The sequence below is a fragment of the Anopheles coustani genome, chromosome 2 (genome assembly GCF_943734705.1).
Source record: "Anopheles coustani chromosome 2, idAnoCousDA_361_x.2, whole genome shotgun sequence".
Lineage (NCBI taxonomy): Eukaryota > Metazoa > Arthropoda > Insecta > Diptera > Culicidae > Anopheles > Anopheles coustani.
The window spans coordinates 56,256,426-56,497,345 of record NC_071289.1 but is presented as its reverse complement, the minus strand read 5'-3'; the positions used below and the strand labels follow the sequence as shown (position 1 = coordinate 56,497,345).

Sequence of the window (240,920 nt, the reverse complement as noted above, 5' to 3'; positions counted from 1 at the left end):
TTCATGATCTTCTTGCAGACAGAATGTGCAGGGAACGTGCAATGTAGAGTGGGAATGTTTTCGTTCCCTGACCACACGGCGTTGTTCTTGAGTGGCGCTTTGGCCGAACTCGGTAAGGTTGCTGCACTTTGAATGAAACTTTCACGTTGTTTATGTGGGTCCAGCCGAGGATATGCGTTGAAATTCTTGCTTACTGTTAGGACCGGTTTGCAAATTTGGCAGGATTGTTTAACTTTAACCAAGTAACTTCATAAGAGCTCCTTCGTGCAAATGACTTTAACCTCCCTTGCGCCTGAAACCGCTTACCGGATGTTTTATGATCGCGCACCGGGTTCATCTCGCCCGAGTGCTACTTGAATTATATATTTTTCGATTAGAGGCTTCTTCGAAGACGAACTTGAAAATCATCATCATCCGATTCTTTGACTGGCTACTGGTTTTCTATAAATAAGTCTTTCGCATCCCCATGAACAACGCACGTATCGGACCGATGGCGTCTTCTTTGCGTGCGCCAACGTGCAAGCAAGATGATCGTGTGTTTGTGTGTTTTTTTTGTTTTTGCATTATTGAAGCCGCCGGTAGACAAGCACAACAGGAGCAAAGGAAAAGATAACTTTCGATTTCGATTCTCCCTGTGGACTCGATCCCTGTCTCGAGTGCGATCGTCCACGCTAAGGTGCGATTCAAAGCGATCTTCAGATTCATCTGTTTCCACCACATGCTGCATAGAGGGTGGTCGGAGACTCTTCTTTTGTGTCGCTTGTTAATGTTATTGTTGCTTGTGGTGCGGGAAGGAAATGAAAATTTCATTGTTTGAAAACGACCTGTGCTGTTGCGCGTGTTAAACGCACGCAGCTATCGTGCAGAAAAGCGTAAGGGACAAAAAAAAAAACAAAGGGTGAGAAAAACAAATCGAACAGAAATTGCATCGAAAGGCCAACGAACAGTAAATCACTCAAGAACGAACTACAAACGACGAACAGAAGGTGGAAACCAAATAAAGCAGAAAGAAAACAACAACATAAGAAAACAAAAGTTGGTACAAGGCAATTGAACAAGTGAAAGGAATAAAAATAATAACCTGATCAAAATGACCCACCACCAGGCGTAGAGTGACCAGGCTTCATGAAATCTGGAAGAGATAGGATATAGAACGAAATTAAACTTGGATAACAACCATTAGCCAACCGACGGTATTGGATGGTGTTGCGTAAAGGAGCTTTGACATCACACACATACAAACACATGCACACACACACACACACGCTTACAGGATGTCAGCTGACGAGAAATGTATCCACCTTGAAGGTTAAGGAAACATGGTAGCGATGGTGGGTAAGGGATAGAATTTAGAAAATCCGGTTGAGACCGCACCACTCGATGCTATTCTTAGCTCGCACCACAAAACCCTTCGGCTGCCGTCGAGTTCGACACGCAACAAAATTACGATGGAAGAGGGAAAGAAAGGGTACGGGTACGGAGAGCAAGGATCTCAAGACGCCACGCGGCGGGGGTGTAAGGCCTAGACAAACGGCAGGGTGCAATGTGCGGATCGGATTGAAGAGAAACTTTTGCGACCCGTGTCATTGATTCAAGAGCGTGAGGCCCCATCAATGGGTGGATGCGGTTGGTGGCGATGTGGCGGGATCCACCGGGTGACGACTTTCATACATCCTAAAAACAGACTAATGTCAATGTCACACGCGTTCGAGCGAGTACACGTTTGTAGCCACAGTTGAATTCAAGCTGCTTGGTGATTAACCGATTCCTCAACCATCTGCCATGTTGGTACTGTAACTAATAAACCTCCACTACTAGAGTTGTCAGGCTTGAATGCTAACAGACGCAGATGGCGTCAGTTTGAGAATCCATTTAATTATAACTAGGTGCAGTGTTGGACTAACGACACAAATGCTGTCCTATGCTATACGCATTTTCACACCGGAGCAATTTAAATAGGTGGAGATCGTGAAACTAATTTACCTAACACGATGTGATAGGTTCACCAAAAAAAAAAAAAAAAACGGAGACAATGTAAATTATCAATGTAGGAAATGTTATAGTTTACTTATTGAGGGCATTTGTAAAACATGTAAGATAGATCAGTGGACTACGCCATCCTAGCATTCATTCAGGGAAAAACTACACAATGGTTGAATAAATAATAAATTTTGTATATAGATTTTTACAGCAAACAACAAACTTTAAATAAAAATAAAGAACGTCAAGTGTTACGCATCGAATCTAGAGTATGCGAATGAATCACTCAAGACGAACAGTGAATTAAAAAAAATCAGTAACTTCAATCGCTCAATACTAACCTAGCTGGTTTAGAAGGCATGGCATCCATTTTTATTTTGTTTTTTAAGAAAAGACTTAAATTGATAATTTTGATTTCACGTTTTGTGAAATTTCTCAAGGATCCAACAATACCTAAGACTTCGTTTAGTTTTATCCACATTTTTCATTCTTCTATATTATTCTCTTGAATTAAACAAGCTAATTTATGCTGTTAGGTAAAATGATTTTTGTTTTTTGATAAATGCCAAATTTAATCGAAACATTTACCCGTTTTCGTCTCGATACTAACATTCTCATAGAGTTTTTTTTAACAGAAATAAATGAATATGTTGGCCAGTAATGTTTGTTATCACCTCAACGAAAAATGCCTTCGAAATATCTTGATATAATCCTGAGATAGCTCTTGTGCGCCAAACGTTTCAATGAAATAAAATGTTACATTACATGCTCGTGATGTTGGTTCCGAGTAGCAAGGGTAATTTTAACATGTTCTTTGCCCCTATTTTTTCCCGCGATCATCACATGCTTACTGCATGCATCACGCTCGTCCAATGGCTGTTTGCGAGCGAACCACAGAAGGGTTCCCCCAAGGTGACTAGCAGCAGTAAATAGATAGGAATTGATGGCATTGGCAAAACTCGGCTTGTAAAGACGCCACTATCGAGACGATCAATTAACAGTGCGCTTCGGCTGGCGTTCGTTTACTTCCTATACACTGACTACAACCACAACAACGTGCCACGTTCCGTTCCGAACGATCGGAGCCCGGAGTAATCTCCGTTTTCCCAACGCCCTATCAGGCGCGCTACAGTCAACAGTGGCCGTCGTTATCAGCGGCACCGTGTTGGTTATGCTAATGAAGCCACCAAGCCACCTACACCCGGGGCTCACTTGACTTCTCGTTTTCCTTCCACGGGATAAGATGGGATGAGCCGGGCGTCGGTATTTACCATCTGACGGGGCTTCAACCGATAACGGCACAAAAGCGCAGATGCACCAAAAGGGAATCTAATGCACACGTCGTCTTTGAGTGCGACTCGAAATGTATGTCCACATCCGTAACACGCTCCGTTAGCGGGTGGCATGATTTTTACCCCACCCTTCACACACACACACACATACACAAACTGAACGGGCCATTCAGCGTGCCCCATTATAGCTAATAAGTTACATTTGAGCCTGACAGAACATTGTAGCGACAAATGCACCGAATTATCAGCTTACTAAATGTTTCGTAATGATTGATTCATTCGATCGAACAATCTTGACCTCAGACGGTATTGATTTGTTAAGGTTTAACATGAATTTGCTTCAATTAGCTTGTTGTGTCTAGACACTGCCAGTGGAAGTTCAAATGAGTTTTACGCCGTTTTGCTGAGTCGTCTCCAACCTGTTGCGCAATGTCATTTTAGCTTGTGATTTATTTTAATAAAATCTAGCGTTTGAAAATTAAAACAACTATTTTAACTAAATTGCTAGAAATTTCTAGGATGAATCAAAATGTTACCCAGATTCGTAAAGCAAAATATAAACTTAGAAGCTTCTTACCGAAGGAAAGCTCAATGGAGACGCCTGGTGTCCAATCTGTGAACGGCTCTCGTTGAATCGAAAAACACTCCGAGCGAACGAGGGGGGGTTAGCAATTTGGAGCAAATTGGCCGATTCACAAATCTGATTTGACAGCGACGGTCAAGGGCACACGAAACACGGTCCTGTGTCTCGCTTGACACATTTTAAACATCGTCGCTAGAAAGAAATAACACCTCGCGCACATCGAAACTGCAACTCGAAAGCCGCTGGGGCCAAGACGGGTTTTCGTGCGAGTAAATCGTTTGGAGAGCCATAGTTGCAGTGGCCAAAGGAGAGAATAGAATGTTTTCGGGAGCGACTCGACTTCGAGATGGTTTTATTTAGGTATGGGATTATTCACTTGACTTCTAAATACATGTCGTTTATCCCCGATTCAGTTTGAATTGCAGCTCAAAGCGGTGAAGATTGGTGAAAAAGGTCATTTTCCCGGCGCGACGAGACAACGTCGGATGAACAGGGGTGTTTGGAGTCGAACAACGTCACTTGCCGTCGTTAATTCGGACAGCAGCCGGTACGGGACGCGCCGGGAAATATTGTGGAACGATGTTCACCTTCAAATGACTTTCTGCCGAGAACGGTGCTCTGTTTGGTTGCTGGTTGGCCAAACTGGGGCCGATGGTGTCGAAAGATATATTACACTGCGTTTATTTACTCCCCTTTTCACCTTTCTCTCTTGGTCTTTGGGACGTAAGTGAAGGCGATGGCACGGAGTTATAGGATGAGTATGATTTAGTTAACCATTAACGTCGTAACTTGCAGCGCACCTCTTAGTGGCGTAAAAAGGTAAAGCGGTTTCCCCTTTGCAATTAGTTGATTGAAATAAAACCATTTAAAGTGGCATGCAACGCGCTGTAATCCACGATGGAAAAGCGGTACCAACAAAGTATCTCCGCATCTTCAAAACCGTTAAACATCAATATTGTAGACTAATATGGCGGAGGCAAAACGAAACAAATCAATCGCCATGTTGAATAACGATATTGAAGTTTTATTATTGAACATGCCTCTGTAATGATAATTTGTAGATCCATTTGTGATGAAAGTAAAGTGTATGTGTTTCTAAAGAGCATAATTTTCATTCCAAACGTTAAATAAGCTAGAGTTTTTAGAATATTTATGAAAACTATCTGTTTATTTTCGTCTCCAAGCATACCACCAGAGTTGCATAATACAGATTTAGAGAGTTCAGAATTAGACGAATCCGAGTTAAACTGCGGAAAGAATAAATTTTATTCTTTAAAGATTCGTAAAGATTCGCACAAAGATTAATTAATTTTCACATATTGATTGAGATGAGTAGAAGAATTTGAATTGTTCACATTTTTTTAAACGGTGTAGCCATTTAAGCTTACAAAGATTAAAAACTGTTAATTTTGGAACTGGCCCGTAAAACTCTCGAATCAATTAGAAATCCTACGCATGAATCTTATCAAAAGATTGACATGACATAATTTTATAAATACATAAATGTGATCGACTAGATATCAATTGTAAACGACAGTAGTGTCCACCTCTTTCGAGTTCAGTCATCAGACCTCTAACATGGCGCCATGTTTTCCGAGCAGAAGGCGACATTTCTCGCGCCCGCCTGTCAGCTGCTTCGTTGCGGTCGGTTTAATTAAACGTGTCCCCGTGGGGTGATCGTTCGAAAATACCGACTAATGTGTGGGCGACAAATCGCTCCCTCTCGGGGTTTGACCAATACACAGCTGATAGGTTTCTTCCCTTCTGATCCTGATGTGCTGCTAAGAAGCGAAAAAGCTCGGCCATTGGCCTGCTAACGCGCCTGCGATCGTCAATCATCACCTGATCGTCCGCTGCATTCTATAAGCTACGGTTCGAACGTTATGTGACCCCTTCGTGCTACCTGTGCAACCTTGGAGGATTGGCACCGAAACGATTCCCCGCTACCTGTGCACGGGAGACAATGACCAGTTTTACTCTCATGCTCCTCCTAAAAGAGTAATGACGTCGCGGACACCTGCAGCAGCAGATGAAAACGAGATGCAATAAATGGGAGGGCACTGGGTGCAACCGCGCAAAACTACCAATCCGAGGGCCACGTTTGCTGTAGGTGTGCACACGGCTGTAGATCCTCCGATAAAATGTAGGCACAAAAACCATTGAATCGAATCGAGTGAAACTATCGCGACGATCGCGATCGTGTGACGTTGGTGCAATGGAGACAAAGCGAAATTGATTTGGATTATCTTTATTTTTAAAAGGACACTTATGTGCCAAACCGGAGGAGAACAGCATCAAAAAGAATGGTTGAGTAAAACGATTTTTTTAGTATTTATTTTTAAGTGAAAGTTACACGATCATTAAGGAACAACGGAACGGGATGAGCGAAAGTAATTAACATCGGGCAAAAAAAAAAAAAATAAATAAAGAGCATGTGTGAAACTGAGTCTGGGCTCTTTTATGTGTTTGGTAAGAAGATGGTTTAGACAACAAAACGGTAGCACGAGGTAGGTTTATTCTTCTGTACACTGACAATGCGCAGGTCGTTAACGAATGATAAAAAGATCATAAAGATGATTCAAAATGGCCGTGGAGAATGTGATTTTAACTGAATGAAGTTAAAAACAATTAAAATCTGCTCATTTGTTAGGGAAGTTATCAAAAACTATTTGACGGAAGAACGATTTCTAATATTAATTGATATACATAATTTGTAACAATAAAATTGCATATCCAAAAGTATTACAAATTTGAAAAAAGATTGGAAATATACATATAAGTACACCTATTTTAAAATGACTCACGATGTGCTCACCCTAAGCGCTGTTTGTTCGAAAACGGCTTGGATGGCGCCATTTATTACTGGATTGAAACTTAATTGAGGTACAAGATACAATGTGTATCTATGCATGAAATGCAGACAAAGTTAAAACTTATTATTTTATACATTTTTAGTATTCACCTCAATCAACCTGTTAAAGACTTGCAAATACGTTACTAATGATGTTATCATATGAAATTCCACACACCTTCTTTGGCACTTTGTAAAACTAAGAAGTTTCAAGGGAAATGTGTTTAGAAAAAGGGAATTTTGTATGCTTGCGATTGTAATATAGTATTTCTGTTACTTGTCAAATTTGAAGAAAGTGAAATAATTCAAAGAAGTTTTTTTTATGAAAGATATCAATATCATTTTGAAATCAATTCAATTTGCATAAGATTTAAACAAACTGTTTGAAAAACATGTAAAAATTGACATAATACGTTCTACAATATTTATAGGAGTTGCCTAAAATCACACAATAAATTCTACTATCATGCCCAACAAAGTTGTATCTATCCAATAAATAAGCTAAACCAAACTAGTACCAATTTGTAACTAGCGATATTAGATTTTTATGCTAGCAAACGGCTAAGGATTATTTGCAACTAGATTTACAGTAATCGAGCTAAAGTATGAAAATGTCATGAAATGAAAAGTATCGATACAGGAAACAAGGAAACAGTCAATGGCTTACCACTGCAAAGTGGGCTTGTCAGTAATCGAGAAGAGAGATAAAATTCCGTACTGATAAGATTTCGCAAATGTTGATTGAAGTCGATTTCTCTGAAAAGGGGCGATACGTTTATCAATTATTACTAAGCCCATTGGCAAAATAAAAGATTTTGCGGAAAAATACTTAGGTTTTAACTTGAGTAGTATATTTCTATTATACTACTCAAGTAGTTGGTTATAGGAAATCGATAGCAATTTGAACGTCATACAAGCAACATCTTGATGGCCCGATGTGACGTCAGATATCGACCATCAACAACCATTGCGGTAAGAGTTTGTCCAGACAGTGAGAGAGGCAGCTGGAATGATCGTTAATCAATTTATGTGACCAAGCTTACGCCCCACTTGACTATGAAGGAACGCAACGACATAGGGGAATATTGGACAGCCTAAGCTGGTTGGCGGAGTTCAAATAGAGGGCATTCTGATTCGATTTGCTGAAGGTGCATTTTTTTTTATTTTTGAATGGGAAAGCCTATGGAGTTCTAGCATATCCCAATACTCCTGATCTCTGCTCGTCAGTTCGCCTGCTTACCGTAGCTCTATAAGAAGTCCAATAACAATCGCTGTCACCGTGACGATGATGGTGGGCTGATCGGCGCCGAACAGATGCCGGATCAGCTGTTCGACTGCAAAACCCCGTAAGGTGAAGGTCGAAGAGTTCGGCCGTAGAAATCCGGACGAACTGAAACTGTCCGGGGAACTTGGGTCGCTGGTATTGGAACAGTGTTGCCAAAATGTCGTCGTGGTCGTCGTCGACGTCGTCGTTGTCGTTGCCTTCGTTGGTGTACAGTGCTGCAAACCACACTCCTGGTGCTGCTGGTATGAGGATCCTTTGGCCACTACGGCGTTTACTTGGGGTGATCGCGTGTAGGGATCAGCGTGCACGTAATTCCTTTGCACTACCCGATGGGGGTTTCGGTTTGTTTACGACGTAAGACCACGTGCACCCACGTAGAACGATAGACGACGTTACCACAATCCACCGACACACGGGAGATGAATAATATCACTGTGAGACTATTGCATTATACAGGAGGACATTGAAACATGCACCATCACCAACACCAATAGGATAATCAAAGCTATAAGATGAGGAAGCTATGCCGGTGGAAATGAGAGCGATGGAAATTTGAACTTAGACTTGGAATCAACCTTAAATTGCTGTTCCCTTGTTGCACTTTCGAAGGGTTTCTTGGGAGGGTGAAAACAAAACCAAAACAAAAATCCTTTACGAAAGAACCTCACTTTTCGCTTCCGTTGATGTTTCCCGACTTTTATTCCTCACTTCAGCACTTATGCACACACTTTAGGAAGTATTTTTCCGAACTCTTCCGCTTCCAATTAACGTGTTAAACACCTCTATTGTACACTTTCCGGATCCACTCACACACTCACAAATACACACTTGATCTTCAGGAGCAAATCCGATTCACCAGCACCAAAAACTCGTATAGCAAAAGGATAGCAGTACGCTTCGCCTTACGTTACTTTGCACGATCAAGTGATCTTTATTCTTCAGTGGTGGTCAGCTGTTGTATCACTTATTTCACATTTGATTTTATTGATCATGCTAAATTTCCACCATTGGATGCCAGCGCTGGAAATCTGGTGCAAGAAGCTGCTCTCGTACGCTGCCTCTCGGATAGAGACCGGACGAGAGACGGTTGCTCTTCGGCTGGAAGCTGGGTACCGTTTGGGAAAGGATAGCTGGACACACTACCCTACCCAAAGGCACAAAAGAATAATGTACGACGGATGATGCTCTAATGATGGCAGCTAGCGGTGTGAAGCAGGAATCAACAGGGAACCCTGAAGATCTCTGCGTGCAGGGTCGTTTCCTAGGCCGCATCCGAACGAAGCGATGGGAAAGGGAAAAAGAAAACAATTGGATAAGATTAACAGCCAGTCAGGGTTCGAATTCGAAAGCAGCAGAAGGAAAGACGTCTGTAAAGACGATAAAGGGAAAGGGTGCAGCAATGTTTGTTCGGCAGATGGTATGTTCCTTCGGGGATGTTCTGGGCCTTATATCTTTCTCGAAGCAATGGAAAGTTGCCGTATATCGAGAGGTTTCTATTCTTCGATGGAATTCTTCTTCAAAGGACGAAAGGGACGACTTTGGTTACAGCTATCCTTTGTCTCTGCTTAACCAATTTGGTTTGGGCCATACTTAAAGTCCCACAAGCAGCACCCACGTGCGCGATTGTGATGTTCCAAAACAGGTTCATATAACATACACACTAAATGTACACTAAATGTAATTTTTCCCACTTATCACCACACCTTCTACCGAATGTAACATCGAGATTTTGAGGGGAGAAAATAAATTACCACCTAATGACACTTTACACCCTCTACTAGGTACGTTAATAGCTTACCGGCGTTGCCAAATTCGGGGAAAAATGCTACTGCTTGAGTGGATAACTGATCAGAAGTCACAACATCGAACTGGCCTCGGATGGCCAATCCGGTTCCGGGAAGGTTCCGTATCACTAGCAGGTTATTCCTCGGGTCCTCTGTCGGACTGGTGCTCGGAACAAATTCTGCCTACCCCGTGCTGGAGGGTGCTACTTCTTCGACCGTCTATGCTCGCCAGCGGAGGATCCGAAGTTTAACGCCCCTTCCCAGCGGCTCCAGAGTTTCTCCCGGGAAATCTGGAAGGTGGTGGGTACAGCGGTGCTTCCTAGCAGCGTGGCAACCGAAACGGAGGAGCCCGATAGTTGTTCCGCACCGGACGTCGTTTTGGCAAAGACTCCTTCGCACCGAAACGGTGTGTAGCGGGCCCGTCGTTTAGCCAAACCAAAGTGTCAAGAGAAGGACGTTGCAAGGTCGCGTGCTCAACTACTACCACCCCGTGTCGGAACCGCGAGCAGGAGCTCTTGGCATCGTAGGGAGCATGATAGAATATGGGCATTCGGTTCGGCGTGCTGGTGGCGGTTGCGCGTTGTTTTGCCATACTCCCCCATGCTCAGCAGCTGATCTCGAAGCTCTCAGCGATTCTCTGCTATCAACGATTTCGCGGTATCTCTTCATCGTTTTCGTTATCTCTTTCCCTCGGAGAGAGGTAGGGGAACATGGAGTAATAAGATCCCTCAGGGCACTAGATCATTTCAATGTCGCATTTTATGGAAAATCAGTGCCATTGTTATCATTGGGATTAACTTTTGCTAGGGCAACAGGATATTCAACAATATCATTTAACTACCTTCCAAAATACATTGATTCCTGCAAAAACATTTTGCAGAAAGGAAAGAAGCCAAATTTAAATTAAACCGTTCTCCGAAACCATAAAGTGATAATGTCACACCATACTGCCCCTAACGAAAGGAACCAAACGTGTGGCGTGATATGTATGAAAATTGTCAGCTCAACTCAATCGGATGCATTCGATCGAAGTCCGTCATGTGAATGTTTTGTTAATTCAGCAACTAGCGATATCAAAAACATTGTGTATAATCCTCAAACAATAAAATAAAGAAATAAATATTGAAATTAATGTTTAAGTAAAATGATTATCTTGCCCATTGGTAGGGTATATTCCACCGCCTTCCCCTACTCGGGGGGTAATGCTCTCAAGAGCAGCAAAAAATGAGCCAAGAGCGCAAGAGAAAGTCGAAACGCATGCGTTATGTGGTACCATTTCTTGCATTGAAGGAAGGCAGACACACATATGTGCCGGCTCTTTTTGAAGTCTTTGAAGTCTGCGGTGGCCCATCTGGTCGTAAGGGTGTTATATTCGTTAAAAAATATTAATATTATCAGCATATTTATTCTAATTAGTGTTTTTTTATGCAATCCTACCGATTTCGTTGCCAGTACACTGAAAAGTTTTAATATTCCTCTTTACTCCTGCACTAGTAGGATATTCCCTTTGAGGCGCACTTTTCCTACGACAAAACGTAAACATTAGCATCTCTCCCCGCGCGCATCAATTCCCACCCGTTCACAGTTGATACGAAACTTTCACTCTCGTTCCTTCTCCGAGAATTGACCACGATTTTTGGTTCTCTCAATCATGCTCATTCGATCGCAAAGGGATGCTCATTGTTTCTCTTGCCCTTGCCATACTAACTTGATTGTTCAACCATTCAATTGAAAGCTGCACACTGTTGGTATCCCTTAGAGCAAAAATATTTTCATAAAAAATAGCTTAACTACAACGGTGAATTTAATCAACACGGCGACCCACGGGGTTTGCTTGGCTAGGACTGTGTTCCGAATTGCTAAAGGAATGTAAAGACCCTAACGCGGATTGCAACAGGTCCATTCGATGCAATCGAGTTTTCATAACCAATTATTACACATAATCGAACACAAGTGATAACGATGAACGATACAAACAATATTTATAACTACCACACACTCGAAAATAATAAGAATTAAATTTCAAACAGAATATTCTTGGGATGTGCAACTAAAAAATCAAATAAGAATCTTGAAACTAGGTCAACGAACGAAAATCGATAATGCAGTGCAATGACCTCGTTAAGAACCAACTACAGGTTAGCTGCACTTTAATGCATCTAGTGCTGCAAAAAAAAACTTTTCATGCTTCTAGGTGTAATAAAATTGCATTGTAGAGGAAAATTGCATCAGCATGGTGCAATCACTGAGTCCTTTTTTCTTATAATGTTGCATCACGCAGAAAATAATTCCCATAATGTTGCATCATTTCAGAGCATAGAAAATAATTGCAATCTAAATGGCATTATTATTAAGGATTATAACCTTTGTTAGTATACTTTTGAGATACAAAAATCATTGTCTCACATACCAAAATCTTATTAGATAATAAACGAACTGAACGGAACTGTTTTCCTTTTTTAATCAATTATTCAAACCAACTTACAATTTGTTACTTTGAAACAATAGATTAAATTAAGTTCCAAACTGGACAAACACATCTTAAACTCCGGCATGTCAACTGGTCTTGTAGCCAACATTTTTAACTTTATCTTATGTATATTTAATGAATTGCTTTTTTGAAATATAATAAAAGCATTTTTCTGTAAAATTGTAGCGATTAGGTAGGTTGGAAATAAAAGTATTATCGAAAGCTGCTACGAAAGTTTTTGTTCAATTTTTTAGTTGATAATTTTGCTATTTCGATTTAACACTAAAACAACAAATAATAAGAAACTATGACAAAAACTAATCAAATTTCACAAGCGTAAAGACCAGGAAAAGTAATATTTTTAAAAGCTAATGTTATATCCATAACAAGAAAGTGAACGTGTACTGCAGTTAAAATAAAGTATATTTTAATATACTTAAACTTAAAAGGCTATGTTGCAGTTTTCACCAAAACGCGGGAAAACACCTCGATCGCGTATGGGAAGTGCAAACCCGACCCACGTGTTTTCAAGAGTTGAATGAATCCTTCCTTCGTTTTAACGACTGTCTACAAACGGAAGCTACAAAGGGAGCCTCAGGGTTAGGGTATGAAGAATCGGTCCATTGGATATGTAGATAAAATGGCAAGGAAACATGCGCACTGTGACCCAGACTCCTAGCGAGCTCCTTAAGATATGACGTCACACATCAAAACAAACCTAGAACCGCGATGGCGCACGCACGCAGTTCGGTGTCCTTGGACTAGGGGACGGTGACATTTTGGGCGGACATTTGTTTTTATGTAACAGCGACGGGCGTCACCAACCTCGGAGCCATCGCACCGGTCATTGTGTTTGTAGTCTTGTGAGTAGTTTATCTTAATAGCAGTAAATTTTACGTGTCCACATCCTCCACCGAGGAGGTTGGCTATAGGCGCTAGTATTGTACCATTGTCGCTCGTGGTAAGGGATGCTAAGCAAGTAGTAAACAAAGCATAATTAAGCATTTCGTGTCACTGAGATCGATTTTGGATTGGCTTCACTTGCGAATCAATGAAAAGTTCTTTTTTACCTGTTTTAAACTTGGCAGCAGCGTGGGAGAACCTGCCGAGAATGACAATCAGCAACAGCAGCCGCCTGCTGGCCATGCAGGGTCGGTTTAAAAGTTTAACCCGAAGGTTTCGTTTTTCACCGAGACGCCGCTCCTATTGTGCCATTACTTCCGCAACCTTGTTGGTGCTCTTGGTGCTCGCTGTGATCGGCTTCGCCGTGACCAGGCTGCACTTTTGCTTCGACGTGTTGGTCGAATGGAAGATTTCAAAAATTGTAAGTATATACAGCGAAAAAAGGTGAAGTAAAGTTCTTAAATTTGTTTTTTTACTTCTACAGTGCAATCAGTATTATAGCAATGAAATTACGGGCTACATGTGTCCAGAACTATGTGCTGGTGATACCATTTCGGAATTTCACTGCCCTTCAACGAAGCAGACCTCGCTGAATCCCTTCAATCCGAATCGATTTTTGGCCCGTAAAGCTCAACAGTTAGTCGTCGTGAAGGTAAGCGTACTTACCTAAAAATTTAATGTCGTCTTTGAAAGTGTTGAACATAACCGCCGGTTTCTCATCCTGCAGCATGCGGTTCCGGATGATAGTTACGAAAAACTGTCCTGGATCGATAGCCACCGGCACGAAGAACACTATCCAACGGAGACGGAGTACGTCGGCATCGTGCGCCGATACATCGAACTGCGGTACAACCTACAACTGCCGTTCGACAAGTTGAACAGTTTGCTCAAGCTGAAGAACAAGAACAATCACGTGCTGTTTCACGCCAGCATGCGCAACAGCTGGACGTTGATCCAGAACAACGAGTACCTGCTGAGCCGGCTGTACGAGGAGAAGGAGATCTTCCCGCAGGTGGTCGGCACGTGCGGTGATCTCTTTATTACGGAGCTGCTGGAGACGGTCGAGTTTGACGAACGGCGGTACCATTTCACCAATCACATCGATCTGTCCAAGTGGCGGTACCACATCAAGGTGGCCGTGCTCATACTGGACTATCTCGAGGAGATGGGCCAGAACAAGTTCCAGATGTGCTCGGTGCTGCTAGCGGGCTTCGGCATCAGCGACAGTCGTATGAAATATCACGACCTGCGGTACATAAGCACCGAGGTGTCGATCGATCGGATGCTGTCCGATGGACGCGAGTGCTCTAGTGACGCCGAGTGTAGCTTCCATGATTGCCGTAGTCGCTGCAACACCACCGTCCATCAGTGTACCGCCGGTTTGTTGAATAACAATCTGCAAATTGTGTGTGATAAGGTAATTGAACAATAGTATTTACAGCGTTTTAATAACCAACACGAAAATCCAGCAGTATACTTGGATCGGGAAACGATGAAGCGAGCCTACCATAAAGCACTTTATGGTGAATCGCAAAACTTACAGCTAGGAACTCCAAACGAGTAAAGTAGATAATCCGTATTATTCTAGGACCGACCGCAATGACAGGTATCGCATGAATGATTGTTGTGCTTTATTACATACGATCCAGGTACACTGCTGGATGTGTTTGTTGAATGAAATGCAGTAATCTCTACTGGTTAGTGCAAAACAGGTTTCACTTCATTACCTTGTCGATAGATATTCCGCGGGACCGCCACCGAGCCGGGCATCCTAGTGACGGAGAAAAGTCCAACCCGATTGCTTCGCATCCTGGAGCGTTGCGCACGGCCGAGCAGCAGGTCCGATGTTGACGCCGGCCGATCGTGGGGCGCTTCGAAGAGTCTCAAGAAACAGCTGTACAATGAGCTGACCAGCATCTACGAGCAACTTGCTTCTTCGGTCTACTCCTAATTATCTGCCCCCCTCTGCCGGCCAGTAGAAGTATTGCGCCCTCTCAAAACCGGGGACCAGCATTAGAGTACCGTAGTCAATTGCAGTGATAATCAAACAGCGTTCGTACAGCGACACGACAATTGTGCAAAGTATTTTTCGGGTGCAACGATATGGGTAGAGTGAATCTGGTTTCAGTAGCCAAAAACGAATCTAATGGCACAGTAGTATTATTCTCACCAATCTTTAACGGAAAATTGTAAACGCTACGACGACCTAGAGATAATAAGCAGTAACCTTAAAGCAGTAAAAAACTGAAATTTACAGATAGAAACAACTACAAATTTGTTGCTTTAATTTAAAACAATGTTTGTGACTTGTCAACAAAAAATCTATTTGTGAATTTAATTCACTATTATTTTACATGCTTTATTCAAATTTTGTTTTGATTGATATAATTTAAAAAAAGCTACTACTTATCGACACTAAACGTTATGTGTAAACCGTCGTCGTGCTTAGTTAAATTCGGAGTTCTTGCGGACCATAAGGTACGCCACAGGTTAGTGACCACGGTGAGCAATGTTTCGTGTTGGTGCACTGTGTAATCGCCAACCGGTAGCATGGCCAGAAGTTCTCGAGGGTATTGAACGGACGGATTGTACTCGATCATCTTCAGCTGGTCTGCCGGTGCGATCGTATCCAGCTCGACCCACAGTTGGACATTGTGCCGGAAGTGTAATTGTTCAAGTCGAAAGACGGCGCCGTTGCACTGTCGTAGAACGGAAAGAAAGGTACGCTTTGTGAGGGCTACATTGACTGATAAATCCAGATGGACGAGCTTTTCACAGTTCCGTCCGAGGGATGGGAGGAGTGTGTTTTCTATCTCATCGTCAGTCAGTCGACAGTTGCTAAGATTGAGAGCCCGCAAGCTTCCCAGTTGGGTATTGGATATGGTTTGCCATAGTTTGGGTTTGAAATCAGTGCAAAGTGCAGCGAGCGAATGGAAGCTAGCATCCCGCAAATGGCCCTCGGACAGCTGATTCAAAAGATACTGCACCGAATGTTCGTGAAGTTTGTTTTGCGAAACGTCGAACGTTTCCAATCGCGAAATATCGAAGTTGCCAACATTACTCTCGTCTATGGTCATTATGTCGGTTGACCCGAGACGAAGGACACGTAAATTGGATAACTCATTGCACAAAACGAACAGTGGGGCAATAGCATCGTCTTCGAGAGGATTACTGCTAAGATCCAATTCTTCTAGCCCGCTGCCCTTTAACCCACCTACCGTCAAAGAACCACTCAATGATTCCAAATCCAACGGATTTTTCACGCCATAGCAGAGCATCTCAACACTTCGGCTAGTGAGCAGATTTAAAGCAAGTCGCAGCACACGCAAATGTTTGCAGGATGGTAAATATCGAGCCAGTGTTTCCATGTGGTTGTCGGTGATTCCGTTCACCGACAGATCTAAATGGTTCAACCAGTCCTGTTGGAAGAATACCAACAAGAAAACGAACGATAATGTATCGGTAGCGGGAAGTGGTTGTGAAGGTACCGTTAGCGCAAAGTCGGGTTCCAAAATTATTGAACCAGTACGTTCCAGTTTTATCAGCCTTGCTTGAAGATTCTTGTCGTTCACTGAAAACAGAATGATTATAATCATCATCCTAGAGGGTTGCGTTCACCAGACTTACCTTTTTTGTTTTCCTGACAGTATTCTTCGTAAAATTGTGCGAAATCTACATGCTGACAGCCGCGGACCATGCCATGTACAGTTATTTCCGTGTTTAACCCAGGTACTCTGTTTTCTGTTAACACGTTGAGATATTCACTTTCAGAAAACGCATGGAGATCTTTTGATTGTTTTATCTTCAACAGTGGTCGTTTTCCGTAGCACCTAGGATAAAATACAAGTAAAATAATATAATATTGTTAAAAAAATTAAATAATGGAAACATCCCATTCTAAATATGGAAAAAAAACTTAAAACAAAACATGGCTGCGAGAAACCTGTGAATAAAAGATTTCGCAATGATAATCTGCAATTTAAAGAGTCAACACAAACCGATTTCCAAACTTATAATTTGTTAATAAAATTCTAAAATACCCTATCGGAGTTTATCGATTTGGCACCGAGATTTAACTGCCCTAATCAGGTTTGACAAATTTTCGCAATTTGGCAATTTTCCAAAACTAAATAATAAAAATTTTTGCAATAACAAAATAGAAAAATTTCAACGGCTTCTCATTCAAAAACGAAAAACGCTAGCAACTTTCTGTTAAAAGCAAAATAAAGAGTAGCATTTTTTAAAATTTGGAACAAGTTTGACAACTGTATCATTTAAATTGAATCCGCCGAGGCCAAAACATTAAACCATCTACGTTTGATTGTATGTTAAAACATGCAGCTTTATCGTGGACCACGTGACCAAAGATTATTTAAAGTCGGACGGCGACAAGTGTTAAAAAACCTAGTACTTAATGTTGCTTTTGAAGCTTTTTACAGTATATTTAAAATGTTTTGGGGCCCCTAACTCCCATGGAACGCCATATTGTGGGTGAAAACCAGCGAGAAGGTTTTGCACAAGTCACTGTTCTTCCTTTCAAGACTTCCGGCGTATGGAGATGGGTATAGTGTGCAGTGTTTTCCGGAATTAAGCAACTCTATCAGAAAACATTATAAAGAGTACGATTCACTGGTTTGGACATACCTGCCATAGTAATTCATGCGCAACGAGAATCGTAGTAGTTGAACCGGTCAAATGTAATTTAAATACCCAACACTGCTAACCCTCCTTATGTTTCTCAACTACAACCAATCGAATAAAAATTTACAACACTTAAAGGTAGGACCTATTCCAACGTTTTAAAGTCCAAACAGAGTAGCATTTGGCCATGAATGCCTCACAGCAAGTGAAAAACATCGTTACATGATTGGCTGTGTCGGCTATGACTGAAGTTTCGGCTAAGGGCCGTTAGGCCGGTTTACTGGGTGGCGGAATATTTTTTGAAAGTACTAGAAAAGCGTAATTTTACAATAAAATTTATTTCACTCCATTAGCTTGGTTGATTTTTTTCTTATTACCGATGAAAATTTGTCTATTTCTTTAATGCAAACGTTAAATGCAAGTAAACTGAAATTACGAAAACTAAAAACTGATTATTTTAATAGATCCTTAGGACAAAGTTAAGGTTAATGTTAATGTTAATGCAATCCAAAATATTTGTTTTGTATCGTTTTGATGATATCTAATAAGATTTTTAACAATAGCCCAGGCAAAAGTCGCCAGACCGATGGAAAAAGCTCAGTTTGTCGATTATCTATTATTTCTACTCACATGATGTACCGCTTGACGATCTCATTTTGTAACCACCCGATCGTGCGGGTGGTGAAGAGTGTTTGATCGTTGAAGAAAAGATCCACTGTTTTGCCATCATCAAGGACCACATGGAACGTTTGCTTCATAGAAGGCTGAGCGGCGGGTGATTTATGGGGCGAGGGTGCCACGGGTGTTGGGGTCGTCTGCTTAACTGGCGTCCTTAATCGATCTTCAGGTGGAGTCAAATTTTCTTTCTCGTCAAAACATGGGCTTGCTATCCGCTGGAAACCAGCATCAAGAAGGGATGTCTGTGCAATGCCTAACGAATGTCGCCGTGCACGGGTTTCCGACGAGCCTCGTCGGTTTTGTATTCGACGAAAGCTTTTTGCTGAGTTTTTCATGAGAACATTGAAGGCACTGTCAGTACTCTCTTGCTCTTGCCAGCAGTCGTTAGCGTAGGGTTCGTCTGCAAACGGCAGATCATCGTCGTCTGCATCGAGCAAAGCAGAGGCACAATCAGTTGAGTACGAAGGAGGGGTTGCGTCCACACCAGTAAGGTCCGATGAAGAGCGATTTTTTCCGAACGAAGAGGACGATTTCTTCCTTTCCAAACTACTCGAAGCCGAACGGGGTAGGGTGGAGGGCGTAACACGACTTCTTTTTGCGGTTTGCTGCAAATCGTCGATCAACCAATCGTCGGCATCGACCTCATCCAAGGCCATGTGCGCCAATCGTTTCTTCTGTCCGGCTAGGGAAAGGGATGTCGCTCGATGATCGGTGATCTTGTTTTTCCGCAGCGCTAACATCGTACTGCGATATTCGCTAACGCCAACCGGGTCCAACTCATCGTCACTAGCTCCATTGATTGAGACACGCTTTGGGGATCTTTCGTCGTCACTACTGGAAACCGCGTTTCGGTGTAAGCGCATGACCGTTTCTTTACTTCCATAGCTAGCAGAACTAGATCCAGTGGATCGGAGTGATTTGACCTTCGACGAAGAACTGCCGGTAGTGTGTGCTGTGGAATCGGTTGGCGTATCGGAATCGCTTGAGTAACTATTTTGCTTGACCGTTATTTTACTACCGGAAGAAAAATCTTTTTTCGCAGGTCGACGATCTACGGACGGTGGCGATACTTGTTCTGCTACTGCATCAAACTTTGCCACCAATCGCTCCCGAACTCGTTCGTAATGATGGATTTCTTCCAGTGATAACCGTGCCTTACGTTTCGAGTACCACGTGTCTAGAACATTCAGCGTTGTGTCCCCGAAATCAGTCCGTTGTGTTGCATTTGCGCCACGATCGAGTAACACCTCGATCACTTCTAACCGGCCATTGCAACAGGCGTCATAAAGTGGTGTTATGCCATCGCAGCTCGTTCCACCTTTATCGTTCATATGTGCCCCACGATCAAGCAGTGTGGTAACGATATCGGCATGTCCATGGATGCACGCTTCATGAAGCGGCAGCCATCCGGCGTGATCGCGCACATTTACCGGGTGACCCTGTTCGAGAAGCCTCTCGACAAGGACCGTATTACCTGCGATCGCTGCCTGATGGAGTTGCGTTTCTCCCTTGTTGTTTCTGCGCACGGCGAACGTCATGCCACGTTTGCGCGTTCTTCCTTGTGCTGAAGTAGAGGCGTTTAAAGCATCCGGTATACTGTCGTTCAGCTTCTTACCACTTCCAATACCTCCACCCAAATTTGCTTCTCCTTCAACGTCCGAATTTTCCGATAGATCTATATCGAGGTTTATATCATCGCCCACGTTCGGTGTGTTCTGTTCGTTCTCCCCATCGTCCTCGTCTACCTCCGATAGGCAATCCATATCCGGCAAGCCCTCACTGTCTGGTTCGACGATACTTAGATCGATTCCCTCGGCAATTGCTTCCTGTTCGAGAGTGTCCGCCATCAGATCCATACAGTTCTTTCGTAACATCTTTACCGCACGTTGCACCGCAACTCGTTCCAGATCGATCGATTGTAGCTTTTTAGCTTCCACACGCGCCCTCCGATAAATGTCCTCGATGTCAAAAAAGGATTTTTCCTGTCGTTCATACAGCTTCGCAATCTGTAGCAGTGTATGGTAGGCTTCTTTCGGTTCGTTTGCGATGATCTCATACTCCTTCCAGAGGTACTCGAGGGCAAGATCGTACTGTTGGTTGTCGGTGTACGTCTGGTAGAGGCTTACGTAGCACGGAATCAGCTGCCGGTTAGCGTCACCGAGCGCTTCGGCACACTCCAGCATTCGCCGGTAGTAATCGATCGCTTTGACAAAATTGCGCAGCTTACAGGCACCGTCTCCCATGCGTTCGTAAAGAGTTTTACGACGCTCGTAGTTCGTTGCTTCAAGGGTTATTAGCTCGTCCTCCGTACGGCATATGGCAACGAGTACTTTGAGTTGCTGTGCGATTTGTTTTGCGTCGCTACTGACTGGGGTTTTCAGATGATATGCTCTTTTAAGAGTTTGACGAGCGCTCTGGAAGTCGCCCATTTGCAGAAAGAAATCCGTTTTTAATAGCAACGTTTGGCACATTTTCGTTGCACGATTCGAAAGTCGTGAAGCCACCTCAAGGCCATGGTTTAACAAGCGTAAAGTTTTACCACGATGCTCACCATCATTGTTCTTCTCCCACTGGGAACAGGATAATGCCATCGTATTATAACAAGTATGAAGAAGTTCGAATGAATCTGCCTCACGGGCTAACCGTATTGCACGTTCCATATGCACCTGAGCTGGATTCGTTTTTCCCCGCCGGTCAAGCGTCACACCGAGATTCAAATACGTTCCGGCTTGCATTTCGATAAATTCAGCCTTCCGCACCGTCCCTTGCAATTTGTCGCAAATCGACAGTGCTATATTGAAAGCCTTTTCGGCCTCGATCAGGTCCGCTTCGGCATCCGATGTTTTCTTCTCCAAAATAAAGCTCTCCGCTCGGTGCAGGTAGACGCGACCTAGGGTAACATTGGCACGCTGAATTTCTAGCTGGTTGGCCTCGTTACGAGCGGCCCGCGAATAAGCCTGGACATTTTGAAGCGCTTCCTTGAACTGACCCATCATGAGATGCATCTCACCGATCATTCGAAACGCCAGTCCGCGGTCCATCAATCGATTGAGCTTTTCATACGCCTTGGCCGCCAGTTTGTACTCGTTTAATGCACGTTGATACTCCTCACGGTCCTTGTACAACTCGCCCAATCTTTGGCAGGTTTCGGCTAATGAGAGGTAATTGTCCTGGTTTGCATATTTCGTCTTTTTGTTGACAAGTTCTAAAACAAGGGGTTGTTTGTTGTTTGGAAACATTACCAATTTCACGGAGAACAACCGTCGGATCCCGTACTTACTACGCTCATCGGGCCCCATAGTAACAGAAAACGTTAACTTCACTGTTCACAATTTACAAACACAAAGTTTAGCAAACGATAAACGTTTAGGGAATTATGAAACAAGGATATTCATGTAAACTTTTGTTAAACAAACAATTCTACTGGAAGGCAACGTTTGTAAAAGGGACTCCATGGGACAAACGTCAAAAGAGCCGAGCGCGCCAACTGGAGTGCGTGAAACAGGCCCACTTTTCGTTACGGTGTTCTGTCAAATGCTTGTCATAACATTCCTGCATCGCCGGAGGTACGATTTTTCGATAGATTCGTTGTTACCAAACTTGTTAAACAAGTTTCCTAGCAACCAGTTGTGCAATAGCCCCATTACGACGGCAAACTTTCATCGAAAAACGAAAAATTCGCCTTTGAAATAATGGTGACGGTGTTTTGGGTTTATGTTGTGTTCCGGATAGTTGGCTTGGGGTGGTGGGGGGATTGTTTACCATCCACTTTCCTACTGACACTTCGTGTGAGGTGATGGAGATTCGACGAATTTAGTTTCGATAGCGATGCCAGATCCCACTGCAATCGCCATAGAATTCCTCACCAAAGCAGTCCGTTCTTTTAACAGTTACTTAATTGTCTCGCACAGCATGCTGCTGCGTAATTTTGAACTGGTAAGGCTCTTGTGGGCACCGCAGTTGGCTTAATCGTGCACGGGAACGAAAGAGATACGTTATCGCTGGTAGCATACGCAACGCTCTAGGGTCGCCTTAAAAGCATTTGACAAACGAATAAGTTGTACCATTCGTCGTTGTCGTTGAACTCGAGCACTCGAAGAGGATTAAACGGAAATGGATCAATCTAACTTAACGGTTCAGGATTCTGTCTACGGTTTCTACTGTTTACCTGCTTACATTCGGTCCGCTGTAGAGACGGAAGAATTTCTACGCCTGAAACGGTTGAAACAACTGGGTGTCTCTAATTTAACTTTCGAGGGAGCTGACCATACGAGATTCGAACACTCGTTGGGGTAAGTTCTGTTACAACATATTTCTGGTTAACCGGAATGCTAAATATTCATTTCTTCTTTGTTTCAGTGCCTGCTACCTGGCTGGTAAACTGCTAGATTCATTAAATCTCCATTTGGAACAACCAATAAGCGAAAGTGAGCGGATGTGTGTTATGGTAAGTTTATCATGTTTGATTAATTTTAAATTACTTCGCAAGCTAGTACGGCATTGAATTATTTTTATCCTATCTTTTGGAACTTATAAATTCAATAACGTTCATTTTGATTGCTTTAGCTGGCGGCAGTTTTGCATGATGTAGGCCATGGACCATTTTCGCACATGTGGGAAAAATTTGTTGAAGTTTACGGTGGCCATTGGAGGGTAAGAGGATGCATCCATTTCTGCACAATAATGAGTGGTTGTTGTTTTTATGTGTCAATTTCTTTTCCAGCATGAGGAAGCCTCGGTACAACTTGTGCGTCAAGTGCTTGACCGAATGGAATACATCACCGAACAGCAAAGGGAGATAATCTGTGCAATGATACAAGGCAAAGCATCCGATCTGTTAATCCCCGAGCGTCACTTTTTGGCGCATATTGTCAGCAGCGATGTGGATGTCGATCGGTGTGACTATTTGCAGCGTGATTCGCACCACGTGCCCAACATCATTAGACCGTCGCGACCGTTTAGTGAAATGTTCGATCGAGCCCGCGTAGCGACGACAGTTGATGGCAGAAGCAAAATCGTTTATCATTGGGAAGATTTTCCGCTAGTGTATGAAATGGCCTGTGCTCGGCAGGAGTTTCATCGCGGCTGCTATCAAGATGGAGAGGTCCTCGGAACCGAGCTGATGATGCTGGATGTGCTACACGAAGCCGAACGGGTTGGATTTCGGTTTTCACGGTAAGTGTCCCCTATTCCATTATGTATTCCACGAAATGAGCCTATTTGAATGGATATGTAATTTATTTAATTTTGAATACTTCTATCACTGTAATTGTCGTTGGCAACTTCGTTTGCTTTGTCTTGCTGTGATTCATCTTCGGGAGAGTCAGCTTCCGAATGCAGCGTGTCTGTCGATGACGCTTTTGGTTCGCTTAGATTAATCGCATTTATGTATTCCGGGTAGTTTAGCAGACCATTTTTATCAGCGTCGGCAAACTCGATAAAATCATCAATAACTTCTGCAAACCCATCGCAGAAAAGCCTTGTTAGTTTGCAATGAAATAGCGATTTATCTTGAAAAATTCTATCATCTTACCCACGATGTGGTTGAATTCTTCTTCCTCTAACGACAGAGCAGAATTTTCTAGGATTGGTTTCGAGGTACGATCGATACCATGCAGTTTCCCACCGGTATTGCTGTGCTGATGATTGTGATGCGTTGCGGCGTGCAGCATTTCCAATCCATCCAAGTTATCGTTGTTGTCCGAATCGTGCAGCTTAAAGTAGTAGAAGTTTTTCTCATCCTCCGACATTTCTGTGAGACTTTGATCGCCAATTGGAAGACTTTTCATATCATCCTCTAAATGTCTGCAGTAAACAAAAAAAAGTTAGCGGACACAAAAAACCTTTGAACCGTATCCAGAGTGGGTATGATACTTACTCATGCTCTGGTTTCAAATGTTGGTCCAAATGTTCCTTGGCGGATTTGTGACTAAATTCACCGCGAGGATGGTGTGGACCTTTTGCTGCAACCGTCGTTACGAGAACGTGGATAAGGGTTGGACAAAAGACAACGTAGTGAAAAAGAAAATTGCTGCGAAGCCCGGTGATCATGCTAAAAATGTTCTTTAATAAGAAACACAGTTGCAGGTTTTTCACAAAAACCCGATGGTTTGACCACAAGAAAGTAAAGCAGAGGCTTTGTTGTATCACGACCGAGGAAAGGGGTTCTATTTGACTGTGACTCTTTTCCATGAATTGTTTTTTGTTTGTCAATTCTGTGCGTTCTGATTGACAGTTGAAAATACTTTATTATTGTTGCGTCTGGCATATCCTTTGGCATGCGCAATAGGAAACAGAATGTCCCTATTGTAACCGTGTTGCCAGCACACCATTCTCATCTCGTTTATTATTTTCGATTTGATTGTTTGTTCTACCATAGGTTCTTTAAATCAAACACTAATTTTTGCTATTTAAAATTATATTCCCAACCATTTAGTAATGGCAAGAGTGAACTTCTTTCCAAAGTTCATAGTCAACCAGACCTGTTTATGTATTTAGACGATACTATTGTCGATGAGCTAGCGTCCAGCAGTCATCCTGGGCTGGAGAAAGCCAAAGAACTAATGAAACGTTTGAAGGGCGGCGAGCGTTACACAGAAATATTTAGATCTCCTGTTGATATGAAGGACGAGGTATGTGGTTAAATTATCTTCCATTGTCACAGTACTTAACAATTTCTTGTTTAAATCAATTTTTTCATTCAATCAGGTGGAGCGCTATAACTTTCTACAACAAAAACCTATCGTGGTGCAGGCATCGCGTTGCATTAAATCAAACGAGCAATGGTTTACCAACTTCAACGTTACCTTCTATAAAGTCGCTCCGGGTGGGAGGATGGAACTTATTTCCATCGAGAAGGCGAGAAGTCTATCAAAGATTAATGTACAAAAGTCAGTCAATGAAATTAAGGAATACATCACTTATTGCACTAGTACAGTTCTGCAGGTGCAACAGAATGCCAAGAATTACTTCATCAACTTGCGAAACTCGGTATCGAACGGAAGCTAGTCGATAATATTTGGGATGTAGGAAATGTTTTTTTTTTAATTTTAAATTGAACCATTGAGGCTTCGCACTTTATTTATCTTATCGTACACGTATTGTTTGTGTGGTACTTACCTTCAGGAATTCGTAGCGCAGGAAAATAAATAATTATTTTAGCGCCATCGGTATGGTTGTGTGAACCAAGCTACCTTACTCAGGAAAAGAAATATTTGCTATAATCAATAACAACATTATTATCAAAATTTAAATAATGTTTATAATCATTTACCTTTTATATTTTTACTAGTTTTTTCACGTTAAATCACAAAATAATGCAAAATTAGAAAAAAAACATGGAATGAACAACTCGTAATAAAAGTATTTGGAATTTCTAAACGGTTATATGTTTTACTGGCTGTTTTACTTTTTCGGAGGGAAAGTGAGTGTTAAAATATGTTTTGATCATATCCAGATGGCCATTGTGGGGACACTGAAGTGGCCACTCGACGATCAACAATGTGGTTCAAGTAAGCGTACATTCGCTCGTATACGAGTATCGTGGGAAGATCGGAAGACGATCCAAGATTATACGCTTTGAGAAAGAGAACTACCCTTTCTTTCAACGAACAAAGGCAACGTTTGTTAACAGCATTGGATCTTCATTGGATTTTACAAACAAAAATATTTTATCTGGTTTCGGATCTTCTAATCCATGATTCATATGGAATTGTAAGTTTTGTTCATTTATTTATTTTACACGTCCTCTTCTCTTGAACACAGAACAATATTTTCTTTCGCCTGCTTCGTCCCTCGTTCCGATCAACTCTCATACTCTGTGATCTGATCTGATCGAGCGGTGAGAACAGACGATCGTGAATAGTTAGCACTTCTTTTGGGCCTTTCGGGGTATCGCTTAACGCTTATGCTTTGCTACGGTTGGTGGTCCTACATGCTAGATGAATAGTTTATACATAAATAATGATGCAAAATGTTTGTTGTGTGTATGCACACCACGGTGTGGTTATTCGTTTTCACGCTCTCCTATAACTGTGTTGCTGATGACTTTGTTCATCCCTCACATGTATTTTTTGTTTAATGCTGCGATTTTGGTCGTAAACGCACGATGAAAGGAACAGTTATTTGAGCGGTAGTTGCGTAGCAAGATACTGCTTGTAGAGTCGCTGTTTGCAGAACTGGTAGAATTCGATCTCTCTCGTAAAGTTTCGCCGTACTAGGTCCTTGATCTCTTCGCTGACCGGGGGCTTGAAGCTGTTCTTGTTGATCTTCTGCAGCATGTTCACCTCGTTGAAGTAGACCGAGCTGGCGCCGGAAAAGAATCTTGGGACGTACTTCTCCAGCACGGTCAGTGTCGTGTTCAGGTCCTCCAACACACCGACCACGGCATACTGGCTCTCTACGGCATACTTCGCCCGTTCCAAGGCACCGACACCGTTGAAGGGACTGTTGGGAGGGAAAAGCGACAAACGTTTGTGGGGTGTGGTTCTTTTGTAACAATAACTAACGAACACTTACAGACACTCTTCGCCATGACCGCAGAAGAACAGCGTCTGCCGGCGATGATCACCGATTCCCTCGTGGACGGCATTCTGCGAGTAGGTACATTCGGGGTCACCCTGCAGAACGCAAGTCTCAAAGTCCTTCTTCAGCCAGCGTGGATCGGGTAGGGGCAAATCGGGGAAGGCCTGCTTCCGCTCGACGTAGTACCAGGGCGCGCGCACGTAGTAGTACCAGCTGATGATGCGCTCGACCGGATCACGCACCATGTTGACGTAGATCGGCATCGGCAGACCGAAACGGGTGAAGTTGGTATAGCATACGTGCTTCACGTAGACCGATGGGACAGGCAGGTCCATCACCATTTCAGCCAGCTCCTGCTGCCGTTCGGGTGAGAGACGGATCACTTCCAACCGCTGCACTACATCCCGGTGGAAGGTGTAGTCGTTGCGCACGGCCAGGCGACGCAGCAGCTCCATAAACGTCTGGCTACCGACCTTCGGTACACGGTTGAAGAAGATGATTGGGATTTCCGCGCGGCGCGTATTGTTCAGTTCGGTGGCCTTCAGGCTGTGCATCTACAAAAGTGGGAAATTAAAGCAAAAATAACTATGTTAACAGATTGATAGAAAAGATTTGCTTAAAATTTGTAAAATTAAACTTTTTGTGATTTTTTATTCACTTGAAAGTGATAGTTTTCACCGTGATTATGAAATGTAAGGAAAGATATTTAGAAAAAAAGGCCTTCACACAATAAAGCCCATGCATATTTATGAGTTAAACAAGACGCGAAACGCACGTGTTCTGTGCGTCCAATAGTCGAAGAAAGGGATGTTTCGCGAATAATGGAAACAAAACGAAATGAAGAGGATCCACAGTTAGCAAATTTGCATAAAAATTTAAAAAAAACCATCTTTTGTAGTTTTTTTTCTCTTGGAGGCGCCGAGAAAGTTAAACGTTCGTTCCTGTATTTTTTCAGCGATTCTGACGCTGTATTCGAAAATGAAAGGTATATTTGGAGGAAGACAAACGCCGGCCATCAGTAGGTCAGTAGGGTATGATGGGTGATTTTCGACGTTGACGATGTTTCCGTGTCGCTTTTGGGATGATCGATGTTTTACTGGTAAATGGAAGCTAAATGTTTACTATGGGTTGTTTTAAGTGCCCATACCTTCGGGAAAAGAAACACCTGCATTTTGGAAATGAATGGTCTTTTTCTCCCGTGCAATGAACAATCCGACATTGCCTTCCCATCGGAGGCTGACTGTAGCGCGTATGCAACACTCCGACGGAAAAATGAGAAGGATTCATTCAATGTCTCGAGTTTCTTAAGTTTAATTGTTGCCAAGAAAAGAGACCGACGCGGTAGGTCTTAGAACTGACGCTCCTTCGGGCGGACGGTTGTACCGTAGGAGTTTCAAAAGCTGCCAAGTTTTACCGAATTTTAACGAAAAGTAAAATATAATAGTTTTCTTAAAGTATGGTCTTAAGTATGGTTAGTACAACGGAATAATTTAAAAAAAATATTTTTCTTCCCTTTCCTTCTCATAAGAAAGCTAATTTGGGTGCTTTTACAGTATTCCGGCAATGTCAGTTTCTCCAATATGTTTGCGAAAAGAAATTCAAGATAAGAGTGGCTTGTAACAATCGGTACCGATAACATTTCTGAGCCCGTTAACAAAAGAGGGTTGAATAAATAAGTGAAGTGGCCAATGGTGCGGAGTAGACTTGTTTGACGTCTTTATAATCTGTAGGCGGAAATCTTTGATTATACAATCTACGATTGGAAAAAAAATCTAAGAATGTCTTTGTGTTGCTGTTTATCGGTATCAACTCCATATCGATGCACTCGGTGGTGACTAATTCGTTTCAATCTTCAATTGCATTTCTGTTGTGGGGTGTTTCTTTCTTATGGTTTTGTGCAAAAATATCCAGTGTCGTCTACAAATCTTTTCGTGTTATTAATGAGGATCAAAACAAAAGACACGTATTGCATCGCATTTTTCTATTTGCTCTGCGCCGCTCGTAACCACGGCAACACTGTTGTCACCTGGTACCGCCACTTGATGGGACCTCTCCAGTACGCTAACAATTGGCTACATTTTCGATGACCTACTTCCGGTAGCGGGATTCACCGTGGTGCCACGGGCACATACACATATATATATTCGGCATATCCGGGTAACGCCTTCCGCTGGCAGGCTGGACCGGTAGAGTGGGCTGCCATAAAACCGTTGAATTATGGCTGCACGTGTCAAAATCGTTTGCCAAAAGATGACGTTCCGGGTGGCGCGGATGTTGGTTGCTTTAAATGTGCATATCGTACGCTCCCCACCCACGGAACTTACCAGACCGTGGGTCGTTCGGTGCACTTGAGCCACCCGAAGCCACACCGGATGAATTCTTGCCTTCGCTAAACGCACGCATCCAGGCGGAGGCTGGGGTTTTGGGTTTCCTTAACCCTATTTTTTCGTTCCACTACCGGAGATCGAAAGCGGGCGAGGAATAGTGAGCATGTGGGTCAAATCCTCCACACTACCAAGGGTACCAATTTTCGTGCATGTAAAAATGGTAAAACATCTTGCAAAGATAAATGTTCCATAGTGGCGACACCAGGATGGAGGCGCAGATCGGGATGGCACCATGCGGCCCAAAGCCAAACGGCAGGGCGGAAGAGAGAAGTCAGCTCGGGCACGCCTGCAAAACCTCGAGAAACACAAACAAATAGAAATAGCGTATTTGCACCAAATTGCATGCGCGCTCGCGAGACATTATAATAAATTCTATCCTTTTTCCACCCATTTCGGAACCATCGCCGGCTGGAACGGGGGTCCACAATGTCCCAGGTGCACGTACAAATATCGTTAAGGATGTCGGAGTCTGCCCGGAGCATTGGAAAATTCGCTGTTTTTGTTCACTCTGCCGAAAGCTGCCTTTCTTTTAACACACACAGTTTGTGTTTATGCTGAGGAACCTAAAGTATTCGTATGCGGTTGTTTCTTTTATGCTTCGTTGCATTCATCCCCAAGACTGGGGATGGAGTGGGGGAGTGGTGTGGAGTAGAATTGAGTGTTATCTAAATTGCCAGTACCTCCGGGTGCCCTCCGGGTGGCAATAAATTCTATCCTTTTCCCGACCCGAAACTCATTTCATTTCGGGACCCATTTCGTTGGCTGATTGATGTGTGATTAATTTGCAAAAGATTTTCCGGCAGCCATTTTCGAATCGTTCCTAAATCCCAATTCCGTTTTTTTTGTTTTCCACATCGACAATCCCTAACAGAAAAAAAATCTCTCGGCATGTACTCATGTGGTAGAACGAAAAAAATATCGTCGAATGAAAATAGAAAGGAAGGCAAAAATGCAAGTTGCCTACAGGCGAAGGATGAAGCGAAGGATATGCCACACAAAATACACACATACACAGACACACACAAGAGAAGAAGTTGATTTTTTTCTCGGTTCGGAAATTGTTCCAAGAAAAATTCACAATACTCACCTGGCCGGTGCTTTTGAGATAGTTGTACGTATGATGCAGATTGCCAATCAGCTCGTGGTGATGAAGATGATCATGCGGATGGTTGCTTTGGTTGGGCGCTCCGGCGGAAGCTGAAAACGAAACGGGCAAGAGGGAAAACGGTATAAGACAACGGCTGTATAACGTGGTGGGTCAACCGGTGTGGGACGCCGCCCGGCGACGCACCCGGAGGAAGTGAAACAATCGAAACAGCCCGGAAGGAAGCAATTAGTATCCTTTTCCGGATGGAATCATTTTTCTTTGGCCGACGTCCGACGATGCGCAAAATATTCCATTTGCGGTATCCGATTTTAATTGCATCAACAGCGTTCGACGTTTGTTTCCAGTTCCCGCACAGGGAAGGAGATAGAAAGCAAAGGATTCTTTTAACCTAGAAGAACGTGTTTTTCTAGAGATATAGGCCACTGTGTGGAAGCAGGAAGGAAACGGAGTCTAATGTGGGACATTGGCTTATTGTACCGATTTATCTTAAGGTTAACCGGTCGTCTAATGATTGGCAGTTATTACTTTTATCTTCGTCTCGGTGTTGTTCGTATGTGTCACTTGCATTTATTCCACCGTTGGCTATTCTTCTGAAGAGGATCTTTAAACATCATCATGGCACAAGAGAACAGTCGAATATATACATAAAAAAAGAGAAACTTTCACAAACTTCTCCAGGCCGAACGAAGGTGATCACTGAAAGGTCTCAGTAAAGTTTTACTGATCGTAAAACCTGTGCCTCGAATGCGATAGAAGCCGTTGAAACTGTCCTTTGCCTTGGCGACACGACGCCTTGGCGCGGGAAGAAATGTCAGGCTCGTAAAAGTGTCCGCCAGAAATTGTGCCTTCGGTCACCGAAAGGTTTAAAGTTCTCGTGACGGCATAAACGTTTACTCATTATTGATGCCCTTCAGCTCCAGCACCCAAACGGACCTTTCACAATTCGTCAAACGATTGTCGGCAAGGAAAGGAAATGAAAAATGGAAAAAATAAAGTTCCGGACTTTAGGCAATGTTTTTCTTTATGGGTCGTATTTTCACTCTAACCTTCCTTCCTTTCAAAAATTGGTGTTACTGGTTAGATGGCCTAGCATTGTTCGGTACTCGTTGCAATATTTGTCACGAAGTGTAGTACATTACAGATGGTTGATTTTACGAGCCAAAGGACTTGGAATAATTTTTTTTAACCTTTTTGTCCGAAGAAGTCCTTTTCTACGGGAAACTTTTCAACCGGAGTTAAAAAAGTAGTTAAGGTGTATCCTTCCTTCTCAATTTCCCTTTTAAGTTTCATTAGAACAATCTTCAATGCTTTTAATGAGTAACGGATTTTAATAGACTCGTAAGGAATGATACCCGAAACCCAGAATATTTTTTCGGGTTGAGCGATCAATCGAGGCTATAGGTAAGGCAGATGCATTTGTATGTAATCGACCAATGAAGTCGCTCTCGATTATTTTAAACAGAAATTTTACTAAACTGGTTCGCTTTTGCTTAAAATCGTTCAGAAAATATCAAACCCCTCAAATAGCCAGCCAATGGCTTGGAAAAGTTCAATAAAATAGTTTATGCTTTGTAACTAAAACCTGGGTTTGATTTATCAATTTAAAATATTTATCACAATATTTAATGAATAGGAATATAAAAGTTTTGTACGAATGTTATAAATACTTGTATATGTAAATGTAAATTACTCATTGGGACCATGCGTTTCCATTGACTTCTTCAATAAATCAACAATGGGTAAGACATGCAAAAAGGAACGTTACGGTATACAGTTACTCCCAAATATGAAGGTACAGTGTCGATTTGTTCGTATAACCCCGATTCTCTTGGTCAATTCTAATCGTAGCCGTAAAATTCTAAAAGAATATGATAGAGGAACTTGTAATGCTTCAAATAAGCCTCGAACGAGATTTTTATTGGCCAAATTGGCTTAGTTTTAAGTCATTAACTGAAAAAACGCCATATGGAGATCTCACAAAAGTCATGGTACACCGTTTAGTTCCTCTGGAAGTTTCTTGAAACTTGTCAATTAAGCATAGGTAATTATGTCATATAGGGTTCAGGACAGCTTGCAAATTTGTTTCACACGTAACTTCCTTGGAGTTTTCAATTTTGTTGTGAAATGGACGGGTCAAGAAAGGAAACTGGCGTTGAATTAGGGAAACGAATTCTTTCCCTATATTGCAAAAGATATTCGATGCGAAAAGTTGGTGATATAGTTGAACGGACACATTCTACAGACCAGCATGTCATCGACAGATGGCGATAAGAAGGAAGAGTGAAGAATGGTCCTCGAACTGGGAGAAAAAGAATATTAACAGCAAACGATGAAAGAATAATTGTTTGAAAAGTACGGCAAGAACCAACCGCCAGTGCTCCAAAATTAGCCGAAGACTAGCAGGACACTATTTCTAGGTCGATTTCTGCTGAAACTATCCGAAAAGTGTTAAGAAAACATGGCTTAAATGGAAGGATAGCACGATAGAAACCTTTCATATCTGCTACCTATAGACAAAAAGATTGGAATTTACTAAAAAAATATGTTAATCAGCCCATAGAATTTTGGTCGGACGTATTGTTTACTGATGAAACCAAAATAAATCCTTTTGGTAGCGATGGGCGAAAAATTGTGTGGAGAACGAAAAATACGGAGCGAGATGCGAAGCATGTAATACCAACCGTCAAGCATAATGGTGTAAACGTTATGTTATGGAGCTCTATGTCCTCAAACGGAGTAGGAAAAATGAAATACATCGAAACCACGATGTACAAAGTGGTGTATTTAAACATCTTGAAAAACAACGTCAAAGAAAGTGCGGCAAAACTGCGACTACCAGCAGTTTACTTTTATCAGCAGGATAACGATCCCAAATTGGTTTTGGTTTGGTGCGGGAATGGCTGCTGTATAATGTCCCCAAACAGCTGAAAACTCCCCCACAGTCATCGGATCTAAATCCTATCGAACATTTGTGGCGTGAAGTAAAAGTCCGGGTCCAAAAAAGTCACCTGACGAGTAAGAGTGATCTTAAATTAAAAATAGCTAGAGTTTTGGAAAATATCAAACCTGAATTCCCCACCAAGCTAGTTGCTTCGATGCCTCGTCGCTTGAATGTTGTTATTGATGCCAAAGGAGGCCAAACGAACTATTAAAAGGCGGTCAATATATCCTTTTTAATCATAGTTCACATCGTGTACCATGACTTTTGTGAGTTCTCAATATGGTGTTTTTTCAGTTAATGGCTTAAAACTAAGCCAACTTGGCCAATAAAAATCTCGTTCGAGGCTTATTTGAAGCATTACAAGTTCCTCTATCATATGTTTTTAGAATTTTACGGCTACGATGAGAATTGACCAAGAGAATCGGGGTTAAACGACCAAATTGACACTGTACCTTCATATTTGGGAGTAACTGTACGTGCAGAATTGATTTTACTTCTCCAGAGAATAATGTCCAGAGGGCCATGGGAGACGTGTTAACCTTTATGATCTTTCCATAATATAATCCATCCCTAGTAATCTTTTTTGTGTAGATTGAAAGATTGATTTTTCTTAAATAAAGGCCTTCAAAGATAGAATGAGTGAAGAATAAGTGCTGGCCTATCATCGCACCCTTTTAATGTGCTGGTATTTATAAAAATATGGCTGAAGTAGGTTACTAAACATTTTTGCCTTCAAACTTCCACAACCTGACTTTCATCGCCATCGAGAGAAACCTGTAGTTGTTCACTTCAAAGCTGTTCGCGGCGTAGACACGCGGTCTGCTCGACGGAAAACCCCGGGTTTTCATAGCCACCCTCGATGGGGAAGAATCGTTCGGTTCGGTTGCCTGATGGGCAGAATGGTTAACGTATGCAGTAGCGTGAATGTTTGTCAGGCCGGTGGACGCAGGATATGGCAATGCCGAGAGGGGGTCATTTGACCGCAGAACATGTCGCTGTCGCCGAGTCACCCGGGACAACGAGGTATCGTAAACGGGTTTACCCGTACGTGGGTTCTCCCTTATCCTGCAGGATCGCCTGAACGACGTGGTCATCCATCGGTTCGTCGGTTTTCCATGACACAGTACGGTGCAGCGTTACGGAACGGAACTAAAACCCGGTACACCCGGACTGCTAATAGGGTGGTAGTGAGGACGAAGGTCGGCTGCGGGCAGAAATGCAGCACCGTCGTAGTGCACCGACCGGAGAAGGAGGAAGGCTGGCGGGAGATTGAGGTGGTTAAAGTCCTGGTGACCGACGGACAGATCGACCGACTGACAGCTCCACTCGATGCAACCATGCAACGCAGCAACATTTATGCTCGCTTATTCACGGTTCGTTAGGTCTGTTTACCAGTTCAACAGTTTTCCCGACCGTCAGTCAAGTTCATTATAATTTTTCACCGACGGCACGGCCGCTTGCGGAGCTGGTGCCGGTGTGAACGATCGTCCACTTGAGTGCCTTCGGTGTCGCGGTCGGTAGCCGCGTGTGTTGTACGTTCCGGTGTGTGCGGGCACCGTTGCAGGCGCCATCGAGACCGAGACACACCCGTGCGCCGAACCTTTGCTTCCGCCGTTTTTACCTACCCCGGCGCCGGGGAAAGTTTGTGGGTACACAGTTGCCGGAAGTTGCCAGTCGTCGCGCGAGTGAGGATGAAAGCAAAGGGGTGGACGTATAGTGCACGTGCACATGGTCACTTTCGTTGTCTTCGCTGCCGGTTGAAGGCAGACGACTGTAGGTAGTGTGATTTTTAAATAATAAATAAATGTTCCGATCAATTCACCGAGCAAACGGTCCAGGTTGGCATGAAAATTTAATCAAAGGATGCGCATTGCGACGACAAAAACTGTAACTACCGATAACTCGTAGTATGCCTTGATCTTGCATTCCGTTTTGTTTTTCTAGTGAAAATTTAGTCCCCTTGTGCTTGCTTCGAGTATGGCCATTTCTAAGGTTCGTGTATCAATCTAACGGTAAATGGTAAGGAAAATTGTTAAATTATAGTGTTTTAGTGGTCGAAGATGTACTACGGTGGGAGTATTAAAATATTTTTTCCTTCACTTCAGGTCCTAGCCGTCAGAACGTTTTTGTAGCTTTCGCAAACCCACACTGTACCATGATGGGGAACGCTACATGCCGCAGGAATGGACATTAACCGCAATCGAACATGGGAACACAAAAAGTGGTGTGATGTAATGTGATTTTTGCTACACCGGCCGAGCGATTTGCGTTTCGGAATTGATACCGACGAATCGATAAAAAGCAATTACGGCCTGGTCGATGGGCCTCGGGGTGATATGCTGCATTTGGAGCATCGCCTGGGACCGGTACCATCTAACGCTAAAAGCAACCCAGCATCGGAACGGACCGGGCCAATTTTCCCTGCCGTTTCGATACGTAACGTCTCGTTTCGTTTCGTTGCGAGCCTAAAATCTTCCTCCCGAGCAGAACGGGCTCCATCGGTTCCGGCCAAACAGAGAACCCAACAGACGACAATGACGGCGGCGGTGGACAGCGGATGGTCGACGATACCGGACCGGAGCGTTACACAAATCTCGGCAAACGTCCGGGGCAGTTTATGCATGGGCTCATAAAATTTAATTTCCGTCCATTGTTTCGCGTGCGGACTGTACGCGGCCCCGGTGCAGCATCGGAACCGGCCGGTCGAAAGTGCAGACTGGTTCCGTAGCCTCCGATCGTTTCCTCTCGGAAGTGGGCCGCCTCTCGGTGCGGCCTGCGGTGCGTCTGCGTTATGCGGCCGGGCTGCCGCAGTTCCGTTCGTTTGCGGGTCGGTTTTCCCCCAAAACCCCCCGAGTTAGGTTGGCAGCCGGGTGTAATGTCGTAAATTTTCGCACAAGATCAGAGAACTCAGGGCCGTCGTGGGCAAGGTAAGGGTGAGACGGTGGAAAAAGGGTCGAGGAAAATTCAATGAGGTCTCGGCGCGAAGAGCATCGTGTACGGATTGGTGGTGGAAAAAGGTTTCCGGGCTGGTTCTGTACGGCTGGCACACTGTCGCTTCCGACACGTTTAGAACCCACACTATGGAGGTGACCATGCACTGGTTGACGCAAAAAGTACTCATTTATGATCTCATCAATTTCCCACCGGCAATGGCATTGGCATTGGCCGTGGACCATTCTGGAGGGGGTAGCTGAAAGGGCAATTATTCGTAATTCGGTCGCATGCGACGGAATACTGTTTTAGAAATGGTCGCAAATGGTGTTCTGGAATTGATTGCCTTCGATAATAAGCCAAGGTTCTTAACTTTTGGCATATGGTTCAACTTCCGGTATGTATGTTCGTATACTCAGCGAACAGAACCAAACACGTCATACTAACTGGTTCGATATAAGGATTTTCTTTTGGGGAAAGCTCTTTTACATGGAATGGCCTTTTATAAACCCTATCTTTCTTAAAGAGTTAATAACTTATAACAAGGTGTATTATCATCCGCATTTTTTCGAATTCTACAACACGAAACGTTCAAATTGTTTAAAGAACTTCATCCTGTTCATTTGTTTCTTGATCGGTTGCCACTCGTTATCGATGCATTGTTGAGCGGATCTTCCTAGCTCCATCAAACAGCTGCTCGGTGTACGTTTATGAATTCATAAAACCCTTTGGATGCTGATGAGTGTACCAATCTCAGTGCCGATTTGCATTCCATCCGAACACACTCTGGCACAGCAACTCGACAGCCTGGCGTGTTGCGTCTCTTTCTGCTGAAAAGCACTTCCAAGTGGCTCTGGACAAACACCGGTTGCGCCTATCCAGCCATGCACTCATTAGGATTCATTACTTCGTAGTAGAATTTTCAATGCTTTGTCCGCCATCAAGCAGTCATTATTTTCAGACCCGACCAGGAGTAGCTTGACAGGCAGATTCATCCCTCCTTGCCCGGGACGCCCCTGGGTTCACCCTGGTGTTGGCGTGCAGCTGGCCCATACGCTCCGTAGGTCTTTGCACATTCCCGTGCACAATAATTCATTTCGAAGTGGTTCGATTCTGGCATCGATGCCGACCGTTCGAGCAGCAGCAGTAGCAACACTGTCTTTTTGTCGAGGCTACTGTAGGGTTTCCCTTCCTTTCCCTGGTGTCGAGGCGTAGTGCAAGGCGTGCTGGTGCCGGCACTCGCATAAGGCCCGAATTAATTATCAATTCTAGGGCCATAAATGAGTGCTGCTGCCTCTTCCAACCATCTTCCTGCGCCCCCCCCACTCACGTTCCAAAAGAACCGAAACGGGAACCAAGCTGTATGGAGCATTGTATCCGTGCGGCCACGTAGGAAAGGTACGCTGGATTGGAAATGAAAAGACCGTAGGGCCGCTGTCAAGAATGGCAGTTCCGTTCCGGAGAAAGGAGTTCCGGTTAAAGAGCAAAGAGCAATTAGATTTGGCATTTCTTTCGGGAAGCGTACCGTCGGGAAGCAAGCAAGGCAAAGAAAGCTGGTCGGGGCCGATAGCTAGTGGTCTACGATCGACTATGGTATGTGTGCGAAAACGACACGCCGGTGCCATGATTGGGTCGATTAGCTCCGATGAAATCGTTTGCAAATGTTTGAGCAGCCGGCCATTGGAAAAGAGCAATTCGTTGCGAGATTGTGATGGGCTCTAACCGGACAGGAACGTGCGTCCAGATTCCGGCTTCGGCCAAATGGAGATAGATAGTGTAGAAACTCGTTGGTACCATAATGCTGTCACTTCTTTATTTTTTTAGCAAAGGATATATAAATTTAGCGCACAGGTTTTGGTAAGACTTTATTTAATATTAAACCGTCCACTGTGTTTGTAACTCATAGGCAGCGTTGGAGAAAACCTTCGTATGCAAAGGCAAGCAGAACCTGCTCCTTTTTACTCTCCTTTTTCAAGGCGCAATCGAATGGTTTCCAGCGTTTCTTTATTTTATTTTCTATCTATATTAGATATGCTTTGCCCAAGGGTCAGCGAAGCCCGAGCACATTAGATGCAAATGTGTGATAACAACATTAAATCCCTAGCCGAGAAAATGGACGGGACCTCCTAATAGGTTACGGCCATCGTGCGACAGCTCCGTGTCCAGCCTGCCGACAGCTTATGTCGACGGTTGCTTTCCTTCCGTCCGTGCGCTGCTTCCGGTGCTGTCCGGGCCATGATGAACAAACAGCCGACTCGAGCCGCTGCTCTCGATGGCGCGCAAACAACACCCGCACCCGCCTGGGTGGATTTTCATACCTCATCATACTTTCAAATTGTTGTCCCACGGCAAGGGGAGAGCGTCGCGGTCGTCAGCATAAGTATAATTTATTCATTCCAATCGATCGCCAGTTCGATCGATCGGTTACCGGTCGCAACCCCTATCATCTGTTCCTGCCACGACCTCGACCAACGCGGGCACTATTGTAGCCTGGCGCGTCCTGACCACGGGCTGCCATGCTGGTGGTGATTCTACAACGGCGTTTCCCGAGAAACGGTTGGCATCATTTGTCAGCCGGTACAAGGAAGCGAATGGATGGCGTATTAAATCCCGGAGGAAAAGAAAACTGATGAAATTGGGGACGGAAAGTCGAGCGATGCGGAAGGCGACGCAAACGGTGGGATGGCAAACGCCAAGTTGGGAGTGTTGTGCCGACACGATGGTGACGATGATGTTCGTACAGGGTTTTAATTTGGTAGCAAAATATTATTATTTGATCATCACCAACACTTGGCCGGCGTACGCCGTGTCGCCTGCCTACCGAAACGCGAACAAGGCTCTCCGGCGTATAGGAAACGACCGGCGAACTTCGAGTGATTGTTGTCGCCCCGATGACTCCGGGAGAAACACAGCAATCTGCTTGCTTGGAAAACAAGTCAGAAAATGGGACGCGCTCCTCCTTTGGAACACACACACACACACACATATTTTGCTCAATCAATCATCGTTCGCTGGGGATTGTTTGGGGAAAAAATTGCACGACAAACCAGCAGAGACTATCTGCTTTGTAGCAGCAGTGGAGTTCAGTCGTTCAATCACCATATAATAGTGTGGGGCTTTTGAAGGTAGCTTCACTCCGGTGGGTTCAGGAGGCAAAATATGTTCACAAGGAAATGATTTGCTGGGAGAAAAATTACGTTTTCACAAGCTGTTCGGTCAATCGTTTGGAAACGTTTAGAGGATTTTAACTGGAGTACCGTTAGTTGTTCGTTAATATTACAGTTTTCAATGCTTAACAACCAATTATCCTACCGATGTACTATTCTGAGTTCGTTAAAAAGATGTCAACCCAAATCGATCAATTTCGTGAACGCCAAGTGGAATTGTTTTAGGCCTGATGAAGGGCCGCTGCTCTAATTTACTCCTGCCTAAGTTCCTTGATGGCAGCGAAAGGTTCGAATCGGGCAGCCCTCAGACCAAATTGGTCGTGCAGCCATGTCAAACGGTCAACCGATGTGGACCCGAGCACCTCGCTTCAAACATGTCCGTCACATACGCCTACGCTGCAGCTTGGGCTCTGCATTACGGCGCCGCTACTCTGAGGGGCGGGAATTCGCACTGCCCGGTTTTTTGGCCTCGGTGAAAGGTGTCTGGGGTGTGCTACGTGACCCATGAGCAAATTCAATGCGCTCCAAATTGTGCCCTCGGAAGCGTGCCGGTCTTGCGGTGCACGACATCGGTCGTGAAATGCGTCACGGATGTATTGCACGAGCACGGGATTAATCAACGGGCTGTGTGCGTGTTTGACAGATGGGGTTTTGCATAAGCAGCCATTTGGATTTACTATAAATTGTGGTTTGCCGATAATTCTTATCAATGTGCAAGCGCAGCTTTTGTAACTTTTCAATGAATTGAAAATCTTATTTTAGTTTCATATAGGGCAATTGTACTGATGTTTTGAACTCACTCACTACACTCTGTGAGATGGAAATAACATTATTTTATGGCATCATCAACACTGCTTTTTCTGAAAGAAATCAACATCCTGCATGCGACCACGACATGTTTTAGCTGAATTTTATTATTTTAAAATAAACTAATATCTATTACATCATATGTGAATTTCACGAATGTACTTTAAAACTAAAAAAAACAATGAAGAAACATAATCCTGCTAATCTGTAAGACCAAACCATAGTTTAAGCTAAACCCACTGATGAAACAAGATAATGCAACCAAGAAGACATGAATCAAGTACCGTAATTAATAATAATATTAACTAATTAATATTCAGAACACTAAAAACTATTGGATACATACTACATGCATTCTGATTAAGGAAACAAAAACGCTTCCAGAGGTTATACACGTCGTTTTATATGAGACAGAATGTACGAGATACATTTTGGGTAATGTATTTATTCATTAATTGCAACAAAGTGATCTGTTCACTTTCTGTTCACAGTGAAAAGAAAAAAATACTTTTTCCGCATTATGGCTATGTCATATGAAATACGTATGAAAAGTGTTTGCTCCTAATTTGAGCTAGCCGAAATCGAAAATTAAATTAAAAAGGGAGATATGTCGAAAGTAACCGCACCCGGATACTGATTTTCAATTGCTGTATTTTGTGGATTAGCTAAAAATCACATAATTTTAATTGAATTTTATTCACTTACACTCAAAGGCAAACGGTTGATTGCAGCTGCACTGAAGTGCTTTTGGCAAAAGTGCACCGTACAACGTGCAATGCATTATAGATTTATAGACGCACACATTTGAACAGCAGCTGCCGATTCCGCGATCATAATTTACCTACGTAAACCTCATAGTGGGTCCATGTTTTTTTCATTTTTTGAATTTGCTGCCCATTGGAGGTAAATATGGTTCCCCTCTCTTTCACGCCACCAATCCCGTTTGGTCGGTTCGCATCCTAGCTGCCGGTTTGCCGCTTGATTTAGGGTCGCCCGCCCTGGACCAGGAATTTTAGATCCTGCAGTGATTTCATTCGTTTCCCCATTTCTCCGCGTTGGTGAGGATTTTCCCCGGCGTTGGCTTTCTCCAGCCTGGCTACGAATGAGCGACCGCACGGGCGGGTGCAAGCGCATACATCATACAACCCACCAAACCGCAGCAGTTCTGCACGGGAGGTAGGATCGGTTCCACTGCAGTCGGATCAGGATCGCTGCTGGAGGACCCCCGAGTACAGCAGGAGAGCCGAACGCGAAGCTGGATAGCACTGAGCGGCGGAATCAATTGCGGAATCGTTTGTGCTAGCGGACCGCGACCGACGCGACTGTTCGCAGCATCAAGTGCAACAATGCACCCAAATGCAATCGGGAAAGTGTTGCAATTACTGACTGCAATCCGCATCACGCGATTGCCGTTTTCCCAACAACAGGAGCGGGTTACGACACCGGAATGTGTGGTAATCGATCACTCGCGGCAGAAGCTCCCTTGTGCCCGAATGCTAGCCTCACTTTTTAGTGGAGTATTTTTCTGCCCTTGTTTATACCATGTGGTCGGTCGTGTTGACCTGCGACCTCCAGAAGCGAACGGAAAAGCCGTATCGCGTGCAGCGATCTCCGGGTTTTGCGATTGGCGTTCGGTTGACTAATTTATGGGGCAGAGATTGCGGCATCGCTTTAATGCGCACGCTTTTCTCCTGGTTCCGTGGCCACCCGTCCGTAGCAGGGCACACACAAACACATATTGGTGCATTGGTAGCCTTGTTGGTCTATTATTTCTACCTGTAACAAAAAAGGATTCCGACGGCGAGCTTCCCTTAATGCTTTACCGATGCGACGGATGGTTTTTTTGTTGCCATTATGATTGATTGTTGACATGTTTCTAGGAATGAAAGTCAACCGCTGCTCATGGTTGCCCGAGGGTAACATCGGAGGTTTATGCGTACAATAAACGTTATGCTACAGCATGTCTTTTCATAACACAATGGTGCTTGAGCGGCGGGATAAAAGTACTGAAATGCGCAATGCATTTGTAAGTTGTACGGTAAGAAAAGCCAATGCTTTTGATGTAAAGCATTCTTCGGATTTTTTTTGTTGAAAGGTTTTACATTATGGCACCATACAGCGATAACAACTGGAATTGCAAGTGCATAATGAGTGCATGCGAAAAAACTAAAAAAAAGACCATCGTTGCGTAACACTTATGATAGACACAATTTTGCGCTGAGTGTTGTTGTGTTCAAGGTTTAAAGGAAGGTATATTGGGATATATTGAAGAAACTTTAACACAATCAGTAGAGGTACATATTAACACATTAGGCGCTACGTCGGACCCGTGGGGACGACAGTGTTCTTTCCCATAAGCCGGCGGCCCGTGAGGTAGGCTCAGGAGAAAACTATGACGTAATCGAATATGGTTTAGGAGCCTGTGCAAAAGATTTCAACTTACAGTGTCTTGCGAAGATAATGAAAGCAGAAATGTTTAAATTAAATAAACAGGAATCGAAAAATACCCCACAGTTAATGGAAAGCTCTTAAAAAGTTGTCACATATAATTTTTTCATACTTCTCAAACTTTTAGATATGTGAAATCAACTTTATCATACATCTTTAGATCAAACTCATGCCCATGGCGCAGCGGTATCGCGAGGAAACATCATACCACAGGTGTGGGATCGAATCTTGAGCCTAATTCCGTCCGGTATGACGAACCGGGCACCATCGATCTATAAATATAACGTCTATATAAAGAGGTCACGCCCACTATGGGATATTGTGCTAAATAATAAAAAGTATTAAATCCAAATAGACAAACGTATCCTTAAATTGGCATAGACCAATTTAGCAAATTCTGCTCCCCAGGGAGCACGCTATTAAGAGATAAACATCAGCTTCCATTCCATTGCAAATTGAAAAACAACTTAATTTAGTTAGAGTTTAAATGACATTTTTAATTGCCGAGATGAACGATTCTGAAAAGCGAGGATTTTTTTGTTCAAGATACTCTTAAAGTTCGCTTTATTAATCAGTCGTTACATATTTCTAGTTTCATCGTTTCGATTCATCACACCATGTGAATTCAGATGAAGATATTGGCTTTTGAGAAAACACCATAAAAAGGGTAAGTAAGAACCGGTTCGTTTCGTATTCTGTTCATACATTTCTTTTCTATTTCCATATTGCATAACCCGGTACTTGTAAATCTGATTAAACACGTGGCCTCAATATCCCGTAAGGATTTGGTGCTTCTCAGTCCGAAAGATTGCGAGATGATCTTTAGTGGCATCTGCCATGGTCTTTGGTACCTCATTGGCGTCGGCACCACCACCGCCACCACCACCAGCATCTTCATAATCCATCCCATTTGGGGGTGGGTCCGCGGGGGAAATGGATTTAAAGTGTGGTGGGGGGCAGGACTAGCGGTAGCAGTTTTCTGTACGACACACCAACCTGTCGTGCGCCGGTGGGATGAGATCGAGCTTGTAGTTTACTGACTGTGCGACCACCGTGGCAGATCTATCGCTCCGGCGTTTAACTTGTGCCGGATGGCGTACCGAAAAGCGACATTCTGACGACGACAAAGACGAGGGTACGACGACGTCTGCGAATCAAGCCGCATCTTCTTAACGTTTCCCCGGCACTCGGGAAGTCGCCGGCGATGATCGCATGCTAGCATGAAGTTTTTAATCCAATTTAAAATGCTAATAAGGATTTGTTTCTCGTGATTTTGGAGAATCTCTTTCGTGCGTTTCGTGGTCCCACGGATGCGTGGCAGGAGGACGTTAAGCCGGCGGGCGGTTCCCTTCTTCGCCGAGAGGATGTTCACCGTACCGTGTCACCAACGACATCTCGTGGCATTTGCGTTGGGTGTAAATGATACGACGGGTACTCGTGTCAAACTATTACATCCGTCTTTATCGCACGCAAACATTTTGGCAATCGTGCCAATGGCAATCGTGTCACGCTTGCTCGCCGGGTTTTGAAGCACGTTTGCCGGGGAGTCCTGTCCCGTTTCCGCGAACTGCTTCGATGCGGCCCGTGCGGAATCATTCGATTCACTTGCTGCACGCCCGGAACCCCGGACCCTGCGGCACCCAAGAGAACCCCAATCGTGGGCCGTAATGATGTGAAGTGTAATTAACAGAAACTGTTTAATATTCCCGCGCCGGTGTACGTGTACCGGCGCTTGGGATGACGTGCTGCTGTTTGCGAGGATGTGCTTTAAATTTGGCTCTTTATGCAGGACCACCAAAGCGGGAGGGTTCGCTTTAGTCAAGAAATATGGCTCGCGATCAGCAAAAGTTTATCCTATTTAATCCGGCGTTTATTTGCGGACTCATTAAAGCTGCGTTATTTTTAACTCCTCGAATGTTTTTAATTTGCCATTTTTATGATTGTTCTTTTCGTGCGGTTAACTTTAGATTTTCTGGCGCAACTACTTTCAAAAAAGTTTTCGTGGTAACAATCAAACCAAAGCTCCGAGCGAACTCACGAATCCAACTGCTCATTAATAATACCATCGCTTGGTATTGCTTCATTCTGTTCGGCATTTTTTAATGCAAAGTTCCTTCCGCTGGTTTCATTACCCGCGTGGAATCGTAAAATCCTCTTTTACCGTAAGGCAACCACCCACTGTCGCTAGTAATTATCCTTACGCGCGGTTTTTAACAAACCAATCCTGAGCAGTCCCGGTGGTACGCTTGTGTGCGTTGCACTTCGTACATTTGGTCCTCTGGAGCACTAAAAAAGCCATCCCATCCGGCGGGAGATTGGTCTGTCTAGCTAATCTTATTAATTTGCATAAAGTTTGTGCCAGTTTTACAGGGATGATCGTCTGGCGCGATGAAGGCTCGGGTTCAAATCTCCTGACTGCAGCGATTGCTTCGTTATAGTTCCAATGTTCGGAAACGGGTCCAGCTCCAGCCAGTTGACCATAAACACAATTTTTACTCGCACACCGGGGCCTCTAACGAGGTCGGTTTGGAAAATCTGGCAAATGACATCAGGTAGGAATTAAAAAGGAAAATACATTGCCTACAGCAGAGTCTCGGGTGCACCCGGGAAAACCCCATGGGTCCACAGGAACATAAGAGAGGTACATAACTATGTGTATGTGTGTGTGTGTTGGTGTGTACGGGTTCCGGAGTTGACGTTGGTCTAGCATGTTCGTGCCGCCCAGTGCAGCCCCTCGGGGCCGTTTCTGGCCAGTGTGGCCTCAAGGACATTCCAATCGTGCGAGTCGCTCGACCGAAGCCAATGTCAAATGAAAACAAACGATTCCATTTTGCGCCAGTTGGATATTGGATGTTGCGACAAAAACAGTGAAACCGTATAAAAACTGATGCAACCCATGGATTTTCCGAGCTTTTCCCGCCACCCTGCCGGGGTCACCGCGTTCGCCTTCCTGCGTTAGGGGGGAGACGGCAATGCAATCGGAACGTGCCAACGTGGACGGTGTCCTGCTGAGACGGTGTGTCCTGCCTCACGCCGGACACATGTCACGATGTGTGCTCGGTTCGAGTCGACCCTGGTTCGGTTGGTCTGGATGCATTTATTTTCTCCTCGGTCCACATCCGTCCAGGGCAGACGTTGCGAACGTTGGCTACGCCATGCGCCACGGGTTGGGTGGATTATTTGTCTAGCATTTAGTAAAAATCATCATCTACTCAGCCCGGACCAGTGGACTGATAAATCAAAATCTCTCGGAAAATGAACGAGCAGCCCTTTGTGCTTCAATCGCTCCCTTTCTTCTTTCCTCCTTTCATTCTCTTTATTTTAGATGAAAATTGACTGGCTGGTAGCGCCTGCAGCGCTTAAGCCCATGTGTGTCCATGTGTTCTATCTAGTCTCACCGATGCGAGTCTTCTCCGCCCGGGTTGTTTTCCCACTACCTCCAACAAGGCCAACCGTGCAGCTGGAAAAATGCGTATGGCCAGCAGTCCAGGTGAGCCTTTGAAATATTTTTTTTTTTCGTTTGCGCAATTCGCTCGAGAAGATGTTAGTTCCGTTTGGCCCCTCGGGCAGTACAAACGTTTGCCGGCTTTGATACACATTTCAATCGGGCTTGTCAATTAAGGGATCATTCGATGTGAGTGTCTGTTTTTTGTTGCTGTGATAATCTAGAATTAATAAATTGATTTTGTTTGTTTGTTTTTGGCCTTGGGGGAAGCAAAATGACGGACGATTCTATTCACCCCCGGAAGTCGAGAAAAGCGGCGTGTTCTTCCCCCAAGGAAAATGTGTTATTTTTCCTTCACAACGTTACCCGACATACGAACTAATAAGCATCTTTTCTGTCTCAAAAGCGATTGATCCATGTATGTAGTAAAACATTGTTTTGTGTCCAATATTTTATGATTTCATGATACAGATTTCATGATTCATGTTTTTGGGAAGTTTACAAACGTTGTGTATTTGGGAAGCTTGTTACTTACAAAACATCGACAGCGTGAAATTGTTCTCTTTAAATGTCACTTAAATTTAACCAATAATTGGCCAGAAAGATGTTTACCCATTTTCTGAGTCTTACCAAACTTTGGATCGTTGCAAAAGGTGTGCAATAGCCATTGAGAAAATGATAATTACAAATGCTCCTTCTACCTGACACAGTTGCTTGTTTTGGTTACAAAGAAAAATGACGTTAAATTATATTGATTTCTATTACTAAGCAATAATTATTATAAATACAAGAAAGTTTGAATAAAAATATGACGGTCTGAAGAGCAACCAACGTTTTTTAGTATGGTATAGTAAAACGTTGTGCGTGGTAAAGTATGTTTTTGCGAAATATAGTTTCGATTATCAAACTATCAAGTTTGATAATTTCGGCTTTATATCCTCCCCGAAAACTAACTCCTGTGTGAACCACAGTAGATTGCATTTTACTTTTCTGCTTTTCATTTCGAATACAGAATTCAATGTAGAGTGAGCGTGTAGTAACCTCGTGGGTGAATTTCGAATGCACGCTAGCTAGAACGCATTCCTTCATCTGAATCCAGCGAAGAATAGTCGTAATTTACTTCACCTTCCTGTGATCCTGACCGTCGTCTTAGCTGGTGTTCTGGTGGAATGTGAATTCGCAAATCGCGAACAAATGCTGGCCGAGTCCACCGACGCTGGAGCGGGTTTTGAGCGGACGCCGGAAGTTAGACCGGACCGTGAACTCTCCGTCGGTCTGCAAAGGTGAAGTTACGAGCGATCCTGCGACTGGTGACAAAGTGCAGCCCAAAGATGGATGGTCGAGGAGATAATGGTTCGCCAAGAAGAGCCGAATGGTCGATGGACAAAGGGACCCGGTTTCGCAAAGCACAACCGTTGATGGTTGCAACGATTGAATGCAGTTGCAACAATGTGTGGTTCGGTTTGACTGTAAAATTTGTACTCGAATGCCAACGAACGCCTTATCCCGAATGCAGGTCTGGCAGGTGTGATTCATCGAAAGCAGATTCCTTTAGCAGGCCGAAGAAGCAAATTTGCTTACACTATCAAAATACACCCGACACAATTTACTACGCCCCACGCCCGGTAGGCTTTTGTGAGGAGGCTTTTCCTTTTTGACTGCACTCGACATGCCTGCCCGAGCATTTCACAACGTTCGTTGACCGATGGCTACAACTGTTGGTTTAGAGAACGTCTCCTGCAACGTCGGCCTCAATTTGGCAAGCTTTTTCGCTCTAAACAGCTCCACTTTATCGGGCCCTAGACTTTGGCCCCGAGGACATCCGGCTGGAAACTCATTTTCTCGGCCACCGCCGGGACCGAAACGACCACGGCCACGGTACGGTACGGAAAACGAAATAAAGCACGGGGTGAATTAATTTCGGTCGATAAATCAGCCGAAATGAGGCGTATCTCGTCAGCGGACAAACTGGAGATCGGAACTCGCACGAACGTCTAACCCGGGCGCATTCAAGACAGCCGCCTGCCTGCCTGTCGAAGCCAAGGACGGGCGTTTTTCGAGAAACTGATCCGGGACTATTATTCAATTATAAAGCAGTCTTCTTGCAGGGTGCCTCTAGTGGCTCTGGCGATTGGTTTGCCGATGCCCAAGACCCACTGAACACGGTGGGGAAGCTCTGCTACTGGAATGAACGATGGGCTGCCGGAGCACTCAACCGCTCGGGCTTTAGAAGGAAGCGCTTAATAACCCACCGGCATAATTTATTTCGGGCGAAGTATTTTTCGGATTTGCTTGCGTAATGTCGCGAGTCTCGCTGTACGTCGAAGAGTTGGCTGCTCGGCTCGAATTTCAAACTTCAAAATGTCAACCGAGCGGCGGTTGGTGGATGGACAGAAATTTCTATTTTATAAAGATGATAATCAATTATAGTATCCCTTAAAGATATCGATCTCCCTAGTGGGACGGACGTTAAAGTGTTCTAGATTGAGTTCGTGGAAAATGGTGTCCTTCCAGTTGAGTGTTATTGGCACTTGTTAGGGATGCTAATGAGATAACCACAAAATCCATTTGTTACTTTGATGAGTCTTATCCAATTCCCAGAATTCATAAGTAATTACTTTCGCTATTTCCAAAATTTAATTTAGAACGCATTCGTTGCATGATAAATAGCTGAATATTATCTGAATAAGTTCAAGACACAACTTCAGTTCTAAAATATAGAAGGTGTGTTATCAAGTGACAAATAATATTAATAATGTTGAGTTATGTCGAAAGTAGTATGTCTTTGTCTGCGATCTGTACTAATTTCTCCAGTTATAAGGCAAAAACGGGGTATTGGTATTAGTTTTACCCTTCTGTTTGGCCATTTTGCAACGTTTTTTTTGGTTTCCTGCAGTTGAATACAGCATGATACATCGAATTGTTATCATCCTTTTGTTAGTTAATCGCTCTGGGTCTGTCGCAGCGCTGGAAATGTCGTTTGCAAATAAAAGCGGTTCCGTTTCCGAGTCCTAGGGACCGGCGAAGTCAAACTAACTGAATCAATATCCTACCTGCGGCACTGCTTCACGAGGGCCGCTGTCTTCGTGAGTGTGCTGTCTTGACTTCCGATGGCTTCCACTCTGGTCAGCCCGGAAACCGAACTACAATGAGGTAGGTACTACGGTGGTCAATGCATACGGTAAACATTTACACAGCTCACTCGCTTTATCTCACCGGTTCATACCGGGCTACATCTTTTGGTTGTGGTGTATTCTGGTTTGTCAAGGAAAGATCGCATCATCACTGGTCGCAGAATGTAGAGTCAGCAAAGGTAAAGACAGCGGAAACGAAAGGAGAAAATGTTTAACAGGAGCTAGAGAAGAACGAACCAGACACCAACGTCGATTTCTGTCAGCATTGGAACGCCCAGATGACACCTAATTCGAACTCTGGTAGGGCAATTTGTACCGAACGCACCTCCAACGCTGTCTTCCGTAAACCGGTAAGGTGCAGAAATCGTAACCAGCGAGAAAATCGGATCCTGTTCAGCATTCTGCTGGCTCAGCAATGTCCACTAGCTTGCCGGGCTAGGAATCGGAATCCTTTCGAAGTTCGAAAGTGTGGATGTGGAGTTGGCCGAGGGCACGTTCTTAGATGATGCTGATGATGCCGACGATGATGGTGGTTGACCGCAAACAATGCAACCCCACAACGCAGACAGTAAACTCGCACACTCTCGTCGCGTAGACGCATTGTAAGGAGGTGTCCTGTGTGTTTGATATGCAAATTTAACAACTGTTTTCTCGCCTCGCCCAGTCTCGTTTTCAGCTCCATTTTCGAGTGGCGGCCATCATCGGGCTGCGGTCGGGCGCACATATTGGTCGGTAATCAAGCGCGTGTCCCGGCTACCAATGTCACCTTACGCCATTGTGCATCCGTTGGCCGAATGTCTGGCGTTCTCCGGCGAGGTGAGGTGCCGTTTCCCTTTGCATGCGCTCCTTTCAATAAACGGCCGGTGTGGCGTTGGTCAAAGGATACAATGTTGTGGTTGGAGCCAATATTACTAAAATATTTTACCGCCTTTTGGATTGTGTATCAAAGCGCGTGCGGTTAGGTTGGTCTGGAAGTGGTACTTAACGACAACATATCTCCTTTGAGCTTCTTATCTCGCCCCGGGGATAATCATTATGAGTTGAAGAAGCGACGGTAATTTGTGGGGGTGAAGAAAAAGCAAACAAATGACAGTGTGTGACAATGGATTACATAACGTACTCAGCCTCTTAAAGTGAGGGCTTTAAAGAACTAAGATAACCGCTCTGGCCAGTCCCTTAGTTTCTGCTGATTTTGTTGATTTCACAATCTTCGTTCACAATGTCGCTCAAAGTTGTCAAGAGAATTGATATTGTAAAATAGTTTATGTTAGCATGCATAACTTGATCGTCTCATTTTTAATGGTTGGGAAGCTGGCTCCATATGTTAGCTAAATGCGATTTACTTGATAGTTCAGCTAAACTGGGTCCAGTTATTATAAAATCAATTGGTCATGTCAATCAAATTTTATCGTTCCAATATAACAAATTTTTGTTTTGTTGCGTCAAACTGAAAAATATCTCAACAGATAACAATTTGGAGAGTATCACTTTGATTTAAAACCTTGAATTAGAAATATTAAATTGAATTCGTTTACTGACCAATTCGTTCATATGCTCTTAAACACCTAGTGTAGAGTTTTGAAAGGAACAATTTATGTTTAAATCCGGCAATTGTAGCTATGCGAACTATTCCGAAAATTGTAATGTAATGTGTAAAAGTAGTAGTCAGTTATTCATCTGTTCAGACTTACTGATGAAGTTTTAAGGGTTTTATTCATCTTTGAAACTTTATTGATAGTATCAAACTAGATAATGCCATTACTGGTTAGAGCACGTTAACTCTGGTTATAATGTTCATCAAGATCTAAAATTGGTATAATTTCGCTTCTAATGGAAATTTTGTTTTTGTTTGTCAAGAAGGTAAAAGAAGTAATGGATCGATCGAAGAAAATAAAAAAATGGCTTCAAAAAAGATTATTTTATCTTCATAGTCTACTGTTTGGCTTAATAAACTTTTTCCGTTTGTGAATGTGGATAGTCTGTTCTCTCGTGCATGGTAGGATCTGGTCTTGGTTGGGATTCAATCGCGCTTTTATCTACTATAATGTCGATAAAAAAAATAAAATATTGTTTATTTTAATTTATGTTACAAAACTGGGTTTATATTCCTAATTGTACATCTTTACAAGCAACAATCAAGGACGTTTGTGTCAATCACAGCATAATTGTTTGCAATGATTAATAGTTCGGAAACTAACCTGGAACAGAGATTCGTTTTTCCGGGCTAGGCCTGCTTAGTGTTGGTAAACGAAGATCATCGAATGAGGACGGACACCCTATTGCTTTTCCTCTCATTCGCTGCTGTTCAGCAGGTCCCAGGTCGGTCAATTGGTCAATGTTCTCCGGAGGCTTGTCATACTTGGTTGGCGTTTAGAGTAAGCCTTGACTTTCATAAAGCACCGTATTGAGTAACCCGGAATCCAGTATGGCGGCCACATATTTTTCGACCAGAACATAAGATGTCCCTGCCTCTAGTTTTGGATGTGTTTTGAGGGATGGGATGGAGCCCAGCAGGTACCTTCGATGATAGTTATCCAGCCTTATCCTTGTCCAAGACCTTTACCACGGTCCACCGGGATATTCCCATGGCATCGGCAATATGTTCTTACGATAGTTGCGCGTGAGACAAATCGCGGATATACTGCTACTTGGTCATGGTGCAAGTATTAACTAAAACGTGGTTTTTCGTTGACAACCTATTTTGGTACAAGTTAACGATAAAGTTAAGAAAGGAAGGATTTGTATTCCTAGGTCAAACTGGAACCATATTAGTACGATGTTGCAAATAAACCATAATCTTGGCAGCAGAAAAGTGTTGAGGGGCCCAACTATCTGGCCCAAATTCAGATCCCTCACCCGATTAAGTCACAGCAGTAGTCGAAGGTCTGTATCACCCTGTTGGGACCCATAGCCAAGGGGATATTGTTACAGAACAGTATCTCGAGTAGCCGAAGGCACTCTACGGTGCGAATCTGCCAAGATTGATCCTGTATTTCATTTTGACGCCTAAATCGATCCTTGTGTTTAGATTGTTGTACAGTACTATATTTGTTTACTCCGCTCTCGATCGTTTGTTATCAATTTTGCATAGCAAGGATTGTTATTTCATTAGTGCAGCGTATTCCCACTAATTAATTCACTATGTTGATCAACTTACAAATGAATAATGCGGTGATATAATTTATGTATGCTTTACGGCCCAGCCGAGAGTCTTCTATGCTCCCTACGCGGTACGACGGTCTCAGCTGGCAAATCTTACCGTTGCGGTCGCCGGTTAGGCACGGCACATGATAATAGAGCGCTCCAGCGAAAGGGAAGATTAACTTACAGTTTCGAGCCGAGGCGCCAAACACCATTTAGTCGTATTAAAAGTTCGCCCTTATCCCGCCGCTGAGGTGACTCGAGATGAGCTATTCGGCGCTCGTTGGGTGGGGATTTTGTTTTGATTTTCCTTTCGCATGGGCGCCCCCGTCCCAGTAGCGGTAGCGCTGTTCCTTTTTGGCTAAATGATCCGTCCAACCGTCGGCGCTCGGAGTTGTTTCAGCGGATGGCGATTCCGCACGTTTCGCGCAAATCACTGGTGGGAAATGATCTGAGAATTTCGGGCGATGAAAATCCGTCCCGATTTTCCCCCGGGGGCCATGGGAAAACAAGAGTCAGAAGGTCGGTTGAAGAGCGAGACGGGAGAGCCCGGGGGCAATGGCCGAGTATCGGCAAAAACAACTTGCTTGGGAGATGTGGGTTCGCCTACAGGCCGTGGTTTTTCTCGCGTATGAAAGAAAATCGGGCTGCCATCGGTTCCATGCTGATGGACGACTGTTGGTAATTGCCGCGCGGGTGGAGCGGTAGACATGATTCTCCCCTCAGTTTTCCTTCTCCTCGCCCCGGGCTCCGATGGAGCCTTCTGCGTACTGGTGAGGATCGCCAAAATTCGCCACATTAATTATTAAACGTCAGCTGCTTACATTATCGACGAAGCGTTGCGCTTTCATCTTTGCTGATTTTGGTTGTGATTTTATTCACTTTGCCTCTTTGCTTAGCGCTTTATGAGCTCCCCGAGTCGTCTGTTCCTTCAGTTCAGAAGCAATCACTTTCACAGCTACATCGGACCACACCACCTGGTTCTTAGAGGTTCAACTGCGCTGGCTGGTCTGCCCTCGGATGGGACTAGCAGGGAGGGAGGAGTGGTGGAATGTAAAAATTAAATTACATCCAAATACAAACGTGACTTCATGCTATCGTGTCGACCTTGCAGTGACGGTGCACGTGCTTTGCGATTTTCTTTTTTTTTTGTAGAATTCTGGAACGTTTTTCCGATTCCAGGTGGACCGTGATGATGGGTGGAATGTTTTCCAACAAGGAAAAGGGAAAGAACCAGCTGATGCGCACGTGCGTGTATGTTTGTGACTGTGAAAGTTTGGTGTAGCATTGGGCAGTGTGTCAGGATGGAAAAGGGAGAGCCAGAGTCGGTTTGCGGCTAGTTCTTTCGGTTGGTTTGTAAATACATAGTAGACCCGAAGGTGAAAATGTAATTTACCATTCTACCAGCAGAAGTTTTTGATGCCCATCGCCCGTCGAAGCGGATTATGTGGGATACGTTTCTTGAAATAAGGTTTTTCCACTCTCTGTTTTCTCCCTCTTTCGTGTAGCATGTGGTTAGGTAATTCAATTTTCGCAAGATTACCAGTTACAAAAATGTCCATCAGATGAAAGTGTACTAGGAAACTAGAAACAGTACGTTGAAGAGGCTTAAATAGTCCACATATGATCTATGCAAGAAAATGAAAAATAGATTTAAGAAAGTTTGGATAATGAAGTTAAAAATTATATTTATTCTGAGCTATTATTTAATTTTTATTATTATTATCAAATGGTAGGAAAAAGGTTGTGCAAAAGAAATGTCACAAGCGATTTAAGTATGTTGTGCAACCAAAAACTTTATTAACTAACAAACACCTTACTATCCGTTGTATACTTCTGGAGAAACGAAATGTAGTTGTTGAATTGAGAAATTCTTCAGTTACTACGATTTTCATCACTAATTAAATTATTTGTTTTTTAAATTGGAAGAAGTTTTTATTTTGAAATAGAAAAGAATTTCAAAAGGAGAAAAGATCAACTAATTGTAACGTTATCGCTGTTCAAACGAAGTTCTTGGAATAAATGCCATCGATAGATGGCTTTATAGAATGAACTAATGTAGAATGTAACAAAGTGATTAACTGCTCTTTGTGCTTATATCGACTTTCCCAATGAAGAATCGCTTTTTTTAATTATCTTACGTGATTAGCATTTATATGATCTCCACCATGCAGAAAATATTATGTTTAGAGGACAGTTTTAAACATTATCATTATTGCTCACTCTGTTTCAAATTTTAAATTTTCTTTAAAGGTATAAACTTCTGTAATATTTTACAAAATTTCCAAAAATTTCGACGTGTGTGTTTCTGGGTAAACATGGGCTTAGTAGTTCACTAGAAAAAAAATGTTTATTTTTGTTTTAAGCTTGCACCAGGCAATTGATTCATTTCCCTGGCCAAAGTTCGGCACGCTAGCGGCTCTTTAAACAACCACGCCCGGTGGAGAGAACCAGCTGCCAAGTAGAACGACGTTGGCCAGGTTCGCCCGTTCGTCGGTTCCGCGGTGGCAGATGGTTACGATAATTACGCTCGGTATTACGCTTTAATGATACTATTAGCTGGACCGGCAGCGGTCGTAGCGAGAGTCTTTCATTTTATCACTATTTTTTATTTATACTCGATGGAGCAAAATAGCGAGAACGAATTAAAGTCGTTCATGTGTAGCATCATGGGAAGGTACGGGGGAAAATAAAATAGATTGTTCATTTCCAACCAACGGCAAGACGAAGAATTTGCTGGGTGTTGTAGTTGTTCTACAGAGCCAGTCTGTGTAAAAAGCTGGGGAGCCCTTAATTATTGTTTTTACTTTTTTGCAAGACGGTTTTACGGCGGGGAGAAAACAAGAGAAAGGGATCATTATGTGGTTCATGAATTGCACAAGACTAGAACTCACTGGAGTTTTTTTTTTCATTTGTTGCATTATAGACAAAAAAAAAAACACAAAAGAACTTCTTTCCCTTGTCCAGTTTGGGTGGAATATGGAAAATTCTCCAGTAACGCGCATAGCGCAACCCGCGATAAAGGTAATGGAAGCTCGGATGCGAAAGCTTATGTTAAGCGCGCCGCCCAACGAACCAACGAGACCGATAACGACTTTTCGGGATGATTTATTAAGAATGTTGCGGGTAGCTTCTGAACCCTTAACGGCTTGCATCTTTTCCTTCGCCTTCGCCGAAGCGATTAGATCTGCTCAGCTGGATGGTGAGGGATTTTACCGGTCGCTTTAATTAGTGCCGGAGGTGGGGCATGCGGGAAATCTTCAGACCCACCCGTATCCGAAAGGGTAACCGAAGAGCTTTGTGCATCTCTGCCTGGAACTGGCATCTACAATACGACCTGTTAAGCGTCAGCGATGGTGGTGGAAAATTAGAACAATAATTAATTCACACCGCCTTGCAATATTCAACCCTGGAGATTCGAACAAACGTCCGGCTAAATCTAGCGCCGGCCGGCTTTTAAATGATCCCAAACCAACGGTCCACTGCATTCGGATCCGAAACGGATTCTAATCCGTGTGACTGAATTCCCGGTCATTTGGAGCTTGGGCCAGCTCTGTGATTTGTGATCGATTTGAGTCCAGCTGGAGGTAACTTTTTTATTAGCGGTTCGGCTAGATAAAAAGTTCCCATCCCTACGGCCACAGAAGGTAAATATTTATAAGCGTTCGAGGTTAAAAAAAATCGTTATCACAACCTTTGAGTATTTTTTGCAATAATTTAGACGGAGGAAACTTGTGCAGTTCATATTTGTTAAAAAAACATACAATAAAATTTTCTTGTTCTTGATAGAGCAAATATTTACATTGGCACTAGAGATACACAATAACAGTAAAGACCATCGACAAAAGGTATTTTCTTAAATTCAAATATTTGTACACAACTTTCATCTTTCTGTCAGAAGTTGTTTTATACCCCGAGGTTTTGTTTTATTTATCGTTTTGCTTTCTCAAAATAATGAATGATAAAAGTGTTATTGCATTGACATAATATTTACCTTACGGGTTTTCAATAACTGACAATAATTTACATTAAACAGAGGCTGTTTCAATATCATTGTACATTTCCTTCCTCTCTACTTGTGCGGATGACGTTTTTCTTATAAAAAAAACTAATAATAATTCAGAATATTGTCATAACTTTTTAACTCTGTTCTAATTTTGGGAAATTATTTCCAAAATTGAAAAAATGTACTAAGTTTAATCCCTAATAAGATTGCCAAAATATTGAATAAAAATCGTTTACTATCACTTTATTAATTGATTCAACGGCGAATAAACGTTCATTTTGTTGTTTGTTCGAACGAATACTATATAAAAATAATGAAAAATAAAATGAAAAATAAATAGTGTTAGTAATCTACAGTACCTATTTCAACCCAATGCCTTTTTTCCTGTTATACAAGTCTAGTTGGCTTGTTGTTAATTTATATCGTTGGTGTGAAACGATCTTCGGGGCAGATAAATCTATTTCCGGCATGTTGCTATCGGGTTTCATTACCAGCCACGCGGCATCGATGGTTGATTAAATAAACCTCATCGTGAGTATATATCTAGCTAAAAAGTTAGCGTAAAAGTTTCCCTTCCTATGCGCCCCACACCATTTCCATCACACACAACCAACCAACCAGAGGGTAAGAAACCCTCTGTCTATACCGATACACCGATCGCAGGGAAAGTTTTGCCGGTGCAATTGTGACAGCAGGAAGAAACCGGTATTTCTAGAAGGTGTTGTGTAGAATTTCGCTCAATAGGATATCGGTGAAGTCGCTATGTTTTGCACGTACGACGCTGCAGTACGTGTTCCACGGAAGCTAGGATGATTTCGACGAGGATAACAGTTTCCTTTCTGGGAACTCACTGTCTTGAAGTTCTGTCCTTACCGCAAGAAGTAAAACTGTATCGTTGCACACTTGTCTCCATTTGCCGAACAAACGAGCAAAACCTTCTCCCTGCGCTGCAACTTTGTCGGCGGGAATGACATGGAAACTTTATGCAATTACATAAACATACATTCATTGCACTCGAACCCACATAATCGTGGTTGAGTTTCCACTCGTTGAGCCCCTCCCCGCCTGCTTGTAAACCGCAAACACTGCCATTTGTTCGGTGGTTTCGCTGGCTGTACGGAAGAGTCCTTGAAGCTGAAGCAACCCGTGTTGAGGCATCATTTTTATCGACTGCTCATATTTCCCTCCAGGGTTGCGGCGTCAAAAGGAAAACCGTTTTATCGTGTGGCCACAAAACGGCTGATAGCTTGTGACGTTTATTGGCCCATCAAGAGCTAACCCTCCGATCGGTCAAGTGATGCATCGGGGAATTGCGAATGGTCGGATCGAAGGCAAACGTTGGCCATGTTTTCCGCAACTGTTCCACTGAAACATTATGTGATGCAACGACCGTGCTGCGTCGGTGTGCTTTTCGATGTTTTATTACTTCAGTCCGTTGTCTCGCCGTGTGACGAGACGAATTTTATGGATTAGAACTGCGATCGCTGCGCTGCAGAATTTATGTTCGAGCTGGCATATAAAGTGTGTGGGTTGTGTCTGATGAAACACTTGTTTGTCCCGCGCTACATTGCGCACTGCGAACAGTAAAGTTTTGTGCCATGGCAAAATGCAACAAAGTGCAGTCTCAGCCATTCGCTTGTGTTCCATTTGAGCTATCTTTTGTGCGTAAAGAGGAGACCTTCGTAAGATGGTTATTTTCGGCTCCATCCATCCATCAATATTAAATGAAACTACAATGCGTCACAAGCTTTGACATCTATTGCGCATCGTTTGCGATAAAATCAAATGATAAGTCGGAGTAGCATAATTAATGCTCCATTTATCAGGGTCGATTTTGATCGATTTTCCACCGTCGGTTAGAGCGGGCGATCAGTAATCACTTTATTGCAGTTGTCTTATGCTTATCGGTGCCGTGTCATCCTTGCATCCAGACAACACCGCCACCCCCGGGCCAACCTATAGTCAAGTGTTTGTGTGAATTTGTGTGTTGAAGCGACGAGATTACGTTGCGCAAGTGCTTGCGGTGGCTGCGGAGCATCGATTTATGGCATCATCATCAATCATCGGGTGGCTTCCGGATGACGGCCCGATCATCAACCGGTCCCACCCCCTGACCGTCAACCTCGGATGCCTGCTGGTGTGGCGCGGGAGGAGGCGATGAGCTGGCAGTAAAAACCACGTCGGCTGCACGTAATTCGCGGATGCAATTTTGGGGTACAGAAAATAAAACGATACCCCACGGTTTGGCCACAAGCCAAAGGTCAGCCTCTAAGGGGACCGCAGAGAATGCACTCGAAGGGAGAGGGAGAGAGAGAGAGAGAACAACTGCAACAGAATAAAAACTTCCAACCAATGTTGGGACCAACCCTCGCAGATAGTGAACACAGAAAGAAACAAGAACGCCATCCTGCGAATAAATACATAAACAGGGAACGGTTGTGAAAATGTTGCAGTGCTCTCCTAATTCATCAATCTTTCCGAATGGTTCATAAATAACCGGCCAACGTTGTGCTAACCCCGCAAGGATGTAGTAAATGGGCGCAGAAACAAGGGATCTGACCGATTGTAAGCACAATCAATCTTTCTCTCTGTGCTTGGTTTATTGATAGTTTTAAATGATCGCGAACGTTGCATTTAGTGTTTGCGAAATAAATGAATGCTTTTCATTCACTTGGTTTTTTTGAATGCCAACGAAATCAATGACTTCTATCTATTTATTAATAATGGATCTTAGTTTAGCAAAGTCATTTATGATTCCAATCGAGCTGAAAAAAAATACTCTCAATCCAAAGTTATATTAAGCTGCAGTTACTTAATGTTTTTGCCACTTGCATTTGCCGCCTCATTTGGTTTTCTGCAGCAAGTTCTTACGTTTTCGCATTCTAATTATATCTAGCGGAACGTTACGCGTAAAAACAGTTAATTTGTTTCGCAATGAAATTACAATTTCAGGCGCTCCGAATAAAAAACAAAACGTTTGCCACTTAAGTTGGGAAAAATAATGAAAACTGTTGCCGCTTCGCTGTCAGCAATAGACCTTTTCGCACACATCTCGTCTTTACGTTCGAAAAGGGGCTATTGTGAACGAAGGGTGGCGAGTACGAGCAGGGTTTTAGAGAAGTTTCACCGGTTGGTTTTGCTAACCGTCGTCCAGTCGACTCCGGCGGAAATTGAGTTCATTTGCATCGGACAGCGTCTATATGCAATTAGGTGCAGTTTTTCAGCGGTTGCCGGGTGCTGCTGCGTTGCAGCTGTGCTTGCGCGACCCAGAATGCATTCAATCTAGTTATAATTACTTTCTCCCGGGAAGGCTCGTTGGAACAGTGCCGGGGAAACGGGTGAACATTTTTCTTTTTTATTAAGAAAATTGCCTTCGGATTTGATATTCTCTCATCGGAACTGGAATTCAAAAACATGCATAAAATACTTTCTATATAGACATCTAGCTGATGGAAAAGTTTTGATGAAACATTTTCCTAATAAACATATTTTTTTTTACTTTTTACCAGAAGCATCTTGTTCAAACATTGTTTTTATGCTGCGATAATTAAACATAAGTAAAATAAATGTTTACTCATCACTTAAGTCAAAATAGGAATAAAAGAAAATCCACAATCACTCGATAATATGGATATTCAAGTTTAGGTAAAAACCCAAACAGCCGACGTTGTTTTCCAACTCTTTCAATGTTACCATCGTACACAGCGTATGACAGCTGTGGACATGCTATGGGTTGATTTAATTATTTTATTTTCACTAATTGAAGTATCAAGTCATTCAGGCAGTTGACAGAATCATTAAAATAATTCTGTAAATCCACCGTTTCATTTTTTAAATTCCGGACCGTTAAGCTACAAATGGGCGGCACAGTTTTGATTGCTACTCTTGTCCTTGCCTAACTTGTACAACTGTATTAAAGTTACATATTTAATTTTTCAAACTATCGAAGAGGAAAGCGCCTCTTTTATAGAATATGCGTTACACCTGAGCTTGAAAACATTCCAATATTTTTGGCCGAAATATGATGAACTCATCAGTCAACGCGGGAGGTAATAAATAAAGAAAATAAAAATAGAGAACATCCGGTACCGGCAAAAAGGACACTGCAACCAGACCAACTGGCAGGCACCAGTTGTAGGTGTCATTAATCATCTATGCCAGTGTGCTCCGGGCGGTGCAAGACCATCCGGAATCGGCTCCGGAAGGACCTCCGCAAGGAACTAACTATCGCTTTTAGTTCAATATTACTTTCCTCCTCCCGGCAAACCCTGAGCGAAGCTAGCGTTATTGCGTGCCTTGTCGTCCCGTTTCGAGCTTTAGGCGTTGCGATTTTTATTTGACTTCCATTTCGAAACCGCGCCATCTTGACGCCATCTGCCGCCGTCTGCAGGAGGGAGTAAATGTTGTAGAAGCAAAAAGCGAAAAAAAAGGACTCACATAAAACACAGCCCTTGAGAGGCACTTTCGGGAGTCCCTCCGCTTTGCTGGGTTTGCCCGGTCGATAAGATCGATTGCCGATTATCGGGAACGTGTTGTGATGAAAAATTGCTTTGTTTTGGCACCGGTTCCGGGATTTCGGGATTTATATTTATAAACCTGCTTTGTTTCCTTTGTTTTCCGGGAAAATCCATTTTATTATATTCGACAGCGGTTTAAAAGAAAATGTTACATTTACTATTAGATACCTTTCTGCTGTTTTGGCAGTATAACTTAGTGAAAAGACAAGCAAACAAAATGTTACGAGAGCTAGCTATTGGTTCATGGTTGAAAATTGAAAATAAGAATGTTTTTATTGTAAATTTACGTTGGTTACTCCGTTTCGACCGCTGATTCATTCCTTGTACACAAGCGCTTCTTCCGTGATCGGTTTGAGGGTGGATGACCTAAATTTCAACGTCTACGGAATTTGCTGACCGTAACCTTTGGTTTGAACAGGCATGGGACATGGAACTACACACGACACGTGGTCGAGATATTTACGATAAAACAAATCGATTAAAATGTCCACCATCGTAATTGACCGCTTGTTATGGTTGAACAATAAGGTATGCTGAGCAGGCAGATTAAGAAAACATTTGAATATGCATTAAATCGTTCGCTAAACCATAAATTAAAATTATCGCGTCGTTGTAGATAGCTGCAGGTCTAAATGTACTATGTCGTCGCCTTTTACGCTATGATTGTTATCATGAACGCGAGGACTAGAAAAGACGAGACCTACGAGATGTTTGCTCGCACACTTTGCATCTGTTTCAGGCCGCTTTTCGAGCAGACAAACCCATATTAAATTACACTGGTTCAGGCCGTGTAAAACATGTGCCGTCATCTGCCGACTGCTGAAGTTGGCGTCGCAAAAATAAGAAGAACACAATATATTAATTACCCCACCGTCACCTTGCCCGAAAAAAGGCAACAAGTAACATGACGAAGAATGCAAACCGGTAGCAAGTAATTTAAGCCTCCCTGACAACACCGTACAAGAATGTGCCAACGCGTGCTTACGGGCAACACCGAAATCGCACAACACCAACATATCGGGCCCCGCAAAACATGGGTGAGAAAAAGCACCAAGTAATTAATCAGTATTCGCGCGGCGCTATAGGGAAGGGTAGGGTTACTGGTGGTTTAAAATTAAGGCTCCCGGCTGATAGGACACCCTCGTGGCCGGGTTCCTGCACACACCACCATGTGCGAGAATTCTTGTTCGGTAGGGAGTATCAAAAAATAAAAGTGTTAAATACCGGGCCTAACCCTTGGCAAACTTTGCTTGCGTGTGATTGATGAGACGATGATGATAGGCTAAGATTTAGAGTAGAAACCACATCTCCCCCTCTAGCGCACGCTTTGGAACGGATGGGGATTAGCCAGTTAACTGTACGCCGGTTTCCTGTTAGGCTTCCGTGACGATAAGCATTATGTTCGAAATGTGTTCGTTAGTTACGATTAGAGGGCATCATGCAAATTTGATAATTAGAACACAAATCTTCACACCCCACTAGGACTTTGTTATTTACGCGATCTAGTCACTTGTGTTTCACAAACAGAGGCGGATCAAGCGTTCTAGAGACCCCAAGCAGCTATTAGTTGAAGGACTCAAAAACATGCTATATATTGACATAACATTTTGTTAAATTACAATTTAGATTGCACCACACCTTTAAAATAAGGAATCAAATTTTGAATTCAATTAACTTTTTCCATATGTTATTCAATTGAAAAAAAATCCATTTAAAAGCCTTATTTCATGCGAAAACATCAATAACTTTCCAAGTGAATAATTTTCCACAAATATTATTTTCTATGAACAAAATTTATAAGTAATTCATTATTTTACTCTATAATTCAATACTTTTTTAGTTGATTTCAAGTCGTGGAATGTTAGAAAATATAAAAATTGGAGCGATGATAAGCAAAATTACTATATGTGTTATATTTGCAGGACATGACTGTTACTAATCCATGTATTTCCATAATCCTCAAAGAGTTCTAAGAATTTTCCTCGTCTAAAATAAAATATTGTAACTGATCCCTTTAATAAACGTTAGAGCATCAATCTTTCGATTGTGTCAAAAAAACCTTTTTAGAAATGAAAGATTGAAATGCCTAAGAACAATGTGTCTACCTTCAAGGCGCGAATTCCAACAAGATAATGCACTTGCATGTACTACAGAAACAAATATATAAACATAGTAGAAATTTGTTGTGTCACGCAACGCACATTTTGGAGAAAATTGTTGACAGACTGAGTTTGACAGAGGTTGATGGAATCGGGAAGTTTTCGTATGCCTCACTGGTCGTGTAGTAAGGCTGCATCCATTTTATAGTGCGGCTCCTCAACTATGGGGATCCAGATAGTAGAGGATCCGCACTATAAAATGAGCTTTTATTGAAAACCCGCACCGTCGATTGGCAGTTAGCTCGTGCCTACTAGTAAAACTACTTCACGGATGTGTAGAAGGAAGCCTCTCCACAGTTCGCCGGCAAACGGAAGCGCCGAACACTTTCGAACGGATGATTCTAAGTACTTGGCGAGTAAACGACGTCCCCATTTATTGTCGCCGCCGCCGGGAAAACATGCGCCATCGCCCGTCGGTATGGACGGATCCGGGAAGCTCGGAAGGCCTCGTTGCTGCAACCATCTGGTAGCAATGATTGTGATGGGGCCACAAACCGTGTTCGAAGCCAAAAAGGAAGCCAATGATACAATTTATGGCCTTCTTAAAAGTGGCCAGTAAAGTTGGCAGTGCCCGGCCGGGAGAGCAAATGGGTGCGATTGAATAGAAACGTGGCGCAGAGCAACGACAGTCAATCGGGATGATCGAGCTTGGTTTGGTGGCCGGGACGTTTGATCTAGCGGAAGGCCATTTAATACCCCCCCTCCCAATCCCTCCCTCACCGAGTCTAGAGCTGTCTAGGAGTCCTGCCTAGCGTGCTTTTTGTGGCCAAATAGGGTTTCGGTAGCATATACGAAAGAAATAGAAGGAGAGACGGTTGAGGTTATGTTTGCACTTCCTTATTGGTTAGTGGCCCGTTCCGATGGTTATGTATCCTCGGCCCCATAGTGGTGCCAGAGTTTGTGCGTGTTGTTAGTTCCTACTCCTAGCCACTCACAATCGAAAGACACACAAACACACAGCATGGAAACGAGGAAGCTAGGTATAAACAGTAATTTATGACTCCATCAAAACAGCAAAGCGAACATTTATCGATGGCTGGCAGGCGCACCCGATCGTCCGATACGGCGACGGAAGCGGCCAGGAGGCGTTACGAGTTTTCCGAACTACTACTCAAACATCATCCTTGTTCCACATTTGTTCGAGCTTTCAAGCGGGTTTGGTTTTCCCTTCTGCTTCTTCGCCCGCCGATCCACTTGCTGTTGCCGGGTTGAGGTGGATGATTTTAATTTAATTTATTTTTGTTATTAATTTACCCGCAACGATAAAAGCGCATCAAACATCGCTATTGCCCCCCGCCGACCCCATCAGTTTTTCCTACCGGTACTCTGCTAGTTCGCTGAAGTGGAGGTAAATATTTGCCAATTCAGCCGGACGCATTTAATGCACTTTTAAGTGCAAGAAACCGTACCGTGGCATCCATTACCGAAACCCTTCGCCTACTCCGCCGTGGCGTTGTGCGAGCCGGGATGGATTCCGGAGCAGGATTTTAGTTTGCGGCCGCACCCCATCGGCATTCGTACCCCGTTAAGTGCTTCTCTGGGCGAGCAAACTGATACTTTGGACGGGTTTTGCTCGGCTTTTAGTGGGTCCGCTTTTATTGCTCAGTATTGGTCGTTAATGGCAGCCCGTTGGGCCTGGTGACATGTCCTTTTGAATTCCTATTGAATTCCATAATTGGCACCGGGTTGGCCCGCTGTTGGTGACGTCCACAGTATGTTGAAGTTGATAACAGTAAATAAGCACTTGTTGGAATTCAATCGAATGCAATCGATTACATTTTAATCTGTAACGAAATCAGATTCCCTTACAATGTTGACATATAAAGCGAAACATGGCTTGGTCTTTGATTAGAAATCAGTTAAGTATTGTAAATAATCGTATTTTAATTTATTATCAACACCTTACTTGACCTTTTCACTTAAACTAATCTGGCAGTATCCACAACTTTCCTCAAGTAGTAAGGTTAAAAGACGTACTTAACATGTCTCTAACCCTTCTTTGTAAAATTTCTAATCCATATATTGTTTCTTTCGAGGAAAAGTCTACAATGTTCTTAATGTATCATAGATTTTCAAACGTGTTCGTCTGCATAAGCAGGTTAATTGATTTTTTATAAATCTTTGGCATAGGTTCCCTATGTCATGTGTTTATTTAATCGAAAGAACTGGGCATATTTAATTAATTGGTCTATCGTGATGCTTTTTTTATATGGCACGACATCCCCTAGATAGATAGATCGAAATAGATCGGTGGTAAACCGTTCGTAATACCGGAGGGTGCCAGACTCGAGACTCGATTCCACATCTGGGGCGTGGTGTTTCCTCGTGATCGTGATGCTTTGATGTTTGATAATTTATTGTCATACATGAATAGTTGATCATGAACTTCAATACCTTGTGTTCATAAAATTTTCTTCTAGTAAAATGCCAAGTTTTGTAGCGATTGTATCAGATTCAATAAAGATTTTGTACATTTCTACACCACACTTACATTTTCAATCCATCAGGCTGTAAGCTTATAGTTTACTCTTTATAAAAATATAAATCGTTTATAATTTCAAAATACTTTTAAAAAAGTCTATGTTGAAGAAAAACTATTTTATTGTTTGAGCACAATTTCGAGTGGTTCAAACTATATAGCTTGTATACTAGCTTCTATAAAAAATGTGTTTCTGCTTTTCGATCGAAACTATGAGTGTACAAGATTTGTTGTGCTGAAGCTGCACTAATAAGCTTTTCTCACTCGCTAACATCTCAGGTAATAGCAACGCATACAGACGGGAGGTAACATTAGTGATCAGTTTTGGAATGATTTAAACTGAGAACTTTTTAAAAAAAATGTTATTCCATTGTTATAAGATGTTACAAGATTTTATTCTATTAGCTGTAAATTTCCAACAACTTTCGAAATAATTCATCAATCCCACCGTAAACAACTGTAAATTACATTTATAAAAATAAATCGCTACCCTGTCATATTTACGATTTGTTTTGGAAATCTTTATCCAACATCATTCAATGCACATCAACTTTAACTGAATTTGCTCTTGAAACTTATCCGTTTGACATGGGACGTGTTATGCCATTTTAATTTTTGCGATGCTGCTTTTGGAAAAAAGTCTCCCCGTTTCCGTCTTGCCTGGGGTCGAAAAAGGGACATCATATACCGGGTGGAAAAGTGAGCGATGCACTCTTTCTCGAGCGAGTCCTAGAATGGTTGCTCCACGGGCGACTCCTGCTATGTGCGCGCGTGTGTGCCGTTCAATTACTCTAAATTGAATTCATGTTTCACCGATGTCGCAAAAATGCTCCGAACCCCCGTGTGGTTGGCTTCTAGATCATTGTGCGCGACACCGGGTAGCCTGGTTTTTTTTTTAACTTTTCGGCCCATGTTTTCGTTCCCTGCTGTTGCTCGAGGCCCTGTGCAGGGGTGTGTGCAAAACTGAAAACTTTACGCCATTACGCCGCGTAATCCTGTTGACTGGAGAACGCGTGTTTCTGACGAATTTCGGATATTGTGTCGTGCTGGAGAGCGCTGGAAAACCGAGGAAACGGAGGGGTGAGTGAAAACTACCGTTCACGGATATGATCAATTTAGCGTCATCGATCGTTATTGGATGCTGGGCGGTTTTCTTCTTTGCTTTTATCAGTTTCACCCGTTGGCCACGGTCTCGGGTCGGATTGAATGTCAGGCTGATGGGATATGGTCGGTAAGCCAAAAGGTGCATCACGGCAGCAAAACGTGCTCTGGACTATAAGGCATAGGTAACAAGGTCAAAATTGTACTTTTTTGTTTGTTTTGGAAATTAGAAACCGATTCGATGCTTAGAGGTTATCAGAGACGCGAAATAGATTGACCGCTTCGGCTTCGAAATTCAATATGTGCACTTCGAATGTATGGAAAGCCTCTTAAGGACTGAAAAAATAAAACTGAACAACGTTATGGTGTTGTTCTGAATTGGTTTACCTGTTTTAGCACCAACTTTTTCAATTTTATTTACAGCTTCACTTTCCAAACGGATGTCCTAGGTTTTTTCGTAGGAAAACTAAAATTACTGTATTCATTGCCTCTTGATGGTTTTTGAACTTATTGTTTTTATTCAAAGGAGATTTAATTTCGAATTTCCATCCAGTTTCTTTGATGCATCACTCATGATCGCACTTTTCTTAGCTTCAAACCCTTGTTTTTACTAGTTTTCAAAAGCTGGGAAATTGCTCATTCTCATTCTGATATAATGTATTTCATGTATTCATTCCTAATTTGGAAAACTCACTATTTTCTTAAATAACAACGCATCGTTTATAAATCATAAGGTAGGAAGGTGGGAATATCAATCCGGAATGATACTTACGGACGCACAGAGTGCATAGATAATTCAGTTTAAAGAATATTGATCACCAAATCCATTTGCTGACGTTGATATAGAACTAAAATATCCTCAGCAGTACTTTCATTCTACCTAACATGCTTTACTAGGTTCCCAATTAAAAACTAAGTCATACGTATAATTTAAAATTCAATATTACGAGCTCGTAGCTTGGTTCACTAGGGGGAAACCATTTAGTGTTTGTTGATACTTTTATTTAAGCTCTTGTGAACTGATTCACCCAATAATAAATAGTTTGTGCACTTAGGCTAGACCCTCGTGAAACATCTCGTTTGGTGTTACGAGACGTGGCATAAGATTAAGAGTTTTATTAACGAATGCTTTTGCAGTGTTTGAATACCGTTACGCGCTGCAGACATGTGGTAGCTGTTGGCACTGCGGTCGCCGCGTGCATCGAAGGCTTGCAAGCAAGTGTCCTAGAGAAGCTACCACGCACACTTTAACGATGTGTGCGGAAAAAACACACGTTGGCAAGTTGGTTTCATTCGCCCGAGCATTCTCTGCGCGCTTCCGGTGGCGCCCTTTCCCAGTAGAGTATTAGAGAAGGGAGGGAAAAGAAAGGGCACGGATCTTGTTGTTCAAGTGGTGCACATCCTGAGCGGATCCTGGTGCACATTATTTGCAGCCGGCAAACATTCACCGTGGCAGGCGGCCAAAAAGCCGAAGATCCGCTACACCGCCGTCAGGCGGGCATACAGGTCGGGAGTGGAAGACACCGTGCACTCGTTTTGACCGCGCCCGGGGTGTTGCAATGGGGTTGTGGTTTGCTATAAATTAAAAACTGCTTTCGTAAGATCGTGCGTTAAAAACTTCGCCGCCCGAAGGGGAGCACGGTGTCGAACGACGCGGTGCGGATTCTGCGATTTTAGCAACGGAAACCACCGAGCCCGAACTCTGGTGGAAGAGACTGGTGGACACGTTGCACGTTGGGATAAGCTAGCACAACGACACGGACATTTAAAAATGGTAATGTTGATTGTTGTTAATCAAAACTGATTGTATAACATAAAAAACTGTATTATAAAAAGGCGTTGTCAGCAAAACTTGTTTACTTAATGCATAGGCCAAATGGTATAAATAAGACACCCCAGGAAGCCAACGTCCTTTTGTTGGAAAAATGTTCCCTTTCTTGGCGTAACGACCGTGTTGATCATGTCCACCCATACCGGAATTACAAGACTGTTTCCCTTTATGTACGCGGATAGTCAGACCTCTCGTACAGAAGGTCCGGTCTCGGTTGGGATTCGAACCCACGCCGTTTTTAACCGGTGCCAGCGTTCGGAGGAAAATTGTTAGAAAAAGCAATTTAGTTGGAAACACCGTAATGCACGGTTTGAAGTAAAATAAAGTTGCAAGAAATTGCATTAGGACAAAATATTTTCCAACAGTTTGGCACTAGAATACTGACACTTTTTTTTTTACTTTACCTTACCAACAAGGCCCGAAATGACCGCCCCTTATCCCATCGTGTGCCGGGTTCGGTCTGATTGCAACGCCGCTTCGCGGAGATGTGGATCGTTACAAATTGTGTGCCGCACCTTGGAATCGTGGAAACGGCATCGATTTTCCCCGTCTTCTATACAAGCATCCCGGTGGAAGGATATGGGACCTGCAAAATTGTTGATTTGTGAGCTGGCGCTAAGACGCTCCCGTTCCATCGCTGCGGCGCTCGGTGCACTTGTGTGCCCAAGACGCTGCATAAATTGAATGCCTTCCCTCTCCTTACAGCGAACCTCGTTTTTGGCAGCGGGTTGGAGTATTGCAACTGCAGCATCGATAAACGGTATCCTGCAACGGGACTGCCGGGCGCCTGACTGGTAACTCTGCCACTGCGAACACTGATTTCGGTTAAGAAAGGAAGCGAGAAAACAAAACGCGTACAAAGATTCCCGACCACCGCCAATTCGAAGGAACTCTGTAATATCCCGTTCCGCTTCCGAAGTCATTTCGCAAAATTCACCAATCGTGCGAACTTTGTTGGGCGGGCAAAACCCCCTTGTTCGAAACCCAAACAGAACTCAATGACCCCAGCGGTTGGGGTGGGGGTCAAATGAGGTTCTGGCTCAAGGAAGCCGGAAAAATCAAATAAATAAATTTTCACTCCATGCACGTTTCACGCCCGGTCGCTTCCGGTCGCGCCATGATTGGTTTTGACTCGTAGCATCATCGAGTACCGAGCATGTCCTGTTCACTCTGTATGTGTATGTGTATCTCTACCGGTATGTCATCAAGTCCTCCCAGCTCAATACACACACACGCGCACGCCGTATCGAGCCCAGTTGCCAAAAACAGAGCAGGAAAATAGAGTTTCAAAAACCTGGAAGCAACCTCAAGTGAGAAAGGATTGCCTTCGTAACGTCATTTCCATCACTTGGTGGAGGAAAGGTGTAAGAGTGCTCTCTTCTCTACCCCCCCCCCCCCCCCCTCCCACCACAAAAATGGGGAAAAATGATGCCGGAAAAGTCGTGCACGATCGAATTTCGTCGTCGTCGGAAAAAGCACGCCATCCCTACGTCGTCGCGCCTGTCAATTGCTTTCGATTGGCTTTTCGGTAATAATATTTATGCAACATATTTTTGCCGGCTGGATTGTAATATTATGCTTCATTAAGTTTTATGCTCGCGTGTTGTGTTGTGACCCCGGGCAGCACACCACTCCCGCTAAACGATTTCGTCCCTCCCCTCCCCCAATTGGACGGAGTGCTGGCTGGAGTAGGAAAATTCCAGCTGAAATGAAATGAGAAGCGTGCCGGGAATGGCGCAAACCGGGACAGTGCAGGATATTCGCATGTTTGCCCGCGTGCTGCATACACTTTTCCTGCGTGTGTGTATGTGTATCCGTACATGCTTGTGGTTGGAGCCGTTTTTTCCCGCTCTTGGCTGGTTCGATTGAATCCCGGCCGAGAGTTGCTCGCTGACAGGCAATGAATATTGGAGATGGTTGAGCACGTTTAGGGATGGGGGGAAATTCCACCCCGTGCCTGCTGCCACCCCATCTGCTATCTGCGGTTGACGCGTGGAAATTCGCGTCGTCGACATCATCGACATTATTTGGGAGTCGATGCCGCCAGGTTCCGGTAACTGGCTGCGTAAACAGTGGAATTACGTTCAAGGAAAAGTCGGGATGAAGGAAAACGAATCGAAAGGAAATGTGGGCATCACACGCTGTAAAGAATGTACGGAACCGGTAGCCCTACCTTTACGGGAGCAGCGGGTCGGAAGAATCGTTTTATTCGACTGCACACTCTCGGTGCTGAACGGTATTGCCAAATCATGCGCCTTAAAAGCCAGCACAGAATGCCGCGGGTCAATAAATATGATAATTTTGTTAGTGGAATTAATTCCACGAATCGATCGGTTCGGTTTAAAATGTTTACTCTTACCCCACACACGCATCGATTCATAAGGATGATTCGATTTGCAACAATTTTCAATATCGAGTTAAATGCAAAACAAAAAAAAATACATCACCAAACAATTGCCAGATTTATGATTCAATCATTACCAACAAATTGTTACCTTTTTGTCGTTTTGTTATGTTTCTCGTTAATTCGCATTATTATCAACGTACGATTTGAATTGTTGTTTGCAATTGGCGCATAATTTATGAATTTAATTATGTTCAACACATTGGTGTGCACGATTGGTTCTATCCAACTTTCTTTCCTTTGGTTTAACATTAGAATTTTGATTGACATTTAACGAAATTCTGCGATGCCAAAAAATCCACATGCAATGGAGCTGAAAGAACCGGTTCGTATGGTAAACACACGCGTGGGATCTGTTTGTATGGGGCGAGGGTCGAAAATGGGACACACAATGGAACGCTTCCAATCAAATAAACATGAAGCGACGCTTCGGGCCATATTTGCCGATGATAACGGTGAACGCTGTAGGTTTAATTATAAATATTGCATTTGCTCTTAGTATGAAGAGACTTGCTTGTTTTTCCTTTTTTACCCTGCCGTTCTGGATCAGTTCACGGAAGCTGGGTTCCATCCATGCATATGTATGTATTTTTCCAAGCGATTTGTTTCTAGGACGATGTTGTATTTGTTCCCTGAAACACACTTATTGCTACCAATGTCAAACATTCTCGGTAGTGTTTTTGTGGTGAAGGACTAGAAGGCGACTAATTTTGCATCGAAGCTAATTGATATTCCCAAATCAACGATGTTATTACAAATGGCAACCACGTTTGGCCTCGACCAACTTAACTTCAATTTATGTTTGCTTACCCGCATGCTTTAATAGTGTTTCATTGCTGGGAGGGGTCAGTGTACGTTTCATGTTTGTCTGTACAACTTTAGCCAGCTTATGATCGTGTCTTATGGTGCTCCTTCACTTTAGATCTATTAAATGGAACTTTTGTCCAAACCGTGCCATAAAAGTGGCCCTCTTAATAGATTTTCTCTTCATCATACCGGATGCTGCGCGTGCACCGGTTGAGCATAATTGTAGAGCTGAAGAAGAGTTACTGTGGGAGATTTACATCGTGTGATGGCTGCCTCGTGCGAAGGGGGAGTGGTGTTGGGCAAAGCACGACCAACACTCGCCATCAGCGACGTTGCCGTCGAAGATCTGTTTATGTCAATCTACCATATGGATGGCTCATCATCATCCGACCCACTTCGGTAGTTACGCAACGCGTAATTCGAATGGTCAAGCTTTACAATGGTTTGTTCACGCCGGTATATTCATTTGGTATGATTTTATGGCGTAAAGTTTGACGCAGAAAACTATTTCTGCGTTGAAAAATCATTTCTAGTGGCATGCAATATTTTCAGCATCAAAGCCCCAACCAACAGCAACGGAGAGGAGTACGTCTTTTCAAAATGGAATGATAAGTGATATTCAGAAGTGAGTCTTCCACTCATAAATCTACTACAATCTCTGCTGGTGGCGTCCAGTTGTCATAAGAGCCCGCATTCCCAGTGACACCATTAACGTCGCTGCAAGTGACTTTTACAAAGCTTCAACGGTGCAGCCTCGGGCGTAAATTCACTTTTCCACCAGTTCACACCCGCGATATCCCTTTAGAATATCTTAGTCGCGGAAGCCCGACGAGTGTGCGGGGACTTACCTTGGCTAATTGAATTACCACTCAAGCCGCTGGCGGCCGACAGGGACGACGGTGGCTGTAATCTATCCTCCATCTCGCGCAACCGCGACGTCAGGCTCTGGGTGTGCAGAAACAGGAACAGTGTGCACGAGATCGCAATCAGCGCGACGAGTTCGGCGTATCTGGAAAAGGGAGCGAAAGGAAGGAAGAAGAAGATTAAATGAAAAATCGGTGCAGATAGTCGGATATAAATCGAGGTGCATCCCGTTTAGTGCGCGGAACATCATCATGATTACGGGATGCTTTCCGGTAGCAGGATCTATTTTCCCTCGCGAAAAGTGGTCCCATCCTCGTACACACGTCAACTACAAATAGGTGCCTTACTTTCACACCATCAGTGCCCGAGAAGAAGGGAGGCAAGCTGCGATGCCAAGCAGACCGTGCGCTAATGACAATAATGGGACGGAAAACTAATAATCCTCCATGGGGACGCCAGGGACTCAAAGCAACGGGTTGGAACCGTGTCCGCGACAGGCTGTAAGCGTTAAGCCAATGTGCAGTTCGCCGAGTAATGATGATGGGAATACTGGTGATGCAAATGATGGAGTGTCATTCGAGTTTGGCAAGTAGTCGACGTTGGACGCTTATGGCAAGATGGCAGAGGGAGTTCCAAGCGCTGCTTGATGCCTCTTTTTACCGAAGGGAAAGTAAAAGATGGGTTTCTCTAAATTTTCATCATAATTGGGAGAAAGATGGTGCGTGTGGTCATTGCTTGAATTTTACTTCTATTATTAAATTACAAGCTTGTACGATTCAATCTGAGAAGCAATTCGCTAAATCCATGTCATATTTGTTTAAATCATTATATCTACCCACCATTTCTTCGTTAATCAATGGCAACATAAATGGTACTAAATTCATTTGTGCCATAAAAAAATCAGGATTGAAAAAATAGAATGTGAGTTTATCTTCATCTTTAACATATTTTGATCAATGGGAAGATGAGAATCCTCTTTCAAGTGTAGTCTTGTCACTGCCATCGTGGTTGAATATTTTTGAAAATAAACTATGAAGATGGGTCGATACTAATTTCAGCTATATTCCTTGGTTAAACTGCTTTGTTTGAAGTTAAAAAACATCCTTTAAAAACATGCAGAACTGGTGGAGTTGCTACACGGTTACTAAAATTGCCTCGTTACTCTGTGGCAGCATTGCTTTTTTAAAAACTTAAAAAAGAAACATTTTAAGATACTTCCCGGTTGACAAAAATTCAATTTTTTTGCAGCTGTCATGTAGTACCAGCAAGTTTTTCCATGGCAGATTGCTGGGACTGTTGCTGGAACTACATAGTACCAGCAACAATGTCAATTTCTGTCAACCGGGTTAGTTTCATGCAAGTTTCATAATTTAAAAGAGCTGTTGGAAATATCTTCTCATTTTAATGTAGTCAACGATTACAAAGTGCAAACCAATTGGTAATTTCATACCAAAAAGAATAAAGTAACGCATTTAACATTTTAATGAATAAATTTGTTCCACATACTTTACAGATAAACAAAATACCAAACAAAAAGGATCTAGTGGACTATTTACGGAAGACTCTAATTATTTAATATTTACCAATCATACAAAGTTTTCGGCGCATGAAGTGTGTTTGTTAATTGATTGTCTCTAGCTTTGTTCTTTAGTAATTGTAGCGAAAAGTTTTGAGCTTTTTTTTGCCTATAACTGTTTTATCCACATAATGTGGTACGGTTAAGTGATTAACATTATGCGGCCTGGCAAACAATTGTCTGGAGTTTAAATTTGTTCCGTACTGATCAATTCCTTTGATTCTTTTATAAGTTCTAAAACATCGCCCTGTGCTGAAACGGCGATGTTTCACATCTGTAGGCTCCCCGGTTGACAAAAATTCAAATTTTTTGCAGCTGTCATGTAGTACCTGCAAGTTTTTCCATGGCAGATTGCTGGGACTCTTGCTGGAACTACATAGTACCAGCAACAATGTCAATTTCTGTCAACCGGGTCCTTTGAAGCCTAATGCTGATAGAGGTTCGAACAGTATGGTTGTGTTCTTTATTTTTTTTCTTAGGCCGCCAATACAACTGTCAGCATAAAATAATGTTTTCATTTTCAACGAAAGCACTTATTTTTTAGATATAAAAGTTGAGTTCTTTCCATATCCATGCATCGAGGAATAACAAATTACCAGTTTAAAATCATCTGGATGCAGTAAAGATTCCTCTCACTTTCGTAGCTCTGGCAATTTTTGCGAACCATTAGATTGTTTATTAATAGCAAATGTCAGATTTAAGAACCCTTCAAACAGTCGCTACATCCATCCAAAAATCGCTGCTGTTGTTCGCGGCCGTGTTCGCATACTATCTAATTTGTCTTGCTGCTTAATTTGCAGCACGTTGCAGCAACAACTGCAAAATGTAATCCTTTTCCCAAACATTACGCTAACATGCGCCAGCAACATCGAAAGGCACTCTGTCACCGTGGATGCTGGCTGACATTTATCAACGGGCCGTTTGGTGCCAAAAAAAAACCGTCCTGGCGACTCCTACAAAGTAACACCGATTAGCTAATGATGATGTTCTCTTTCCCCCTTCGCCTTTTCCGTTCGTCTGGTATTGAAGTGTTATTCTTCAAGAGGACAGTGCGTCTTCGCTGGGTGATTGTGTCGCTCCAGTTGAAAGGAGCAATAAATAAGACAGCCAACGGTCGCTTTGATGTGGCTTTTTTTTCAAATCTTGACAGCTTTTCGGTACTCCCTTTCAAAACAATAGCGCGTCAGTTTGTGCGAACTTTCACTTTCTGTTGAGAAGCGTGCCGAAACGATTCGGAAGTGAAGGCCTTGGATGTTTCTAAGAAGTAGTCTTTGTATCCGATGCTTTGTGAGTAACTGCGCTTCCCTGTCGAATCCTTTCGCTTGCCGTGCGCCGAAAACTCAGCGACTTTTTTCACATTCCGACCGGCGTTTGATGTGCCTTTCCGTGATCAGGGGGGAACGCCAAACGAAGGTGGCGCAATTCGCCGGAACCGTTCACGGCGTAAAAGAAGATCTCGCAGTAGCGCATCGGTCCCGTTCGAATCGCGGTCTCGTTTAAAGCGATGGCGGATTATGTCAAGGTTGCCCCAGTTAAGGGGGTAGTTTTGTTTAGCAGCACCACTCGAAGGTGCCCATGCATCTTCAGCGATCGGGACCACCGACAACGACGACGATGGTTCGCTCGTGGGAATTCACTAGTGCCATCTGCAGCTGAAGAGGGTCGAACGAAGGAAAACTCCGACCGAGCTGACAGTCCACTGTCAAGTTGCCCAAGGAAGAGCACCGTTGGGACCTTGGCGGAGAACCCCGTTCCCAGGCGCGGAGGATGCGATCTATTAGTGTTTGCCTTTTGCGATTGTTTTCGCTTGTAAAACAAGTTCATCGGGTCTGCCTCGCTTAGGGCCGGTGCGTGGTCGGATGAAATTCTTAATTGAATTCCGAGCGGTTATCTGAAAGCGATGGACCACGGGTGGCAGGCGGGAGAAAGGGAAAATGGTTGGCACTAGCTGGAGGAGTTCATTCATATTCATGCAGTAGATGCACCGTAATGGATGATGTTTGCTCCAGGGGGCGGTTTTTATTCACTGCGTGTGAATTTTGTTCCACTGTTTGCAACATAAACCGTTCAGCAGGCGGTCATCAAAAATGTTGCGACAAAATTGTTTTAGTCTGTGAGTCTATATTTTTCTGTTTAATTTATACAAAAAATGAGATCCGATAATGACATGGAATACGGTTTTTTACTCTACTACTTCAATAAAAAATGCCATATTCATCTACAACTATTCAAAATCTGTACCAAAATTATCTCAAACGGATTGTCTCTCACAAAAAAAAAAAAAATGTAAATTGTTTTAATTAGAGTCATACAATAACTTTGTTTATAGATCTTTTCAGTTAAAATGAAAATTAATCAATTTATATATCATCATAAAAGCAACTGTGATAAAACAGTGCTCAACAGTGATCCTAAAGTATATTACAGGGAGTTCCTTTGATTTGGGTAGAAAAATTGAGTGGAATTAAAAGGCTGCGTTCTTTAATATAAACGAAAAAGTCGATGCCTTGTTGTTCTTTGCGGGAATGGCTTAAGGATCCAAAGGTAATGTTGTTCAAGAAGGTTTTTTACAACAACTTCAATTTTCCTATGGATTATGTATGTATCTGCCACTGTCTTCTAAATAACCGCCAAACATAAGTAAATATTTGACGTTCAAACGAATTCGTGAGACCGTACTAAATATATGCCAAACATAACTAAACATTTGCCACCAGTTGGAGGTGGCCAAAACAAGTAAACATTTGACGTTCAAATAAATTCGTGAGACGGTATATATGCCAAACGTAACTAAACATTTGTCACCAGTTGGAGGTGGCCAATGTTTAGTTACGTCTGGCATATATTTAGTACGGCCTCACGAATTCAGTTGAACGTAAAATGTTTACTTACGGTTGGCGGTTATTTAGAGAACATTTTCAGATGTTTAGGTTGGCTCAAAAATGGTGTAAGTCGATCCAACAAAAATGAATGTGAAGAAACAGCAGCATTTATAGCAAGAAGTCCAAACATATTGAGTAATTATTTCGGAAAAACACTATTTGTTTTGGTATAAGTAGGTTAATTGCATTTATCAGACGTTGCATCATGCGTAACACTATAAAATATAGGTAACAAAAAGACAAAATTATTCAAAATTTTATATCCTTAAGGGAATGAACTATTCTTACAAAAAATGACAAATGACAAACCAACTGAATTTGGTTAAATTGAGAGAACTAAATTACCCCACTTTGCGCTACATCTGCTAGGTTATTTCGCATAAGTTTTCGGAATCGGGCATCGCAAAGCATTAATTTTCCCTGACTGACGCTTTTTCTGCATGCAATTACTAATCAATTGTTTTCCAACAGCGTTTAGCTTTAAACTGACTTTCAACCTCGTCCACTACCATGATTTGAGTACCTCCTTTATTAAGCCAATTGCAGTATAAACAAAAGCCAAAGGCGAGCATCGGTCCAGAGCATGGCTTGCAGTTTTCAAACCATCCACGTGTTTGCCCGGCGTCATCTCCGCAGCCAAACGAGATCTAATCGCATGTAGTTAAATGTCTGCCGCGTTCAGAAAACACAATGATCACGACGGAGGCGCTATGCTGTCCAACGAGGTACGAACCACCGTCCTCCGGTCAGGTTGCCCGGAAAGCCTCGATCCGCGGTGAACAATCTGATCGGAAACGATCTGTGTTCCCGCCGTATTGGAGCATAAGTAATCCACCCGCGATTGTGAACAGCTCGACTGTTCACGGCTTCGGTCACGGAGCATGAAGCGGTTGTGTAGCTGATGAGCGCTCGTGCCTCCGACACGATGATGCTAGGCGGTCCGTCAGCTGGCCACGGCGCTTAATTGCACTGCAACCCGTAGCGCATAGGCAAATCGGCCCATTGCAGAACAGCATAGCAAACAGGCTTGTAATTTGCCATTACCGTTAAACGGCACCGTGTCGGCGTGATGCTACGGCGCTGATCTACAACATCGCTTCCCTGGTTGGTCAAAACAAGGGAGCTTAATTTCTTTGAGATCTTTGTTTCAGGTTGCGAAGGTAGCGAGCGCAGAAAAGGTACAGGAATGAGTGCGAGTGTGTGGAGAAGATGAAAAATTTAGGCACTGGAGCACAACTTAATCGGATGCTCGCTTTTCTTATGCTCAAGAGCACATTTTCTACCGTTTTCTACACCTCACCGATCTTCATCAATGGCTTTTTAATCCGAATTTTCAAACAAACTAATCTTATCTTTCGAAAGTCACTTCGGGGTGCAACTGGTTGTAAAACATGCACACGCAGGGTCAAAAGTTTCGCTGAGCCAAGACGTAGAGCAGAAAACTTACTGCCAGTTAGAGGCGAGCGGTGGAAAACTCATGCCAAAGCCCCGGTAATGTACGGAAAATGTTCAATCATCATGCTCATCATCTATATGAAGGATTTTTATGTTGTTTTTCGATGTTGTGTGTATGTATGTGTGCGGGGGTGATGAGTTGCAGTAGAATAAATTGAGAATCATCCACTTTTCAAACTGCACATCGTGCGAAGGATGGTAAAAAAACGGGAAAGTTTAGGAAGTTTTCGTGACTCTTGCTTGCAAGTGTTCCTTTTTACTTTTCATCCTCCCGTATTATGTTTGTTACTCGGTAACGCTCGGTGTAAAGTTTTTCCTTTAATTATTTTTAAGCAGCTTTGTCTTGAAAAAGAAAAAAACTTACGATGCAGTCAAGCGGTGGGCAACATGACTGATGAACTTCGATGAAATTTGTGCCGGTCGATTTTTGTTTGCTTTTGTTACAAAACACAGGCCGGGATTAATTTGTTTGGCATCTTTTCGCCGAAAGTTTCGTCGGCGGAAAAGTACTTGGGGCAGTTTTGTTTCACTATTTTGCTGACGTCGGCAAAGAAACAGGTCCTTCGGCGGAAAAGAAAAACCAAATTCTTAAGCTCTAAAAAAATGGAGGTGGCCAGTTGGGATACAAAATTGTAAACAACGCATGTTGAAAAGTCGATGGTGGAAAAATGGATTCGTAGAAGAAAAAGCATCCTAATTACATGCAGGTTACTCGTGCACTAGGTGTTACTAACTTTTTCTACTGTTCATAATTTTCCACTCCGACGGATTGACTCCACAAGGGAAGCGGGAAATAGAATTGGATCTCTCGTTGCACTGAAGGAATAATTAACAAAGTTCCCAGGTCGAACCGGTTAAACTATGTCTAGTCCCGGGGTTGGGGCTCCAATTCGTCCGGAATGTCACAGCAGGTAGGCACGCGAGGCACCCGGGGACAATTGTGTTTCCATCTGCAACTGTCAACTGGCCAAGGGATAAGAGAAAAGAGACGCTGTACGCAGAGGGAAAGAGAGAGCCAAATACAGGAGGGATGAAAAATATCTGCATTGCCAGCGCCGTTGTGTCGGTGAGGTGATCCTTTCAAACGGGTACGGGAAATACTCTCGCAAACACGTCTCGCGAAAGCCAGCCCAAAGCCTGCCGAAGGCGTGCGGGCCGGAGTGTCCTCCGGTGCAGAATGGGTAGCAAATCCCCTTCCGGGAGTTCAGGTGCGGACCGCAGCCCGACGGCGACACGGTAACACGGTAACAATATGGATCATGACAGTTGCTCCCGGTGGTGGCGACGGGGCGCGAGTGTTGCAGTCATAATTTTAATGAACTCTGAACTCTCCCCAACTCGACGGATTCGGGTGAACGTGAAGAAGCCGTTGAAAAGGAACTACGAGCCGGTGGCGCCCGAGAACACCGTTTCATATCGCGATATACTGCTCGTCCAAACTACGGCAGGTGTATGGTACATTTGGGACACAACAGCCTCAATCTTACCCTCGGTGGGTATGTTGCACCCGACCAGCTCGCTTGTACATGTCCCTGACGACCGTGCAGTGGAATTTTTCCAACGCCACCCTGAACCCCCCGACCGGGAAGGGGCGTGTTTCAAGCGTGAGGTGTAACTGCACAGCAAGTGTTTTCTGTTTGTTTGCTCCCGGCCGAGCAGAAAGGAATTGAATAAATCCCCATTACTCGACGCTTCTGATAATTCGCGCTCGTCAGCAACAGCTTACGGGTTTGCTAGGCCGGGTGAAGGATTCTGCTCGGCAAGGCGGAAAAAATCGAATAAAGTTCAAAGGATGCGCTTGGGCTTTTGCACGTTCCAGAATTATACCATCAGTGCTGCACTTTGCTTAATAACCATGTAGTAGAATGAGCAATTTGCTGCCGGTCTGGTTGTTGCAGTAAAAAACTCCAACAGATTTGCTATTGGCAGTTCCTGGAACTTGTAGAAATAGTGTAAAATACTTTGGAAGTGATAGATGTTCAAATCAACTTGCTTTTGTTCATAGTAAAAAATCAAATGTGAAAAAACACTCATACTGCTATGGAGATACAATGGAACCATTTAAACGTTTCCATTTCCATTTACTGAGCTACACTTTTTAATAAACTAGCACGCTTGATGCCCTACATGATTCCGTTCGCTCGATAGCTTAGTCAATTTAGGTCAGTTTATCTACTCGTTTCTTAGTACGGATTATCGATTTGTGTCACGTTTGTTCGTTCGTCCGTTCAAACAACTTTAAATGCAAAAACATTCGTTACAACTGAGCGCATAATGGCTGCACCTGTGATGATAACATAATTTTGGTAGAAGGATCCGTATGTAAAAAAAGATCCAAAATCATTTTCAGAGTTGCACATTTCAGAATATTACATTACTATTCCTTTCTGACTTAAGCGTCATTATCCTATTGCGTCCTAGTGTGTCGTTGCGTTATCAAAGATGCACTTTATTAAAGGGAACTTTGAGAACATTATGTTTTGTGATTTATGGTGTAATTTTTTTCTAACACGTTGACTACCAAGCGTTTTTAGTACACTTTTTTGGAACAATCTTTTTCAATATAATTTGTTTATAACATTTATTAAACAAACGATTTTTGAAGGCTAAGCAAAAACTTTGCTTCGCAAAGAATTGATATAAAATATTACCATGATTTTTATGTCGCTTTTTCATTTATTTATGGGTCACAAAACTTTTTAGAACTGATTTTGGCTATCACCCACTTTTGGGTGACATGGCAGTCAACGTGTTAAACATGTTTGTTCACGTACATTTCTTATAACAAAAAAAGTAAAAAAAATATAGGAAAATATTGAATGGCATTGGTTGAACAAATATCACTCACATATTTAATTTTTTTTTGTGATCTAAAACCATCATATTGCGTAACATTTCAACGATGGCAGAGGTTATTGTGTGGACCGTTATCAAATTATCAAAGGTTAGTTTTTTTACTGACCAACAATAACAAAGCCTCTGGTGCCCTTGAGACGCCATGGCCAGGTGCGTTGCAATTTTCCGAATTTTCCCACCCTTGCGCGGGTGCCGGGAGCGGAAAGGCGCGACCACAATTCTTGCGGTTCATTTTCAATACCACCAGCGAAAAGTTTATTAGCCTCTCTATTGGCTGGCCACCGTCAATTCCGACGCACCGAAAATTCCACGGCTCGGTGCAAAAAGTGAGCCGGCGTGCGAAGGGTGCGGTAATTTTCCCACCGAAGGTGTGGCGAGGGGCAAAAAAAAACAACAAGTCCGAAATTGTTTTGACCGTAGCTATGTTTTATCAGTGGCAAAAGGATGGAATGCTATCCACGAATGGGTTACCTGCTCGCTGGGAACATATTTGCTCACCTTCCACGAGGCTACCGGCGCGCTGTTGGCAATGGAAAGCATAATTGTTTTGTGGTTGTAATTTTCACGGGTGAGCAAGGAAACCGCAGACGCGTAAAGCGTGGAGATGTGAAAAAACGGCCTAGTCGACTTTGCCGACGATGGGTGATTATTGTTAAGGGTGGTAGCTGTTGTCTGTGGCCTGCAAATCTTGTCCGTTGTCAGTGTTGACAAATTATTGTGTGAAGGACAACACCAACCGGCTGAGTAGGGAGGTTTGGAGCACAAGAAATAAACTATTGAACACAATCGAAGGTAAACGAGGAAGGTGGTTTTTGGGAGTTACAAGGTAGGAAGCATATGTTGGGTGATTGTGTAAACCGCTGCACCGAAGTTAAACATATCTCTCTGTGGTTAATATTTAACCCCAAACATGTAAGTTATCTGGTTGTTAATATTTTGCGACACGTTGTACCGACTGATGCCATTAAAAGAGTACATGAGTAAGTGGTGACCTTGCTTTTTCGATCATTTCTTTGACTGTTTTATTTCGTACGTAACTGTAGACGATGCCTGTTTTGCAGCTCATGCAAGCTGTTGTATAACCGTGAAAACATTTTTTTGTTCGTATGGTCACGACGAACGAAATATTTAACAAAATATGAGTGTAAAACCTGTTTTTCAGAAAATTATTCAATGAAATACGTAATTGAGGCTCAAAGATTAATTTATAGCCATTTATTTAATGAAAGTTGTTTAAGAAAAATGTGTAATGTGTAAATTAAATAATTACTGTTGTTACTGAGAAGTAAGAGTGGAAACTTCGCTACAATGTCCAACGGAGTGTTTTGTGATGATGATTAAATTACATGGACGAACAGGGATTTGATGTCTCCACTAAATTTTGCTTAATATCAGAAATGCATTTATTTTTTATTTTTAATCAAAGAATCGTGTTCAAAATTATTTTTAATTGTTTGGAACAAGTATTTGGGGTGTCTCCACAAACAATATTTTAAAATAGTTTGAAAAACTACATGCTCTTTAGTTGAATCTCTTCAACAGTTTGTTACTTTTCTTTGTTCTTTTATGTTGCACTACATCTTCTAGTGGGAGAAAGAGAGTTACTTAGTTTTTTAGACTTATTTTACAATGGTATCTTTATGAGAACTTTTTTATCTTTATGAGAGCTTTGTAATGTGTAGTGATTTGGAAATTTTACTTTTGAAGAATTTCGTTGATTTTCACTAAACAAATAACTCGCGTGTTTAGAGCGCGTTAGTAGGTTTGGATCTTCTTTTGACGTGCCTTTAAGGGTTAAACGTGAAGATTTCGACGATTTCCGCCGTAAGCACTATTCGGTACAAGAAGCTCGAACATTCTCAAATCTTAAGATACTCTAATAATAGTCCTTCCTACAACACAACCTATGATGGTAAGCTAACTTTCTACTTCTTGGTAAGCTTGACAATGGCACTGGATCCGAGCACGGCGAAATCCAACGCTTACTTATCTCAATTGATAAGATGAAACGTGTTTCCTAATGTTTGATTCAACGAAACCAAAGGAGACAGCTCTTTGATGGCCGCTTCAGAGGAGGAGTTTTTCCCTTGAACTCTTCAGCGCCATCCTTCAACCAGCCTTTTCTTTGTAATGCTAATGCAGACAACCAGGGAAGATAAACGCGCCGGACCGGAAAAGGACAAGCGGATCATTGTTGAATCCCTTTGCCCCAGCTCGACGACTGGCCAGTGTAGTGTGTCGTGCCGCTGGCGAACGCGCAAACGGATATGATTATTTAGCACTTCGTAAGCACTCGCTCCTCACGGTGTATCGATTTTCCCCCGGTCCCGGCGGGAGAAACAAAGGTTTCAACGGAAGTGGTACTCGCGACTCGGTGCGGTACATAAGCGGGAAGGTCTAAAGTCTCTGTACTCGCGCCGTCGCCGCCGGCCGGAAAGCGTAATGAACTGGTTGACGTTTTCAACGGCATCATTAACGAGCCCAGCGTCTTGGCTGGCCGCGGGTTTGTGAAGGTAATTTCACTGGAACTTATTGGAGCTTGAGAAGCTGCCACCGAATGGGGAAGCCGTTTCGGTGGAAAGTGGTCCAGCCGTCACTGACTGGGGTTGGACCCTTCGCCGTAATGCCGTTTGACGACCGTCAACTTCCTCTTGGTTAATTTGGTTCAGGCCATCATGGCGGCTTTTGCTAGGGCGCGTCCACCAGGACGCGGGAATAGCCTCAAGCATCCGCGGGTAGTTCCGGGGAGAAACTTGAGAGCGCGTCCACCGTCCACTGAAACCGACACCAATTGACACCCACCAGAATACCGGGAAGGGTCGGCTGTGTCAAGCGGTTAGTCCGTGTCGCCAGATCCCATTCCCCAGTCGCTTTCTCTCTCTCTCTCTCTCTCACTCTCTATCTCTCTCTGTATCGCCCCGGCACGCGTCCGGTATTCCAATTAAACTTTGAAATTGTGTTGTTTAATTTCATTATCTTGATTTAAAATCGAGCGCAAAGTTTCGGGAAAGCTTGTATTCCCGGGACGGTACGACGAGGGGTGGGAGAGACCTGCTGCACATCTCAAACTCCACCAAGACTTGGTCGCGGTTTGTCGGACTCCCGGTCCGGTATCCTATCCGCTTTTCAAAACTTTTGCGCGCATTCAAAGGACTCATTGTCCCACGCACCAGAGCAGCTCGCAGGAGGAATCCCCGTACTGGGGGAAAACAGACAAAGATCAGGGGGCCAAAAGTAGCAGAGAAAAGCCGTTTATGTGACTTCCCAAGCCGGTCGCCGTCGGTGGTGTGGGGTGTTTGATAAGTAGGTCCTTCGTTTCGGAAACAGTTTTCTCGCCATTCGACGCCAGATTGTTGTGATTGTGCGATTGCGGAAGGACATCTTTTCTTCTGTGTTCTAGCGGTTTATTTTTTGCTCGAGAAACTCAATGCGCGAAAAACCCCACGCTGATGTTGGGCTCTCCGCGAAGTCTACGAACGAAGCTTCGATATCATCTGCATTCAGCGTGGCCTTTTCGTTTCGGCTTGGCTCATCTCTCTCGAGCGCTCGGTGAGGCGTCGCGCAAACTCACACAGAACCCAAGGCCCAGAGTCGCACTGGATGACAGATTTTAATGAGTTTGGCTTTGGCTGAATGGCACAAAACATTCGTTTGCCGGTGGTATTGTCGTGGTGTTTGGCACCTTCGGTGAGTCCTACGGGTATTCCTGGGTATAGCCAAGCGCCAATGTCCCAAGAGCTCCTTTGCAAGCCATACGGATCATCTTTTCTTCACGGAAATGATGGTTCCCGGGTGGTTCAGGGGAGCGGAGAAAACCCAGCTGAAGGCGATAAATTGTCACCCAGTACCACCTCGATCCACGTCGAAGAGTTGGGAAAGGCAGTAGAAATGAAATCCAACTCCAAAATGCCAGTTGCTTTAGGCGCTGCAGCTGTACGAAACGAAACACTCAGTCTAAGGCGCGGACCAGCCTTCCTGGGGGAAACTTCCCAGCCCCCTGGTGGAACCGCTGACATAGATTTTCCCGCAGCAAAACTCCTGAAGGACGGATGAATGGGAGGATACCAGGATACCGACGTTTCCAGTGCCAGGAGTAAGAGTTTTTGTTAATTTGAAGTCTACTCTTCAGGCTTTCAGCTCACAAACGCCGCGATGTTCCCGACTTTGCGACGCTTTTTCCCCGCGGGCCGAGCAAGTAAGGCACTGTACCGTGACACCGTTGTTCACGCTTCTTTCGCGCGAAAGACGCCGCGGCTGACGAATGCGAATTCTTGAAGAAAGTCCTCCGGTCGGTGTTTTGCGTTTGAGTTTCTTCGTTCTTTTCCCCATCCCCCCAGTCCGGGGAGGGGCTCCATTTGTCCTTCAGCGACCTGTCCTTGCCTAGAATAATCAAAGGAAAAACCAGCTTCGACTGCAGGACAACCTCTCGAGGAGATGGCCCGGGGTACAAAATGGGACCCAAAACCACACGATGAGAAATGCAATGGATGCAAATTTCACGCTTTCTGTCGAAGAGGGAAAATGGTTGGGACAAGGGTGCATCTACTCGGAACGAACGTTGACACTTTTGCCGACGCTCGTGTCAGCAGGAATTGGTGGCCAAAATTTGTGTCCTAGGCGCGCACACTAGCGATGACGTTTTGTGTCGCAGCGCGTTATTACGTTAGTCGGAGTGGTTTATCCTGTTGGAAGTTAGATTTACTTGGTGCTTCCCGGGGGCAGGGTTTGTTGTTTTCCGGTGTGCGGCCACGGGAAGTTTTGGTTCCGTCTTTTGTCGAGATTTACCCGGCTAACCCGCCGTGCGCGATGTGTTATGAGCTTGGTTTGGAGCAGCTCTTCAACTTTCGTGGCGTACGAATGAACTCGCTGTTTGTGGAAGATATGGATTTACGGGAAGACAAAGTTTTTCGCAGCGCTGAAGTAAATTCGTACGCTTAGGAGCACACATAGTATACAAAGGGGGGAAACTTAGAAGAAGGTTGGACACCTAACCAGCGTGTACCAAGGCGTGCGAAACATGTGTTCGTTGGGTATTAGCGACCACTCAACAACATATCATTCCAGCTTGGAAATCTGCACATTGGCATCAGCTGCGTTTTCGATGGTTAAATCAAACACAAGAAAACTCCTAGCCAACATCAGCCCGTACGTTCCTTTCACTTTCGCCCGCCGGGAGTGCCCGAGAAGGCTGACTTAGGTGGCACGGTGGAAAAATGAAAGTACGAACCCTACATTCCGAAGGGAGCCACGTCTAAAAGGGCGGCCACGGAGGGGAGGTGTCCGTAATCGAAACCGGATCGAATTAGAGCACACAAAGAACCGGCCTGGCTGGGTTTCTTCTTTCTGCGTGTGAAGTAGTCGCCCTTTGGCGCCGGAAGGGAACCGAACCGGTCTAGGTAGAGCACTGTTGGTCCAGCTTTGCCCAACCCGACCGAGCTGCGGTCTACCAAGTTTTCCCGACCCGCTCGTGACCGTTTCGCTTCGTTCTTCCGGCTGGCGATAGTTTTCTTCCGACTGCGAACCGATTATTATCATTACGGACTCGGCGGAGTGCAAAGTTTCGCCGGAGGAAAGGGACTGGATGCGACGAGTGTACGAGGGTTGTCGTAACATCCTGCGGCACGGAAAATGGGGAATGCTGGACAGCGAAAGTGGACCCATTGTAATTGCATTTGCAAGGGCACCCATTGGCCAATTGATGTGCGAGTTTTTCCTTCGGGGAGTTTGGTCCATTTTTCCCGGCAGTTATTCCCCGTGGTTATTTTTCCCTTTCTCCAAGCGGTCCGAATCGATCGATCTATCGGAGCAGGGAAGGTGAGCCTTCAAAGTGTCAATTAGATTACAGGGTGGAGGGAAGGCTTCACGTCGGACCTCAATAGGGTAGGGGGTCGCTTGACGGAAAATGAGAGTTGACCTGTTTTTACGTTCGCGCCATTATCGTGCAACGCAGTTCTGCCGAGCGTGGACCACATCCCTCACCACGATCTAGTCTCCAGCTTGAGGGTTGAGTGTCAATTATATGCTCTAGGGTGAATTTAAACGCGTTTTCACTGGATGATTATGTCCTATTCCCTTTTCGCTTCAAGGACTGGTTTACTTTCCCTAAGCTGCAACGTTCTGGTGGCGTTGCAACGAAAGCCAATCTTTATGCATCTTGCGGGTAGGCCGGGGGTCCCAAGGTGGAGTGCCAATAAAAGTGGGTCAGTTGGATCGCAAAAGATTGATTTTGCCAGCGTGGTTTTGATGGCATGGAAATCGAATATCCCTGAATGCAACAAATGCTCCTATGAAGCCGTCACTTCCCCCATTGAAACTACCGTATGGTACATTTTGTCCGGCCTCTACCCATCCTTGACGCTGTTGAGCATGTGTCAGATTATCGTGGCCACAAGCAGGTGTTCACAACGGTTCCGGCACCCGGCAAACTGCGGAGAATCGGTCGAAATTATGCTGGCGGTAGCCGTCCGGATTAGAATGCACCCATTTGTCCCTCGACAGCTTGCAGGATTCGAACCGGGCCCCGGTAAACCTCATTTGGGTAAGCTGTATGCTGAGCGAACTGTAACGATTTGGCTTAGAGTACGTTTAAATTTCATTGCACCGAAACGGTGACCCGACGTCGCCGTGCATTCGAACCCGACAATTCTGGCGGGGCATACTAATTACCGCTTTAGCGATGCCACCTTAGGATGATGCCTAAACCGGACTCGACTGAGTGCATTCAACGAATTTGGTCGCTATTTCCAAATGTGTCGTCCCAATATTCGCTTCCATCTCTATTTAGCCGCAACTCACTGACTTCATGGGCGCACGCACTGACCGGATCGCATGATAAATTCCAAGCCGCCCCGGTATCTCATTTTTCGGCCAAATGCCAGACTGCGAAGGTTGGCTGTTCGAGATTTGCAAGATTTGCACATATCGCACCGGATGGATTGTGCGTGATTGTGGTTTCCGATTGATTTTCCATTGCCGTTCCTGGTGGGGTTGGAATTTGTGTCCACTGTATTTCCTCCTCACACAGAAGACGGTTTGCTCTCCACATTTGATGTGTGGTCAAAACGAACCACTCTGCAGTGGTTTGCTGTTCCTGCAACATGTTCCTGTTGCTAGCAGTGGCGGCAATGGCCAGCAAATTGAGATAATATTATTTTTCTGACCACGGTTTCATTCGCTAGTCTTGAATTTGTGATCGAGTGATAACTAATCGAAAACTCTGAATAATTTCAGTTAATCCTGTTATGAAAAACCGATTTCATTGAAATGTCAAGCAGAGGACGGGTTGAGGATCATTTCTCATCTTTGCGTTACAATTTTCTGATAAATTTGACAGCACTGGAAATGTTATTGTATTAAATATAATAAAACAAATATTAGCAGACACAACGATGTCCAATCAAGCAAGCAATAGGTTGACCAACATAGATTTTTTTTATGGCGGCTAACTGATTGCTCTTTTAGTTCGATATCGATGTGTAGTAGTTCCTGTATATTTCACCTAACAGAATACCAAACAAAATAACCTTTCCAGTGCTGTCAAATTTAGTATGTTATGTCGACGCAAAGATGAGAAACAATCAGTTTAAAATTTACTGCACCCTGCATGTTAGTTGATATTTTAATGCCAGTTTTTTTTACATTATTTTAAATTTAAACAGACGTACAAACTTGAGCAACAATAAAAGCTATCTAGAATTGCAATTTCGTAAATTCTTATTACTTGTTCATTAAAATAACCTCCCAAAACACATTGTTGAGAGCTTGGTGCAGTGTCATTCGGGTGACATCTCAATTAAACATTGAAGCAGATGATTTGGCCCCTATTGTTAAAACGTGCGGTTTTGTCAGCTTCCATGTATTCTATTGAGTGTGAAGCTGTATTGTTTTTCAACACTTCCTACTCATTGTTATCAATGGAGGCTTCATTTGGTTGATTGGTGCCACAAAGGGATCCGACGTTTTCCAGGTGCCAGTGATGGTGTACCGTGCACATTCCAAAGGCCGTCGAGTGCACTCCACCGCAAAAGTGTCATGGTGTTAGGTCATCCAGAGTTTCGGGGAACATCACTCAATTAATGTTGACTGTTGAAGTTCGCGATCCTTGTGGCATGAATGCCGTTGTTTTATTATTGGTATTCAAAGCTTTTTGTAGAATTATTTACCCTGAGTATGTCGATTCAAATCATCGGCATCATTATCGTTGTTTACATCAACCAGCGTCATTAACGGATGAGAATGACTAGCCGGCTGCCATCGATCGAGGTATTGAAGCATAAGCATCGGTCTGGCGACACACCCACCAACTGCGCCTCAGCCGACGTGCACTACCCGCTAGGCAGCTCGAAATATCGTCCTCAAAACGTCCTCCGCGCGAACAAACGTCCTCCATTTTTGTATGGGGATGAAACAAAAGGAGGACGTTTTTCGAGCAATCGTCCTCCTTGTCCTCCTCACCATACAAAACTGCTCGATGTTTGTGTCATGGAGGACGTTTTTGAGGACGATTTGCTCGAAATTGCCTAGCGGGTAGCCACTCACTTTCATCTGGTTGTGGCTGCGTGCACTTGACGCAAACCACGGCGGGCCCGCAGACGCCTGCTGGGCGGTTACGTTCACACTCGTATCGCTAGGTACGGTTCACCGACTTCGAATGGAGTTTGTTGAACCGCGCTCGGGCAGTGGGTTGAAAAACAGAAAACCTTCAGTGCGGAGTCGCGGAAAAAGAAAACGAAAGAGACAAATGCACCTGAAACGCACCCACCGTCTGAAGTTGTGCATTAGGCGTGCTGCAACCGAGCACCGGCATTAGCGGCGTTCGACCGACAACCACTTGACACGTTGTGCCATTTTTTCCTTTTCTACTCGTTTTCCTGTTCTCTGCCTTTTTTTCGCAGGGCTTACGGAAACAAAGGTATAGGAAATGCATTTTCGGTTTGGGGATAGAATTGGAGTAGGACTTGCAACCTGCGAAAACGTGAAAAGTTGGCAAGGTAGCTCGATGCAGAACCTAATTTGATCGACGCGGTGGGACTTATCATGAAATCTAAACTGACGTATTACACGCCGAATTTCTATTACACTTTCCTATCGATATCATTGGAAATATTTTCAATCTATCTCTTTATACCTAGATGGAGGTGTTCATCTACTAATTTATGCTTTGGAGCCTTTTTTCTTGTCGCCTGCATCAACCTGCAAATGTTTCATTATAATAGTTCTGATTTATTTCCGTGAGTAAAGTGCCCTAGAACAGTTAAACTTTTCCTGTTTTGAGTTAAAGTGCTTTGTTCTGATTTTTAGAAAAGTAATTATTTTATGATGTCTATTTTTACTTGTGATTATTAACTTTTAATTATAATTTTATAGAAATAAAATTTGAATCAACGGTTTTCCGGCTTCTGTAACATTCTTCAATTTAAAATTACTGTTTATCATTTTATTCTTTCAATTCTTTCTGTATCTTCCAGTCGTGGAGCCGTTTTTATGACATCCCCCTGCGGTGGAGTCCTCTCACGGTAGGAGTAATTCATTTTGTGCTTCCTTTATCTACTGTCGCCATAAAATGGCGATAGATTGGAGCGTCTCCAAATTGCTGCAATATCCGTTTCCATTGTAAAATTAAAATTGCCGCCGAAACACAACTCATTACCGCAATTGGACGGTGTAATTAATTCCGCTCGTTCCTGTTTTACATGAAGTATCCGTTGACAGCATGCCAAAAAGTGTACAAACTAGCCCATTGGCCATAAGCATCGGGTCGTTCGTACCGTCATCGCTCACTGTACCACTAATCATTTCTATTCTTCCCGAATTCAGAATATGTCGAGCACTTTTTCCGTTCCGTGCGTTGGCCACTTGCAACGATTGCAATCATAAGAAATGAGGTTAATGACTATGGCATAATCAACGAAAAGTGCTCCAACCGGGTGAACGGGAAAGAAAAATTAAACGACAGTAAGATGATTTAAAGATTGCATTGTCCGAGAAGATTGTTCTTGTGGCGCATTTGAACTGAGCTCCAGGAGGAGTAGCGATAAAATTTGAATATTAAAGTGTCCATCGTTTGCCAGTGAGCAATGAGGAGATGTTGAGCTGCCCGTTCTCCAGGAATGAAGCATATCAGCGGGAAAGTTAATGCATGCAAAGCGACGGAGACTTCCCACCAAGCGCACAGGGGCAAAATCAACAGCAACAGAAAACCTCGCTCGGAAACAACACTGCAACAAAAAGAAAATAAATATAAAAAAATCACCCATCCGCATTGCAAGTCCTTCGTCGTACGAACGAAGCGCCGTGGATCCGAAAGGTTGGAAAATCGTTTGACTTTACCCGTCAGTCAGCGCCCGAGTTCCGGCTGTTGTAAGAACGCAAAATGCTGTCTACAACTCCAAGCAGCCTTTCCTGCGGTTCAAATAGCGACCGGGACTTCTCGGTGGAAAAGGAACAAACTCTTTTTTGTGGCTCTTCCAAGCTGCACACAACACTCCGTAGGTTGGTCAACGTTGACCGTAGCCATCCCATTTTTCTCGATTGGAGCGTAATTTTCCATCCATTTCGAGCTCACAAAGAACTGCCTGCGTCTTCAGTTCTGTTTCGTTACAGTGTGTGCTACTCGTTATGCTAACCCACACACATAGACACGCTCGTAAACACACAACATTGGTCGGACGATGGGCACTGCAACCAGAGCCTAACGGGACTGATGCTGCAACGTTTGCGAATGCCTCAGCGGTAGTTTTTCGTCGGAAGTTTTTTTCAATCAGACTCACGTTCAGTTAGTCTTTTTCACTGCCACTAGAAATGCAAATAGTTAGGAAACGTATAAACGGGAGTAAACAAGTCATTTAGACAGAAGGTAATGTAAAGGTTATAGTTTACAAACGAAAAACGTTTTGCTACATTTTGAGCATTGTACTCTGGGACGTTTGTTGGGAAAAGGAATATGCATACGGAAATGAATAAGCTAATATTTGTTGCACTTAACAAATTGTTCGAAAATTTGTCTTTAGTTGAAAACCAAAGAATTCTATCACAAAAATAAATCAATTATTTCTGCATTCTTCTAGTAAAAAAAAGAGACATGATATTTTTTAATCAATAATTTTCCTATATAATTGAAAGTAGTACGTTCTCAGGTTTATGAGCCCCTTATATCAAACAGATTTTGTTTTCTTAGAATACCGTTAACCCAACCCGGCTTCCTATTTTCCAATGCTTATGTATTTACCATGTTTATGTGAAGCTTCACAGCCTGCCAATACTTCGTGCCACTCATAACCCTTCAAGGCATAACAAGTATTAGAGTACAAAAACACAAAAAACATTTGCCCATAACCTTATTTACATAACAGAGTAATTAAAATATGATTCGAGGTTCAAAACTCGTTGTGTTTGGTTATTCGAGTTTATCGTACAAGTTCAAGTCCAGCTGTATTATTTAAATTTTATTTTCATTGAGTTGCTATATATTTAGCGGAACTCTATTATATCTAACTATTATAGAATTATTTCAGCATTTAATGTCATAATTCATGACTGGATATTCTGTTGAATCTATGAATACATTTCGGAACGACAAACAGCTTTTAATCCAGCACTTTACGCGGGCAACAAATTGGTATAATCAATTCGTAAACATTTATTGTTAACTGCTTCTTTTTTCAAAGGATAAGTTATTGCTAGAATAAAAAAGAAGCTATATTTGAAGTTTAATTTAGTTTTTATTTTTATTTACAGTCGCAGTATAGAACCAGGGCTGGTAACTCAATTCATTTTTACTTACTCAAGTAAACACATTGCTCAAAACATGTTTTTCTTCAATGTCAATGAGACTTTTTTGTTTGGAGTTTATAGAAATGAACATTTCAATAAATATGTAAAAATCTCACATTCACTTTGTTGGAATCGTTTCGTAAAAAGGTTATTGCGATTCGAAGTTACCAGGCAAGTCAAAATCATTTATCAGTTCTAGTATTTATCTAAATTCAATGTGTTTTTCTGTTTAGTTTCATTTAAAAATGTATTGTCACAATGCAATATCTTGGGGCAATTAATAAAATTTGAGTTTCAAACAGAAACGCATAACCGTCAAACAACCTTAGAAATTTTCTTCAAAATTCATGGATGTCTGACTGTTTTTGCTCCCTGAAGAATCCTTTATTTTCGATTATTGTTAATTAATTGTAAATTTTGTTAATTCTTATGTAAGTAAAACACTTCTTCTAAGTATTATCCATGCTTCTAAAGTTATCCATGCATCAGCTGTACTTTATTACCACAAAAATAAGCTTAAGAAAAACGTTGCCTTCAAGGGTTTAGATATTTGTGCTGCAGCTTGCGGGTTACTGACAAACCAGGGGTGCCAAAGATGCAAGGTTAAAGGAAGGCGGTAACGTAACCGTTTAATGTGATGCCATTCGTTGTTGGCGCTGACGATGTTGCGTGGGTCATGGACGCAATGCAAGGCGTCGAGTACGTGTTCGATTAGGCGCCGGATGAGATGGTACGAAAGAAAGAGGCACATTGCACATTCTCACTCCGTTGGTTTGCCGGCCCCTAGACTTTACGTCCAAAAGGGGTTAATCGAAGTAGCAATGTCGGTCGTACCCGGACGATCCCGCTACCTCGTCGGGCAGACTGAACACCGAGCGTCTCTTTACTGTTCACTTTATCATAATCAAACCCACCCGAGTGAGTGTGGCCTAACGCCTAGCGAACAATTGGAGCTTTAGTGTGGATGCGAAGTAGCATAAACAGCGAGCGAACATAAAAGTGAAACATTCTTGCCAACCGAAGAAAGGAAGTACCCGGGCAGATATTCAACCCAGCGGTCCATAAATTACGTCACGTCATCGTCGTCGTCGTCGTCGTTGTCGTCTGCAATTCCTTCGCTATCGTTCGCCAGGGTTTGCGTATGCCCATAAGTCGTCTGGCCAGGACGCGACGGAACAACTGATCTTCAAAGGGATTCGCGCGCGGCACGAGCGGGACGAAATGAGACTTCACTCTCGTCTTGTGTCCTTTCGGCTTTTGTCTGTGTGTGTGTGTGTAAGTGCGCCATATCCGGTAAATCCTTACGACCCATAGCCAAAGCTACCTCGTCGCCGGTGCGAGGTGATAAAGATACGGGCGAGGCAGAAGAAAGGGCAAGATTCGAAAAGCACTCTAGTTTAAACGGCCAAGCACGCCGATTCTGCAAACACGGAGGTATAAATAAACAGTACGTGTAGTAGCGCATTTCACACACAGACAGAATGGAGGGGGCGGGGGTTTGTGCATAATAACAAACAGTTAGTTACAAGACTAGAAAAAGAGCACGTTCCGGTGGAATCAAAATCCGTGTGTGGCGTACCTGGCGCTATGCAAAACGGGGCGGAAGTTGTGTGTGGGGAATGTGCCACGGCCACACACCCGGGGGCCGGGGGTGGGCAGCTGGTAGGCATATTGTTGCTGTTTGATGCACCCGATCGGATTAAGTCATAGGGTTTTGCTGCAGCCCATTGCACAATCGGTACATAAAATATTCGCAGAACCGGCAACCACCAGAGTTGCGAAATGGAAAACCGAAAAGAAACGGCGAGGGAAATCACTTTCTCTCGCAACCAGCCTCAACCAGGGGTTTTTCGGGCTGCCGACACGCAAATGTTTGGTGAGGTATATTTATGTTTCCTTCCCGTTGCAACATCCACCATGCGCCGGGGAGGCTTTCGGGTCGCTGATGCATTTCGTTGCAACTTTCGCTGTTTTGTATTTTCTGTTAAACAAACATGCTATTTTGTCTCTCTTTTCTTCGGTTTGTGTTTCTCTTGTGTGCCTTAACAAAAACAAAACCTAAAAATCCCCATAAAACCCGCACGCACGTGCTGTTTGTTTTATTTCCATGCTGATATGCCACCCCGCTGTAATAATGATCCAGTTGCGTGAAGGTTTGGTAGGCCGGGTTGTTTTTTGTTACTGCCCTTTTCGTCCGTTCCGTTTGCAATTTATTTCACGCCGCGTATCGGTGCTCTTTTTTTTGTTTGCTGCAAACGCCATCACCGTATAGCGCAGTCGGTAATTAAATATTTATATAAATTCAATGAAATCAACTCACCACCACCCGTTGCGCAAATTTGTTGGCAATAAATTTCACTCGCCTCCGCCGAGTTACTGCCGCCCCGGTCGTTCCTTTTCGTTTCCCCCTTTGCTCCGGTACCGTTTGATTGGAGAAAATTTTCCAAAAATTTACATCACTTCCCCTTGTGGATGCCCCGGTAGTGTTGGTTGACGGGGGAGAGGAGGGGGGGGAGGTCAGGGAAGAAGCCTCGGTGGGGATACATTCTGGTCATATTCCCATCCACTCATTTGTCTGCCTATCCAGATAGTTTGGGTAATGGTTTTTCATTCGTCCACTCTACACTGTGAACTTTGTGCTCCGTTTATGGACACTGTGGGTACAATATTTTGTCCTTGTTTGCAGCATAAATAGTATTTTGTTTTATTCATCCTACAGCTTCCAATCCTCCCCACACCGCCACACGTACTTCGCTCACGTTGATAAAATATATTGCTGTGCGTTTCTTCGCTTGCGACGAGGTGTCACATTTCTCCGGCCGCGTGCCAAACGGGCAACTATGAACCAATAGTAGTGTTTAACCGTTTAACAGTGTGTTTATTTTCGGTGAAATAAAAAAGAAAATACAACAAAATTTCCATTTGTTTCTGCAATCGGCGCATGTGCGTTGCATCCGTTGCTGATAGCAAGCCTTGGAGGCGCAGTGAGGCGAGGCCAGGCGAGGCGATGAAATTAATATGTTCTGCTTCCGGCCAACTGACGAGCCGATTTGATCGCGAAAAACGATGCTGCCGGTTCGTTTTTGTTTTTACCAACTCGCTCAGCACATTTAGGCCCGTTCATCATCGTGGGTAAATGGGATGGAACAAATTGTACTGCATGTGCTGAATAGTTTTTCGGAAGGATAAGGGAAGTTTCACATATAATTCTAAACAATGCACATACTTTACTATGCACATATACGATATAATAAATTTAAATAAAAAAATAAAAATTATCGCGTTTGTTATTGTGATCCAAATTAGTGGTAATGAAAAAAACAAAACTGGAAAGTAGACGACACATTATAAAAAATACCAAACACAATCCGAGCGTAGTTCAAAACTAACTTCTGATAACATAGTAAGAAGAAAACGATAGAAAAAAAAAAATGTTTTAGTCGGAATTGACTTGAGCTAAAATGATACAGACACAACCGGTTGAATGGTTTTTTAAAGAATAAACTACACTGAAACACTAAACTACACATAAACTAATAAACTACACTGAACTGCACATTTGTTTGCTTTAAAGTGATCGTTAGTATGTTGTCTCTTCATACAATTTTAATGTTGGATCGTTTCATACAATTTTAATTTTAATTTTTAATTTTTTAAACAATTTTTTTTTTATAGAAAAATCATGTGAAATGTTTGTACATTGAACTGGAGACTTCCAAAATCCAAAAGAGTATCTTTGTAGAATGTAAATATGTTGTTCATATCATAGTCTATTTACGTAGCTAGTTAGTTGTATTAACATCATAAGTAGTCATAACAATGTCTAACCAAATTTATGGGTCTTAGAAGGACTACAGGATTTCACATTATTCGAAAGTTAAATTCCAAAACAATCGTTGTTTACTATATGTACTTCGTGTTCCTAATTTTACTTTATGTTTTTGATACACCACATGTACACCTGTGATACACAAAATTTTAGTAGTATGTTTGTCCGACAAATGAAATACATAACAATTTCGGCCATCATGATTTTTCCATCAGAATCTGTCAGTTTTCTCGCCGCTGTCCCATGCAAAAGGTAAATAACTCTTTGAAAAAAGCGAAAAAATGGTTAGCAGTGTCTTTTCGTTTCCGCGCAGTTAGTCTCGACGCCTAAGTTTCGTAGTTTTGGATCGCCGTGAAGATGTAATGTAATCATTACTTCAGATATTTATTTATTTTAATCATAGATTTATGTAAGGGAAACATGGGTCTGTCTGAAAATCATCAGGATAGACAAAATATATGCCAGTGCATAAAAAAAGTGAAACATTTTCAGGCGAACGAACTTATTTAAACCACCAAATAAAGAGGGCAGATTAAATTGAAAAGTCTTGTTTTACGTTACCGGCGTAGGTAGACGTTTGCTTTGGTTGTTTTCGCATATGTGTCACAGTTTGGGGTGTTTGAAAAATACTTGGGTATCGTGATGCCACCCGCTACAACTCGGAATTCCGCATACGCAAGCATCGCCTCCATCGCCTCCATCGCCTCCATCGCCTGGGCTGAAGTTATTTTCATTTCGCTCGTAGCAATAAAACACCTTTTTGGCAGTGCCAGCAAAATGGGCACCGAGCAAATGGGCTGTTTTCGTGCGGGGCCTCCAATCCGTTTCGGTTTGTCTCGGCCGGCCCGTTTACTCCCTTCGCCCTACGTTGGCGCAAACCCCTGCAGCTATTGCTTGCGTTTGCTCAAAAAGGGTCCGTGTGTTGTTAACGGTTTGTTTACGACGTTTGCAACCGATAATTGTCGAACATTGTTGTTAAACATCGGTGCGTCCATCCAACCTCCCAGACGAACGACGCGATGGAGTGGAAAATGGATGCACCGGATTGTATAATAGGCACTGGTTAAATTTTTCCTTCTTTCCACCTCGAGTGTGGAATTTGATGAGAGGGTTTTTTAAAATTTCAAATGGATTGCTCACAAATTATCACAATTTTTCTGCTGGGCTGCGTCAATGGTTTGCAAAATCTCTGTAATTCTGCGTGCCACCTAAACGTTTGCAAAACGTTGCAATTTTCCCAAAACGCAACTGGGAAGTGAATGCAGTAATGGAGCTTACTTTGAAGGGGGGATGAAATGGAACAGGATGCGAAATTTATGAACAATTTAATTACGAACATTCCCTTCGGTATACCCTCGAGGTTAAGCTGTTTCAAACTATTAACAATCAAGCCGAAAAATGAAGCAATTCCACTGTTTGGCGGAAAGCGTAGAACGATGAATATTTAAATTGAAAATGGGTGAAATAGTTTTCTCTCCCGACGGAAATGACGGAAGAAATCAGAACTAAACTTCCATAAATTGTTAATGCCGTAACGCAACAAATAAAAAAAAGGTACTTTATGCAATTTCTTTCCCCCCGCATATTCCAGCTTTTTCCTGCACAATCAGCGTGACATCGAGCCGGGCAGGGAATCGAGTGACTTAAGTTGATGAACGCAATTTGAACCGAAAGTTTGTTCGTACGACTTTCCGCGTTCGCCCGCGGGTGGCTTCGGCAAAGACAATCGGCATAACTTTAGATTCCCTCGGTTGCCAAGTTCTAGTTCCGGAGACCTCGAAGCCATCCGGAGTTACAGCGGGAGCGGTTGGCGGAATCGCAATTGCGCGCTGTCTGTGCTAGTTCCTGTTTGTTTGGAGCCGGCCCGGTTCTAGTGAGCGCTTGGAGGATGAAGTTTTCTTTTTAATTCCTCATCTGCCCGACCGGAGGTAGCGAGCTGGGGCCGCGCCGAAGCGGTTGGAACTGGCTGCGATGCGCAAAATAATTCAATCACCGAATGACGCGCCGTGAAGCGGAAAATCGTCTGGGCGGAAAACTTACCTCCGGTGTGTCTCCGCCGCTTTACGTATCTTACAGCGTCTCGCACACGAGACGTTCGAGCCGCCCCGAAATGGAGGTCCGGAGGATAAATTTGCGGACGCGTTACCACCTAGGGAGGGCGGGTGTTCGGTGGAAGGGGTTTTTTGAAATGCAATTAGTCTGCATTTATGTTTGTCACTTGGCGCGAGACGTTTTCGACCCGTTTTTCTTCATAGACCCTCTACTCCTTCGTCTTGGAAGGAAATAGAATTGTCTGTCGCTCCTCGCTCCGGACCTTTCCTCGATGGCGTGGATAGGAGTGGTGTCGATTTTACTCCGTTCCATTCCGTTGCGCTCCCAGACGCGCGGATTGTCGGCGGAGACTCTCATTCGGGAAAGTTGAAGGAAAATATGTTCGTGCCTATTGCTTGACGAACGCGGGAAAGACATTTTCGATCTTCGCCTTTCGGCCGGGTGTGGCGAAAGTTTGCATACTCCCTCCCGTGAGGAAGCTTTCCCGCCTTGCGTTTCTTCTAAGCGTCAGAAAGCCAGCGTCAGATTGGGTTTCCTTTTTCGCAGCGGACATACAAAATGGGATGGCAAATAATCTCAAGTATTCATCAAACTTAATGCATCACCGAGCTGCGCGTTCCGATCGATCGGTTCGATCGGTTATTTTTTTCCGGTTGATTGTTTCTCGGACCGGAAGTTATTCGTCGGAGGCAGAGTTTTGCGATACACAGCGATTGCGATCTCAAAGTGGGGGAAATTACCTTCGATCGTTCGGGCAGTTTAGAACAATGATCTGCTTGTTTTTGCCCAACACGAATGTCATTGAAATAAATATCGGAAAATTGTTCAGGCAATTGATTCGCACCTGTCAAATCTTAACTTCCGTCGAATTGCACCCTCAAATGAGTTTCTTTGGAGTGCATTCCAACTTTTACCAGCAATGTGAAAGATGAAAATATTCTCTGTTTGACAACATATTATCATTAGAACCTCCAGGGGAAGGTTTGGTGATTCAAAGAGGAAATAAATGTTATAGTTTTTTATGCTTAACAGATCCAAAAACAATAAAGTCTTTATTAAAAAGGTACTTTGAACAAATTTGTTTAAAACCATAAAGGGTGGTTAGGTTATTGAAAATTCACCAATATGCCAAGATCAATGGTAAAGAGGTCGCAGTGTACCTTGTAACGAGCCAAAAACCATGGGAAAATTTTTGACAGTTGGTTGAAATTTTGTTTACTGTGATCTAGAATTTCCAATGAATTATTTCGCGAATATTTTATATGCAAGTATATTTGTAACACTTTTTAAACCAACTGTCACAACTATTACGGAGTGGAAAATAGCTTTGCCCCACCTATCTTTGAATTGATCTTGCAATTTTTGCGCCACGTGGCTGAAGATTCACATCAAAAATGGATCGCTTGTTGATAGCTAGGAAAATTATTCGTTTCCTTGTTGAAAATAGAAGAAAAAATTTGAACGTAAACAGGTCATTAAAAAGGATATTTTTTTAAAATGCCTAAGTGCGTAATCTAATGAAATGAAATACATCAAATTTAATTTGACCAAATTATGAGATGAATACCCTTTGCTCGACCGGGAATACCAATATGTTCTGCGCTAGGCAACATTGCTCTATATTCCTTTGTAATTTTCAAGCTTTATCAAGGCATCACCGTCCAAACGAAATGTGCAGCATACGATCGATAAACTACTACCCGCCCAGAAATGTTATGTACACACAGTGTAACAATATTGTCACGTTCGTATGTACGGTCCACTTGTTTGACCGCTCGTTCGACCACCTATTTATGGTCGTAGGGGCTGCGAGGACTCTAGGGCGAGAGAGAGAGGGAGAGTGAGCGCACTGCAGACAGTTGGATGCAGATGGGAAATTCGTTAAATGCACCCGATCGTCCAATCTGGGTGCGTATTTCGGGAGCGTACAAAACCTTCCGTCCCGTGATTGTTACGATATTTCATGCTTTGCCTCAAAATGGGTTCCAATTTCCATCCCCAACCCCCTCTCCAGCAACGAAATCCTCCCAAACTCTCCCCGTCCTGGTGGGCCCGAGGATGTCATCACGTTCCGTGGTGCACCGAAGCATACGGCAAAAGGGCGTTCGTCCGTTGGGCATGTGAAGTGTCGACACAAATGCCGGGTGGAATGTGGCACCGACGGGTTACGATTTGAATGTTGCTTGCGTGACCGGCTGGCCGGGAGGATGGCAACTTTTCGCAGCCGTACGGGAGACCCACGGGTGAGGTGTCGAAATGAAGTGCTAAAGTGCAAAACATTTGTCCACCAATTAGTCGAGCGATTTTATCACTTTCCAGGCTGACACACATACACGCACACGTAAATGAGCCGTATTCATGTGACGTGTACACGAACTTAGCCATAAGTGGACAAAACCCGAATTATATTTTTGTTGTTTGAAAAAAGGAAAATGAGCACATGTTAGCGACAAATCCGTTTCCCGGCTGGAAACCACGTGCACTTGCTCGGTGTCCTTTTTCTTAAAACTGCAACCAGCGGCGCAGTTCGGGTGTCAAGCGTCGACTCCGAACGCCTGTTGCCTGGTGTCGTTGTGCTGCTTCTTACATATGTTCGCCCAAAATTAATTGTTAACTTTATCATGTTTGTCCACGCGGCGTGAAAGGGCCGCCCCTTGGAGGGCACTGGAGTGGCTAACAGAGATGGACTCGCATGATTGGACTCCGGTTACCATCCAGTAATGGCAAACATTCGACCCCCACTCGAGATGGGCGGAAGAAGCTAGCCGGCTGGAAAATCCCTTTTATGAATCTAACAAACATTCATGTATGTGTACGTTCGAACGCGTCATCCTGGTGCGGGGTTTGCGTTCCCGCCCTAAAGCCATCTGCAGCTGGCGGCTGATAAAGCTTCGGGCGGGTTTTGGACGATGGTGCTGATTGTTATGTCGCACATGCCGAGCATCCTGACCGAGGGTGGAATGTCGTTGTGGGTGGTACGTAGCATAAATGATTGTACTTCATTATTGACAGATGCCGCGGCTCAGGAGACGTGCCTGGGGAAAGCGGAACCGATTGTTGCTGCCAGCCGAGCTGTGACTGTGACACTGTAACGTTAAGCTGATTGCTGTTGGCTGTAAATTATTGTTTACCGTGTGATATGGTTGTGCACCATGCCGAGCATTGAAGGTCGCGTAAGTGCTGTTCAAGGGTAGGCTCAAGGAGGGTTTTGGATTCTCCGAGGAAAATGAGCAATGTTATTTGATTTGTGTAATCCATGTTTGTAAACAAATAAAGGTGAAACGTAAAAGTAAATAGTGAAGAGATTACTTTTCTAAAATATTCTTGAATATAAAATTTTCAAAATTGTATTGTAAGGTTACCTCATTCCCCAATGCACAATTTGTTCTAAAGAATGTGGGGCAGGGTAAAATTACGATTTTAAAACACAACCCCACTATTGTATTACTTAGTGCTCTTTCGCTCGGAAACTTAGAACTTTCGGAAGCTATCTTCATTGACTTAATTGCTATTGGAACAACTGAACTTGAATCTGTCAGTTTGTCAAAAATCTCGTTCAATAAGGAACATTTTTATATTTTACGAAGTTTTATGTTATTTTGCTTGCATGTTTAAAAAAGTAATATACGTTAGATTTCAATTCTAAGTTGAAGAAAAAATTTAAATGTTTTATAATAGTAAGACTTGTATGAAAACCCTAATTTGGAGTTCAACTCGTAAAGTCGTAGGCGTTAAAGAGTTTTGTTGTTCCTGAGTTCGTCGCAAATAGGTATTGAAACATACAATTATAATGGATCATGGAGGGAGAAATTCAGAATTTATTAGACCATGGAGGGTAAAAAACTGAATTTGTCATTTTTATTATTGAACACGTTGACGTTATTATTACTAAACACATAACAATTAAAACTGCAATATAATAATAGTAAAAGAAAATGTGAGGCAAAAGTCTGTTATTTCTATTATAAAGTTAATTCAATAGAACTGGAAAATCACGAGCAAGCCTGCATGTGGGTAAGGTAGTTGAATTAGGTGGCTATCATGCTTATCTGTTCGAATCGCTTTCATGCGAACTGAAGGATACAAATAGAACTGGAACAAGTAGATGTTAAATTAATAAATCAGTTTAAACGGGAGATAATTTAGCCCATTGAAGTAGTAATGATACAAGACTGCTTGTTCCGCAAATAAAGGGGCACAAATAAACAAACGAATCGCTGCTTAATATATTTCCCTTTAATTATTTAGACTCTCGCGCTATGTTATCCCTCAGCTGAATAATCTGTGCGATGTTATACCATTGCGCAATGATTCACTATAAGCTTAATCCTTCCCGCTCGCCATCATTTGTCACCTTATTTATAGCCCCGTTCTGATCGTTTTCAACAAATAATCTACACCGGATAAACCGCACATTCGTGGAAGCCGGTTGGGCGTTAACGAATGAACAACGGCATGCTGGAATTTCGGTCGGTCGCGTAATTAATCGCACTCCCTCAATCGATCGAATACACACCGAGATAATAGACTGAGTTATTTGAGAACTTGCACAGAGATTGTTTGCCGTTGGACGAGGTATGAGGTTTGGTAGGTAGATTTCTTGTTTCTTAATCCCATTCTCTGAACCATCGCCTGTGGCCACTTTGTTGTCACTTTCGGTGCATTAGGTACGACGTTCCGATTTGCTCGATATGAATTGTGGATTCGCGCTCGACGCGTTATGCTGTCGGTAATTTAATTGGCACTCGATCGAATTGAACCTCAATTCATTTGCCTCCCCCCTAGATCCCTATCATTCGATTGGGGGGGGTGTTGGCGGGTGATCAATCGACAATTTATCCTACCCTTTACAGCCTTATGCCGCCAGCACCTTACAGATCTTATCGCGACCGATTTGCGTGTAATGATGATTCGATGCACCGGCAATCAATTACTGTCACGCGACCGTTCGATGAAGCAGAAGTTTCAACATCAAAGCATTCGTCGCACTTCGGGCAACCCAACCACGTTTACCGGTGATCCAACTCAAAACGCCCCGTCCCACGGGAGGATATTGCGCTCCTTACTCACAGGCCAACAGCATTATGGTGACATTGTAATGCGATCGAATCTCACACTATCCGTTTTGGTTGGAACCGTTTGAGCGGATTTATGCTCGGAGTTGGAGAAATGGCGTGAACGTGGATTCGGGCATTCGCACCACTTCATGGGTCACGCTACCGTTGATCCGCAACGTTGATAATAATTAGCATAATTTGCCCCCGGTTCCGCTTGGGCTCGGAGGACCTCGAGGGGAAGCGAAATTCTTGTGGAAATTCAGTTACATCGAATGTGTCAAATTGAAATTCCTTATTGCAAAACCATCGGTGACATTCCGTGCGCTCTTGAAAGCGTACGTTTGCCTCTGCCATTCGTTACCTACGAAATGCCATCCACAGCCACCGGCCCATTACGGGACGAGTTTTCTTGGACCATCCCTTGCGAATGAAATGCTAATCGTCAGCTGCCAACTTGCCGATGATGATTGGTCAGCCGATGAAACCGATAGCGAACATTTCCCGACCACCGCCTGCTGCATCGGCGTGTCATTCATTTATTTAATTTCATTCCGAATCGGTGCCTCAACCCGGTTGACATTCTAAAGCCGCAATTATTCCGCCTAATGCGCTTGTTTGTGGTCAATCAGTGGCGTTGCAAATTTTCGGAGGTCAACAAGCGTTATTTGCGTCCAGCTCTCGGGTTTGAATCCGGTGTGAATCCGGTTCCGGCGCTTCTCACTACCGAGGCAGCTTCGTCCCCCGCGCTCAAACTTACATAACAATTCCATTCCCGGGTGTGCGGTGTCGGGTTTCGCTGTTCTCGACCGGCCTGACCGCTTGCCTATGATTTGGTAAGCCTGTTCGTAATCACCCGATTATTGGCGGCTAACTACTATTCACGATGCACTTTCCTCCTCTCGTGGGTGGTGGGAAATCCCACGTGGTGGACCGACGTGAAGGATGCATGCATTTATGTTCGATCAATTTATTAGCGATCGAAAGAGCGATGCCATTAAAATCATACATCATGCCTGCGGAGGGACCCCGTATGGAGGAAGCATGTGCGATACATTCGCCATAAATTAAACCCCTTCAGTGTGCATAAAAATTTTGTTTTTCATTCTATGGTGATGGCTTACCAACCCTGCTACATTTTACCATCGGCTGGTGCCGGGTTTGAGCCCGTTTGCACGAGTGTCATCCGGCGTTCCCGTGGCCAGGTTTTTCGTTTTGCTTTCCAATTTACCTGTGGAAAAGAAAAAAAAAGAAAAAAAAGAGAGTGTGAGCGTTTGCAATGTTGCGAGTAGGCATTAGATATTGCAATATTTATGGTAGCGAAATTTTGCCGATGCTCGAACGGCGAGATTTAGAGGCGTTCGAAAATTTATGTATCAATTCGAGACTCCCTGTTCCTCGGGGCTCGGCACTAATTAATAACACTCACGAATCGATTGCATTCGGGGGTCGCAAAAAAGGGATCATAAATTAGTGTGCGGCCGAACAACTGACCTTTGGCTTTGGCCCATCGCAGGAAGCGTAGAAAAAAAAGCAGCGCCAATCGACATCTGCCGCGGTTCGCGCGGGCCAATATGGAAGGTTCCTCGATATGGTTCCATCGCCGCCCGATTGCAATTATTTATCAATAAAATTGTGCTCATCCAGCGCGAAATTTGCCGAATGGTCGAATGGTGGCGTAGGACTAAAAGCACGTCGACGGTAATTCTAACCTTTCCGTGGTCGTGCATGGCTAGACCGAGAGATTAGCTGGCGATTACATCGGCTAATCCTGCCCGGTTCGGGGATTTGAAATGACTTTCCTGTAATTTGATTACAATCTCAATTGATTAGCAGCATTATTACGCACCGAATGGTCTCACTTTTCCCAAGCGTTTCAGTGTGGAATATGCAGCGCCATTTTGATCCTTTTTTTCTTTTGGTTATGTTCTATTTGGCGTCGCGTAGCAGATGTCAAGCGTGTCGATGAAAAATGCATACCGATTCCGTGCGTCCGGAACCGGGAAATTTCAGATGAGCGTTCTTTTGATGCGCGTGGAAAAGCTTTGGTTTTAAATAGATTCTATGAAGTACAGCAAATAATTTGAATCGTGTCGATAACTCCCTATGGTCAGCTTTGGTTCATCTGTAGCTTCCTCTGCCTGCCGCCTATGTTTGAGTTCCAACCCGCTGCACTTCTTCCACCATCGGGTGGAAGCAGGTTGCAGGAGCTTCTGCATTCCATCACGCCCGTTGGCAGAAATCGGATGCTTGCGCTAATTCACTGCAGCTGAAGCTTGCCTGCGTGTGGTTGGACACAGGATCGGGGCAGGGAAGGTGGATAGATTTACGTGACTAAACAAAATGCAGTCCGAGCACGACGACGATGGAAAGACCTTGAATGGAATCCTATCGGTGCATGCTGCTCGGGTTCTCCCTCTCTCGGGATGCGAAGTGGAAAACGATTTATCCCACCCCTTCGTGGGTTTTCGTCCAGCCGGGTGGGCTGGACAGTGCCTCCCAAACCCCCAACCGGACGCCCGAACGAAAGCACTGATCCCTCGATGAATGGACTGATCAGGAAATCGGGACTTGACGATGGTAATTTATGGGTGCTTTAGTGCTCCTTGTAAATCAACAACGATCGTTACTGGGAATCCGACGAAAGGCGGATTGTTGTTGCATTCGCTATTTGAGCACGTTTCCAATGCAAAGTGTTTTTTTTTTCTGGAAACTTCCATTCTGTTTTTAAGTCTACACTGTGATGTTATTGTTGAAGAAACGATATGGATAAGGAATGCTCGTTAAAATAATGTTTTCACCACGATAATATTTTCTAAGAATAACTAATTTGCATCCGTAGAATGCTGATCCGCGTTACTGATAAAAATATAATGAAAAATGTCGGCCACTGGGTGGAAGAGAATGTTTTTTTCAATTCGATTGTTTCCAAATAAACAGATTTTACAAACAAATACAAAATCATGCCAAGAGAGTCAAGGGGATTGTTTCCAGCATTGAAACAACGTATACGTAAAAAACATTGGACACATTTTAACGATCTTTCATGCAGAAAACAAAAAACGATAGCAACTTTCTTTTCGAAACATCATCAAGAGTGGTTTTTTTTTGTGTTCAGAACAAGTTAGTAGTAGTTTTTTTATTAACATTAAATCCGTTCTGGTCAAAACATTAAACCAACTACGGTTAAAGGTTTGTGCGACACTTTGTGTTTAAACTCGGCTAATTTGATTTTTTAGTATTCTGTCATTTCTGGAGAAAGCTTAAAAATCGAAGCTCCAGTGAAACATATGTCGAAAAAACGAAACATCGTGACCAACATAGATGCTGTTATTTGAAGCTAGTCGGCAATGAAGAGTGAAAAACTGGTATTTTTTGTTTCTTTTGAAACATGTTACAGTTTGCTTCAAATGTTGTTGGGTCCGTAAAATGCCAGTGAGCATACTGTGCTAACATCGTTTCTGTAAAGACTTCCTTCATTTGGAGTAGTGTATAATTTGCAGTGCATTCTGGAAATAGGCATCTTTATAATAAAACATCTTGAAGAGTACGATCCAGGGTTTTGGACATTCTTGGCTACATTATTTCATGCCCAAAGAACATCGGAGCGGTTGAACCTGCCAAATATAATTAATACACCCAACACTGCTCTCCCTCCTTGAGCCTCTCAACTAAAACCAATCGAAAAAACATTCCATGTAGAACCTATCACAACATTTTAAAGCCCAAACACAACAATTAAAAAACATCCATACATAAATGGTTTTTACGGCTATGGGTTATGTTTCGGTTAAGGACCGGAAGACAACCTAACTGACTGGCGGATTAGTTTTTAAAGTGCCAAACTGATGTAAGTTTACTAAACATTTTACTTCACTCAGTTATTTTGGGTGATTTTTTTTCTCATCGCCGACAAAAGTTCAGTCTGTTATTCCAGGCATACATCAACAAAATGATGCGAAAAACTAATTTATGAAGGATAACGTGTTCTATCATAAAACAACGCTTCTTGTTGGAAAACATGCTCTTCTAACATTCATCTTAGATTTTTCCCATACGCTAGAATGTTGAAAATGTTGAACTAAAACATATCCAAACTTGTATGGCACTTTTATTGATATCTGCTTGCGTGTGCACCTGTGTTCCGAACGATATCGAACGAGGGAAAACATAAAGTGAACCAAAAGCGATTGCCAATGCTGCGTCGTGTGCGAGCAGAATTTTCCAATCGTATTTTGACCTCTTCACCCACTTGCGCTGGTGGAAAATGTTGCATGTTCGATGTGTGTGAAGGCCATTTCGATTTGCATGATCTGCACGAGTCGTCGCACAGTCAGGTGAGAGCTGGTGATTTTGTGCATCTACCGCTCGGTTGTCGGATGCGAGTGGTTGGAAGATATTTTTCATTCTATATTTATTGCAAATAAATATTAATGAAATAACAACGTTGCATACAGGCACACCTGGTGCTGCGTACACACGCAGAGAGTGCTAACGGTGTTGGGTTGGTCACCAACAGGCTGCCAGGATGTGTGTGCAGAGATAGAAGTGGCGCACGGTTCCCCAGTCTGGCAACGTTTGTAAAGGATTATTATTTCACAGCCGTATCGTACATAGTGCGTTGTACAACGTATCGGTGGGAAAACTGACTCGTCGATGAGCCGGAGATTTTGGTTTCCGAAATTCTGGTCACACCGTTTACATAATTCGCTAACTCGAAAAAAATACTACAAACCTTCAGATGCGCATCGATACCGTCGATTCCTGAAGCTAGGGGTTTTCAGATTTGTTGACAAGCGGGAAAACCGTTCAACGTCACCTTTGATGGATCTACTTTTCTATCCCGATTCTGCGCCATATCGATCGTCCCGTTTCATAGTCGATCTTTCCGATGTAGGTTTTTTGTGCGTTCCTCTGGGAAAGAGGATTAAAGCATATCGAAATATTTGACGTGGTATTCATTGGCTCTGTACTAGGACCGAGCCAGTCAAGCAGTGTGTCACGTTCAGTTTAGCCCAGTGTCCATGGATTGGACGCAGGCAGAAACGCTGCCAAACCAGATCGATAGATATTAGTCGGACGGTTTGCTGGTGACGCCACATGAGAGTACTTTGTTGACAGGTGGGAAAGCTTGCTTGCGTGATTTATTCATCGTTTAAATATGGAAAGTTTACTGCTGAACCAACGATGCCTACAGTCCTCTAGTTTTGGGCAATCTTAGGGCGTGGAAACCATCCTTTGGGAAATATTTGTTGCATTGAAACGCATGTATACGTAGCTGTTGGTGTTTGCAAGGTGTGTTATATTATAAAACTAAAGATAGTCCCAAAGGTTGTTCTATTGTTTCATGTTGTATTTTTATGCCCACATAAACCCGATGTCTGTTAGAAATTTCCAATCATTTGTTTATCAACTCCGCTGAATCTTTGAACAGGTAGTCATGCTCTGTATCGCGGCGGTGCATTTCATCTCCTTCTGCTTTGCCTTTCAGATTTTAACAGCGTCGTTTAGCCCAGATTTATTCCATTTACTTCAATACCCATTATTGCGCTGGCATTACTTCTGGTTAACCGTTTGGCGTCAGGTAACGAGGGCACCTTTCCTTAGCCATTCAATTATCTAAATTTCGTTCAATTACCGCCACTTTGAAAACGACCATGGGAGAGATGTGCCATTTTTTCCCGTTGCAACCGCCCGGCCGGTTTACCGGTTAACAAGGGCAAAGAAATGACCGTATCAAATTTTATCGGTCATTAATTTGACATCGGGTGATAACCATAACGAGAGGACGCGTGCGGAAGAAGTGGCTTCGAGGCTTCGATACGGAGAACGCACAGCAATGAGGAACGAATGCAGCGCCGATCACTTTCTCTCGGGTGAGTGCCAGTTTTTATTTTTCAATTTTCGACTCATGGAGGCTTTCGGTTGTTATTTTTTCCTACTCGAGATTCGACATGGAAGTTTAAATAATTGAATTGTTTCGAATCATTTATTTTAAATAGAAAATATCCTTTTATGGTGAAGTTTAGGCCTAAAATTGATTATGATAAAATTTGTAAATATATTGTATTAAAATTACCAAAACAATGTAAATGTATGCTTGTTGATCAATTATAGTGAAGTGTTGTTCCAAGATAATCTAGAATCCCTATACGGCACGTACCGTAAAACTAGAAATAAAAAAAAATCTGGAATCCCCACTTTTGATTATTACACATTTGAAAAACAACACTTTCAAAATACTTAACAGCAAATCTACCACGACTTTTGTAATAAAAATAAATGTGAAAACAAAAACTACACACAAATTTTGGAGAAAAATTAGGCGGCATTATGACTTTTCATTGATCCGAACTTTTTCGTAAATCCTTCAAATGAAACAGTTATGATTTTAATGTTAATAAGAGGAAGATGTAAGCGAACTATTAAATACAGGCGTTGCCAGTCAACTTTATCTCGAAAGCGGATGAATTTGCCTCTAACGCACTTTGTTTTGAAAAAGCTCATCAACTGTTGTCTCTAAAGCATCTGGTATTGAAATAGTTCATCGAAATCTGCTTTCTTAGTTGATATACGTTTGCATGCACGTATAAAGTATACGGAAAACTGCTCAAAAATTTATAAGAATAGCTGTATATCATATAAAAATAACAACAAGTAACTCTTGGCATATGATTACAAATCCCTAGTTCCAAAATGGGAAATAAAAACAAAAACAATAGCGCGCCAAATGACGCGCCGTAATATTCTTGCGAGAAAACGAAATCAATATGAACCGATACGGTACGAGAAATCGTGCAAGTCATAAACAGAACTGTCTTCCTTCTGTTCTGTTATGAAATTCCGTGTCCAAAGGCCTGCTATGTCAGAACGAGATCTATCCACGCCGAAACGTCATTAGGTTCTGACGAACGAGATCTATCCGCGCCGATGCTTGCAAGTCGTTGAATACTGTCAAATCTATTTGAGCAAAAACGTTAAAGTGGTGTTCGCAAACGTCCAACGATGCCGTTTCATGTAAATAATAAACCAACAATTTATGCAGTGTCCATTACAAAGATGCTTATTATTCAATTTATTCCAGAATAATACTCGATTGTACAAAAAACAATTCACGTGCAACTTAAGAGGAAGCAGTTAGATAAAAATGTTTGTAAAAACTTCATGCATTTAACTTGACACCTGCTAGAAAAAATCTAAGAACGTCAGAAAATTTGCTCAATTTTATCTTATTTTAAAACCCATTGATTGACTAAATAAATGTAACAATCAGTAAATTGATTCGTTGTGCTATTTGTATGAACATATTTACAAACATGGGAATGTGCTCAAAGAAACCGTTGCCACCAGCTCATTATCGTGGCGAGCAATATAATAACGGTTTCCGTAACGCCACACAGTTGCCACAGTTAGGAACCCATCTTTGCATCGATCGTGCCAGAATGTGGTTAGCATTATCTGCCAAACCGAGCAAAAGAAAGACGAAAGCGAGCAGTGGGACAGCAAATAACTCTTCCCACTGCCGGTCCGGACATTAAACGTTCACCCAAGGGGAATGAGCGTGATGTGCAGGATCGTCTGCATGTTGTCATAATTTTCCCTCCCTCCCCGTTTCCCCACCACGTCCCAGCCCACCTTTGGCACGTGATTGAATGTTGACTCACGCGGACCGCATCGGATTACAAATTGCCGCCCAATTTGCTATCGGGGCGTCATGGTGGCCCCTTCTGCTCGGTAAATCTCGACCACACTATCACACGGTGCGCGTTCCGCCCTTCCTAGCTTTCCTCGACCGCTCGTTCCCTAAACCTCTCTCTGTGGCATAATAGCGGCAGCAACAGCAACATCAACGGGCGATCTAATTTAGGTGCACTGATTGAAGAGTGTGGCTCGGAAAAAGAACAGCCCGTACTGCATTATATCGTGCCGCACTTGTTGCCCCGTTGTTCAATGGTGGCTTCGAATGGCTTGCTTTGGTTTGCGGTGGGCACGAACAATGAAAAAAACGTTTTCCCTGCTCGCAAGATGGTACAGAAGGAAGGGAAGAAAAGCTATTGGCAGTAAAATAGTAGTAACAAGGTGGGCTCGGGACGATATTGGGCCACGGATGGAGGGACTGATGAGTTGAGCTTCATCTTCCGCGTGTTAGTGCCTCGGGGAAGCACTTCGCAGAAGGAAAAAAAACACACACAAACAACACCAATAGTTGAATAGAAGAAGCTGCACAAAGCTTCGTTCGAGCGTGAAGCATGGAAAAATGGGAGAGAAAATGCAGATTACTTGTGGCCTGTCCTCGGTCCAAAGGTACGACCCACAACATCGAACGACGTTTCAGTTTCTTTCCTCTTCCGAATCATTTCCCTACGATGCCGCTGGCCGTGCTCTAATGTTCCTTTTTTGATTTGCATTTATTTTTCGCACCAACAGGCGAATCCCCACTCCGTTCCGTTGCTTGCTTTTATTTGGCTACCATTTTCCGACAGCTTCCCAGTTGTTTTTTTGTACCAGCTACCAACGGCTGACTTATGCTGCCATGCTTCGGTGGGTGGAAAATCTTCGGCAAGTAAGCGAGCCCAACACTTTCGCTGCAACCTGCCTACAGCTGTTCACTTTTATGTTTTTTTTTGCCATTTAATTCCCTTATGGTGAATTTTCACCTTGCGTCTTCTTATTGACTGAGATAACCATCAAGTGCGAATGGGCAAATTTACAGTTCTTTTTTCTGCAAAATGCATACTTCTTACTTTTATTGCAATGCACAGGTTTACCAACACCGTGGCAATTTTGTGGCAAAAAAAAGGAAAAATTTTCGCCAAGTAAATTAAGCCTCAGGATAATGGATGATTAACGACCAAGGATAGCATAGAAGTGGTTGTTGTTGTTCGTTCATTTGACATTGAAAAAATAACGTTGATCCTCGCCGGCAGCCACATTATATTTTATTATATTCCTGAGAAAGCATTGTTTTCCAATGTTAATGGTCAGTCGATTGTTTTTATAAACATTTTTTTTCGTGAATGGCATTGATTTAAGTGCACGTCGAAAACCATAATTGTTTTACCAATTGTGGTTTTAAAATAATGGCACGGCAAAAAGGTGTAATAACAATGATTTGCAATAAACATCAAATCGGCCACAATTTGCTTGTCCAAACTGTTCACATGGTACAGTGAAGAGGGCTAAATATAAGTTTATTTGCTAATTGATTAGTAATTGATGGTTGGTTTACTTTTTTTGCATAAACCAAAGTTAACTTTTCAACAGATTTTTTAACTCAATTGACTTTGATGTGTGAAATGAACCGGATCACATGATCCGTCAGTAAAATCTGCAACAAAACAATATTTTTGCAATTTAAGTGGTACACCACCAACCATGCAGCAACTAGGCGAGTAGAAAACCAAAGTCGCAACATTGTCAACCGGATGACCAACGTCACCGCAGGAAATCGTTAGCCTATCTCTGCACTTAGAGCAGGCATTACAACAATTGACCTCATTGTGACCGCGTGATACTTGTATAGAAAAACCAAAAAGGAAAACGGGTGGCACCAACGGAGGTGATGCTGGTTAGGAACAGGGCTTTGGAAAAAACAAAATCCACAATCGATAGCTGGCGATAGGGGCAACGAATGGCACTGGTTGGTTTTGGTCGTGGTTTTAATCCATTAAAAAGTCAACCGAGGTAGCTTGGGGTGAAGCAAACCCACCTTGTGTGTGTTTATGTGTGTTGTGTGTGATGATGGGAATGTTTTTCGAACCCGTTTGGTCCGTGAAAGTTAGCCACCGTGATGCGAAAACCAATCGTTGTCAACTCTGCTTGTTCTGATTTAAAGTTTTTGCAGGTAAACCGTTCCATCCGTGAGTTGATATAAAGTAAGGTACATTCCAATGTTTCGAAACACAGCGATCGGTAGTATCGACTACGATTTGTAGGTAAAAGCCGATGGAGACGCATGGTTGATGGTGAAAATATAACGAACGTTTGAATTAAAGCACTGTACACTTGTTCGAATTCGCTTTTAATAGGGAATATTTTAGGCTATTGAATTAAAGAAAATAACTCGTAAAATTAAAGTGTCGCCTTCGGTTTCAGGTAAAACTGAATGATAAAGAATTTTTTTATTAATAGAATAGCTAAACTTATTTAAAGTTTTGTGCGGGAATACATTTTTGAAAGCGTATGTTTGTATGTAAAAGGATGCTTTCTTTTAAAATAAGTAAAAAACGAACTGAAAATGCTTTCTTTCTGGATCTGGGAAGTTTTAACAATAGTTTAGAAACTGCTTGAGTCTTTTTGACTACTGTAATCAATTTCGTTTTAAAATTTTATGAATGCAACGATCCCTTTTTCGAAATAAGGGTACATAAAATGCCTATCGAATGCTTTATCAAATAAGTACCTGGTTTAAATTTAAATATTCGTTGGCGTTCGGTTCGTTAGCTTTTTATTTGACAAAATTTCAGTCAAATTAACACTTTCTGTTTGGCTCCGATTGACATCGTCGTCTGGGAAAGATTCAATGCAAACAAAGTTGACCCACCCTCGCGCACACCATCCGCATTCCCCGCCTTCATTCACACGAAGCCCAAACTCAATCAGCACGACACAACCATCGAGAGAGTATTTGGGTTGGTTTGTTGATATAATTATGTTGTGAGGTAATTTATTTTTTTAATGGGATTTAATTTATCTCGATTCAGGATTTGCTTTGGTTTGACCTTTTTTTTCTGGTGGGGGATTTTGGTGTTACTCGTTGGCTTCGGTTTGGAATGCGTCAGCGGAATCCTTATTTGGATGGACGAAAGGATGGACATCCGGTGGGGAAGGGCCAGGAGGCCAGGAGAATGTTTGCCATCTTCCAATCCCCGCCCGGCGTATGGTTCTCTGATGGAGGGAAATTTTTGTCGGTTGGGTTAATGTTGTCACAGGGCCGTGCCTTTTTCTCTCGCCCCTGGTTTCCACAACGTTGGGCGAGTCCATGGGTCGTGGAATTTTTGTGTGTGCCGTGTTCGTGTAAGCAGCGTACAGCAACACACAGCGATACACGATCGTCGCTCGGTTTGGCGCTGCGTTGGCCACAAGCCGATCCAGTGCGCTCTGCGAACGGGACCCAAAGCCCAGAACGACACCCTTGTGGCTCGTTAGTTCCGTCGGTTAATGAGGAACCGTCGCATAAATCGGACAATAATGGGCCCGGCAGATGGTTTCAAGTGTCCTGGCGATGTGTATATTCCGGTCCGTGGTTTTCCATCCGGTCCCATCCACCCCACCGACACCGTACGCCCTCCGAGCGAATGTGGCGGTAAAAATGGGGACCATTTTAAAATGACTTCATCAGCGGGACATGGGCGAAACATGCGCGAGAGGCATGTGTGCTTTCATCGCTCACTGTTTGCTGGCGCGGCATGTCGATGCAGCCAGCGTTTGGCACCATCGTACGGTTAGCTGAGTTCCCGTAGTTTTCACACGACGGAACGGAAGCCAACCGTTTGAAGCATGTTTGATGTTATCATTTTACCCGAAACGAACGGGTAGTGTTGTTAATTGTTTGTAAATAGAACAACGAAAATCGCGCAGCGCCGAAATCGTGCATCGTCCATTGCATTCGACTTCCGGGTTGTATTTGCTATAATTTCACGAAAATGTAATAGGAAATAAAATTTCGTGTCGCGACGGTATGTGTATTTTCTTATGTTCGCTATATTGTATGTCAAATGGAACCTTTTTGGTTATTACAAGCTGTGTTAGTATTCTTACGATAGGCTTAGGATAGAAATGCAAGAGCAGAAGAAGAAAAACCTCTGGAAACTAAAGCGAACTAGAAGCTATGCACAGAGACGGATCATAGAGTAGGCAAACTAAGCCAAAGATCATAGCAAGGTCGTCGGAGCGGAGTGGTAACAACTGTATTGAATAGATCATTTTGAGAAGATATCAAAGAAGAAGAAACTTATCAGAGGATGGTTTAAGGATTATGAAAGTTTTCAAGTTCTCAGACAAATTTTCTTATGAGCGGAATGAGCGACCGAGGCGCTCTGAAAACCTTAGAATATACCGATATTGTTTGACACATATTTTTTTAAATTTACTTCTGATATGAACAGTGAGCGATGCAAACAAATTTTTTCTAGTCACATTTTTAGTGTACTTTGATATTGCTCATTGATATCATTGTGATCTTTCTAGCCTTGGTAGAATATATTTTCTTTTGCCTTGTTTGGTTTAATCGTTCCGTTTGAAGTACCTGCGGATTTACTAATTAAAGAGCGATTTGAAATGTAGTCTGTGGCCATGAAAAAAACAAAAGATTATAGTTTTTTGCAATTTACATACAGAAGTGATAAAGTGATGCAGTTTACATACAATATCCTCTGTTTACAATAGAATAGTCAGAAGTAAACAAAAATAAAATAAGAATGAGAAAAGTTTGAAAAAGAGTAGTTTCCAATAGAAAATTATTGTGCCGTCTCGGTGGACGATTTGGAAACCATCATGAGTAGATGGATTCAGACAATATGGAAGTTTTGTAACTTGTTTAGGTTACGTTGGTCAATATGATGAATTTACAAACATGTACAACAATATTCAAAAAGTGGAAAAGGAATTGGGAATTAAATATCAGATCATATTGTTGATAAATTTATAGAAATAATTGGTCATCGAATCTGAATGGAATTCCGGTCGGCAATCATGAAATGAATAAAAGAAGCTTCTAGCTATAGCAAAACTTCAAATTCTTCTCCTGACATATTCCATTTATATCAAAGGTTTAAAAGAATAAACTAAAAATAGTCATTTAACCCAAATGTTGTTCCTTATTATGTTTTACAAACATTTAAATATGAAGTGGTGGTATTTAAAGTGGTGACACAATATTATAGTTTATGTTTTAGGCCTTAAAAAACAGGTTCTTGGGGCCCCTAGAACCATTCGCCTATGCCATACAAATTGTACTTCCAAACAACTTGCTTTTCAGTCAGCTATAACGTGAAGTTAATACAATCAACGGTGATTTATGGAAGACTCCCAATAAATGCACCCTAAACAACCGACAGGTTAGGACGGTTTTGATTGAAAGCAAACTTGACGATTAGTCGAATGATGGATGGGCAATTTCAATCTCACCAACTCGCCATCACGGTCGGTGTGCAGGCGGTTCGTTACTTTCCTTCGCTAGAATTGCACTCCGGTTGGTTCCAACGGTGCACAAAAAAGGAAATCATTTTATACATTTTGTTTTTCGCCCATCGTGTAATGATCGAGAAAGCGCAATTCGCACGTCACGGTTCATGTAGTGCCCGGCGAACCGTACTCGAAAGCGAACACCTTTTTACCCTCGCCACGTTTGGCGAAACAATCGAAATCGCGAGCAGTAAAACATTTTATAACCGCCCGGGTTTTCGTCGAGGCAGTCGGCAGTAAAAACGGCAAAACCTCCTGCCTCGGTTTGCAGGCTTTGCTGGCCGGGGGGCTCGGGGTCACGAAGGCGAAGGAGTAAAACGCATGGTTCGATAAGAGGCAAGCCGTCCCGGGCGGGTGAATCTTGACCATCATCTCGGGACATCAAGCTCGAGCATTCTTCGCGACCGTCTGACGCGTTTCACGGCGGGTTAGATTGTGGTCAACCGTGAACTGTGTGGATGTTTTCGAAGTGCTCCGTTTATGGGCTAGCGCGAGGGTGAGTTTTAACGGCCTTGTTCGAAGATGAATCCCCCCAAACCGGTGCAACACGACGCGATAAGATGCGAAAACAACAATGGAGGTCCTGTGGGAGGTACGGTCTCGGTGGAAGGTAGACGTAACAGACGAAATTTAGAATTATCTAACTAATTTATCTACATTCAGAGTTACCTTGGCTACAAAATACTGAAGCCACGGTTCGTCATAAAAGAGAAACAAAGTTTCACAACTGAGGTTGGTAAGCCTAATGAAATAATGTGCATTCTAACCTCACGCGAGCAAAACTTTCCGCGAAGGTGGAACAAAAATGAACATACTACGTACGAAACGCGGATAACCTGGCCTTTCCAACAGAGTTTTAAAAATAACTTAAGCCTCGTAAAGTTGTTCAAACCCAGCGCTCACCAGAACGAGCCAGATGCAGCCAGGAAAGGCAGCGAATCTGTGGTCCATACTTGTCAGTTGAGTGGGAAAAAAAACATTGCTGCTGGAAAACTGTGGCTTGGTGCACAAGCAGAGCAGTGAAAAGAAGGAGAAACGGAAAAACCTCCAGTACAGACCGCCTCCAGTGAAATGATTCGTGAAGCATCGCGCGCGGAACGCTACAACTTCGACACGGGCTTCCCACTCAGCGATGCAAATCGAGGATAATCGAGTTCCGCAACCGGCTTCGGCTCAACTGGCCAGGATTTTCCCTCTGCACTCCTCGGTACGGCGGATAAGTGAAAATAAGGGATGACTAATAATCCGGAACGTGCGCATGCACGGTGCCGGGAGAAAGGAGTTGCAGAAAAGGATATACACGTCGGGCCGGTGGGTGGAATGTTGCCTTTGTTTGTTCTCGCGACCAACGGTTGGGCTTGTTGCAACGAAACCGTTTGAATGCGGTTGTGTTCATCTTTCAGCCAACCGGTCGCAGTGGTAAAGGTTGGAGATTGTTGTGTTTATAGTTCGCTGTTTTGGTTTTCGGTTATGTTTGGGTTTGTTTTGTGGGTTTGTCTTTAACCTGAGCGAATGTTTATTCGTGCTAATTGTGGTAGATGGATGGATTTGCATTTTTCTATTTCATGTTGAGTATTTGCATGAATCAATACACACTGAAAGCAATGCAGGATTTTTGTGTCCATCTAATAAATATGTCATTTTCAACATTTTCAACAAGCGGATATTATTATGTGATATTCTTTCAATTTCTATTACATTATTTTAATTCTGCTTATTTATATTTAACGAGTAGTTAAAAGGAAAGTAAGCCATCACTGTTTTGAATTTAAATATGAAACGACGTGAACGATGTATCGAACTGGATGATCACGTATAATATGCGAATCGAATATAAAAAACTCAAATTTATCAATATGTGTATCTTGTTGGTAAAGTGGCAATAGAGTTAGTTCCCCTATTGAATGAAGTGATGTCTTAAGCCTATTTAAAGGACCAAACGATGCTGATGCGACCTTTTGGAATGTAATGGAGTAAAAATAATATTCATATATATTCAGTGTGTAGAAATTAAAATTTGTGCAAAGGAAACACTGTTTTAAATATTTTAATCACTTGATAACGTCCTACAATAAGTATACGGTGTGCTAATCATTACTTAAATCGAGGTCTTTCCTCCTTAGCAATGTGAAGAACGCGTTTTATTTTGGAAGCAAGCTAACACCATCGTCAAATACATTTCCTTCCGTTGGTTTGACAAAAGACCGGTTATATTTCACAATGTTGGAAAATTGAACATTTCTGAAGATTAGAAAACTTAGCCCATTTGCCCACATTTTTATTCAATACTAATGTGATTGACATCATGTACGTTGAAGAATATCGAAATAAACACATAAATGGTACCATACTATTTTTGTACAAGATTTATTAATTCAATAAAAACCTAGTTATTAACATACTTCATGGAGTTTTTGTTTTTATGAAATTCTATTGAAAATTCTAAATGCTCATTGCAAACTTTTCTGTCTCAGAAATTGATCAAAAATATGTCTCAGAAATTGATCCTGGCTAAATCTTATTCGAATTGAATTTTCCCACACACTTCCCCTGAACGTGGGCCAACGCAACGAAATCTCATTCATCCTGCAAATTGCGTTCCATTTAATTACGATATCTTCATTTCACTTTTCCCGGAAAAAGAGTTGCATATCAATCCCAGCAAAGTTTCCGGCGATCCACTCGACAATGTCTACACGCATACGCCTTTCCTGTCAACCCTACGGCCGGAATGGTAATATTTGCATAAGAAGTAATTCATTAGTACACTCCGTACGTGGAAGGAATCCGGATCAGCATTCCGCGGGGTGTGATTGAAGTGTTGACTGTTTAAGCTTTTTCTTTCCCTCGGCTCGGCGAAAGACAGGTGAGTCTTATTGGAAAAGCACCGCACGCCATACGAAATGATGGCGAACGTTTAAATGATGCTCAAATCCTTTCTGCTCGCGGAAAATGCGGAAATGAAATATTCATCCGTGGCGTGTGCGTGCGCGTGGCTCATTTCCGGGCACGTGAAGCCCGGATGGGTTGACATTTGGAAAAATGGTTGCCGCTAACCGCCTCACCTTCCCGGTTTCGCCCTTTTGCACCCGATCGTGACAGAATGGTGGGTTTTGGTTTTTTCTTCGCTTCGCTGGAAGCAGTCGTAAACGTGGATGTCGCCCCGGTGTTACCGGGACAGTTGTTATTTATATTTGGCTCCTCTTACGACACACACACACACATACACACACGGAGCACTTTACAACCCCGGGTGGCCTTCGGTACTTGCGAGGGCTTTACCAATCACTTGCAGCAGCACCGTTTGAGTATTTTCCCTCCCATAGAGGTAGGAGGAGGTGTTTGTGAATAACGTCGCTCCGTGACGGTGCAAAAAAAAGGATGGCTTTGCTTTCCCTGGAGCATCTTCTGCGAATCAGGGTTCGGCATTTCTCATGTTTGTTTACTTTTTTTCCTGGACCCAGTTCACACCTTGCCATCCTTGAATGGGGGGCAATCGATCGTTGCACAAGAGGGAGCAGCAAAAAGAAAAACGCCAATGCCAATGGAAACAGCCAAATCCGCAAACATCTTCCACACGGACGGCGATTTTCGGTCGCTAGTTGAAAAAAAAGCCCCATCAAAAGCATGGGACGAAAAAGCGAACGAAAAACAAGATGGAAACGATACACTGGCCGCTGTCTAACATCGTTCGGGCGTGGATCTAATCCCGCCCGAGCACCGTCCTCGACTGCCGCCAGACGGCATCGAACGGTGCATGATAGAACGGTTGTCGTTTCGGTTGATGAGAGCACATATCGTGCATAATTTATCATTCGCGTGAGTGAAGCCAACGAGACACGATCCTAAAACCTAACAATCCCACCTCATCCCGAGTGGTGGTGGTGGGTTTTCCCCGGCCGGGGGAAGGCAAAACGTGTTTGTCCCTGAAAGGTGGGATATTCTGGCTGCTGTTTTCCCCGAAGTCGGCATCGATGGCTTTCGCGCACCCCTCCCTTTGTTTACGGTGTTTGAGAAGAGCATTTTTTTGGTTTGCACAAAAAAACAACATTTTATCATGCAAAAGACGGTGTGAACGAAAGTTTTCACAAAAAAAAACAACAGAAAAAATAAATCTGAAAAAGCAAGAAAAAGCTCCAAACCATTCCACCTAAGCATGTACCCACTTGGCGGTGAATAAAAATTCTACGTCACTCAGCAACAATCGGGGTTGTTTCGCCCGAAAATTGACTAAACGGCATACGGTGCCCGGTGCAAGGACATGAAAGCATCAAACGAAATAAAAGCAAATTCAACCAAAACAAACCATTTCCGACCGGGCACGCTTTTGATACGTGTGAATGATTCGTCCCAGAAGCCGAATCGGTCGGCCATTTGCCTGCTCCGGTTTCGATGTGTATTGAATTTTTCACGTTTTAATTTCGAACGTTTTTCCATCTACATTCTACACTAACGGTTTGTCTCGGTTCGGTTGGTTTTGGCGAAGCTCTCCCGAGGGAGATTGCATCGCACAGCTAGGTGGAAAAAGGCGAGTGATGTGTTTAACGAGATTGTGGTCCCGTAATACATTATTTGAAATATTGGGTTTTAAAAATGAAAAAGGACAACGTCTTGTAATATAAAAAAGTTCGTTATTCCTCATACTTTTGCTAATCCTTTTTCTTTAATTCAAATTGTTTTTTATTTTATTGGTTTTTAAATGTGTAATAATATATTTACTTAAAATGTTGTTTTCATTTGCTGCACCTTTGCTTCAAAATCATGCCTTAATGTTCCCGTGTGACCAATAGAAGTGAAGTTTCAGATGTTTATTCAAAATACATAATTAAACTTCGGTTACGCCCATCTCAATGTATTACTGGGCATGTGAATAGTTGTTATGGTTAGATGGTAATGGGTTTAACTATGTTGTTACACGTAAAACAATGTTTTTAAATCTCTTGTTTACCCATTACATAGAACTTATTTTAGATTAGGAATTTATTTTTTACTAGAATGTAACAATTATAGTAATATTCTTTACATTAAGTAAAAAAATTGTGAAACAATCAATCAAAAAAAAAAAATGCCTTGGAAACAATCAATGACAATTCAATAAACTTCAATATCGGGTTGGTTCGGACAACACCGAGGAAAAGTATTGACCATTAAGAAATTAAAATAAAACAAAGTATTCAAGCGTTTAGAAATACTAGGAATTATTTATCAAAAACATTACAATCTGTAAGAACCGTAAGAACCGTGAAAGGAAATCGATATGTTACATTTTCGGCTTCCTCAATAGCAACCTGATGCCATCCGAGCTACTTTTGGGAAACTTTATGCTGTATTCTTCTCTAATGCCGCACCGCACGAGACTGATCTGTCCACTTTCAACAGGCGCACCGAGGAACGCGCTGCAGAAGATGCACCGGAGAACTTGAACCTGGTCAACCGTTGGGCAGCCGGCTTAGTCGCTGGTCGGAGATAAGCTTTCGCATGGGGCAACTTGATTTCAAAGCCGGCCCGAACGGTCTCTGTCCCGTGTTCCCTTACGAGCCGTCCCGCCGAAAAGCAGCGTGGACCCAAATGCCGACAATCTATCCACAAAGTATCTTGTTCTATCTCCGGTAAGTAGACGGCAGACGACGAAATCCGATGAACCGGTTTATTCTTTTTCGGTTGTTTTTTTTGCTTGTTTAAGCTTCAATCTACAACTCCCAGCAGGCAGCTCTATTTGTGCAAGTGCGCACGAAGAAAAACATGCCATCGTGCGGAAGAAAGGTTAAGTCCGGAGGGGCGGGGGAGGATTTGGACACGGGATGGATTGTAATGGATTTTATCGTTCTTCGGGTTCTTTGTTAAAACAGAACTATTTTGCGCTGTCGGGCAGGAGGGAAAAAAGAAGAAAAATGCATATTGTATAGAGTATTAGGGGAAAATTTCCGGTGGAAAATGTAAACGTTTGGTATTATTTTCCAATTTCGTACCCGATGCTCGCCAATTTTTTTTCCCGTCGCCGCATTTTCATCTCCCGGTCCCAGCTGTGGTCGGTGACGGGATGGGTGAATGGTTGTGCTGATGTTTGTGCGTATATGTGCACTTATATGTTTGTGTGTTCTGTTTGTATGTGACACAGCGCCACAATCCACAGCTGTCGTCGATCTGCTTGCCGTGTGCGATGATAGTGCTACAAATGAAGCGAACGGTTTTCGACTGCTGTCGGTCCGAAATTTATTCCATCTGCTCGATTGACACTCGGTGTGGAAAGTTTTTCCTATCGGTTCCCCCCCAACTTCTACTTCTCCCCAGGCTTCACTTCAACTCCGTTCTGAACAACAGGGTGGGAGGATTGGTTTTGATTGGGAATGAGTTTTCCGGTTGTTGCGGGAACGGAAACTACCATCAATAGTGCTAAGGGAAGTGAATGGAGGGCGGGGTTTTTTACCACACCCACCGAACGGGAATGTGTACCCCACCCAGTTGTATCCAGTTGTACCACACCCAACCCGATGCTGTTAATCGAGTGCAGTGATTTTGGAAGTTGAGTGCAAACCATTGGGCCACAAAGTTTTTTTTTTGGAGTTTGTTTGCCATGTTGGTTTGTTGTCTCTTTTGAGGTGTACGGTGTGGGTGCGTGTGTGTGAGTATGTTGGTTTGCGGCGAAAGGATGGGGATGGGTCGGGAAGAGGAGAGAGGTGGTTAAATAATTTCCACAATGCAGTGCATTGCAGCAGCTGACGTGTGGTCGAATGGAGCTTGTCTTGGAATGAGACGAACCGATTAACTACAAACGACGATAAGTGTCTGTACCAGGAACCTGGAGTTAGGGACTTGTTTGTGGAATTAGAAGGACTTAGTCGGTCTGGACGCTGCTTTGTGAGCACTTTAGATGATGCGAAAAGTAAATCAATTCGATCGTCAGTGCTTCCGAGCGATGTTGCTTATCTCTACGGTGGAAAGTTCGGAAACTGCACCACTGTGGGCCAAGAATTTGCTGTCAGAACTGTTGCACTTGGATTGCTAAACGGATGGGAAATAATGTGAATTGTTTTACCCTTGTTAAGCTCACAAGTAGTTAACGTTTATTGGTATAACCTCACTTATATTTCTCGCTCGGCTCCATTAGGAACAGGACACAGTTCAATGGCCACCATTGACACAGTTTAACAATCTCCAATTCTCTAAGGTATCATCGATTTCTGGTCCATTGTACAAGTACGCTCATGCTTCTGATTAATGATAAACAATACCTAAGGTGATTATCTATAATGGACGCAGATAATTTATGCTCCTAAGGCCGAAGTCCTTTTTATACTTGCGTGCCCTCCCACATGACATGAGACACGCCCGATGCGCAACGATGCTGATTCAATCACATCTCCAATATCCCTCCGGCAAGTGTGGACTCCCACAATGAACTCCCACATAGGCGATGGCATCGATTCTTAGGCTTCGGGGCGGATTCTGGCAAAGTTCGGCTACGCCACGGGGGGCTCACGGCACTTTTGCCAATTAATCTCGATTCAATTGCCGTCCCCGGGGCTTCGGGAGGATCTCAATCTCGACGGACTCCTGGCGGAACAAGCTTGGTGCCGATTATCGACCTCTATTGACCCGCTGCCCGATGGGTTGGCAAGGAGCAAAATGGTGGAGCGCTTTTACAGGGTGAATGGTCTCGAATCGAAAGGTACATTACGCCTTTTCGGTAGACCGAGAGTGCATGCTTACCCATCCCAAAACCCATCCGGAAAAGAGAACAAAGAAGCATTAATTATGGTCGAAAATAAACGCAAAACTCAGAATGGGCCTGCTGCCCACTGCTCTTTCCAGCCCGGGATTTGCCGGGAAAAACTCCAAGAATCCACAGGGCAGACGATGATCATAATGATGATGGCGCACAACGGAATCGGTGAGCTGGCATCACTAAATCAAGGATTTTCTTTCAGGAGCCGAACGGGGTGCGAAAGGTGCGGTGTTTTAGTGTCACACCCTTGTCGATCTATGGGAAATTCTTAAACATTACAGTCGGACAGGTTTACGACAACTTGTGGGTGACGAGAGGTTATGGCAGCTTCGAAGGTCGCTGGGTGTTTCCATCCGCTTGTTTTGTGGGCCAAGTTCTGACATTTTCGGCGTGGAGTAGACCCAGTGGACATTAATTAATGATTCAGTTGTGTTTATCCAACACCGGGATGGGGGATTGAGGAGTGAGGCAACCTTGCTGCTTAAGCCTTCTTTGGGGCGTTCCGAACAAAAACTGACCAACGGAAGGTCGAGTTTCTGGTGGATGAAAATTCAAAACTAAAGCCTGTAATTACCAAAAAAGCGCTGACGCAAAACTTACGGTTTGTGGGCTGCGTTCGAGGCTATCGGACATTCCAAACGGCCTGGGAGATCAGCCTGAGGTGGAATCGTGGTCGCCTCTGGACGAATCTCACGCTTGCTGTGGCTCGAATGAGTTTTTGTTTTCCCAGTTTGAGTCTCATTAAAATGTTTTTAAATTCATTACACCATTTTGAACGACTTCCTCGTGTCGCTTCCTCATTCTATTCACACCTAAGAATATTTTAAATGAGTTTGTTTTGACTCCCATGGCACTTCCTTATTGGAGACTTTTACAATTTTAAATAACTCATGTTTTTTTCCTCCTTAACTGTCATGTTTGCATTTTGATACGATCCATGATAGGATCAAACGGACACAAAAACCTCGTTTGGATTCTTTACAAACACCTTGAATATCCGCACTCTTGCCACTTTCTACACTGGATAGCGCACAAAACCAGCATCAACATTACCTAATAACTACTTTTACTTTTACTTGTGTTTCGCGATCTCCCGTGCAACGGGTAAATGCAGTGTCACTTGCTTTAATGGGACCATAAATAACACAAATATCTGATGTGTGACATGTAATCCGATTTGGAGACGAAATGAGACGCATTTAGAAGCGCGTGGTTATTGGCGAACCGACAAGATCTAAAACTCCATCTAAATCAACGGGTCAAGGCGGGTGAAAAGTGAAAGGACAGTGGTATGACCGAGGCAAATTCATAAGCATGTCTACCTGTATGCCACAATGTGGAGGTCATAAACTCATTTCCTTTCCAGTTTCATAATGAGCAGCAAGAAAAAAGGGATATTGATTCGGTCGCAATTGAATCAAATCCTTATTCCGCACCGAAGTGAATTTCTATCAAACCGCTAGGTCCTGATGCCAGTGAACTGTTTGTATGTAAATAATGAGTATCATTAGTGAACGCCAATGTCCTTTTTAATCCATTCCAAAACGTCGTTAGTAAAAAAATAAATCTTTCCCGGTTTAGCAGCAGCTGGCGGTATGAAATTAATTTATTCAATCTTTACAGCTTTGCGATAAATAATACGACCCACGAGAGCTTCCGAGAGATGTGCCCCAGTGGGACGTTCCTCGGGCTCAGCCCACACCGTTTATTCTCGTTTAGTAGCCTAACTCCGGTGGCACCGTCGTTGCGGCGTCCGACCAAGACGGGTTATTAGAAGCAGCCTTCGACTTATCCAGCGCTTCCACGGACGATCCCCCGATAGTTTATTTCGTATATTAAACCGCATCGGCATCGTGTATCCTTCGCGTGGCGGTGGTGGTTGTGCTGGTGGTGGCCGCCGTGTGGCTGGCAGGGAAATTCAATAACTTAAATCCATCCTTTCCCCTCCGCGCACGCCGTTTTCTGTCGATTTTCCCAGCACCACAGCGCGCTAATGGCGTGCTCGGGATGTCTCGAGCGAGCATGTTTTCTTTCGATTAAATTTATTCCCAACGATCAAGCCCGCCCGCGGGTTGAATAGCTAAGCCAGTGGTGGCAGTAGACGAAGGCACACGCACACACATACACACACTCTGGGGTTGGGGTGATCCTCGAAGAGCGCGGTCACGATAATTAATAATCACGGAAAATGCCATTTTCCAATCGCTCGCTCGGGCCGGCTTTGCTATCGACGCGCTCCTTTTCTGGCTTTTTCAAAGAGATAGGAAGATACAAAATGGAATGCCAAGCGTTTTGAAAATTGTGATATTGAGATGTTACCCCAAGAAGGACGCTGGGGAAGAGAAACCCCCGAAGAGAAACCCCCCTCATACACATATATTGCGCATATTTGCATATACAACAGGATATATTGCGTAATGTGACGATTGCAAGGATGAACTGCAGCGCCCAACTGAAATTTTCCAACGGGACATTTATAGAGATTCCTGCTGTGCTAACATTTTGGTTAGAGAAATTTCCATTGAGATGGTAATAAACAACATCAATTATCTTAAAGACCACTTCATCAAATGGTCTTCAAAATTATGTAACCTAAACAATTTGACATAGAAAGCATGACACTACAACCGACAAATAGATTTGAAGCAAACAAAAACAAGCGGAAATAGGAATAAAACAAAAGCTTTCCCGAAATGTAATACGTTAGAGTGCAACGATAAACTATCAAATGACCAGAGTGGCAACATACGACTCTGTCAATCGCTTGTACATGACACAGAAACAAACAGATTGACGACAATGCATTCCCGGCGCCGGAAAACGGGAAAAGCGTTGCTGTAACGCATTCAGCCAGGCAAAACCGTGCCAGAAGGAAAGGGCCGTTCAAACCAGGCCAACGGCGAAAGCCTTTGAAGATGATGAAAAACAGCATGGAAGCTTCGGTTGATCCAGCTTTGTCCCCAACACCGTGGACAGGGTGCAGGTAAGGGCAGGTGCGGTCGGTGCCAGTGATGCCGGAAGGAAGTTTAGCCACACCGATCCACCCGGTTCAGGCGTGTCAACGTTTTCAGCGTAGGTCGTCAGTAAAATATAGTGTCCTCTGACTTCCGCGGAATGTCGGGTACTTTGGGCGTGGAAAAGGGGGGATTGGGGTACTGTGTGTGACATGGGCCATGGGACGTGTGTGTACTGCATTTGAAGGACTTATCCAATCTGGCAGTGACGTTCGTGATGAAGTTCCTGGTGTGTGATGACGATGGAAAAGACCGACGCGCAGTGTGATGATCAAGCTGACGATGATGGTAGTGATTTTGAACTGCACATACAAACCAACCACACAAGCACACTCACCTACTCACATACACAAACACCAGCTCGGTCGTCTATTCGTTTTTCCGCTCGGGCGCGTCGCATCCCGCGGGTGGCTTTTCCTGCTCAATTATGGTTCCCGGGAGGCGGATTATTCAAAAGCTGAAAAGGCTGAACTTTACCGGGGAAGCTTGGTGGTCCCGACCGGCCCGGGCGCTCGCGTTCGCGCTTCCCGAGGAGTGTATACACACAGTCCCATCAGCAGCACCATCATCATCGTCGTCGCCGTCATCATCGGTGCGGTACGGTGGTGACAGTTTGTTAATTTATTTTAACTTTACAGAATCTTCACCAGGGCACAGGGCATCGGGCCAGCGGAAGCAATTGCCCGGACTCAACAGGGTGCAAAGGGAGAATACCCTAATAAGATCGGCTTTTAGTGTAGTGTACACACATGGGCACTTCGAAGGTTCGAAGCAGAAAAACACACACAGCCTTATTAACAATACGGCGCACATGCACGGAGATTGGCAGCGTTTGTGCTGGGACGGTGCTTTGTTGTTTCTCCGTCGGACAGCGTCAACGTGATGTAAGCTTGACTTCCCTTTGGGTGGAAGGATTTTTATAGGTACTCAAGCTTCCTTTTACATGCCCTTTTATTATATGACGTATGACACGGTGAGCTACGGGGTTCGACATTATTTCCTTTTATATGTTGTACTGAACATGTTCATGAGGTGCTTTTAGGTTGTATACGATTATTTTGAACAATAACAACCGCTTTCACGAATAAAGTGACATTCAAGGAACACCTTTGCGAATCTAAATCAAATCACGAAATCATAAATATGTGTTTAAACTCGAATCTTCTTTCTACTTTATTACTCAATTTTCACGATTGTTTCGTTTTGCCACTGCGCTCCTAAATGATAGCCATTTTTTTAAATTTAGTTTTAATTAAAATGATCGCAAGAAAAGGTAAACTATCGGAACATATTTCTTAATAGAATAAAATATTGTTTCAATTCTGGTTTGTTAGAAGAATAAGATGTCATCGAGACCAAAATTCGAAAAAAACAGTTGCTACAGGTTCTCATTTTCTTTTGAAATATTTATTGATCTTTGATTCCTCCTATTATCTTGCAATGTCCCAATCTTTTTGTCTTACAATCAACTTTATTCTTTATTTATTTATTTATTTATTTATTCCTAATACTTTTTTATTATCGAACCATATTCCAAACATTGGACTGCTTATGTGTGCTTCCGAACAACAATCGGGATATTAAGCACTGCATTATGCTTTTGGGTAATTTTAAGATCCATATTTTGGTATTTATAAAAGAAGTACTCAGTTATTGTGTATGCAAGGAAAATTAAATTTGCTATGAATCAACCTATTTGTGGTACGAGTTCCAAGAAATGTTTAACCTTATAACTAGCTGGCGAGGGAAAGTTTATAGGTTTAATTTCGATGCTGTTTAACGAATATCGATGCACACCGCGGTAATGAAATTTTCGATAATGATTTTCATGAAACGTCCCACTCCATAATGCACCGGAAAACGTTACTGCGGCAGGTGTCAGATGCAGAATTACAACAGTAAACGCATTTCATCGCGAAAGCTGCCCGCTCATTTTCCAATCTGTTGCAGGCAGCGAGGGCGAGCGGTCGAAAAACAACAACTCCCAACCGCTGCAACAACGGGCGCACATTATGCCCGGCATCGGTAATATTGGCGTAATTGCGCGGGACGTGGTTTTGATGACCGTCACAAGCTGCCCAGTAAGTTGTGCATTTGCAAATTACTTCCATCGAGGACGGCGAGTTAAATCGGCGCAGCGACGGGAAAATGCAATCACATCAGCCACGGTGCCGAGTGAGCTCGAATTGTATTATCAAATTGAACGTTTAGCGTTCCCCCTTCCCCATCGAATGAAACCGGTCCGGGGAAGGGAGTGTACAAGCAGCCAGTGAAAAATGGCCACCCCCGGGGGGTAAACCTGTTCGATACACCGGGACCGGGTTCGGTTCGGTTCGGTTTGTTTACCCGGTCGCGCTTTTCGGCTGTCGTCGTTTGGCGGCGGGAAAGTTACCGTAGCGTTAACTGATTATATTTTCCAGCAAGTTAACTCACCGTCCGCAGTTTTCCGCCCCCCTTCCAGCCCGTTCAGTGCGGACAGGAGCGCGTGGCAGCAGGGGTTGGCGAGGTGCAACCGCACCGAAAACCAGTCGTCGGTTGGCAGTGCATTCTTTTTCTCCTGACAGTTAGTGCCAACTAACGATCTTTCGATGGGATTTTCTCCATTTGACTGCATTGCAGCAGTGTACGGAACAAGGGGGGAGGTGGAAAATAGTCATATCATAGCGAGAGGAGTGTAAAAAAAAAATGGTCCAGTCCGATGTGACAGTGAGAGCGAGCGAGCCGGAGGCAGCAGTAAAAAGGTAATTTTAGCAGAGAAAGGAAAAACCAACCGGAGCAGCGGGACGCGGGAAAGAAAATACTTTGTTAAAGTACGCCCCAGGGAGGTGAAAGCAAACGGAATCGACGCCGGGCGATAGGAGAGGAGATCCACCGACGGGCTGGCGATCCTGTAACGCGCCGTAGCCATCTTCCCACTTCCGGGTTTCCTGCGGCAGCAGCAGCGACAAACGCACCGAAACTGTTTACCCCCGTTTGACCTCGTTCGATTTCCGCGCGCCAGGATGGAAACTTTCCGGGCGAGCTTCCCGACCGTGTGGAACTTTTCCCTCCGCGGAAACGAGAAACGGAGTCCACCGAAACCCGCCTCTGGGCCGTGGTGGTGACGTGGGGTAATAAAAATCGGTACCATTATTTGTTCAATTTATTTACATTCAATTTAAATTTAACGATCGTTTCGTTTGCGCTTCGTTTTTGCACCACACCCCGCGCGCGGAATGCTGTATGCCGAGGGATACCTCGGGAAGCTTGGTGATGTTTATATGTGTGAGCCAACGGGATGTTTGTGTGTGTGTCTGTGTGTGTACAAGTGGAGAGACGGCACGCCACAGTGGTGGATTTTCCTACGAACCGCAGCTTAACCTTATCAACGCGGACGTTTAAACCGCTTTCGGTCTCGCATCGTTCCAATCATTCGACAAATTCGAGTGGAAAATGGATTGCGAACGATTGGAAGAACATATTTTTTCCAACGATTGTTTGTTCTTTCCCTTGTTCAAAGTACACACAACAATTCGTAGAAGATTCGTTCTAAGTAAGCACGAAACGAAAGAATTGAATGCATGAAGCTTATTATTGTAGCTTATTAGTTACTCTTGCTGGATATGCCATTGGAAATGATAAGCATTGCAGTCATCTATGCAACTCTAATGCGCAACTTCCCTTTCTATTTGTTTCGCTGCATTTCGTAACGTTAAATGTAAACTCCAGTAACTTCCAACTTCCTCCTCCCCAGCCATCCCCCGAAGGTCATTACCATTATTTGCTCGTTCGCGAGAGAAAATTATTAAATTAATTTCACTCTTTTCCCTTTCCTCCCGCAATCAAATCGAGCAGAGGTCTAATTGTCCACCATCCGCCGGATCCATTTCTTTTCGATCACGAAAACATCACACCGATCGGTCTAGTGCTTTGTATTTTTCCACGCTTTTCCCAACCCCACGCGGGAGGTGGTGGAGTGATTTTCCTTCTGTTTCTGTTGGCCACCCACCGGGCAGTGGGCGGAGGAAAAACCCGCTTCAAAGAACGACCGGCGGGCCTCGCGAACCGGATGTGAATCATGTTGCCAGTTTGTTACTTTGCTTCTCTTAATTATCTCTAGCTAGCGCTTTCACGAATCGTCGCTGGCCGGCTTACGCCATCTGAGGGTGGTGTGGAGGTTGGGCTGTGATTTGATTGTCGCCCCAGTCCGCCCGGCAATCATACCGGGATCGAGATGGCAGACTAGCCAGACCGCTAGCCGCCGGCCAAGCAACACGATAACAATTAGCAAGATGAAAGATGCATGATTTCTTTGCATTGTATGTTTGCCCCTCGGAGGACGATTTGAACTAATTTACATAAACAAAAGGAATGGGACGGAAATGTCATTTGTTTTGCTGGAAATTGGTTTTCCACAGAATTGATTACACATGGAACGCACTTCGTTGCAGGGCTGAGATAAAACAGAAGTTATGTTTTCTTTTTTTTTTGTAAGGCGAAGAAAACCTTAACAATTTAAAAACATTTCCTGGTAAATCGTTGTGCTATAAACAATCTTTAATTAGAAAGATTTAGTAAAGCGTCTCGTTATTTCTCAATTCTTGAAACAAGATTGCAGACCACGTCCAACATGATATTCGAGATAATATTTGAATGCATTTTAGCTGTATTTGTTAATTTACAGTATGATTAAAAACATTGCAATCTTATCTAAATTACTCTGTTATTGTTGTACAGAATAGGAATCTATTTAAAATTTTTTTAAACACAATGAACAAGCTTTTTTAAATATGCATAATTAAGTTCTGCTTACTTTGTTTCACATTACGCAAAATACAATTGAAAATTGATGCATAAGTTAGAAACGAAAAAAACTTACGAACATCGATACATAAAAATGTATAATTTATTTTATGCATGTTGGTGTTTTAGTTAAAAATGTGTGTGGGTAATACTTTATTTATTATATATTCAATATACTATTATATTTTCCCAATGACCGTATGAACTAGAAATAAAACGATGAGAAACGTTTGCAAAATATTTGTTATTATTTCTTGAACCTGTTATGATAAAAGTTATCAATAAAATTAAATTTGCATTCTTTTCGACAGGCAGGAGAAGATGGAGATTTTGAAAAGATTGAAGATATTGAATTTACTAGATGGCACTAAAAACGTGGCATGAAGACCGTCATCGATCCTGGATTGTATCCAAGGTACTGAATTTATCTGTTAACTGTATCGACCCCCAAAGTCTCATACACATCTCCATTTTATTGAAAGTGCAACTTGGTCCATTCCATTATGTATGAATGGAATATTTTTGTGATCTGGATTTATACTATAGTCTTGGACACAAGATCCTGTTAGATGAGATACTGAAATAGCATTTTCATCGGCGACTTCAATTCTCTCTCAATCAGGGGAAAGTGCTCCGTTCCGGTGTGGCTCACGACTTCCCGTTTGCTATTTCGGCCATCACGCTCACCTTCACCTGACGCCACGCCATGCTACACGGGGCGCATTTCTATTTCTGTTCTCCACTCCTTCCGCCTATCGCCAAGTCGGTCGCCGATCAAGCGTGACTTCCAAAACCAAACCCGCCCCAAAAACCACGTACGACCAAGACTCAAGAAGCGAGCTCGTGTCGCGTTCGTTCGCGGTGCTGATGGTTGGCTTTCTGGCCCCGCCATCGTCCCTTGCGCCTTTGTTTGCCTTTGCCCCCCCCCCCCCCTTCTCTCCTCCGCCGTTTCCTCCTCAAATGGAAAGTGTATGTTTCTGCTGGGGTTTGCATTCGGGGTTGGGCTTTTGTTTTGGTTGTTCTTGTCTTCGGCGGTGTTTCCGTGCACCTGACCGTGGAGGGTTTAACGCCCACCGTCGTTTTCCTCCCCCCGGCCGGTCGGTCCTGTGTGCCGACCTGTTTTTCTTTTTCCTTACGGTTCCGTCACGGTCTTGTCTCGGCTTCCAACAGCGAACGCGTGTGTGTTCTTGTTTTGTCTTATTTTGTCGTTCTGTTGAGGTGTTGCGTTCCTCTTGTCTTCCCTTCCTGTTTTTTTGCCAACATCTTTTTACTGCGTTGGCAACTGATGCCTTACCAAGTCGTGGGTTGCTTCCCCGAGCCACGCGTCGATTAACCATCATGAACGGGCTGCATCGGAAAGATTTGACGGTGATGGTAAATATATTTTGGAAGAAAAAAACCGTTCTAGTATGACACGCGCCTGGGATGGCTTCTCTATTGCCAGCTTATTTAGTTGTTGTTTTCTGTTTTTTTTTTTGTAAGGATTGAGAATATTTGCAGACACTCGGTTTTGATGTTTCGTTTTAGCTCTCTTCATTATGCGTTATCACTTTCCAGCCCAAACACCCAATCTGGTGCCCTCTGTTAGAAATGTGTACGCTTTCGCTTTCTATTGATTTTGAAGCCATGTCTGTGTGCCAAGGTAACTTCTATGACCGACCCGAAAGCAAAAAGGAAAAACCCCAAACGATGCGTTGCCGGTTGGCGGTTTGAAAAAAGCTTCCTCACCTTTAAGTGGCTGCTTTGGCTTAAAGTGTCCGGGACGTGTCGCTTTCGGTTTTTTGTTTGAAATTTAATTTCTCCGTCCAGTCGTACCCGTTCCTTGCTTGCTATATGTTTTGGTTCCTAATTTTCGATTTCAGTGCCAGCGAAGCACTTGGTCGCTTCCTTCCTTCACTTTTGTAACGAAAAAGCCCACTGGGGAAGTTGCAATGTCGGGGGGGAAAATAGAGAAAAAAACCCAACCCCGTTGGTAAGTGAATTAATTATGCGCTCTGATTATCAGCTTGTAAAGTTCGACTAGCAGAGTCGTGGCACGGAAGCCCTGCAAACCGTGCAAGACACGAAACCGAACGCAAAACCGCGGCCTCCATCAAGACGAGACACCGGCTTCGTGGGCGCTTTTTTCCGGTCCGTGAATTTGGTGTTGAAAGTTTTGACGATGATGATGATTTGTTTTTTTTTTTGTCGAGCAATTTTTTGTGTCATTCACTTCATTTCGTTCCACCTTGTTCACCTTCACTTTTTTGGCCCCGTGTATGCTGGGGTGATCGGTGTTTTTTTTTTGCTCGTTGTGGGAACATCTTCAGAGTGATTAAAATCATTGAGTGATATTTACCTTCCGTACTTTCTCCGTCCTCTCTCTAGTGGCCAACACACTACCCTCCAATACACCGCTTCGGTGGCTGTGGGGTGAATTTCAATATTCCACCATGTTCTTCCACCCTCCAGCGTACCGCCCCCTCTCAATTATGCTGTGTTTATCGATTTTATTTTCCCATTTCACCGCTCCTCCGGAAGCCTCCGCCGGATCGAAGGGGAACATTACGGTTTATTTTTATGGACACCGCGTGATACACATTGTATTCGAAATGAGTATCCTAAACGCTACACAGGCGGTGCTCGAGCGTGGTTTTGGGTTAACATTATATAAAAAAAAGCAAGTAGTCTACGTTGACGACCACCCAGGGCTTGGTCAGCTCGGCAAGCAGTAGAGAGCTCTAGCATGGCATAAAATTAATCAAAAATCATACTTAAATCGAGTGGAAAGCTTGAATGAAATCTGAAAGAAGAAAAACCATTGACCATCGATCGGTTTGACGGCGGCCGGAGTCAACCCGCAGAGTCAAGAACGTACAGCTTGAAATATTAATTTATCGTAGTGTAGCCTTTTTTTTTTTAATTTTTTGCTTCCTCGGGTGGGTTCGCGCCCCCTCGACAATGGGTTTTATTGGTCACGAACTCATTTGATTGAACAACCGAAATTGAGTTTCGAGCCGATTCGCGGAAGCGTTTGAAAATCATAATTAATTTTGATGATTCTATCAACGACTGGAGTGAAAATCGTTTGCTATAGAAAGATGGTAGATACTTATTCCAGATGCTTATGGATGAAAAGTATACCCATTTGCGCATTAATCCTTACTTTAACGGAATATATATTGCTACAAGCCTCAAAGCACCAATAATAATTTTCTTTAAATCATTTATGCAAAATAGATTATGAATGTTAGTGTATTCCATAAAAGACACCATGGGAAATCTTTGAAGATAGCTCAGCTCATTACAAAATATACCTTCGATTGACTGTTTGCCCGTAAAACACATGCCCAGTGTTTACGATTTAAGTTAATCAAATTAAAGTGAAAGTCATCACATGCAAAGTTCCATTACCGATAACGCATCCCGTCGCATCCGAAATACACTGCCAAGTACCACTAAATCTACCGCTGAAGACATCCTCTTAATGTTCGCGACACTCACCAACGAACCGGTCCTCCCAAGCCACAGCATCACGAAATATCACGTTCGACAACACGTCACCGCGATGAATTTCGCCTGATTAATGAATCCGCCGGTCGGCCTTTCAGTTCCGCCTTTCGGCGAGGGTCATTTCAGCGGCATTTTCCCTTTTCGGAAACGCGCACAACGCTAGCTTTCGGATGTGATGAAGGCCGATGGCGTTGCAAACCGCTCATTTATTGATGAGCAGGAGTCGCGCGGGCGCCTAATGAAGTTGATGTCATTGCTTAAAATACGATCACGTCAGTGTGGTCTCCTCAGAGGAAGAAAAGGAAGCTTTTGAAAACAGTCGGTTACGTGAGTTTGTGACAAAACACAGGTAGCTCGTATTAGCTTACCGATTGGTGTAGTTAATTTTGGATCATAGCGAAACGTAATTCCATAGCATGCATCCATTTGTCTAAAAGGTGAACAGCCAAGCAAACTCCGTTACATTGATTGATTGTCGATCCAACGGGTCGATCCAGTGATGAGCTTCGAAAGGTCATGCACCGATCTGTCAGATGTCAAATCGAGATCGATCTATCATGCCCATTCGCTTCCATTGTTGAGCGCGTGTGCTAAAGCCACAAAGGTGTCCAATGCGAGATTGAGGTGATCATTGTGACGCGATCGTCTGTGTCAACAGCTAGAGCTCGTAAATTGTTGTAATTGGGAGTGAAATTTAACGAACTCCTCGATCGGGTTTGAGCGTAACGATCGATGAGCTACAGTTTGAGGTTAGGTTCAGTTGCTACTGTTAAGCTGGGGAGAAGAAAAAGGTACCTCTCACTGCCGTTGTACCCTACGGGGTGTGATTAGAAAGGACACACGGTATTCTGTTATTTTTCGGCTCGTTTTTTCGTTTCTCTTTGAAGCGGCACCCCTAATGTGGCCAAAAGTTCACTTTCGGTCGCACATTGAAATGCAGCCGGCACCGAGGTAACCACAAAAAAAAACGAAATGTATTCACAGCAGGTGTGACGTTAGAGCACGGTTTAGTGGATGAGTGGATAAAAAACACGGCATTAGGATGATTTGGAACTCGTTGTAGTCCCTTGTCACCGGCACCGGGTTCCGATGTGGCCAGAAAAACTATTTCAAAGAGTTTAGAAAGGAAGAGTGCAACATCCTTTCACCCGTGGGACTATTACCATCGGTGAACCAGATGTGCTTTCTGCGACGACGGTCCACCGTTTTGATGAGCCGGACCCGCCGAAACAACCCCGCGAGCCAACAAGTGGCCATCATCACTTAAAGCTCTCCTACATGACGTCCTCTCCATCTTCCACAATCGTCCCGGGAGGATCCACCGTCCGTTAATTGTCTCCGGGTGAGTGAGTTTGTCGTGCTCCTATTACATACTGTGCTGAAAGTGTATCCCATTATCGACGTGCCTGCGTAATCGAAGCAAAAACGCAACCGAAATCGTTACCGCAACGAAAGCGCGACCGTCACTTTCGGAGGGACCCAATTTCGGTATCGAAACTGAAAGTTCTCCGCCGGAGAGTGGCTCTTTTGCGATCGTTTCGGATCATTAGAGGGCCGAAATGAATGCGATTTCGACAGTTATAGACGGAGCGTCACTTATGATTGCCGGGTACAGTGAGAGACGAGGTTTTCTTTCCTCTTTGGGATCTGTTTGACGCGCTGGCTACTTGTAACGAGAGGGGCTATTTATCCTTCGGAGTGAAGTTTTGTTTTATGTAAATTACGTTTGCCTCGTAAAACGAAAGGGTCTTCAATTTTTATCTCTCGGTTGGTTTCGGTATAAACAGAAGTAGTGATAGCCGATCTAGCAAAAATGCTTTTCTTTCGTTTGCCTTTCAACTTGTGAACTTAGGCAGCATCGATCAGACTCGTTTCCATGTATTTATTACAGCAGATACGTCGCATGCTCCTTGGCAGAGTTCCCTTGCCGAAAAATAGATCACAATAAACCCGTTCAGGGGTAATAATCGCATAAAATGTACGATTCACTTTCGAATCATGGCCTTCGGCACGATCGGCCCAAGCCGTGTGTAAGATACAATGAATGGCCGATTCGAGGCGATAAGTTAAAAGTGCTCATTAAACCGTCGTCAGTGCCAACAACGACCGTGCTAACCGTTATTAGCGGCCATGGTGGAGGCGGTTTCGCTCTCTTTTGCCTGTGCTGGTGCTTATCTTAATTTTACCACTTGAATCATTTAGCTCGTGCGGGCTCGTGCGCCGGATTTCGATCCCGGGGATCGCACAACAATGACATCGCGGGGCCAGACGTGAACGAGAGTGAAATGCATGGCCGTAGGAAAAATGTTTTGCTCGTTGAAGACGTGAGCAAAAAGAATGCTGGCAACTTTCTATCGGTCGAAGGTGGTAAAAGAAATGGAAGCCAGCTTATGCCTTCACGGAGTAGCTTGCCCTTCGGTTGTCGTTCGGGTGTTGGTCCAATTTTGACGCCTCACTTGCAACCATCAAGTGCGAGGTTAATCAACCAAACATCCGAGCTGCAGCTTCTCCAAGCCGGGGTGCGGTGATAAATATGACGGTTTATGTTTCGATTACGGCTAGGGAGCAACGGTGGAACTTTCTCTGTTTGTTCGTTAGTCAATCCGGGGTGAAGTTCCTTCGTAAATCCACTCTTGGAGTTGGCTCGTTGAGCGCATGAAGAACGACTATTGGCTCACGGAAAAAGATCAAGCCAATCAGTCAAACTCGGTTGGTGTACCGTTGATTGACGAGCCGGTGTCCAGCTGGCAGGGCCCAATTTTTCAAGGTTTTCCCGATCCGCCAATCCACTCCATCGCGAGCGCATTTTACCCTTTTGGTCCGGCAGCACTAGCAGCGTGCATAAATACATGTTTTGCAGCGTTCCGTTAAGTGTCCAGTGGAAGAGTGTATATTCGCTTGGGGCAGGAATAAGTTACTGGCTGAGTAGGGTGCGTTCGGGCATGTAGAAGCATAACAACAGCTCGCTTTGCATGCGACAGCAAAGGCTGCAGCGGCGATGCTGGAGGTTGCAAAACGGTAAAGAAAAGCAGTACCTCCTTAAATCTAGGTCAATCCAGTACCGATTCGAGACCAAGCCGAAACTGGAAACCACTTTAGCTGCGAAATCAATCGACAACGCCCCGGTCTTGGACCGCTACAACCGGGGCTACCCTTCGGCAACGGTACCAAGGGCTGCAACGGCCGGCTTGCATTACCCGTGCTCGGTGCGGGAAAGGTAGAAATAATAAAATGGTTTTCTGCCCACAAGACCGCGAAAATGATCCCGTTTCACATTCACCCCACTCGAGGGCGCACTCGAAGGGGAAACTAAACACTCTGCCACGAAACCTTCGCCTTCAGGCACAGCGAGATGCAGTTTCCGTCCCGAGACCGCACCCTCCCCCACAAAGGTACCACAGGGACAAGAGTTGGACCCTGAAGCCGCCAAGCCTCCAGCCTCCCGCACCGAACGACGACCACGACACGACAATGGGGCATGTTAATTTCACCTTTCGCCCGACGCGGCGACACAAAACAATGCAAACATTATGCTAATGTAGATTAGATGCCCCGGATAGTACCGGGAAGACAAATATCCCAATTCCATGGTGCGTCCGCCACGTTCCAATAGGGACCGGGAAGTCACTTCGGCCCGGCATTTGACGCCTCCGCTGCAGTTAACCATCGGTTCCGGTTCGGTTGTTTCGGTACACTGGCGAGACATTTTATCAAATAACCGTGTCCAGGGACGCACACTTTCTAGAGAAAGGAAAACCGTGCGCCGCGCAGTTCGAGAAGAAAGGAAAATTAGGAAGTACTTCCTCCCGACTCTCCGATGTTTCGATCGATGTCGAGATCGAGACAGCGATCGTGCTTTCCTTGGGATGGAGAAAAAAAAGTCAAGACCGCAGTCGAATACGCCACGAGGTCAGGCCTCGTGTAAAAGCCTCCCTTTCCACTGCGGTACATTTTTAAATGTGTCGTACGAGCTCCATTTCTACGGCATGTCGAACGTCATGTCGTGGCGTTGTCGCGAGCCGCTTTTGCTGACCATTGCGGTGACTCCCGCCGGTTTAATGTTTCGTTCGACTCCCCAGGAGCACAGGGGGCTTGGTTTGTGCCCTCGGCCAAGCCTTGAGTCAACGTTGGACTGACATGAAAAAATAATAAAAATAAAAACGAAAAACCATATCATTTACCCCGAGATCAGACTGTAAAGCGTTCACGCTTGCGGCAATGAGGTGGGAGGGTCGATTGCATCGGTGTAATGATCGTGTGACGATTGTTATGTACAATACACAACCGCCTCGATGGTGGTCACGGTGGGCTATGAGGTGGAAAAATGCATCATAATGGACAATTTACGCGTCTTTGGGAACGCCGATAACGCAACTCGGGGTAACGATAGTGCAACATAATGTTAATGTGCGCTAATGTTTGACTTGGTTGGCCCGCAACATTGCGAGGATCATTCACTATGAAAGGAAACAAGCGAAGGTTTTCGATTGTTTAAAGTAGTTTAAATAATTAAAAAATATGACAAAACTCTAGCCGCGTCTAGATATGGACAGTTAGGTTTGAATTTTTTAAAAATGCTACAAATCAAAAGATAATTGTGAAATAAAAGTTTAAATTATTTAAATTTTCCTTCTCGTTTATTAAAAAAAGTCAACTGTAAAATCTATTTAGTCTTGATTTCTCTTAGATACTGATATTAATTTATTCATTTATTTGACTCGTAAGGCGAGATGTTAATCGACTGCTTTATATTGTTTTTATAACACGTATAACAAAATTATAATGAAAGGACAAAAATTTGCATTAGTAAATCATGCGAAACCTAAAATATTGTTTGAGTTTCTGTAAAGTTAAAATAAGCCAATTTACCCAAAAGATAAGTTACCAAATTTATGCATCATTGAATTATGACATAAATCGTATTTTTCTCAGTTAAGTTCATCTGGTTAAAACCAAATAAAATAAGGGTGAAACAAATGATGTCTTGCTTCAGCCCCATACGTTTATTATTCGTAGCATCATGTTTAAGAACTTCATTCTAAACAATATAACAGTACCGATAATCTGTTGTAATGTGAACTGGCCCATTGAAGTTAATGCTCTACGCATGATTAAATGGAAAGCGTTCGTTCCAGCCGCGCCTCAGGCACAATTTTCGAGCATTGAATCAACGAGGTAATAGGCGACCCGTTAGCAGCAACATCATCAACATGATCATCATCCTGCACGTTGTGCAGTCATGCCGAGACAGTCGTCTACGAAAGCTCCGGGCCATCAATGTTGCCTTTTCCAATTTCGCTCTCTTGCTCTCCACCGTTGCTCCAGATCTTAATTCTCGTTTCCGGACGTTCTAAATCCAGCATTTTACGAGCTCATTCACGCCGATTACGATCCATTCTCTCTGGGGAGGTAGCTAGGCGCCTTGCCGCGGCCGTTGCACAATCCGGACTATTTCCCGAAAATAACCAAACGTAAAAGTCCCACCCTCCCGTTCCCGAAAGCATTGTTTTTCATAGCTTGGCGCGATAGTTTTTCGGCAAAGCTTTTCCCACGCTGGCCCCGGACCAACGCTCGTTCACGCAAAGTGGCAGACGAAGAACGGGTTCTTTTGCGGTTCATTTCATCCGGGTCGGGCTCGAGAAGCCGGAAACTTTATGATGGAGAGCTGGTTGGCCAATATTTTTATAGTTTTCTTTCCGACCGCACTACGTTTGCGCTTTGTCTTCCTGCGTTGAATCGCTGCTTCCCATTTGTTTTTTGTTCTATTCTCATTTTGATCATTTTGTCGCGCTGGTCAACAGGCGTATCGTCTTGACCGGACCTTGCAGCGGTCTGAAGATAAAAGTTCTCCTTCTATGTTTCCCGGTAGGGTTGGTGGATTTTCCATCCCGGTAGAGATCGTCAGCACCGTTTCTGAATGGTGGTGGATGGACAGAAAACTGCATGCATTAAAAATTTCATCGCCCCAAACTCGATTCTCGAGCTGTCACGCGATGCGGAGGAAATTCTAGTTCCGGTTCGCGAGCGGTAATGTTTGCCACTGGATTCAATTTTCCCACTTCTTTCCCCTGACCAGCACAGTTTGTCACTGCCAATGTCATTGTCCCCGTCGAAAATTTTGCTGGTGATGATGCGTTTGAAATGCCGTTAGTTCCCAGCAGCTCGTTATTTCTACATCTCAGTCATAAATTAGATCAAATTTTAAGTTTTGAAGGTTAAGGAGCTCTTTGGTCCAACGTAAGAGTTGTTCTCGTTCGTCTACGTTTTGATGGGAGTTTTCCTTTTGTCTCTTGCTGGTCGCTAAACCTCCCACACGGCACAGAAATTTCTCAAATTCAGTCAAGTCAATGGCGATGTGATTTCAGAATCGCTCAGATTTGAACACAACACTTCTCCTCATCTTCCCTTTGTTAGCCACAATTGCTGGAAAGTTAGTTCAAATGACTTTGCGTTCAGAGAAAAAGCGATCATTTAATTATTCATCTCACATCTTTGCGCTTCAATGCCTTGCGTCGCTCAGTTTCGCCATCTGCCCCAATTCTGGGGCTAGAAGGAGTCGCGCATAAGTTCGCGAAACTCGCTAATGATGGAGACGGAGGAATTGATTGGACAGTACTTCTCCATTCCTCCCCTCGGTTCACCCCTCACAACCATATTGGATCATTTAATTGAAAATGGAAATTGAAGTAGATCGGTGTAATTGCGCCGCTCCAGTTCCGCCCGCTTTGGAGCACCGGTATGCGTGCGAGTTAACTTCGAGAAGCGGGTTTTATTTCGTTCGGACCCTCTGAAAGCCCTTTCGAGGGTCATTTTCTGGGTCGTGGAAAAAAACACGCTGTGTCCAAAATTGTGAAAAACCTCCACATCGCAGAGGACGGGGAAACATACTTTTTGGTGTGAGGTTCGCACCGTTTCGCCCGCCGTGCCATGTTGCCCGAAGCGGTGCCCGTCCAAAAACAGGCACTTATGTAACAGTCAAGGTCAGGGCGAGCGACCACCGCACCACACCGCTTGCGCTGGCTCATAAAAGCGTAGTCACATTGTTGTAGCCCACTCGCCAAAGCTACCCGGCTGCGGTCCGCCCGAAATGCTGGCAGCCAACGCCAGGCTGACGTTTGTCGAAGAAGCGCCACATTTGACGCCATTTCCTTCTTCGGCAGCAGCCAGCCAACGCATATAATGCTGGGAGGGTTTTAAAGCTCCCCAGTGATTTCTGAGCGCTCTTTGGTGTTATTATGCGTTTTTTTGTTGTTGTTTCGAGTTTCCGCTGCCACCATCTGGTTCCTTCGCGCTGCTTTTGCTGGGTTCTGTCGAGGCGAGGTAGCTGTGATGACCCCTTAGCGACGAACCAAATGGACAACGCCTGGCTGACTTTTTCAAATATCGTACGTTCTGAGTTGCTTTGTGTGGAGGATTAAGGTAAGCCGACCAGAAGAGTATTTTATTTCGGTGCAGATTGTTGTCTGGGACTTTTTTTTAAGGCTTGCTTTAAAAACGCTGGCTCTAGAAGTGGTTAAATTGTAACTTACTTAAATATAATTATTGTTTCAGAAATAAAGAAAATACACTAAGAGGGCGTAATGCACTCTAAATATATTTGAATTTGAAGATTAAACTGAATGTTGCTATTGTGAATAGCTTAGGAACTAAAACATCCAACGATTTTACAAAATAACCAACATCTTTAAAAAAACCAAAATCTACTGAACTTTCTTTTACCATCAGCGAAGTGTAATTTTACGCATTGGACACGTAGTAAATGGAATGGATGAGTAAATGGAATGGAATGGAAAGTATATGTGGCAATACTAAACCAAATGAAATCAATCAGGCCATTGAGCCAATTGGTTAATCTCTTTACTACAAGAATTTTACTTTTGGTGGGAGATTTTCTACTTTCCTATTTGATTGCAAAAAGAATATCTCTTGAATTTAAAGCAATCGATTGGTTTTACTTAAAATGCTCTTTTTCTGTTCTTTGTTTACCGCAATTATACTAGTCTAAAAGGTTATCATCATTATCATAAGAATCCTTCCGATCGTGAGTAAGATGACAGAAAGAAATCCAAACTCTTCGGGCGCTTTCCTAATGAGTCTTTGCTAATGAGCCATCATCAATTTGCATCTAATTTTAAGAACCGAGCCAAGTTCGAAGTTCGGCTGCTGTTTGTAATCTTCCTCTCTCGCGAGAAAGATGTAAGAATTTTCGTTCTCAAAAGCTAGCTGTTGTTCTTGTAACAGAAAGCTGTCCACCTCCTACTGGGCGATTTTTCAACAGATTCTTTGGCGTGAGCGCAATAAATGTATGCGCGATTTTGGTCATTAAACATTTTATTGCCGCCACTAATACAAGCGTGACCCGCCCCCTCGTGGCAAACAAAAGCTTCAAAAAGGAAAACGTCGAAAATGTTCATCTTCTTTCAGAAGAAAGACACAACAGAACTAAGTTGAATAGACGGTCGCGCGGACCGGAAAGGTCATGCTGTTTCGCGAGTCGCATTCGACGATCGCATCCGCATGTCGGTGGCGACAGTTCGCTAATCTAGTGTCGGCAGTTGAACATCGTCCCCGTCGGTCCATGGACGCCATGGTCAGCGGTAGATATGGCGATGGCTTAAGGCAATGGCTCATCGAAGCTTAGGATACGGGGTTCGCATTCGTTTTCGGGAAGCGGTCCCCCCTTACTCTCCCATCACCACCATGTGTCGCACGATGGCGGTGAATTATCGTCGAAAGTATCGCGATCGACGGGGCTGACACAGCACGAGACGTCTCGCCTTTTGCGCCTTTGCTGCAAGCGATGAAATTAATGTGTTTTGGGTTTTTTGTTACCGGTGCGTTGGGGAAGGTCAACCGAAAAAGGGGATAAGCATCCTCACCGGCGGGTGAATATGGAGATTTCTAATCGACGTCTGACGCCTGAAGACGGTTTGAACCTTTATCGCGATTCGGGATCGCCTAAGGCCGGGTTCGGCGATTGGCTATACGATCGATCTTTAATTCTCGGCCATTCTGCAACCGGATCTGTGGCAAACGACACCTACCTTTAATTCTCTAAGCTTGATCGTAAATGGTGCCATTTTTTAATGCGTTTAAGAGTAGCGATCCAATTCAGCTAACAATTTTGAACCAGTCATTTGTGGGGGGAAATGTGACAAGAGGCCTCGGTGGGGTAAGTTGCACTTTTATGTTTTTGTCTGGTTATGGGTAAATATAAAGGTTATGCCAAGGTGGTTTGTATAGAACAGATCTTTAAACATATTCTTAAACTTATGCCTTATACTGTCGTTGGAAAACTACCCTCGAAATGTCTCACATTACCCTCCTTCTTATGAGAGTTTTCGATCGTAACCGATCCCTAACTTGATTTTTGTTCTTGCTTGTTGTAGATGCTGAAACTCTTCGTGGTTTTTCTTAAGTGTTTCAATTTTCTGTGAACTTGAAACGCTACTCCTTTCAAATGACACTATAAAGTGTCAAGAGGCTTCCCGTACAGGGGAACAGTTTTGTTTTTGAGAAATAACTGTCATTTTCTCCTCTTCGTGCCATTCTTCGGTACGATCTTCTGTGCGCTTTCTTCTCCCGGCTTCCATTTCACCGATGCGCCATTGCGGAACCATGCGCGCGGCATCAAGTGTCGAATTTGAAAGTGCAATTGAAAGCACGTAGTGCGTCTGGCCTTTGGCAGCCCATCCGGGTTCGGTTCGAGTGGGCCGCAAGAGGTTATTTTGCGCATTGATTCATGCTGCTCCAAAGAGCAACGCACTGCCGGACGAGGCCTGGTCCTGGCCACGGTCACCGCGGTGATGGGTTTGTCAAGTCGTTACCCGTCCCGGGTTGAACTTCCCCGAACCCCCCGGGGGGGAAATAAGAGGTGTTGCAGATAACAGCCTCCGCCGTAGTGTAGGAGAGTCTTCCAAAAATGGGAAAATTGCACACGGCAGCTTAAATAGTGCACTTTCTCGATGGGCCCGAAGTCGAAAAGAGAAAGGTTTGCGAGTCGTCAAGGAGTCGTACGCTGGGGGTTCATTTCGAAATTGCCCGCACTCCTTCGGCCGGGACGTTGGTGGCTAGTGATCGTGGGCACTTTAGAAATGTCGTCGTCTGAGCCGCGATTTTCCCATTAGTTCCACCGCTTCGTGCTTTTCTCAGCTGTGTGTATTTAATATTTTTCTTCAATTTTTTATTCCCAGCATGTTGGGACATTTAGGAGCCGCCTTTATTTGTCTCGCTTCGCTCAATCGAAACGCGCTTCAAAATCAATCACGCTTCAATATGTCAAAAGCAGCCTGTTTGTGCGAACGAAAGCATTTCCATTTGAAAGCGTACATTTTCCATCCAGAGCGGGCGGGCGGCTTTCCCGGTTTTGAACTGATTTTTTCTCTATCGCGTTCAATGTCTTTTTATACATTCGCGCGCCCTCACCCGCGGGAATCACCGGGTGGATGATGGAGCGTGAATTGTTGTACGACTTGTCGATACATTATACGCGAGGCCGGTTTCCAACCCCGGACCATCGATAGCAAAGGGAAACACCGCCGAACGGCCGATGAACTATCGAAATCGCTACAGAAAAACTCCATTGTCCGGTGGTGGAGTCCTTTCCAACTGGGTAAAAACGGTTCCCAATCGGTAGGCTGAGTGATGGATTTGTTATTTGTTATTTACCATTTTCGTACGGAGCTGCAAATGAATGTAGCGAATGAAAAATAATATTTGGGAAGCGAGGGCGAACAAAAAAATAACGATAACACGAGACGATGGAAGGGATGATCCAAATTAAACGTCCATCAGAAGAGAAGCTGGGCTTATGCGGTGAGGCAAAACGAAAAGTGTTCACAATTATTCATGGGAACGCGTTTTTGCCATCATCAACTGACAGGATTAGCGCCAGTCATTCACTCGTTTTGTAAGGATATTAACTGTTTGCAATAAATGCCTGTTTCGCAATCTGGAATTTGTATCTTATCCTTGCTTTGGGCCCAATTTTATCGAAGCTTTTGATTTTCGTTTGTTACTAGAAAAAAATGATTAATTTTACTTCAGATTTTTTACCCAGGATATTTGCATTATCGTCAATATTTATAAAATAAAATGCAATATTTCGTGAAGTAAAGACATTTGTAAGACATTTATAAATTCAGTTATGACACCGTTTTTGAACAATGTATCTTCAATTCTACTTCACTTGAAACTAATTAATTTTGAAACGACCCCTGGAACATTAAAACGTTCAACAGCATGTTCCATGTGTTGCTCCACCTCAAACCTCCGTCTGCTCTGCGATGTTATAAAACACTATTGGAACGGATCGGTCATCCACGCCGCGCACGAGAGCCGGGTAAGGTGAACTTCTTTTCACGCACGATCATCTCCGAGGCATCTTTGATCGATTCGCTGCACATTCACCGGGAGCGAGCGTCGAAATGCACTTTTACTTTTTACTCGATCACGCCGCCGTTCGCTCGCACGAAACGAAAGATAAATCTTGTTTGGTGGGTATTTTCAATTCATTTCAGTAACCCTTATTTTTTACACTGCACTTGAACGTCTTCCGTGTATGATAAAATCAAGAAAAAATCATTACAGCTTCAGCTTTGGACATAAAAAAACGCTAACTATCAAATGGAACTGTTTCTGGCAGGACATTCATTTGATTAAATTTAACATACGACTGCGACAAAAAACATTACGCATCTCTCAGCATTGCTTCAAAGAGCACCAACCATGTCCGTTAAATTGAAACTTCGTGATCGTCTTCCTACATGTCCAGTTTTTAGTTCCCTCCGTGGGCTCGAAATTACTCTCTTTTTGCGTAACATTTCCTTTTACCCAGGCCATTTTTCTATTCGTTTTTGTTTTTGTGTTTTGTTTTGTCTTAAACACCCGGCAAATTCATCTCCGACTCGGTCATCGCACGCTGGGCTGGCTGGAAATGTCTTACTACCTTTGGCCGCCGAAGAAGACGATGACGATGGAATTGAGTAACGGCTAGGGCGATGGTTGCGAACGCCATGCGAAGAAAGTGAATTTTTTTCCATCCGTTGGTTTGGATTGGCTTTTCGTTTTTTTTGGCTCTCGCGTTTTACCTTCGAGCCCGTAATACATTACAGGCTTTCGGCTGCGAAGGCCATCGCATTTGTGATGGATCGTGCCGGTTCCTCGTTCACTTGGCTGACGATTCCCACCGGGCCAAACGAGTGTACACATACGTGATGCATACATTTTCCGGATGGTGGGTGGAATTTTCGATCTAATCGTCATTAATACGGCGAGACCAGAGAAATAAAACTGATCCACTTTCATTCGCTTCATTCACAAAAAAAAAAAACACTTTCCACCCCGAACGAACGAAACGAACATTTGAACGTCTTCGAATCACAAAGTGGCCTCCTCTGGCATCCCTCGGCTTCCAGCCAGCGGTGCCTTCCGCTTCCGACCGGGCGCGTTCGTGTCGGTATGTTGCTCCAGTGCATGCGAGGTGCGTTTCTACGTGATTCAAATTCATCGGACGAGTTCGCTGACGGCGTCTATCGACCTCCGCCGGCTTGGCTTCTCGGCTCCTTCTCGACTCCGGCCCGTGGCGAGTTCAGCGCACGCTCAGCACCGTGCGGTCGTCATGGAAACATGCGTCCAACGTAAGCGGCCCCGCGGTATCGCGAATCAAAACTTGCTCGTGCGTACTGTTGCTCGTGGCAGGGGAATAAAAATCCCAACATGCGCCAACACTTTCGGTTGCGCTTGCGTACGCACTGGGAACCGTCGGCTCGAGACACGCCGATTGGTGGAACGCCGAGCTTGCGATCTTGGGCGTTTGTCTGTGGTTGGTGGTCTTACCCATGTGCGAGGCTGTAGGCCCGAGCTCGATAAGGCTAATCAACTTTTAGCGAGCGAGCGTTGCCACCGTAAGCCTTTACTCCAACGGCATCAGTCGACAGCTGGTCGACTGCGTCGATTCGATCGATTTAATCGCGCTCGCTCTAGATTTTGGTCTAGTACGTGCCGTGTACCGCAAACTTTCCTGCGTTGAAGTGCACTCGGTGGCACGGTGGAAAGGTGATTGGATAAAAGCTATTGAATCTAAATTTACATAAAATATTTAAAAGAAAAATACATCGAAGTGAAGAAGAAGTGCGTGCCAAAGAAATTTTACTCTATAGATCGAAAACCAATCCACATAGATTGAGATCCATTGAGGTTGATTCAGACATTCAGAACAAGGCTAAGTTGAACGCCTTGGTACAAATTCCCACAACATACACAGTGTCCAATAAATTTTCTTACAATGTCAAACAACCATTAAGACGAATTTTATCGGTTGTTTTTTTTTTTTAATTGAAATCTATCTCTTTGTAGATTAATTGCTGCATATGTTTGCGAATTATTACTATAACGTTTTCAAACCCCGTTTCATGCGGCAGGCTATTAGCCATGGCTTATTTTTTGTCTCAAAATCGAAAGATTATGGCACTTAACTGAGACAAAGAGCACCTATTTTCCTTGTGAATATTTGATATCATATTTGGCCACTGAAAGTTATTCATTGGAATAAGATCTGGTGATCTGGAGCCAATAATTTTTATCTAAAAAGCAGCAAACTCTTTGTCTATCATCAGAAATGGATCAAATTAGCTGTGTTAACAGGTGTTTTGTCTTTTTTGAACAGGTAATCATTTATCTTCTAAATTTTTTTCTATGTTTCTCTTTTTGAGATTTTCAATCTAGAATGTAGTGCGCTGCTCTAAACGTCTTTTTCGATAAAAACAAGCGGCACGTTTAAAAAAAAAACCTGCCTTTTTGTATATAATAGCCTGAGAGTGCTTCAGAACAATTGAATTTTGTCAGAAAACAGACACGGGTTCGTTTATGCTTATTGAAGTCATCCCAGTATTTTGGCATGTTCAAATAACAAACGAACGATTGGTGGTAATAAAAAAAACAAAAATGTCTTGTGTAGATATATTAGAATATTTAAAAAAAAATTGTGGAAAGTATATGTGGCTTGTCCACTACGGCTCGACGAGCAAAGTGTACGAGAATATATTGGACATCGTGTAAATAGACAGTTTTCCGCGCTATAATATATAATGGCGCTACCCCGTTGCATAAAAACTCCTACTTTAATCAAATGTGTTACACTTTTCTTGTCCCACTATGAAGGCCTCCGAGCAGCTTGCGCGTTGATCGGGCTCATGAATAACGAGAGCTCTACGAGCTAGACGGACCGGTGGTAGGTGTGCTCCAGCCGAACCGTGTGCCACATTGAAGCTGCGAGGGCTTTAATTTGCCTACTAGAGCCTGTTCTTAGCCACGCCACGTAATGATCGATAGCCACTTCTAGGGCGTCCACCGCGACATGTTGGAAAACAAAAATCGTGGCACGCGCCTAACCAACTGCTCGCTTTGGCCAATCGTATTCCCTACTTCAAACGCTTCTATACAGCTGGTAACTGGATTTAGGCGGACCGTTTGTTTGTTCGAAAGGAAAGAGAAAGGCATGGCCCCGACGCAGTGCACCAGAGTGCCTCCCCCTATGGTCCAGAGGTTAGCTAGAGGTCCCGAAGTGCATCCACGGAGCAGGGTGAACTGCGGGTAGTTGCATCGGCAGCATGACGCGCCGTGACCGTTTCGGTTGGGTCAAGTGATTGTGCAGCGTCTGGTCGGATCGAAGCTTTTCCGGGAAGTTTCCCGCTCGTGCCGCCCGCTTTTCCGACCTTTTTTGATGAATGAGGGCCTGAACTTTGGAGGGCTGTTACTGATTATTTTTGATTGTTGTTGTAGCGAAGGACGGGTTTTAGGAGCTGTTTTTACGCTCCCGACACCGGCGGTACGCTTCGTTTCGGATAGCAATCAGCCTTTCATCGGACCGGAGATGTCGGAGTGATTTACCGTGTTTTGTACACTCGCTTTTATTCAAAAGACAACCGGTTGCATCTGCACTTTCCGTCTTGCATGCAGATGTCTTCGGAGTCGGAGCCGGGAGAAAGACATAAAAAAGCGATGGTTCATTACGAGGTGTCGAGGGCGAGGGTGACGCGCATGGATGTGTAATTTGTTGCCGTTCGCCAGCAACGGTGGATTAGATCTTATTCCCAAGCCCTTCTGCAGCGCCCCGAAAGGCTCGATCGTTAACAGGCTGCAACAGAAACAATATGTTTCCGCCGCGACGTGTACCGTTTCGTGATTAGAGTGTAACGCTTTATGGTTAGTTCATAATTCTTCTCCTCCTCGAGCCAGCTGCTGGCAGAGTCTGTCCGTGTTTGCCTTTCCTATTAGCGGAGGCTGTAATTTCCGAGTCCCCATTCTCCGCCCGAAGCACGCGCTCCAACCGTTGGTGGAGTTGGTGAAATACGAGTCCTGACAATGTTTCAGCAAGTGGCGGGAAAAGTGGTGACGAGAAAGAGTTATCAGCCGCCTGAAGATGGTGTTACACGGTTGCCTGCGGTTATCCGGCTCGGCGTGTAAATGGCAAACAGGAAGACAAAGTGTTGATGGCTCCGGGGAACCTTAAAGTGTTGCCTGAGCATGTCGATAAAATGTATATCCGTCGCGTGGTCCCTTATGATTACCGGTGTCAAGAGTGATGCATCTATTTGTAGAAAGTAGCACATTGAAAATTCTTTCTACTTCTTTTGTTTTATGGATTTCTAAGCTCTTTTGGTTGGACATCCGATAAAAAATGTAGGAAACAGAGTGTGTTGTTGACAAATGTTGATAAGTACCACCTTTCACCTCAAACAATATTTGGGAACGTAGGTGTTAAATTTTATCACTACATTCCAAAGTAGAAGTATAAGAACGAAGCTTCCCTTCAATATCAGAGAATGAGTGTGGGATGATTAGTATAAGATAGTTGAGGCTCGAATTTGTGGTTCAGGCTACTCGCTGATACTAGTAATACACATATAGACATACGACATAATAGACGATACGAATAAATAAACAAATAAATATAATTCGAATGAATTAGTAAGACGATTCTATTCGAGTTAAGTGAAAGTCCGTTTTGTCCTGTATGTCGTTACATAATTCAAACTATTGAAAAAGTTGTCGTTTTTCGAATGCTTCAAATATAAGTTTGAAGAACCTTTTCAGGGCTCATATGGATTAGCAAAACACTGAATAGGGTAAAATTTTGTTTTTGAATCCACTTGCCACATTTTTCGAAACAGTCAAACATTCCTTCGGCTAAAATTAATCAAAGAAAGTTGCTTACCTTTTCGGAACAGTCATCCTGCGATAGCGGAGCAAGTAGTCCATGGCTGCAAATGTGTCAAATTTTCGGGTTCGATTCCCAATATGTTGATCCGCTCACTTAGCACTCTGTTGACGGCGCAGACTGTGCGGCGATCCGATGTTGGCAAAACGGGGCTAGGCCGGGTTGCTCATCCACCGTCGCGTCGGTGTGTAATAATTTCTCCCCCAAAAAACTTGTTAAAATGTGACTTTTCGAGGCAGGGCGCAGGCACACTTTTGGCGATGCGATGGCAAAACTTTCCACCCGAAATACCACCCGGGGAAGGTGTGTGAATCCGGTCGATCGTGTACCACTTCTAAGCACGAGCTTCGCCAATGTCGTACCTTTCACTGAACCACAGAACTTCACGAAATGATACCGGGGAAGATTACCGACATTCCATTAATCCGCGCGCGCGTATTACGATGTATTGATTTTTTTTTTATTTCATCCACAACGCCACCCCGTATCAGCTGACCGTCAGAAGGCTCGCTGCGGGCTCTTCTCCTTTCCTTGCGGATATTCGATCGACCATTCACTCAGCGCCAAAGATGTACCATTTCCCTTAGCGACGTTCGCGATACAAGACGGCACCGTATCTGCTTCCGGTTATCACCGGCAAAATGGACCGTTGACGGAAGTGTCGCGCGCGGAAAACACACCTATTTTTGCACAATGGACCGTAGACTCAGCGTAGATTAACGGGGGTTTTCCCCTGTCGTCCCATCCGGACCGCGCAAGATTAGATTCCGGTTGCTGGTTTCCGCTTGGTTCGAACTTCCTTCTAGGTTCTAGCACTTGATTGTTGATGAAATGAATCAAACTTCACAAGCAAGCACACAGGTTGACACTGGCAGCCGATGGCTACTGCGATGACAGCTAGTTTCCACCGATACGTCGAGCGCGGCGCACAGTTTGATACTTTTGTTCGAATTGGGAAGAAAAATTCGATTTATTTTCACCTTCACCTTTTTACTCGATTTCCGGTTGAGCAGGAAAATGAAGAATAACACACAGGAGAAGGAAATAGCTATGCAGTAATTCGATTTTGGTTCTTCGCTCCTCGAACACAACCGAGGAAGAGTCCACAGGATATCGAGATCAATCTAAACTGTGAGTAAATATTGACGTTAAATGGACGTTCGTTATAGTTCCGCTTATACAACGTTGGAAAGGAAAAACGAAGTTAAAGCTTTTGTTCACTTGGTTTTGATTGCAAATTATTTTCGGGGTTTGTTTTTTTCGAGCGTTAGATTTTCCAGTTAGATCAAATTCTTCACCCTGCCAAAGTGTCACAAAAACGGAACCAACCGACGACGAGACTCTCTGGTCGAATGGATCTTCACCGTAAAACGCACCGTGCGTGTTGCGAACTGTTCCGATTAGCGTCCGCGGCTTAACTGAAGCTGTTTACGGTAATTTTTCTGTTTATTTCTTCTGGTGTCCGCTCGTACCGGGCCGTCCGTTCCCGTACCCTTCCCGCCATCCGCGGCCCAAGCCGAGTCCCCTTTCACCGTCGCACGTTGCTGCAGAGAAGAGACCTACATTTCACTGCCTCCTGTTGGTTGTGGGTTGAGGGGGGAATGGGGGAAGGGAATGCGGGTGGTATGCTGAGGCTCCAAGCATGGTATGCCGTCCCGCTCTAGCCGTCTTGTGCCGAGTGGTGGGGAATCCGCCGTTCGTTTTGTTTTTGGAGCCTTCCAGCTGTGCAGACCCCGTCGTCGCTGATGACTCCCACTATACTCACGTTACAAACACACACACATGTAGGCATGGACAGCCACACCGGTTACACGAACACAAGCGTTAAAGCAGGGCACTAACGTTGGTACTTCTCTTGTGCTCCCTACAGGGGGCTCATCAGCTGGTTCGGTGGTGCCGGTGGTTGGTCCGGAATGTGTCACAGTCAGGCTGACTGTGTACGGTGCCCAACTCTACGGGTTCGAATGGCACTACGTAAGCTCTAAAATGTTGCTGACAACATGCACGACGACTCGGAAACACGAGCTCCAAACGATATGCTTCGTCAGCTCGAACAAACCTGGGTTCGTCGCTTACCGACGCATGAAGTCGATCATGGGGTAGCTAACCCCCTTGCGCGTTTGCGTTGGTGTGCGTATCATGCGCCTCCACATGGTTCGGTGCGGCCGGTTGTTAACGGAGGTTTTGTTTTGACCACGTTCTTCACGATCACGTGGAGGAAATTGCTTTTTTGCCGGTCGTCGGCGCCATAAACTGATCGACTTGCAGTTAATTATTTCGAGCAGTTTGCCACAGGTCGATCGTGAACCGCTGTAGTCTAAATTTGGGCGTTAGGAAGTGAAGCTTACAAATTCGGATACTCAAAGGAACTGGAACAACAGGCGGGCATACTCTTTCGGTCAATCATTGGCCACTGTTTATTTTTTAATTTTTTACTTTCCCCATCCTTCCGTTCAGTTTTCCTGCTTCTCTGTACCTTGTATTACACTTTTTGCGAGTCGGTTTCGCGCTACTGGCTGCCTTTTTCGGCACTCCCTTCCTGCGCCACGTGGTTGTGTGTTTTTCTTTATAAATCTGTCCTTCGCCGGACCGCGTCCCGGATTTAACTGCTCTATATGTACACCTAAACAAAGTCCAATTGTTGGAGCTTTGTCGCCTGGATTATCTAGTTTCTTGCTCAGCTTCCTTCTTCACACCACCGCAATGGGTGGCATAGGCTGTGGCAGAGTTCATTTCCTTCTTTCGTTTGTATCTATCAATTGCATAATATCGTGTTGCTTTGGTTTTGAGTGTGGCTTTGCGTGGGCATTACGATTTTTTCCTGTCGTTTCCTTTGTGGAGAACATCTTATCGAGTTTCTTAGCTTTTTAAACGTTTTCTTTGCAGTTTTCCTTTTTTGTCAATTTTCACCATTTTATAGATATCGCCTTGAAGATTTGTAAACTTTTCCGACGTCTTCCTGTTAGTAGAATGTCACCTAACATACCTTCATACAGGTGCCTTGTCTGTTTCAAGGTGACCAGCTCATCGATTTTCCCGGGTCAGTTTTACTTGTATTTCTAGTTATTTAATTTTGCCATCCCGTTTTTCATGTTTTACAAATAGTGCACGAAAATTATCAATTCGGTTGCCAGTTTCTGCCGGTTTCCAGTGAATGTTTAATGGGGTATTTTATGTTGCTGCTTTACCTTATAATAGTTTTCACAAGTTTCTTTCCCTTGCGTCGTGATCATTCACTTTGCTTTGTCACGGTTTTGTATGTATCTCTCCGTGTCCAAATTTTCCCGCATTCTCTCTTCCTCTCCCTGTCCCATTCTCAAGGTTTGCCTTCATTTCATTCAATTCATTGGATTGTTTTTAATTTCTACTCGTTTGCTTCTACACTGCATCTTCGGTTTGCTTCTTTGCTTTTCTAAATTATTCTAATTAACACTGCGTACGAAAACATTCAAACATTCAAGAGTCTTTGTTTTCTTATCAGAAGATGCTAGATCCGCTAAAGCTCCTCTCACGTTCACACGATCCTCATGCATACGAGTACGCTTTCAAACACACAGACAACCACTTAATTCACTCACTTATTGACAGTGCACAGAAATGTTTCCCGAAGCAGGAATGTGCATACATTGTGTTTACCTACACTACACCTTAAGTACATTGATCTATGGCCGTTTCAACTAAAATACATCGTACGAGAGAAAGCAAACATGATCACCGATTTTATTTGGGAAGGTGAAGGAATGTGAAGAGAAAAAGAGAATGCGATGGAGTGATTTGAACGAGAAATATCGTACGGAAGGACAAATTTGGAAAAATTCATGAAAATTTGCATTTGTTAAGGGATGTATCTTAAATGTACGCCACAGAAAGCGCGGAAATAAAAAAAAAGTAGGAAAATCAAAGTTGCCATTTTGTCATTTTCATCTTTTTGTGTCATGCCTAAGTACTTCTGATTGGTTTGATTCTTCTTTGTCACCGTTTAGTAAAAGCAAATCGTGTTTGTTTTCCTTTGATCATTCAATTTTCCTGTGGGTAACTGACCTTTACAAATTTCTCTCCCGTGTGTTTTTTTTGTCGTTCGCCATTATCTATCGTTTTGATTCGGTTCCGTTTTGTTGTGTGAGCTACAGCTAGAGATGTGTTTGCATCAAGTTTTCCACCTTGGGCAGGACTTGTGCACAGAGTTTGTGTTTTACTGGAACAATTATCCTTTGTCGTCAGGTTTGCTTTTGCCGTATGATTAGAAAAATATTTTCTCTAATTTACCTAAAGACAGGGCATATTTATACGCTTTATTCGGGTGGCTTGAATCTATGGGATAGAACGCACGTACTTATTCGATTGAAGCATGGATTTTTGTCTGTTTAAAAAAACGAATCAAGCAGTTGTTCGGTTTAATGTTTTAAAATGAGTTTATATGTGCATTACGAGACATTTGAAGAACGTTTTTAAATGATTTGTTCTGATTTTATCTGAAACAGGATAATGAAATTGTTCATGTCAGATGTATGCTTGATCAACCAGCGCCCATTATCATGCTAGTGGATTAAATTCACGGTGGAATAATGAGAGACTTTGAACCAAATGTTTCCAACATACCCATAATAAAAACCCACTGTTCATATTGATTCTCTCTCAATTTGGTATACTTCTTAGAAACATCCAAATTTTTTTATCATTATAGATGAGGGCGCAAGGAAAAGGCAATGTTTAAAAGTCGAACAAAAGAAACACTTATATTTAATGCCTTTTCGATAGTTCCTATACTCTAGATTTCAACAGAATGTATATCATTTGTGCTGAAAAGAAAGAAAACTTTTACCATACTTTCTTCACGAATCACACCGATCATTGAGCTAGCTTTTGCTTCTTTGCCCACGTAGTGGCCAAAACTCTTGCATTTTCCCTATTCGGAGTACTCTATTCGACATTTCAAATGTTTTCAATAGAATAAAAACTAAAGGCAGTACTTTTCTGTCACCGTCTCAGTGCCATAGTTCTATCATTTTCATCATTAATTTCTTCGTAAGATCGTGTAGATAAAGTGTGCAGCGAAAAATGGGATGGCCTGGGTGCAAACCACCCCCAAGGGTTCGATCATTTCACCCTCCTAACATTGGGTTTCTTGTTTTATCATTGGCAGCCGGGTTTGGTAAGAGTAAGCCTTTCTTCCATATCGTCACCTTAGAAAGGGTTTCCACCGGTTTGAAACGGTATGATTGGTTGGTTTTGTGTTTTTTTCACCTTCTTTTTAGTACGATTGTTGTGTAAGTGTAGTTTTTGTTGTGTGCTTCTAGTTTTTTTCGTGCTGCTACAGTTGTTCAACTATATAATTTAAATATACTTTTGTTTTTCTTTACTAGGAAACAGCTTTGTGCTACTTTGCTCGTCCGTACTTGAACGCGACGGTCAATATCATCATCGGTATCATTTTCATTTCCCATAGTTTTAAAAACGGAAAATAACGAATGCACGCGAGTTTTTCTTTCCCTTCATTTTCGATCCTCTATTTGCATTTGGTTCCCACTCTCACCTAATGAAGGCAAGATTGTACGCCTCTATGTGCATTTACAGAAGCGAATCCGACCGGGTTCTGGTTTTTGGGCTGGGAAAACTCTTGCTACTAATACTTTCATCGAATAACCTAAATAGTTGTGTGTGGATGGGGTGAGTTGCCTGTCCCCTTCCCCTTGCCATACATCTGGCATTGGCCACCTGGATGGTGGATGGTTTGGTGCGCTGTGTCACAGTTGGCGTTTGGACTTGCTAGAAATTGTTCTTCGCTTACCATTTGCTGCTTCATGGCCGTCGCATGATCGCTCACTCATTTTACTGGGTTAAGAGAGAGATGGATGGAGGAGTATGGGGGCGTGGTGAGGGATAGAGGCGAGGAAAGAATACTGTTCGGACTGTGCATCGCTGCACAGGAAGTGAGGGCGGAGGAAGGAGGACCTTTCTAGGTTTGGCATGCACCGGAAACGGGCGAAGGGATTGGTAAGCGATCTAGCAGTACGCCAGATCATCCATATCCAGGTAGACAGCATGTCACACGGTCGTCTCCCGGTCGACGTGGATGAACTCGACCGGCTGAAGCCCGTGTCAGGAGTCCGGATCGAAGAACAGTGGCTCCTTCTTGTAGTCCTTCTTCGAGAGGGTACCGTTGAGCGAGGCCGCCGCACCGGGTCCCGCCGGTTTGAGCTTCTCGTTCGCCTTGCGGCGCTTCTTCACCATCACAAGCAAGCAGAAGATGAGGCAGGCGGAGATGGCGGCCGCCACGCACCCGAACGCCGCGTAAATACCGCCCGGCAGCTCGATGAGCCGGCTGCCGCACTCCTGCTCGCTCTCGTCATACCCGGACGGGCAGTTTGGACGGCCTGGGGAGAGGTTATAAGAGGAATGACAGTGGCATGAGGGTATCTGTTAGTCAGTACTTGTACTGAACGAAATATTGCTCAGAAAGGGAGTTTAATCATTGAGTTCGTTCGAAATAAGTCATGTGTCACGGTCACAGTCATTCAGTAAATGCAACCTTTTTGTAGCTCGCTTTTCTTAACCTCCCATGTTGACTAGAGTTGGGTAATTCAGACTCAGATTTATACATTGGAATAAATTGTTGCTTTGATTTTGAGATCCTAGAATTTCTGTATGAGTGATTCATAAACCCCAAAGGTGCATGGATAAAACCTACAGATTGGAATAACAGATTCGAATTTTCATCAATTCATGAATCAATCTGAATGAATATCGATTGAAAGATTCATATGAATGAATCTCCGCAAAAGATGCTTTGGGCAAAACTCTAGTGCCGATCTTTGTATCTGGTTAGGTGTCATGTACCCTTGTGTTAAGATTAGTGTGGTGCTTTGTACATCTTTAGGTGACATTCATTCATATGAATCTTTAACCTAAGATTCATTTAGATTGATTCATAATTCTTTTGGGATTCTTGAATCTTGAATTTTTCGAAACCTTAATGAATCTTCGTGAATCTTTCATGGCTCTTTCACGAATATTAATGATTCTTGAATTTCCGATTTTTATTCTTTACTTTTATGCTAGTATTTCACGTATCTTTGTGATTCACGAATCACTTATTAAAAGATTTATGAATCTCGAAAGCGATGTAAAGAATCATTCAGATTCATGAATCTATACCGAAATTACATAACTCTAGTTTATACCATTTGCGGATTGGTACACAGCGCAGTTTTAAGCTTTAGTTCATTATTGTTCAGTTTAGTTCGTAGCCGAGTGAGGCAGAAGTCCAAAATCGATTATTCTTGAAAATTAGCTTAATTATATTTAATTATTCATCCATTTTGCAGCATCTAACATTTCGTATGTTGATGTCATAGACCGTATAATTGTCTCTTACTTGTAATTACAATGCCCAAAATTAAACGTCCTTAAATTGTTTTCTCTACTTTAACCAAAACAATTGACAATTTTTAATATAAATTTACTAAGTAACAACACGCTCAACAACCTTATAGAGACAAAGCTTAGAAACAAAAACTTGGATAAAACATTTGGTTCAACGAAGCGGTAACGTCTGTCATTCGAAAATAAATAAGTAAAACTTTTGGCTTACGTGTGAGTTTGGTAATAGTTCATTTTAAGGTGATTGACAGGACTTTCTGTGTGCGATGATTTGAGTGAAACTTTTTTATTCCTGTATCTACTTTTTGCTTTTCATAAGTTGTTTCCACATGGTTTTACAAAGGAAGTGTAGTATCACGTTTGTCAGCTCAGCAGTTCACTTCCATGAATCAAGTGGAACAAAAGGGTGTAGCTGACGTTGGCAAGCGTCCAACACCAGAAATCCAATCGAGCCACAGACAATGGAGGAGAGAAAGTGTATTGTTCACTGACAGTTTCACAGTTGTTTTCACTCACGTCTCCTTGCAACCCACTACCCGATGGAAGTGTACCAGCCATGAGAACAGCCGAAAAAGGATTGCCAAAACTGGACGTTCTGTCATGAGACAGCACTTTCATGCGGTGTGAAAAGAGCAGTAGTAGTATCAAATGAGGCATGGAGTGGTAAGAGGATTTTTTGGATTTTTGTTTGGTCTTGCACAATGTTATTGGTATAAAAATAATGCTCGATAATCGTTTCAAAAAAACACTTACCATCACACCAAAGGGCACTGCCGATGCAGGCGTCCAGCTCCGGACAGCGATACTCGCACTCGCTCTCGCGTGGATAGAGCCCGAACTCGACCAGCGTGTCGTTGGCGGTGAAGTTCGTCTGCAGGTCGAGCTGCTGTATCAGCGACGCCTTGGTCCGCTGGATCTCGAGCCACGAGAACCCGATGCTTCCTTGCTCCTTCAGGATCGGTTCTAGCACCATACTGACAGGCCTATGGAAGACGTATAGAGGCATTCAAATTCGGGTTGTGTGACACATCGAATCGATGCGGTTTAAACGGTTCTCTTACCTGTCGAAGCTAAGGAAGGGTTGATTGCTTAGCCAGTCCTCGCTGAAGATGTGCAGTGCGGACGACCGGCCGGACGGTGTCGAAGGGCAGATCACGCGCATTATCTTCAGCGGCACACCACTGTACACGATCAGTCGGTTGCGCGTGTGACACTTGGAGTAATCCTCGGCGGTCGGCTCGACCGCCAGGAAGCTGCCCCAGGTGCGCACGAACAGACTGCGGTCTTGCTGTTGAGCCTCGATGTACCACGGCAGCCCGTCGCAGCTGGCATCGTGCGACTTCAGCGGGAAGTGCATCTCATCCTCGCCGCCCGAACCACGCAGCCGCAATCTCCGGCGACACTCGGGCACCCGGATGAAGTCGTACGCCGCGTGGAAGTAGACGTCCGCAAAGTCCTCGGAGATGTTGAGCCGCGTCACGATGAACGTCAGTTCCAGCGTTCGCGAGTTCGAGATAAAGGTGAGGGGCGCGTTGTAGGTGCTACTGGTATTGTCACAGAAGCACCCGAGAGGGATACGGACGTCCGGGTAGGGCACGTCGAAGATACGCAACTCGCCGATTCGGCTGTCCGCTTCCGACTCGGACGGACTGCAACGGGCTCGTCCAGTGTGGCCATCGCTCTCGGTGACGCAGGTCGCAAACTCTCCGAACGATACGTTGAACAGCTCAACACGCACCTACGTAGGGGCAGAGTCAAGGCAACGATACTTAAAAGGTCGCTCTCCCCTAGCATGACCCAAAACTCCGACTTACCCTCTCTCCGACGGAAGCTTCAAATCGGTAGAGGCAGGAAATGTTCTTCGCCCCTCCTCGGCCATGCAGAAACACGTTGCGTGGCGCTTGGAAGTCACCCTTTCGCTTGCGAAATACACGCGAGCAAAGAATCGGAACCGATGCGTCTGCCGCCTTAGTGAGATCTTCATTGGGCTCCAGTGATTTCTTGCCGGTCCCCAGGTAGGGCTCACCACCTAGCTCTGTGTCGACGAACTCATAGTTGATCCCAAAGCTCGATGGAAACAGCGACGTTCCGGTCATGGTGTGGAACTCAATTTTCTAGTAAACAGTAAGAAGGCAAGGAAATGACAGCACTGATCTTTCACGGAACGCTAAGAACCCTCCCTCTACTTACCAAGTCTCGGCCAGTGCTAACGTAACTCTCCAGCGGTGTACAGGGTCGCATCCGGTGACCCTTGCTCTCCACCGTCATATGATCGCACAGCTTCGGTGCTTCGTTATCGAAAAACTCCGCCATCAGTCGACGCGATGCCAGGCTCGACTTGGACGATTGGCGATCTTTGCGTCCGTGCTCGCGTGACAGCTCATTTCCCGAGCCGCCCACCGACGAGTCCTTCCCATGGCGTACCGACTGCACGTAGTTCCCGGCGCCCATCTCCGACTTGCCCTTGTGCTTGGAGTACTTGTCCTGATATCCCGAGGATCCGTAGCCCGAACCACGCCCACGAATGCCATCGCTCGGCGCTGTAGGGGCTGGTTGGTTGAAGATGCTGTTCACCGTCGGCCCGTAGATATACTGATCCACCGGGTTCCACACGTTGTCCACATTGATCTTCAAACTCTTGCCATTCTGGTTCACGGCGGCGTAGTAGTTGTTGACGGTCCGATTCATGAGCTGCTGGTAGATCGCGGTGGTGCTGGTTAGGCCGGGCAGAAGAGCGGTTGCAGCGCCGAGGGTAGATCCGTAGGAAGTAGTGGAGGACCCGGTGGATAGTATACTCGTTGGAGAGGTCGTGCGCACCGGAACGAACGTGCCCGCACTATCCCAAACCCGCGTTCTCGTAATCCAGGGTAATGGAGACTCATTCTGATGGAAGTGATTCAATTTAAAAAGCAAAATAATGAATTAGCAACGTCATTCAACGTGTGGGAAACTTCAATAAAAAATGATGAATACAAAGTGTAGTTCCCACATTCACTACGGATCGTGGTCAAATCAACTAATACCAAAATGATTTTTAAATGTGAAAAATATAACTTTTCCGTGGAGTATTCAAACGAATGCTTTAAATAGCAATTCTGATTTAAGAACTTTTTGGAGAAAAACTTGCCTTTGGCTATACATATTTTATGTTTATAATAAATCGAGCTCAATCTAAATCTAGATCCAATAGAAATAAAAGTCAAGTAATTTCGCTGAATCATTAATCCTCCTGTTTGATAATTTATTTTATCTAATATCCTCCCTTGATATGGGATTATGTATTATGAATTTTTACAGTAAATTTGTACAAATTATTTCTCATCTTTGGGTACCATTATTCAGATACCTGTACCAATTTTAGGCACTGAGAAGGTCTTTATGTGAGGTTTCAAAAAAAAAAAATGACCCATTAAAATATCTCTACAGTACTTTCAAAACTATCAGAATATGGTGACGTAAGGATGAGAAATAATTCTCGTCACGCACCGTATGGGTTAAAAGGTAAACCTTTTGATAATGTGGTAATGATACACCTTATTGTTAAATCAAACATTTTTGGTTTAGTTTATTTCAACAGGCATGTGGACGTTTTTCATTTCTGAAATTTAGTTTAAAAAATATGACTTTTTTAAACACTTCAAAGGCAATGTTAGCAACAACTATCGACGTGTTAGTATTACAAATCCTTGACAACACTTACCCGGCCCATCGTAGAGTTGTCGCCGCTCCCACTTGGCTGCAAAATCTGCAGATGGTAATGGGTAAAGGAGATCCAAATCAAATCCGTTGGCATACCGTGGAAGTAGTAGGTGCAGGTCGTGTTCGGCGCCAGCGTATGTCGCGGGCTCAGTAGATGCCCCATCCTTCCCCGTCGCGACAGTAGCACTTCGTCTAAGAGAGAAAGAGAGCGTGAAAGAGATGGTGTAGGAGTCGAACATGTGTCTTCACTTAGCGAAACCCGGTGCCGCGGTGTCTCGGGAAATCCTCAAAATTTAACTGACACCGGAACGGAATAAAAAAAACTTTCCCTTTCGCGATGATGTCACCGTGAAAATACTGTACCGCGGCACAATGGCGATGGGACCGGTTGTTCCTGGCGGTGTTCGCCCTCCCAAAGGATCCAAAATCAAACGCGCGCGCGAGAAAGGAAACAGGAAATTGAATTTATCATCGTGACCTGATTGTTCGCCATTGCCATTGTCGATAGTCAAATGACTTCGATGGTAGGACAATATGTTTGGTGAAAATCGAACTGAACTAAAAAAACCACTCACACACACACATACACACAATCACAGGGCCACATAGTCCCGTGAATACAATTGGCCTATTGGAAAACCGTTTCGTCGCCAAAAAGCCGACTAAGCTTCAGCGGAGATGGATGAGGATGCTGATGATGATGATGGGATTGTAACAGACGAGCGACGGAGCTTGATGTAAATTGATTTTCTTTCAAACGCCTCACCGTAATGGATCGGAAAAAATCGTTTCCGTGTTTTTTTTCCTACAGGTTCGCGTTCGTCCGTTCCGTCCGTGGGCTTGAGGGCTATTTAAATGTTGTTTGCCTACGAAATTGACGGAACGTGTTCCGGTGATCGGTCTACGGGGGTGACGGGCTTGAACGTCGCTACCGGTTGTGCGGACATCAGGAAAGAACAATTGTGATGACTTTGCGACAAGCGCCGACGCTTGACATCTATTTATTGGCGTCCGAGCTGCCACGTGAAATTTTCTTTATATTTTAGACCCTCGGATCATTGTTTACGCGCATTTTGCATACAACTTTAGTTAGGAAAAGTTTTTTCCGGTACCTGATGTTATAAGCATACGACTCACCTGGATTTGACGCGTTGATGTGGAACTCACATTTGTTGCCCTGCGCGAAGTCGAACGAGTCGGAGTCGGCGAACAGTATGTCGACGTCCAGCTCAAACCCACGGTTTGACTGACCGGACTGTAGTGGAGCCGAAAAGGGACTCGAGTGAAAAGCGATCAGCATTTCTGGGCCCCTGTGGAACAAGGGAGAGAGAGAAAGAGTTAATTTAAATATTATTTGTTTTCCGAACAACCGCTATGAGTTCCTTTGAGTTTTTAAGGATGGTTGGCTAACCCGATAGAGGCTGAGAATGCAGCTTGAAATTATTTCCCACAAATTGCTTCTTGACCCGAAAAAAACCGTGCTCACATTACCGAGAAAAATTATTATCATTTTGTTTTCCGCCCTCTTATCATCGATGATGGTTCACTGTTCCACGCCATGCAACCTATCGTCTTGGGTGGATTATCGCGATGCCGCCGGTCTTCCGTGACATAGATCCGCCATTCAGTCGAGTGGCACGTCGACGGATTTCCCCGCACGAAAAAGCTCCATCTTGATGCTCTCGGCGCCACAATCGCACCCGGGAACTTTATATTATATCGCCAAAATGAGAAAAGTTTTGCAGCGCTGCTGTGACGCCCTCGGAGGTGCTAAAGCCGATGGCCACGTAGAATCAGGCCCGGCGTCAGTCACGGGAAAGATTACATCCAATCCAAAGCGACTCTCGCCAAGGCCAGTGGAGAATTATATGTGAAGAGATATATTTTTCGCTTCCTTGGCTATCCTGGGCCCCTCCAGGGGGTGGCCTAATGAAAGCGCCATATGCGAAGGTGGTGCGGCTCGCGGGAAGGATATTCCGCAACTCCAGTGGCACGCAGCTGTGCGACTCATTCGGCTCTGGGTGCCGTTGGCATCGCTGGGGGAGTTTTCTTGTTTATACGAAATAACTTGAAATTCGCTAATGAAATCTTGCCCATCCCTCCCCTTGGTTCCTCTCTTCACCTTCGCTCAAACAAATGGATAATATGCTGACGCGTGGAAAAAGTTTTCATCCGAACGAAAGTCCCAACCTCGGGCGTATTTCATTTCGAGTTGTTTTCCATTCCGTTCCGTCACTTGTTTGTTCTCTGTTTTCACAGTACCGAAGAGGCGGAGGAAGGTAGGCCCGCGGCGTCGGTGGGACACATTTGGTTAATTATTCAAAGCTCGCTAGCGTGAAGTTCCATCAGATGGGCGTCACACTTACCGCGACACGACCCGAGGCAGCCAGTCCCCGCCGCAGTACTTCGCCAGCACGGGATCGTTGGTGCTGCTGCCGTCGTAGAAGATCAGATGATCCCGTTCGCCGGTGCAGTCCGACCACGCCCGAACCGCCCGGGCCGTCTTGTTCAGGCTGGCGATGGATCTGTAATGGGGAAAGAGAGTATGTCTTTTTAGAAACCGTGCTGGTGTTGGAGACAAAATGAAGGATTTAAAAAAAGAGATGTCTGATCAGGACTTGTATTGCATCTTAGCTTTAACGTATTGTTATAAAGAATCTCTTTTATTTATATCTTTTATGCAAATATTTATTGGGTACTGTTCTATAATTTAATCAATGTTCAGTTTTTCAAAAATCACGCTATGATTATGTAAGAACTTTAAGAGAAGTGCAGTGAGATACAATCTCAAGTAACATTTTAAGTTTTATATTGGTTCTAAAGATGTTGTTCATCAAGGTTCATCTCAGGAGCAAAAATTCTTTAATCCTATGATAAAATCTTTATCAAACCATTCTAAGTGTAAGGGGCCCTTACTCTTAGAAAATACTCTTAGCATTTTCCGACACGAGAATGACAAGTCCATCGATTCATGTCATGTTCAAGGCTAACACTATATTTCTCATAATACAGAAAACATTTGTAAAATTTCGTAAAGTCCCATTTTTGTATAGAAATCGTGAAACCATCAATGCATCAATTTGGCCGAACTATGATTGTAAAAGAAATTAATAATTATGTCTATACAACTTTTGTAACAAATTAAAAAACAAAAAAATAGAATCTTATGCTACTGGTCGGTAGAATCGAACGGTATTACGTACACCATAAAATAATGAAGTAATGTTAACCTCTTACATAGTAGAACAAAATAAGCGAACAAGCGAATTGTGAGAACTTATTTATATATCCAGATCCGAAATTGAGTCGAGCTAAAGTGAGTTTTTAATTAAAAAAGACTAACCGGATGTTATTGAATTGCACGCTTTACAATGAATTCCATTTGCTGAAGGTTTAAAGATCTTGCGGTCCGACGTTTACGAATCCTTTGAGATTGAACAGATATAGTTAATACTCCTTTACAACCCTTTAAACTAGAACTTTGTGCTACAGTTCAAATGCTCCAGAAAGTACAGATTGTTTTATCATAACAGCTAAATTTAGCTCACCATTTTTTTTTTACATAACGTAAACGCTCGGGGCACTGCAAAAGTATCAGCAAAAGGATGTGCAAGAGTGTGGGATTTGCATGCACATTGACATGGTTGGTTTAGGCTGCCGGTCTTAAATCTGGCCTGAAGGAAAACTGTTTACTCCGTACATCGTTCGATGGTTTCGGACGTGGTTGTCATCGTTGCTACAACGGTCTATAGTGTCGCTTAAGCATCAATGCCAATACATGTTGCCAAATTTGCATTCATTTGATAGTTTTTGTTAAAAAAATACTTCATTTAAAGTTACACTGCATATGCGCCAAAGTGAAACAGTTGAAACTTGGCTTTTGTTAAAGTTGAAACTTGGCTTTTGTTAAACAAAAAGCAACGAAACATGCTAAATTGCACTGAAATGAAATCGATTGGAATTGGGCTCAAATGAAGCCTATGCAGAAACTTACCAGTATTCGCTTGCTTGCAAATTCGGTTCCTACTACATTCATGTAAACCTGTTCACCCGTCTACCAGTTGCATTACTCCTGTTCTAGTATTTACAATTCAAGGAAGAAAAAAGTTACCCAACAACGGTTCACAGACACGCTGCGGTTCGCTTCCAAAACAAGTTACATTTGCTCGTTCACTTCTACACTTGGCGGATAGGAATTACCCCAACGAACCGAAAGCATCCTGCCATCCATTGTGGTGTTGCATTGCGTTCGGCAAATATTTGGCTCCCAAATCCCCTCACAATCCAAACCCGAACGAACGAATGCGCACTTGCACTTGCTCCTCACAATGTGGTTTTGAAAAGTTATGCTTTGCAGCTTTCCCCTTTCTATTCACGCACACCCGTTTTTGTACCAATAATTTACATTCGGTAGGTGGTAAACTTTCCTAAAATTTTATGCTAAAGCAGTGCAGGGTTTTTGGGATTGAGAGTGAATAATTCTAACATGTTCTAGCATTTTTACTGTCCAATTCCAATCCTTTGGACGTCTCTTCGGGTGAGCTGCAATTTTTCCTAACCATGCAAAACCTGCCGGCAACCATCCGAATGAAAGGTTTATCTGGTGCAGCATAAAAAACACATCCGAGTACTTGGTAGTGTACGGTTTTGCAATTCATTCCATCACCAAAGTGTTTTCCGTACGACATGACATGTGGTGGAGAATTTCGGGCTCGGGGGGTCGGTAAACAAATTGAGCTTCTTTTTGTTTTTCGGCATTCGAATTGTGGGAAAAACAAAAAGAGGGAGAGGCAGGGAAAAAATTGATAACCAATTCGAGGTCGGCGTGTATGGGATCGTCCACAAAAGTGCGATGAAGCGGGTGTGTTTGTACAACGTTACCAAACATCACGGTGCCTCTCGAGACCGAAATACTGCCAATGTTGCAGAACATGTTCCTGCCCCACTGCACGGGGAAGGGGTGGGTGTTAGTGTGGGAGGTTCGAATATTCGGTGTGTGTAACCGAATCCTGCGCGAGAAAACTTTTCTCATAAACCAAACTCGACACATTCGTGCTGATTCGCGCCGGTGCGGCTTTCCTTTCCGTTCAGCTGGGGTGACCGTTTTTTCCCTTCCTTGTGTGTTTCTCACCGTCGGCAGAAACTGTAGGAGACAACGGGATGGAGTGCAACGAGACGGGGGGGAGGTAGTTTACAAGACCACAAACAGGGATGAGCGTGCCGCGTTGTGAGTTGGTTTCGAGCGTTACCGAACCGCTGTGACTTCAGCGAACAAATGAAAAAAAAACAAGGAAAAACCCACCAAAATTGCACCGGAAGGCAAGTGGAAAACGATTTTCACGATATTTATGCTCCGTTCCGCGAAACTCATTCGCGTCGGGTGGGAAAACTATTTTCCAGCTCCTTCCCGTCGCACACATTGCACCCATCCCGTCTTTCCCCCGTTGCATCCGGATCCGGGAATGTTAATAAACAATTGTTCTGTGGCCCACATGGCTAGGTATGTGTGCATGTGTTTGCAGACGTGTGGAAAATGTGAAGAATTTTTTTTGGTGACTTTTCATTCACCCTCGTGGTCGTCGAACCACTCTGCGTTACATAAGGGTTGGCCCGTGGCATAAGTGTTCAAGTAGTAGTAGTTAACAGGAAATGCGCACGCCAACTACAACCTCTTTTCCCGAACTAGTTTCTCCTTCCACATGCAGGAAGAGAAAAACGAAAAAAAAACACGGAAAGCACAAGTAAATTATTGTATGGTGTGAGATTGGATTGTTGCGAGCGGCATTCATAAGTGGAAATTCGTTCGTTCGAAGTGTCGTTGTGGAATTTTCGAACCTCCACAGTTCAAAGCAAGCAATTGGCAGCCCGTTGGGGGTGGGAAAATTTCTGGCAAACGTTGCAGGAACTAGCTCTGATTACTCTTTCCAAATGCTGACGGAGGGGTTTAGTTAGCTTCCAGTGAAAATTGGAATTTATGCTTACGGGAAGGAACACCCCATTTGAGTTGATTGATATAATTACACAGTGGAGGAAAGTTTTCTTCGGCGCAAATGTACTTTAAAATCATCTCGCCCGTAAACTTCACCGAAAAACGAGGCACAATTTACACCGGGCCCGATTCGAAGAGTCGTTACTTCACCACGGTAATCTGGTTTTCATTGCTTCGACACTCACCGGCAAGCAATCGAACGCGCAAAGGGCGCAGTTCGGTAAAGGGATCACTCCAATTTCCTGACCCAATGCAGTGTCCGATTTTATTTCCCACCCAGATTATATATCGTTCACAAAAACAAACCGCAAGCAAAGGCCAGCCGTTGTTTCACCAACGCCATCGAACGGAATGAACTACAAGTCTTTCGTCGATTCGGATGGCCAGCAGCAGAAAACATCCGGGAAAGTGTCGCTCCCCAAAACCCGGTTAGCCGGAAAAATCGTTTTCCTCCCGACCAAAACTAGCAAAACTGTATGTCTCGGGATGGAACGGCACAGTTCATAAATTAGATATTTTTATCGCCACCCGTTTATCGCAAGTCGTTGTGCGCGGTGTGTCGTTGCGGTAGTCGTTGGGTCGCCATAGCTTTCCCTAACCACTTTTCCCGATTACCCCGAGCGCGATCCGGTTGTCCCATCGAAGAAAACTTCCCAGTTTCCTTTTTCGACGAACGCGATTTCCCGACCGCTCAACATGAAGTTGTTGCAGTGCAATCTTTTCTCGGCCCATCCGGCCGGGGAAAACAGATTTTTCACCCACTCTTCCGAACAATCCGCATGTTCAGGGAAGGGGGGAGAGAAGGGACGACGAAGATTTCCGGGTTGCCTAAGGACAGCCGGAACAGCGCAGTTTCCACGGTGAATGCGTGTGTCCGTATACTATGGTTTTGTTCGTGATTTCTCCCGCTAGTTTACAGTCAGATCGGTTGAAAGGTTTGTTCTTTTCGTTGATTTTGCGAAAACAGTAAAAAAAGGCGAAACAGGACAAAGGAAAGGAGAGAGAGAGGTTGAGAGAGAGAGAGAGAAATGAGGGCGAAAGAAAAGGATAGGAAAAGAAATAGTGATGTTACACGAGCATAGACCAAGCAACTACTAAGCTTACACTTTTCGTACGCCTTTCCAGGAAGGACTTGACCATTTTCCTTCTCCATAGCCGGTACAAAACTCAATCCCTGTCCGGGAAAAGTCGAGCCCAAAGATAGCGCTCGAAAGTAGTAGTATCGAACCAATGGAAGCCTTTTTCTCAGGAGACGACCGAGAAAAGACAAACATAAAACCTGCAAATTACAAGCGACCGCGTTGCCGCTGGACAAAAGAAATCTCGCTGAGAAATCGGAAAGGCACGACGGGAGGGGGAAACCCGTTGCGCAAACGATTCGCTTTGTTGCGTCGTTGGCCGGCCGTTCCGCCACGTTGCTTTATTTGAGATGCTTGTTGCCCTCCGGTTTTTCATTGTGCTCTGGTCGCCTTTCGTCGTCCGGGTTTTGCTGCAAAGCGATAAATGATTTATGGAACGCGCTGCAGCGGGCGACGGGTAAGGAAAAACTTGCCAAAAACCCGGAGAACCTTGCCGTTCGCTCAAAGGACGAATCTACGAATGACTGCAAGGCTGCAAAATAAGATGCATTCGGGTAAGTCTTTCCACTTTCCAAGTGAACGTGTTTCAGAAACATCGCCCGGACGAGCGTTGGGGAGGAGGAGGTGGTAGGTGAATCTGGGACGATTTTCCAGACACGGTTTTGTGGCTTCGCCGGGCATTATTCTCAACTCTAATTAAAAGTTAGCGAATAGTTGGCGACGAAAGTGGTGAATTAAGTTTCTCGGATCGATAAAGAATGTTTCTTGTTGGGAAAAGTGATTTACGCGAGATAAGTTGAGGGTGTCTTTGTGGCCTCCTTCCTGTTGGCACGTTACACGCGTAGATGCAACTGAGATGAGTTAGGCTGGTGCGAGCAAAGGCACGAACACATAGCACGTAGCTTGCAGAAAACGAACCTTATCAATGAAGATGGAATTTAAAGTTTCCTCTCACCGGATAACGCCATAATTAATAGTTCCTTGTGTTTGACCTTCACAATGGGCTCTATGCATTACCAGTTTGTAGCTATCTGAAGGATGAAAGAAAAAAAACCCATCGGAAAATTGCACATTTTCTTGATTGCTTTCCTTTCTTTTTTCTTGACCGAACAACTTTGCATTGCAAACGTCTTCGCCACGTAATCGCTTCTTTTCGTCTTCGTTTAAAGTTTATTTCCGCCTGGAAAACACGCCCGCCTGCTAGGGGCAGAAATCTTTCGCCCGGAAAATCCCGCCAACCCGATCGGTGGAAAACCAATTAGCTTCACACCTCGTAGGCACCGAATAAAAAGCACCGATTTAGGGATTTCGGCCACAATGATTTATCTCGCCGATCGTTACGGACACTGGGCACGCTCACTCACACCGACAGACCACCTTCCAAAATCCCCCTCGACTTCCCTCTCCCCCATACCTTGGTGGTGTGGGGCGCAGCGATTTATCAGCGCAACATCTGCGGGGCAACTTTCAAGATGATCACCAAAATCTGATTAAACTTGTGTTAAGTTGTTGTAAGACGTCGCTTGATCCGTCGCCAGTTTCGGCAAAAAATCCTCCGAAAGCGAACGATTTTTCTCCCCGGAAAACCGACCGTCGACACGGTCTGTGTGTCAGCAGGGAAATCTGGTGGCTATTCCCTCCCCGGGATCGAAGTCATTAATCATCGAGCCCGGGAGCCTGGATTTTCCTTCGAATTGGCCATCGCGTGGGCCGGTTCCCTTAGCGCTGCGGATAACTCGTTTGTAGCCGGGAAAAGGGAAAGTCCTGAGCGTCTGAGATTTTGCCACGCTTATCGACGAAAATCGACCCTACTGATGGCCAGTAATTTCCACCAACGGTTCACCGACTGCCCGACCCCCAATGACCCGCAGCCCCCGTTGCCATTGGCCCGGTTTTCCCGAGCTGGCTTCGGAAAACACAAGCGGCCCTCAAGAGTGGCGGGCGACCCTGGAGTGACGATTTTCTTTCCTCATCCCCGTGGGTGATGAATTTTCAAGGGAGGAAAAATAGCTAAACGCTCTTCGCTCGTCAGACGCTGCTGCAAGACAAGCTGCTTAGGAGTGAAGTCAAAGTTTTATGTTGTTTTCGAATGGAATGGTCCTATAACCGTTCCCTGACCACTTCAGATTTTCCCACCAATCCGGTGGAGCGACAAAATGAAGTCGATAACGGTTCAGTCAACTGGGGGCGTGAATTAGAGACCGAGTGGAGGGAGAAAATTAACAACATGGACGATTTGCGTGACTGACCGTCGGGGTCGTCGGAGGTGCCAAGCGAACGTTGATCAGCTGGCACCATCGTTCACGTTCTCTACCATTTTTCGGTACGCTTCACTCACACACACACACTCACGCATTTTTCCGTCTTCGAGGGACGTCTGTTTGTCGTGTTTTACGAGCTAAGGCACGGCGTGGTCCATCGCATCAAAAAGGTCTGTCGTACCTTCCGTTTGAAGGAACTGAAAGACGGTGGCAGGAAAACCTTAAAGGAAGGAACCGTTTCGGGCAGTATGAGAGAGAATATTTTCCATCCCCTTCCACACGCTGGATTAAAATAATTTCCGGAAAATTTTCATAATGATTCATTATTAATTATGTTAACGATCTGCTGCCGGTAGAAAAAGTATGTTTGATTGAGGGTAAAAAAAGAGGGGAAACTTGATGGCGGCTGGCGCGTTTCCGATTCTTCCTTTTCCCACCTCCTACCAAAGTTTAGTGCGTGGCCATTTGGGGACATCAGGAGACACTCTCGCACACGAAGCGAAACTTCCGGCTTCGTGCAGTTGTGAAACATCATTGACGTGAAGCACAGTTGGGTGGTGGTGGGGTGGTAAAAAGCGGAAATGGACTGGTTGCTGATGTTTCCGCAATTGCGACCATTCCAGTGCTATTGCATGACGTTGACGAACCGCTAGGCGACGGCAATCACGATAACGAGTACGGTGCGTTTCGAGTACGGTGCGCTTTTGCCAATGAGAATGTTAATAATTATGCCGAAAATTGTTCATTAAACAACAAGCTGCAATTTTCCGGGTCTTTTGAAGAAAAAAATAGGGTGCGTGATGAGAGAACGACATGATATTGGTAGTACAAGATGAGGTAGATTTTATGGAAATTATTTATCTGTGAAAATGAAATATAAATACTTTGCATTCAAACAGTCATATCCTCGTTTCTTATATCGCTCGTTTCATGAACTTAAATAATCTCATAGAAATCCCAAAAAGCGGAAAAGCCATGAGCTTTCACTCCAAACATGGCATTCAGTTTCCAAACCTAAGTATAATGGATCATATTCAAATATATAAAATAATATTAATTAAAGACACTGGAACTTTTCAACATGTCACTAACTTTTTTAGACCGGTTCAAATTTTTTTGTTACATAAGAATAAGAGGATTTAATAAACGATCGACTGGAATTAAATAACTTATTATTAATGTCCTTAGGAGCATTCGTTGTGATGATTTTCCATAAAAGTTTGGTATGTAATGACTTATAGCAGGGATCGGCACATGTTTTTCAAAAAGGGCCAGATGATTAAAGATTTTCAAAGTAATACCCTTTGAAATGGAGAGTGGAACTTTCTAAATAGCAAAGTTGCATAAAAAGTGGTAAAAGATAAAATATTTAAAATCTTATCGATGAACATATAACAGTAACACCTCGTTAAACAATTATCATCTTTGGAAAGAAAATAAACCTGACATCGTGAACAAATCCGATCAAAATTAGGCTGGGTTTTTAGTATGAAGCACTAACATATATTTACGCGCTGGATAAAATCATTTGGCGGGCCGGATTTGGCCCGCGGGCCGCACTTTGTCATTACATAATGCATTACTGTGAAATCTCTGGCCCAAATGATTTCAGGCGATATTTTTGACTCCTGTTTTTTTCAATGCTATAATTTCGTTATTTTAAAAGATTTGTCAAAATCGCAAACGGATATTTTGTAGTATAATTGGTTACTAGCCTTTAGCGTTTTCTATTTTTTGTGCACCTCTACCTTTCATTGTCTATTCTCTCAAAATGCAAAGTTTCAATTCAGAAAAAATATAAGCTAAAAAACTGATGTATTAAGCAATTCATAAAAATTAATTTCATTTTTTTAGATGACAAATACCCGTAGTTATTGGAAAATTCGTTTCAGAAATTTTACTTTAAATGGGCAAAAAATGTCATCTTCACAATTCATCAATTCGTGTAAATTGACCACTTATACTCCGCCTATGCATTGCTTTATTGCTTTACTATATTTGAGAGAAAATTATTCACTCATGAAGCAACTTTATGTTGCTTACAAAGTTCTAGTGATACAAAAAAGGCTGATACATAAATTACTTTGGTTCATTTTGTAATCCTTGCATCTTAAGCTTTATTAGAACGCCTTTTGACAGGAGTAGAGTTCTGATGATTTTCCTTCAAATAGCCTATCCTTTTCGGTGTGTACTAATGACATTTATGTACTCCCTCTTTCTTTCTCTTACGCTTGCAAGAGATCGTGCCACAACTACTCCAGGATACGGGTCTGCTCAGATTTACAGGCAAAGGCTTAAGCATGATGCCGTGAACATGCAAATTGGGAAAGGCTTAAGTAAACACAAATAAATACACACAAACGCATACACCTCCCGATTATCCTTATCAGTATGTGCGCAAAGTGAGACGGTAGTGCCGTTTTTTACACAATCATTATTTTTCCTTTTCCGCAAGGATTACTTCCAAAGAATTTCACGCTCAAAATACGTTCATTAAAGGAAGTTACCAACGCTGCCAATGTCACGCGCTTGTTATGCGAGGACATGAGATAAAATAAGAATATGGCTTAAGGGGAAGTGGGGTTTTTTTTCTAATGAAATCACAAGAAACGCGCTTTCCGGCCAGGTGAAGGCTTTAAAACAAAACCCCCACCCACAGGGGAGTGAAAGTCTCAAGTGAGGCTTTTCTTGGATTGTTTCGCAGGCCTCGCCTCGAACGTTTGGCTTCGACGGAAATTCATTTTCTCGAAATCCGACGGCGAACGGGCGGACGACGGGAAGCGACTCATGCAACTTTTAAATTCCATTTCGTTGGTAATTTCACCCCAACACCACCCAATGAACGGTCGAAAAGTTGTTCCACTTCAAATGCGCACGTGTTTCTCCGCACACCCCACCCTCTTCCGTTATGCTATGACGCTTGGCTTTGCGTTTTTCTTGGTTCTTGCATTGGGATGGTCTTTTTTCGGCACACACACACACACACACTCGCGCAACGGAAACACATTTTCCAGGGCATTCATTTCCGGGCCGCTCGGCAGGCGCTACGGCTTTCTTGGAGTGCGATTTTGCTATTTCCGCCAGCCAATGGTAGTCAAACGCGCTCCTCTGTTTTGCGAGTCCCAAACACGGCGACGGCAGCGACCAACGCCCGGGGCCAACGCCAGGACGCAACTTGTTCACTTTGAGAATGTGTAGCGTTTTTTTTTTGTTCCTGAGGTGTTTGAGGTGTGAGGTGGCGCGTTCCGACTGCATGTTTTCGGCGCCGGTGCACCAACTTCGTGCGATTCCAGCAAGATTTAGTTTACGCAAGTATTTTTCTTTTTAACAGAATTCAAAACTTCAAATCAGAATTTAAGATTTAGCTTCGCGCGGACCGCAACAGCCAACGACGAACGAACGCTGGGACATTAGTTAAACAGTGCCAAGAACGACGAAAAGCGCAAACTGCTTTCAACAAAACAAAAAAAGGGTTTGCAACAGTGAAGAAAGGTACGGAATGGAAGCAAAACAAAGCATATAAAAAAAAAGCTAAACATAGTTAACGTGCCGCTAACTATTTGAACCTTGACAATAAAAAAAAGAACAGAAAAACGAATTAAATTATGGGCAAGTTGTGGCAAAAGTTTTCCCTAGTTCTCCGCGACCCACTTGACGTCGACGTGAAAAATCGTCCTGGATACTCGTCTGCAAGAAACCCCTGCCAGGGCTACGTTAAACAGAAGTGGAGGAATTAAATAAAATGAAATAAGCGAAAATATCCCTAAAAACACAAGGCCCAAGCTTCCCGGGTACTCCATGGAAGCGGAAAATAACCTCCACAGAACCTTAATGTATCGTGTGGAAAAACAAATGTATCACAAGAGGAACAACATAACAAGTGCAAAGTTCGTCTCAGCCATCGCCAATCGTTTCTCATCTTGAATTCTTTTCCATCGTTTTGTTTGTTTTGCAGTTACTTAAAAATGTGTCTTGTTTTTGCTTTTCTTTGTGCCACAAGGGGGGTTTAATATTTGGAAATTTTGGGAGCAACCAGCGGGTCCAGACTCTTTGGGTTAATTTGTTTCCTTTACTTCGCTCTTTCCCGAGTGTATGGAAAAGTTTTCATGCCATTACTCCATTACTCCGGAGCCTCTCTTCAATGAAAGATTGTAAGTAGAACAAGTTTAAAGCTATCTTTCATCGCAACTTTTCTGTGCCAGGTCCACCCTGCGTTTTGCTTAAGAAGTTTCTACTCGAAAGGGTGAAACACATTGTATGCAGAACAATAGAAAATTTCTTAATCTTTCCGGGGTTAACAAGTGGCACTGGTCGTAGAGAAATTAAGTTGTAGGAAATACATAGAAGCATTAAGCACTACAAGTTACAGAATTCACAAAAAGGAGATGGTTCGTTTTGAAAGGCATGAGAGGAGTTTGTAAAAGCGAATACAAATGGAACAGGTAAATACGATTTGCCACTCACCGTTTAACGAGCGCCTTGTGCTCATTCTCCTGGCTGATCGCCACCATTGCGTGCTTGCAAGTCGGGACCACCTTCTGGCGGATCGTCCAGTAGCAGGTGACGTTCCGGGGGTACATGCCGGGGTAGTTTGGACTCTGCAGGCGACACTTTTTCCGGTAGCATTCGTCGTATTGTCGCGTACAGTACGTTCCAGGCGTGACACGTCCGAGCTCCAGGAGTTCGCTGGGTGCACCATATCTGGTGAAGGTAAAGTTGAAGGTTAGTTATTGATATGGCGTACAGGTTGGGTCAGTCTTTCGGTTATCTCGGAGTAGCTGTTGACTATGATCTATAAATACCGTGGGTTTTTCAAGGATCCCTTTATTCCTTTTTCCCACATACTTCCTTATATTTATTCCAGTACTATAGTTTACCATATAAGTTAATGACCGAATTAGTTTCATCTACCAAGTTAGTCATATCAACGCAGAAAGAAATTCGCTTTTCGAACCCGTTATTTCTCATTGTTATTAGCTATAAGTTCGTGTATTATAACTACTCTCTTTTTTTTTTGGGCAATAAATTACTACTACTACCACTACTACTTGACTATGATCCATCGTGTACCTAGGTAAAATTTAGAAAAAAATATTGTTCATACTGCTGCAAGTGTACAATGGATGAAAACGGGTTGTACTAGCAAATAAATATATAAAAAATTGTGAAATTGCTGGTTTGTAGTTATTTATACGAACACATATCCAAAAAATGCTCATAGACATACAGTTTTTGAATAAATCTATCAACGTTTATGTCTACCGACTTTATTTTGGGGCATATTTTCATAATTGAAAAACTTTGAAAATATTTTTCATTAATTGTAAATCAATGAGTTGCCCGAGAAAATGATTAAAAACATTTGTGTTTGTCGCGAAGGCATACAGTAGGACTCTAAAACAATAATTTAAATATAGCGCATGGTAATTACTGTTGGTTTATCATAAATGTATGTCTCTCCTTTAAATCAAATGTATATCTTGATAATTGTAACTATTTAACGTAATAAGTTGCATTGATAGTAAAATATTATGGATTCAAAACCTGCAAATAATAAAAACGTAAAGTTTTAAAAGTAGCAGCTGTATTTCCGTCTTGCCTGCGTGTGTTTGCCTTAAGTTCTTTAATACTTAATTTTTTAATGTAATCACATTTTAAATCTTTTACGTTAAAAAAAAGGAAAAAAAACTCCAACAAGCGAGTTAAGTCTAGCGAGATTAGTTTATGATCGAACAACCTTTCGATTTCCAAAGGTAGTTCAAATGTTAGAAAGTAATGTAACAGAGTTTTCAGCAATAAGTTAGAGACGGCATATCAATTCTGACAATATTTTAATACGCATACTTTTGTCTTACAAGTAGTGTGTGTTAGTGTTACAACAGAATAAAATATTCAAAACACTACTGGCATCGAATATCCGCAAACACCTCTCAGAATAAACTCCAATGCAAGATAAGGAAAATATATTCGGAAACATACATGACACAAAACGGACCAGCAATAAAATAAAATATACGTACAAGCAGTCAACAAACTCTAAACGGCGATGTTTTCGCTCTCAATTTTCCGTTTCATCGGATCCAAATTGAGTTGAATAAATGAACGAAACGGAAAAGGATGCACCCCAAACGCCTGCAGAAACGGAAGCCATACCGTTGGGAGGGAACAAAAAAAGAAAACCAATCTGATCGACACATCGCAGCATCAAATTCAGAGCGCCACCCGGTGGACGCTTGTACATTTGTTCCCCACCCCTGCTGCCTAGAAAGTATTTTTCCGCCGAGCTAAAGTGACAGCCAAAGGAATTTGGCATGCGGTTCCACCGGCACCGGTTCCAGGACAGGAGTCGAGACTTTGACGTTTCACGTTCTGCGGTGCTTTCGGTGTTTCGTGTTCGGGGCTGTATTTAGCGCCCACCAACATACCGCCCGCCGATCGGGTGGCAAACCGACCCCAAACTTTCCCTATTCGTCGCCTTCTCTTTCCTCTATACGTCTCTCTATCAATGCGGGCAATTTCACTGGAACGAGCTGCGAGCTTTCTACGCCGCCCAATCGCTCCAGAGGCGGTTGAATTATTTAACATTTCAATATCCAATTTGATAACATTTCCATTTATGATTGGATTCGATGTTTCGCTCCCGCTGTTGGCTAAAGCTCAAGCTTTATCAGAGGTGGACTAGTATTTGTAGCGAAATGTTTACCTCCAACTACAGCGAGATGAAGTTAAATTTTGTACGTATTTCAATTGATTTTTTTAAACTTTACAAAGTGAAAAAGCAATCCTTTTTTCGATAAATTAACATTTTGTATCGGCCGGGGTAATAATAAAGGTACCAAGAGTGAGTTTATCATGAATCGTGGCCATTTAAACCCTTCCAAAATATCATTGATAACGTACAATATCCAGATAACACAAGTTTGAAACAAATTCCTGGTACATTTTTTCTGATTTCTCGAGCGAAAGGATTGTACACGAAAATAGAAGAAAGTTTAAAAGCATTGTCCTTCAACCCTTCCCGTATTTGCAAAAGTTCTTGCTGCACGTTATCAGCTCTTTGTTTCACCCGACACCCGCTTCATCAGGAAACATTAACTCAAATCAGTCGATTGCTGCAATGATATCAAATCATCAAACTTTGCTAAGTACTTTCCCCAGCACCGTTTAACTTTTGCATCGTGTCTTGCGGGAGTTATCGAATTTATGCAGAATTGACTTTTCCGCTCTTCGCGAGAGAAAGAAGTTTCCATTTTTCCATTTGACTTGCAGTGAAAAGAAATCGTTTTTGGTGAACTTCGCAGCGAATCAGTTGCAAACTGAAGAAGTTATGTATACTTTGTCAATCGCTACACTCACAGATCAATGAAGGAGAAAGGGTTCCAAAATGCACTTTTATATGCCATAAGCGACCAAAATATCTTAAACAGAATGAAACTTTAGCTGACATTGACCAACGGAAACGACGCGTTAAAGGTGGAAATATTGATTTTGGGGCATTGATATAATCAAAATGAATGCCAAAAATGTGTATCGTTATGATGAAATCTGACATCCCAACAACAACAACAAGTTCTCACAAACAAACAAACAAACAATGATTCCTGACAATGTTCTTGCTAGTTTTGATAAGCTTGCTATAACTACAACGTTGAGTAACCAAGAAGAAAAGAAATTCGATAAATGGACGTGATCAAAATTAATTATTTTACTATTTCTACCACCCCTTGTTTGTATTTTTCATTTTTTCCTTAAAATAGTCTCTCTCTAAAAATTAATTACGTTAAAATACAAGTGGAACAAATTTCTTTATACATTGAAAGTTTGAAAGTACTGTGTTTTTTTATAATTTTAGGGTGTGATCTAGTCAAGAAAACGTTAAATTTTTTTGGTCATGTTTAAGTGCATATTGGAACACACTCGCCTACATTGTGCAAATATGCGAACATACCCTGTTGAAGAACGTTGAAGTTCGTCGACAGCAAATCGTGCCGGTCAACTATTTGCGAGTTTTTTCTCGCCTCCAGTGCATCTTCCTATCTTGGAGTTCCACACAACTTGCGTATGTACGTAAATAAACAAACTCTACATCCGCTTTAAATATAACTTGCTAGGCGTGTCTGAAGAACGAACTGGGACGATGTCGAACACGGATTGAATTCTTACGCACGATTCACACCAGTTGAGGTCTGAAGTTTGGAATGTGATGGAAACTGTCCAATGTTGGAGAACCTGTTTATTCCTACGCTTCCCCTTCTCACTCTGCCCTTCCTAAAATCAATCTTTGGCGTATCTTGAAACATGGCACATTCGTAAAGCTGTTCACTCACAGATCTCCCATCTAGGGCGAACTTTCCTACCGGTTGTGAACTTTGAATGTTTCTGCTAAGAAGAAATCAAATCATACGGAAATATGAGCATGAGCCTCAGCTAAGCTATCCCTACTCCGTTCAACCGTCCCGTCAAACCAAAAGATCCTTGGACAGAAAGGCTTTACCTTTGCAGGGCTTGGTGCAATAAAGAAAGTGTCGTTAGTGGAACGGTAGGTTGGCTGTAGGCAAATCGGAAATTTTGTATCCCTCCCGCCCACGAGCAGATGCCGGAAAATCGTAGGAAAAAGGGTTAAACGAAACCGGCCGTACGGACGGGGAGGCTGATTGGAAGGTGACTAAAGTTCCATTTCCTGCAGCTCCTTCGACCGGTTTCCGAGTGGGCGATCGTCGCCGGTGCTTCACACCGGTCCCTTTGGTTGGATGTACGTGAGCATACTTTGAAATAAGCCAGAATTTATCATCCACCAGAGTGGCGAGACCGGCAACTCTGCCGAAGCCTTCCAGTACTGGTCTCAAGCACATATGGGTTTGATCGTGTGTACACAACTCCCAACGCCTCGAGCGTGCTGCAACAGAGGCACAACATTGAACGGTATTTTCAATCGGCTTTCCTTTTGAGATTGGACGCTTCCCTTCCCATCGTTTTATCTTTCATTCTTTCCAGTTCGCTCTCGGTTTATCCCAAACGATTTTCCCTTCCCTGCGCGGGCTCTTGTAAAGCCGGGTGAAGGTGGTCCCGTTCTATCGTTTTTCACTCCTGGTTCCGGTTATTTTTCATCGCCAACAGCCGCTCCGGTCTCTGCGTATGTGTGTGTGTGTGTCTGTGTTGGTATTGCTGTGGAATAATTTTACCTGACAATGGCCTCTGATTGACTTATGAATTTGTACCGGATGCGGAATTCGAACGGCGTCCCGGCCTGCATCGGTGCATGAAAGACCTGCAACGAGAGAAAAATGGCGCCCAAGCGAGCGGAGAAAAATTCATGAGAAAAGTAACTAAATTGGTAATATTTTAGTGACACAGTTAACGGAAGATGGGGAGAGAGGAAGGATGGGAAAGTTTTCTGCCTTGCATTTGTTTTTGTTCTGCTTCCCTAGGTGACGAGCAAATCAACCGAAAATAGGAATCACAGTTTCGTGGTTGAAGGGGGGAACATGAAGCGGGTAGGGAAGAGAGGCAAAATGCAACCGTTAAGGTAAACAAGGTGTTTCCATCGTTGCGATGTAAGACATTCCATGGTGGCGAACTGAAAGGTAATTCGGTCGGTAGGGAGCCGCTTCTGTTAGCATTACTTCACCTTTCATTGAGCTGTTTGTCCGAAGTGCAAGAAATGAAAAATGGAACCAGCATCAGGAGGGAAGAGGGGAGGGGACCTGGAGCGTTGCTACACTCATCTATATTCAAATGAAATATACGTTTATTGAGGACCAAGGGTGACAACAGCACCAACAGTATGGTTTTCTGATGCAGTAAGGCTCCGAGATTGCGAAGGTCAGGAAGGGTGGGAACCGGGAACGAAAACTTTTCCCTACTCCACAGCTACCCAGATGAAAATGCTTCGAAAGAAAAGGCGCCTCACGCTTGTAGCTGTATGTGTGCGTGTGTGTCGGTAAGCGGAAGCCATAGTGGAATTAATGCATATTCATGATGGTTTTTCGAGCGCAAACTAACAAAAGACCCAGCCCCCCCGAGCTGCTGGTTGATGGGAAATTCGCTCAAAAAGTAGTTGATCCGTTCGAGATCTTTCTTCGGACTATCTTAGGCACCACGCCACCGCTGTCGGATCGATACAAACGGTGACGGTGGCTCGACCTGCCCGGACAACCCGATTTCCATCCCCAGACCCAAACCAAGCAACCCGACGTCGAACACCGTGCGCACCAGAAGGGATTGATGTAAATTTGAATTTTATTGAAATGAAAATCTTCACTACGTTGGCATGTGCGTGTGTGTTCCCGGTTGGTGGGAGGGAGGAAGGTGGAGAGGGCGTGCAGGAAATGCTTTCGGAAAATCCGCTCGATGCCAGCTTACTGGAAGTGGAAACTTACTCCGGGAACATTTATTGTCCACATTGGAGTGTTTGAGCACGGAAAGGAATGGCACGGGTGACACGGTTGGTGGTTTCCGGTAACATAATGACTACGAATGAGGCGTCTTTCTCGCATCTATTTTGACATTCGAGTGGAGTTAGTCAACGGTTGACACAGTTCTTTTCCTCTAACTGTATGATACGGGTGTTCAGAGGCGAAGGTTATGATTTTAAATCCGATCCGAGGTGTTTGATATTCCTACAAATTGCAGAGATTTTGGAACTATAAACATAATCCAGGGACAATCATATTCAAGTTTCTAGGGAGTATGAGGGGGAATTAGCATGGAATCGAAACTGACACTCACAGGCTTCATGGCAATTTTCCATTTATAATATTTCAATATGTGAAAAATAACTTTAATTTAAATGATTTAGTGAAACGCATCCATAAATGTACCCACGCACTTCTGAATCCCTTTAAGAATTACATACAATTTAAGATGTTAGTGTGTCAGTAGAAACATTAATATTATTAGAAATAAAAGTTTTCAGCCCACACTATTTTAAACATAAATCAAAGGTTTTTTCATGATTTTAGACTTAAATAAATACTCAATATTTAACCAACACAAAACAGTAACAACATGTCCAACAAATAGGTTTTAGGTTAGTTGGTTTTTTTTTGAAAGAATGTATAGAATTAAAGTAAAAACAAAATAAAAATGATTTATGTATGTATGAAACGGTGTTTTTAAATTGGGTGGGTTCAGATGAAAAAGATAGTGAAAAAATACACACTTTTGTAAGAAGAATTGTTGATATTAAAATCTTGTTGGTATAGATTATATACTAAAGAGTATATACTAATGTAAAACATGCTACTTTGCGGTTAAAGTAAAGACGGCATACGAATATGAGATTGTTTTCCTGAGTTGAGATCCTACACCTTATACTAATAACAAAATTACTATCTCTCCTGTTACTGAAAGCAAAAGGCTAATTTCTACGAAATAGTTTTAGCATGATATTTAATTACTTGCTACCAACCAGCAATGCACTATCTCTAGCATTTCATCTTCCCAAGCTTTCCAACGTGAGCAATCGTGGTGAGTGTGTGTGACCGTCGGTACGTTGCTGAGTTTTCCCACCGGCTTCCACCAGCAACTGATAACCGGTTATTAGCTTCTTTTCTATCCAAGACATACCCAAACAACACACAAGCCACAACCATAGGACACTTTTCCCTGTTCATACAGTCCGATGGAGGCGCATGGTTGCTCACGAACGAGCAGACTTTTCCTGGTTTTCACCCGACATGTTTCCCGTTTCCGTTAACAAATCTATTAAATAATCTGAGAATGAACTTGAATCTTTTGGGAGGAAGAGGGAGGGCGGAGGTACGGGAAAATTACATCCGTACCAACCGTGCGATGGGTTGGGAACGCATTTCCCCACACCTCATGGGAAAACCTCCCCCCCATAACAACCAAGCGTGCGATCGGTCGAGATAGGAGGGGAATTTAATTTGATGCATAATTACACCACGTCTACTAAGCAACTTCCTGCCATTTTCTTTGCAAGCGATTGAAAATTGAGGCGAGGGAGTGAGAGAGATAGAGAAAGAGCGGGAGAGAGTGAGTAATAAAAGCGAGCTCCCTTTTCTTGCCTTTCCTTATGCTTAAATATGATCCAAGGCTCGGCAGGAACGGCTCGAAGGATGATGGAAACCGATGGAAAGTATGCTTTGCTTGATGCAGTTAGATAAGCCACCCGAACGGTGGTGCTGTGCGTTTACTTTGGGATCTAGAATCTGCCCAAGAAAGAGACATCTGCACCGATCGACCGGAAGGGAACGAAAAGGCGTGACACGCGATGCTCCAAGAGCATGTACCGAGCGAGCAGTTCATCCTAACCCAACTTTCCCCGGCGCTCCATCGCTTCATCATCATTATCAATTATCCCGAAGGTGTTTCCGAGCTCGTTCGTTGCCGGGCGAGAGTGCCGGGTCGAAGGAAGAAACAGCCGATTTTCTTGCAACACGCCGATCCACAAGGATCGGTGAACGTTCAGCTGCGCCTGTTATCCGTATCTATAACGATTATTCGCTAATATTTGCCGATATTAGTGTCGTAAATTTATGGAATCTATTGCAACCGATCTACCGGTGAGGTTGGGTGGGTGAGAATGTTTTGTTGCCAATAGGGAGCCGACCAGGGCACAAAACGAGCCACGCTCGTCGACCGGAGGAAATGGAAAACCGGCTTTGCGCTGCCTTCGTAAGCTAAATCTTTTACGATGTTTTCGTTATTTTCTCGAGCGGGAGGGAGTGAAGGAAACGCAGGCTTGTTGTTCCATCTCGGTGTGCAAGTTTACGCCGGGAGGGTTGTTTTACAGATCTTTTTTGCCTTCTTCACGAAACTGCGCCTGCTTTCCCAGCGTAACTCCACACAACCCGTCTACAAGGTAAAGGGTGAACTTGGAAAGGGCTTGCCGGGCTGTAAAAGTGAAAGATAGGCTGCCGGAGCGATAAGGAAGAAGCCACCGTTCGGGAAAAGAGGTGCCAGCGAGGTCGAAACTCCGAGGCCAGGGTAAGGCATGATGTTTCTTATCGAATGGGAAAAGCTTCCGCCAGGTGGGCAAGGAAAATACCTCCCGGTACTAATTAGGCAATCTTGTTCACTCGTCGAAGAGGAGCGTGGGGAGAAGGATGGGGAATGGATCGCGCAGGATCTCAGACTTTAAAACTCCCCACAAGAAGTTCGCTCGGGCGCTCGGAGAAGGAACGGATGTGGGGAGTCTCTGTTTAACTCGTTGGCCCTTTCGTTACGCTTTTGGGAACTGCACTGTGGAGGGAGTAGGAGATCCTTGGAGTGGGGTAGAGTGTGTGATTATAGACCGAGTGGAAGGGGCCGCTAGGAGGCAGGTCGAAGGTTCCAAGGGTGTAGGCCCTCCCTCTGAATGAAAGTTAAAATTTAATCTCACTCTTAATGGTCGTTTGGAGCTTTGCTGGCAGATTTTGATTAAGATTCACCGGAACGCCCGGTTTTGTCGACTTTTTGGAGCCTTTCGGCCATCTTGGGCAGTGATTTCGGAGAAGACAGGCGAAAACGAGAGCAAAAGAGAAAGAGATACATGGACAGATGGAAAGAAAGGACTGGAAAGAGTGAGTAGTAAAGAGGAACAGCGAGCCGGAGGACATTCTGCTTGCTCTACGACCGGAACTATGATCAGCCGTCCCCGAAGGATCTCTTCGGCTCGCAGCTGGAGGGTGACGGATAATGATTCGGTTATTACTTAACTGCGAAACAGCTTACGATTGGCTAATGGAGTAAAGGAGTTGTGTGGTCACAAACTTTGTCGGCTCCGGAAAATGTGTTTTGTGGATGTCATAGTGATAGATTTAACGATTTCTGTGGTGTGTTGTCAACTAACAGCAATATTTTAGCTGTTCCAAAAAATGGAACGTGACAAGTAAAAAAAATACTTTCCTTATTCTTCTCTAATTATGTGTCATAATACTTTCCAGTTATTTGAAAATCCTCAAAATTTAAAAAAATATTTACAATGATTTCTGGTACAGTCTACCCTGTTTGCTCTATAGAACATTGAATTTATTGGCATTTTAGTTTCGCTCAATCATTCTTTCGTTTGCTATCATCTTGTTATTCAAAAAAGACTCTTAAGTTGTTTTTATTAGGCATGTTATTAAAAATTATTTCAGGAAATATTATTTAACGTTTGGGCACAATTTTTCAAATGAAAGCACAAGCAGTTCACTACAGACGATTTAATAGGAATAAAAAAAAAGATCATAAAATACAAATTTCACTTTGCAGAACAACTCAAAAGGCCACAACTAAAGATTGGAGAGTTTTGAAGACATTTTGGTATCAATTTCTAAAGCATCGAAAGTCAACCCACAGAGTTCGAAAGGCGCCTCAATTTCGTTTGTTTTGACACTTTTAATTTACGTGATTTTATTTTTAAGTGTATGTGAAAACTTTTTAAAATGATCAAGTTGGTATAACACCATTACAAAATATTCGTCGAAGAAAACACATCATTTTCATGCATTAACCTCTGCAAGGAAATAAATTAGCATCAATACCCTGCTTGCAGAATGTTTTATCTCTAAAGAATATTTAACAACATTTTCTTTAAAATATTTGTTATTTGGATACAACATCATATTTCTTTGTATGTGCAACTGAAAGTGTTAATTTAAAACCGTTAGAAATGAACGCCTTAAACGGTATTATACATAAAATGGTAGGAAATCAAATTGTGGTGTAGTAAAAGATAAATATAACGGCAACAAAAATGTAGAAACAAAGAATAAGAGTGAATTCATTTCGAAGGCACGCTGTCATTACTACACTCCATATTTTTTATAAATCGCATTTTATTTCATCTCTTGAACCAGAACCACCAAAGGGGTTGTGTGAACGCAACACAATTGCCCGGTGTTCTTTCTCACCTTGTTTCTATCGTCTAAAATTCGGTCCACACCTTATACCAGTCTTAGCAGCCACTTTCCAGCGGGCAGTTAAAAACATTTGAATCATTCTAGCTAACTCAATTAAAAGCTGATTTATGGAGCACTGCTTGAACCCGTCCGAATGAGAAAGGGTAATTTTCCAGCCAACGCCGAGGTTCGGCTCGTTCGGGTGCTTGCCTTATCCAGATTTGTTTTTCCCTACCTTCCACCGGTCTGACCCTAGCCGCGCCAAGCGAGGTTTCCCACGGTCGGAAAACTCGCCCCAAAAACCATGTCTCGTGTATGTGTTCGTCCTGCTCGCTTCTCCCCGGCACCCGTGCAATAGTGGCAGCTAATTGCTAATGCATATTGATGTGTGTGGGTGGGTGCTTGTTAATATGATTTTATGCTAGTGTGCCAAGAGCTGCAATTACCCCGGTTCCGGAACCGATGCATTAATTTCCAACGTAATACCCGTGTTTCGTCGCTGACGCCGATGACCACTGACACCTTCGGTAAGCACGGTTGGCTGACTAATGGGGTTTTACACCTGCACACCAGCGTTTGCAGCAACTACAATGAAATTGTAAGGTGTAACCGTAAGCACAACGTACTAATAAAATAGTTTTGCTAAACCAACGTCCTAACGAAGCAAAAATAACACACACACGCACGCACTTCTGTTCCTTCGAAAAACTGTTTCTTTTCGATCGCTTTCGATACGAACCCTCCCGGAGATTGCTTTTGTTACAAATCCTATCCACAACGACAACAAATCCACGCCACCCCGGGGCGGGCAAAATGGTGGTCAAGAATGCTTGACTCCAACTCGATTCGATTCATTGCCTTCGATCGCCTTTATCCCACAACTTTCCAGCCGACGTTGCGATCCTTTTTTTCGCTCTTTTTTGATCCATTTTTTCCCCTGCGTTTCGAGAGCCTCTTTTCTATTGTCCGGGAACGGTCGAACGGGATACAATTGTTTATCTTTCCCTATGGGCGGCGGGTGGTGAAAAGTTTGCAAATCAAATACGTACGGGGTTCGCCCTTTTTTGTGGTCCCCCGGCAAACCGTTCATCAGTGTGGGAAGCAAAGCAAACATCTTTATTCGATCGAAAAACTTTAACTTCCTTCAAGGGGATGATGGGGGCGGTGCAAATCTGGCGGTGTCGATGAGTTTTTCGGTTTACCTCGCCTGGAAAATTCCCTCGAGGGTAGATTCGATCGTGCCACTTTCAGCAAGAAATCTTTGCATTAGAGAGAAAAGGCGAAGGATTTGGCCTAACAAAATACGAGGGAACGGTAGGTGGACATTCTAAATTTCAACTTCAGATGTTCTTTCGCCCAAAGAAACTGCACTCGTCGCGTTGTTATACGGTCAGCGGGTTTTATCGAAATTTTCTTGACCCTATATGATTAGGACGACCGGGACCGAAATGAAGGAAACTCTAGCCAAAGCCTGCCGTACACGTACCATGTCTGCATGGAAGAAGAAAGTCAAAGGACAATAGCCGACGCGCCTGGAGGACTTCACGGGGTTTTGGTGTGGCGTTGATTTAGCTAAAATAATCTTCGTCCCACCATTGTGGCCAGAGCATTGTGCAGCCGGACGGGACAAGAAAACGCTAGAGGCTGGCTCGAGATAAATGGTTCACTTTCTCGTTTTCTGTTTGGTTTTTGCTGCTTCCATCATCTCGCTGGCGCGAGACAAGCGACGAGCAACGAACGAGGGGGAAGGTTTGAGGATTTTCCGGGAAACCTTTTCAATCGAGCCCGGAGCGTTCGAGACATCGCGTGAAGCGGGCCGTGAATTGAGGCGTATCATACCGAAGGGCTCAATCGAGCACTCCGACAAATAACACACGAACGAACGAAAACTCTAAAACCCGAAAAGCTTTCATTCCTGCCGCATATGTTTGTTTAGGACCCTCGGAGCCTCGGAACCGGCCACTACCGGCCCCTTCCGAAACCTTCCCACCATACTAATACCAGCATGGCGGCGAGACGCGCTCCCGGGGCTGTCCCGTTGCGTTTGCGTGTGCGAAGGAATATCAAATTAAAATGTTGTCCCAAGTTTATCTTTTCTCTGGCTACCCGGTCGTGTTTGACTGTGTTCGGGTGCCGGAATGACTCCAAAACCGTACGAATTGCTTCGAACGAGAGGGTGGAATGGAGGGGGCAAAAGAACGTTTTCCTCCGCTTTCTAGTTGACTCGTGCGGCTTTCTGGAAGATATTGAGGGTATCGCTCGTGTTTTGTTTTGTTCCACTTTCACTTCCAATTGTTCGCCTACGTACGAATGAACGAGTGTCTGAGTGATGAGCGAGGGTTTTTCGATTTTCCGGACCAACCGTGCGGGCGCGGGAGGACAGCAAACCTCACCAAAACCCGACCCGAAATTGAAAGCTCAGCAAACCAAAAAAGAAACATGAAAAATGAACCTTTGTAGGAACGGAAACAAAGCAGCAACTTTCAGTCGCCGATTGTTGACATGCTAAATTAATAATCAAAAGCGAACCCGTAGCGCACGAGCATAGCACGATGTATTGCTTTGCTGTGAAAGCGTCACACGAAAGGGTTTCGGAGGATGTACTGCAGATGTTTTGCGAACCAAAACAGATACCACTGGCTTTTAGCTTTGTGCAGATTGCAAGGATCTTTTGCTCTAAGATTTGACTTTTGAAAAACTGTTTTTTACAGAATTATTCTTTCAATTGGATGGAAATCCTTGTCAGATTATCTTTATGTTATTTGATGAGCTATTTCATTGGAAAAAAATGTTCATATGGAGTTAAAATTCACTCATGAGATAAGTAGTTTATTAAGCCTTAAGCTCTTAAAACTGTTAGTGAAACATTTAAAATCTGTAAACAAAAACCTAATGAACAACATTCTTGGATTTGACGTCCATTTGAACATAGCTTTGAGCCATTGCAGCTCGTCCCCTTTGTAATTTGTGAGATTTTCTCCAAAATTTTTACCGTCTTACAAAATGACTTCAATGACAAATGTAGAAGATTTCATTTTGACTATTCTTGTTTATCTGGTACAGAAATCTGTTCTGCATACTATCAATATCAGTAAAGGCCGTTGAATTTTACTCAAACAACTAGTTTTTTCCCCGTTGGTGAAATAGACCCCTCCAGAAAATTGCAATTTTAAAGAACACAACTAAGTTTAAAAATAATATCTACTATTATAGTGCTGTTCTCTTTACTAATCTTTTCTCTTCATTGCAATTATTTCTATAAGTATAATATTACAAATTACGATGCAGTGTTTATTATAATTTCAAAAACCCTGTTTACTTATTTATATTCTGATTGTTCTAACAGGAATCTGCAATTTGCACGTGGAATTTACAATATTTTCAATAAAAACTTGTACAACAACTAAAATGCTTCGAAAAACTATGGTAAGTTCATCAAGAACTGTTTAAAATCTTATATGAGTTAACGCTGATTGTCAAAACAAATCTTCATGAAAACTCCTTATCTACTACATATTTTAGCTTTTTTTTATGTATGGAGTTCTATGTACATTAAAAAACTCAACCAATACTGAACCGTCGCTTCTGAAACCTTTCACACATTAAGTTTAAGTACTGCAGATGTTGTTGAAGGTTTGTTTGATCATTATTTTTTAATAAAATAATCTAAACTTTTCAATTTAAACTCAGTTTTACTAACACAGACAAAACAAGCATGTTGTTTACAATGTCAAGTTGTATCCAACATAGTTACACTAAGGTTTATACATCAAGGGGAAATTGATGAAATATCAAACATTTTAAATACGTCGATATAGTAGCTATTAAATTCAAACATATCTTTCAAGTATTAGTCAAAACCATAATACTTTTCTCAATCCCTTTGTCACCGAGCAACTCCGGGGCGTCAAGCTAGTCAACAATAAAATAGAGATTTCACACATTTAAGTAGTACTACAACGATATTGAAAGTTACATTGGACAAAGGATTCCAATTTCGTTTAGAAAAACATAGACTTGAGTCTTCTCTTTTTCACCTAGATTTCACGGGCTTGTCAGGAACACACAAAGCGATGCTGGCAAAAATTCAGGGTCTATAAATAAACCCACGGCTAGTTTATATATTTTTATGAATATTTTAAAACTTAATCCAAAGAAAGGTAAAGGCGTCTAATTTCGCTGCAAGCAAAAAATTACGATTTAAATACTCGAAAAATGAGACGTGTTAGAAGGAATCATCACCAGAGGGCAGAAAACCTCGTCAAAACTACAAAGCTTTACTTCAAACATTAAACATTAAAACTTCTCGAGTGAAAAACATGTAAGTGAGAATCAATTAAAAGTCTAGCGATTTTACACCTGCACAACTCGTACCGATGCGGTTTCCTGCAATTTTGACAGACTGTTCATTTATATACTTAGACTAGTTAATTGTTTATCTACTCAGATACCCGTTGTCGGCTGCAACTACTTCAAAATGTAATAGATCCACGAAATGGTATGTAAAGGTGTGGCTAAATAGTTTTAGAGAAACAGGCATAACGGAAGCAGGATATTGCATGCTCCGATTTACAAGTCAAACGAAAGTCAGTTAAGTTCAATATGAAGTAAATCTGCCACCGTTTTCATGACATCCAAACTTGTCCTTGTTCACTTTCATGTGTTTGTTCTACTTTTTGCCCTGGATCAAAGACAAACCATTGAATATCCTTGCCATTTTTTCCGTTCTCTTTAAGGTAAGTGCATTTCAAAATGTGCAACCGGAGTTACACAACTACTCGGATGTCCCGCATGCTTCCCTCCACTTCAGTAAACTTTAACGCTCGCTACCGGAAAAAGAGACGGAAACATATGTGCTTGCTTCCGTTTGTGTGTGTGTGCAAGGCATCGCAGTCCTACGATCTGACAATCCCATGAAGGGTAGAAAAAAGTAGGGAAATTTATTCAAAGCATTGGCATCGACACCATGGCCAAGCGAAGCGTTGGGTGATGAACAACTTTTGGCTGACCGATCTCTCGAGAAGCGATCTTGTTAGGCATCCGTTTGGTGGTTGGCAAAAGTTTTTGCCGCCCGTTATGCAACTCCGAAGCGATCGCTTCCAGTTTGGATCATTACATAACGCCGGGTGACAAGGAGATTCGCCCCTTCGAGTTCGTCCATCGACAACTAGCGGGAAAGTGTTCTATTTCGGCTCTTCGTGCAAGCTCGAGGATCACCGGAAAGTCCTTCGTACGCGTACTGCACACCGTTCGGTTCGTTTGACGAGGAAGTACTCTCGCCCAAAACATACGTCTGCAACGACATACGCCGGTGCAATGTTTTTTAAACTTTTGATTGCTGTTCCAGGTGAGCAGATTCTTTGAACTTCTGCCTCCCATCGTAATGGGGGCAGTTGTTGGAGCACTTGCTGGAGTTTGATGTTGTGATGGGATGTTACTCTCCGGTATGATACGAGGATGCAACTTCACCAACTAATCACTGCGCACTGCACCTTCGTCTCACCTGTGCTCTCTCGTCTGAATCGGTACATCTTGGCGGAATTTTGGTCGCCTACGACGGTTTCGAACCGAGAGCGACTCCTTCGTGCGAGCAAAGCGAAAGTGAAGAAGCGGGAGAACAAAAAAGGGGAACAGATGGAGGAAGTAACCACGGTGAGGTACAAAACTTGTTAATTAGTTTTTCCTTGTAATCGGCCACCGAAATGATACTGTTAGTTTAATGACTTTCGCAAACGAGCCCAATCGCCCGACGTAACGCACAACTTTTGCGCTCTTTGAGCGTCGCATTCTGGAGGAAAAGTTCTGCGAAATAGTATTTTTCTTCAGTTTCAAATTCCTAGAACTCACTGCATCATCCGAAGCACCCTACGGTACAACAATGATGCAGCGTAAGAGTGGGAAACCAAAGATACTTGCAGGATTTCCTGTACACTTGGAGTAAAAGTATCCTCAATTTGTCTGGCAATCCGAAGCGCACCCTGTCTGTCTGGTTGGATTTCGTTCATGAATGAAATTGATAGTGGGTAATTTTCATGTTTCAAAGGAACTCCTGCAGCTGGAGTCGCCTTTCAGAAGTGGGAAAATTAATTGGGCCCACTAATTGACTGCAAGTGCGGAACTTCCGGCTCTTCGTGATGCGCGCAATCAAGGTGAAAGGGAGTTGTTTCAACTTTCCCGAAGAAATATGAATACACCAGCCGTATAGGGGGAAATAACTTCACCACACCTTATGCTTCGGGACGTGTGAGCGAACACGTATGCAGGCAATTAGCATCCTGCTGTGCTGATCGCAATCAGCAAAAAAAGCCGCCATGCGGACGCCGCAAGCATCTTCAAACCCGTTAACACGGCATTGTCTAATTGATGCAGCAAATTCGACAAAAAAAACGGGGAAACCCTGAACTCAACCATCGTCGAGGTGGGTCGGGAAAAAACCCTCACAATCACCAATCGACGCCCAAACCGCAGATGGAAATCGAAACACTTATAATTGCATTTCAATTGACACGTTCGAGCGTTCGGGGTTTCGGATCGAAACGGTGCGAACCATCAGACGAATGCCGTCAGTTTTTGTTTCGAAGCTTCTAGCTTTTTTCTCACTCGCCATTCCATCATCGGCAGTTTTTGGACGGGGGTTTTCTGCTTCTGTGTCTCTTTCTGCCACGGCGTCGTCTGCTCAAATTCCAAGCATGAACGGATTCAGCCAATTTGAATACCTTCCTGGGAGGAACCGACGGAAAGGCATAACCACGGCGCAAGGCACAGGAACAAGAACTCTGTGTCTGCAGAACATCAGCATGAACAGCAACTACAACAACAACAAAAAACTACACCAGAGAAGCAACGAGTGCTTGGAATGTGGTTTCCTTTTTTAACGCCCGTGGGAGCAGCAATTCACAAAAGGAACAGTAACAAATCTTCCAGCAGCACAGACTGGCGCAGAATTTCCCACTTGACCGGGGCCGGAGACGACGGAGCGGTGGTGTAAATTATCGGAAGGCGAAAGCTGTTGCGAACAGTTCCTGTTTCCGATTTTTTCTCCACCCACTCCCATCAGAACTGCAGTCCGCAGCAAAACCGAACACGTTCGATAACGGTCGTTCGGAATTTAATGCCCGAATCCAATAAGCTACTGACCGCAAAATGCTTGGAAGCTGAGGAAAATGGAAAAATGTGCATCCAACCTACGAAATCTAGCAATGATGAAGTAGAATGGTGATGGTGGGAAAAAAAGGAAACACAAGACCTAGCGACCATTTCTGTACCATAAAGGCTTTGGAGCTGTTTTGTTGGTAGGAAAAAGTCTTGCAGAGGTTTTTCGGATAAGAATACCGGCCGGCCGTAGGCAAACGAAATGAACGTCAGGGAAACTCGCCTTTTCTAGATAGATGGAAAGTGGAAGAAAAATGGATAGAACTTCAATGATGTGCAAAGGTAGCATAAACAAACCCCGGATGAACAATAGCGCGCAATGGAAAATGGTTTGTGGAGAAGTTATGAAAGGTCGAGCCTGGGGGAGTTTTCCTGTTTTTCTTTGCTTAATAGAAGCAACCTGTTCTTTTCTTTTTAGTGACCTCGTTGCACAAGAAGCAGAAGGTAAAAGGAGAGCTGTAAAAACCAACTGTGTCTTTAATGGTACATCTGTTCGATACAGTATTTATGTACCCAGCTCTTTCGTTGCTTCAAATACATCGGAGGAAGGAAAACGCAACCAGATAGAGAAATTTCCCAATTTTGCTTTCCCACTCGCTTTTTGCCCAGATCTGTTCTGCTTCTGATGTAAATGCGGCGAGATTGTTGGTAAGCAAATTTGCAAATCCCCTTTTTGCACTGTACCCAGGGAGTGCAATCTTCTTTTTGGCCAATTACAATTTTCTGTTTTGCCTGCTAGAGGCAGCAGGTAATGGAAAACTCGAACAAATTCAACCTTTCGAGTGGCAAGAGAAGGCAAAAATGGGTAAAATTATGGGAGCGAAATGGTACTACACAATGAAAACTAATTCTATAGATAGTGCCATCCAGTGTGTTTGGTCAATTTGAAGCTTTATGCGCGTGTAAGCTTACCGAATTTGGTCCTTGATTGTTGATAAATTGGTCCATCGGAAAATGGAGAAAAAATAACAACAATTCCCTAACGACGGACTCTGTTGGTGAGCGGAATTGTGCCAAAACTGATGAGCTAGTAACTGAACTTGCAGAAAATGTGCGAATCGAACGAAAAATGCGCTCCGTACCTTCGCTTCACCTTTGACATCCTTGTGTCGCTGCGGTGCCGTTTTGTTCTGTACTGTTCCTCTCTTGCCCCTTCTCTCAGACTTTTTATTCTTTACACATACACACACACACACACACACACACATCGAGTATCTTTGTGTGAAAATGCGAAACTATATTGCAGTACATCACCGCAGCCCGATCCTTTCTACCTTCCTTCAACCTTCAAACCGCACTGCAAAAATGTTGCCGCCCGAATGCGCCGCGATGTATGCAATCCGCACACCACCACAGTACACTCTCTTGGTGGCGAGAGTTATGCGCGTTTGTGCTGCCGGTTTTTCACGACTGTACCAGTGTGGTTCTCGGTTTGTTCCGTGTGGTACAATATTCCCGTGGGAACCTTCCACTTTCCCCCGCACTACCCAGCACCCGAGCTCCGGGTCCATTACTTCACGGGCCAAAAGCGCACGGCGTTGCTGCGAATGTGAAAGCAAACACTGATATACCGATATTTTAGCACTCACCACCGTACATTGTCCATCACGGGGTGGAACATCCGTGACTAATGGGGGCGCACGAGGAGTGTGGAGGTGTAAAATAACGAACATAATACATCCACACCTTCGGGATACGACCGCACCGGAGTGGGGGATGCAGGCTGGGTGGAAAATTCATTCCCGGAACAATAATTGCAAACGTGTGTTTTCCCCCTCCTCTGTAAGGTTGTATGAGCGGTGAGCACCGGGGCGAGGGAAGCGTTCTGATAGCTTGGGGAATTCCGCAAGGTGAGCAGAATGAATTTTTCCATTCCTCAACGGTTTTTGTCATTTCGGACGGTTGGTGGAAATTCGAGGGAAAGACATCGGTTTTTGCACACCTCGAACCCGGACGTGCGCTTCACTTACTTGTTTTATTTATCCTTCCCACTATGTTGTTTTGCCACTTTTCGGGAACGCTTCTGTCGGACATTTTTCACTTTGCCCCTCCTTTTCGCACCTTCGAGATGCAATACGTAATTTGCGCCAAAGGGGCGACATTCTCGTGACGTGCAGGGAAGCAAGAAAATTTTCACGTCTCCCACCAGTATCATTAATGGATGGTTGCTAAATTATTGCATCGAAAATCGACAGATCGACAGACTCAGCAAAGTCCCCAGGTGGGAGAGTGTACGAACGCAGTTGGCCCATTTACGCCCGATTTGCGATGACAATTTGTAACGTGGAGGTAGAATTATTTTACGTTTTACTGAAAGGTAATTAAACGAGGCTTTGCACGTTTGCACGGGGAAAATATTTCACGTCCTGTAATCTATTTGACTTCAGCATTCAACATTTTTTGCGTTCTTTGTTTCAGTATCCCAAATAAGTTCCATTTGGTAGATCGAAAACCGTTCCAATGATGAGTTCATAAATAAATGCAACTTTAATTTGATAACTTAATTTACCGAGTGCAGTTGGTTGTTATTGATATTGCTAAGTTATCATTAATGTTTGGATGTTGAACACGATATCATCAGACGGAGTGAATGATAAGAAAAGAGAAATTCAAATGTTATATCATGAAGGTATACATTAAGTAAATAGAAATTTTTACTTAATGAAAACACAAAAGAAAAAAAAGTAAAATTGAAAACACAAAAGATTTTCAAAATTATTCAATCAAATTAAAAATTGCGGGTGAAATCAATATTTTTTTATTATTAAAACATATTTCCTAGTCAATTTTCCACAAATTTGAATTGGTTTCGGCGTTTCTATCATGAAAGACAAAAATAATTTGATGGAACCAACCGTTTTAATTCTTACTTTCAAGTTATATAACTGGTAATTCATCGAACTTTAAAGTAAAATCGGGTTTTGATGAAATGCGTTTATAAATTTGATTTATATAATGGTTTAGGAAAGGCAATGCCAAGACTGAACTTTCCAAAAAAATATTTTTAAGATACCTACAGCTTTCATGTTTCATTTTGCATATATTTTTAGAGAAGCAATATTTTAAACCTATCTATAAGTTATCAAAAATGACTTCCATAGCAGTCAACGTGTTAAATGATATTGATTTCACCCTGCGAAAAAATAAAATAAAATAATTAACCGTCAAATGAATAAATATTTGAATTAATAATTTAATTATGGTTTGATTAAAGCGGGGCATAACTTCCAATGTAATTGTGCGGTGCCTTTTCCTTTTTATTGCAAATGAAAAATGATTATTGAAACCACCAGTAAGTAGAAAATGTTTTAAGCCAACGCATAAAGTATAACATGAAATGGAAAGACCGCCATCTTATTTTCTAAGTTCTACAAACATAGGCTATCCAATGGATTCCTTAGCTTTGAGAAAATTGATGGAAAATTTTTGATTGATTCGGTATCAAACTTACTGATTGACTGACTCAGTACAAAATACTTCGATTTTCGAGCACGCTTCCTAGGGGAAAACTGAATTCGAGGGGATCCAAATCGCACACTCCAGTGGATGTTAAGCCGAGCAGAATGCTAAAAAAAAACCTGCAACCAGCGTACACTGAAAGAATGGAGTTTTCCAACAAGCAGTTGGTAAACAACAAGACTAAAACAGAAAGAAATTAGAATGATGATTGAACACAGCACATTCGAAGTGTGTCTCTGAGGAACAGTGTGCAGGCTCCTGAAGCAATACTGGCGGGCTCTTACCGTTTTTTTTTTTTTTTGGTTACATACAGCTTCCCATCATTCCTCCCCCACTTACCCTAACGCTGAGATTGCACCAATCACCATACGCCGGGAATGGAACGGAAAGATAATGAAAATGTATATTTCCAGTCGATTGGCGCTGACGTTCGTATGCCGAGCGGGTCGTATTCCCCCGATCCCACGGTCCCCAGGTCTCCGATGGGAAGGAAAAACAAAGCAGAATACGCGGCTCCGTAAGATTCGTATTTTTCAGCGACTCGTTTGTTTCGCTCTTCTCGCTTTTGGATCCCAGCTCCAAGCTAGGCACCATTCGACTGATGGAACGCGTGGCTATTCCTTGGAGGGTTTTTCTGCACTTTGGCTTCTTCACGAGCCCATTTTTCAGCGCCAGTTCTCCAGCATGGCACGAATTTCGAGAGCATGATTGTGTTGCTAGAGCAAAACCGAACCGAACAACCGTTGAACTTCAATATGTGGCCCCCGTGGCTCGAGCGTGCCCCGCAACGCTTGCAGGCCAGAGGAAAAACTCACTTACTTCTGACTTACCGGTACCGAACCTTTCGCTTGCTTGTTGGCTGATAAATAAACATCCGCGACATTAGCTACAAGCGCAGCGCCCCGAGGCGCGGGAACTAGAGGGGGAGGGAATGGTTTACGATTCGTGCTCTGGAAAGCATTGGGAGGTCAACTTCGAACATTGACTTTGGACGGGAAATAGCTGAAACAGAAGCTGCAGTTGCCTTTCCCGGTAGCGCTTTTATTTTTTCTTCCCCAGAGCAACTTTGTTCGGGAAATTGTTTTTGCGTGGAAAGAAACGTACGAGAGGGGGGCAGTTGTCGGGCTAGTGAGAATTTTGCAGACGGAAATGGGTTTTGGCATGTCCGTTGCAGGTTGCAGGCGCACACTTTCGGATCAATGCCGGTTGCCAATGGGAGCGATACTTTCGACGTAACCGGAAATGAAAATAAAACTCCCAACGCAGTGAACCCTTTTTGCTACACCGAGGTCGGGGGAATGTGGAGACGACATGACCGACTTGGGAGTTTCCCAGTCTGGAGTGTCGGTCAAGGAAAGCGAAGGCAACTGCAGGGCAGTGTGGGCGACTTTGTGGTGGAAAAAGGTGGAATAGTGAAGTTTAAATTACCTTGACAGATGCTGTCACTGTGGATGTTTCGCTGAAGTACAGCTGATGGCCGGAAGCCTTCCCGCACCAGGAGCCACCGGTAAACGGGCGTCCCAGTTCGCTAAGCTGTTGGTGAAGGTTGAAAAGGAAAGAATGAAAGAGAAAAAACGGGAGTTTAGATGAAAACCGTTCGGATAAGAAACCGTGTATGATCGAAAAAAGGACATTCTCCAAAACATGTGCATGTCATTGAAGCAGCGAACGACACAAAAACGGCATCGGAATCGTCGACCCTTTTATTGAAATGGAAAGAAGGCTCACGGCGAATCGTACACGGCAGGACAGTGATTGATGCATGGGAAAGCATTTGAAAATTTATTTGAACCCAAATGAAGGGCCTCCTCGATATTCCGCTTCCGGAATGACAGGCCGACATGCTCCGCTCTGGGCTGGTTTCGGTTTGTTGTTTTTCTTTTCCCGAGAAGGGATGCATACGAGATGAATTTCGATGCGGGTTAATGAGAGGCAACATAATAAAGGGGTATTGAATGGAAAAGCATTTTTTTATCGTGTGGGTACGTTTCGCAACCGTACCGGAGGTAGGAGAAAATAAAAACATTGCAATGCAATATTTTACGAGTTTTCATCAAGAGATGGAACCGAATGTATGACGGAATAAAGGGAGTGTTGAAATAAATGTTTTATGAGAGGGAAATTTTTACAGCTGAGATTGAAAACCCCCCCTGTAATGGGTGTATGTAAAGTGATGCAAACGGGGTTTCCGAACGAAACTCGTCTCGTTTCTCTTTGATTATGGGTTTAATTGGTCTGTTTTATCATTTGCGCTTCAATGCGATCAACTTCTTCAACCAACCCTATATTTTCGAAGCTTGGACCAGTGTAGATAAAACTTTATTGCATGTTCTATAACTTCCATAGTGCGGTTAGGATGACCCTTCTGTCACGGGCCAAAAACGCAATTCTTACGGTTATGATAGGGCCAATCGTGGGCGCATTACGGATAACTGACGTGATGAGTACTTCTAGCTCAAATCGGAGACGGCTACTATCGGAGGGAACAAGTTCATCTAGCAGTTGCAGCTGCAGGAATGGGGTTTTGCAATAAAGCTGAAGCCCACTTGGCCGGAATGCAATGAGAAAGTAGCGTTTACTCTCCCTAACTGTTCAAACATCAGTCCGGTTTCTGATAAGTGCACCCGTTAGCAGCCGGAGGATGGCTAGAGCCGGAGCTGTTTGCTGGCGCTTCTGAGCAAACAAAAACTTCAATCGGTCCTACTTTAACCCTGGGCTGGGGGTACCGCCAAATGTCTAACCTTTATCGGAAGCTTAACAACTACGCCATCCGCCGGACTGGACGCTGCTGGAACGAAATGTAAGCAATAACACCGGGGAAACTTTCCCATTCCGGTGCGCGGGCAGAGAGAAGCGGTGCGGCGTTCCCTCTGTAAGCTCGGGAACCACGAAGGTTCGCCATTTCGCAGATAGTGGTGAGTTTCACAGCGTACCGCACAGCTTGCTACCGGGTTTTCCAACGAAATGCACTAAATACGGCCAAAGTTTTGTCAGCCATGATAAACCGGCTGAGTGGGACGGTGCCTCGGAAGAAGTTCGTACGCCGCAGTTTCGAAGTGGTTGTTGCTGTTGGCTCAGGGATGGTGAGAATTTGTAAGTGCTGGTATGTTGCGGTACTATCATTGCTAGTTACCGAGGAAATTACGTTGACAGGTTGATGTCAAAATCTTCCGCCGAACTTAATCCTTCGCCGTGTACGTACTTTACGCCAGATGGCCTGTCGGAAGCTATCTTACCCTTTCGAGAAACCCACATGCCTGAACATACCGGGCTTTCAGCAGCACGTTTCGAAAGCTGTCAAAATTCTTCCATATGACGAAGCAAAGTTGGTATAAACAATCGTTGGTGAAAATGCACTACAACCCCTTGTACAAGGAACTGCACCACAAAGCTACATTTATGTTTGGAGATAAAAACAATTGGGAAACATTCTTAATTTTTTTGAAATTAATTTTAATAACAAGCATACCTGCATAAATCCTTCCGGACATCCTGGTAGATCGCCACCGCTGGTAAGACTCGCGTCACTGGAATCCATGTCGGGATCTATTAGGCCTTCGTCGAACCGACCGACGGTGAATTTGTCGAAGATTATCTATAAACACAGCAAAAGATGAAAGAGGAGTCAATTTATATTGATATGGATCCGTTTTTTTGGAAATGGGCAAAACCATTGTTCAAATCAAATTAGACTTTGTTAAACAAATCAAAGCATTTGGAGAAATAATCCTTTTTTTCCAGGCATAAAGCCTCTACTTCACTTATCATCAGAGGCGGATCTACCTATGAGCGGACTGAGCAGTCAAGGGGGGGCCCTGAGCTTACGGGGGTTAAGAAAACCTAAGACCAAAACCCCCGGTATTTGTTTACACGCTTTTTTATTAGCCATTTGTGCTCTTACGTCGATAACGGATATTCGATGAACATCAACCGAGAACCACCATGCTTTTGTTAGTTAGATTTTTGGCAAAGTTTGATATTGTTAACTTTTGCCTTAAAAATCCTGGCAGAATATGTTTCCGTTTCGTTCGTTTGGGTCTGATGACTTTCGTATAACTGAAAGTATCTGCAATTCACGCGTACCAGTAAAAGTGTGTATTTTTCCCTATGCAAATTATTTTCTCCATTGCAGCCGAAAACGATCAAAGGTTAATAATTAGAAATTGACGATCTAGCGCGAAATTTCGGATCGTTGCTTCGGACGCTACAAATAGTTATCCAAACGGTGACAACGAAGTGCGAGGATCAAGAGAGAGAGTTGTTTTATTGCGCTCTTATTTATACATTTCTAGGACGAAATATGTGCCTAGTAGTTGGTGCTAAGTTTATGTCTACTGGTCAACCAACTGGTCTAAACTCGATATTTTTACAAAGTACAAACAATTGATCTTATACGTATTGTGTGACCAAGAATAATCCATAGTTCTTTGATATGAATCATCACTTTATTAAAAATTTAACGAATTTGAACTTCTTCTTCTTCTTGGCGTAACGACCTCTTGGTCATGCCTGCCCGTTAAGGGCTTACGAGACTTGTTTCCCTGTTGTACGTGGATAGTCAGTCCTCTCGTACAGGGGAGGGTCCGGTCTCGGTTGGGATTCGAACCCACGCCGTCGAGGTGGTGAGCCCCGGCGCTCATGGGCCGATGTTCTAACCGGCGCTACCGCTCGGCTGTCGCGGACCCCCCGCGGAATTTGAACTTAGCGAACATTTTTATGTTAACCACAGTTACCAATATTACATTATGAGCCCGTCACGGATAAGGTTTTGCATCCCATAAAAAACAGCATCGTTCGGACAGAATAGATCTTCAACTTGCTTAGATTGCTTATAAGAACATGATTAATTTATAGAAAAAATGGAAATCCAACCTGAACTAAAATCTAAAATATGTAATTGTCTAAAAATCAAAACGGCTACAAAATAAAGCACTATTTTAGAGTATTTCCCATTCAGATCAATTAACTACTTTTATAAATTATGTAAAGGAGATACAAAAAATAACATGAAGGATTTTATATAGGGAAACTAATATTAGAAATATTAAAACAACTTTGGGTGTTCAACTGTGGGTTTTGATTGACCATTGACGGAAATGGAACGGTAGAAGGCTCGGAAAAGTTTGATTATACTCTGCGTCAGGTTATTTTTCATTTAAATTCACCATCTTTTCAATCAAAAAGCATGATGAAAACCTTGCTATACATAAAGCTGAGTTTTGTTCAGTTTAGAACAGCGCTCTACTAGGAGAAAACAAACAAAAGATCCAATATTTTCCACCTGTACGTTGTTAAAACCCTGCCTACAGGCTCAGTTGAATCAAAAACCGGTTGGGTGATGGTTTTACCTGGTCTTGTTATGCATATCTTGAAAAAGTCATCAATCGATTGTTTCCATTCCTCTGCTGATGTAATGAATAATATAAAATTTCCCCTTCCACATGGTTGCCCGTTCTTGACGAATGTTTTGCAAGCATACATGTTTTGTAATTCTTTTTCAGTCGAATCCTGTTCCGTGCAAAAGAAATGAACATGTTTCAATGGAGTGTCGTACAAAAACCGAATGGTAGGAAAACATAAAAGGCCTTTCTTCGGGAGAAGCTTTACGATGAGATCTGTTTTGCCAATCCTCTGTGATATTCCACATTGTGGCAAAGACAAAAACGAGCACAGCACCTGCTAAAGAGCCGAGCTTACGGGATGGAAGAATCAAAACAATTTTCATTTTATTATGCTCTGCTAGCGCCGTACAAGTAGTGCTTTGGTTTCTTTAGGCCAGAAGCTTTCTTTCTGCTCCATAACAGGATGTTAAGCCTGTCATCGAAGGAGGATGAGCAAAAAGAAAACGATTACTGTAGCCGCTCCATTCCAGAGGCAACAAAATCCCAGCTTGTTGTAAGGCAGCTCAGTAACATTGACCAGTTACTTCACGATACCTCGAAACAGAAGGGCAAACAGGGGAGGGGGTTATCTTAGGAAACGCTGGCCTAACAGAAAAGACAAGTTAGTTGGAATAAAACTGTCAACTGCGCAGATAACGCCACCGGGTGGGTTGACGAAGGAAACATCGAAAAGAACCACACTTCCCCGGTTGTTCTTGTGCCCTTTCCAAGCTTGCTATAGGTTTGCAGAATGGAGGCCGAGGAAAAACTACTACCGGCGACACGTGAAACAAAAAGGGATCCATTCTCAACGGTCCTTCGTCAGCCGGTGCTCCATTTCGACCGTTTGAGCTGTCAAGCGTTCCTGTTCGTCGCTATCATCATTAACTGCATCCCAGAGCTGAGAAAACGGAGAAAACAAAACATACTATTAAAAAAGCCACACAAGAACACACATACTCTCATGCGGTGACAGATAAGAGAAGAAAGCCCAACCAGCACAACAACAGGAACTAATTTATACGAATCCTTCGCCAGCTCCGGAGCCGTCACTCAATGGCAAATGACGATTTCTTAAGCTCGCTGCTGGTAGATTTGGGTTTTTTGTGATGTTTCACCTTTTTGAGGCAAGGGGTGGCTGCGCGGCCTTTCAACACCGGCACACGGCTGGTCGATACCTAAATGGATGACGAAACAACGAAAGCAGGTCAACAAGAGCGGACAGGACAATGACAAGGCCACCCGGTCCCGGTTTCCCGTTGACGACGGCGTAGATTATTACGCCATACGAAGAACGGGTGGAAAATGGAGGCAGCAGGCTCCGGCACAAAAACCACAAAAGCACACGGCACCGAGAAAAGTTGATTAGAGGTGGTAAAATAAAAGGACGGTAAAAACAGCACCTCGCAAAAATGAAGCGGCACATTTGCACTTCTCGGAAGGATCCGGCGTGATGCTTTGTGGCGCCATCTTTGCAACAACTTCTGCAAATTCCCGGCTTCCTTTGTGACGACGACCGACCCCCCCGCTCTATTGTTTCCATACACGTGTGCGCCGGTGTGGGTGATCTTCTAAATACACACAGAAATAATAGCACAACATCCATTATTAAAACGGGCCCAACTGGCATTTGGGAATGGGAAAACCCGCTTCGTGCCTTTCCCTTTGTCGGGTTCCACTTTCAAACGCTCACCATTTGCCCCAACGGCAGCATCCATCGCTTTGTCTGGCCGGTGGACGGATTCGGATGCTTTCTTTGGCCGAAACGTTAGCGGTAGTTTTGCATCGGGCGCGCTCCAAAGACGACGCCTCCGACTAAAGACGCGGCCCTTTGAGCAAACAAGCTCGAGAGGAATGAATAAGAATGTTCGTATTCTTTTCGCGGGACCAACAAAAACACTGGGCAAACAAACAGCAGCCCGGTGCCCGGTGAGGCGGCCAAAGTAAGCCCATCGCACAGCATCGTGAGGGGGAAGGGGTCCGGGACCTTCAGGGCATCTGGCAGAAAATCGTGTAACCGAAAGCGTTTGTTTTTAGCTTCACTGTTCTGGAGCATCGGCAAGGAAGAACGCAGTATAACAACGGAATTAGAGCGAGAAACCTTGTGCCGGGGAGACGATTGAGAGCGGGTGGCGACGAGCACGGGGAAAACTCGAACCACCCGCTTCAGAGAGTGTGACACGTACGGCTTGAACTTGGGCGTTAATAATAACTCAGCAGAACAGCGAAACACTCCAAGGATTGCCGGTGGAATTTCACTCCCATTTCTTACATCCCGGGCTTCGATGCTCTTGCCTCGCCCGGTGTGAAAACAATATTAAAAGCAACGTTCGGCCAGATTCCTTTTATCGTGCAGGTCCTGCTAACGACCCGTTCACCAACTACGCTCCCTGTTCCCTGTGCTGCTGGGAGCTATAATTAATTAAACGCAAGAAGCGAAAGTGTTTGCTCGCGTGGCCGGCCCGCGCTCGCAAACGAACACCGCCGGGGTCACGTTCTGCTGTCAGCAGGGTTAAAATGGGTGTTTAGCAGGGCCTCCCCTCCCAAGCCCGGAAAAACCGGGTAAAAATATCAACTCTGGCAAAGTGACGCTGATTAATGAGCGAAAAACCAGTGTCCCTTCGGCGTTTCTCCAAACCGGGGCGGTCCAAACGTGTGAAGGGCCGACCTTCACCTCCGCTGTTGTTGTTGTTGTTGGTGTAATACATATCGGCACAATGTAAATAGTCGTCAGGGAAGCAATGTCGCCGTCGATTGGCGATGTTGCCGACGCGGCACTTGCATTTCGTTGACGACCGTACCGGGACGAATGAGAGGGTCGAGTCGATTGGGGACGAGTGGCTAAGGAGCGGGAGCAGCGAGGGGAAATATTTATCACCCTCAGCTGCGTGCGACTTCAAGGGTTCCCACGGCAGGAGGGTGAGCCTGAGAAATACTTAGCCATAATGAGCAGCGCACACGTTTCGGCAGCTAATTAGCTAAATTTAGATTAATAGATGTATGAGAGTGAATAATTCGGCCCGACACGGCCAGGCCACTTTCTCCGCAAGGCGATCGTGGCGGTCTTTAGGCCGTGATTACCGTGATTGCGGAGGGTGTCGGAATGTCTGCTCGGACCGTCTGGAAAACTTGTTGTCTTTCGTTAATTGAATTAATATTTAATGTTTGATCTCTTATGAAATTCAAATGAGTGCTTGATGGCAGAAGTAAATGTAAAGGGTTGAAAGGTTAGAAATGAATTAATCCCATCAAATTAGGAAAGAATTACTGCTATTTGTATATCACGCAAATACAGCAGACATTTTGTGAGCAGCGCCGTTAATGCATTATCAATTTTATTTACCCACTCCAAATAAACTCCATCCGTTTGGATAATGATTGCTCTTGTGATTGAGCGAAGAAATTAGCTCATTTACAACTACTACAACTCTCTTTGAACGATTCTGCAGCGAGAGCACGGGTAATGATTACCACCGATTTCAGTTATCATTCAATGGGTTTCGCAGGCCCTTCTATGAAAATTGAATTAACGAAACTAATTTCCCATTACAACACTTTCCATTTTCAGAGTTCACAGAAACTTTATCGTTAATTCTTTAACGATATAACAGATAAATGAAAAGAGAGTCTAATGTTGACAATTATTTGAGTCACAACATCACGCGAACTGAACTATTCGTCTTATAATTTGTGATGCACGGCGTTAGCATGGAAGATATGTCTCTTCTTGGGTTGAAGCCACATTTTCCGGTTTTATTGCAAGAGATATTCAGTATACGTTCATTACTTACAAAAAATATCTTTTTGCAATTCGTATGCATTTATTTTATCTTCGAGTAACATTAATTAGAGATGTACAAGTAACAATGAGAGAGTGGGAAGAATCTGATTATTGAATTGATTGATTAAAATCCACTGAGACAGATTTATTCAAATACTTTCGAGATTCGAGTCTCAAAAGAATGAATTCAGTGAATAAAAGAGTAAAAATGTTAATAACATCTCAATAATAAATTAATCTTATTTAATAATTACTAGTTACCACAGAGATTTTAATTCGGAACAAGAAATCGAATCATAAACTGGGTTACGAATCTCAATCAGGAATTCAGATCCCATAAGAGTAAATAAAGTATGGAGAAACAAGCAATGCTGACTTTCAAACTCTCCTACGCACACAATCACTTTTTTGTGATTCGAATCCCTGTTGCGTATTTTATAATATGTGGTGACTAATAACTTCTCTTTCACGTTTTAAATAGCAAAATAATAACCAAAAGATTCAGATCATTGTGATAACTGTTCGGTCTGATTCTATTCTCTAAAGGGAGTTGTTATTCGCATCACTGAAATAAATAAGAGCGTGTACAATTTAAATTAGGTTAATTGCATTGAAAAAATTTACTGTGTGTTTTGTTTGAAACAAAAATTAGGTAAGCATGTGGTTACATATGGTTGATTTCTTCTTTATCCAAAACTAAAATATCGATTTTTCTTTGAGTTCTTAGGACCAAATGTTAGTATCCTACTTCAGGTGATTATAAATCCCTCTGTTAAAGAGATATTTTCCTCGTGAAATCGTAATTTTAACTTTCCCATTCCAGCCATTCAATACGCCACAATTCAGCAGGCGACGATGGATAACAAAAACGGATGCATTCTAACAATCCCACCAGTTATTTAATTAAGTGCGATACGTATCGAACTTTCGGAAAATGGTGCTGATTAGCATTGGAAAAGCCTTATTCATCAGGCTGAATTTACATATCCTTCATTTTCTCCAGCAGCACCAGTTCGCCGTCTGTCAATTTGTTCCGCTCAACCGGCAGCACCCGAGGTTCGATAACGAGCGAATGGGATGGTGGTGGCTTTCTTATCGCAGGCTTTCGCCCCTCCTCCATTGTCGGCTCATCAACGTCCCGCGCGCCCGGAAAATGGCTGATGAATTTATTCCATTTCGTCGGCGTGGCGCACACGCTTCGGTTCGCGAGTCGGTCGGGAAAAGTAGGCTACACTTGAGATTGCAAGAAGTCCTCCAAGTGCTCCCGGACGTGCTTTTCCTGGTCCGGTTTCGGAAGGACTCGATCCACGCTTTGCGGATGCACTGATTGCCGTCGAGTGGAGGAACAATCAACGACGAACAGTCTTGATCTCGGCCTTCGGTTGGCCGTTGCCTTTCCTAGGTCGGAGTGGAGTGGTACACTCCCGAAATACTTTCCACCTTCCCTTCGTACAATTTCCAACTTTGATCCCACCCCACCATCGTGGAGGTCGGTCCGAAAGTTGTGCCCGAAAGACAAGCGAGCGCACATCGGGATCGTAGCTTTGCCTCGCTTCAAAGTGACTGCATTCGGAGTTGGCCGTAATTCCGCAGTGCTGAAAGCAGACTCTCTCCACCGATGGCTCCGGGATATCTTATCCCCAAGCCCGCACTCCGCAAACGGAACGCTTTTGGAAATCTTCATTACGGCGAATCGCACGATTCACACACTAAGCGAAATCGCTTTTATCTGCTGTTTGTTTAATGCTCTCCCTCTCTTTGCCGACCTCCCGGGTTTTCGCAACGCCCGCCACCGATCGATCCGAACCAAAGTAGTCGACCAGAGTCGCGGGCCCGAAATCTCCGACTCCAAACAAAATCTGAACGACTCGCTGAAAGATCTGAAACAAATCGAAATCGTTCGATTCGGGTGGGTAAAGCGTAGGTAGTTCTTACGTGCGCGTGTCTGTGTGGGCTCGTGTGTGCAATGAAGGGAAAGGATGAAAGTGGGCCTGGCTGTGGTTCCGCCCGCGCACCAGGATCGGCCGGCATCTGAACGGCTTTTTGATCCGGTCTCAAAATCGATATTAGTTTCGGATACCGGAATCGAATGTACTCCGCTTCGACTTTGTGATTTCCTTGGGGCTTAATCGATTTCGGTACAGAACGACTTCGGGAGCAGAAGCAAGATTGCATGAACGCGTCTTAAAATTGAACGTACTTTTCATTTGAGTAAACTTTAGACGAGTGCACACGGAGTAACACTTGCCTCAATTTTCTTTTCGGTCCGATGTTACGTTACATCACCTTGAACACCGGGCACCTTGTTTGATACTTCTTGCGGTTGTCCTAATGAAATAAAAACGTTGCAAAAACGTAAAACTGTGCACGATCGTTAATCGCAAGGATTTTTGTGAAATATTAAAAAAGTTTCCATATAAACCCATCGAGACAACGCCGACGCGTAACGTACCCCCGACCATCGAAACTCTGCGCGCTCGTTACCAGCTGTCGCGACCACACTCTCTGTTCGTCCGGTGGTTGTAAAGTACGGTAATACATTCCGCAACCTGATGAATTAGCGATGACCGGTGCGACGACCCGTCGCGGACCATTCCTTCGGTGAGCGGAGGGAAAATTCCCCGGGTAGGAAAGTTTTGCGCTGCACTTACCTGCACGATGTCGCCCTGTTCGTGACCGGAAGCGGTGAACGTTAGATGGCAGAGAAATGGTAGCCGGTTCCACTGCGGAGGTGGCACCGTGAGCGTGTACGTTCGCCCAATGTCCCCGTAGTACGTCCGGTTGCACACTGTGGAACGGAAAGAAAGAAACGTTTGAGTGAAGCGAATGGATGGATAGCGCACGGACACACGGTGCAAAGTTATGACCAGGTTTAAGACGATTTGCCACGGAGGTGAAAAAGGTGAGCACGGTGGCCTCGGGCAAACCCGGTATACAACACTGGCGCGTTATGGAGGCGCCTGGTGTTCGGTTGATCAATGGAGACGCCAGGTGGTTTATAAAATAAAAAGCTTAAGGCAAGGTGGACGGAAAAACGAGCAATAAAAAACATTCTGATGAAATGAGATGCTTTGGCATGAAAATTGAAATATTCAGTTGAGTGAGTAGCGTCTAATGAAACTGTTCTCACTGAGTACCATCAAGCATTTCTTCAGTTTTAAAAAACCAACGACCATGTCAGGAATGTTCCCATAGATACTGTCCGGACATTGGGATGATGATATAATACTCAAAGAAATGTGAGGTTTACATGTGATGAACTAGAGATAAGTTTGAAAAATTCATTATGTAAATGTAAATTCACACAAGTAATCGAACAAACTCTGTTTATTAACGTGATCGTGAGACGGTTTGTTGACAAAGGCGTCCGGTGGCAATTAGTTAATCATTAATTAGTTCGAAGCTAGATTACGAGGATCAGTTAGATTAAGTCTAACAAGAGAAGGTTATAAATAAGGCGTCACAGGAAATAACAAATAAATAAGAAATTTAAAAAAATCACTAGAAATAGTTTTAGTTACTCAATGGAAGAATTTTTAGAGAAACTAAATTAAAATTTAAAATTTCTCCAATCGTCGATTGTTTCCAATAAAAACTGTCATTACCTGTATAGGTAAAACTTAACCAAAAGAAAATAAATACATTTTGATGTGATGGTTTTGTAGTAAAGTTTTAATTGGAAAAAAACATTTCCCATTTTATTTAAAACAGAGTTTAAAAAAGAAGCGTTTTTGTAACTTTTACTTATGTTTACAACTAAATAGATCTGGTAAACGTCAATATAAGCACTTTAAATTATTGTTAAACTGATAAAACAACAACCAGCTGTTCATCTACGATTCCTCCTAGAAATGAGCTTATATTGTATTCCTAAAAGTTTACAATCAACTTGCTTCAAAACCTCCGCACATTTGTTTGCTATCGTGTTTTCTGAACCGGTTAGCGAATAAGTAGATCATCCTTTTTGCAAACCATCCAGCTGCACCTTGAAACAGCGTAATATTTCCTGCCTTTTTTGTTTTCGCTCAGACCTTACAACCCTGTCAACAGAAGGGATGTCATTTTCATGCCGGGGCATAACTTCAGTCATAGTGGCACCAGTTTTCTTACACTGCCACAACCGCTTCATGCAACAAACCAAGCTTTTCCTTTTGCTCGAAACGCTGCCAAGTCTTATGGCGCACTACTTCACTCTGCTGAGATTCCAACGGATCCGCCGGCAAGGATTTGCAGCTATCTTTCCGTAATGGAAAAGAAAAAAAAACAGGAAAACAGATAGCAACATTTCTAAAGCCTGGAAGAGATGAAACAAACCGTATACCGTCGTCTATCTGGCCAAAATAATACGGCCCAATTGGCTGAGTGAATGATCCACTTCCACTGAAAGGACGTAAATCAGCGTAGATCCAGCTCGACAGGAGCTCGCTAATGAAAATATGAATTTTTTGCCACTCATCAGCAACAAGAGTAATTGAGTCGAACGAACGGTGTGGCATCGTTGTAGCGTCGGTTTCGATGACGGCGATGACGAAGCGGTTGCGGGACCGAAAGGTATCGTGGTTATTTTAATTAAATCTACAAACACCAATCCCGAGCCGGGAAGCAAAAGGAATAAATTACAATAATCTCATTTCCCTTTACGAGTCACCGGTTGCTCGTCGATGATGGACATGGCGACCAGGGTTCGAAATATGAAAGGGAAGCGAAATGAATGTAGGAGCGAGAAACCACACTCCTGCTGCTACTCTTCATAATTGGAGGCTTCATTAGATTAAATAATCGATCATAGGGAAACAAACAATTTTTCCTTTGGAGTGTAACTCGACTGTTACTACTGCTCAGGCCGAGTGGCGATATAAGAAGCAAGATAAACATCACGCTTCCATAAAACACACACTGATTGATCAGCCATTTGTCAATGGCACCATTCAATTTCTCATCATCATCGTCAGCAAAAAGAGAGAGCGCTTCGGATAAAAACCGTTTTCGGCCGAGTGGGGGACAGTAAAATTAATTAAATGATAGGGATGAAATTACTCACCTGTACACATTTTCGGCTCGTCACTGCCGTCGCCGCAATCATCGCGCCCATCACAGTATTTGTCGAGTGGCACGCAGCTCGCGCCACCCTTGCACGGATACTCCGATATCTTACACCCGTAGCACACGCCCAGAAGCGCCAGTGCCAGTGCTGCCAGCAGCGAATGGTGTATTGCTTTCGTGATCATCTGGAAATGGATTTCGGAGGAAAAAGAACATTCAAAACCCTGTTGGCTGTTAAAGTGGTACAATCAATTTAGATTTCCAATGGGCAGCGTTTCGGAAAATTGAACCAACCGGTAAGGGAATGGGGATGAAAGGGGTAATGGAAGTGGATCAGTCTCAATCAACCGAAGCCCCAAATCAATAAGCAGTGATTCAGCAAAGGCCGCTCAGCCCATCCAACGGGGGGTAGGGATTTATTTTACTGGAGAAAATTAAACGGAGGAAAAACGACAGCAGACGGTGCTTGGGTTCGCGCGCCCCGAGGCGCCGGTGAATCGTCGGTTGGCGAAGATAATCAAATAGCGGGACCACCACTTAGCGCCACGTAAGGCTTGGTGGCGTTTTGGTGTGGCCTCGAGGTGGCCGAGGGGACCTGTTTACTTGTTTGCTTATTTGATCGAAAACAAAGCGGCTGAGCAAAATTTGATTACGGATTATAATTATCTAGCCGGATTGATAATTTTTTAGTGTCACCCGTGGACACATCGAGCGCGGTGTTGGGGTAGCAGAGTGGAGGTGCAAAACTGAACGCATTAAGTGAACCACCACCGCTCAGCCGGACAGGCGCTCATAATTATGCTACAGCTCACAACATCAAAATAATTGCCATTCCGTCGCGTAGGACAAAAGGTTTGGAATGGGAAGGTTGGGCCAAATCCGGATGACGGCGGTATCTGCGAGTGGGATGGGGAGGAGTGGAGGACGGAGGCCAAGCGGATTGTTTCAGCAAAGCTTGGTTGAATAAACACCGCTTTCATTAAAATATAAATCCGTCAAATAATGCACAAAATTAATGACGATGCACACACATTATCGATGCATCGCGCCTCCATTTTGTTCCCCATCCCCCGAAACTAGACGTCCCCCGGCCCTGACCATTGTCGAAGCGCGTGTTTTCAATGGACCTAGCTTTCTATGGTGGTTATAAATTTTCCCTGCTATGCATGAACCCTTCCCAGCCCGTAGCGTAGCCCTCCGTTCCCTGATCCGTTCGTTGAATGGGGAAAGCGTGTCGTGAATCAGCTTTTCCGTTAGAACTAACTTCACGTTTCGTGTGTTTCCTTTCCCGGAATGGAACGCATACGAACCCACACCCGGCGGTTGGTGTACTATGGCCGGTTTTAAGGAGCGAAGCAGATTGTTTTACCTGGTGTGAGGGCGGAAAATGGCTAGCTGTTTGTGTTGCTGCTGCTGCTGCCGCTTTGAACTTTTGAATCGACAACGGTTGACACCGACGACCGGTTAATTAAAAGTTAAGCCTCAATGTGATCACCATAATAAAGCAATCCGCCTCCTTTCCCCCTCTTCTCCACCGTTTGGCGGTAGGTACGCTTTCCGCACAGCGTCCGGTAATGAACTGGGCCCCGAACACTTGAGCTTTTCCGAACACGTTGCTAATTGAATCTAGGAACAAATTTGTGCCACAACCGCTTGGCTACGCATAACTCACATCGTTTGGTAGCACTAACGAATTTGATGGGCGAAAAACTAACGACTAACAGTGTCTAACAACGCTACTCGCATGTATCCACTTCTCAGGAGACATATCCACACATTTGCGCAGTTTATAATTGGGTGATATTCGTATTGTTCAGTTTATTTTCACTAGATTGACACCCTCGCGATGCTCGGTAAAGAATGGATTGAGAAAAGAGTTATGGTTTTAACTGTTTACTTGAGAGTTATATTTTAAATTCGTAGTTACGATAACGGCATTCTCATATGCTTGATATTTCATCGATTTCCCAGTGTTCCATAAACCTTGACACAACTGAATTTCAATTGTAAAATTTGGACAATATTTTGAAAACATAGAGATCAAATAAATCTTCAAAAACGTCTGCAGTGCTTAAACTTAATGAGTGAAAAGTTTCAGAATTGACAGTTCAGTATTGGGCAATTTTTAGTAGACATAAAACTCCATGAAAAAACAAAGGTTAAATAAGTCGCAGATTGTCAGTAATCGTATCGCTTTTAAGATTCAAAGAAATGCCGACAACAATGGTACATTCAAGCTACTGCATAAAAATAATACCGGCAAATTGTATGTTAAGTTGTATTTACTGTCATGATTAGATTTTTTAAATTACAAACGGAATCGATTATTATTCATAAGTGATTATGATGGCTTAAATATATGAATTAAACCATTTTGTAAGAGATTTTAATTCTAATTTTTCGATATAAATTGATAGGATTGAAATAGTTTACGATACATTAAGGGTGTAAAACAATCCCAAGTAACATTTCCTTCACTAAAGGGACACAGAATAAAATAGTCCCGCACGTACCAGACCGATGGAAAAGTTTTTCCAGAAATTCTTTTGTCAGCCGCTTCCCGCTTTGGAAAATAGGATAAAAGGAGCATCCTTAGAACCCTTAACCAACATCTATTCCCGAGTCGCCTAAAGTGCGGCTGAACAAGTTCTTTGAGATACGGCTGGAAAATTTGAACGCACTTTGATTCACCCGCAACCGACTCTCCATTAAAAAGCATGGTCAACGATGATGCCGAGGACATAATGGAGAAGGGTTTCCTCCTCAGCCGTTTGATAGTGTTTGTGCCAAACCCAAGCACTGTGAATAAAAACTGCTGTTTTTCGGCTCGGTGTTGTTCGAGGGTTTTCCGGATTGTTTGCCATGAAAATTGAAACGTGCACACAGTCCATGTCGTTGAGCGTATATACATAATAGCAAGTATGAGAACTAGTCGCAAGTCTCCCTTTACGTCAGTCACCTTCGGGTCGGCTGACGGATTGGTTTGAAATAATACGGAATGTAATTTACATAAAAAATCAATTAGAAACTTTATCCAAGTACGGCTTACAGCAGAACCCGAAACCGTCGGCAAAATTATACTAATATAAACACCGTCACAAACACGCCTCCACACACCCGAAACGACCGCAGTCTGCGAACGTCGTAAATTGTTTTTTGACTCCAACAAAGGCGCTCGAAGGTGGGGAAAAGTTTGGCTCAAGTTCTGAAAATTGTTTGCGATCCCCTAACGCTCATGGTTCATGAACATAATTCTCACCGGGGCGTTCTTTTCTGTGGAACGCTAAATTCTGGACTGTTTAAGCGCTCGTCATCGAACAGCACAATATTATTTGTTCTATTTCTTGCTGTTGATTTAGAATCCTCTCAGTGTCGTTGGCTGGTTTAGGTGCTAAAACTTTTTTAAGGCTTTAAAAAACTGTTCCCTTCATTTCATTATCCAACTAACATTTGCAATCCATACATTCAAGGCCAACTCAAAGGAAATTCCATGATTGAGGAAGACGTAGTATATTTTTGGTGATTTTTTTATCTTTTGATGTGTCGTTTTTTCAAATAATTATCTTAGTATGTAGATCTTCGTATAAAATAACTCTTATAAATGTTCAATATTAACAAAGCCAAGATAACAAAACTAGCTGCAAATAAAATCTTAAATCCAACAGAACTTAAGCGTTGGTGTTTTCAAAATTGTTATTCATTTCGAGGATAACTAAAAATAATTATCAATCTTCTTCTTCTTGGCGTAACGACCTCTTGGTCATGCCTACTCGTTAAGGGCTTACGAGACTAGTTTCCCTGTTGTACGTGGATAGTGCCTCCTCTCGTACAAGGGAGGGTCCGGTCTCGGTTGGGATTCGAACCCACGCCGTCGAGGTGGTGAGCCTCGGCACTCATGAGCCGATTTCCTACCGAATTATCAATAATTATTATAATTTCTACTTTGTCTTCAAAATTTCCCTAAATTTTACGGTAATTCTTAATTCTACCTGTTGTCTAACAAGAGAATTTCATTCACTTTCATTCAAAGGTTACTTATCCTCATAGACTTAAAAGATGCTTCATTATTATTTCTATCTTTAACATGTTGCCTGTCATGGCTATCAGTAGTTCTAAAAAGTTGTTGCCCTATAAATAAAATGTAATCCAACATAAAAACTATAATAATATTACAAATTAATTCTTTGGGAAGCTAGGTATGTCTTTGGGCTTCTAAACCCGTTGGTTTGATAAGTGTTATAAGGAAATTTTATCAAAAAAGGTTGTATTAAAAAAGTGTGTTGATAAAGCTTAGCAGTCAACGTGTTAAGGTATGTTAAATGCAAGGAACTCTCCTGAATGCACCTGCAAGCAACTGTCTATTGTAAAACTAGCAAAACGCTGTTACGACAAATAGAGATGATTTTTACAAATTTTTTAACATTGTGAATATCTTTTTAACTTCTTTAACTGGTTAAACCATTATGCTTGGATTTTGAGCGAAAATGGAAACCAATCATGTCAAAAGTGTTGCGTTGTATGAAGACGAACACGAACAGTTAGTAGAAACATAACACTTGTCTCTTGCGCTATGACTCTTGCGTTTAAAAGTCTAAACATTGAAACTGAAATAGAAAATTAAGCATTGAAGTGGTCATTTTATTCAAAATATTAGTCCAAGTGGATTATACATATTTGTTTAAAAACTACGATGAACACAAGGAGCATGAAACTGAAAGCCAAAAGCGAAAAATAGCAACAATAGCAGGCAGACAACAGCTATGGAAACTTAGCATGAATAATTATCATTTGAATGTAAACGTATTGTTCGAATGTATGATTATCAACTTCCATTCGCATGCGCTATCGTGACTGAAGTACCCTTATTTAAAATAGTTTTAAAAACTAAAGGTGCAACATTTTGACATTTAACACCTCCTGAAAACCGACAGAGGTTTTTCGATGTAAATATAACTAATAACATAAAAAGCTGAAGCATCTTTTGCATAAGTATGTTTGCATAGCAAATAATGGCCGGTGGTTAGAAAAAGAAAACCCCGTCCCTGCCATCTACATGCACGAAGCTCCCGGGAGAATGAAATAACAATGAACGGACCAACATCCCGCAACGGAGCACCACCATACAGTACCTCGCCCGGTCTCAGCCCCGGGAACGGGGTATAACACGATTATGCTCTTTCGCTCGTCGGTCCGTTGCGGATCGCCTAATTTTTGCCATCGTTTGAATCGGTTTATTTCACGCTGGTAGCGTCACCTTATGCCTGCACACGAGGCCGAGCTGGCCGGCCGGGACATCCGGGGGATTGGTGCTGGGCACAGATAAAAAGGTAGTTAACGAGAGCCGGGAACTGGCGCAACCTATATTCCACGCTTGATCTTGTCCTGCTTCAGAGAAAAGTAGCCCGGGGGCAACGGAAGGTGAATGGGAAAAAATGGCGGCATAAAATACACGAAAGGCAGACCGCGCTTGAAAGGGCGAGAAGAACGGGTGGCGGCATGCGGGAATTTGCGCCCAAGGTATGCGGCGTCCGTGCTCGTTAAGCGTTCAGTGGTCTGCGTCCCTGCGACATTTGAGACATAATTTTATGCGCTCCCAGGGCGACATTTCCCTGCCAGCATTTTTTCTCACCACACACGATCGTTCCTCCCGAACCACTTAGCCCTTACCGGCAAATTTCTTGCCGTGTGAAGGTGTTGTGCATGCAAGCCCACCCATTCGTACGAACCCTTACACGTGCACTAGAGGAGCAGAGAGCAAAAAAAAACCAGAAACACAAGAAGGAAAACGACACTAAAATCGAAAACAGATCCCGAGTCGGAGTGTTCAAAGAGTGTGGCTTGTGGCCGAAGCATCGCCAAACCGCAGCATAAGGCGTTTTGGGAGGATTCTTTTCCTGCATGTTTTTCCCTCTTTATAGGCAACCCTTCCCAAGAAGTGCTTGGTGAGCTATTGGCGTGTTTTTTCCGGCACCAGCGTGCCACGCTGCATACACTGTCTCAATTGCGCCGCGCTCGAGGACTGCCTCGAGTGGAAAACTCGTTAGCCTCGCTGCAATGGGTTTTGGAAAGGCACACCGAGCACTTTGCGGAAGGAGAAGGATCATCGGGCGACGCGGTCTTTAGCAACGATGGCTTCGGTGATCAAAACGTGTCAGTAAAAGAGCGCTATTTGAGGATGAAACTTGTTAAAAACACACAGAACACACAAGTTCTGTTCAAAAGGTGATACTTTATTTTATTTAAACGAAGTATCATATGTAAGCAGGAGAATTTAATTTTGTTTTGAATTGTTTGAACCAAGCATTGGATAGCGATGTGCAAGTTCAACGGCAAAATCCATTGGCAAAATCTGACCAATAAAAGAACACTTTATTTCGCAATCTTTACTCGAGATTTTGATTGACTAGATCTAGGATACATTTCAGACCAAACAAGAGCCCTCTCAGATACGAATCTCGAGAAGAATATTGCCTGGTTTGAGAACGACGATCGTCCTCACTCGAACCACAATCCACCTTTCACACAGACACTTGGCGACCAAAGCGACTGAAGAGAACAGTATGTTTTTTTTTGCTTCATTCATCGACCCTGTCCGAGTCTGTACGAGTGGTCGTGGAAAAGTGGGTCTCGGGATGAAACAATAATAATAAAAGTACATTGCACTTAAGTATCATTTCTTTCGGTTTTATTACCGTCGGTGGTCGTGAGTGAACAGAAGTACCGTGGCAGTTTTTTCACTTACCGCCGAGAATGTGAAGGAAACCGGAATGAGATGAAGAAAAATCGCACGCGCACACACACACATTCAACGGGATACTAGGTTTTTAGTTTCAATTTCTTTTTTCGGGCTTTTCTTTTTTCAAATCTACAGCACCACCTTACGCCATTTATGACATCCCACTGGAATGCAACGGTCGTTTTCCGGGAACGGTGGGCACGATTTTCCGCTTAGCGTGTGCGGCTGGAAATGCCTTCATTTGGCTCTTAACTGGCGAGAGCAATCCTTCTACCGTTGGAAACCGAAGCTCGGTGGCCACCATCATCGACAGTCCGCTTCGACGAGAGTCCGGAAAAAGGGTTGCTTCGCTCGGTGCCAGAACAACGAAATGTAGAACGTACAAAAGGAAGCCATCATAACTCGCCATCAAAATGGACACAGCTGGCGAAGTCGTTAAAGGAAACTGTGCCGGAAACGGAGAAACACTGCCACCGGTTCACAGTTCGCTTTGACTCCAACGCGGCGTTGTGGTGATGAATGGAAGATGAAGAAATTTAAGAAATATGGAACCAGCTTCCGAGCCGCCGGCAACCCGCGTACGGCTTTGGTTCGTTTCCTTTCAATTTCCCACCGACCGTGGGAGAATTTTTCCCTCCTGCTTTCTCGGACCCGATGAAAATTAAGAGCCATCCTTCGACGGAAGAAGTTAATCACCAGCCGGTACCGGGAAAAAGTTCTTCGGGTACTGTATTTTGTTTTCGTTTTACCCATTTGCTTTGCTTTGTCTTTGCATGATTGTACCAGATTTTTTTTCACTTTTTCGGATGGCAGTTTATTTGTAAAATTATTGCTGGGTTGTTTTTAGTTCTCATTATTTTGGAACTGACGGGACAGGATTCGATGTTGAAGGAGGAAACAAAAAGCGATATACAATAGCGTATGGTACAGCATAAAAAGGAGTTGGTGTCGGAGGGTGGTGTTAACTGAAGAGCAGAAGGTTTTCAGTATTTTTTTAAGAACATGATTGTTGCATTGTTTTTTCATTCGTACAAAAAATAAATTTCCTCGTTAGTTACGAATATTATAACTTGGATTATGCATGGCTGTAATTTAATTTTAAGTTATTTTATGTAGGTATAAGACAAATGATTAATAAGTTATAAAACCTTAACGTAGTAGTAGTAGTAGTATAGGATATTTATTATTCTTAAATTCACATGCTTTCTTACAATAACTAAAATTACATTGATACTGGTTTCCTTTTGTTGGAACCTTAACACAATATTGCAGGAGTTTCTTTGTACTAAAACATTATGGATATTCATTGTTGTAATTGTGGAAATATAACCTTTGGGAAAAGTTTTAAAAACCCTGGTACTATTCATTTGTATTGAAATAGGAAAAGGACAACAGATTACGAAAATAAAAACAGAGGGGAAAAAAAAAACACGAGATGGAAGAGAAAAATAACAAAACAAAACAAGCCTATCAACTAACACGAAAACCAATTACCTAACAGGTCTGTACCGTCTGTACTGAACTATACGTTCAGTGATTTAATGTACGTTTTGTACGATATTTTTCATTTGTAATTCTTATGCATTCGGCGATGCTTGGTAATTTTGTCATTCTATGAATGGCTGCGGTGCTATGCCAAGGGGGAAGGTTCAGTATGCGTTTTAGACACTTGTTCTGTAAAACTTGGAGTTTTTTGACGTGACTGGCGGCGCATTTTGCCCAAACTGGGGACGCGTAAAGTAAGATTGGTCTAATGATGGAAAAACCTTAACGCCTTTTATTTAATAACATGAAAAGTAGTTTCACTACTGAGAAGAGTAGTTTCAAACTTGTTTTTTGTGAATCTGATTCATATTCATCAATCTGAATGAGTCTAATAAAGCTCTGAAAGTCTCCAACAGTAGGAAGGAAAGATCCACGTTTTTTGGTTACACGATCTAAACCCATCAAAATATCAGAAAATGGAATATTGGTGGTCTTTGGAGTTTCATAAAATTTCGTAAATCGAATCACTCGTCACAGAAGATTCATATGCATAAGTCTCATAGAAAGATTAACGAATCGCAACACTATTCAAAACAAAATAACATTTGTCCAAAATTAGTCTAAACAGTTTGTTCTGTGAATATAAACATGTCTTAAAATGGAAAAAAGGTTAAAGTGTCTATCTCGAATTCTTCTCATATTCAAGATATTTGAGAAGCTCCATGTCTTAGTTTTACACCAGAATACGTTACTTTGGAAACTTTTACGAATGCTTTTTAGCGGTAATTTGAATCCCTCTTTTTAAAACGTTATAACTTCCCTATTTTTGAAAAAAAAAAAAAATAAATCTGTTAACGGCTACTTTTGAATATATCTGTTGACTATCTTTTGGTGGTTTTATTTGTCGGTACACATCTTCATTATTCCATTAGCTTGATGAAAGCAAAAAAGATCGAATTAAACGGAATTTTAAAAATGTTCAACTTTTATATTTTTAAAATGTAAATTCAAAAACAAGTGGGTGCTAAAACGCTAATATATAAGGTCAGTTATAAAAAAAATCATGTTGTTAAGATAATAAATTACGACACAAATTGACTTTAAATTAGGATTTTTGATTTTATACACTTCAAAACACTTCCTTCATCATTTTATTGCTCGCATCTTCAAACAAGACTAATAAAAATGTTATCACTAGCTATCGTCCACTCAACTTTTGCTTGTTTGATGATTAAAGTTACATTTGATATTCGTTAGTCCTTTCAATTCTTGGCCTTTGCCAAACTTTGGAAGCTCGCACGCCAGTCCGCCTGGGAAAACCGTCCGGAGCGATAGTCATGATAATCATGGCAATAAAAGAAAAGGATATATTTTGCATTAGAACGACAAACAAACTGGCGCTGCCATCAAACCCGGCTTGAATATGCAATCATGGCCAAATTTGCCTGATTTCCATATTCGCAATCAAACATGGTATAAATGGAATTAATTCCTGACCTCCAGTCGCACTCAACTTCCCACCAAAGCTGTCGGCTGTCCAGCAATGGGAGAAAGTTTTAGTTTTCGACTTTTTTTGTCGAACGTTGGTTCGTGTGCGCGTCCAATCAAACTCTGGGTGGAAATCAACAAAAGCTTCCGCTCCTGACGGTTCTCCGTCTGGACATGTGATGCTTAGACGGTTAACTTTTGTCATTCGTTGCATCTGCTAGTGCAATCTAGGCTTCCGGGTTAATTTTCTAGATTCCGTACGAAGTAGTACATACAGAGAGCACATTGTTTGGCGATTAGCATTTCCGGAACAAAATGAAATCAACTCGTTACAATGTTGTTTGAATTCGAACATACTATTATCATAGTGAATTTGGATTGAGTGTAAAAGCTTCAAAAGGCCATGCTTCTGAATCAAAATTGAGTTTACTTATTAACAATACAAAAAAACTTTCAGCAATCAATTCAAACTGCTATGAAAGACACACACAAATTCGAAAGGTTGTTCACAGTGTACAAGATGCATTATTCTGCAAACTTACAGCAGCTTTAGTTTCGTCATATAAATAATCTCTTCTCCGTAAAATAAGTTACTATCATTGGAACTGCATTACACGTAAATTTCGTCGTTCCTATGACCACACTATCTCACAATCCATTACACCATTCTATTTCCACACTTTCTATTTCAAGATATGGTGTACAACCAACGACGATGACGCAAAACCCGATGCCTGATCCTTATTTTTGTGGTAACCAGCAAATATTTGGTATTTTTAGCATTCTACATCTGAAGATCTTCCGCTCGTTCCCTTTTTCCTCCTCAAGGTATGTCGGTGTGAGTTGACCAGCATACGGAGGCAGAAGTTCCCCGAAAACCGTACCGGTACCGACGCCATAGAGGCGCTCCAACCGTACATCCATTTACGCTCTGCGTACTCTACTATGCCGTTGCGAGTATTTGTCCACCGGTAGACCGCATTCAAGGATTTCGGCTTTCCGGCTGGTTTTCCTGGTATGCCGTAGCAAACGGAATGTCTGGGATGTGTTAAAGAGAATCACTGGTAATTTTTTGTTGCTTCAACTTTATGGTTTGTTTTTTTTTATTTTTGGGCTCTTTCCACATGTGAATGTGTCATTCCATGGCGACGCAGGACGACGCGTGTAGCCAAAATTTATGTCATGCAGATAAAACCGCCCAGTTTCATACGGACGCGAACACACACACACACACACACACACGCAGAAGCGCACAGTCCATTTTGCGTATGTTTTGCGGTAAACGAGGCGACGCTAACACCGGGACCTCGGAGGTACGACAAGGCAGGACACGCACTAGGACGACGACGACGACGAGGAAGACCACGACGACCGATGATGATGATGATGGTGGCATACACGCATTAGTCACCGGGACGTAGGACGTGGACCCGATCTCCCATTTGGTCAAGTGGTTCACGTTTCTGTCTGCTAACCCCGTACTACCGATGGTGCGATGTTTTGTTTCCTTTTTTATTTCACTTTTATTTCCTTTGCTAACTTGATCTCTTCCAAACCGCACACTCCTTTGTCTAGTGTTGTTGTTTATGTTTCTCGCCAGCATCTCTTTTGCTGATCCACCATCCAGACCGGGTTTGGTAAACCGTTTGCCTTTCTTCGTACACTCAGTCACAGTCGCGTCGAATGTTCGTGTATGTTTATATGTTAGTTTTCCCGCTGGTTTTGTTTTGCAACATTATTTGGTGTCACGCTGAAACGGTCGCGTATTCCTTCGCTATATGCTTTCGCTCGTATTCGCTGCTGGGATTGCCTGTGTAGTCCACCATACACTGAAATCCCTTGGGGAGTACCTTTGGCAAATTGCCGCCCATCCGCAATGAATCGGTTTGACCAAGCGAGCAAAGCAAGGATTATGCTTGCACGGAAAGCCGGATTATGTTGCCAGGGTAGCATACTGTGGCAGCGGGTCCATCATGCGGGATGCGCTTCTTTCCGCAAAAATTCAGATGAAAGCCAACGAGCTGGAACAAAGCGTACGAAAATGTTTCATGCTTCGGGCGATGAGAGATAATGAGAACTAATTTCGATACGCAAACGTTTTAAGTGCATAGTTGGCTTTGTGTTTTATCTGAGGTACAATTTGGTTCTCATTAAGATCCATACGCAACCCACTGATATGCTTAAATTTCATCCTACCAATTAAGTAATCGCACGAGTGTGATAAGTTCTTATCTGTTTAAGATGTAATACCTTTCCCAGAAAAAAGGTCACCAACATTTCAATCTGGACCAAGGGGGGGCATGGATGAAGCTATTTGTCTGCTGTGTATCCCATATTTCACGGCTCAAACAAACCCCATCCCACAGCCGTACGTACTCCCCACCAGAATATCCACTTTTTATCCTTGCGTAAAACATCTCCCCGTAGGGTTAGGAAAAATAAGAAAAACTGTGTTGGGTGACATTTCCTCCCCGTCTGGTGCTGGTCGGTCGTACTCGGATGGACACGGTACGGCATCGACCTGGTTCCATCAGCAAACTGACCTGGGCTGGTCCATTTCCCCCCCTACAGCGAGTGTTTCGCGTCTGAAGCGACACGTTTGTTGAGAGTTCTGGCAGGGAAAAAGCATCCCTCTAGCACCGACGTTCGCAGATAATTATCGACGGACGTGTCCGCAACCACCACTCGTCCGCCAGACCTTGCCTAATGTAACCGTTTATGTCCCGGATCATCAAGCGACTGGCGAGAGAGTGAGAAATGGAACCCTTTGCATCGTTCTGTCGTGGCTCGAGGACGAACTGTGGCCGTCCAGTGGAAGATGCCTTTTGAAACGACTACAGACGACCGTTGTCCAGTCCAGTCGGACCATCACTGCCGGCCGACCAGGTACTCTTCACGATCTCATTTTCCAGCCTGTATATTATGGATGATGAAAATATCATTTACATTTTACGGCACCCATATTCTGCGTGCTCGGCCCGTACCGTTGTCACACGGTGGAACTACCTTTTTTTCGTTCCTTTGGCCGCGTCCACTTCGAATTTGTATTCCACGCCAGAACCCACTTCGGGGCCCATTGTTTGCCGCAGAAAGCTCCGACCCTATTTCCGAGGGATCAGTGGGCTTTCAGATCCATTCGTGCTCTCGAATCACACGCTCTTTCGTTCCGTCGTCCTCGGGCATTAACGTCCACCTCGGTCGGCTGATAGCGTTACGGCATACAGGTCACATAAGAGGTGCACCGTCTGTGGTGGAGTTCTGTTTTTTCCCCCATCGTCAAAAAGTATGCTGGTACGGTGATTTCTGCTCAAAAGACCAAAAAAAACCCCAGCTTCACCTTCATGTTGTAGTACCTTTTCGGGTGAAACAAGATGTTGCCTGATTCTACACTCTCGGGCAATCTTTCTTTTCCTCGTTCGGTTGTTCATTTTTCCAACGACCACATCATTCAGACTCATTCCGTTCCGATGAAGTTATTCGGAGAATGTTGCCGTCCATTTTTCGACACTTACTCGGACTCTTACGTTTCACGGCACAGAACGGGGGGAGGCTTAGGTCTAGGGCCAACCATCAACACCGTCCCGATCAGGCTGGTCAGGCCAAGCTGCCGTGGAGTCGGGTCAAAAGGGAATATCGTGTCAAGCATTCCAGGAGCCCCGGCGCGTACCGAACACGACCGAGGTGGTGCAATTTTCCGGGCCAATAGGAAGCGAACATTGCGAAGTACACGCCGCCCGATGCATACCAATCCGGTCGGTGTCGATACGAGACGTGAAGCGCACCCGGGGATGGGGAGCTAGAATTATGTGACAAAAATACGAAACAAACTTTCCGAACGACACCTGACCACCTCGCCCAAAGGGTCTCGGCTAACTGGAGGAATACTTTTGGTTTGCGAAACCGAACGATTCGCTGGATCAAAGTACAGCATTTCGCCACGAAAGGAATTTGTGCGAATGTTAATTGACTTCACGAACCTCCCTAAAGCACAGGTTGAACTCAAGTGGGCTCAAGTGTGGGTGACTTTTACTCGCAGTAAATATTCTCATCTCGGATTTGTTCGAACGTTCTGTTAGAGTTCAGATTGGGTTACATATTTTTCGAATCAGAAATCTTGAGAGATTTAAAATCAAATCAGTGTTGAATAAAATACCCAATTGCTGTACCTCCCAAACTCGCCCCCTCCCTTGCAATGTCCCAATTGCAAGGACTCAATTCCTATCCCGTTGTCGCGTATGTCGAATATTTGATATTCTCTACATGAACATTGCTTAAGTCACTCGTTTCTAAAGCGAAAATTTATACCAGCATTCCGAAAGATTTGTTGACTATGCCACGGTATTTTTCACCAGTTTCGACTGACTTTCCTCACGGTTCGATAAACGGCCACCGGCTGGGAATGAATAACGTTCAATTTCGACCGCACTTTCGTGGTTTTCATCTGGGCGCTCAATCATCTCCGATCGAGTCGTCGAACGCACGTCTGCGATTTGCATACGAGCTGCATTCAACATCGACAGCGTACCGGGCCCAAAACAAATCACACAAACGACCTAGACAACAGTCGGACCGAATGCGTATCCCCACGAAGCCCCAGAAAAGGCAGACTACTACAAATAGCCAAGCATTAACGAAGTTTTCGGTGGAGCAGCCCGCGAGCTCCACGCCCCGGACACACGCAAATCACTGCGAGTCGGTCGTTGTGAATCGTTCGGTTGTTGAAATCAAATTTTGTCGAAGTCCCGTAGGCCGTTCGGACAATCGCACGCAAACGCACATACACACGCACCGGTGAGCGGAGCGACATCACGGACACATCACATCGCAACCGAATCGGGCGGGTCCATATTTCATGCCGGGCAGGAACAACATTAATCATATCATTTGCCGTGGCAATCCTCGCCACCATTTGCATTGCTGATTTTTGGGATCCATTTGTCAGTGTCCGTACGTAAGCGGTTTTCTAACGTATCTGTGGCTCTTCTTCATTAGGTTTCGGATGTGTTTTTGTCTGCATGTTTGCACCATGTTAGAAAAAACAAAAATCGAATGAAACGACACAATTGCAACACACAAATCAAAACACAACATGGAACAAGTAAGCCAATGTTTTGATTTGAGGAACTCTTTCCCCTTCAGATGTATATTATTTTGGATAAATTTGTGATCCATTGTTGTAGTGGAATTTAGTTTTCCTTTTCTGCATAAAACGTACGGCTCGTGTAGATAATTCATGTGAAATCACTTTGAATTCAGATAAGTATTGCTTGTCCTTTTTACCATTCGATCCATTGTCGATCAATTCACCTGACCTGTTTGTAGTAAACCATTCAGAGAGCGTACACGAGCAAAAAGTAGAGTCCTTTTACTCCTCTTTTTTGTAAATGAAATCTTTCCCATTCGCATTAGTTTGTTCCGACAATTTCGGACAATCAAACCCTTTTACGTTCCGCTTTTTTTGCGAGCCTCATCGATCAGTGCCCTTACGTGGAGGGTTAGTAGCGTACAACGGTCAGCTATTAAAATTCAGCCCGGTGTTTGTTCTCCGCGCACAATCCATTTTGCGAAAGTTAATGCACTACGAGGTTGCTGTTTCTTTTCTTCCCTTTTCGGTATAGCCGATCCCGATTGCTGACCCGATACACAGTAAGTGCACGAATGTTTTATTCATGAACGTTTTCCCATGGCCAGATGGTTTGGGAAAAGGTTGTTGTTTGCTTGGAATGGTAGAAGTTAGAGAGAAACCTTGAGAGAAACGAATCAGAAGCCCACCTCCTTATGCATCGGGATCGATAATCGCTTCTCTAGCTAATAAATTGTGGAACTGCACTATGTTCTACATCTTTTAGCTGAAGTGACTTTTCCGCTGTGTATAAGATGCTTTCAAAGTCTTCTTAGTGAGCAATAACTAAACAAGGAAAAAGTTATTCTAGGCCATTTGTTATATTAGCAATATTAATGTCAAGTGTAATCAAATTTATTTTTATTAATTGTTTTATATTTCTAATATGTTTTTACTATAGCAAATAGTTCCGCGAGATACCTTCTTAAACGGTTGCAGTCAACTTGATTGTTAATATAATTTTATGTTACGATGGTATTAAAAACCCAATATAGAGCTTTGTCTAATGGATGTGTGGATGCCCGTTCCATATCTTAACTATTTGCGTTTAGACCTGGAAAGGGAGACTATAACTAACACTGTCAAAACAATAATTACCAACCAATACCTAAAAGCAGCATAGGAGTAAAACATCTATGGAAGCTTTTGGGGGTTGGCGGCTTTTTTGCATCGACCAAGAACAAGTCAATAAAAGTCGAATAAAGACGAATAAAACTGTGAATTTTCTTTCGCCCGAACATCAAGTAAAACCGCGTTTCAAAGCAGTTCTCGGGCGGTCCATGGGTAAACAAAAGCTACTTGCGTCTGCGTTTCCGAGAGGAAAAGTGTAACGATTATGCTGGCAGAAGAAACATATTCATAAATCTTTTCCACAGTGTTGACTTTGCTTTCAAAGGTGCGTACGCACACTCTCACATAGCCATGGCGTACGCCGTTGAGGTAATAGCATGAAAAAAGGCCACACAACCTGTGCAAGAATATATCATACGGGCAAACAAAATAACATTAAACTGTCGCAATAGTCTTAACATAAAAGCGCCAATCCCCCTTCGAATGGCCTGTGAATGTCGTCGCCATCGACAGTGGCGCTCCGGGTGGAGTGGATCCCCGACCCCGTCCAATGAAAAACGCCTCCCTATTATCCTGGGCCTCCTTCTGCCGCCCACAATCGTCACCCGAGTGACATAGGAAACGAGGCGCCTGAAGCAAAACGGCACAGCATAAACGCTTGCCTGGGACGCTGAAATACCGAAGCGCAATTGAGCCACGCCGTGAAACAATGGGTGAAAGGATCTCGAAGCAGCAATGGAGGAGCAACATACCACGTAGGCACGGTTCGGTCGTGGGAGGAGGACTAATAAAACGAAATAAAAAGAAGCATTTCAAGAACCTGGGGTCTCATTTCTGGCGGGCAAATAACCAATAAATTGCTCAATCCAATTTATCACTGGCACTGGATTTGCACCGACCGCCGAGGCTGATCGGAAAATGGGAAAATGGGAAAAAATAAATTTACAGATTTTCTTCCTCCCTCAAGCGTCGAAGTCGTCTCAATAATGCATCTACTGATGAAGTAAGCCTGATATCGCAATCAGCGCGCTGTAGTCACAAGCTTGGGGGGGAAGTACCTCCACAAACATGTTCAAAGTGCAGCATAAAATTGGCGAATTGATTCGAATTAACATCACTTTCCCCAGGTGGTAGCACAAAAATTCTCGATTTTATGTACCCAATCGCGTCGAAGAATTGTTACTGATATGAGAAATGTGCGTGATTTAGAAATTTAGTCGAAATGCTCTCTAGAATAAAGAAATACATCCGCGAAAAATTTCTAAAACACACAAAATTAATTGCTCTTTAACTTATAAGACACTGTACGTAAAGAAATAAGCAAGAACGATATTAAATAATTGTACTATAGTAGGAAAATCACGAGTGAAAATAATCAATCTTCAGAATTTCATTTTCAATTGATTGGGGGTACGTGAACTTCCAAAATTTCGAAAACAGTAATAGTAAAGTAAATAAACAGTATATTATTCTTGATGTATTGAATGGGTTTAATATGTTCTTATCTCGTAAATTTAATAGATAAAAAATAATTATTAGAGCTAGGTAGAATCGCAAAAAATAGATGATTGAATGAAAAGAAGCTTGAACATATGCTTTGTTGTTTGCTGCTCTAGGATCGAATTGATTTTTGTGTCAAACATTTTTAGATAGGAAGAACAATTATCCTCGGTAGGTAGTTACCTTTTTTCTAATCTTAAATCATATGAACTGAATAATAAAATGGCACTACGATCATCAAAGAAAGCGGATTATAGTGTGAGTGGCAATTTTGTGGTGGGTGAATTCCGTAGAAAGGAATTGCTTGGATTTTTATTGTTGTCTTCATTAAGTTTTGCAGGACTAAAAACAAAACAGTTGGCGCAATACTAAAGGCCAAAGGAAAAACATCAACTCCCGACCGTTACTGTCGTGGCTTTTGTTTATGGCAAAATTGCCAGGACCCAGGAGAGGAACCGTTGTAGGAATACTTTCATTTCCAGCTGGACGGTATTTTGGGAATTAGTTCCTGGTGCCTTCATTTAGCAATCGAGACGCTAGCAAATTAAACTTTCCCGCTCTTCAGATGGCCGGTGAGCGAGGACGAAGCTGGCAACTAGGAAAAGGGGTGGCGGGACGAACCGCGCAATCCCACGACTAAGTCCACAGTGACGTCTGAGTTAAAAAGTGGAAGAAATTTTACCAGCAAAACAACACCATATACGAAACAAATTCCGTCAGATAAACATAAATCTCCCCCTTCTTTCTTTTTACCTTCCCGGATCCGTTCCCGTTTCACCTTGGCACAAGATTTTATCGCTTGCCCAACTCGCCCAACAACCTGACCATCACCCGAAACTCTCCAGCACTTTTTTGTTTTCCTCAACCAAACCCATTTTTGGACCCGCCCGCCCAAAAGCCGACATTTACCCGCACTGACGAAACGTGATATACGACGGAATGTGCCGGGGAAATAATAAACATAAGCAGGGTGGAGCAAAATTCAAAGCGCGCCAGTGGTCCGGCCGGTCCACCCACGTCACGGAAGACACCTTTTTTCCGCGGAAAACCCCGTGCTTCGCCGGGCAAATGGCTTCCGAGGCCCGAACGGAAGTACCGCGAACTGTCCAAATGAAATATACTCTGTTTCGGGGAGCCCCCTTTTTTTCGCTACAATTACATCTCTCTCTCCCCTTTCCATCGTGCTTTCGTTATTACGGCGGTTGTTATGAGTTTCTTTGCTCCGTGCGCATCATAAAGCAAAAACGGCATCGCAAAAGAAAAAATCGCATCTCGCCCACAGGTGAGGGAAGGATCCCACCGCTTCCGGGGGGAGAAGAGACAAATGGAGCATCCTCATTTATATCGATCCATTTCTACTTTTTGCCCGTACCGGAAGAAGAGTGCTTCCATGGGCCGTTTTTTTTTGCCCAAAAACACCGGAACCGCACCGTGAATGAAGCAAAAGAGTTTCAATTTGTACGTTTTCTTAGATCCGTATCCCTTTTCTAGAAATTATTCATTTAACACATGACGGGTATATTCAATAATTAATGGTAGAACGGATAACAATCATCTTTTGTTGGGTTTGTTCACTATCTATTTCCATTAAAAATGTGCAGAAATGATGATGAATATTAATGGTCTATTTAATCATTTCATGCTTAATAAATTTAATCACAAAATTCTACTTTCGATATATTGTTAGCTTGAGGAACACAAAAAAAATCCTACCATTTCGACCTCCCTAAAAAGATAATAATGCCAGTATAATGAATAACAGACAACCCCAAATCAATTTTATGTAATGATCATCTGCATCAAAAACAAAAAGTTTCGCATTGTAGTCTCCTGCACTGAAAAAACTAGAAATGTGCCTACGAGTTTTAGGAGTAAAAGATTTCTACGAGGCAAACATTTTTAACTTTTTTCAATTTTTCCCCCAGCTGAAATAAAACCAAAAAAAAAAATTGACGAGGCCAAAATTATTTTCTTTTTGATTTGGTCTGGAACTTTCTTTGCTGATGCAAAAGAAGAAGAAAAACACACCCTCACGAAATGAAAATTTATGGCCTGCCCCCGCACTCTGACAAGGTTTTCATTTAGAACATCGGAAAAGAAAGCTAATTCGAAGAAACGGTTAGCCGCAACCGGAAGCGAATAAAAAGCGGAACGTACACATATTTTGGAGCAATGTTCAACGTGCGCTGGCAAGTGAAAGATAAAGAAAAAAGTACGACGAAAGCTATGATGGCTAGGGGCCAACTTTTTATCTACTTCTGCAATTTAAAAAATTGCGAAAAAATGAACAAAGTGTGTTTTTTTTTCTTTATCTCGTTTTCAAACTCATTTCAGAAATCAGGCAGGATTTGGGGTAACCCTCGCTCGCAATCATATGCATAAACCGAGCAACGCACGTGTACACATTCACACAGCGTGGAATTGCTCCGTTGTGGTTTTGATTTTCTGCGACTGGATTAGTTTGACCTTCATTTTCTTTTTCTTTGCGTCATCCGTCAAACGAAAACCTTTCCCCGTCCTTACCGTCTAACCCATCCGTTTTATTCTTGTGCCACCGGAATGTCACCATTTTCTTCCGGCAGTCATTTTTCAGCTGAGCCCTTCATCGTTCTGCTCTGGAGCGCGCGCGCCCCGAAAACTACTCTGCCTGCTTTAGTGCTGAACATTCAGCACGGTGGTGATATTTTTCGGCAACACCAGAGGTTTCTACACAAAAAAAAACCCACACAAACACACCCACAATAGAAACGAAACGCACCATTCAGGCCGGCGAAACGGAACACCCAGTAAATAAAGCGAAAAACGGAGAAGCCTGTGCAGCAAAACGGAGCGAAACAAAATGATGAAAATGTAAAAATATTCCCCTGCGAAAAGGACACCGTCTCAAATCGAATTTGTCACAACATTGTGAGTCCTTTGAGTTCCCAAGGTGGGATGCGGGGGCTGGAACCGGGCGAATGAAATAACAAAAATAGGTCAAATTTTGCTCATGCTGTATGTATGTATGTTTGCCAATGGGTCGGCTGCCTTTGACCTTTCTTCGTTCTCGCGCAGCCACCGAACTGTGGCACCCATTTACCGCGCATACAAGTTTCAGAAGCCTTCCGACGCCCAGCAAAGATGAAGATAGTTAATGTAACGTGCAAAATGGTCCATCGCAAGACGCAACGGAATCGGTTGTTCCGCTGGCTGAGTTCAGGTTTATGAGAATACGTATCGTATTTTGCTTCGAAGTAGTCCTGTTGTTCCAAACAAAATTATCTCTTGAAAAATAGGTTTTTATCGCAAATGAATTCTCGACAATTTACAAACTTTACAATCACACCATACGTAGGAATTCCTGGCGTAATACGCACCCCTCAAGGAAAACTATTGAGATTTCCATGAACTTTGCTTTTGATTGTTGATTTTATCAATTATTTGTACTAGTTGACTAGTAACCTGTTGGAGAATTTTTACCTTTCTTATTGAAATGAGTTTTTCAATTTGTACAAACCTCAATTTTTTATAGATCTGTATCTGATTAAGCCAAAACGCAAAACTGTCCTGGGGTAAAATACAGCACAACAAAGGGGCAATACGCAACACAACAAAGGGCCAACACGTCCCAAAACAGTGAGGCGAAATGCACCACTCCTCAAAGAACCAATTTTGGATCAATTAAAAAGTTAAAAAACTTTCCTGTGATTTGACCAGAAGTCAAATAAATTCAAGTAGTCAATCCTTTTGTTGATCAACAACTTTATTTTGAATGATAACAATTCGTTTTAGTTTTTTTGCAAACTGATGTATTTTACCCTGACCTACAGGATGCCTCCGTTCATAGATGAATATATTTTTAATTCAAATACGAGTAAATCTGCATACAGTTTGAAGCTCTGATCCGAACTATGTAGGTCATGTACAAAAACAACAGTTTTTGCACTCTTTATTCCATAGCACTTTTCTAACAGCCCACTCCGGTCAGCAAAATTACATCAGAACATGTCCAAGCCATGGGATGAGGTGATGTTCTTGTTGCTTCTATTTCGCGTTACTATTTATGCATAGCTATCAAACTGACAGGGTGACTATATTTTAGTTCACTCTTGCCGGATAACTACTTTTTTCGCGTTTTTATTAGAAATTGGAAAGGGAGAGTTTTGCCTCAGGGGTCCATATTACCCCTGCCACCCATATATTTTCATTACGAATTCCACTTCCGCTGTCAAGCGTCCGCACGTATGGAAAATATAAACGTAAGTGAAATTATGGAACGTCCGTAAAAATCTGCATTTTTGCCTAGCAGCTGGCATAGATTCAAAACATATTGCGGAGCCCTTGCAACCACCCACTCGTCAAACACAGATAAAACCTTTGATGGTAAAAGATAAATAAAAGAATAATTACACTCATCACGTCTATCACATCATTGCAGCGTATGGTCTGGAAGTTAAATTTTTTTAATTTCACATGATCCATGATTATGGAATCTACAATGATGTTTGTAGATTTTTCAACTGATTAACATGCATTCTCTTTATAGCATCTGTTCCTGGGAGTAATTCTACTCCATTCATGGAGCACTGATTGAACTTTAGCTTTGTGAAAAGGTACATCTGATGATATTTTGTAGAAATGAATGAATTAAATTTTTAATATCATATCTAAATTTGGAAGGTGAATTGAATGGATCAAAAGAAGGCTTCATAGGCGTAACATTTGACAGAATTTATGTGAATAGTAAAAAGAAGTTGTATAACATTTAGCTTGGAACAAGTTCTTATTATCTTGTATTCCAATGACTTAACTTTTTTCTTTAATTAACTTTACTTTCAAAAGGAAAATGATCTACGCTCGTTCCTCAAGCGAACAAATCGATTGACGCCAAAGCTGCCATCAACTAAACTAAAAAGTATCAAATTATACAACGTGTTATACGTTCCAACATCCAACCCAACGTCCCAACATCCCTTCGAAATGAAATACAAAATGGCTTCGTTCCTCTTTTGCTTATGCTTTTGGTCAAGATGTGTCTTTTCCGAAATCGATTCGGTCGCATTTACCTAACTGTAGCGCACCGAGTGTGGAACTTCTTCCCGAAATGGGAATAGCAATGTACGCCAGACACAAACACAAGCACGGTGTCCTAGTTCCACGGCAGAATGAGTTTATGCTGCTGTCCCCGGAGAGAACGGTCGAATGACGGTGCAAAGTGTAGCAGCCACCGGTCCCGTTTTGCGAAACACTCTTAAGGAGCAAGAAGGATGGTGAAAAAAAGAACACACTTCCAAAATGTATCCCCGGGCGGCTGGGAAGTTCGTTGTGATGCAAAACAGAAATGCCAACTGGCAACTATCGCACCCTGGCCGGTGCCCTGCCTGCAGTGGCAAGCATGTAAAGCCTCATTTTCCCAGACCAAAGCGGAGCAGTTGATCGCATCGCATTCGCCTGCCCCGGTTGACATCGTATGAAATTTAACACCGGACGATTTGGTAGCTAAACAGAGCCGTTTGCACCCGGGCTCGACACGGAGTGTGCGGTTGGCCCGGAGCCCGGGCGCGGAACGAGGTCGCATTCCGACGACACGTTTTCGGCAATGCAGCTGCATCCCAAACTTGATTTGGGATAACATGGGGTTTCTTTTTCCTGGCGGCGCTCGTCATACAGGGTGGACAATTCAATTTACACCGCACCGTTGGTTGGACACAACTCACCAACCTTTGGCCGGAAGAAAAAACCTCCCTGAAGAGCCTCCCGGGATGGCTAGGAATAGTGCCGATAGTTGGTCCAGCGAAACCTAAGCTCTGTAATGAAATGCCATTCGTCCCACACGCTGGTCCGAGCTTGTCCGCCACATTTCCACTCCGGTTCGGGATCCGAAACGGCGAGAAGTGAACCACAACACGGTCCCAGTGGATCGAATTGAAACGTGCATGTCAAGTAGGAGTTGGTGTTGGCAATGGCACCTGATGCTTTTTTCCGAGCGTTGTGCCGACCGAAATGATATGTCATCAGATACACTTGTTTTTGCTCCCGTTTTACATCCGCACTGGGTTTCTTCTTTTTAATAGGAACGGTTGCAACGCAAACAACCTACATCGGGATCTCACAGTTTATCCGTATTTTTGTGCCACGAGAAATAGACGGCCGATGGTTTCCATTTCCTTTTGGAAAAGCATGACGACTCCAGTTTGCAGAGAAGACCCGGTATGGTATCATGCAAATTCCTTCCGGAAGCAAAGTTGACGCTCGCTGACGGATGTGCTGTACTGCTTGTCGCAGGAAACGAAAAAGCCATCGAGAGTTCACCCATCTCCGATGCAGTTGAGAGCAAGCAAATGCATGAATTGCTGGCCATACCCGAGTGAAGGTAAAACTTTGCGAAACAGGTTGACTTCCCCCTGGGGAGAATTAAACTGTTTGCGGTTAATTTTGGCTACCGTGAACGGTACTGCGCCAAATTGGGACAATTCACTCCAACCTGAAAATGGCATCCAGAAAACTAAACACGATAGGGGCGTAAAAACAAACATGGACATCATTGGCCATATTTCTAGATGACAGTAAAATGGTCCCATTGTCGAAAAGAGTTTTCCGGGTTTCTAGTTAGCATAAAGCAATGTGACATCCCGTGTGTATCGAAACGGTCGTGGAGCTCCGGAAAAGAGTCGAAAAATGGATCCACTTTACCCTGAAGCCACATGTAAAGACCAAGCAATTCTTTCGTCCTCGGCTCTCATGCCCCTATTGTGGACATGTTTGTCCTTCTTGTTTTGCTTTGTTTTTAGTTCTCCCACAAAAACCACTAACCTCAAAATCGATGATCCTCTTCCAAACGACCAACCACTACCCGGAGCCCTCTCCCCTCTTATTGGACAGCACTTGGGGCGGAAGTGATATATACTTTTTTTACGATTCTGTTTTTCATTTATTTTTATGACACCATCATACCCTTCCGCTACAGTTTCCTCCTTTTTCGTCGCGCTCTCCGTTTCGCTCGAACATTGAAGCCATCGAAGAAACGAATGCCAATACAAGCGAGCATCAGTGGATCAGTGAAACGGTGTCTTTATGATTAGTGCGCCAGGATGGGGAGCAACCTCCGAGGCTCCGATGCAAGAGGTGGCGCAGGGCACGGCCCGTCCGAGAAAGCATAGGAAAAACGTGACCGATTTCCCGGTTTTACTTTCCCGTGTTCCTTTTTCCCATTTCGCTGAAAGCAGGTTTGATGGCTTTTTAGGGTTTTGGTAGGTTCGAACAAGAGGTTTTGTGTGGCTCTGCTGCTTCTGCTGTTGTTGTTGTTCAATGATTAGATGAACTCGGGAATCCTTATCCAGTTCATTCTACCGGGCGAGACATAACATTTTAATCCAGCGCCGTTCGTTTCCTGCCGACGGTCCTTTTCTCCGCCGGACAATTTGACAGAAACAGATTTCGATGGTTAGTTTTATGTTCCAGTACCAGGGACGACCACGTAAACCTGACACGTATAGCTACTAGTGATGGGCAACACGGCTCCGATCAGCTCCAGGAATTGTTGGAGCTGAACTAACGGCCATGAAGTCATCGTAGATTAAAATGTTACAAGCATTTAATTTAGAATAGGGCTCGAAGCCGTTATTCCGGAGCCGATTCCGGAATCGTGTATTCTGAGTTGGCTCCGGACTAATGCCCCAACGAGCCTTTGACAGCTTAGTTAGTTCGGTCCGGCTTTGTGTTTACGGACCGTAAACGTAAAAGTAAAAGTAAATTGGAATAAAGAAACAAAAAGAAAAATTAAACAACAATTGATGAAGTCTTATTGGGTGGTTCATTGAGCCACAGTTCCTCTGCTGGTTGGGGCCGCGGTCGGCTCCAAAACCGTTGATCCAGAGCCGACTCCGGAGCCGTAGGTGCGTTCCGCAGCGCCCATCACTAATAGCTCCCCGACTTAGATGAATTAAAATGTACGACTCGGGCGGTACCGAAGCTTTCTTTTACCCCACCGCTGGGTTTCTACTCTTCGAAAAAAGTTTCTCTGTTAGCACCAAAAACATTCGCGGCAAACGATGGTAAAAGGAGATCATTACGAAGCGAAACGGGCTACAGCAGTTTGTCGAAACAATTTGGCGCAAAACATCTGGGAGATTTTTCACAACAAAGCAGGACACATTGTGTCGCGAATGCAATGATATCGTTAGAACATCAAAGCCGGATACTGTCCCAGCGGTTCGCTTCATATTCACAAATCATGCTCCGGGGAGTTGTGAGCAGCTCGTTGCGTTGTAATGCTGTTCTATTCTTCTTTCGTTTTTTGTGCTTTTGCCCTTTTTCCCCCGCGAACTTTTATTCACTTTCAAGTTGTTTTAATATTGTACGCACCAGAGCGTTAAGTCAAGGAGCGGCCGCCACCCAGGAGCAACTTGCGTCTTTGGCCATTGTTTCACCGTTTATCGTTTATCTCGTAGGCGGCAAGGCGTCACCAGGCCTTCGTGTTCGTGTTTTCCAGCGCTCTGCAGCTTCATTTTATTACAGCATTTTTTTCTGTTTTGTCCTCACTGCCTAAAACAATCCTCTTGACAGGAATAGCCTGTCACGTGTTTTTGACGAAACCTTGAGCTACAAGTCGCTCCGGTGGATGAGTGGTGCACGATCCCAAGGATGGGACGTGTTTTATTATTTCTCCCCTTCCCCCCAAACTCCTTCTATCCTCCTCCTCCTCCTTCTCCTCCTCCTCAATCCAACTCCACCGAATGATGTGGGAGCCATCCCTGCCGGCTTAGCTCCGATAGGGCTTAAGATGTTCAATTTGTTTTATTACTCCTTTTGTTCGTGAGGTTTGAGGGGCTCGAGGAGGCCCAAATTTACGCAGCTGCCACTTCGGCGTCTGTTCTGCTCCGGGTTTGTTGCCAACGCGCGCTGATGGCACCGAGTATCCGGGCGCACGTAAGGACCATCTTGATATCGTGCTTAACTGTTCATTCTTTTTAAGAATTGTCATTTTTCTTGCCAACTTCCACCGCCTGGTCCACGTTGGAGCCACGTGGGAATAATGGATCTCACTCCCCCTCGATCGTATCTCGCAGTCTATTGTACTGAATTCGTGGTACCGGGCCTTTTTTGTGGTTTGAAACATTTCACCGTGGTTTTTGGTACGTTTACTTGCTAGCCTGACCAAATGACCATCAAACATTCATACGTCGCCAACAGTTGATGGCGAAAGTCATCAAATAAATTGCTTCCGGAGGAAATCATTGGTGCGATATTGGAAACACGGTTCGATTTCCGATGGGAAAAGCTAACGATTCCCTCGTCATTTGCCAATACTCGTCAAAGTGAACGTTATTCACGCGAAACAGCTTGAAATATCGCCACAGCAAATCGAAATTGTTTTACCTAACCGGAGGAAATGGTTCATTCTGCAGTGTGGCTCTTTTCTTTTTGCCATCCGCCAAACAATTAGATGATGATGATGTTTCATTTTTACCGACTTTCAAAGATAACCCTACTCGCACTGCTGACGTCTGCTGCTTCTGACCTTGCCTTCGTGACTGCTTGATGCGACCTGGTGCTTAATTGGAAACATAATTTATGTCTTATTAGCGATTTTCCGGAGGTCGCTCATCTGACCGCTCCTTAAACGGCGGAAGCGCGTGGGTCGCCTTTGCGCGAAGAGCTCGTCAGTCTTTGGCCTTTTTTAATACGCCCAAAATTCATCACATCTCCAGCGATGGCGCTACACAAGTTCCATCACACCCTTTATCTGCCCTTCGGTATAATTTTCTCCTTTCCACTTTGAACACGTTACGAAGAAATCCACTACCATCTTGCAGGGAAGCTAATAAAAATGGAAGAACAAAATAATACAGAACTGCAGTGGACGAACCGTGTACTACCCCAGTGCCTGACATCCCTGTGTACCAGGGACGAAGGGTTTGGTCTCCCGGGAGGTTTAGTGTTGCAGGTCTTTCACTTGCGCGCTTCGGCATTCCTTATTTAGGTTCACAAGATGTGTTCTCATGAATAAATCATTGCAGTTCACTCGGGCGCTCCGGACTCCGGCAAAGTGTGTACACAAGGACAACTACCATACTACCACCAGAACTTCCCCAAAACGCTACCGTGCTGCGCAAATGGAGACAGTTTTCGTAAACGGTCCTAAAAACTGGCCATTGAGCACTCCCGAATTCTTTCTCCCGTCGTACGTCCAAAGGGGGAAAGCTTAAAGAAGAAGAGCTTACCACTCGATGCAAGAGGAAAGCAAACTCACACGATGAAACGTGCCGTGGCGAGAGCCGCAGAGGATAAATTTCAATAATTTTCCGGTCGTAGATCACAATTTTATTAGCCACATCCAGCCTCAAGTCGAGGTACCATCAAGTCCACGCGGGCAGGACACACAATTCACAAGAACGTTTATACTTCATTAGGAGAACGTCCGGAGAGTGGCTTCGGTGACGGGAGCTACCCACCGTTGCTTCGAGGGTAAAATGATTCTGTGGCAAATGGCTGGCACATCCGGATCTGCGCCGAGCGTGATTTGTAATCCCGAACCCAAGGGAGCGCTGGAACCGATGGACAGTACCCATTAACCAGCCCTCCAGTCCCGGCACACGTCACGGTCGGTCGGATGGAAGAAAAAGAAAAACCGACGGTTGCCCGAAAACCTGCTTCTTCCCGCTTGATGAATGCGATTGAAATGTTTCATTTATCATACTCACTACCACGTAAGTCGGGTCGGGACTGCTCCCGCCCGCTGGCAAAGGTGACACGGTGGCTTGGTCACGTTATAAATGTATCCACGCACGTATCGTCCCACGCCTTCCCCGGGGATGGGGTGAAAAAGCGACAGGATTCATGGTTCGGTAAGAGCAACTCATTCGGATAAAATTTATTGCTACGCATTTTCCAAAGCAACTCACCGGTGCAAAAGCCCCCAAAGAC

The 240,920-nt window shown here is 43.5% G+C and overlaps 5 protein-coding genes across 5 annotated transcripts; 2 read left to right on the top strand and 3 right to left on the bottom strand.

Moving 5' to 3' along the window:
• The first annotated feature begins 13,105 nt into the window (after positions 1-13,105).
• LOC131265627 (divergent protein kinase domain 1C) lies at positions 13,106-15,310 on the top strand. The gene is made up of 5 exons (XM_058267912.1): positions 13,106-13,206; positions 13,334-13,569; positions 13,633-13,800; positions 13,876-14,565; positions 14,887-15,310. The coding sequence occupies exons 2-5, from the start codon at positions 13,357-13,359 to the stop codon at positions 15,097-15,099; spliced, it is 1,284 nt and encodes a 427-aa protein (XP_058123895.1). The 5' UTR covers positions 13,106-13,206; positions 13,334-13,356; the 3' UTR covers positions 15,100-15,310.
• A 145-nt stretch (positions 15,311-15,455) lies between these two features.
• LOC131262457 (tonsoku-like protein) lies at positions 15,456-21,868 on the bottom strand. Its single transcript, XM_058264462.1, has 4 exons — positions 21,748-21,868; positions 18,420-21,672; positions 16,776-16,978; positions 15,456-16,719 (listed from the first exon to the last, which is right to left on the bottom strand). Exons 1-4 carry the CDS (start codon positions 21,764-21,766, stop codon positions 15,551-15,553), a joined length of 4,644 nt encoding a protein of 1,547 aa, XP_058120445.1. The 5' UTR covers positions 21,767-21,868; the 3' UTR covers positions 15,456-15,550.
• Positions 21,869-22,170: 302 nt separating this feature from the next.
• LOC131262458 (deoxynucleoside triphosphate triphosphohydrolase SAMHD1 homolog) lies at positions 22,171-25,848 on the top strand. Its single transcript, XM_058264463.1, has 6 exons — positions 22,171-22,759; positions 22,827-22,914; positions 23,034-23,120; positions 23,191-23,642; positions 24,904-25,099; positions 25,176-25,848. The coding sequence occupies exons 1-6, from the start codon at positions 22,581-22,583 to the stop codon at positions 25,473-25,475; spliced, it is 1,302 nt and encodes a 433-aa protein (XP_058120446.1). The 5' UTR covers positions 22,171-22,580; the 3' UTR covers positions 25,476-25,848.
• A 441-nt stretch (positions 25,849-26,289) lies between these two features.
• LOC131262459 (heparan sulfate 2-O-sulfotransferase pipe) lies at positions 26,290-152,592 on the bottom strand. The gene is made up of 6 exons (XM_058264464.1): positions 152,559-152,592; positions 72,699-72,812; positions 33,288-33,311; positions 30,465-30,549; positions 26,985-27,544; positions 26,290-26,912 (listed from the first exon to the last, which is right to left on the bottom strand). The coding sequence occupies exons 1-6, from the start codon at positions 152,573-152,575 to the stop codon at positions 26,588-26,590; spliced, it is 1,125 nt and encodes a 374-aa protein (XP_058120447.1). The 5' UTR covers positions 152,576-152,592; the 3' UTR covers positions 26,290-26,587.
• Positions 152,593-158,660: 6,068 nt separating this feature from the next.
• LOC131265403 (uncharacterized) lies at positions 158,661-212,798 on the bottom strand. Its single transcript, XM_058267662.1, has 14 exons — positions 212,612-212,798; positions 210,222-210,358; positions 201,878-202,003; positions 199,837-199,941; positions 182,152-182,237; positions 177,434-177,670; positions 166,007-166,165; positions 164,778-164,950; positions 163,642-163,832; positions 162,132-162,824; positions 161,756-162,055; positions 161,003-161,679; positions 160,695-160,924; positions 158,661-158,935 (listed from the first exon to the last, which is right to left on the bottom strand). The coding sequence occupies exons 1-14, from the start codon at positions 212,796-212,798 to the stop codon at positions 158,661-158,663; spliced, it is 3,576 nt and encodes a 1,191-aa protein (XP_058123645.1).
• Between the last annotated feature and the right edge of the window lie 28,122 nt (positions 212,799-240,920).

Coding starts and splice junctions, on each gene's coding strand:
- LOC131265627 (XM_058267912.1), top strand. CDS start 13,357: ATGACAATCAGCAACAGCAGCCGCCTGCTGGCCATGCAGGGTCGGTTT. Junction 13,570..13,632: donor AATGGAAGATTTCAAAAATT/GTAAGTATATAC, acceptor TTACTTCTACAG/TGCAATCAGTATTATAGCAA. Junction 13,801..13,875: donor AACAGTTAGTCGTCGTGAAG/GTAAGCGTACTT, acceptor CTCATCCTGCAG/CATGCGGTTCCGGATGATAG.
- LOC131262459 (XM_058264464.1), bottom strand. Junction 33,312..72,698: donor GATAGATTACAGCCACCGTC/GTCCCTGTCGGC, acceptor TGGTAGTCGCAG/TTTTGCCGCACTTTCTTTGA. Junction 30,550..33,287: donor GCCGCACTTTCTTTGACGTT/GTTTTTCAAGAT, acceptor GCCCAACCAAAG/CAACCATCCGCATGATCATC.
- LOC131265403 (XM_058267662.1), bottom strand. CDS start 212,798: ATGATCACGAAAGCAATACACCATTCGCTGCTGGCAGCACTGGCACTG. Junction 199,942..201,877: donor GTCCGGAAGGATTTATGCAG/GTATGCTTGTTA, acceptor CTTCACCAACAG/CTTAGCGAACTGGGACGCCC. Junction 182,238..199,836: donor CAGTGACAGCATCTGTCAAG/GTAATTTAAACT, acceptor CTCTCGTTGCAG/GTCTTTCATGCACCGATGCA.
- LOC131262457 (XM_058264462.1), bottom strand. Junction 16,979..18,419: donor ATCGTCAAGCGGTACATCAT/GTGAGTAGAAAT, acceptor ATTTTATCCTAG/GTGCTACGGAAAACGACCAC. Junction 16,720..16,775: donor CTGTCAGGAAAACAAAAAAG/GTAAGTCTGGTG, acceptor TTCTGTTTTCAG/TGAACGACAAGAATCTTCAA.
- LOC131262458 (XM_058264463.1), top strand. CDS start 22,581: ATGGATCAATCTAACTTAACGGTTCAGGATTCTGTCTACGGTTTCTAC. Junction 22,760..22,826: donor AGATTCGAACACTCGTTGGG/GTAAGTTCTGTT, acceptor TCTTTGTTTCAG/TGCCTGCTACCTGGCTGGTA. Junction 25,100..25,175: donor CTGTTGATATGAAGGACGAG/GTATGTGGTTAA, acceptor TCATTCAATCAG/GTGGAGCGCTATAACTTTCT.